The following is a 271,313-nucleotide window of genomic DNA, read 5'->3' as shown; positions in this document are numbered from 1 at the left end:
AATACGTTGCAAACATCACAAAGCCTTAATAAAACTGGTGATTTTCAAATAAATCTATAAGCATATATTGTTTTGTACGCTGGTATTGATTGCTTTTTTTTTTTTTTTAACAGAAGGGGGAACAAAGCAGCATGACGTGATGATGGAGAGGTGGGGAGACTGGCAAGGTGGTCAGGGAAGGCCTCTTGCAGGAGGGGATGCTGGAGCAGAGACAGAAATGACGAGAATAGAGGGTGCAAGAACCAAAGAGACCTATTAGTCCAGACAACACAAGCAGCCAGCTCAAAAGCCTCAGAGAGTGGGGAGGCCAACGGAACCACAATTTTCATTCTTATAATTCTTTGGTACAGGCTTGTTGAACATCTCCTGTGTGCTCGGTGGTGGATATCAAGCAGTGAACAAAGTCCCCACCCTCACGGAACGGACATTTTTGGATCTGCCCAAAATTATGGTGAAGGAAGGGTAGGGTATTCCACTCTCAAGCCAGAGAGATAGGGCCACAAGGAACCAGTGCGGCACAGTTCAAAAAGTATTTGGGCTGTAGTGTCCCACGGACCCATGCTCCAGCCCAGGCACACAGTAAGTCCTCAGCACCCTCACACAACGGGTTACTCTCATGGCACCTCCTGGATTCAAGAGAGGAGACCAGGTCTGATTCATCCCTGTGTCCTGAATGAATGAATGAATGAATGAGATCCCTGAAGGAACCTTTTCCGGTTATTCTCTGACCCCCTAGCTAAGACACCCCACTGTGTTTCTCCATCTTGATATTCATTAATTATGTCACCTTGTTTTTCTTCATAATTTTATTACAAAAGTTTTCACACAGAAAAGTTGAAAGACTTGTCTGAGGAAGATACATATACCCACCACCTGGATCCTGCAGTTAACAGTTTGCTATATTTGCTTTACCGTACATTGGTGTGTCTCCCGATCCCTCCGTCAGTCCATCTTATTCTTGGATGCATTTCAAAGTAAGCTGTAGACAGCAGTATACTTCACCCTCAACATATCAGCCTCTGTAGCTTTAAGCGAGTTCAACGTATTTAAACGTAAGTCTTACAAATGAAATGCACAATCTTAACTTCACCATTCTGTGACTTTTTGACAACTCATCCCTGGGGATGCATTCCTAGGAAGACATAGAATAATGCTATCCAGATACAGTAGCCACTGTCCACATGTGGCTGTTGAGTAATTAAAATGTGCCTACTGCAGCTGTGGGACCAAATTTTCCATTTTACTTTACTTTAAATAATTTAAATAATCCACAAGTCTGATGGCCAATTTGTCAAACAGTGCAGCTACAGAACTTCTCCATCTTCCCAGAAAGTTCCTTTCTGCTTCTTCTCCATCAGCCCCATCTCCCACTGTTCTAATTTTTTTCACCATAGTTGAGTTTTGCCTATTCTAGAACTATAAATGGAATCCTATGCTGTGTCCTTTTTTGTGACTGACTTCTTTCACTCAGCATGTTTTTGAGTCATTTGTGTTGTTGTATCAGAAGTTTCTTTTATTGCTGAATATTTAATTGCATGAATGTATGTCAGTTTGCCCATTCTCGCACTGATGGCCATTGAGCTGTTTCTAGTTTGGGACTACTATGAATCCACACAAGTCTTTGTGTGGATTTTTTTTTCTCTTGAGTAAATACCTGAAAGTGGAATCATCAAGTCCTAGGAAAAGGTATGTGTTTAGTTTTATAAGACACTGCCAGAGGGGCATCTGGTGGCTCAGTCAGCGGAGGATGCGACTCTTGATCTCAGGGTTGCGAGGTCGAGCCCCACGTTGGGTATAGAGATTACTTAAAAATAAAATCTTAAAGAAAAAAAACCTGCCAGATATTTTTCAAACTGTGCCATTTTACACACCCACAAGCGATGTATGGGAGTTCTGTTTGTCCCACATACTCACCAATATTTGATGTTGTCAGTCTTTTTAGCCATTCTGGTGGGTGTGTTGGTGGTATCTCATTGCATTCTATCTTGCATACATCGCCATGTTTTGTTTTTTATTTCTAAAATGATTTGCTTTAGGGGCGCCTGGGTCGCTCAGATGGTTAAGCGTCTGCCTTCAGCTCAGGTCGTGATCTCCGGGTCCTGGAATCAAGCCCCACATCGGGCTCCTGGCTCAGCGGGGAGTCTGCTTCTCCCTCTCTCCCTGCTCATGCTCTCTCTCTGTCTGTCTCAAATGAATAAATAAAATCTTTTAAAAAAATAAAATGATTCGCTTTGTTGCTTACTTGTGGGGTTTTATTTTTTGTCTTCCTCCTTTAGAATGTATGTTGCGTAGGGGTAAAACCTTGTCCAGTGTGTTTAGTTATATGTCCCTAGTGCTTAGAACAGGGCCTGGCATATAGTATGTGTTCAATAAATTCATTCATGCATGTATTCAACAAATAGTTTTTGTATGGCTTGAACACAGCAGATATCGCTAATCCCATTTGACAGGTGAGAAGACTGGGACTAAGGGACCAGAGGCACAGCCATGTTCAGCATAGCTGATAATAAATGGTAATCAGAGCTGACATATATGGATGCCTACCTACTCGGTCGGTCAGGCACCATCTAGGCTCTTGGTGTGAATCATCTCACTTATCCCCACAAAGTTGCCGTGAAGAATATTAATAATAATCCATTTTAAAGGATAAAAACACTGAAGCACTGAGAGATTAATAACTTGCCCCTTGGTGTTGGTCATTGGAAACAAGTGATTTTGATATTTCTCCCTTCAAGGGCTGGAGCTGAATTCCTGTGCCCTTGGATACGGACTATATTTACTTCTGCACTTCTGATCAATACTATCGTGGAAATGATGGTTTGGGACTTCCAAGAATAGGTCATAAAAGACATCGTGGCTTCTCTCTCTCCCTCTCTCTCTCTCTCTCATTTCTCTCCCTGCCATGTCTATGGACACTGAAGCAGCCCCATGGAGAGGTCCCCAGGTTAAGAAACTCAGACCTCCTACCAACATCCAGAGAAGAATGGAAGCTCCGCTGATGATAGTTATGTGAGTGAACCATCTTAGCAACACACCCTTCCACCCCAGTCAAGCTTTCATATGGTGCAGCTTCAACTGATATCTTGACTATAATCTCCTGAGAGACCTTGGCTCAGAACCACCCACCTCAGCTGCTCTCAGATTTGTAACTCAGAAATGTGAGATAGTAAATGTTTGTTGTTTCAAGCCTCTAAGTTTGGGGGTAATTTTTACACATCAATAGCTCACAAATACACTAGGTCACTAGTAAGCCTTAGAACTGGGATTTAGTTCAGTCCAGTCAGACTCCAATTGACACAATATACATAATGACATCTATCCTTAAATGAGTGTCTCTCACGCACCAGGCTCTGTGAAATGGTCTCCATGCATTAGTGACTTTGATTGGAGCCCAGTGCCTAATCTTTGCACTGCAATGCAATTGCACTGGGGGTGATTGGGGGTGCAGGCTCTGGAGTTCAACTGCCTGGGTTTTAATCCTGACTCTGGCACTTATCAGTTGTGACTATCTTTAAATATTACTTTGACATGTCTTTAAATATCACTTAGATTCCCTCATCTGCAAAATGGAAGTAATAGTAGCACCTGCCTCCTAGGGTTCTTGTGGAATCACATGACTATTTACACTTACAGCATTCAGAACTGAGTCCTGCACATAGCAGACACTCAGTGTATATCTCAGTTGTATTATCTTGAGAGTCATTGACATTGTGTTACCTGATAGTTGTTTTCTATCAAACGTGGGCAAGCACTTTATTTTGTTGTATCTTCACAATGACCCTATGAGGTAGGCATCATCATTTCACAGGGTAGACATAGCCTCAGAGAGGAGAAGTAACTTTTCCCAGGTCACACAGCTAGTAACTAACACAGTTGGCCTGTGACTCAAGCCTGTATGACTTCAAACCAATCCTTCCCATCATATGATCTTCCAATCTCTGCATTAAGCTAGATTTTCTGCTAACTGGTTAGGGTGGAACAGAGAACTGCCAAGGGCGCCTGGGTGGCTCAGTCGATTAAACGTCTCACTTGATTTCAGCTCAGGTCATGATCTCAGGGTCATGGGATCGAGCCCAAAGTGGGGAATCCATGCTCAGCGGGGAGTCTGCTTGAGATTCTCTCTCTCACTCTCCTTCGGCCCCTCCCCACTCTTCCTTTCTAAAATAAATAAACCTGGGGTGCCTGGGTGGCTCAGATGGTTAAGCGTCTGCCTTCGGCTCAGGTCATGATCCCAGGGTCCTGGGATCGAGTCCCGCATTGGGCTCCCTACTCCTTGGGAGCCTGCTTCTCCCTCTGCTTCTCTCTCTCTCTCTCTCTCCCTCTGTCTCTCATGAATAAATAAATAAAATCTTTAAAAATAAAATAAAATAAAATAAAATAAATAAACCTTAAAAAAAAAAAGAACTCACATTTATTGGGGGCTTGCTATGTGCCAGGCACTGTGCCAAAGGCTTTCCATATGTTTTCTCATTCACTCACAGGCCAAAGCAGTGATTCACCACATATTCCCCCAGGTTCCTCCCTACACTTGGCACAGAAAAGGCATGCAAAGAGTTCTTGTTGAATTAAAAATAGCCCAAAGTGTACAAGAGTTGATTTTTATGATAAAAAAGATTATTTTGCCCTATTGGTTGAGGACCTCACTTGCCAAAAATACCGTCTTTGGATAAAACAGATGAGGATCTCCTGACTGGCACCCCGACCCTTGAGCCTGTATCTTCTTCCACTGTCCAGGCTAATGTTTACTGGGGATCCCTCCCTGCCAACATGGTGTCCGCAAGAAGAAAGTTTAACATCTCCATGGTGGTAGGGGACAGAAGCTTGGATCCGCTCACTGTTCTTGCTTTCTCTACAGGGTATAGCTGCTTATACTTGTCCTGACCCCTAAGCTGGTCTACACTGAGGTGCTTGTGACCCCCTGAGCCTTTTGTGGTGGCCTGTTTGCCCCAGCTGTTGAAGACTGTGGTCCTGGCCTTTTGCCTCTTCACAAAGTCCCCACACTGCAGCCTCCATGTTCTGACCACTCTGCTTGCAGCACTGGGTATGCGTGAGTCACAGCATAGCCTGTGCAAGACACTACCTCAGGTCCACTTAATGCTAGACACCTCCCTCAGATATTGCAGGCCTGCCAGTGAGGGGCTACACTGACCCAGCGCTGAGTTAACATGACCTGTCTCAGAGAGGGCTTAACCTCTTCCCTGTTGATGCCAGGGGAGCTCTGGGAACACTGTGGTTTCTAACTGACTTACCCCTGAGACTTCCAACTCAGGGTGAGAAGAAGCCAGGGCCAGCATCTCACTCTTCCCTATTTAATTTTCCTCTCAAGCTCCCAGTTCCAGAAGCTTTTCCCATATCGTTCTGTGGGTTATCTTTTTACTTTCTTGGTAGAATTCTTTGAAGCACAAAAGTTATAAAATTTGATGAAGTCCTTTATTTTTTCTTGGGCAGAGCATATTTGAAATACACTCTGACAAACCTTCCCTTATCAGTCAGCTGGCTTCTTCCTAGGTATCTAGAAACTCCCTTTGTATAGAGGTCTCTCCAAAGCATAGAACACCATGCTTTTCATTTGATACAGAGAGAGAATCTTTAGAATTTAAAAACCTTAACCAAGGGATAAAGAGGAAGAAGCCAAGAAAGTAAAAAGATAACCCACAGAATGAGAGAAAATATTTGCAAATCATGTATCTGGAATAGGACTTTTACTCAGAATACATGATGAGCTCTTACAACTTCACAGTAAAAAGACAAATAACTCAATCATAAAGTGAGCAACATGCATGAACAGACATTTCTCCAAAGAAGGTATGGCCAAGAAGCACAAATGGCCAAGAATCACAGAAAAGACACTTCACATCATTGCTCATTAAGGAAATGCCAGTCCAAACCACAGTTAGATACCACTTACACACCTACTAGAACAGCTAAAATTAAAAAGACTGAAAATTCTGAAAGCAGCAAGAATGTAGAGCAACAAGAAATCTCACACATTACTGGTAGGCTTGTAAAATGTGCAACAGCTTTGAAAAATAGTTTGGCATTTCCTGGAAAAGTTAAACTTAGTTACCATATGACCCAGAACTTCCACTCCTTGGTATAAACCCAAGAACATTGAAAAACTATATCTACACCAAAACTTACACACGAATATCCATAAGAGCATTATTCACAATAACCAAAAGGTGGTAACAACCCAAATGCCTATCAACTGATGAACAGATAAACAAAATGTGGTATATCCATGCAATGGAAGAGTATTCAGCCTTGAAAAGGAAGGAAATTGTGACACATGCTACAACATGGGTGAATCATGAAGACATGCTAAGTAAAAGAAGCCAGACGTAAAAGGTCACATATTGCATAATTTCATTTATATGCAATGTCCAGATTAGGCAAATCTATAGAGATAGAAAGTAAATTGATGGTTGCCAGGGGATCAGAAGAGGTAGGAGGGAATGGGGAGTGAGTGCTAATGGGAATGCAATTTCTTTCATATGCATATGAAGTGTGAAGAAAATATTCTGGAATCAAATAGTGGTGATGGTTGAACAACCTTGTAATATACAAAAAACAGCTGAATTATACAACTAAATTGTAAAAGGGTGAAAGATTATGGCATGTGAGTTACATGTCAAAAACTGAGAAGAAAAGATATACTATGCCCTGAGTATATATGTTTCATAGTTCCTTAGATATGAAATAGATAGAAGATACCATGACATTTATAGTCCAGTTGGTTCTTATGTAAAAATTAAAGGCTCAAAGATTTTAAATACTAAGATCTTTGAGTGTTGATTAGCTGTTTTGTTTTAGTTTTTGTTTTAGGATTTTAAAAATTATCTTTGCCTTTTTCCTCATCTTGAGGGAAAGAATTAATTTTTTTCACCATTAAGAATCATGTTAGCTGTGAGCTTTTTGTAGACACTTTCTTTTTATCCAATTAAGCAGTTCCTTTCTATGCCTAGTCTTCTGAGAGTTTTTTAAAATCACAAATGCATGTTGAATATTGACAAATGCCTTCTCTGCATGCATCAGTTTATATGATCATATAGTTTCTCTTCTTCAGGCTGTTAATATGATGGATTACATTGATTTTCAAACAATGAACAACTCATGCATTCCTGAGATAAACCCAGCTTAGTCATGGTATGACTTTTTTATCTATTGCTGAATTCAATTTGCTAATATTCTGTTGAGCTTTTATGTGCCTATGTTCATGGAGGATATTAGTCTGTAGTTTTCTTGGAAGTTTAAATTGTTGATTTAAGAACTTCTTTTATAATATGTGAAATGCTATACTATTTTCTCTAAGGACTGCTTTAGCTGCATCTCACAAATTTTGATTTATTATATTTTAATTTTCATCCAGTTCAAAATATTTTCTAGTTTCCCTTGAGACTTCTGCTTCGACCAATAAACTGTTTAGAAGTGTGTTCTTCCATGTCCAGGTATTTAGAAAGTTTCCAGTTATCTTTTTGCTCTTGATTTCTTCTTTAATTCCATTATTTAGAGAACATACTTTGTATGATTCCAATTCTTTTAAGTTTGTTAAGGCCTGTATTATGACCCACTATATGGTATGTCTTGGGGAATGTTCCATGTGCATTTGAAAAGAATGTGTATTGTGCTGTTATCGGATGAAGTGTTGTATTAAATATCAATTAGATACAGTTGTTTGATGGTATTATTCAGTTTTTCTAGTTCCTTGCTGATTTTCTGTCTACTTGTTCTATCAATTACTTACCAAGTAATGTCAAAATCTCCAACTATAATTATGGATTTGTCCATTTCAGTTTTTTCTTATCAATTTTGGTTCATATATTTTGAGGTTAAGTTCATATACATCTAAGATTGTTATATACTTTTGATGAATTGACTCTTTCAGCATTATCTTTATCTCCGTTAATTTTCCTTGTAGGATATATCACTACAGAATCTACAAATATTGTAAGGATAATAAGAGAATACTATGAACAACTCTCTGTACATAATTTTACTATGTTTGATATTAATATAGCCACCTCCAACTTTCTTTTGACTAGTGTTTCAAGGCATATCTTTTCCCATCCTTTTACTTTTTATCTTTGCATTAACTTTTAGGTGAGTTTCTTGTAGATAAAATATACTTGGATCAACTTTTTGATCCATTCTGACAATCTTAATTCTGTAATTGGCACATTTAAACGATTTATATTTAATGTAACTGTGCATGTGATTGGATTTAAGCCTACCATTTCATTATTTGTTTTCTGTTTGTTTCCTCTGTTTTTTGATTCTCTGTTTTTTTTATTTCCTGCCTTCTTTTGATTATTTGACATTTTTTTAGTATTTTTCATGTTTCTATTGAGTTTTTTTTTTTTACTAACTTTTTAGTGGTTACAATATAAATTAAGGATTACAATACATGTTTAACTTTTCATATACTACTAGGAATAAATATTTTACCACTTCAAGTAGAATATACAAACCTTACCACTATTAGGTCCATTTACCCTCCCCTTTTCTGTTGTAGTTGTCATATTTTACATCTACAAACACTGGAAACCCCAACAGACCTTATTATACATTTTTTTCATCATGATAAGTACACTATTTAGTCCCCATCACCTATTTCCCCTATCCCCCACCTACCTCCCCTAAGTTAAGAGTTTATTTCTTGGTTTTTCTCTTTCTTTTTCCTCTGCTCATTTGTTTCTTAAATTCCACATATGAATGAGATGATATGGTATTTGTCTTTCTCTGACTGACTTATGTAGCTTAGCATTATACTCTCAGCTCTATCCATGTTGTTGAAAATGGCAAGATTTCACTCTTTTTTATGGCCGAGTAATATTCCATTGTATAAATATACCACAACTTCTTTATCCATTCATCTATCAGTGGATACCTGGGCTGCTTCCATTGTTTGACTATTGTAAATAATGCTTCAATAAGCATAGGGGTGCATGTAACCCTTTGAATTAGTGTTTCTGCATTTTGGGGGTAAATACCGTGAGATTACTGGATCATAGGTTAGTTTTATTTTTATTTTTTTGAGGAGCATCCATACTGTTTTCCACAGTGGCTGCACCAGTTTGCATTCCAACCAACCGTGCAAGAGGGTTTCTTTTACTCCACATCCTTGCCAACACTTGTTTCTTGTGTTGTTGATTTTAGCCATTCTGACAGGTGTGCAGTGATAATCTCATTAGAGTTTTGATTTGCATTTCCCTGATAATGAGTGATGTTGAGCATCTTTTCATGTGTCTGTTGGCCATTTAGATGTCGTCTTTGGAGAAATATCTGTTCATGTCTTCTTTTGTTGTTGTTTTATTTTTTATTATTTTTTTACATGTTTCTTTTTTTCTTTTTTCTTTTATTTTATTATGTTATGTTAGTCACCACACAATACATCATTGGTTTTTTTTTTAAGATTTTATTTATTTATTTGACAGAGACATAGTGAGAGAGGGAACACAAGTAGGGGGAGTGGGAGAGGGAGAAGCAGGCTTCTGGCCGAGCAGAGAGCCCGATACAGAGCTTGATCCCAGGACCCTCAGAGCATGACCTGAGCCTAAGGTGACGCTTAATGACTGAGCCACCCAGGCACCCCCATCATTAGTTTTTGATGTAGCGATCCACGCTTCATTGTTTTCGTATAACATCCAGTGCTCCATGCAATACGTGCCCTCCTTAATACCCAGACTGGAGGAGATTATGCTAAGTGAAATAAGTCAAGCAGAGAAAGTCAATTATCAAATGGTTTCACTTATTTGTGGAACATAAGGAAGAGCACAGAGGACATTAGGAGAAGGAAGGGAAAAATGAAGGGGGTGAAATCAGAGGGAGAGATGAACCATGAGAGACTATGGACTCTGAGAAACAAACTGAGGGTGTTAGAGGGGAAGGGGGTGGGGGGATGGGTTAGCCTGTTCATGTCTTCTGCCCATTTTTTAATTGGAGTATTTGGTTTTTGGGTGTTGAGTTGTATCAGTTCTTTATATATTTTGGATACTAGCTCTTTATCAGATATGTCATTTGTAAATGTCTTCTCCCATTCAGTAAATTGGCTTTTAGTTGGTTGATTTTTTTTAAAGATTTTATTTATTTATTTGACAGAGAGAGACACAGCGAGAGAGGGAACACAAGCAGGGAGAGTGAGAGAGGGAGAAGCAGGCTTCCCGGCAAGCAGGGAGCCCGATATGGGGCTCGATCCCAGGACCCTGGAATCACGACCCGAGCCGAAAGCAGACGCCCAACAACTGAGCCACCCAGGAGCCCCTAGTTGATTGATTGAAGAGATTGTCTTTTTCCCATTGTATATTCATCCCCCCTTTGTCTAAGATTAATTGACTACATAGTTGTGCATTTATTTCTGGATTTTCCATTCTATTGCATTTATATATGTGTCTATTTTTATGCCAATACCATACTGTTTTAATTACTACTGCTTTGTAACTTGAACTCTGGAATTGTGATACCTCCAGTTTTTTTTCTTTTTTCAAAGTTGCTTTGGCTATTCACAGACCATATTATAAATTTGGCTTTCAAGCATTATATATATTTTAAAGAATTTGAGAAGAAAAAAGTCCAAAAATTGGCTTTACATAGATAGTCACCATTTCTGTTACTCTTTCTTCATTCCTAAAGTTCCAGGTTTCCCTCTGGTATCCCTGCCCTTCCATCTGAAGAACTCTCTTTGGATTTCTTTTAGATCAGGTCTACATGTGATAAATTCTTCATTTTCTTTCTTCTGAGAATGTCTTTATTCTGTCTTCATTCTTGAAGGGTATTTTTGTGGGATGTAGAAGTAGGTGTTGGCAGTTCTTTTCTTTCAGCACTTGAAAAATGTCCCACCATCTTCCGACCTCCATGTTTTCTGATGAGAAATTTGAAATCAGTCTAATCATTCTTTCCCTATATGTAGTGCTTCATTACTCTTTGGCTGCTTAGAATATTTATTTTTGCCTTTTATTTTCAGTTGTTTAATTGTGACGTGTCTGGGGATGGATCTGTTTGAGCTCATCCTGTTTGGATTTTGATGAGTTTCTTCAAATTGTAAATTTAAATCTGTTGCCAAATTTGGAAAGTTTTAGACCATTATTTCCTCAAATATTTTTTTCCATATTGTACTCCTCCTCCTCTCTTTCTGGAATTCTAATGATATAAATGTTAGACCTTCTGGGTATTGTACAGGTCCCTGTGGCTCTGTTTATGTTTTTGGGTTTTTTTTGTTTTGTTGTTTTTTTTTGTCTCTGTTGTTCAGCTTAAACTATCTTCATGTTCACCAACCCTTTCTCCTCTCATCTCCATTCTATTATTCATCCCATCCAGCATTTTTTTCTTTCAGTTACTGTGTTCCTCAGCTCTACAGTTTCTTTTTGGTTCTTTTTCAAATGTTCTATTTCTCTGACAAAACTATCTTTTCATTTATTTCAAGTCTGCTCATCTTTTCTTTTGGAACATGGATACAATGAACTTAAAGTCTGTCTGATAATCCCAACATCTGTGTCATCTCTGAGTTGACATGATGACTGTCTCTTCTCTTGTTAGAATTTGACATTTTCAGGGTGCCTGGGTGGCTCCGTCAGTTAAGCATCTGCCTTCAGCTCAGGTCATAATCTCTAGGTCCTGGGATCAAGTCCTGCATCAGGCTCCCTGCTTAGTGGGGAGCCTGCTTCTCCCTCTTGCTCTACCCCTCCCTCCCACTCATGATCTCTCTCTTTCAAATCAGTAAATAAAATCTCTTTAAGAAAAGAATTTGACATTTTCATGGTTCTTAATATGTCAAGCAATTTCGGATTGTATCCTGAACATTTTGAATATTGTGTTATGAGACCCCTGGTCTTATTTAAGTCCTGTGGAAAATGTTGATTTTTGTTTTGTTTTGTTTTGTTTTAGCAGGCCATTGATCATGTTAGCTCCAATTCACCATTTTCTACCAACCTAATGTGCACTACAACTTCATTAGTTCAGTTTTCAAAGTTGTTGCAGTGCTATTCAGATCTGTCCTGTGTGCACCACCTAGTTGTCAGTCTCAGATCTGGGAAGTGGTCTACCCCACAGTTCAGTTTCCAAAGACTTTGTTGTACAGTTTAGGGGCCAATTCATCCATGCATTACTTGGAGGTGAGATCATGAATTCATACACAGCTTTATGGGATCACTTTTTTGGTGTGTATGATTTCCTTAATACCTTCCAGTCTCAGGGTGATATGCCTTGCCATAGTTTGCTTCATCTTTTTTGTGTTTGGGGTTTGTTGAGCTTCTTGAATCTGTAGGATTATTGTTTTCATCAAATTTAGAAGGTTTTCAGCCATTATTTCTTCAAATATTTTTCTGTTTCCTGACCACAAAGACCCCAACCTTATGCTGTAAATTCTATTATTGCCTCTATGTTATGCATGATTGGAGTTCCTATGGTTGGGGAAACAAAGACACATCATAACCAAATTGCTCAAAACCAGTAATAAAGAGAAAAAATATTTTTAAGACTTTATTTATTTATTTGACAGAGAGAGACACAGCAAGAGATGAAACACAAGCAGGAGGAGTGGGAAAGGGAGAAGCAGGCTTCCCGCTGAGCAGAGAGCCCTATGCGGGGCTCGATCCCAGAACCCTGGGATCATGACCTGAGCCGAAGGCAGACGCTTAATGACTGAGCCAGCCAGGCACCCCAATAAAGAGAAAATATGAAAAGCCTCCAGAAAAATAAAGACACATTATCTACAGAGGAACAAAAATAAGGATGAAAGCAGACTTGTGTCAGAAACAATGCAAGTGACACTTAAAAATGGGAAAATGACTTGAATAGACATTTCTCCAAAGAAAATATATTGATAGCCAATAAGAATATGAAAAGATACTCAATATTACTGATAGTTAGATAAGGCAAATCAAAACCACAATGAGATACCATGTGACACCCATTAGGATGGCTATCATAAAATTTAGTTTTAAAATAGAAAATAACAAATGTTGGTGGCGATATGAAGAAATCAAAATTCTGTTCACCATTAGTGGGAAATGGTATGGCAGTATCTAAAAAAATTAAAAATAGAATTACTATATAATCCAGCAATTCCACTTCTGGGCATATATCCAAAAGAACTGAAAACAAAGACTTGAACAAATATTTGTACACCCTTGTTTCTAATGGCATTGCTAATAATAGCCCAAAGGTGGAAGCGATCCAAGTGTCCATTAATGAAAGAATGAATAAACAAAAGGTGGTATATCCCCACAATGGAGTATTATTCAGACTTTCAAAGGAGGAAATTCTGACACCTGCTACAACATGGATGAACTGTGAAGACATTATGCTGAGTGAAATAAGCCAAGCACTAAAGGTCACTCAGTATAGGATTCCATTTACATGAAATGTCCAGAAAATAGGCAAACCTATAGAGACAGAATGTGTGTTACTGGTTGTCAGGGGCTGTAGGGAGGGTAGAATTAGGACTAATTGCTAATACATATGGGGTTTCTTTTGGGGGTGATAGAAACACTCTGGAATTAAATAGTGGTGATGGTTGCACAACACAGTGAATATATTAAAACTCACTGAATACGCTAAATACACTAAAATGGTAAATTTCATTAAATGAATTATATATTTGTTTAAATGACTATAAAAATAGGATAAAAGAAAACAGCCTTTTACAATATATAAAGCTTCAAGGAGAAATTCACAATTATTGTCAGAGATTTTTAAATATCTATCAAAAACTGATAGAACAAGTAGAAAACCACTGAGGATATGAAAGACTTGAACAATGCTGTCAACCAGTTTGGCCTAATTAACATTTTTATAACACTCTACATAAACAACAGTAATGTATGCACATGGAACATTTATCAAGGTAGGCCATATTCTGGGCCATGAAAGAAACCTTAACACATTTAAAAGGATCCAAGTCATACAAAGTGTGGTTTCTGACCACAGTGGAATTAAATTAGAGCTCTGAAAAATCTCCAGGTGTTTGTAAACTAAAAACACACTTCTAAATATTACATGGAGCAAAGAATAAATCAAAAGAAAAATTAGGAAGTATTCTGACCTGAATGAAAATTGAAATACAACATATCAAAATTTGCAGGGTGTCATTAAAGCAGTGGTAATTATTGAAACAGATGTTTCACTCAAGAAGATATATAGATGGCAGTAAGTACATAAAAAGATGCTCAACATCATTAGTCATCAGGGAAATGGAAAATAAATCTACAATTAGGTATCACTTCATATCCACTAAAATGGCTAAAATAAAAAAAGACTGGCCATAGCAAATGCTGACAGAGATGTGGAGGAACTGGAACTCTCATACACTGCTGGTAGAGATGAAAAATCGTACAAACACTTCAGAAAACATTTCGGCAGTTTCTTAAAAAGTTAAACATACAACTACCATGCTATCCATCTACTCCACTCCTGGCTTTGTATCCAAGAGGAGATAATTATGTTCATACGAAAATTTGCACATGGATGTTCATAAAAACTTTATTTGTAATAGCCCAAAAGTGGAAATAACCTAAATGTATCCATCAACATGTGACTACATTGTGTACTACATAAATTGTGGTACATCGATATAATAGAATATTATTTAGCAATTAAAAAGGAGCAAATTAATGACAAATGCAAAACATGGATAAGTCTTAAAGTAATTATGGTCAATAAAATAAACCTGACAAAAAAGAATATATACAGCATGATTCCATTCATATAAAATTCTAGGAAATGCAAACTAATCTATAGTGATTGAAGTCAATCAGTGGTTGCCAGGGAATTGGGATATGTGGGGAGGAGAGATTACAAAAGGACACTTGGGGGTGATGGAAATATTTACTCTCTTCACTGAGGAGATGGTTTCGTAGGTGGGTACATAAGTCAAAATGTTTTATCAAATTTTTATCAAACTTTAAATGTGTGGAATTTTTTGTAGATTATACTCCAATTTAAAAGCAAAAGTTTTATCCAAGAAATGGAAAAAAAGAAAGAAAACATAAGTGAAAGAGAGACAATATTCAGATTGCTATTCAACAATGCCAAATCTAGGTGTTTCTTTTTTTATTTTTTTTATTTTTTTATTTTATTTTATTCTTTTTTAAAGATTTTATTTATTTATTTGAGAGAGAGAGAATGAGAGACAGAGAGCACGAAAGGGAGGAGAGTCAGAGGGAGAAGCAGACTCCCCGCTGAGCAGGGAGCCCGACGTGGGACTCGATCCCGGGACTCCAGGATCACGACCTGAGCCAAAGGCAGTCGCTTAACCAACTGAGCCACCCAGGCGCCCTAGGTGTTTCTTTTTTTAATCTGCAATTAGTTCCTCCCTTAAAGTTTCCAGTGACATGGTTTGATAAATTCCCTTCTAAAATTAAAACGGCTTAAAGTCTGCCTTCTGTCACTTGCAACGCAGAGTGCTGAGTAGTACAATCCTGACCTCTGAAAGAATAGGATGCAGCCTAGAGAAATTAAGAAAACAATCCCGTTTACAACTGCACCCAAAATAATAAGATGCCTAGGAATAAACCTAACCAAAGAGGTGAAAGACCTGTACTCTGAAAACTATAATACATTGATGAAAGAAATTCAAGACAACACAAAGAAATGGAAAGACATTCCATGCTCATGGATTGGAAGAACACATACTATTAAAATGTCTATACTACCCAAATTTACACATTTATGTAATCTACACATTTAATGCAATCTCTATCAAAATACCAACAGATTTTTTTCACAAAACTAGAACAAACAATCCTAAAGTTTGTGTGGAACCACAAAAGACCCCAAATAGTCAAAGCAATCTTTTTTTTAAAGATTTTATTTATTATTTGACAGAGAGAGAACAAGCACAAGCAGGGGGAGCAGTAGAGGGAGAGAGAGAAGCAGGCTCCCCGCCGAGCAAGGAGCCCGATGTGGGGCTCGATCCCAGGACCCCGGGATCATGACCTGAGCTGAAGGCAGTTGCTTAACCGACTGAGCCACCCAGGTGCCCCTGCTTTACTTTTTCAAGGTTGCTTTGACTAGGGGCGCCTGGGTGGCTCAGTCGGTTAAGCAACTGCCTTCAGCTCAGGTCATGATCCCGGGGTCCTGGGATCGAGCCCCACATCGGGCTCCTTGCTCGGCGGGGAGCCTGCTTCTCCCTCTTCCTCTGCCTACTACTCCACCTGCTTGTGTTCCCTCTCCCTGTGTCAAATAAATAAATAAATAACAACAACAACAAAAAGGTAAAGCAAAGCTGGAGGCACAATTCCAGACTTCAAGTGTCAAATAAATAAATAAATAATCTAAAAAAAAAAAAAAAAAGTAAAGCAAAGCTGGAGGCACCACAATTCTAGACTTCAAGTTATATCTCAAAGCTGTAGTAATCAAAAAGCACGGTACTAAAAAAAAAAAAAAAAAAAAAAAGCATGGTGCTGGTACAAAAATCAATAGAACAGAATAGAAAAACCATAAGTAAACTCATAATTATACGGTCAATCTTCAACAAAGGAGGAATGAATATCCAATGGGAAAAACACAGATTCTTCTACAAATGATGTTGGGAAAACTGGACAGCAACGTGTAAAAGAATGAAACTGGACCACTTCTTACACCATACACAAAAAATAAATTCAAATCAATTAAAGACCTAAATGTGAGACCTGAAACCATAAAAATTCCAGAAGGGAATAACTTCTTTGACATGAGCCGTAGCAACTTCTTTCAAGATACGTCTCCTGAGGCAAGGGAAATAAAAGCCAAAATACAGCATTGGTACTATATCAAAATAAAAAGCTCTGCACAGCAAGAAAACAATCAACAAAGGTAAAAGACAACCTACTGAATGGGAGAAGATATTTGTGAAGGACATACCAATAAAGAGCTAGTATCCAAAATATGTAAAGAAATGATACAACTCGGGGCCCCTGGGTGGCACAGTTGTTTGAGTGTCTGGCTCTTGGTTTCTGCTCAGGTCGTGATTTCAGATCTTGGGATTCAGCCTGGAGATGGGCTCCAAGCTCAGCGAGGAGTCTGCTGGTATTTCTCTCCCTCTCCCTCTGCCCTTCCCCCGCCCTCAAATGAATAAATAAATCTTAAAAAAAAAAAAAAACTGATACAACTCAACACTCAAACAAGTAATCTAATTTAAAAATGTGTGGAGGACATGAACAGACATTTCTCCCAAGAAGACATCCAGAAAGCCAACATACACATGAAAAGATGTTCATCATCACTTATCATCAGGGAAATGCAAATCTAAACTCCAATGAGATATCACCCCACCTGTCAGAATGGCTAAAATCAACAACACAAGAAACAACAGGTGTCGGGGAGGAGGTGGAGAAAAAGGAACCCTCTTGTACTGTTGGAAGGAATGCAAACTGGTGCAGCCACTGTGGAAAACAGTATGCACGTTCCTGAAAAATTCAAAAATAGAACTACCTTACAATCTAGCAATCACACTACTGGATATTTACCCAAAGAATACAAGAACACCAATTCAAAGGGATACAGGCACCCTGATGTTTATAGCAGCATTATTTACAATAGCCAAGACATGGAAGCAGCGCAAGTGTCCATCGATTGATGAATGGATAAAGAAGATAAATGATGAATACTATTTAGCCATAAAAAAGAATGGAATCTTGCCATTTGCAATGACCTAGGTGGAGCTAGAGTATAATGTTAAGCAAAATAAGTCAGCAGAGAAAGACAAATACCACATGATTTCACACATCTGTGGAATTTAAGAAACAAAATAGACAAGCAAAGGGGGGGGGGAGTGAGTGAGAGAGAGAGAAAGAGAGAGAGAGGCAAAGCAAGAAACAGACTTAATAATAGAGAACAATCTAATGGTTACCAGAGGGGAGAGGTGGGAGGGGTTAAATAGATGATGGGCATTAAGGAGTTCACTTGTCATGATGAGCATAGCGTGATGTATGGAACTGTTGAATTACTATATTGTACACCTGAAACTCATATAACACTGTATGTTAATTAACTGAAATTAAAAAAAAAAAAGACTGGGATGCAGCCTAGAATGGAAATAGAATATGGGTGCAAGGTATTAGAGGTATCAGTTACCTTTTGGAACTTTAAAAGTAGAAGTGGAAGGAAAGGAGAGTAGATCCTTCAGAAGATAGCTAGGAAAGCTCTTCACTGACCTAGCTCTATACAATGCACAACTTGTTTAGATGAGCTTGTATTGTTAACATATAAAGGCCATCCTGCTTTGTAGGATCACTATGATGTTGGCATGTACCATCATGAAAAGGAGCCTGGACTGGGATTCTGGCAAGAGAGGTCACCTCTGCCACTAGTGTGCTGTGTGACCTTGGGCAAGTTCAGCTCCTCTCTGGCCTTCATTGACTCATCAGTCATAGGCAGGGATTGACAAAATGGTCTCACACAAATCATCTTCGAGTCTGTCCATCTTCCAAACAAATAACCAAACAAATCAATTCTGCATGTGGTGGTGTGTAGAAACTTGGGCCTGCTAAAGTGATGGAAGAAGGATGGTGAATCTGGGAATATAAGGTGTGTTGGAACCAGTAACTTAGATCACTCTATCGTAGGAAATGAAGAACTATTGGAAAGCAGATTACAAGGTAGTAGGGTTTCTTTTCACCCTCCTACCCCACATGCTCAGTATACTCCAGCTATTATGGAGGGTTCCTACTGTCCCACTGATGGAAACTGAAGGCCTTTTCCATCCCCACATTTTCCACTTGCCCAATGTACACAGTGAATGGAAGTCAAGCTCTGGAGTCAGATGGATACAGATTTAAATCCTAGTTCTGCCAGTAACTAGCTGTGTATCTTTGGCCAAGCCCCTAAATCTCTCTGAGCATCAGTTTCCTCTTCTGAACGATGGAGAATGTATCAAATGACGGTAGGCTAGGTTAAGCTGCAGCAATAATCAACCCCAAAATTTCAGTGGCCTAATGAAAGTTTATTTCTCATTCATTGTTGTAGGCAGCATCTAAAATGGCTCCCAGCAAGCCCTCCCTTCTGGGAGTCATACTTTTGAAAAATCCCTGCTCATGGGTAATGAGCTGGACCTAGGTTACAAAAAAAAACTAGGACTTCACTATTGCTGCTGCTTCTTCTGCTTCTCCTCCTCCCCCTCCTCCTCCTTCTTCTTCTTCCTCTCTCTCTCCCCCACCCACTTGCCATGGTATGAGTGGCCTTATGGAGAGACCCAAATGGCAAGGAACTGAGGGAGATCTCTAGCCAACAATCAGCAAGCAGCTGAGGTCCTGAAGCCTGTGAGTAGTTGAATCCTTCCAATAACCACATGAATGAGTTGGAAGCCAACTGTCTCCCCACCAAGCCTTCCGATGAGACCATAGCCCTGGACAACACCTTGATTGCAGGCTTGTGAGAAACCTGAAGTAGAGGTACCCAGCTAAGCTGTGACAGAATTCCTGATCCACAGAAATTGTGAGATAATAAATGTTTCTGAAACACTACATGTCAATCCTCTAAGTTTTGAGGTCACTTGTTACATAGCCACATGTCCAAAGTGGTCTGAGAAGGGGTGCTTGACCTACTCTAGTCAGGGACCCATGCTGATGGAGGCTCCATCTTCCATGATCACCCTGACAAGGAGGAATTGCACACTGACTCTTAAAACTCCCACCCCAAGAGCGACACATGCCACTTCTACTTGTGTTTCATTGGTCAGTGAAGTCACACAGTCACACCTAACTTCAAAGGAGGGTGGAAGGAAAAATCAACACAATATTTGTGAATAGCCCCAACGCCTCCCACAATAAAATCTGCCTTGAAGGATTTTTGTGGGGACCATTAAAGTGCTGTATCAGGATGCTTGCAGCTACACATAAGAGAAAACACCATGTGAACTTAAACAAAAGTTTAAGCAATCAAGGGAATTTTTTGGCTCATACTTTTTGGCAAAACGTCTAGAGGCAGGATTACTGCAGGTAAGACTGGATCCAGTTACTCAAAGATGCAGACAACTGATTTCTTTGCCTCTCTTCTCCATATTTTGAGATATTAGCTTCATTCTAAACCTTGCTCCCCTCAGTGCTCCATAGTGGTTGCCAGAAGCTATAAGCTTCCCTGCTCAATTCAGCAGGGAAGCGTGGTCACAGGAGTCTTGAGCTTTCCGCTGATTGGATCAGCCTAAGTCATATGCCCAAGGTGCCTTGAAGGGAATGGTGATGGCATGTGAGGACGGTTTCCCTGGGTCACTTGCTCAGATCTCCAAGTCAGTTTCCCCAGAACCGCATGGATCTCCACATAGAAGTGGAGGGTATGGATAGTGCTTACACAAGTGCCTGACACTGTTTTTTTCTCAGCATTATCTACTATTCCTTCTTTCTTTCTTTCTTTCTTTCTTTCTTTCTTTCTTTCTTTCTTTCTTTCTTTCTTTCTTTCTTTCTTTCTTTCTTTCTTTCCTTTCTTTCTTTCTTTCTTTCTTTCTTTCTTTCTTTCTTTCTTTTTCTTTCTTTCTTTCTTTCTTTCTTTCTTTCTTTCTTTCTTTCTTTCTTTCTTTCTTTCTTTCTTTTCTCTTTTTCTTTCTTTCTTTCTTTCTTTCTTCTTTCTTCCTTCCTTCCTTCCTTCCTTCCTTCCTTTCTTTCTTTCTTCTTTCTTTCTTTCTTTCTTTCTTTCTCTTTCTTTCTTTCTTTCTTTTCTTTCTTTCTTTCTTTCTTTCTTTCTTTCTTTCTTTCTTTCTTTCTTTCTTTCTTTCTTTCTTTCTTTCTTTCCTTTTCTTTCTTTCTTTCTTTCTTTCTTTCTTTCTTTCTTTCTTTCTTTCTTTCTTTCTCTTTCTTTCTTTCCTTTTCTTTTCTTTCTTTCCTCCCTCCCTCCCTCCCTTTCTTTCTTTCTTTCTTTTTTCTTTCTTCCTTTCTTTTTCTTCCTTCCTTCCTTCCTTCCTTCCTTCCTTCCTTCCTTCCTTCCTTCCTTCCTTCCTATTCCCTTCTTTTAAGTCACTTCACTTGGTAAAGCCATTTCAGTGAGGGGCATGTGGCTGGCTCAGTTGGTGGAGCATGTGACTCTTGATCTTCGGGTTGTGGATTCAAGCCCCACGTTGGGTGTAGAGATTACTTAAAAAAATAAAATCTTTATTTAAAAAAGGTATTTCAGTGATGAATTTGCAAATATCTACTGGATCTGAAGATGCTTTGTGAATTGAAAAAGCTAGACAAATCTAAGAGATTATTACTATTTTTATAGACAAGCAGTACTCAACTGAGACAAATCAGGATCATCCTCCTTCACCATATTTTAGCCACAGTGGCATTTTTTTTTTCTTTTCCAGAAACACACCAAGCTTGTTTGGGTCTTAAGATTTTTGTATACCATGTTTGCTTCTCTTTCTCTTGAAATTCTATTCCCCTGGATCTCTTTTAACTGGCTCCTCTCATCCTTCAGACTTCGGAAGTATTTCCTGACCTTCCTGTACCCAATCACCATGTGACTTTCTTCATAGCACGTATTAACTATCTGAAATTATTTTGTTCATTTGCTTGCTTATCGTCTTACTCCTGAAACCAGAACTTTGGGTAGGCAAGGACTTTCTGTCTTGTTTACAGACACATCCCCAGCATCTAGCACAGGACTTGACACATACTAGCCACAAAGTAGTTGTGTGTTCAAAGAAAGTAGGAACAAATGATTAAATATAGCTTCTCCACCAACTGCCGGGCCTCTGTTTGTTGTAAGGTGTGTCTCAAGTAATTGCCAGATTTTACAAATGACTAGCTTTAAAAAAGACACAAATTAGAATATATTCAAGGTTATCCCTGTAAGCACCTCTCTTTCAGTCACTTCATTCTGGAGATGGAGGGGAAAGGGTAGAATGAGTCTTAGCTGTTTTGAAATGAGTGTAATTTGTCTCATGGCTCCTCTGTGCCAATTTAGCATGCATCAGAATTATCTGCTTATTTACCTCAGATTACAGGGCACCACCTCAGAGTTCCTGATGCAGTAAATCTAGAGTAGGGGTTCAAGAATTTGCATTTCTGGGCGCCTGGGTGGCTCAGATGGTTAAGCCTCTGCCTTTGGCTCAGGTCATGATCCCAGGGTCCTGGGATCGAGTCCCACATCGGGCTCCCTGCTCAGCGGGGAGCCTGCTTCTCCCTCTGCTTCTCTCTCTCTTTCTGTCTCTCATGAATAAATAAATAAAATCTTAAAAAAAAAAGAATCTGCATTTCTAAGAAGTTCCCAGATAGTGCTGATGCCACTCTTTGCAGAATTACTTGGGGGAACAGCTGTCACAATTGAAATAGACAACACATTCTAAAGTAGGATTAGTAGCTTTGGCTATTTTGAATTACTGTAGTGCTTTACTCCTCCGCAACATTTTTTGGCTTTCACTAAAATCCATGTACATCCATAGAAGTGTGTCCTATAAGTCAAAATATCCATCTTGTGTGTTGCAAAAGATCAAAGATTCAGGGCCAAATGCTGTCATAGAACATTCAGGGGCATTTCCATCTTAGAGTACAAGTGTTAAAGTCATTCATCTAAATATGTCCCAAATTCACCAATTTATTTCAATTCATACTTCCAAGATACTATTATTATTATTATTATTATTATTTCATGTCAACTACTACGATATCTTCCTAAATGGCTCTCTAAAGTCATCCATGTGGAGCCAGACAAGCTTTTCTAAATACAAATCCAATGATGCTACTTGCTTATAGGAAACTCTCACTAGTTTCCCAATCTTCTCAAGGAAAAGTCCACTATCTTTAAGACAGCTGACTTGATGTGGTCACTGTCTACCTTGTAGCCTCATCTCATACGACTCCCCCTAACCATCATCAGCTCCTTTCTGTTCCTCAGTGTCAGATAGCAAACTCCCTCCCACCACAAGGTCTGACCACATGCGGTTTTCTCAGGAAAATTCCATCTCCCTTACCTTACTGATTCCTACTCGTTCTTCAGAACTCAGCTTGTATCATTTCTTCAAGAAAGCCTTTCCTATTGTTCTCAGGCTAGGTCAGTTTCTTCTGTTGCATGATCGTACAGAACTTTGTTCCCTTCCTTCAGAGCACTACCCCTTTTTTCAGGGGCTTTATCTGTTATCTTCAGGGAAAAAGGATGACTGTTTTTACTCACCAGTGTATCCCTAGCGTCTAGCACAGCACATTACTAATGCTCAATAAATATTGGATGAAATTTAAAATGTATGCTTATTTGCTCGGTCCCTACTATGCACCAGATCCTGTGGTAGGCCCTTAGAGGATAGAGATGAGTAAGACAGATGCTTGAATTTAAGGAACTCCATGCCAGCTAAGAGCAATGGATATGGTATGGACTTTGGAGACAATTTTCTGCAACAGAGTTTAAGTGTCTATATGAGAGGAACAAAGTGCTTTGGGAGTCAATTGGAGGAAGGCCAGATCAATTCCATATGGGGAAATCAATTCATTCAACATATACCTTGAATGAAAATGCAGTTCTCACTATGTGCTATGCATTGTTCCAAGTGTTTTACGTGTCTGAGGTCACTGTAAGAATCTTACAGATGGGGAAAACAGGCGGAGGACGGCCAAGTAACCTGTCCAAAGTTACACAGCTAGTAAGTAGTAGGAAAAGGATTTGAATCCAGGCTACCTGCTTGGCTCCAGTCTTCAAGACAGAGAAAGCCTCATGGAAGAAGTGGCAATTAAGCCAGGCTTGAAGGATTCGGCCAGGTGGAAAACGGGACGGCCATTCCAAGCAAACTCCGAGAAATATGAGCCTAATTACAAATTTAATTTCTTCCTTTGCCCACAGCCCTATTAAATAACAGGAGGAATTTCACAAGCGCACCAGATAAAGAGAAAAGGGAAAGAGAGCGAACTTCCGGCTACGGTGAGTAACGGAACTGTTTCCATGGGAACAGTAACCGGTTCCCAGGTAGGTGAGATCTCGCGGTGCTTGAGCCGGCGGAAGTGACGTCGGGCCGCGGTTGAGGCCCTGTGGAGGATCGCCGCGGCCCCTCCTCCTAGAGCAGCCGCCTTTTCCCGCGTGAGCCGCTTCTGCTGCTCCGGCCGCCTGGGGGGGAAACATGGCGTCTGCCCTGGAGCAATTCGTGAACAGTGTCCGACAGCTCTCGGCTCAAGGTGAGGCCCTGGGCCGCCGGGCTGGGACTGGGCGGGCCCTCCGGGCCGCGGGGACGGACATGCAACCCCAGCCGCCAGCGCGGACGGCTGGGACATCCCTGTTAGCCCCGAGCCTCGTCTCCGGGGCCGGGCTCGGGGTTGCGGCGCTCAGACCACGGAGGGGTCGGGCGCGGCTGAGTTCGAGCAGCCCCCTCGCCTTCTCGGTCTCCGTTGCTCTCGTCTGCGCCCGTGCGCTCGGCGACCTGGCCACCTTCCATCACTGGGGCCGGCTGGACCTTTCTCCCCCCCGGCCCGGGCCCCTTCCACCCGGGCGCTTCGCTTGACAGTTTTGGGGGCGGTGACTTCCGCTGGAAGCCTTCCCGAGCGCCCGTTGGTCCCTTCGGCCTCCCCTCCTGCGGTGATTGGTGCACAGCCTCGTCTGTCACGGTGGCGCCTGGCCGCCTCTGGACTAGGCCGCGGGCAGCGGGCGCGAGACGAATCCTTTCTGGGTGCCTTGGCTCGGAGACTTGTCTTGGCCGGCCCCTCAGCTGCCGGCCGGCGCGCCCTCGGGAAGCCTCCGGGCCTATTTTAGTCCGGCAGAGTGCCGAGGGAGCTCTCGCTTGTAAGGCTCCATTACCAGGGGTGGAATGGTGACCATTATTACTTAAATTTTCATGCACTTTGGTTCATTCATATCACCTGAATATAGAATGCTGGACTCAGAATTCAAGTAATCAGTTGCAGGCTGTGAAGGTCCCTTTCACCACCCTGTTTTTTCATCTCTAAAATAAAAATTAGTCCCTACTTCAGAGAGGTGTTGGGATTGAATGAGAGGAAGCATGTAAAAGCACTTGAGACAGTACCTATTGTATGAGGTGCAATAGATGCAGTTACAAATTACTGCTAGCAGCTATTCATTGTAAAGTTCTAGGAGCTGCATGACCTTGGACAAGTCACCTTTAATCTCTTGGTCTCTATTTCCATTTGTAAAAATGGAGGAGTGCTATTTACCTCACTGTTGTTGTGAGTTAACTGATCAGGTATGAAGCCTCAATTGAAATACTTCTCCTTTCCCTTATTATTCATAGAAACGGGGTTCACAGGGAAGGCATAGACTTGCAGTCTCTATAAATGAAGAAACCATTCATTCATTCATTTATGCCACAAACTATTTGGTTTCTATTTCCTGGGATGTAGTATGGGTATTTAGATTCGGATTGGAATCTTGTCAGTCACTTCATGTGTGAGCCACTTAATTTCTCTGGGCCAGTTTTCTCACTTATAAAATGGAACAGGGACTATTTAGCAACAAGTGAGATTTATCTGAAAGCTTTGGAAGCTTGCTGTGCATGTCACTGCTTTAGGAACAGTCTGCCAGGCAGAGATAAACATGATACTTTCACTGCCTGTGGCTTCTGTGCCTCACGCTCACTGCATAGTAAATGTTTATGAGGTTTCTGTTTTTTCTGCTCTTACTCAGAATTTTCTAACGTGAACCTTAAGTGAAGGGAATTTTGTAATTTCCATCTTTCTTTGATTGGAGGAAATTTCATTGGCCACATCTCTGATTGGGCTCGTGTCAGATGCACCCTGTGGCACTGAACTTACTGTTGACTCTCCCCTTGGCCCACACTAGTTAAACTATCTTATGATTTCATAGTGACCCAGCTTTTATTTTATATCTCAACTCTGCATTGGTTTCTTAACTGGGGGAAAATAATGGACTGAAATGCTTATTTCTGTGTGTTTCATACCGTTTTAAGTGTATTTAGAGTAGTGAGTAAAAAAAGGGAGGCAAGGGGCGCCTGGGTGGCTCAGTCGTTAAGCGTCTGCCTTTGGCTCAGGTCTTGATCCTTGGGTCCTGGGATCGAGCCCCACATCGGGCTCCCTGCTCCGTGGGGAGCCTGCTTCTCCCTCTCCCACTCCCCCTGCTTGTGTTCCCTCTCTCGCTGTGTCTCTGTCAAATAAATAAAATCTTTAAAAAAAAAAAAAAAGGAAGGCAAATCATTTAACTAGAAGTTGTCTATTTCACATTTACCAGTGAGATTTGTGATAAAGTGATGATATTTCCCCATTCAACTTGTATTATCTTGAAAGATGATACCTAATAATTTCACAGATTTTTTTAATTCTTATTTTGCAGTACATGTGATAACAGTATATTTCTTTATTTTGGAAAAATTTAAAAGCGTAGTATAGAAGCTCCAGAAACAATTACCAAAGTTCCTAGCTACAGTCACTTGGATTTTAAGTATTATACTATTTAAGTGGGGTTTTTTTGTTTGTTTGTTTTTTTGTTTTGATAAGGAAAAAAAGCCCTTGGCTACTAAATAAAAATAGTTGATATGTATAGCTTGAAGTTCAAAATGCAAAAGAGAACGATAAAGGAGGAGACAAGAGGTTGTTGCCCATGCACTTATATAAACCCCATACACACCACCACTACCACCCCCAGAAAGACAGCTAGTAGCATTTGGAAGTATAGAGTGTGGCCGTGGTGTCTGTTATCAGTATAACGCATCAAAATCAGTGAGTCTACTGCAGAGTACCAACGCAGGCCTAATTAGATTCTATACCTTAGTTGTTAAAACGTAACACTGTGGTATGTGAGAAAAATCAGTGGATCAATTCGGGGATTAATTAACAGGCTGTTGATTGATTGGCTGGTAAGTAAGCACTGTATTCTGAAACGAGAAATGACACGGCCTGTCCACCTGAGTTTATGCTGAATTACCTAACCACCACAACCCCAGGTGATGCAGAGAGGGCACAGAGAGAACACATTTTCAAGTTAGCTGGGGGAAGGGAGGTGAGATGAGGGTCTGAAGAGCGCCCAGGCTGGTTGTTGAATGAAGCGTATGAGCTGGTAGAGGAAGACCCAGAGAAACAGAGTGAAGGAGGGAAGACCAAGCCTGGAGAACAGGATGTGTAGAGGCATAAAGGTGAGAGAACATGACATGTTGCGTGAATTTTCAGAGCTTGGTGTGACCAGAGTAGGTGTGTGTGTTGGAGGGGGGAGGGCAGCAGGAGGTAAGGCTGGGGAGGCTCAGGGCCCTGTTACCCGGCTGAGGCATTAGGTTTCTTAAAACCATTGGAGTAATATGATTGAATTTTACATTTTGGAAAGATTCCACAGGTACCAATATGGAGAATGGGTTGGAGGAGAGAAAGAGTGAAGAGTGGGACTGTTTCAAAGATTTACGATGCAGTCCAGGCAAGAAATGATAAGTGTCCGAATTAAGGCAGGGGAGAGAAAGGAATGGGAATTTCATAATTTCCATCTTTCCATTTGAGAGACTTAGGAAGTAAAATTAAAAGTAAAATTGTATTTGGTGACATTTTGGATACAGAGAAGATGAGAGTAATGGTGATAGTAATGTGTGCATTTCTGACTTGGGGGATGGAAGAGAGAACGGAGGAAACGTACAAACTTTCCAGGGCCAGAGGGAAATGGGAGGTCTAGTTTTGAGGTCATAACCAAGGCTATTTCACTTCTGGCCCTTCTGAATCCTCATCTGAAATGAAGGAGATAGAAGAAATCATCTTTAAGTCATTTCTTGCTGAGGTATGAAGTCTGAAGTCTGTGGTTAGAGTTTCTTTAGTTTGGTTAGAGCTGTAACTGAATGGTAGTGTTATTCCTGTTTTCCAGGGCAAATGACTCAGCTTTGTGAACTGATCAACAAGAGTGGGGAACTCCTTGCAAAGAACTTATCCCATCTGGACACTGTGCTCGGGGCTCTGGATGTACAAGAGCACTCCTTAGGCGTCCTTGCCGTTTTGTAAGGGGCATCTTCTTTTATAGTTTTGTGCTTGCTAAACCGGAATGCTCTGCATTTTCTGGCTGTAGTTTTTTTTTGTGTGTGTGTAGAAAAGTAAACCGTGTAAACAACATTGAGCTCTTTAGCACAATTATAAATTTAAGTCACAGTAGTTATATTTTCTAGCTAATCATGGCATGTTGTATTTTCAGCTGTATCGTTTTTTAACTGTTGTTTATGTTTTTATACACATTTTGAAATTTATTTTAAAAAATCAAATGGCTTATCTCAGTTGTGGGCCCTATGGTTTGCATGTATCTGAATACTTTTCTTCACGTAATCCATCAGATTGTCCACATTTTCTGCCTCTGAAAGCAAATAGGGGAGTAATGGCCCAGGGCACAGTGGCATGTGTTGAGTGAAATTACCAATGATCCAAAGCAACATTGCTTCCAATTCCCTTCAAACAAGTTTAAGCTGTTCAAGACCAAATTAAATAGATGTCATTTCAGTTGGGGTTCCTTGGAACTCTGTGTGCTTGACAGAATTCTTTTTCTCTTGATGTTTTAGTATTACAAATTGGGATGTTAGGCTTGTCATGAAAATTGAACAATGTAAATAAACCCGGAGGAAATGGACCTCCAGCAAGTGTCTGGCTTCACTGGCCCAGCCATTCCTGAGAGAGAGATGTGCCAGGAATAGAGGATAGAGAAGAAACTTTGTCAGAAGGAGGGTCTGGAGCTGCGTTACGGTAGGGGGTAGCCATTAGCTGCATGTGGCTATTGAAATGTAAATTCAGGAACAGGCCTCTTCAGTTCCTCAGGTGCACTAGCCACTTGTCAAGTACCCAGTGGCCACATGAAGCTGCTGTGTTGGACAGCATAGATAAAGAACCGTTCTACCATTGCAGAAGGTTCTTTTGGGATGGTGCTGGCAGGTAAAGATCTCTACTGTGTGTGTTTGCTGGTTAAAAAAACCGGATAGCATGCATGTTTTATGCACACACAAACTTACATGTAGATGTGTATCAAGTGAGGTAAAGTACATAAAAGCATTTGGAAGCTCGAAGGTATATCTGTAAAAGAAAACCCGGAGCGAACCCTGAACTTGTTTCTGAGTACCCTGGATTTGAATTCTGTTCTTCCAGTTACAAGGCATGGGACCCCTGAGCTCCATATTTGTACTTATAAAATGGAAATCACAGGGCTATACTGACCTATTATGAAGCCCAAATGAGATCGTTCGAGATACATTTTGATGAGATGTTCAATTACAGATGTGCAGTGACACTGTTAAGTCGAATGATATATATATAGATGGAGGGACAGATGCAAAGATGTAGAAGCAGCTGTGTTCAGGCAGTAATATCCATTTCGTTTTTCTTGAAGTTAGTTTCAGCAGTTCATTTCCTTAGGAAAAAGAAGAGCTTGTAGTTTACTTCTAAGCCGTGCCTGAGCGGCAGTAGTGTATCTGATTTCCTCCCCAAACCCATCCTTAGCCCCCTCTCAGAGTGTTTGTTGAAAGGCCCCATCTGCCTAGTGACTCAGGGTGAATCATCCGTGTCCCCCCCCCCCCCCCGGACTGCCCGTCAGCTGGTTCTTTCTTCCAGATGGACCGCAGCACCCGTGACCCATGGCCACAGCCTCCAGCCAGTCTGGAGCTCTCTCAGTCCTTGTCCCCCTTCAGTCTGAGGTCCTCAGAGCATGAAAAACAACTGCTTTTCAGATGGCTAAATAGCCCTAAGCACATTGGAGCTCAAAAGAAAAATGGTTTTGAAAACTTTTGGTTAGAAGTTTATATTCAGTTCCTTCAGGAATATTAGTGTGATATTTGGCCTCATTTAAGGGAGTTTTCTTTTTTCAAAGGTCTTTTTTAAGCATATTTTTCTCAACCTTTATTTGTGTCTATGTTCTGTGTCTTGATTGTGCCAAGAATCAGGTCAGTCCATTTCTTAGTTTTTAAAAAATACCATGCCTCATTTACTTTCATAGAGCACTGGAGATAGGATGGCCTTCTGGCCTCAGTTGCTTCTTCATTTCCCCCCCGTGAAATATCAGGGTGAATTGATTCTTTTCTCTTTATTCCAGATTTGTGAAGTTTTCCATGCCTAGTGTTCCTGACTTCGAAACGTTATTCTCACAGGTTCAGCTTTTCATCAGCACTTGTAACGGGGAGCACATCCGATACGCAACAGACACTTGTAAGCTAAATACCACTTTGTTTATTTCCTACCGAATGCATTTCGCCTGTGTAGTCATTGATGTTGTCCACATTTTGTCATTGCTGTCTCTAGTTGCTGGGCTTTGCCATCAGCTGACAAACGCACTTGTGGAAAGGAAACAGGTAAGCAATGTTATTCAAGTATTTATGGTTACATTTTAAGAAATATCTAACAGACGCAATGACCTGATTGCTTAAGGTTCCAGGTTAGTACTGAGCATTCTGACAGATGTATGTGGTGGCCAGGCATCGGCTGTAGGGACAGCTAGCTCCTACATCAGGATGAGCCCTCTGAGACGCAGGGAGAAGCAGTGCCTCAGGGCAGTCAGCTACGGCTGGTGGATGTTTCTGGAACTACCATCCTAGCGCCCATTATGTTGTAATATACTGGGTTTTTCTTTGTTTGCTAGAACTTTTAACTTTTGCTTATGACATTTTAGCTTTACAAACAGTGGCAAGAACAATATGAAGAATCCCTGTACCTTTCACCCAGATTCTCCAGGTGTTAACATTATTTTACCACACTTATTTACCTTTTCTCTTTTTCTTTTTTTTCTGAGCCATTGGAAAGAAAATTGCAGCTACGTTGCCGCTTACCCTAAAGACTTCAATTACTGTTTCCTAAAAATTAGGACATTCTCTTACATAACCAAAATACAATGATCAATATCAGAATCCTTTAAATAAATCTACTGACCTTATTCAGATTTTACCACTGGTTTCCCTAATGTCCTTTGCAACAAAAGAAAATCTCAGATCATGAATTGCATTGGGTTGTCATGTCTCTTTCATTTCCTTTAATCTGAAACAGTTCTTTGGTCTTTTTTAACTTTTGCGATACTGGCACAAGTTATAATTTGGGGTTTTTTTTTAATTATTGTTTGAAATTGAACTTTAAGATAGTGCTTGGAAGGAGACAAGACAGAACCATTTGGTGTTTTGTTGGAATATTAAAGAAATTGTGGTTTGAAAGAAATGGTTAAAAAAAAAATCTTTACTGAAAAACCCATGTAAGTTATTTAGCGATTTTAGAGTCACATCTCCTGTCTAGAAACTGACTGCCTCACTTGAAACTCAGTCTTGTTATTTATAATCAAGGCAGGAAACAGTCTGTTTATAAGTTATGGTATCAGTTTCAATAGGAATTTATTATCAGGGAAGAGATGGTGGTGTTGGGGAGAATTTATGACTGATCCCTAGACTGCTGTGTGGGAAGATGCCAACATCTTTTTCCACAGCTAAGTTTACTAAGCATGGGCTCTTTATTGTAAATAATTTGGAAATTTTTTGTTTGTCTTGATAAAAATATAATGAACTGTTGAGAAGGTAATACTGCTTTTTTGATTATTGACCATCATTGAAAAAAAAGCTTTATGATTTAAAAATTGGTGCTTAATTACTCTAAAATAGCATAAGAAACAGCTTAAGAAAACATTTTCTGACTGAATAGGGACAGAAATTTCCTGAAAGAGTATGGAAACCTCATATTGTTATTTAAAGGAACCTATCAATTAGTGTTATTTTTTATTTGTAAGTGACAACATAAGATCCAATGTGCTGCCATCTTTGAGAACTTATCTGAAAGAGATGTCATTTCTGACAGCCCCTGCGAGGAATTGGCATCCTAAAGCAAGCCATAGACAAGATGCAGATGAATACAAACCAGCTGACCTCAATACACGCCGATCTCTGCCAGGTAAGCCACCAAGGAGTGCGAGTCACACTGAGTCAGAGGTGGACTGTTGGTCATGGGTTTGCTCAATAAAGGAACGCAATTTGGTGGAGACTGTGATAGGCTCTAGAAGTTGAAAAATATACTAACTTTGTTAGTAAGGGAATTTTCAGCTGGCTGCTACTGAACACAAACTGTAGAATGGGGCTCAGCCAGTAGGTTTGTGATGTGAGTAAACTGAGTAAGTAATGCTTGTGATGTTAAAAATGTCCCAAGTCATTTTCTTTTTAAGGAATTAGGGAGCCTGAGAATAAATACAGGTACCTTCTTACACTTTGAAGTATTACTCGTTTATTTTATTTTACACGGTTACAAACCCAGGAGGCAAAAGGGAAGATGTGTAATGAAGTCTCCCCACCACCCTGCTCACTGGCCACCCATCTCTTCTCTCCAGAGGAAATCTGTGTTAGTAGTTTGTGTACCCTTCCAAAGATGTTCTGTGCTCATATAAGCAAAGGCGTGCATTTTTTTTCTCTTTTTTTTTTTTTTTTACACAAATAGCAATGATCTGTGTGAACTCTTGTGTACCTTGCTTTTTTCTACTTAGTGTGTCTTGGAGAGGACTGAACATCAGTGCTTTACAGCTACAGAGTATTCCATGAGACTGCGGGGCGGGGGGGTTCAACCAGCTCCGTGGGGTGTAGATCGTGTCTTTAATTAATAATATGGTACCTGGACTATTCCAAACAGATGTCCTAGTATCACATCAAGGTACTTTTTTTTTTCTTTACTTTTTATCTTTTAAAAACCTTTAGTGATTGAGGTATAACATACATACAGTAAAGTGCACGGTCTTAAACGCCCAGCTCTGAGTTTGTACGTGGATCTACCCCTGTGCCAGCATCGTACAGTTACAGAACATTGCCATGTGCTTGCCTTCTTGACTCTGAGTTGAGCAATTCCCTATACTTACGTACAGGAGTCAGCAGTTGAAAAGAAATAATTGAAGAGAAACTTAGTTTTTATCATACTCTACCGGTCCATTTCTGTTCTCTTCAAAGAGAAAAAGGACTCACTTGTCTGGGCATCTGTGAATGGAATGGGTGCTGGGTGGGCTAATTATAGCTGAGCTTTCATTCACCTGTGGAGTACTTTATCTTATGGCTGTTTAGTTTTTTTATAAAGAAATGCTGTTTTATTCTGAGTGCTTAGGAAAACGGGGTACTGTGTCAACATTTAGAACATTTTTAATCAGTAAATGGTTTAAAATATTTTCTTGACCTTTCTGGAATCTATGAATTTGCTCCTTCTGCTAAAGCCTGCCAAGTTCAATTAAAATGATGATGTAATATAAAATCTTTCACAGCTTTGTTTGCTGGCAAAATGCTTTAAGCCTGCTCTTCCATACCTTGATGTGGACATGATGGATATCTGTAAAGAGAATGGAGCCTATGATGCAAAGCACTTTTTATGTTACTATTATTATGGAGGGATGATCTATACCGGGCTGAAGAACTTCGAAAGAGCACTGTACTTTTATGAACAGGTACTCATCTCTCTAAGATGCCCCTGAGGTTGCCTTGAACTTGTGTGATCAAAGACGTGCACAGCTAGAGTGGATTGATCTCAGGCCTCTGAGTTTCAGGTGGAGGTCCTTTCAAACACTGTTTCTCTGTCATCACGTAAATGGTGGTAAACTGTTCCTTAAGTTGAAGGGCAGTGGTAGTGGAGGGAGGAGTTCTACTGCGTGGGGTCTGATCGAGGCTTTGCCGCTCACACCCTGTCTGATTCAGGTTAAGCTGTGTACAGCCCTTGGCCTTTATATCTTCCTTTGCAGAAAGGGAAGAGATTGAACTGAATGATCTTTGAAGTGTCTTTTTGTTCTAAAACCACGTGTGTTAGGTTTTATTTATTTTAATAAGTAAAACATTCTTATGTGGAAAACCCCTTCCTGCTTTGTGTCTGTGTAGTGGCCACTGGTCTGTGTGATGAGATACATTACACAATTTGGTAGAATTTTTTAGAGTCTGAGAAAGAGGTACAATATTGGCTAATACTAGTATTTTAAGAAATTTGTCAGATGTTTATATTTCTTATTACATTCATAGCACATATTAAGGTAATAAAGGATATTCTAAGCCTTGAAGGAGCTCACAGTTGAGTTGAAATGTTAACACATAGATAGACATGCATGGCACGCCTCTCTGACAGAGCATTGCCTCAGTGAGTGGGGGGTTGATAAACACTGTAAGGGGACCGAGGGAAGAGTCACCAGAAGGTGCTGTTGGGCAGAGATGGTGTCATTAAAGGATGTGTCTAGTCAGGGGCACCTGGCTGGCTTAGTGAGTAGAACACGCAATTCTTAATTTCGGGGTCTTGAGTTCAAGCTCCATGTTGGGTGTAGAGCTTACTCAAAAAAATGATGCGTCTGGTCAAGTAAAATCTTCAAGGTGACTTCTCTTTAAGGGTTTCAGAGTACATAGTTAAAAGTTTGAGTTCTTCACAAAATGATAAAGACACTTCACAGCCACTGAGCAAATTGATCATTTTATAGCCCCAGATGATGGCTGATAACATACTAATGAGCCAGAAATGTCAAGATGACGGGGGCATTAAAAAGGCAGGAAAGTATGCAGTGCACTTAGAAAAAAATATTTCTATCACAAATAGTTAAAATGTTAAAAACAAAACATCTTTGATCCAGATAGGAGCCTTTTCACTGAAAGTGTGTTTATCCCCAGATTTTGCCCTAACGACAAACATTGTCTGGTGTTCGACTGCTTCCTGCAGCTGTTTTTGAATAATACACAGGCAGCTGTAGATGGCATTAGTACCTTAATTTTGGAAGGTGATAGATTTTTTTTTTTTTTTTTTTACTGCTTAGAAAAATTCCAAGAGGAAGATGTACTTATTGGAAAAAAGTCAGATCATATGGCATTATGTAAGCAAAAAGTGAAAGCAGCTCGATCTTCTCACATCACACCACATGTTGACCTACTTGATTTACTAGGCCTTGATTGGTGGGAATGTTTGTTGATTGTGCTATTTCACTATTAGAGCAGCGTTGTGGTAGGAATGATTGTACGTGTATCCACATGCACTTATGTGAGTGTTTCTGTAGACTCTCAAGTACCTCACAGGCTCAGTGGTTTGGGTTTTGATTTGGAATATTTGAGCTGACTTGGGTATGATAGTTTTCATTTCTCCCTGACCTTCATAAATCCTGGTGAGAGAAAGTAGAAAGGCATCCACAGAGTGGGAGAGGGTATTTGCAGATCCTGTTTCTGATCAGAGTCTTGCAGCCAGAATGTACAAAGACCTATTACAACCCAACAATAAAAAAACTAAAATTTGAAAAGGGTCAATGGATCTGAATAGACATTTCTCCAAAGAAGATACACGAATGGCCAATAAATGCATGAAGATAAGATACTCATCATTGTTAGTGGTCCAGGAAATGCAAATCAAATCCACAATATGATACCAACTCACGCCCAGTAGGATGGCTGGAACTAAAAAGAGACAGCCAACAGTAACTAGCACTGACGAGCAGGTGGAGAATTTGGGACCCTCATAACTGCCCGTGGGAGTGTCAAGTGGTGCAGCCACTGTGGAAAACAGTCTGCGGTTCCTCAAAATGTTAAACCTAGAGTTACTACCATGACCCAACAATTCCACTCTTAGGAATATACCTGAGGGAAATGAAGACAAATGTCTCCCCCAGAATATGTACACTGATGTTCACAGCCACTTTATTCATAGTGTCCAGGAGGTGAGACAACCCAAATGCCCATCAACTGAGGATGAGTAAACAAAATGTGCTCTAGCCATACAGTGGACTGTTATTCAGCCGTAAAGTGTAATGAGACACCAGTAACTGCTACAACACGCATGAGCCTTGAAAACAAGTGAAAGAAGCCAGTCCAGTCACAAAAGCCCACATGTTTATTATGATGCTGTTTCTATGAAATGTCCAGAGCAGGCAAGTCCACAGAGACAAAGTAGCACGACGGTTACCTGGGGCCTGAGGGAGGAGAGCGTGGGGAATGACTGCTAAGGGGTGTGGGGTTTCTTTTTGGAGGGATGGAAGTGTTCTGAAATTAGGTAATGGTCATCAGTCGCTGGACAGTACAGTGAATATACCGAGAGCCACTGAGTAGTATACCTGAAAAGCGTCATTTTATAGCATGAGAATCGTGTCTCAATGAAGATGCTATTAAAAATACTAATAGGACATGTAATGTAAGAATTGTTATTTAATTAAAGTGATACGTGTAGCTGATTGCCCTTTCTGTTATGGGGTGCTCTCTCCTCTTGCTCAGGCTATAACTACTCCTGCCATGGCGGTCAGTCACATCATGTTGGAATCCTATAAAAAGTATATTCTAGTTTCTTTGATATTACTTGGAAAAGTACAACAGCTACCGAAATATACGTCTCAAATTGTGGGTAGATTCATTAAGGTGAGTTTTTTAAATGGATGTCTTAGGTGACATGTTAAGTCCATAAGGAAATTGTAATGATAACTAATTCTGTAATTTTCTTTTGTAACAACTTAGCTCTCCCAGCAGCTTCAAGTTAGCAGACATTTAGTAAATTTAATAGCAGACACTTATGGTCTGGGAGCCATACACCCTCTGATCACCTGATTGGGGTGGAATGTTTCTTAGAAATTTGTTTTCAAACTTTTGCTTTGAGTAATAATTGCCATAGATGTTTAGGCTCCTATAAAGTTTGTTTTGTTGTTGTTGTTGTTGTTGTTGTTATTCTTCATTACAGTTTAGCAGAACTACTGAAAAGGCAGTGCTGATTTTATTGAACTCAATCTGCCCAAGCTTTGGGAAATCTTACCAGAGGCCCTATATGAAAACCACAAGTTCTGCTCACTGAACTTTTGTTTTCACTGAGGATCCACCTTTGGGATTACATTTAAAAATAAATATATTTTTTTAACATGTTACCCACAATTGAATTTATTCTATTTTTTTTTAAGATTTTATTTATTTATTTGACAGAGAGAGACACAGTGAAAGAGGGAACACAAGCAGGGGGAGTGGGAGAGGGAGAAGCAGACTTCCTGCAGAGCAGGGAGCCCGACGCAGGGCTCGATCCCAGGACCCTGGGATCATGACCTGAGCCGAAGGCAGACGCTTAATGACTGAGCCACCCAGGCACCCCAAAAATAAATAATTTTTAAAAATTTTTTTAAAATACATGTTCATGGTTTAGAATAAAATTGGGCGGTTCAGAAGGTCATGAGGTCACAGTCATTTGGATAACAATTTTTTTTTAAAGACTTTATTTATTTATTTGACAGAGAGAGAAATCACAAGTAGGCAGGCAGGCAGGCAGAGGGATAGGGAAAAGCAGGCTCCCTGCTGAGCACGGAGCCTGATGCGGGGCTCAATCCCAGGACGCTGGGATCATGACCTGAGCCAAAGGCAGATGCTTAACCGACTGAGCCACCCAGGTGCCCCTGGATAACAATTTTAACCCTGTTCTTCGTTGTATAGAACTCAAAATTTCAGGATATCAATTTGAAAATCTTCCCCATGAGAAGATTTTTATGCTGTCTTATTGAAGATGGCCAAGTGTTCTTTGCCAAAGACCCTTATTGTGGTTCTTAGGGCTCTAGGCTGCCCAGTCATGGATGGAGGGGTGGTGGTTAAGAGAAATTCCCTCTAATCGCATGGAAGAGTGATGGGCAGGGTAGGTTTAGGGTAGCCATTCTCAGATCATTTTGGAGAACTGCATGGTCCCTTCAGGTGGCCCTTGAGCTGCCCTGTTTTAGTAAAAATGTTTTTATAAAGTGATGTCTTCATGACTGCAGGGTGTCATTCACAAGCATTAGTAGTTTATTTATGAGGATATCATCCATGGTAAAGAACAGACTTCAGAGTAGAGATAGAGGCTTGAACCCAATTTCTACCTGTGCCCCTGATGACCACCCCACATTCTTTCAGACCTCTGCCCCAATTTCTTTCTTTCTTTTTTTTTTTTTTAAGATTTTATTTATTTATCTGACAGATAGACAGTGAGAGAGGGAACACAAGCAGAGGGAGTGGGAGAGGGAGAAGCAGGCTTCCTGCTGAGCAGGGAGCCCGATGCGGGGCTCAATCCCAGGACCCTGGGATCATGACCTGAGCTGAAGGCAGACGCTTAACGACTGAGCCACCCAGACGTCCCTCTGCCCCAATTTCTTAATATTTAAAATAGAGGATAACGTATATAAAATCCCTAAAGCAGCTCAGGGTCTTAGTAGGCCTTCAACCACTGTTAGTTCTCTTGTTCTGTCTTCTTTTTTCTTATCAAAAAAGAGCAGATGATCCTGTTGCATTTGATGAGGTATGTGTTTGTGTGTGAGAAGGTTTGCAAGAGAGTTGAGAATGATGGGAGATTTTGCCTTCTTTTTTCCCAGTGTAATTACCTGTAAAAACTAGGCATTCGCTTTGGGTAAATTATAAGTTGTTAGGTAACAGTAAAGGACAGTGAATGTACTTGTTCAAAACATAGTAGCATGTCTTCTTTTGCTTTCTATACGAAGTGTATGTCTCTACTTCTTTAATCTGATTTTTTCCCCGCCTTTAAACCTGTAGCCTCTTAGCAATGCGTACCATGAGTTAGCACAAGTCTATTCAACCAATAATCCCTCAGAACTCCGCAACCTGGTGAACAAGCACAGCGAGACTTTTACTCGTGATAACAACATGGGGCTGGTGAAGCAATGCCTGTCTTCTCTTTATAAGAAGAATATTCAAAGGCTAACCAAGGTGAGGCAAGTGACACCCTCAGATAGCATCTCCTGATTTCTCCGGGGCCTTCCCCTCTTCTCTCCCCTTCTCAGTGCCGAGGAAGCAGAGACAGGGATAAAGTGTGGCAGGATATCTCTACTAAGCAACAACTTTCACAACTGATGACTTAGAAAGAGTTTGATTTATACCTTTTGGTCTTTTCAGGGCTAGAGCAGGGTATTTGAGAAGAGGAACAGGTGAAGATGAAGACAGGTAGGAGATACGGCTCCATGGGGAGGCAGAGAAAGGTAGCCTGAGAGAGGTCAACAGAGCCAGGGGCAGACAGGGTAGAACTAACAATGCACACACGGGTCCCCTGTGACCAGCGCGGAACCTCTTGGGCTGTGCTGATCTCTGTTCGAACTTCTTACTTGAACATGGCACTGCCCTGACATTGCCACTTAGGCTAGAGGTGAGTGAGCTATGTGCAGGAGGTAGGAGGTAAGCCAGTCGCACGATTTTTATTTTCAAAATGAAAGGAAGGTGGTGGTTTTGGATGACAAGAAACATGCTGATTACCTAGTGTGCAAACAGTACAAGAAAGTATAGAAGAAACATGAAATCTCAGGTGACCTCCAAAGGCACGTGCTACAGGTAACAGGGAGCGGAGAGCAGCTTAAACCTACAGGATTGCTTTTACTGGGTGGAGGGTCTGACAGTGGGTGGACCTGGAGAGCCAGAGAGTGGGGAGAAGCCAGAGTCGTGGAGGCAGGTAGGCCGAGCAGGAGTATAGGACATTTAAGTCTTCACTTGTCTTAAACTGCTTATGGACTTCTTTACGACTTAACAATAATTTCATTGTCTTGGATGCTACTCTCTGAAGTAAAAAGTACGTGTAGATTTTTTGGTCATTGGCTTATTACAGTCTCAGCCTTGGGCTTTTAACACGCTCTGCTCTGAGAAGACAGTTGCTGTAAATATTACCAGCGTTCCTTAACGAAAGAGCTCTTTCGGTGTGTTCCCAAAAGGGGGCGTTTTCCGGTCCCCTGCAGAGCAGTGGTAAACACTCACTTCCTTCGAAGCCCCCATGTGCTTTATATACTTTAGCTTGGAATTTTGAAGAACGAATGCGATGTCGTCTACTATATTTAATAGGTAATACATCTACAATACAACATTCAAAAGATACAGAAATCTCCATCCGCTTCCTGTACCCTAGCCACCTGTTTTCTTTCTTCAGAGGCAACCCGGCATTACCAGGTTCTCAGGTGGCCTTCTAGAGCATGTCTGTGCACATACGCCTGCACGCACACCCTCTCTCTCACAGATACACATGCTCTCTGTCCCATGCACACTGTTCATTCTCCTTTTTTATATTTAATGGTACACGTTATCATTCTCGGATTCTCTTTCAGTCCATGAGAAGTATCCTTTTTAATTTTTTTTTTTTTTTTTTTTTTTACAACTGCATAGGAGTGTTTGACGCAGTTGTACCAGACTGCGCTGACCTGCCCTCTGTTGGCGGACGTTTAAGTGGTTCTAGGCCTTTGCTCTCACAGACAGTGCTGCAGTAAAAATAACCTAGTGCATATGTTTCTCAGACACATAGGAAAGTATGTGCAGGATACATTTCTAGAAGTCATTACTCCTCTAGGAGACTGATGATTAAAGCCACAGGTTTCATCAACTTCAAGTCATCTACACATTTTGCACAGTAATGGAAAGCAGATTTTCAGTGATTCGTTAGAGCTCTGTACACAGTTAATAAAATGTATGTCCTCAGTTGTTTCTACCTGTGATTAATTCTACTTCTGGATTTCAGACCTTTTTAACATTATCATTACAAGATATGGCAAGTCGTGTGCAGTTATCTGGACCTCAGGAGGCAGAGAAATATGTCTTACACATGGTAAGTGAGTTTTCACTTTTAAAAAAGTTAATTAGTGGATTTTTGTCCCTGTGAAAGTCATAGGTGTTCATTGTAGAAACTATTTAAAAAAGAGAAAGAGGGATGCCTGGGCGGCTCAGTTGGTTAAGCGGCTGCCTGCGGCTTAGGTCACGATCCCTCAGCAGGGAGCCTGCTTCTCCCTCTGCCTGCCGCTCCTGTCAGGAGCACCTTGCTAAGCCCCACAGGGGTTACACAGACTGAGTAAGCTACACAGTGCTCCCAGGAAACTCACTCTTTGGTGGGTGAAAAGAAATGCATGAGTGTTTATGACAGCTGTGAGGACACGCGAGCTAGGGAAGTGCTTTGAGGGATCAGAGCAGGGGGATGGGTTTTGAACCCTGTGTGACCAACCCAGACAGACCCTGACAGGCGCTGGATCAACCAGGCCTCTTTTGTCTACTAGGGGACATTTGGCAATGTCTGAAGATATTTCTGGTTGTCACAACTAGGGGTCCTAACATCTAGTGGATAGAGGCCAGAGGTGCTCCTATATATCCTGCAATGCGGAGGACCGCTCCCACAGCAGACAGTGATCCAGCCCAGGATAGCCGCACTGCCAAGCTTGGGTGTGTGCTCAAGACTCGCCCTAGACATAAGGTCTATGAGGGTGGGGATTGTTGTGGGGTGGTTTTTGTGTTTGTTTTTGTTTTTTAATAAGACATCTTTTTTTTTTTTTTTTAGAGCAGTTTGAGGTTCACAGCAAAATTGAGGGGAAGGTACAGAGATATCCCATATGCCCCCTGCCCCTGCCCATCCACAGCTTTCTCCATTTATCAGCAACCCTCACCAGACTGGCACATGTGTTATAGTTGCTGAACCTCTCCAGACACATGGTCATTCAGAGTCTCTAGTTTACATGAGGGTTCACTCTTGGTGGTGTACATTCTATAGATTTGGACAAATGTATAATGACATGTAGCCATCATTGTGGTATCATACAGAGTTCTTTTTACTGCCCTAAAAATCCTCTGTGCTCTGCCTTTTCATCCCACCCCTGGCAACCACTGATCTTTTTTATTGTTGCCATAGTTTTGCTTTTTCCAGAATGTCATATAGTTGGAATCCTACACTATGTAGTGTAGCCTTTCCACATTGGCTTATTTCATTTAGTAATCAAAATTTAAGTTTCCTCAGTGTCTTTTCATGACTTGACAGCTCATTTCCTTTTAGTGCAGAGTAATATTCCATTGCCTGGATGTGGCACAGTTTATCCATTCGCCTCCTGAAGGACATCTTGGTTGCTCTCAAAGTTTGGCAATTATGAGTAAAGCGGCTATAAACATCCATGTCAGGTTTTTGTGTGAATATGTTTTCAGCTCCTTTGGGTAAATACCAAGGAGTGTGATTGCTGGATCATATGGTAAGACTATGTTTAGTTTTGTGAGAAGCTGCCAAACTGTCTTCCAAAGTGGCAGCACCATTTTGCATTCCCACCAGCAATGAAAGAGAGGTCTGATTGGCCCACATCCTCACCGGCATGTGATGTTGTCAGTGTTCCAGATTTTAGCCACTGTAATAGGCGTATAGTGGTATCACAGTTTAATTTGCACTTCTCTGATGATATATGATGTGAAGCATCTTTTCATATGCTTATTTGCCATCTGTATGTGGAGGTATCTGTTCAGGTCTTTGGCCCATTTTTTAATCTGTTTTCTTGAGTTTTAAGAGTTCTCTGTGTGTGTGTGTGTGTGTGTGTGTGTGTATTTTTTTAGCCGATCGCTATGCTCAATGTGAGGCTTGAACTCACGGCCTTGAGATCAGGAGTCACATGCTCCACTGACTAAGCCAACTAGGCCAATTCTTTGTACATTTGTGTATAACAGTTCTTTGTCAGATGTGTCTTTTGCAAATATTTTCTCCCAGTCTGTGGCCTGTCTTATCTTGACATTGTGTTTTGCAGAGAGGAGCTTTTAATTTTAATGGAGCCCAGCTTATCCATTAATTTTTTTCATGGATTGTGTCATTAGTGTTATATCTAAAAAGTTATCATCACACCCAAGATCATTTAGGTTTTCTCCTACATTATCTTCTGGGAGTTTTATATTTTTGCGTTTTACCTTTAGATCTGTGACCCATTTGAATTGATTTTTGTTAAGGATGTGAAGTCTGTGTCTAGATTGATTTTTTTGCATGTGGTTGTCCAGTTGTTCCAGTACCATTTGTTGGAAAGACTCTTTGCTCCATTGTGTTGCCTTTGCTCTTTTGTCAAAGATCTGATGACTACTTATGTAGGCCTATTTCTGGGCTCTGTTCTGTTCCACTTTACGTTTGTCTGTTCTTTCCCCCATACCACATTGCCTTGATTACTGTAGCTTTATAGGAAGTGCTAAGGTCGGGTAGTACAAGTCCTCCAACTTTGTTCTTCTCCTTTAACATTCTGGGTCTTTTGTCCCTTCACATAAACTTGAGAATCAGTTTGTTGATACCCATAAAATAATTTGCTGGGGGGCGCCTGGGTGGCTCAGTCGTTAGGCGTCTGCCTTCGGCTCGGGTCATGGTCCCGGGGTCCTGGGATCGAGCCCCGCATCGGGGTCCGTGCTCAGCGGGAAGCCTGCTTCTCCCTCTCCCACTCCCCGTTTGTGTTCCTGCTCTCACTGTCTCTCACTCTGTCAAACAAATAAATAAAATCTTTAAAAATAATAATAATAATAATTTGCTGGGATTTTGACTGGGCTTATGTTGAAACTATAAATCAAATTGAGAGGAACGGACATCTTGACAATAGGGAGTCTTCCTATTTGTGCACCTGGAATATCTCTCCATTTATTTAGTCCTTTTTGATTTCCTTTCTTATCCTTTGATTTTCCTCATAGATCTTGTACATATTTTGTTCGATTTATTTCTAAGTCCTTCATTTGGGGTTGGGAGTATGCTAATGTAAACTTATTGTTTTGATTTATTTTTTTTTCAAAGTTTGAGTGTTTACTAGAATTTTTAAATAAACAGAACTGTGACTTTAATTTCACATCTTGCTTTTGACAAAGGAGATGCCACCAGAGCACAGCAACAAACTCCTGTCCCAAGCCAGGGATTGACCAGTATTCCCCCTCCTAGACCCACCCCTCCTCGATCTCAAGACCCTTTTCTGCTTACTTCCCAACTAAACAACATGACTGGCAAATGAAGCCAGCATGAAACCTGTATCAAAAACCAATGCGTCAGTTTGCAGTGACCCACTGCATGATGTTGCCATTTCTAGTCAAGGACCGAGCGTTCTCCCATACCACTTCTCAGCAGAAGATGGACCTTTTGCATCCCGGCGGGAGACAAATTTACTGTTTCTGAGCATGCTCCATGGTGCAATTCCAAGTGCTGTCACATTGCAAAGATAAGCAGACACCTGAATTTTCCTCCTGGGTACTTTTTGGGAGCTTAACATGGTTACCCGGGATGGGGACGGGACCGTACACCTACACTTGACCCGGTACAGCCGATGCTTCCACACAAGGACAATATCCAGTTCAGTGCGGTGTAAGGCACGGATGCACAAGGAGAGAGGCCATTGTCAGTGATAAGTAGCATTATGGAAAAAATTCCAACCTGCAGGATAGAAACAGTGCTTGATGCTCCAGGTTTTTTTTTGTTGTTGTTTTTTTACAGATTTTATTTATTTGACAGAGATGGCTAGAGAGGGAACACAAGCAGGGGAGTGGGAGAGGGAGAAGTAGGTTCCTGGCCGAGCAGGGAGCCCGACATGGGGCTCGATCCCAGGACCCTGGGATCATGACATGAGCCGAAGGCACTTAACCGACTGAGCCACCAGGCGCCCCTGAATTATTTACTTCAAAATGGTTAATTTACATTATGTGAAACTTAGTAAAAAATTGTAAGGACAGGTGTGTATGTATGTGTGTGTGTTTTGCACCCCTTAGCATCTGTAATGGTGCCTAGCACATAGTAGGTGTTCAATAAATACTTGTTGAATAAACAGATGGTGCTTAAAAAATACGAAAACAAATTTATTGCTTTTTGTCCTTTGCCCCGATTAGATTGAAACACTATAGCTCTGCATAGTGTCCAGGTCTAAACTACTTTCCTGATTTCCTTTTTTTACAGATAGAGGATGGTGAAATTTTTGCAAGTATTAATCAGAAGGACGGTATGGTCAGCTTCCATGATAACCCTGAAAAATATAATAATCCAGCCATGCTTCATAACATCGACCAGGAGGTAAATATGAATGCCAGGTTTTGATTTGTTTGTTTGTTTTGATTGATGTTTGAGATGCTGTATTTGAAATACTGCCTCCATGATCCTGGACAATTTTAGTTTTAAATACAGGTAGTTCCAAATGGTTTCTAGAAAAACCATAGTTCCTAGAAAGTTATCTTTAAAACAGTCATTGCTTCAACCTCTCCCAGACTGAATGGTTATAACAAGTAAATGGTGGGCTGGATTTCCCATCAGCTCACCAGAGCCTAGTTTAGGTACTAAAACACTTTAGTCTTACAGTCGGTACAGTTTTATTCACACCCAACCACCATTTATAACGTAGAGCCTCATCTCTGCGGGAGGTGTGGGAGGGAGCGGGGTGGCTGAGGGAGGAAGGCCGTCCCTCGGTTCCCTGTAGGGCAGCCGCCAGGGGCCGGAGCGGGGTCCCCTTTGCAGCTTCTGAGGTCACGCTGCTCTGAGTACCCCTCTGGGTTTGAGACATGAGTTGGGATTGTGCGGGCAGTCTGTGTTCCTTACCTCAGGCATTACATCTCAGAAGCCTAAAAGCAATTATTAAGAGTAACATAGGATACTTCCACACTCCCCTTTTTTGCAGTTTAAAATCCAGAAACCCATGAAAACTGGAGGTTTTTGGTAACTCAGTGTGATGGTGAATTTCACCCAAAATGATGTATGGTCTTTATCTCGCTTAGGATGTTTATTTTTAGGTTTCACTGCAAAAGATATTAATGTGTTCGATTATGGGGTGCTGCCCTAGATCCTGCTGGGTTGTTAGTTAATTTATAGTACTTGTACTCTGTTAATTTTCTGCATTCAAAAAATTCTGATTCCAAAACCTGTGTAGCCACAGGTGTTTTAGATCATGGGATTGTGAACCTATAGCACCCATATTAATACTCTAGGTTAAAAAGGAGGTAAACTGACCTAAACCCACTTCCTAATAACCACCTTCAAACGTGTCTATCACCAGATGCTGAAGTGCATAGAGCTGGATGAGCGACTGAAGGCCATGGACCAGGAGATCACAGTGAACCCCCAGTTTGTACAAAAGGTGATTAGGGTTCCCTTTATTAACTAGAAGTGGCCTGGATAGAAAAGGAGAGGTTATTTCCTCATCAGGAACGTGAGCTTGATTTGAGATTACATGTTTAGTTGCCCAAAGTTCTTGAAAATCTTTTGTCGCTAAGTTCACATTTTCAAACTACAGCCTCTCCACTTGTACACAGGGTGACTGTCCTTGCGAAGGGATGGGGTGTGCTTGTTTGGGGCTGGTGGGAAACCTTTGGCAAGAGCAAACATAAATAGATTGTCTCACTTTCTTCTTCACAGAGCATGGGGTCACAAGAAGATGATTCTGGAAACAAACCATCTAGTTACTCTTGAAACTAACGTCCATCCTGAGTTAGATGAGAGAAATTTATCACCTTGGCCAGTGGCAAGTGTTAGGAGGGCAGCAGGGAAGACCAAGCCTGTTTGACCTGGACATTGAGAGATTACATTTTGTTTTGACATCTTCAGTCCTATGTGCTTTAAGAAAACCATTCTCTCTGCCAAGAAAGGAAAAAAAAAATCAAACTTTAAAGTCTGTTGTGGATTTATTTATCCTCAGATTAATGTTGTTATTGCATTAAATCTACCTTTTTGTTTTAAATTACTTGAACATTGATGTGTCTTCTGTATCACTTTTTTCTCCCTCTGAAGAGTTTTTAAAGGATATATTCATTGTGAACAGAAAGAGTTAAACTTCAGGAATTTGGGGAAGATTTCAATCTAAAGTTTGATATTGGTTACCTTTAAAGAGAAAAAAAAAGTCTGGGAGAGTTCATAACGCAGAAGCTAAATCTTTATAAATAGAATTAACATGCATTTTAGTGACAGTTAAACTGTGAATTCAAGAGATGCTGTTGCACTCTTTCTAACCTGTGGTGTGTGCTACATTCTTTTGTAGTCTTGGGAATGGCTTTTTTAGGAGACCAGTGCCAGACTTTCCCACATTTTCTTCCAGAATCATTTTCAGTTAAGCTACATGGCTGCATTTTGATTATTATGTTCGGGGGTCTCTCAACGGAAGTCTGAAATGTGTCTGATGAGGACTCACCGATTAAGCCGGGGAATGGTGCGGGGTCTTTGTAAAGTGTGATAAGATTAAATTAGAATTTAGTCTTTGAAACTCTCTCTCTTGCTAGCAGCATTCACTTTTTAAAATGTGTCAACTTGTATAGCCGGACACATTTTCATTATTTACAGAAAGAAACTGACACCTCAGGAGTCGTGTCAAGTTGCCCCTAATAGAGAGTCTTTGGGGGTCATAGGGTCTGGGGCAGCACCTACTCTACTTTGCTGCACAGAAGTAGCCACGGACGGTGAGCTCCAATAGAGCAGATGCAAAAATAGGTGGAGGGCTGGATTTGCCCCTTCATCAAAACCCTCAAATTCCCTAGCTCAAATCAGTGCTGCTTGTGGGCCGCGTCATTCCTACTTACGTTTACCTGGACCTATACTTAGGAAAGAGAAAATATTTCATAGAAATTTTCCTTTTATCAGGATAGTGAATTACAGACTTTTTTTTTTTTAAACAAATTGGACAACTTCATGATTTACCGGGATCTAAATTAAAATCACCTAAAATGTGTTTGAGAATCCTAGTAGCTGCCAGTCATGGTGACTTTAAGAATAATTCTCTTGTGCGCTTCTAATGAAGTGGTCACGATTCGTTTTTCCTACAATGACTTCATTAAAACCCCACTATTAGCGAACCACACGTCCTTGCCCCTCCTGTCTCAGTGTGTCTCAGCTTCACACCCACCTTAACGTATTTTCTGATTCTGGGGCTAGAACTCTGCACACCACATTTCTTTTGCCAACAAGACGCAGACTGGAAGGCTGGGGAGGAAAAAAGGACGGGCTCCCCACTGTCCGCTTCCCATTAAAGAGTAAAACCCCAGCTCTTTGCCCTTAACAAGGATGGTTCAGCGCAGCAGTGAGGCCCCGGTTGTGTTTCCCGCGCTCGTAGAACTAGCCTCGTACCCGCTGAGAGATGCCAACCTCAGAAGGTGGGCCTCCCTCCCCTGCCCACGTAGCTTGGGGACCCAGTTCTACTGGGTACCTCCCACCTTCTAAATTCTGTTAATGCTAACCTCTTTCCCTTGCCCCCCAAGCCCTAAGGGTGATACCTACTTCCTGCAGTATCTACCTCAGTGAGACACGGTCCGCCCGCCTGTCCAACACCCGGTTAATGCATCTATTAAATCATTTCTGTTAAAGAAACTGGCGAGTGGTTTCTCTCTTGACAGGAGTTCTGAAGATCTTAGATCAAGGAGATGAGAGAATCGAAGACTTCGCACATGCTGCCTTCTGGAAAATAGGTCACCTGGCTATGCCTGTGTCTTGTTTTTGAATAGTTACTAGAATCTATTTGCTGAATAGTCTGCTTGCTGAATCTGTTTGCACGAATAGTTAAGATACCCTTAGCTGTTCCTCTGAGTTAATTCTCAGCAGCAAATTCCTTTGTGAACAAGTTTACTTAGGAATACCTGTTGTGTTTTTGATGGCACCAGAACATGGTGAGTTTGCGCCCAGGGAATTAAGGCAGTTTCTGAGGTCCAGGGATGTAGCCTTCGGTTGGTGTTCATTAGCGGACCTACCAGTTTTCTGAGGACTTTACAAGTCCATCTTTTCACGGTAATATTAAATGTTAATAAGTACTCTGGATTAATGAGGACAATTGCCCTCAGATGTCGGTACGTGCCTTATGTATTTATGTTTCTTTTTTTTTTTTAAGATTTTATTTATCTGACAGAGACACAGCGAGAGAGGGAACACAAGCAGGGGGAGTGGGAGAGGGAGAAGCAGACCTCCCGCCAAGCAGGGAGCCCGATGCGGGGCTCGATCCCAGGACCCTGGGATCATGACCTGAGCCGAAGGCAGACGCTTAACGACTGAGCCACCCAGGCGCCCCTGTATTTGTTTCTATTTCTACTGGTACCAAGTAAACCACCCAAAGAGACTAGGTTTAACTTTTTATATAGACTTTCTTAAATGCGTATGCTTGATCCGAATGATCTCCAATTTGGGATATATTAGTATAAGGTATTATTTAAAGAAATACCTGGTTGCATGTTTTTGAAATGTAGGAGATGTTTTCTGAGCCCAAGAATGGTACCAATGGGCAATAAAGCAGTGAGATTTGTGGGATTTTTCTGCCTTGTATGGATGGCACCTCCTTTGTTTAGTAAATTAAAATCCTAAACAATGCTAGGTGATAGAACAGTACTCTAAAAGGTGCCTTAATAAGAGAGTGATGCCTGGTAATCTAATCAGGGACAAATACTTTTCTAACAAACAATTTGGCAGAGGGGAAACCTAAGTCTTGCGTTTTTAGGTGCTGAACTGTTGGTGTTCATTGTGGACCTACCTTGTTCAAGTTCCCTCAAGTTATGCCAACGGTCAGTTGTATTCTAATTCTCTCCCGCCCCCCCCCCCCCCGCTTGCTTTTCAAAGATGCTGTTTGGGCTTTCTAAGTGCTAAGTTTCTGGGGTGCAACTTGAAATGGTAACCAATTTGTAGAAGAAAACATTATTTGTACATAAGTCTGAGCAGTTGCAAAAGGCCCAGAGAAAATAAATGTCTGGGTAAATCAGATTATTGTGAAAAGGAAAAATCAGTGGTACCCTTAATAGGCAGTTGAATTAATGTTGGTAAACAAAGAAAAAAATCCTATCTGCATCCTTTCCTAAAATCAAAAGTTGAGACCAAGAGAACTTCTGCTAATTGTAAAAGGCATTTGACAAGCCTGAATCCATAATGACGTGATAAAGTTTATTATTAGATGTGAAGAAAGCACTTGGTATTTAATATTTAACAAGCAACTAGTATTAAATTAAAACACCAAAGCCTTTCAGTTGAATTCTAACTGGGAGGAGAGGGCTAATTTTTAAAAGCTTTCTGAACGTGCTATGATTTAAAAACAAAACAAAACAAAACAAAAACTAAATTAACACTAGAAGCTTTTTTATTTGTCTTTTTTTTTTTTTTAAAGTAGGCTCCACACCCAACATAGGGCTTGAATTCATGACCCCAAGATCAAGAGTCACATGCTCTACTAACTGAGCCAGCCAGGCACCCCACCAGGGGCTTTTCTTTAAGAGAAAATATTAAACTACTAATAGTCCTTGCAACTAGCTGGACACCTTATATGCAGAGTTAATTGTCTAATAACCTGAAACTTCAAACCGACTTAGAGGTTGTGCATAAGATCTACCTCCTGAACCCACTATTTGCTATCTTTCAGCAGCCGGAAAGACCCCCAAACTTAAACACATCAGAAAACACATGTTATTTTGGATGATGGAAGAAAGGAAAGCTTAGATTATTATTTTTATAACCAGGAATCTACTGTAGTCCCCTTAAAATAATGAGATGTGATTAAATATATTAGATCCAATTGCTCACAAATGAAAATACCTCTCCCTCCTGAAACTGAAAACTGATGTAGGGACATGGTGGTTTGACTCAGAGATAAAGCCCATCTGTATTCCAGCTATGTAAGACCGCACGTTGGTAAAGATACACCTCAAAACCTCTCTGAGGAATTTTCTAAGGAGACTTGACTTGACTTGGCTCCATGGTCTTGGCAACTGGTGTCCCTGAAGCATTCCGTCCGTCTGAATGATGAGCTGTCAATACCTAGTCAATCAAATCTCTTGGTTAGCAGTAGGAAGTCAGAAAAGCATCAGGCAATCTTTAATTCTGATTGGGCCCATTTCACTGGTGGAAAAAACATGTTCTGGACTATAAATGCCAGGCAGTGTGGTACATACAATGCTTTTGGTAACTTTTCATAAAATTCTTATTACAGGATACAAGCTTTGAGTTTAGCATGGTATTTCATTTGGTTGAAATTGCATTATTATATTTATATGTTAATAACTGGCATTTTTGCCGGTTTTGCTTCCTCACTGATGATGTGGGCCACATTTTCTGACTTCTAAGATGTCTGTCATTCAATGTCCTTGAAGGTTTATACTGTGTGAGAAACCAGTGTAATTAACCTTTGGCTCAATTCACTGAGGCAAGGAATTGGCATGTAGTTGTTACTTTTAAACAGATTATTTATAGGTTTGAGAAACACCTCCAGAAGAGGAGGAGGTGGCTGAAGCCAGTGGTGCTGGAGAGGGTATTTTATGTCATAGATGGAGTCCGGCTGTAGTTAAATGCACATGGAGTTGTATTGAAAATCGCAGTGGTTGAATAAACCGTCTTCCACTTGGGACCTTCATTAGCCTATCATCATGGAAATAAGGTTGTGCCCTCCACTAAGAAACTGAGGACATTAATTCCTCACATCAGTTACAAGACAGGAACAAATATTTTTTTTCTTGGCGTAACACCTGTCTAACCAATGTTAGTTTCAAGAACAGCTACCAGTAAGAGAAAAATGGGGGAAAAAGCTTACAAAAGAAAAAAAAGAAAAGAAAAGAAACAAAATGGGAAAAGAAAAAGGGAAACAAAACGAAACAAAAAACATCTTCCTGGCTTCTTGATTGAAACCGTAGAATATGCAAGCAGATTTTAAAAAATACATATTCATCTCCTTTCACTGTGAGTGAAAATAGTCATGGTTATTGAAATTTTTGGAAAGTTTTGTAAATTACTTAGTGTGGAAGTCAATTAAGCAGATTTGTATTTGGCATTGCTGCTGTGGTCATTTTCAGGGTGAATCCTGTTCATTTGACAAATGTTGAAATGATGTTTTCTCTTAGAAATTGTAAAGGCACAGCCACACAAGGAGGCTTGCACCTTTCCATTAAAGCTTTCAAAGAATTTTGCAAACTGAGTAAAATTCAAGTATCTGAATTGTTGGCGGCGAAAATAAAAAACAGAATTCCAAATCAGTACATCGTCGCGGGTTTTCTGTTGTTGTTTGCTTCAAAAATTATCTTGTGACTTACGAGACAATATATTATGTTTGTGCTGTCCAATATCATGAGGAATTGGATTGGTAAGACTAAGTAAACATACAAAGGCAAGGCCTAACCTCATAACTCCCACACTCCTTAAGCTTTTATCACGCCACTAAAGACAGAAAACAAATTGCAATTTCATTCTTTCCTCTCTTCAGTGTAATGCAGAATTTCAAAGAAAGAAGTGATCGCGGTGATTTTAAAGAAATAATACAACCAGCTACTTCTCCTTCCTAATGGTTGAGGCTTTTCCCCCAACACTCGACGACAACCACCCTCCGGACACCCCCTGCGGGAGCCATACGAACCAGGACTCCGAGGTGAAGCGCCCACTGCGGAGGTCAGCGGTCTTTGGTCCGACCCGACACAAGGTGGCAGCACCGTCTCGCAGCTCCAACGAGTTTCCCGTGGTCCAGGGTGTGATGCGAGTCCCTCTGGTTCTTCCCTCTAAAGGCCCACATCACATCACGCACTGAGGGCTTCACAATTAATCTTTAGGCAGACAGACGGACTAACAGGCGCCCAAGTGTTAAATATATATATTATTTAACAATTGACTAATATTTTTTAAAAACCGTGGACGTATTATCGTTCGGGTAGGCCAGTGCATCACGCACATGCGCACTCCGCCGCACCCCACCTCCAGTTGCCGACCTAGCCTCCCAACCGCGACGCGCGGTTGCCCCACATCACGTGACGGCCCCCTCCCGGCCCCCTGCCCGCACGTCCCACAGAAGACGGGTTCCATCGGCAGTTTAATCAAAGCCAACGGTGACACCATAAGCCACTGCCCCGCTCTTTATAATGTCGAGACGTTCTATTTCTTTCTCTCTTCGGTGTGGACCGGGAGTACTAGGTTGGCTATATTTTCCCTCAAATCTCTTTCTTAAACGTTTTTGTGTTTTTTTTTTAATTTTAAGTATTCCCCCCCATTCCTCTTTGAAATGGTTTCTTTCACTAGCCCTGCCGGTGAGGCTGGAACCATTCCGTACTTCTCGGTGGGGGGAGGCGCGGAAGTCGGGCGGCGGAAGAGGCAGGTGTCGGGCAGCCGCTTCAGGTTCCCCGCCAGAGTTCGGAGTTGCCGAGCTCGCGCGGTCTTCTCGGGTGTGCGGGCTGGGCGAGGCCCCGCTCGCTTCACGGTGCACAGGTGCGCTCGGCCAGCCCACGCCCCCCCCCCGCGCGGTGGGCGAATGGTACGTCCCGGCCGAGTCACGCGCCTTGGGCTCGGCGCCGCAGCAGCAGCAGCCGCGGCCCCGGGTGAGTGAGGCTTCCGGGACCCCAGCTGAGGTTCCCCCGCCGGACGGGAGGTGCGGGGGCTCGCGAGGCCAGGCGGGCGTCCCGGCGGGGCTTGGGCTGGAAGAGGGGGCCCAGGGCGGGTCCTGCGAGGGAGACGCTGTCAGGTGCGCCGCGGCCCGAGCGCCGGAGCCGGGCTCGGAGCTCTCCCGGCCGGTGGGAATTCGTCTCCGCCGCGCCCCCGGGGGTCGGTGCCCGTGCGGGAGCGCGTCCCGGAGCGGCCCCCTGGCTTGTCCAGGTCGTTGGAACCCGGGCTGTCGGGCTGCTTCCTGGAGGTTGAGGGGAGCCTGGCTTCCGGGAGGAGGGCTTAGGAAGGGACGGGTGGTGGCGGCGGGCGGGAGCCGCTGGGGGCCCGAGGGCCTTGGAGAAGCCTGACAGCCTTCGGGGTATAGCTGTGCGGCACCAGTGCGCTTCGAGTTGGTGCGCGGTGTTGGTGATCGGGGAGGTTAGGGGCCAGCGTGGAAGGGGTGGCGAGAACCTGAGATGTGGCGGGGGGTGGGGGGGGGGGTCGCTGATCCGCGGACGGTAAAGGAATGAGGACCGTGACATGGGTTCAGACCCCGTCATGGTCGTTGATTCTTTTCTCCTTTACTGTTGCCAGGACACTGCACTCTTGGCCTTCCCTGCCACGCAGGTTTTGCCTTACCCCTGGTTTAGGGAAGAGGGTGTGTGTCATGATTGTTTTTCTCCCAGGCTGGCACTCTGAGGCGGGCACTCTGACGAAGTGATAGGCCCAGATCGGTGTTCCCCAGGGTGGGTAGAAGACCACATTTCCCTCCTGTTTTCTGGGTATTGTTGGACGCAACCTTATCACCTGGCAAAAAATACTTACCCAAAGACTGGCGCATTGTGGATTGAGGTGTTCCGGGTGATCAGCAGCCGCCGATGGAGGCAGGGAAAAAGGAAGGAGTTGGCTGAAAGGAGGTGCTGCTTCTCCAGCCCTCGGACACCTGGCACCACCCACGGTGTCCAGCCAGGGTCTGGAGGCATTGGATTATCAACGTGGTTACGAAGAGATTGAGAAATAGTGGCACGTGACCGTGTTTGCCCTTCTAGTGTCATCAGGGAGCTTTGTAAACAGAAATCCAGGTGAAGTTGGTAGAAATAATAGAGGCACCACGGTGTGAATGGGTTGAGTTGGAAGTCATCCCCTGTGGAACGTTTCACCTTGGACTTGCTGGGATCCAGCTGCTGACCTAATGAGACTCCCCCCCCCCACCCCCAAAGAAGACTAGGTAAAGAAGCTGCAGGGAATTCTGATGCTGGCTACTGGTTAAGAGCCATTATGATACTCTTATTTATTTGCAAAGTGTTCTTTGAGCCTCACACAGGAAGTGAGAGTGAAACAGACCCAGGGCCCGGCCAGCACCTCAGGAAAGGGCCCTACGCCTTCGGGGTATTTGGATCTTGCTTTGACTATAAAGTTGAAGTGATAGGGAGCAGATTTGTGCTGCTTCCTTGGATTCCGAAAAGCTCGTTGGAAGGAAGGAAAGAACTGTTAGGCATACTCAAGCCAGTTTATTTTCTTCGGTAAACATCTGGTACAGATTGGAAGTCAGAGTGAATAGAGAACTGACCTCCCGCTCCTCAGAATTCTGACTGCACAAGTTGTGGTTAACCTGAGAGGTGCTGCTTGGCCTCTTGTTTCTCAGCCTAAGGGTAGTTCTGAGTAAGATATTTGACATCACCTGGCAGGTAAAGGCTGGAGACAGGCTTTTTTCTGTGTGACTTTGGAGTTAAGTGGTACCTCCCCGTCTTCAGCTAGTTGCCTGGGGCTGTGGTACTCCTGATCGGGACTGCTTTTCTTTAAACTAAACAAAACAAAAAAACTATTAATAGTTAAGTCTCCTATGTTGGCCACGGATGCCGGGAAGTAGCTTAGCAACATCACCTCTGGTCTATCCTTCCCATTCGAGGAGGAGAGAAACTTGAAGGCCTAAGGTCTGAAGGGTTAAATTGGCATGGTGTGGGTGCTGCCAAGACAGTCCTATTGTAACCAGAGTAGGAAGGATGAGGACCTTATATTTGTAAGTGTTTCGTATTTTTAAAAGACGTAAACGTATTTATATTTAAAGAAATCCTTTATGAAATAACGCTGTAGGGGTGCGAAAGTTCAGCTCAAAGTTTGGCTGCAGCACCAGCTTGGCATCAGCTACTGCTCAAAAGGCAAGGGGCCTGCTAAGCCATCCAGATGCTGCTTGATGGTTTTATGTGTGTCACCAAGTGCGTTGCTCTTAGAATCCGCTTTTTTTTTTCCCTTCACCTAGAAAACGTCAGGCCTTAGACCTGCAGTATGGCCGCCGTTGCCCTGCCCGACTCATTTGGAAGTGGCCTTGTGTGCTCTTGTGTAGGCGGGAGGGTGCACGTGTGATTTTGCCAAGTGTAAAGGTTCGTGTGGATGCTCTACAGTATATGGGGTGAACCTTAGCCAAGTGCTGCTTTCACGCGGATGTTTCGCTGGAAGGAGCCTTATTTCTCTTTTATGCCTCTCAAAGGAAGACGTGGCCTCTTTCTCCAGGGTTAAAGCCTCTGCCTTTGGGTCTCAGTGCTTCTTCCTCTGGGATTCTCACTCCATTGTCAGTCACCTCATTCCTCTTCCACAACAGATGCTTAGACCATCATTTTCCTTGATCTCACCGGAGTGAGCCTGGTGGAACCTCTATTTAAATTTGGTTTATTTGATTAAATCTTTAAAAATAAAATGAATTTGGCTCACTTGGGTCTCATGACACTAGGCTGTCAGACTCCGGTGTTCCCCATGCGTGTGCTCTTGAACCTTTCCTGCCCATAGATATCCTCGATGAGCTCTCTGCTTTCTGTGGTACCAGCTGTCCTCTCTCCATGGGCACCTGCTAAATCCACTCATCTGTCCAGAACTTTAATGTGGCGCCTGCAGTGTGTGTCAGGAACTGTTGTGGCTAAGGCCCCCACCCCCACCTTAGGGAATATTCATACGGGGGAAACACAAACAGTGCAGTTTCCAGGAGAACTAAAATAAAGCAGAGGACGGGAGAGAGTGATGCGATGGAAGTGAGCAGCTGCTCTGGGGGGCTGGTTTGGGAGACCTGTCAACAGGGACATGCAAGGAAGAAGTGAATGATGAGGATGGTGAGTCAAGCAGAGGTCTTTGGAGTGTCCCGGACCTTCATCCTCCGCCCAGCCCCCTCTGCTTCTGCGGTCCAGAATCTCCATGGAACTCAGAGTTTTCCAGCTAAATGTCCTGCTGTCTCTTCAACTCTTTCTCCGCTGCCCACCTCCCTCTAGGAATGTCTTGGGCCCCAGCTCTCCCTACCTGCTGGGCACCCGCAAGTCCCCATCTCATCCCCATGCCTGACTCACATCAGCCTAGCTGACTTTGTCTTGAGTTGTCTGTTTTATGTTGGCCTCTGCCGTTCCCACTGTCACTTGAGCGCCAACCCCTTCCTCAGGTACAAGGACAGGAGCAGTGGTAGTCGTGTCAGCTGAGAGGTTGTCTGCAAGATGCCGGGTGGGTGGCAGAGTTAGCGAGCAGGCTGGAGAAGGGAAGCTGCTGGGAGGACGCAGTGACAGACAGACCACGCAGGGTTTTGAGGATGCCGTCGCCCGGGACTCGCTCCCTGGCCCCCACGCGTGTTCACGCTGGGTTTGGCTTCCTGGGCAGGTGCCTCTGACTGGTCAAGCCTTGGTCACACCCATGTGGGGCGATGAGGACAGAGAATATCGTACCTTCTTTGGCTCCATAATGGGGGAGAGGGTCCCCAAAAGAGAAGGGTTGAATCCTGGCCACTGTCCACTACTCAGATTTACCATATTTTTCATCAGAACCTATCAGAGACTCTCCAGTCTGAAGAAAGTCAGCCTTCACTGTGGCCTGGAAGGGTCCCTAAAATCCACCTCCTTCTGGTCTTCTGCCCTCGTCCCCCAACTCTGTAGACCCCTTGTCATGCCCCCTCCTTGGCCCCATGGCTCCCTTCCTCCCTTCAGCCCCCACTCAGAGAGTCCCTGTGCCCAAAATCACATCCCTCCTCCTCCAGTGAGTCTCTGCCCCACACCTGCCATACTTTTCTTCCCAAAGCTGTCACCATAGGAGAGCAGTTTGTCCGTCCCCCCCTAGAAGGTAAGCTCCGTGAGGGCAGCAGCATGTCACCCACCACAGCAGCTGTTGATAGAATAAATGAGTGTCCCCCAGACCCCTGTGGCCTTGATCTGTGTCGTATTTGCCACACTGTCCCTCGCACTCGTGTTCTTCTCTGGGCTGACCACCTCCTAGCCCTGTCACAGCTCTGACTGAAGTGTTTTCCCTGTGATCCTTGAATTACACTCTCCCTCCTCCATTGCAACTCCTTGTAGGCAGGGACCATGTTCTGTCTGCCGAGTTTTCCCCGCACCTGATGCCGGGCCCGCTGGCTGGCTGGCTGCCTGGGTGACCTGCCTTGCTGGCTGGGAAGCCTGCTGATGCGCTCCAGAGCAGCAGGCGGGCTCTGTTGTGCCGGCAGAGGCTGGCTGGCTGATGGTGTTTCCTCTCCTCCCCTACGCAGGCCTCCTGCTGTCTCCAGGACACCATGAATGCCATTGTCGCTCTCTGTCACTTCTGTGAGCTCCACGGCCCCCGCACTCTCTTTTGCACAGAAGTTCTGCATGCCCCGCTTCCTCAAGGGGCTGGGAATGGGGACAGCCCCGGCCAGGGCGAACAGGCCGAGGAGGAGGAGGGTGGCATTCAGATGAGCAGTCGGATCCGCGCTCACAGTCCAGCGGAAGGGGCCAGCGCAGAGTCCAGCAGCCCGGGGCCCAAAAAGTCGGACATGTGCGAGGTAAGTGTCTCTCAGGGTGTTGGACACGTTTCTTTTTGGACTGAGTGGGCGGGAGACCCTGTTGGACTACGCAGTGGACGTGACCGCCCAGGAAGGTGTGCAGACCATTCTTTATAGGCCCCTGTGGAATGTGATCGCTTCTTTCTGTGTCCCTTTAGTTCTTTCCCTTGATCCCAGCTTTAGCTTTTTCCACCCACCCTGTGCCAACATTGATAGTTGACGCAGTTGACAGTAGACGTTTGCTTTTCAGCCCTTCCCTCTGCATGCTCGCATGTGCACCCTGGCCCGTCCTTGGCTCCACTTCCCTCAGTCCAGTGTTGTGCAAGGTTTCCTCTTCCCGGGGGCCTGGCTCTTACTTTTGGTGTCGTTGTGTGAGCTCTAGGGAATGAAGTTTAAGTTCCCTCAACCGGCTGCTGCTTTGTGTGACAGACCCAGGTCGGGACCTGAAATCAGCAGTGGTGTGAGCCCTGCCATTGCAGGGTGAGCAGGAACCCAGCCGCAGTAGTTTGGGTGTGCCGAGAAGCAGACGGCAGGCGCAAGACTCATCTTTTTCTGCTGGAAGCCCCTGTGGGGAGAGCCTTGCTGCTGGGAACAAGTCTGACAGCTGTGCAGGAAAGGAGGGAAGGGAAGGGTGCTGGACAGAGAGAGTCATTGAGCTGGCGTTGCCACGGGGACGGGCTGGCCGCAGTACCGTCCTGTGCGGCCTCCAGGCGGGATAGCCCCTGGGATGCGAGGCCTCGGTGCTCGTGTGGTGGTGGCTCCTGAGGGGCAGCAGCCAGGCACCAGCCCGGTCCACTCCCGAGCACAGGCTCTGAGCTTGTGTTCTCAGGGTGCCGCACCAGAAGGGAAGTCGGGCAGCCTCCTGAGGCCCCTGCGAAGTGGTTGTGTCAGGACCAAGGACAGAGGCTAGTCACACTCACGTGTGAGCCACTTTGCAGCCCCGGGCCTCACTCAGCCTTGCCTCCCGCAAAGTGAGGCTTCTCATTATAATTATCTCACAAGGTTGCGCTGTGGGCTAAGTGAGACAGCGCATGCAGAGCTCTTTGTAATACCTGCTACATAAGTGCTCAGCAGATTAGACCTCGTATTCGTAGTCTTTGACGATCTTTGTGATCTCCGTGTCCTGGTTTTCCTATTCGGGAAACATGGAGATCTTCAGAGAAGTGTAACTCTAGAAGCCTGTTATTTTTATAGGAAAATAGATTGGGTTTTCTCGTTCAGGTGTGCATAAGAAAGTTTGTTGCCTGCTTCCTGACTAATTGGCTTTCTTCTCCTTCTCCGTGGCAGGGCTGCCGGTCCCTCGCTGCCGGACATCCCGGGTATATCAGCCATGATAAAGAGACCTCGATTAAATATGTCAGTCACCAGCACCCCAACCACCCCCAGCTCTTCAGCATTGTCCGCCAGGCCTGTGTGCGGAGCCTGAGCTGTGAGGTGAGCACCGTGACCCTGGAGGGGACTCTGTGGGAGTATCACACACACTCCCAGATGCCCCGAACAAGTTCACTACTGGTTACAGAAAGGAAGACAGAGGTCAGTCCTTCATGAAGAGGACAGGGGGATCAGTGAGCAGGGAGCACGGAGCAGCCCCAGTTCTCTCGAACTCCAGAATAAGTTAGTTTGGACTCCAGTATTCTGAATGGTTGCTAGCTTATCATTTCAGGCACCAGACTTTCGTTATGTGTCCATTCTTGGTGAACATATTTCTAAGATACTAATTATTTCTAGGTTATGTGGTTCACCATACCAAACATCACTTTTTTTATTGTCTCAATCATTGTTGTAAGCCTAAATGGTTGCCATGTGCTCTCACTTCCCAAAAGGTGAAACAGTTTGTTCCTAAACTACCTGGCTCCTGTTGTTGAATTCAGGTCTTAGCTGTTAGGTTTTTTGGTTTTCTGGTCTTTGAGATTTATTTATTTATTTTAGACAGAGAGAGAGAAAGTGTGCGCGTGTGCACACATGAGTGGGAGGGGAGAGGGAGAGAGAATCTCAAGCAGACTCCATGCTGAGCGCCAAGCCTGATGTAGGGCTCAACCTCACAACCCTGAGATCATGACCTGAGCTGAAACCAAGAGTTGCCTGCCCAACCAACTGTGCCATGCAGGTGTCCTTAGTTCTTATGTCTTTATCTGTCACGAAGAATTCATAAATCAGTTATAAAACTTCCCTTCTCTGTACCCACTTGATGAGACACACTGAGCCCCCCTCTCAGTTTTAACTTATGGTTGCAGTGTGCCTACCTTCAGCTGGTTCCCTCTGTTTGATTTCCTACTACTAATTTTGATTTCCTGCTGCTAATCTTTTTTTTTCTTTTTAAGATTTTTTAAAATTTATTTCCTGCCGCTGATCTGCTAGAAGCAGATGATTGTGCCTGATAGAATTGTGTGTAAAGTAAGAGTGAATGTGTCATGAGGGAGACCTAACATCTGTCCTGTGAACGAAGTGTGCAAATTTTATTGTATGGACCCTACAGTGACTGCTCTGCCCTTCTCCAGTGTATTCCAAATGAGTGATGTTGGCAAATTTGAGTCTGGAATAGATACAGTATTTGAACAGGAGTTATTTATGGCTCGGGGTAGAAAAAAAGTCATGAACCTACTTGACTGGCCCTTGCAATCCATGGTAATAAATGTTTACCTTTAGAAAGTTTGATCCCAGTAGCAGATGAAAGCAGTTTTCCTCTCTTGTGGCCATCTTTCCGTCTCTTCCCATAATTAGTGGTAGTTAATTAGTACAGAAAGGTAAAGTGGAGAAGGAGGATTTGACTGTGTCACCGCAGTAGGCACAGTGTTGATTTTCGCAGGTCTGCCCTGGCCGGGAAGGCCCTATCTTCTTTGGGGACGAGCAGCATGGTTTCGTGTTCAGCCACACTTTCTTCATCAAAGACAGCCTGGCCAGGGGCTTCCAGCGCTGGTACAGCATCATCGCCATCATGATGGACCGGATTTACCTCATCAACTCCTGGCCCTTCCTGCTTGGGAAGATCCGAGGGATCATTGACGAACTGCAGGGCAAGGCACTCAAGGTGACCCCACATACAGGGAGAGTGGGTGGCAGTCGGGGAGGAGCTTGGCGCTGACGGGGGTCAGAGCGCAGGTGGCTTTACTGTCTCTAGGTCTTGGCGGCCATTGCTCTGTCCGAATCGTGGTCTTCGACTTCAGAGTCGGCTGTGGCCATCAGTCCAGCTTGCTTCACGGGCCTCTCTCGAGTCCACTGTTGTCCCAGTGGTCATTCGGCTCGGCCTCTTTACCGCGCTCACATGCCCTGGTGTCTGAGCTCCCTCTGGCCTTCACTTGGAAGCCTGGCCGTGCATCGGGTCGTAGATCAGCACCGGCGTAGACCCCTAGCTATGGCGTCGCGCCTCAGGATAGGCCTGGTTGTGCTGTGGTGACAGACAGCCCTCAAACCTCAGCGGCTTAAAGCCACACAATTTGGGGGGTTTTTGTTTTGTTTGGGTTTTTTGTTTGTTTTTTATGTTTTGTTTTGGGTTTTGGGGGAGTTTTTTCGTTTTGTTTTTTGTTTGGAGAGAGAGCGGGGTGGGAGCAGAGGGACGGGGGAGAGAGAATCCCAAGCAGCCTCCATGCTCAGCGTGGAGCCTGACACAGGGCTTGATGCCATGACCCTGAGCTCGTGACCTGAGCCAAAAACCAAGAGCCTGATGCCCAACGACCGAGCCACCTGGCGTCCCACAGTGTTTTGTTGTCGGTCGTGTTCTGGGTCCGTTGCAGGGATGGGAGGATCTACTCATCGTAGTTGGCCTGGCAGCTGGAGCAACATCCGTGTCGGAACGTTGCCGATTTCCCTGCGAGAGGCCGTAGACGGTGCTGGAGGGCCTCGTTCCTCTCTCACCTCCATGCCAGAACAGGGCACATGTCCCAGCCGCACCAGGTCTCTCACTGAAAGCCTCCATGTGCTGGGACGGGGGGCAGGAGCCTGGAAGGGTGTGAAGAACAGCAGTGATGAGCACGCACGCACGTATACCACCTGAGTGCCCATCGGGTGCCTAATGAGTTGGTTGTGGGAGAGGGTACAGGAGAAATTCTTAAACCGATTCCTCTTTCTCAGGTAGCTTCTACTCAAGCTGTGAGGGCAGAAACCATTCTGTTTGGGATGAGGAGACCGGTGGCACTTTTCTGTGGCCAGATTGGGACAGCGTCTTCTGGAGTGGACCCAGGAAGTTGGCTGTGAATGAGCTGCCTCTGGGCTGCTCGGCTGCTTCTGTTTTGCTCAAAGGCCGCCCGTTCCCTTTGCATTTCAGGTATTTGAGACAGAGCAGTTTGGCTGCCCGCAGCGCGCCCAGAGGATGAACACGGCCTTCACACCCTTCCTGCATCAACGCAACGGCAATGCAGCTCGTTCGTTGACATCCTTGACAAGCGATGACAACTTGTGGGCATGCCTTCACACCTCCTTTGCTTGGTAACCACGTTTGCAGTCTTTCAGCGACTGTTAGAGTGAGAGCAGTCACGGTGTGTTGGTTGGGTGCCGCGTGAATCTGGGGAAACTGTCTTTGGCTGACTTTCCCGGGTGCCTCTGTGCCGTGTACTTGTTGGCAGGCGGGGACCTGCGTCCCCCTTTTACTCTAGGCATCTTCCCCCGGGCATATGGAAAACAGACTGAGGGGGCCCTCACTTCCCCATATGTTTAAGATGATGCTCCCACGCCAAGAGCAGTGATCTCCGTTTTTTGTCTCTGACCACAGAGCTTTATGTCACACAGCTCTGTGGGTCAGGAATTTGGGAGTGGCTGGCCTGGACAGTTCTGGCTGGGCTGCTCAGGGGTTCATCAGTCAGGGCTGCAGCAGTCCGAGGTTTGCAGTCCTCTGGCAGCTGGGTGCGGGCTGCCGGGGGCCCTTCCAGCACAGGCCGTCTATTAGGAATGTGCTGGGGCGCTCAGACCTGCCTGGTCAGTAGGAAAGGATTGCCTCCATCTTCTGAATATCACCACAGTCTGTCTTCTGGCCTCAGATTGTTTCTGTTCCTTTCATTGCAAGACGTACCTCTCCCAAAGACAGCCCCCAAATCCTCATCCCTGAGGAGCCGTGGCTACAAGTCTGGGGCCTCGTTTCCTAAATCACGTCCGGGTGCAGAGGAAGTGCGCACCTGGAACAAAGATCTTCGAGGGTAGCTCCCGAGGACCTGCGAACAACAGAGAAAGTCTCTGTTTCACGTGGCCTACAGAAAATCATCTAGGAGAGATTTTCAGACAGACCCACTGTAGAATGAACAGTACAACTGCATCATCCGGCTGTCGCAGTTGCCAACATTTTACTGCTTTTTCTGTCCCCTCCCTTTTTTCTAAAATATTTTTTTATTTTTATTTATTTATTTATTTATTTGACAGAGACAGAGACGGCGAGAGAGGGAACACAAGCGGGGGAGTGGGGGAGGGAGAAGCAGGCTTCCCGCGGAGCAGGGAGCCCGATGTGGGGCTCGATCCCAGGACCCTGGGATCATGACCTGAGCTGAAGGCAGACACTTAACCAACTGAGCCACCCAGGCGCCCCCTGAAATGTTTTTTTTAAAGCAGATCTTAGTTGTATCATTTCACACATAAAACCATATCCAACAAAATTGACAAATTCCTTAGCATCATCCAGCCCAATCCGTGTTCAGTTTTCCGGTTTTCTTGTTCAGGATTGATTTTTGAAATGGGATCAGATCACTGCACAGCATGCACCTTGTTCTGTTCTTAGTCTAGAGCAGTTTGTCCGATGCCTCTGCCACAGATTTTTCCATGCCTTTTGTTGGGGGACCTGGGTCATTTGTCCTCTAGAATACTCCTTTTGGATTTGGCTGATTGTGACTTTGTGGTGTGTGCAACATGATCTTCTATGCCCATGTTTTCTGTGAACTAGTAGATCAAAAGGCTTGATAGGCTTCAGGTTCCATTTTCATTGTGGCAAGAAGACATCATAGGTGGTGCTTTGCTCTCCAGGCTCCTGAAGGCGTGTGGCAGCCGGCTGACTGAGAAGCTCCTGGAGGGCGCGCCCACTGAGGACACCTTGGTCCAGATGGAGAAGCTTGCAGGTGAGCTGGGAGTGCTTGTGCTGGACACCTCTGCCTGCAGCGGCTGTTGGGGCCCATCTCACAGCCCCCCCCCCGGCCCTCCATCCCGTTGAAGGGGACCCTAGGGTCAATAACCCAGGAGGAGCATCTGTAAGAGCTCGCCCTTTAGCCTTAGTGTTTTTACTGTGGTTTCCTGTCTCCTTTTTCTTGACAGTCACATGAAGGAATCTGCCACCCTGGGCAGCCTGGGAAAGTCTGCCATTGAGGGCTGTTAGGCTGTGGGGAAGATGGACTGATGGAAGGTTTTCTTGTCCCTGTTGTATGATCCCCAGGTGCTTGCCCTCTCTAGACACTTGAACAATAAAATGTCAGGCTTCAGGTGGACCCAGGGTTTTCCATCAAGGGTGGTTCCCAAGCCTTACCAATATCTGGGTAGTCCTCCCCAGGTTTTTGATCAGAGCTCCACATCTGGGGCTCAGGATCCTGTGTTTTAAGTAACTTCCCAGAGCATTCTGCTGCGGCGTGTACCAGCCCAGGAACCTCTGGTCTCAGTCCTGGCTGAGCTGCTCCTTCGGAGATGATTTGAATCTTGGTGACCTAGGTCAGCAGCCTCAACTTTGGGGTTGGGTAAACCAGACTTGAGATGTATGTTGTGTGCGGTGTGTTACGAATAACACTTGATGTGCTTCAGGGTGCAGATAATTGGCCTTAATAAATTGAAGCTGTTTCAAGATTATTCCTGTAGTCAGGTGACTTTGCACGCACTTGGATTCCAGCATGCTTTCCTGAGTGGGAGAGAGGGAGTAGAGTTTCAGCAAGGGCAGAGTATGCTCCGAAAGACAAAACCTTTGCGGTCTACCTTCACGCCCTTGCGGATCAGTGGACCCTAGAACCATTTATTATTGTGATTTCAAATTTCTAGGCTAGTGAAGATGGCAAGGGTAGTCTGCTGGTGAGAGTATTTAGAGAGAGCCAAGTACATCAAAGCTTTTAGGAAAGAGACATGCAGGCATGCAGGGCTCTCTGTCATGTGTTAGACTGTATTTTAGTCCAGAGCGCACACTTTGGATTTGGACAGACCTGGCTTCAGATCCCGGCTCTGCTCCTCTCGCACGTTCTGTGACGAGACAAGACCTCTTCCCTGTGGATCTCACTTGGATTATGGAGTGGAGATGTCCTTATTTGTGATGGTCGTCACAGAGATTAATGGAAATAACAAATATTTCTTTTTCTGTAAAATGGGGAGCGTAGTACTGACCTCAGGACGGTTGAAAGGAGGCAGTGAAATCATGTGTGGAAACCTTTAGAATAGTGCCTGAGTGGGAAGTGGGAAGTGAACGAGCTACCCTCATTCTCGTCGTTGCTTTGAATTATCCCACGACCACGAACAGCTCATAGTCTCGTGGGTGCCTGCTTCATAGTGTAGTGTGAGGCTTTGAGCTAAGTAAATAAGTACACAGACTGAGCCCTCCCTGCTTCCCGCCGGGAAGGCTCCGAGGACAAGTGGTATAGATACTGGCCCAAACCAGAAATCAGGAATGCCTTGGGCTAAAGTGGACACCCCAATGCTGTCGCATCCAGGGAATGAAGGCATGTTTCATAAATGTCTTTGTTGTCCCTCTTGCAGACTTGGAAGAAGAATCCGAAAGCTGGGACAACTCCGAGGCTGAAGAGGAGGAGAAAGCCCCTGTCTTGCCAGAGGGTGCAGAGGGGCGGGAGCTGACCAAGTGCCCAACAGATTCTTCCTTGCTCTCAGACTGTGGCAACTGGCAGCCCCGAAAGTTGTCTGTCTTTAAGTCCCTTCGGCACATGAGGCAGGTAGGTGGCAGAGGGTAGACCCCCATTCAGAAACCATGGAGAAGAGCCCAGTCCCCTCCTTCTCATCCAGCACACTTTGTCCTTTAGGCCCATGATGTTCAGACCCAGTGGGGATTGATTGGTTAGGAGTAACCAAAAAACCTCGATGGCTGGCCAAAGACAGCTGGGGCTGTGTGGGGTATCTCGGCCACAGGCGCAGTGCTCCCCTTTTAGCGATGACATAGGTGTCTTTTTTTTTTTTTAAGATTTTATTTATTTGCGAGAGAGAGAATGAGAGACAGAGAGCGTGAGAGGGAGGAGGGTCAGAGGGAGAAGCAGACTCCCTGCCGAGCAGGGAGCCCGATGTGGGACTCGATCCCGGGACTCCAGGATCATGACCTGAGCCAAAGGCAGTTGCTTAACCAACTGAGCCACCCAGGCGCCCCATAGGTGTCTTTTATACGGAAAGCCCTGCATGGTTGGTTTCTCGTGGTCCTCTGATCTTGTCATGCTGGAACCTTTTAAAGGAAATGCGTTCGTGGCACTGTTGGTTTGTGTGCGGCCTTAGACGCTTTGCAAAGTGCAAATTCTGGCCCTTCTTGCAGAAAATTGGAAGGAATCTGGATGTCCAACCATAGGAATTGCACCCAAACAATGGAATGTCTTTAAATACAGAGAGGAGAGCATCCAACATATTGTACAGGGTGGTATGTGTGTTTATATACATGCGTGCTGGAGACAAGTCTCACACAACAGTGTTGACCATGGTTCTGTTTGGTTGGACAGGAAGAAGAGACGACAGGATTACAAGGGCAGTCCCTTTTTATGTTTTTTCTGTGATTACGTTTACAATGAACATGAGTTTTAACAAAAGATAGTTATTTCTGTTTCGAAAAATGGAGTAAAGACTGATTTAACGGCAGATGCTCCGTGGGGCTTCTGAATGAGGAACATTCACCCACCAAAATCGTGTATGTGGCTAAAATCATCCTTGTCGGTTGCTTACGTGGATTAAAGTTAGAAGGAATCTTCAATCCCAGGGGAGGTGGGGGTATTTTGAAGCTGTAGGAGTTTTGCAAAACGTAATATTTCTGGCCTCCCCCTTTTTTTAAAAAAGCCATTTTATAAGTCGTAGGATGACAGACCGAACTCCCCAAAAACTCCAGTGTCAGAGAAGTTATAAAGAGTCCGGGGGACAGAGGGACTGTTCTGACATAAAACGGGGTAGACAGCAGAATAAATGAAATAGTCTTTGATCCTTAAGGGACTCCTGGATTGAAAGAAAACAGCTATCAAGGACATTGTTAGAGATTTGGGGCTGCGCATACTGGGTTGATGGCACATCTGTGTGGTGTTTCTGGGGGTGGTGTGTACTGGGGTTCTGTAGGAGAGCCCTTGTCCTTCCTGGGTCCTGAAGTGTCATGCTGCCTGTCCCTTACTTTGAAGTGATTCGGCAAAATGGTATATAGAGAGAGAGAAAGTGAATGTTGCAAATAGCTAACACATTTTCTCCTTCAAATTTGTTTTTTTTTTTTTTTTAAGATTTTATTTATTTATTTGACAGAGAGAGAGAGAGAGACGGCTATAGAGGGAACACAAGCAGGGGCAGTGGGAGAGGGAGAAGCAGGTTCCTGGCCGAGCGGGGAGCCCGATGTGGGGCTCAATCCCAGGACGCTGGGATTGTGACCCAAGCCGAAGGCCGTTGCTTAACGACTGAGCCACCAGGCGCCCCTTCTGCTTCAAGTTTTTAAAAATAAAATTGGGGCAAAGATCTTACAGTGTGCCAGGGTTTTGGGATCGGGCTTCCAGGTGCTCATCCAGAGGCCTCCACCTGCCTCCTCCTGACCACGGGCAAGTCAGCCTGCCCTTCCCTCTCTTCGACCCATCTTCCTTCACTCTACAGAGAACACACAAATAATTTTGGTTGCACAAAAGAAAATTCAGGGCAGAAAGCACTGAATTGTATTTTTCAGGTCCTGGGTGCCCCGTCCTTTCGCATGTTGGCCTGGCACGTTCTCATGGGGAACCAAGTGATCTGGAAAAGTAGAGACGCAGACCTTGTCCAGTCAGCTTTTGAAGTTCTTCGGGTAAGAGTAGCTCTTCTTGTAAGTGTTTTATAGTGGGTCAGTGTTTGCCTAGGTGTTTTGTTTTGTTTTGTTTTTTAAATCCTGACCGTGGGTGTTAATGTTAGGATTCAGGGATGGCTCGGTCCAAAGGTTCATGCCTGAATCTGAGATCGGTGCTTTTTCTCCACTGTTGAAAATGGCAGTCATCGATGGTTGTTATTTCCAGTGGAAGGAGTCTGTGCTATCTTGATAGAGTGATAACTAACTACCCTACCCCCAACCCCCGGATCCCTCTAAGAAGCCATTGGCATGGTTCATAGCTGCCTTAGAAGCAGGTTTGAGTCATCACATGTCCCTGTGCACAGAACATTCCTGATGAGTCAGGTGAGATGCGGGTCTACCTTGCTGTCTGCACCTCAGAGGTGTAGTGGGTGCCAAGGCCCAGGTCTGGCTGATGATATTTAAGTCCTCAGAAACCTTGTTCATGCCTAATATCTGCCTAGGCCTGTGAGGGCACAAAATGAATGTGACAGAATCTCTCCAAAAGCTTATAATCTCTTTGTGGAGTGAGGGAAGAGAGACAAACATCTGAGAAGTCAAAGAATAATAGGAAGATTAATACCACAAAACAAGAGGTAGCACAAATCCTGTATGACTGATTGCTGGATTAGGAGTTGGGGCCATGCAGGAGACACCCCAGTGGGGCCAAGTGACCAGGAACGCCTTCTGGGAGGAGAGAGGCTTTAGACCTGACTGCGGAGGGCACGTGGCGGGTGGGTGATGGCGACGGGCAGGGCATGTTCCAGCGAGCATCAGATCCGAGTCACTGTGTCCTCTCTAGACGATGCTGCCAGTGGGCTGTGTCCGCATCATCCCTTACAGCAACCAGTATGAGGAGGCCTACCGCTGCAACTTCCTGGGGCTCAGCCCACACGTGCAGATCCCCTCCCACGTGCTGGCCTCAGGTACATCCCTCTCCTCTCTGAGCCAAGGTCCTGAACCTCAGGGCTCAGAAGTGGAACTGCATCTTAGCTGTGGATCCGAGGATACTGCCTGTGGGGATACTGCCTGCTCAAAAGCAGGAGGACCAGCTTTCCCAGTGGCTTTAAAATGGGTGAGGGTTGGACAGGACAGCCTCAGAGTGAGGGTGGCTTGCTGGGCGTGGTTCTTGGTGGAGGGCAGGTTACAGTCATGGGAGTGGAAACAACACAGACGGATGTCAGAGGTTTGTCATGCTGTTATGCCAACAAGATTCAGGAGGCAACTCTTTTCTTGTCTATGCCTTAAATCCAGCCTTGACATTCACTAGTACAGTGGGGCCTGGCTCTGCCCTCAGCACAGACAGGCTCACTCCTCTGGGCTGAGAGCCAGGAATCTAATCAGCATCCTTGTCTTTGGTTTGAGGAGCTCAGGAGTCCGCTTGGGTAGAAATCCCAGCCTCCACGGGCAAGCCAGTGGCCTCTCTGAGCACCCTGAGAGATGGCCAGAAGCCCGATCAGCGGGGCATTTGGTGCTCAGCAGTCCTGAGCTGCCATTCCGTTCAGCATCGCAGGCTGGGTCCCGAGTCCCTGAGAGGCAGCACCTTGTTTTTGGAACACAGGCTCCTGTTTTCAAAGATGAGCTTGAAATTCTTAACCACTCCTGGCAGTATGACCTCGAGCCAAACCACTTAGCTTCTTTGAATCTCTTTCCCTGTCATAAAATGGGACTAACATTGGGACCATCGTCACAGGGCTGTTTGGCATTAAGTGAATTCAGGTACATAATTAGTAGTTACTGGAATATAACACATTAACTTTGCTAACAGATACACCGCAGAAGGTTTTCAGTGGCCAAGCATTAGTCAGGGAGGCGGCTTTCCGCTCTTAGATCCGAGATGACTTAGGAGCGGTGGCGGCGGGAAGCAGGCTCCCTGGGGGCAGAGGATCGCCTCCCACCGCAGTGCATTTTGTGCTGCTGCAGAATTTGCTGTCGTCGTGGAGGCCCATTCAGCTCCTCGCTCCAGCCTCCACCCAGCCAGGTGCGAGGATGACCAGTCCCTCAGCAAGTACGAGTTTGTTGTGACCAGCGGAAGTCCTGTAGCTGCGGACCGAGGTGGGTGCTGCTGAGCCGGCCTCCCTTTCACCACGGTGAGTGGGGCGAAGAGCGCTGAGGCTGCCTCTCGCTCGCCCATGCTGACAACCCACCCTTGTTCCCAGTTGGCCCCACCATCCTGAATAAGATGGAAGCAGCTCTGACCAACCAGAATCTGTCTGTGGGTGTGGTGGACCAGTGCCTCGTCTGCCTTAAGGAAGAGTGGATGAAGTAAGCACACCTCGCGTTGGCCCCTGGAGTCTGCTTTCTCACGGGGGTGCTGGGCAGCCAGTAGCGGTTACGTTCTGCTGGCAAGAACCAGGAGCTATTTTCAGATAAAGTTGTGGCCTCCCTGAGAAGTGGGGTAGAATAGAGATTAAGAGCATGGGTTCAAATAGCATCTTTGCCATTTAGTCTCTTAGCTGGGTGACCTTAAGCAAGGTTGGCACTCCTAGTCCTCACGATGCTCCTCTGTGAGATGGCGGTGACACCTGCCTCCAAGAGAAGCAGTTACTTTTGCTGCTTAAATAACTTTAAAAATCTGAAAGCCAGGGGCATCTGGGGGGCTCAGCCGGTTAAACATCTTCCTTCAGCTCAGGTCATAATCTCAGGGTCCTGGGATTGAGTCCCGAGTCAGGCTCCCTGCTCAGCGGGGACCTGCTTCTCCCTCTGCCTTATCCCCTCCTCCCCACTCGTGCTCCCTCTCTCTTTCTGTCTCTCTCAAGTAAATAAAATCTTTAAAAAAAAAAAAAAAATCCAAAAGCCAGGTAACACGTTTCTTTTCCGTTAAAGCTAACTAGTTAGTTCCTTAGTAAGTTTCCCTTAGTAATTTTTTTGTCAAATTCAGTTAGACATTGTCCTGATTTCCAATAACACAATGAAGCTAAGGAGCCACAAATTCCTTTAATGAATTTAAAAGAAAATGGGCTTTTCCCCCCATTTTGAGGCAGCGGCCTCACTACGCAGGGTTAGAACTGCTGGGCCGGGGAGAGGTCCTGGAGTGTGCAGCTGAGAGCTGCCACTCTGTGTGCTGGTCATGAAGCCGTTAGGCCTCGGGCCCTGAACCGTGGTGTGATTTTGCTGTGGTGTCTGAGCATTGTGTTTTTGGTTTCCTTCAGCAAAGTGAAGGTCCTTTTCAAATTCACCAAGGTGGACAGTCGGCCCAAAGAGGACACGCAAAAGCTCCTGAGTATCCTCGGAGCATCTGAAGAGGACAATGTCAAGCTGCTCAAGTTCTGGATGACGGGCCTGAGCAAAACCTACAAGTCCCACCTCATGTCCACGGTCCGCAGCCCCACAGCCTCAGAGCCTCGTAATTGACGCCACTTGTGGGAACGTGAGCCCGGGCTCGCCTTCACAGAAGTGATGACCATCCCCGCCGCTGATCTCAAGGATGGCTCTCTGACGGCACTCTCACACCACTTTTGTTTCTGACCTGCCGGCATGGAGTTCTTTTCCTCGCAAGCAGTGGAGACCCTCGGGGCTGAACCTTGCCCTCCGTGTGGGATTTGGACCTGGTACAGTTTTCGGCACCATTCCACAAGCTGTTTGAATTGCTCTAGCCCTAAAGAGGGCCGTGGGAGACGTGGGACAGTAGGTCCCCTGTGTTTGAGCGCCCTGTGAGAGAAGACTGAGGAGGACATGCACCTTATGTCTCTCAAGGATTTAGACTCAAAATTTATAGGAAAAACATGTCAGGTCAGTCCCAACTTGGGTATTTTGGCCACAATAACAAACCTCTCAAGGTTCATGTTTGAACCTTTCTATTCTGATACTCAAGACTTTTCCAGGTTTTATATATGTTTATATATGTTGTATGTTTTGCTACGGTTGTGAATTTTCAGGACATGTGCTGATCCTTAGTCATCGTTAGTAATCTGGTTTTGAGCTCTGGGAATGGCTTTTGGGGTGGAATAGATGTTTCCTCAGTTTTGAGCCCTTTGGGATTCATGTTCTGGAACCATGTGACTACAAAGTCTTCTGGCCATGCTCTCCTGTGATTGCTTTGACATTTCCCTGTAGCTTGAGGACAGGCCCCTGACCTTTTTTTTACACAAAGATGATACTTTGCTGAAATGTCAGATGGAGCCATTTGACTTGCCTAACTCACTGGATGTGGAGTTGAGAAACCCACCATGGTTTTATTCCATGTCACTTTGCCCTTTATTGCTTCTTTAAACATTTAGATTTGGCTACAGGTAACAATTTTCAGAGTATGGTGATTTAAGACAGTTTCATCATCCCAGCATGCACTTTTAATAAGGATTCATGGCTTGGAGGGATTTTTCCAGCAGATTTGCTGATTTGTTTATACTTTTTTTTGGTGTGTTTGCTTAATTTATATTTAACATGGAAACTAAGTTTATATGACTAGGTATCTATCATGCAGGAACATTGAAACACAATAAAGATGTATTTTTATAAACTGTTGACTACAGGGTTTTGTTGGTTTGATAACCTAGAATTTCCATGGGATCAGTCACAGAAAATATTATGGCTAAAATAACACCTATGATGGAAGTGTTTTGAAACTCTGGGGTCTGTTAAAGGCTTGCAAATTCTAGAAGACTTGGACTGTATATTGTGGTTACTTTTGATCAGTTTCAGCTCGGAGCACAGTAGCACTACCCATCCCCTGCCCCCAGCCACACAGCAGGTGTGCAGGTGTTCCTGGGTGGGGCTGCATATACCATATGGGAGCTATGGTGGGTGAAAAGGAGCCTAGACTACAGCTATGGGGGAATCTGTGCTCTGATCACTGGTTGTTGCTTCCGATCGCAGTGGTGCAAAGAGCCTGGCAGTCACTGTTGCAAGCCCTTACCCCTCTGGCTGCCAGGAGACTTAATGGTCCAGTGCCCTTACCCCTCCTTCAGCTCTGTGTGTGTGTGTGTGTGTGTGTGTGTGTGTGTGTGTGTGTGTGTGTGTGTGTTTCCTCTTTCAGGAAATACAGGACAAAAAACAAGGGCATTCAAAAACAAGTGCATATACAGGGGATATAAGAAACTGTGCATGCCCAAGAAAAGGCTCAGAAAAGACCTGAGAAAAAAGTAGGATTATACCTCAGTCTGATCCTTGACAAAGAGAAAGCCTACAACCATAAAAATAAAAAAGACAAAAACCGGAACCTTGGGGAAGGGGGAGTATCTGATTTTCAGTTATCACATTATTAGATTTAAATGTCCAGTGTTAACAGAAAATCACAAGGCAAACAAAGAAAAAGGAAAATATGTCCCATTCAAAGGAAAAAAATATCAACAGAATCTGTCCCTGAAAAAGACTTAATGGTAGATACACTAAACAAAGACTTTAAAACAACTGTCTTAAAGATGCTCAGAACTAAAGGAAGATGTGAAGAAAGCCAAGAAAATGTAAGAACAAAATGGAAATATAAAGAAACAAAACCTAAAGGAAAAACAGTTCCAGAGCTGAAAACTACAACTGAAATGAAGAATTCATGAGAGTGACTCAAAGGCTGATTTGAGCAGGTAGAAGAATCAGTGAACTTGAAGATAAAACAGTGGACATCATTGAGGCCTAACAGAAAAGTCGAAGAGAGTGGACAGAACCTAAGAGAACTATGGGACACCATCAAACGGATCAACATACACATTGCAGGAGTCCCAGGAGAGAAAGGGGCAGAGAACATTCGAAGAAAGGATGGCTGAAAACTAACCAAATTTGATGAAAGATAGGAACATAAATATACAAGAAGCTCAAAAACTCCCAAGTGGAATGAACTCAGAAAGAGCCACACTGAAAACATTCTAATCAAACTTTCAAAAGATGAAGAGCAAATCTTGAAAGCAACAAGAGAGAAGCAAATAATCACTCACTGGAGATCTTCAGTAAGAATACATACAGATTTCTCATCAGAAGTGTGGGAGGCCAGAGGACAGCATGCCAACATACGTAAAGTGCTAAAGCAAAAACAAAAAAACAAAACCAAAAAAACCAAAAAACAAAAACCCCAACCCTGTCAACGAAGAATCCTGTATCCAGCAAAACTGTTCAAAAGTCGGGGGAAATCAAGACATTCCCAGATAAAAGAGGGGGCAGTTTGCGACCAGTAGCCCTGCCCTGCAAGAAATGCTCACAGGAGTCCTGCAAGGTGAAATGACAGGACACCATCAGCACCTCAAAGCCATGTGGAGAAATAAAGATCTCAATAAATGTAGATCCTGGGCAATTGTAAAAGCTAGAATTATAGCAATTATTTGTAACTACTCTTTGTTCCTACACGATTTAGGAAGCACATTTAAAGAAAAAGTGGTGTAAAAGTCAGTATTATTTTAACTTCAGTTTGTAACTCCAGATCTTGTTTTCAACATAATGTAGGAAACTAATGTACTTAGAAGCATTATTAGTTTGTTTTGGGGCACACAATGTATAAAGATGTAGATTTGTGACATCGGCAACAGAAGAGTGGGAAAGGAGTTGAGTGTATGTTATTGAAGTTAATCTGCTATAAATTCAGATTAGAGCACTCTAACTTTAGGATGTTAAATGTAGTCCCCAGGGTAACCACAGAGAAAATAGCTATAGCCTATACACAAATGGAAATTAAAAAGGAATTTGAACATTGCACTACAAAAAATCGACACTGAAAGAAGACAGGAGTGTTGGAAATGAGCAAAAAAGCATGCATAGAAAATAGCACAGTGACAGAAGTTAGCCCTCCTTGTTAGTAATCAGGGTAAATGGATTAAACCAATCAAAAGAGGTTAGAATCGATAAAAACACATGATCCAATTAAATGCCTTTTACAAGAGACTCATTTGAGATCCAAAAATAATAATAATAATAACAAAAACACAGTTGAAAGTGAAAGGGTGGAAAAGATATCGATGCAAATAAACGAGAGCAGGAGTGGTTATACTAATATCAAGTAAAATCAATTTTTTTAAAAAGATTTTATTTCTTTGACAGAGAGCGAGAGGGAACAAGCAGGGAGAGTGGAAGAGGGAGAAGCAGGCTTCCCGCTGAGCAGGGAGCCCGATGTGGGACTCGATCCCAGGACCCTGGGATCATGACCTGAGCCGAAGGCAGACGCTTAATGACTGAGCCACCCGGGCGCCCAAGTAAAATCAATTTTGAATTACAAAAGGTTGCAAGAGAAAAAGAAGGATGGTATATATTAATAAAAGGCTCAATATGGCAAGAAGATATGACAGTGATAAACATTTACACACCTAATGACAGACCATCAAAATATATGAAGCAAAAAAAAGGAATTGAAGGGATGAATAGACCTTTCTATAATAATAGATTGCAATACCCTCTACTCAACAATGAATAGAACCAGACAGAAGATAAAGAAATAGAGGGCCAAACAATAAACCAGCCAGATCCAACAGATACGCACAGAGCACTCTGCCCAACAACAGTGGCACATAATGCTCTTCTCAAGGGCACTTGGGTCATTTGCCAAGATAGGCCATATGTGAGGCCACAAATTAAATCTCAGTAGATTTTAAAAGATATACAAAGTATCTTCTCTGACCACAATGGGATGAAGTTAGAAACCAGTAACGTAAAAGTGGAAAATTCACAAAATTGTGGAAGTTAAACAGCATGCTTTGCATTTTTTAAAAGATTGATTTATTTTAGAGAGCGTGCAAGTGGAGGGGGGTTCAGAGGGAGAGAATCTTCAAGCACACTCCCCACTGAGCATGGAGCCTGATGTGGGGCTTGAACTTACGACCCTGAAATCAAGACCTGAGCTAAGATCAAGACTCAGAAGCTTAACTGACTGAGCCACCCAGGTGCCCCTAAACAGCATGCTTTTAAATAACCAGTGGATCAAAGAAGGAATCACAAGGGAAATTAGAAAATACTTAGAGGTGAATGAAAATGAAGACACAATATACCAAAACACATGATGCAGCAAAAACAGTACTGGGGAACTTTGTAGATAAAAATGCTTACGTCAAAAAAGAAAAATACCCCAAAACCAAAAAAATCTAAAAACAAAAAAAGTGTGTTTTTTCTTCCCCTTTTCAGTTGAAATAGCAGTATATGTAAAATGCAATTGATGTTCTGACTTTGTAACAAGCTTTTGCAATATGTAGAATACATAGGAAGCACAGTTCTTTCAAAACGTTCTTTTTGAACTGTGTGGTAGGTAACAATTTCTGAGGGAGCTGAGGGTTTGTCACCTTGAGTGACATCTGAGTCAGTGCTTTATTCTCTATTCCTGTCCTTTTTTATATGGGCCACTATTTACTCCCTCCTTCTTTTCATTTCCTTTTTGTTGTCGATTTAATTCCTTCATTCAGCAATATTTTTGAGTGCCTAAGATATACCACACATTATTCTGGGGACTAGGTATACAGCTCCCTGCTGTTTTGAAACTTACCATCTTGTGAGAAAGTCAAACAATAAACAACTTAGACGAGTGAGACTATTCACTATGACTAGAACAAGAGAGAGTAGTGAGAGAGAACAATGCGATATTGAATCAGAGGGTGAAGGAAGGCCTCTCACTTCACAGGGAAGCTGAAACCTGAACAAGAAAGATCAAGCTGTTTCTTCCTTTTTGAGTCTTTCTTTTTGCCTTCACTCTAGACCATGGATTAAAAAAAAAAAAAAAAAGGCAGAGATCAATGAAACAAGAGCATAGAAAGACAATAGAGAAAACCAATGAAACCAAAAATTGTTTCTTCAAAAAGTTTAACAAAATTGACCAACCTTTAGCTAGATGGACTATAAAGAGAGAAGACTCAAATTACTAAAATCAGAAATGAAAGTGACATTACTACCTATTCCAATAAATAATAATATATACTATATATCTAAAAAATAATAAAGTGACATTGCTCCCTCTTCTGATAAATAATATGTATAATATATCTAAAAATAATAAAATAAAAAGGATTATAATTATGAACAATCATGTGCCAACAAATTGGATAACCTAGATGAAATGGACAAATTCCTAGAAACACAAACCTACTGAGACAAAATCATGAAGGATAGAAAATCTGAATAGACCTATAACTAGTAAGGAGATTGAATCAGTAATAAAAAAGAATCTCCCAAAAAGAAAACTCCTGGAGCTGATGGTTTTACTGGTGACTTCTACCAAACATTGAGAGAACTAATACCACATCTTTTCAAACTTTGCAAAAACTTGAAGAGGAAAGAATACTTCCTAATGCATTCTATGAGCCACCATAACCCTAACACCAAAGCCAGAAAAGACACTACAAGAGAACTACAGATGAATATCCCTTATACACATTGATGCAAAAATCTTCAACAAAATACTAACGAATAGCATATCAAAAGGACTATACATCATGGCCAGGTAGGCTTTATTCTTGGGATGCAAGGATGGTTCAACATAAGACAATCAGTATAATATGCCATGTCAATAAAATGAAGGGGAAAAAACCACATAGTCATCTCAAATGATGCAGAAAAAGCATTTGACAAAATTTAACACTCTTTCATGATAAAAACACTCAACAAAATAGGAATAAAATATATGTAATATAAAATTATGTATAATATATATTATAAATAATATGTATAAAAAACCTATATATGAAAAACCTGTAGCAAACATAATACTCAGTTGTGAAAGATTGAAATCTTTACCTCGAAGATTAGGAACAAGGCAAGGATGCCCACTTTTACCACTTCTATTCAACACAGTACTCGAAGGTTTAGCCAGAGCAGTTAAGCAAGAAAAAGAAAAGGCATCCAAATTGGAAAGGAAGTAGTAAAATTATTTCTGTTTGCAAATGAAATGCTTATATATAGAAAACCCTAAAGACTCCACTAAAAAGTTGTTAGATTGAATAAGGGAATTTAGCAAAGTTGTAGAATACAACATCAATACACAAAAAACAGTTGCATTTCTAAACACAATGAACAATCTGAAAATGGAATTATAAAAATAATTCCACTTATAATAACGTCAAAAAGAATAAAATATTTAAGAATTAAGCAAGGAGATGACAACCTGTATAATGAAAACTACAAAACATTGCTGAAAGAAATAAAAGAAGACATAAATAGGTGGAAACACATTCCATGTTCATGGGTTGGAAGATTTAATATTGTTAAAATGTCAATTTTACCCAAATCGATCTACAGATCCAATGCAATCCATATTGAAATCCCAAAAATGTGGGGTTTTTTTTGTAGAAATAGGAAAACCCATCAAAAAATTCATACAGAATCTCAAGGGACCCCAAATAGCCAAAACAGTCCTGAAAAAGAACACAGCTAGAGGACTCACACTTCCTGATTTCAAAACTTACTACAAAGATACATAATCAAAACTATGGTATTGGCATGAAGACAGACATATAGACCAGTGGAATCGAATAGTGAGCCCAGAAAAAAATCCTCACAAATATGGTCAAATAATTTTTGACAAGTGTGCCAAGACCATTCAGTGGGGGAAAGCATGGTGTATTCAACAAATGGTTCTGGGGAAACTGGATAACCACATGCAGAACAAAATTGGACCCTTACTTAACACCACATACAAAAATTAACTAAAAAAATTAACTCAAAATGAGTTTAGGACCTAAATGTAAGAGCTAGGCAGCAAAACTCTTAGAAGAAAACACAGGGCAAAAGCTTCTTGATTTTGAATTTGGCGATGATTTCTTGGATATGACACCAAAGGTGCAGGTAACAGTAGAAAAAATAGACAAATTGGACTTCATGAAAATTTTTCTAAAATTTTCTACATCGAAAGACTCTATCCACAAAGTAAAAAGGCAAGCCACAGAATGGGAAAAAAATATTTGCAAATCATATATCTTATCGGGATTAATATCCAGAATATATAGAGAACTCATAAAACTCAACAACAATGAAAGAACCCAATTCAAAAATGGGCAAAGGCTTTGGATAGACATTCCTCCAGAGAAGATACGTGACTAACTGACAAGCACATGAAAAGATACCAGCATCATTAATCATTAGGGAAATTCCAATCAACAGCCCAATGAGATATCATCTTACACTCATCAGGATGGCCACTATGAAGAAAACAGGAGATAAGTGTCAGGGAGGATGTGGGAAAATAGAGCCCTTGTGCACCTTTGGTGGGAATGTAAAATGGTACAGCCACGGTGGAAAACAATATGGAGTGTCCTCAAAAAATTAGAAATAGAATTACCATATGACCCAGCAATTCCTCTTATGGGTATATACCCAAAGGATTGGAAAGCAGGGTGTCAGAGAGATATTTGTACACCCATCTTCATAGCAGCATTATTTGTAACAGCTAAAACACAGAAGCAACGCAACCATCCATCGACTGATGAATGGATAAGCAAAATGTGTCATATCCATACAGTGGAATATTATTCGCCTTAAAAAGGAAGGAAATTCTCGAATATGTTACAACATGAATGAATTTGAGGACATTATGCTAAATGAAACAAATCTCACAAAATGACAAATACTATGTAATTCCACTTATATGATGTACTTAGAGTAGTCAAAAATCATAGACAGAAAGTAGGATGGTGGTTGCCAGGGGCTGGGGGAACGGGAGAATGGAGAATTAGTGTTTAACAGCCATGGAATTTCAGTTTTCCAAGATGAAAAGAGTTATGGGGTTGGATGCTGGTGATGGCAGCACAACAATGTGAATAACCTTTTTTTTTTTTAAGATTTTAAAAATTTATTTGACACAGAGAGAGAGAGAACAGCAAAGGGAGTGGGAGAAACAGACTCCCACTGAGCAGGGAGCCTGATGCAGGACTCGATCCCAGGACCCAGGATCATGACCTGAGCCAAAGGTCAGGTCACTGACTGAGCCACCCACGTGCCCCAATGTGAATATCTTTAATACCACTGAACTGTACACTTAAAAATAGCTGTGATGATAAATTGTATGTATATTATTTAAGATTTTGCTTTTAAGTAAACCCTACACCCAATGTGGGGGTCGAACTTACAACCCGGAGATCAAGAGTTACATACGTTACCGACTGAGCCAGCCAGGCAACCCTATTTTATTTGTATTTTAACACAATTAAAAAACAAAACAAAACAATGACACCAATGAGTGGTCATTGCTCTGTGGGATGAAAGTTTAAGCTGCTCCGGTGATTTAGGATGCTCTTGTCAAAGTCAGTGTGTGGAGTCGATGATGGAGACAAGATAACACTCATTTATTCCAAAAACATCTATGGAGTGTCTACAGGTGTGTGCTTAACATTTTGTTCAAGTATGGGGAATAGCTCATCCATTAAAGATATTTGAAGGTAAATCCGTTTGAGAGGAAGATGGCTGGAAGCATACCGGGTGACAGGGGAACCCTTAAACTGCCAGTTCCGTGTTTTGGTCATCTTCTCAGAGTGGGAGGGGACCCCATGCTCACACAGGTCAAGGGTAAATGCAGGGAAAAATGACTTCCCACTGTGCCCCTCATCTTTGGGTACAGATGTTTTTCCGGGGAGTGACATTCCCTGGGAAAACTGCTCTCAAGGTCAAAAGAGAATTTTGCCAGTTGTCTGCCAGGTTACTGAGTGACTCCCCTCGGTGGGTAGAATCCAACACGAGTGTTAGCATTCATTTCATAAGAATGTGTGATCTAAATTTCCAACGTGGGCGCCTGGGTGGCTCAGGCCGTTAAGCGTCTGCCTTCGGCTCGGATCATGACCCCAGGGTCCTGGGATCAAGCCCCGCATCAGGCTCCCTGCTCAGCGTGGAGTCTGACTCTCCCCTCGCTCATGCTCTCTCTCTCTCAAATAAATAAATACAATCTTTAAAAAATAAATAAATAAATTTCCAACATATAATGAAACTTTATTTTGCTAAGAATGGGCAGGTAGGGCCATACATTGTTTAGTTTTTATGGACAGTTGTGGGCTTTTCCACCAGAGAACAGTGCATCTCTTGAAGACTGATTCCCATTGGAGCTGAGGGAGCAGAAGACGCGGCGGGCAGCTGAGTCTCTACCGGTCTAGACTGCTGCCTTCGTGACTGAGTTGGCTTTTGTGCCTTTGCCACTTTTTGCAGTGACTGGGAGAGAAAAATACATCTTGGGTCTTGAGGCTTCCTTCCCTTTGTGTTTGAAGGCAGACGAGGGTTTCAATACTTACACTTTTCCAAAAACAGACCATCTGGAGCATTTGCTCAGATTACTGGGCAATTACTTAAGCATCTTTGCTAAATTCCTTCATTTGTAATTCTTAAGAATGTCCCATTAAATACTAGTGGTATTGGGGCGCCTGGGTGGCTCAGTTGGTTAAGCGACTGCCTTCAGCTCAGGTCATGATCTCAGGGTCCGGGGATCGAGCCCCGCATCGGGCTCCCTGCTCGGCGGGAAGCCTGCTTCTCCCTCTCCCACTCCCCCTGCTTGTGTTCCCTCTCTCGCTGTCTCTTTCTCTGTCAAATAAATAAAATCTTTAAAAATAAATAAAAAATAAATAAATAAATACTAGTGGTATTTAACACCTCTTTTTAACTCCTGCTAAAGTTAGTATGTCAACTTTTTATTTTGAATACGGTGTCTTACGGTCTGTTTTATTTGCTATCAATATGGCGAGTCCACCTCTCAAGGTTGCTGTTTGCCGGGTGTATCTTTTCCCAACCTCTTACTTTCAACCTATTTGTGTCTTCAAATCTACAGTGTGTCTCTTGTAGACAGCATATATTTGATCTTGCCTTTTTAGCATGTCTGACAATCTCTGCTTTTTGATTTGGAGTTCTGGGTCTGCCCTCCTTGAATGTAATCATTGATGTGGTTAGATGTCCACAGCTGCCATTTTGGTGTTTTCTGTATGTCTTATTACATCCATTTCTATATGCCTATATGTTTCTATATGACATATAGAAAATATTTAAGACTGGGCGCCTGGGTGGCTCAGTTGGTTAAGCGACTGCCTTCGGCTCAGGTCATGATCCTGGAGTCCCGGGATCGAGTCCCGCATCGGGCTCCCTGCTCGGCGGGGAGTCTGCCTCTCCCTCTGACCCTCCTCCCTCTCATGCTCTCTCTCTCAAATAAATAAATAAAATCTTAAAAAAAAAAAAAAAGAAAATATTTAAGACTTAAAAATGTGGGTGTGTTTTTAGATTTTTTTTTTTCCCAGAGAGAGAGAGAGAGAGAGCGAGAGAGGGAACACAGGCAGGGGGAGTGGGAGAGGGAGAAGCAGGCTTCCTGCCGAGCAGGGAGCCCGATGCGGGGCTCGATCCCAGGACCCCGGGATCATGACCTGAGCTGAAGGCAGACGCTTAACGACTGAGCCACCCAGGAGCCCCAAGACTTAAAAATGTTTTTACTGTGGTAACATATATAACCTAAAATTTGCCATTTAAACTATTTTGAAGAGTACAAATCAGTGGCATAATTATATGTACAATGTGTCTCATGTCTCTTGGTTCCTGATTTTAATGTCCTCATTTTTTGTTGAATGAATAATGAATATTTTTAGTACATAATTTTAATTTCTGATTTTAAACCTATTTTTTGAAGTTTTTATTTATTTATTTAGATTGCTCTGGGGATTACAATATATATCTTTAATTCATTACAATCTAGGGATGCCTGGGTGGCTCAGTCAGCTAAGCATCTGCCTTCAGCTCAGGTCATGATCCCAGGGTCCTGGGATCGAGTCCCGCATCGGGCTCTTTGCTCAGTGAGGAGCCTGCTTCTCCCTCTGTCTGGCGCTCCCCCTGCTTGGGCTCTCTCTCTTTCTCTCGGACAAATATATAAATAAAATTTTTAAAAATTTCACAATCTACCTCAGGTTAATGCTGATTTAATTCTGGGAAATATAGCAACTTTACTCCAATATAGCTCCATTTCCTCCTCCCTGCTTTGTGATATTATTTTCCTAAATATTACATCTATATACAATTAACCAAACAATACAGCGCTATATTTACTGTTTAAATTATTTTTGTGGGCTAAAAAGAAATGAAGAGAAGAGAACACGTAAACCGCAGTTATTTATATTTACCATCCCCAGCTCCACCTTTCCCTGCTGTGGATCTCAGCTCCCAGCGGGTGCCCTTTCCCTTTAGCCTGAAGGAGCTCCTTTGGTGGTTTTGGTAGGCAGGCCTGCTGTGAACAAATTCTCTGCTTTCCCTGGGAATGTTTTTATTTCACTTTCATTTTTGAGGAGTATTTTCACTGGTTTAAAACTCTTGGTTGACTTTGTTTTTCTTTCAGCACTTTGAATATGTCATTCCACTGCATTCTGTCCTCCATGGTTTCTGATAACTGGTCAACGGTGAATTGTTTTGTATGATTGCTGTCTTTGTTCTTTCCCCATACACAAGTTGCTTTTCTCTTGTGCTTTTGTTTTTTATTTATTAAAATTATTATTTTTTTTTTTTTAGAGAGAGGTGCGGGGGGCAAAGGGAGAGAGAGAGAATCCTAAGCAGGCTCCACAGCCAGCATGGAGCCCGACATGGGGCTTGATCTCATGATCCTGAAATCATGACCTGAGCTGAAATCAAGAGTTGGTCGCCCAGTTGACTGAGTCACCCGGGCACCCCTTCTCTTGTGCTTTTTAATCTTTTCATTTTCTCTCTGGGTTTCAACTTTTGATTATGACTAATTAGGTGTTCCCTTTGCATTTGTACTACTTGAAGTTTGTTAAGCTTCTTGAATCTGTAGGTTAATATTTTTTCATCAAATTTGGGACTTTCTTTTTTTTAAGATTTAATTAATTTATTTGAGAGACAGAGCACGAGGTGGGGGGGGCAGAGGGAGAGGGAGAGGGACAAGCAGACACCCCACTGAGTGCAGAGCCTGACGTGGGGCTCGATCCCAGAACCCTGAGATCATGACCTGAGCCACCCAGGCGCCCCTGGGACTTTTTCAACCATCATTGACTCAGGTTTTTTTTTCTGGGGCTCCCATGGCTTGTATGTTGAGATGCTTGACAGTGTCCTACAGACCTCTGATCTGTTTATTTTACCTCTATTCTTCAGATTGGATGATTTCTCTCAATCTGTCTCTAAGGTCACTGATTCTTTCTTCTGCCATCTGAAAACTGCTGTAGAGTCCCTCTAGTAAATTTACTTCTGTAATTGTTCTTTTTAACTCCAGAACTTCCATTTAGACTTCTTTTTCAAATTTTCTTTTATTGTGTAATAACACAATGAGATTTGCCCTGTTAGCAGATTTTTAAGTGTACGATACAGTAGCATTAATTATAGGGACAGTGTTGTATAGCAGACCTCTAGAACTTATTCATCTTGCACAATTGAGACTTTATGCTCATTGATTAGCAACACCATTTCCCCTCTCCCCAATCCCCTGGCAATCACCATCTACACTTTGATTCTATGAGTTTGACTGTTTTAGACACCTCATGTAACTGGAATCATGCAGTATTTGTCCTTCTATAACTGGCTTGTGTCACTAAGCACAATATCCTCAAGTTTCGTTCATGTCATTGCATATTGCAGGATTTCCTCCTTTTTTAAGGCTGAACAATATTTTATTGTATGTATATACCAGCACATTTTCTTTATCCATTCATCTATTGATGGACATTTAGGTTGCTTCATCCATGTTGTGGCTACTGTGAATAGTGGAGCACTGAATGTTGGAGTGCTAATATCTCTTTGAGGTCCTGATTTCAGTTCTTTTGGATAAGTACTCAGAAGTGAGATCGCTAGGTTATATATCGTTCTATTTTAATTTTCAGAGGAACCTCCATATTGTTTTCCATAGCAGCCGCGCTATTGGGATTCCCACCAACAGTGTACAAAGGTTCCAATTTCTCTACATCCTTGTCAACGTCTTTTGTTATTTTGCTAATAGCCACCCTAACACATGTGAGGTGATATCTCATGTGGTCTTGGTTTGCATTTCCTTGATGATTAGTGACATTAAGCATCTTTTCCTGTGCCCATTGGCCAATTAATTCTTTGTTTCCTGTGGAGAAGTGTCTATTCAAGTCTTTAGCCCATTTTTAAAATGAGTTATTTATCTTCTGCTATTGCATTCTAGGGGTTCCTTGTATCTTTTGGAAACTAACCTCTTATTTGATACATGGTTTGCATAGACTTCCTAAAAAGACTTAATTTTAAAGATTATTTTGTTGGGGCGCCTGGGTGGCTCAGCTGGTAGAGCGTCTGCCTTTGGCTCAGGGCATGATCTCAGGGTCCTGGGATTGAGCCCCACATCGGGCTCCCTGCTCCACGGAGAGCCTGCTTCTCCCTCTCCCTCTGCGATCTCTCTCTCAAATAAATAAATAAAAATCTTTTAAAAAATTAAAAAAAGTTATTTTATTGAAGTCTAGTTGACACACACTGTTACATTAGTTTCAGATGTCCAACACAGTGATTTGACAACTCTGTACATTATGCTCTGCTCACCAGAAGTGTAGCTGCCATCTGTCCCTGTAGGACCCTATTACAATACCATTAACTATATTGTCTTTGCTGGGCCTTCCATCCCTGTGACTTACTCACCAAAACCGGAACCCTTTTCTCCCCCACTGCCCTTCACTCATTTTGCCCGTTCCCCACCCTCTTCCCTCCCCCCCCGGCAACCAATGGTTTGTTCTCTGTATTTATGGGCCTATTTCTGCCTTTATTTGTTTCTTTGTTTAGATTCCACACGTAAGTGAAATCATATGGTATTTGTCTTTTCGGCTCGACTTATTTCACTTAGCATAGTCCCCTCTAGGTCCGTCCACGTTGTTGCGAATGGCAAGATCTCATCCCTTTTTATGGTCGAGTAATATTCCATCGTATGTACATGCCATGTCTTCTTTATCCGTTCATCTACTGATGGACACTTGGGCTGCTTGCATACCTTGGCTATTATAAATACTGCCTCGATGAACATAGGGGTGTATATATCTTTTTGAATTAGTGTTTTCATTTTCTTTGGGTGAATACCCAGTAGTGGAATTACTGGATCATATATGTCTATTTTTAATTTTTTGAGGAAATTCCATACAGTTTTCCACAGTGGCTGCAGCAACTTGCATTTGTACCAACAGTGCACAAGGGTTCCTTTCCCCTACATCCTCACCAACACTTGTTATTTCTCGTCTTTTTTGTTTTCCCCATTCTGATAGATGTAAGGTGATATCTCATTGCAGATTTGCCTTTCCCTGATGGTGAGTGATGTTGAGCATCCTTTCACGTGTCTGTTGGCCATCTGGATGTCTCCTTTGGAAAACGTCCATTCAGGTCCTCTGCCCATTTTTTAAAAACATTGTTTTTTTGTTTGTTTGTTTTGTGTGTGTGTGTGTGTGTGTGTGTGTGTGTGTTGAGTTTTACAAGCTCTTTATATATTTTAGATATTAACCCCTTATTGGATATATCATTTACAAATATCTTCTCTCATTCAATAAGTTGCCTTTTTATTTTGTTCATGGCTTCATCTGCTGTGCAAAACCTTTTTATTTTAGTGTAGTTCCAATAGTTTATTTTTGCTTTTGTTTCCCTTGCCTGAGGAGACGTATCTAGAAAAACGTTGCTACAGCTGATGTCAGAGAGATTACTGCCTGTGTTCTCTTCTAGGAGTTTTATCATTTCAGGTCTCACCTTTAGGTCTTTAATACATTTTGAGTTTATTTTTGTGCACGGTGTAAAATACGTAATTTCTTTTTTTTTTTTAGGATTTGATGTATTGATTTAAGAGAGAGAGAGAGAGAGAGCACGAGTGGGGAAAGGGGAAGAGAGAGAGGGACAGGCAGACTCCCTGCTGAGCCTGGAGTCTGATGTGGGGCTCGATCCCAGGACCCCGGGATCAGGACCTGAGCCGAAGTCAGACACTTAACCAAATGAGCCACCCAGGTGCCGTAAGACTTAATTTCTTAAGAACAGTTTTAGGTTTGCTGCAAAATTGAGGGGAAGGTACAGATTTCCTATATACCCTCTGTCCCCACACATGCACAGCCTTCCCCGTTATCTCTCTCTCTCTCTTTTTAGAGAAGTGTCTATTCAAGTCTTTAGCCCATTTTTAAAATGAGTTATTTTTCTTCTGCTATGGCATTCTGTTGGGTTCTCCTTTTTTAGAGAGAGAGAGAATGAGCATGCGTGCTTGAGTGGAGGGGCAGAGGAGAGGGAGAGAGAGAATCTTAAGCAGACTCCACACCCAGTGTGGAACCTGATGTTGGGTTCGATCCCATGACCGTGAGCCCACCACCTGAGCTGAAATCAAGAGCTGGACGCTTAACCAGGTGCCCCAGCCTCCCCACTATTAACATTTCCCACCAGAGTTGGTTGGTTACAATCGATGAAACTAATTGACACTTTGCATAGACTGTAAAAAATAATTTCTACTCTCTAATGAGTATCTGTTGATTCGTTATCATTATATTTTCCTTTAATTCTTTGAACATATTTATAAGACTTGCTTCGAAGTGTTTTTCTACTATTTCCAACATCTGGGTCCACTCAAAGTCAATTTGCATTGGCTGCTGTGTTCCCTGCATGTTGGTCACACTTTTCCTATTTCTTCGCATGTCTATTAAGTTTGGTTGAAAACTGGCCATTTTAGATAATATAGTATAGCAATTCTGGATTCTATTTTATTTTTCTAAGGTTGTTTTTCTTTGGAAACTTGCCTGGACTTGAAGTGTACAGTCTCTCCCTCTGTAGGGTGGCACTGGGCCTGCTTAGTTTTTGTTTTTGTTTTTTTTTTAAGTCTTATTTTTATTCATTCCTAGTGGTCACCACTGGATCTTCCTAATGTAGTAGTCAGCCAGTGATTTAGGCAGAGGTTGAACCCAAATTCTTTAAGCCTGTAAGACTCCCATCCTCTGCTGAGCAATCTGTCCGTGGGTTGGGAATCCTTTCAAACCTCCATTGGCTTTCACTTTTCCTTGGCCTCTCCCATTCCTGCACAGCTCCCCAGTTAGCCAGGGAGGGGTGGAGCGTGTAGGTCAGCTTTTCTGTGGTTTTCTCACTGTCTGGATCTTGCTGTCACATTTCTGCCTGGTCTGCTGCTTATCCCACCTTGGACTGGAAGGTCGGGCTGGTAAGGCTACAGGTTTTCCTCATTCCTTCCCAACCGAGCCACCACTTTTAGCTAGCAAAACTAAAGACCTCAAAGGTTTTTGGAGCCAGCCCCACGTTGATAAGACTACCGTTTTTGCCAGCCAGACTGGGAGGGTGAAGGGATGCGAGCAGCCTGTCAGCAAGGCCACAGAATCCTGCTGCTCCTATACTAACCTGCAGCAGGTTGTAAAAAAGGATGCTTCTCATTTGGTTGTCTGCCTTTGGTGGATTTCTAGTGCCCTGAAGCGGTCGTGTGTGTGTGTGTGTGTGTGTGTGTGTGTGTGTGTGTGTGTGTGTGTGTGTGTGTGTAGTGGGGAGCTTTTTGTTGTTGTTGTTGTTTTTGTTTTTGTTTTGCACAGAGGAATTGACAACCTCTTTATGCTGCCATAACTGGAAGTCCCTCTTCTCATTTTTGTCATCATTCCACATGAAGAAAGTGAGGCTCAAAGAGACAAAGCAATTGGCCCTTGGAAGTAGGGGAGCCAGAATTAAACTCAGGGGCTCTATTAAAACAAAAAACAGCTTTATTGAAGTATAATTGACATACAATAATTTCTACTCATTGAAACTATCCAATTTGACAAGTTTTGACATGCAGATGCACATCACCACCAAGATAATGAACATATCACTGTTATGTTTCTTTGTAATCCCTCTTCCCTTCCCGCTGTCTCTAGGCAACTGCTGATTTACTTATTTTCACTCTATTGGCATTTCCTAGAATTGCATGTCAGTGGAACCACACAGTACCTACTTTGTTTTGTCTTTTTTCACTCAGCCTCACTGAAATTCATCCATGTGGTAGTTTATATCAGTAATTTATTTCTTTTTACTGCTAAATAGTATTCCATTGTATAGATGGGTGAAGGTTTGGTTACATATCTGGTGACGGACATTGGTGTGTTGTGTCTAGGTTTGGGTTATACTCATAAACCTGCTGGGAATATGTGTGTGCAAGTCTTTGTGTAAGATGCATAGACATATGCTTTCATGTCTCTTGGGTGATATTTAAGAGTCAGATAGCTGGATCAGATGGCAGGTGTAAGTGTGATATTTTTAATAAACTTTTAATTTGGAATAATTTTAGATTTACTGAAAAGTTTCAAAGGTAGCACAGAGAGTCCCCGTCTACTCCTCATCCAGTTTCCCTCAGTTAGTCTTACATCGCTGTCATGCACTTGTCAAAGTGAAGAAACAGACGATGGTGTATTACTATTAATTGAACTCTAGACTTTATTTGGATTTCACCACTTTTCCCAGTAACCTTAACTTTCTGTTTCAGGATCCGGACTCTGCTGGTCTGTTACAGTTTCTAAGTTGTTGCCTTTTTTCATGTCCTTTGCCAGATATCCTGTGGAATGTGATTGCATGTCCTTAAATCTGGATTTCTGATGTTTTTTCCTCATGATTGAACTGGGTTTATGAGCTTCGGGAAAGACCACCACAGAGGTGATGTGTCCTTCTCATCAATCATATCGGGAGGGGGTGCCTGGGTGGCTCAGTCGGGTGAGCGATTGACTCTTGATGTCAGCTCAGGTCGTGATGCTGGGGGCATGAGATCAAGCCCCGCATCAGGCTCTGCACTCAGCAGGGAGTCTGCTTGAGAGTCTCCTCTCCCTCTGCCCTTCCCCCTGATCTCTCTCTCCCTTAAAAAAATAAAATAAATAAATCCTTTAAAAATATCTTATCAGGGGTACGTAACATTCACACATCTCTGGTGATGTTAACCATCACTTGGTTAAGGTGGTGTTTACCAGTTTCTCCATGTAAACTTCATTTTTCTCCTTTCCCTACTGTAGTCACTAAGTCTAGCCCACCTTCAAAGGGGCAGGGAGATTTAGTTCTCCCTCCCGTGGCAGGGAATGTGTACATATAGTATTTGGAATTCTTCTGTAGAAAAGACTTGTATCTTCTCTCTTGTTTCTTTATTCGGTCATTTCTTCATATCAGTATGGAGTCACGTATATTTATTTTGTGCTTGGGTTATAATCCAATACTGCATTATTTACTTTGTTTCTCAAACTGCTCCAGGTCTGGCCACTGAGGGTTCTTTTAGGTTTACCCCTGTGACCTTCGGTCATGCTGCCACGTCCACATCCTTACTGTCTGGTAACGCAAGATGCCTGAAACACGTCTTACGATTTCCCTGCCCAACCCTAGAATCAGCCATTTCTGCAAGGAGTCTTGGTTCCTTTTATTGGAGAATGGTGTTTAGAAACTAAGATCTGGGAACTAGGGATGCTCACTGCTCCTGGGGTCTCACTGCTTCCGGGCCTCTCAGGGGACTGAGGTATGGGATATACGTATGTCAAAACTGACGTATGATGTATAGTAATACACACCCTCAGCTAGATATGACTTCACTGTGGTATCTCTCACTGCAGTACAGAACCACAGGCATCTTATCTCCATCCAGCAGCGAGAACCCCAGTTCCTAATATCCGCCGAGGATTTACTGATCCGTTCAACCCCAGGGGGCATGTAGGCAGTTCCGCCCTCGGGAAAGAAATGTACCAACGAGAGTGCAGTGTTTATGTGCAGTTCCTTTTGTGCTTAGCTTTCTAGTTCCCAGTCGAAACATGATTTTCCAAAGGTACTCGGATCAGCTCCTTCTTTGCCCCCCCGACGTGGGGGTCCGTATGTAACAGGGAAGTCCTGGAGACCGGTTACAAGGAGGAGACGGTGGAGGAGTTATCCTTTCCTTTCAAAGACCACAGAGAGTCTTCAAACGAACCATGGAAATTCCTGACCAAGATTCAGGAAAGAAAAAAATAGGAAAAAAAAAAAAATCTTACGCTCTCTTCTCTCTTTTCTCTCCCCGTGAAAAGGAAGAGCCCCTCCCAAGTGAGACACAAGAGGGTCTGGTGCTTGCTAAGACAGGACCAAGGACGTCCCAGTTTTCACTATGTTTACGCCTGAAGCAGAATAGGCATCTTCAAGTAACAAGTTGATACTGGGAGAGGTGGTCGAAATACAAGGGGCCTAGTGCTGGACTTGGGGCTGTCCCCGTCACACCGCGGTCTCTGACACTGTGGGTTCAAACCCTGCCACCGGCTAGGGGTTCCTTATTTGACATTCTCCGTGTGTTTCCAGGCCTTTCTCCGGCCCTGCCTGGCCGTACCCAAAGCAAAAGGGAAGGTGTGAAATGGTCAGCCCCGCTCTCCCACCCCTCCAAGGGAGGAGGGCCTGGGCCGTCGCGGGCCGCGCGGCTGGCGGGCGCCATCGCGGCGGTGGCGGGGTGCACGTGGCCAGCGGGCACGCAGACGCAGTGCGGCGCTCGTCGTGGGGCGCGTCCGCCCAGAGCGGCGGTGAGCACCCCCGAGGCACGCGCAGGCGCGACGGGCGGTGTATGTGGAGGGTGGTGGGGGAAGGGCGGGCACACGTGGCTGGCGGGTGCGCAGGCGTGGTGGGCGGGGGGGGCGCCTGTAGAGGGCTCGGGGCGCGCATGCGTGGTGAGCGGCGTGTGTGGCGGGGGGGGTTGGAGGGGGTCGCACGCACGTGGCCGGCCGGGGCGCAGGCGCGTTGGGCAGCGGTTGGTGGGGGGCGGCAGGTGTACGTGGCCGCGGGAGCGGCGCCGCGGTGGGCTGCAAGGCCGCGGGTAGTCGGCGGGGCTGAGGCGGCATGGAGCGGTTACGGTGGCAGGTGGCGGCCGTGGCGACCTTGGGTCTCGCGCTGGCCCTGGAGGCGCTGCCCTCCGTGCTGCACTGGCTGCGGGCCGGGCGCCGGCAACAGCGGCGGAGGCCGCCGCGGCGCGAGGTGCTCTTCTTCCCGTCGCAGGTGACCTGCACCGAGGCCCTGCTGCAGGCCCCGGGTGAGGGGCCGTCGGGGCCCCCAGCGGGCTGCCTGTGCAGCCTCCCCCACGGCGAGAGCTCGCTCAGCCGCCTGCTGCGCGCCCTGTTGGCCGCCCGCGCCAGCCTCGAGCTCTGCCTCTTTGCCTTCTCCAGCCCGCAGCTGGGCCGTGCGGTGCAGCTACTGCACCAGCGCGGGGTGCGCGTCCGGGTCATCACCGACTGCGACTACATGGCTCTCAACGGCTCGCAGATCGGCCTGCTCCGAAAGGCAGGTAGGCCAGGCCGCAGAGGCCGGGAGCCCAGGCTTGGAGCTCAGGTCCGCGGAGCGCCCTGGGGCTCACACCCGACCTGGCGCGTGATCTGACCCAGGGGGGAATGTCAAAGGCGGGCGCTATACAGGGGTGTGAGGATAGGCGTGACCCCATTTATGTCCCGTGGTGGCCTTGTGAGGTCAGGATAGTTTTACCCTGGAGAGACTCCGGGGCCATCTGTAGAGGGCACCTGCCCTCCCCCCGTGGGTGCGCTTCTGTGCTGTGGGTATCTGAGTGTGAGCCCCGGGGCGTGAGCAGCCTGTGTGTCCCCCAGCCAGTGGAGGAAGATCTGGGGGGATTCTCAGAGGCTGGGGGCCTGCCCAGTGACAGCGGGGAAGCGACCGAGCTCTTTTGATTCCCCACATTGTCATGACCGGTGTTGGCCTTGGGTGGAGGGGGAAAGCCCAGGGCAGGTAGAACCGGGGATGTAGCGGGGCAGCTGAGTTTTTGACTGCTGCAGACTGAAATGACAGTGGCCTAGCCAGACGGCACTGAAGCCGTGAATTCGGTTCAGTGAAGGGTGAATTCGAAAAACGAGTCTGCAAGCCCACCCGCTAGCCGACTCTCCGTGACTGTGTGCATCGGAGGAAGTGCCCCAAGGTGGCGAAGATTGGGCTAACCCACCGAGGGGCTGAAGGAGGAAAAAGGCATTTCACCTTAACGGCACCAGTGGATTTCATGCTGGGGCTTTTGAAGTGAACACAAATAACACACTAAAAAGTGCAGCTAAAACGTTTAATTGGTGAACAGTTAATTTGTCCCTCGAGCTGCACAAGACGGGGAAGACCTGGAGCTCTGGCTGGCCTTTTTCTCCCCTGGGGTGGGGACAGATGAAGCGGGAAGTAGGAATGATTTTGAAGAGGGTCTAAATTCAGATCCTGGGCTTACCTGTGAGTTCTGTTATTTCCTCCTCAACTTCAGTGTAGCGGTGTGTTCTGCCGGATGGCAGAGGCTGTGGTAATGTTGGAGGCGGGCAGAAATGGTCAGGTTGGGGGGGGGGAGGGGCGGAAGGTGAGGGAGCCGGGGGTGGGGGGGGTGGGGGGGATGTTAAGTAGGCTGCATACCCAGTCTGGAGCCTGTTGCAGGCTCGATCCCCCAACCCTGAGATCGTGACCTGAGCCAAAATCAGGAGTCAGACACCTGACCGACTGAGCCAGCCAGGCGCCCCCAAAAATGGTCAGATTCAGATCTGTTTTGAAGGTACAGCTGACAGGGTTTGCTAGTGGGCTGGGCGGAGGGGGTGAGAAGTAGGAAGTGGTGTCTGGGTCCCCTGGCATAGGAGGGTTTCAAGGCAGGGTTGCTGGGCCAAATCCGCAGGTAAATTTGAAGTTGAGAGAAGCCACAAATAATTTCTGGTGTGTGTCCCAAATATGGGACATATTTATTTTCAAAAAATGTTTTGTCATCGGAAATCCCGTCCTACCTTGGACGTCCTGTTTTTTTGTTTGTGAAACGTGGTGACCGTGTTGCAAAGCAGCCGGTTTTGAACTGTTCTTTTAGGTCCCGTTTCCAGGGGTCTTGTTCACGGAGCAGATGGCTCATCACTGAGGCAGGCATGAGTCCAGGGTTGATGCAGAGGGGGACGGACAGACAGGTCCTGTCCTAGGGGAGTTTGAAAGCAGTAGGAGAGAGACAGGAAAAGAAAAGGCAACCGTTACAGGCTCTTTGGTGAACCAAAGGGCAGGGCAAGGCAGAATTCGTTTTTGTAGCAGTTAGGGCTCTTTGTGCTTCAGCAGGTAGGCTCCAGGCACAGCAGGAGGGACCAGGCCCGACCTTCCCCCCCCCCCCCCCCCCCCCCGCCCGGCTGACTTCCAGTGACACTGAACTTCCTCACCCTAAGCACCCAGGGCCTGGCTTCTGCGGTCTTCCTGCTGCAGGCTCATCCCCCCCCCACCTCCCCGTACGCAGTGGGGTGCAGTCCTGGCGTGCATGGCGTTTCCAGGGTTCCAGGGCTGTTCCAGTGCCGGGGTGGGCAGAGCGGGAGCTCGAAGGCAGGGAAACTGCGGCCGGGTTCATGGCCGGCTCCTCGCGGCACCACTAACAGGACTGTGCTGCTGCTGGCGTTGTACTGGAGCAGTGTGCGTGGGCAGGCCTCCCCCGGACGGCAGCGCCGGGCGCGGGCAGGGCTGTCCCCGCGGGAAGGCGACTTGGGTGAGATCACTATCTGCTTGTCTCTGTCCCCCCTTCCCGTCCCCTCGGCACTCCGTCCCGTGCGCCGGTGGCGGCCGGCCCCCATCCGCCGCTGCCCCCAGCCCCTGCCCGAGGGTGACAGACTTCCCGTCTCCTCCCGAATCAAAAACAGATTGAGGCGTCGCTGCTCGCGGGGGGGCGGGCGCTGGTGGTCAAGGCCGACTCGCCCTTTCCGCAGGCATCCAGGTGCGGCACGACCAGGACCTCGGCTACATGCATCACAAGTTTGCCATCGTGGACAGGAAGGTGCTGATCACCGGCTCCCTCAACTGGACCACACAGGCCATTCAGAACAACAGAGAAAACGTTCTGATTATGGAGGATGAGGAGTACGTGAGGCTTTTTCTGGAAGAATTCGAGCGTATTTGGGAAGAGTTCAATCCTACGAAGTACACCTTTTTCCCACAGAAGAAGCAGAGTCACTGAAGGGTGCTCGCTCCTCCATCTGCGGAGCGGGAGGGAGAGTGGTGTCCAGTATCACGACTTTTGGTACCCGGAGTCGTAAGCAGACCCAAAGCTACAAAGAGCGGGGCTCAGACGGGCCTGGGCCGCGTGCACCGCGACAGAAACCTCAGAAAACGGCCGCGCGCCCTCGGTTCTCGCTCGGCGCGGCACTAAAGCGAACTTCCCTGCAGCACCGAGCCGCTGTTTCGGGCCAGCTTGTTTCCCGCCGCAGGCCCCGCCGGGCATGCAAGCTGAGCCCCCCAGCCTGATTCTAGAAGAGCCTCTTGCTTTGGCCGACTCCCATCAGCGCCCGACCCTGTCCCCAGCAGGGGCTCCCAAACGCCTGCCGCTTCTCCCCCTGGCCCGGCCGCTGCCATGAGCACCGCTGGCCCCTCGTGTCCGTCTGCTCTGACCAGCTCCTCGGGGGCTGACCGGCGGTTTGAGTCTGAAAGGGCAGGAGGAGAAGAGGGGTGCAGGGCACGGCGGGAGCGGGGAGCTGCCTTCCAGGCCCCCTCGTGAGCATCGCTGGCCCCCCCCTGAAGCGGGCAGGTGATGCTCTGACCCGGGTCCCCTTGCATGACGACCCTTTATGACAAATAACGCGTGAAGATGTTCATCCTCCGCCGCTTCGAGTACAAGGTCTGTCCGCAAGGACTGTAAGCGGCCAGAAGCTGCCTCTGTTTCCCTCCGTTATGCCTTTCGTTGTCAACATTCTCACATTCAAGATGATTTTGGGCGCTTAGAAGTGACCTTCCCTGCACTACCCATGAACTTGGCTCATTGGCAGTTTTGGCTCAGCGTAGTCCGTCATGAGTTACCCGATCATCTGGGGAGGAAACCGGGAGGGCGGCCGGTTTCGGGCTGTGGCACCTCACGGATCTCTTCCTACGGTCAGCTCTGGGATTTGCTTTCACCGGTAATGAGCCATCTGCTGTACGGTTGTGAAGTGTTACAGACTGGTTTTTCATAACACGTATCTTTATATGTCGATAGCTCAAATGACCTCCGAACGACGGTTCTGCCATCGTGTCATGTTTGTGTGTGTCATATGCCATGTGGCTTGTCCTGACGTCCCTCACGCCCACGGAGCCGCCCGCAGAGGGCCTCCGGTGCTGCATGTTTTTCCCGTTTAAAGTTACCTTCGACTTACTGTGTTAGGCAAGTAAACCTCAAGTTAATTTTTCTGATTTAATTGAAGCTATAAAGTATAACATATAGATTGGAAATAAGAAATGCTTTTGCACTAAACGTGTTTTCTCACCTGTGTGTTCCAACAGTGTGTGCTCTGAAGGGCAGCATGACAAGTGGTAGAATGTGTCCCGAATGATGAGGCCGGGTGGTCCTGGACGTCTGGCAGGTTTAAATAAATATGTTCCTGTTCTGGAATGGTCGTACCGTGTCTCTTTGCCTTTTGCTCATTCAAATAGCAGGTGCTGTTTATTACGTAACATTTTGGGGGGAGCGGACGACATACAGCTGTTTAGAGGCCGTTGGTCAAATTGGGCGCCGCCAGCAGGAGCAAGACCCGAACATATTACTGGGGGACCTTGTGAAGTGTTTTCCAAAGATCCCGAAGGTGGTTTTCGCAGGGCGGGGCTGGCCCATCACACTGCGGGTGTGCTCACCCCTGCGATTTCCCCCCCGGTGGGGGGGGGGGAACGCGACCACCTCATCTGTGTGGTGATGGGGACTGTGTGCACGCTTTCCCCTGAGCAAACACACGCAAAACCAAGAAGTGTCTTCCAACGTGTCCCTGCTGCTGGTGGCAGGGTCTCCACAGTGTTTTCCTCTCCACCCTGTGACGGTTGGCACACGGGCCACGCGCTCTCCCAGCCGTGTCTGCCCAGCACAGCCTGGCGCGGAGAAGGTCACCTAGCCCGGTCACCTGGACGAACGGTTTCAGAATTCCGAAATGATCTCTCGTAACCGTTTTATTTTAATGGCTTTGTTTATATTGTTACCTTCGTTATCTTAGCAGCAGGAGATTAAATCTCATGAGTTTCACATAATAGTTAATCGGTCGGAAAAGAATCGCAGTAAGATAAAACTTCCTCTTGCGACCCTTGTGATTAAAAACCCTTGTCGTGGCAGTGGCCGTGGCTGTCACTGGCTGCCTGCAGGTGTCAAATCCGCCGAGAGCAAGAGCGCTTATTCAAGCAGTGCACCTCTATTGTAATTTAAAGCATGTATTGGTTCTTTTGTTTTTTTTAAAAAAACAACTGATTGCTTTCCTAAAAAGACTTCATTGGGGTTCGTATATCCCAAGATTCACCCTTGTGAAGTATGCACCACCCTGGTTTGAGAGCATTTTCATCACCCCAGAAAGAAACCCATGTCCCAGGAGCAGTACCTGCATGCTCTCCCACTCCCAGCCCCTGGCAGCCACTGGTTTACTTCCGTCTCTCTGGGTTTTCCTGCTGTGCACATTTCATGTACATGGAATCCTTCACTATGTGGCATTTTGTGCCTGCCTTCTTTCACTTAGCATCATTTTTTTTTTTTTTTTTAAGATTTTATTTGACAGTGAGAGCACAGGCAGGGGGAGTGCCAGGCAGAGGCAGAGGGAGAAGCAGGCTCCCCGTTGAGCAGGGAGCCCGATGTGGGGCTCGATGCCAGGACCCCGGGATCCTGACGCCAGCCCAAGGCAGACGCTTAACAGGCTGAGCCACCCAGGCGCCCCAAGCATGTTTCTGGGGGCTGTCCCTGTTGTAGCATGTGTCGCTATTCACTTTTTGTAGCTGAATAATACTGTCGTGTGGGTAGATCACAGGTTTTGAACCCGTTCATCGGTTGGTGGACATTTCAGTTGTTGCCATCATTACGCATGATGACGCTGTAGACATTCACATGTAAGTGTCCGTGCAGCCGCATGTTTTCATTTCTCTTGAGTATACACCTAGGAGTGGGATTTTTGGGTCCTAAAACGCTATTGAGAAACTGCCAGACTTTTCCAAAGTGACTGCACCATTTTACATTCCGACCAGCAGACTGTGAGGGTTCCTTCTTCTCTACATCCTTGCCAACCAAAAATTAACTACTGACTGTTTCCGTGATAGCCAGCCTATTGAGTGGGAGGTGGTGTCTCATTGTGGTTTTGACTTGTGTTTTCCTGATGACTGAGGATGTCGAGCGTCTCTTCATGTACTTGCCTTTTATATATTGTCTTCAGAGAAGTGTCTATTCAGGTCCTTTGCCCATTTTTTTTTTAAATCGGTTTGCCTTTTTATCATCGAATTAGAAGTTATAACTTATGACTTACAACTTAAGACAAATTATAAGAATTATAAGAGTTCTTTTTATATTTTGGACTCAAATCCCGTATGAGAAATACGATTTGCAAAGACTCTCCCATTCCCTGGGCAGTCTTTTCACTTTCTTGGGTATTGTGTGCAGCTATGTGTTACTAATTTTGATACAGTTTAATTGGCCTGTTTTTACTCTTGCTGCTTGTATTTTGGTGTCATAGCTAAGAAACCATCGCCCAACCCAAGGTCACAAAGATTTGCTTCTGTGTTTTTTTCTGAGTCTTATACTCTCAGCTCTTACGTGTCAGCCTGTGAACCATTTTTTTTTTTTCAGGCTTTATAGATTTATTCAGAAAGCGATCCAATTATGATTCAACTGTGCATTTTTAGCACTGTGCAATCCAGTGTTTTCAAATACTTTTCCCCTGCACATCTGTTCATAACAATTTTATAATCCTTAAGAAATTCTCTTACCTGAAGTTTTTCATGCATTCACGTAATTTTGCAGGATGTCTGATGTGCAATGAGGTAGTAGCTATGAGCATAACCCTCTTGTAATTAAAAACAACAGGGACTTTCTTTTCTGTACAGACAGGTATGAAGTTATCAGGTAGTAACTGCCCATCTGAAAGGAACCGGTCTTTTCCTTGATCCATTAGTATGTCCCGCTGAGAACCTGGATAGGACTTCACAAGATGGCTCGCATCATAAGCCTTCCATTTACTTTGATCTTTTGCCCCAAGGACAGAGCACTGTGTTGCAAACTAGAGCAAATGCTGACACAGATTTATGTTTTCCAGGATTCCTCCGAGCACAAATCAGAGCTCCATGGCCTCCTTTGGAGTAGCCAAAAATAGACACCCTTTGGGGGGCCACCGGAAAACTAGCCTTTATGAGTTGGGGAAGCTCCTTAGTAACAGAAGAGTACGTTCTGTCGCTCGTTTTCCAAGGCTCCTCGGTGGCATCCACACGGAACCCAGCACCGGTGCCAGAGTCCCAGCCCTCACCTTCTCCTTTATTGCAGCCACAAGGGCTGATATCTGGGACGGTGACGACAAGGCCACGTTCTGAAGCAGCTTGATGATAACCCGACTTTCATATAAAATTTCGTTCTGTTCGAGTTAAACTAGGGCATTTTCCGGTTTCTGCCTTTGGTGGTAAGTAGACAGCAAATTTCGTTTTGCAGTTCAACACTGTCATGTTCCAAACCTTCCCGAAATCCTCCAAAGCACCTGTTGGCTGGAAATGCTTCAATGCCGTTCTTCGCCTGACCAGTTGCTACTGGCTCTTTAATCTGTACCCCAGGGTAGATGATCCTCGGGGGTCGGAGGTGGCGGGAAACGCAGCGGAGTGGAAAGGTGAGGCCTCAGTGTGGCTGTGTGTGCCATGTTCTCCTGTCCTCGTTGCTGGCCCCCATCGGGCCTGCCTGCTTTCGGGCCAGGCCTGTGACCCCTTTTGAGTTAATTTTTTGTGTATGGTGTGAGGAAGGGGGTTCAACGGCATTCTTTTGCATGTGAATAGCTACTTGTCCCAGCACCATTTGTGGAAAGACTTCTTTCCCCGCTGAATGGTTTTGGCACCCTTGTCAAAAATCAATTCATTCCAGAAATGTATTCACTTATTTCTGGATTCTTAATTATGGTTCACTGACCTATAGGTCAGTCCCTCTGCCAGGGCCACACTATCTTGACTACTTAGCGTTTGTGGCAAGTTTTGAAACCCAGTAAGTAAGTCCTTTGACTTTGTTCTTCTTTCCAACATTGTTTTGGCTACTCTGGGTCCTGTTACATTTCTTTTTCTTTTCTTAAAGATTTTATTATGTATTTGACAGAGAGCTAGAGAGAGAACACAAGTAGGCAGAGCGGCAGGGAGAGGGAGAGGCAGGCTCCCCGCCGAGCAGGGAGCCGGATGCGGGGCTCGATCCCAGGACCCGGGGATCATGACCTGAGACGAAGGCAGACGCTTAACCGACTGAGCCACCCAGGTGCCCTCGTGTTATATTTCTATATGAATCTTAGAATCAGCCTATCAACTTTCGCAAAAGCAGCTGGAGTTTTGATAGGAATTGCGTTGAATCCGTAGATCAAGGTTGGGGAGTATTCCCATTCTAACAATATCGTATTTTCCAACCCATGAATGTAGGCTTCCTCTTCTTTAAATAATCTTTCGTAGTTTGAATGGGTAAGTCTTACACTTCTTTTAAAAAATTGATTCCCAAGTATTTCATTCTTTTTGATATTATTGCAAGGGAATTGTTTTCTTAATGTGTTTCAGATTGTTACTAAATACAATTTTTTTCTTATGTTAATCACCATACGTTACATCATTAGTTTTGGATGTAGTGTTCCATTTGTGCATAACACCCAGTGCTCCACGCAGAACGTGTCCTCTCTAATACCCATCACCAGGCTAACCCATCCCCCACCCCCCTCCCCTCTAGAACCCTCAGTTTGTTTTTCAGAGTCCATCGTCTCTAATGGTTCGTCTCCCCCTCCGACTTACTCCCCTTCATTCTTCCCCTCCTTTTTTTTTTTCTTAACATATGTTGCATTATTTGTTTCAGAAGTACAGGTCTGTGATTCAACAGTCTCGCACAATTCACAGCGCTCACCATAGCACATACCCTCCCCAATGTCTATCACCCAGCCACCCCATCCCTCCCACCCCCCACCACTCCAGCAACCCTCAGTTTGTTTCCTGAGATTAAGAATTCCTCCTATCAGTGAGGTCATAGGATACATGTCTTTCTCTGATTGACTTATTTTGCTCAGCATAATACCAGATGTGGTATGTGTGTACACACACACACACACACACACACACACACACACACACAAATGGAATATTATGCAGCCATCAAAAGGAATGAAATCTTGCCATTTGCAACAACGTGGATGGGACTGGAGGGTGTTACACAATTCATTTTTGTATATGAATCTTGTATCCTGCAAAACTGCAGAACTCCTATAATTTTTTTTTAAGATTTTATTCATTTATTTGACAGAGACAGTGAGAGCAGGAACACAAGCAGGGGGAGTGGGGGAGGGAGAAGCAGGCTTCCTGCGGAGCAGGGAGCCCGATGTGGGCCTCGATCCCAGGACCCGGGGACCATGACCTGAGCCGAAGGCAGACGCTTAACAACTGAGCCACCGAGGCGCCCAGAACTCCTATCATTTTTAAATAGGTTTTTTGGGGGTGGATTCCTCAGGATCTCCCATATACAAGATCATGTCATCTACAAATACAGTTTTACTTCTTCCTTTCCAGTATGGATGTTTCTCCTTTTTCTTGCGAGGCTAGAATCTCCAGAACAGTGCTGAACAGACATGTTGACAACAGATACCCTTGTTTTGTTGCCGACCTTAGCGGGGGAAGCTTCCAGGTTTTTATCGTAAAGTATGAAGTTGTCTTTTTTTTAATAGATGTTCTTTATCATATTGAAAAAGCTCCCTTCTGTTCTTGCTGAGTGTTTTCATCATAAAGGGTGCTGGATTTTCCAAATGCCAACTGATGTTCAAAACTGCACCGACGTAGCTTAGACAGAAGTGTGTTCAAGCTGTTAGGATACCATTACATCAGACCGGTGTCTAGAATTTTCTTAACAGACAAAAAATCATTGCAACACCCTTATGCAATTAGAACAGCACGCTGGAACTGTGTACCCTTTGTCTGCCTGTACTCTGTGTTTCCTAAGTTTTGTGAAGTCCATAAGTTGATTTCCAATAGGTAGAGTCTGATTTTAATTTTTGTGTTTATTTGAATAAAACTTGGGGATTTCCACACATTTTCACATATTTCATTCCAAAGGTTGTGGCAATATTGGAAAACTCCAGTTTCTTATTGTAAATTTACTCAGTAGGTCACAACCAGAATTTTAAAAAGTTAAATAGAATGTAGACATCGTAGCACGTTGTAGTGGGTGCATCGTTTTGTGAAATGTTGGGTTGTGGTTGGGGTGTGCGTGCGTGTGTATTTGGTCACGAGGTACGATGTATTTTCTAAACAAAAAGTAACGCTTTAGATAAATCTAATACTAAAGGCGCAGAGACTAGAGAATTCTAGTTCCTTGATTGCCAGTTATATAGCTCCTTTGTCTCCTCAGTACTTCGTTCTGTGCTTGGCCTCCCCTGGAGGTTTCTGTAACAGAGCCAATGTCCCTTCATTCGATTCATGATGCAAAATACTTACTGGGTTGTATGCGAACATGTGCAATACAGATTTTTATGTGAAATCTCCTGATTTTAAAATGCTGACAACGAATCCCAAACTCTGAAAACACTATTTAAAAATAAGCAGATTATAAAAAGTAAAAACAAAAACTCCAGTAGAAGTCTCTAGGCTACTGACCAGTTTCTGAATTTTGACAGTGTTGACCTAAATGCATATTTTGCATGTCTCTCCATTACACAAAATCTCATTCACAGCATGCAAAGGGTGATGCAAAAATAGTTTATTATGATATAGTTTATGTAAAGTTAGGTAATATTTACAAAATAGAAATGATCAGCTACATCCACGGGAATCTAGCATGTCACACAAAGGAATAAATATTCTGACAAAGTAACACTTCAAACTGTAGTGAACAGTCGTTCAGAAACTTTGTTAATTAAAAAAAAACAGCTGCAATGACACCATGACAATCTTGAATTGTCACAGAGGGCGGGCGGCTCAGCCGGCCGGGCTCATCTGTCGGGGAGGATGGCGCCGCTGACGGGAGCCACCCGCCGCCCCCCGCCCCTGCCCCGGAGGCCCCACTGCACCTGCAGGTGGGCCTGCAGGACCCACTCGCACTCCCTGAGCCTCTGCTTGCCTCCGCACAGCACTTTGGGTTTGGTGAACATTATCATTTTGCGTTATTACAGAAATTAAACCCCAGTTAGAATCATACAAGCCTGGGGTTTGAGTATCACCGGACGGCTGAAAGAATTCGCGGCGGCAGAGTCTCTGCTGTGGATTATTTCCCAACTTGTCAGCAGAAAACGGTATGTACATGCTGCACTCTGTCCGTGCGTCCGCTCCCCCCCGCGGCTCGGCACGGTGTCCCCCAGAGCTGACTGGAGACGTTCACGCCGATAGAAGAGTCTACTAGTGAGAAAAGTTACTAAGAATTACAGTTGCTGAGGAGTCACTTAGAAACTTTACATTTTATAAATATTACTTAGGAAAATCACATGAATCCTTATCACTTAACTGGTTTTAAGTCCTAACAAATACATCAGTAGATAAGTCGTTAATACTAAAGGTAAATCCTAAAATCCACTTTAATTGGTTTTGTGATAGAAACGTGACACAATAATGACCTTAGTGTTCTTTATATGATCTATTCCTAGCTTCCTATAAAACAAAACTGAAATGTGTGTTACTAGTTTTGAAGGGCAAAGAACCGAGGCCCAGGACAGGTGACAGGTGCCCCATGTCCGGCGACCACCACCTTTCCAGAACTCCGCTCCTTCACGGCGTTCCAACTGCATCCTGGGAAGCCCCCCGCGCCCCCCCCCGACTGGCACCCACGGACCGCGTCCCTTCCCCTTGAGACCTGCACGCCCTCCTGGCTCAGCCTGAGGACCGGACGATCCAGTTCTGAGATGGTGTGACCGCATGGCCAGGTTGGCGCTGTCGATGCTGTCCCATGATAGAACCCAGGAGCTGAGATGCAGACACCTGGCCCAGTGAGTGCTCACAGGTCACCCGTTCAGGCCGGTCCTGCGACAACTGTGTTTGAAGTGACATCTCCCTCCAAGTCTTCCATGAGCCCGGCCAGGGTGTGGGGAAGACGGCCCCGCTTCCCTGTGCTGCCCTCCCTGGAGGGCTGGGGGGGGGCGTTGGTGGGGGAGCTGGCGGCAAGCATCATAGTGTTCTTGCCACAGGCACAGGGCACGGACACGGCCTACTGTACTCACGGTCATACACTCTTTCTAACTCCCCGTGAAGTGGCCACAGCTTTTAAAGAGAGACGTCAGCCATGGAAAACATTTCCTTATAACGCTGGGTGGAGTTCAAGGTTGTACCCAAAGGTGTCCGCCCCAGCTTACAAAGGGAGGTCTGCATAGGATTTTTTTTAAACCCACACAAACTTTGTCACACACACAGAAAATCCCTACGGTAACTTCCCAGTAATATTTACACTGCTCACTCTGGATAATGTACAGGTTCTTTTAAAGAAAATAAACACGGCTGCTTTTCTATACAGAAAGGCTGGCGTCCACACAGAGCACGCAGCGGCTTCTCTTCCCAAAGCCCGTGTGGACGCGTAGAGGACAAGGGCCCAGGCTGCGTCTGAGCAGGTGGTCCTGGCTCCCTACGCCGGGATAGGGGTGCTGACCTGTTCCTCCTACTCTGCTGAGCATCTTTTGTTGAAACACTTCGAGAAGGGAGCCCTCTTCCCTTTATAAAGAAACAAGGATACTTGAAACTTGTTCTCAAAAGGGCACAAGAATGAGGCTGGGTCTCTTCCAGCAGACAGCCCTTGGAGACAGCGATCCTGTTCATTTCCAACCTGCCTGTATGTCATGGCTTCCCAGCAAAGGGCCCCAGACCAGCGGGTTTACTGGACTCACTTCAGGCTCATCCTTAACTTAAATCTTCAACTGTGGGAAGCATGAGCTTGCTAAGAGTGTGCGTCCAGGTGTGCAACCACACAGCACCGAGCCCAAGTACAAGGGGGCGGGGGGGGCGTGTCCTAACAGCACTCCGAGGACCGGGCGGATGTGGCCATGAAGAAGGGACGTGCCCACAGTGTCCTGCTCGGTGCTGAGAACAGCCAAGGACTTTAGCTTTTGACCCGATCTCAGGTGGGTAAAAAGACCTTTCCCAGGATTAGATGGGCAGCATCTGAGCTCACAGCTTGTAGGGGCCTGGTGGCAGGGAAAAGCCGAGAGAAAGCCCCACGTGTGAAGCGTGTGGGAAACCCGCTGGTGCTCCTTCGCACTCGCCGGTGGAGAGGCCGGTGCTGTAGCGGGGCTAGAAGCTAGGGCTTCCTCTCTCAACAATGAGCGGAGGCGGAGGGGCCTAGGACGGAAGAGGAAAAAAGCAGTGTGCCAATCCTGGAACTTCCAGAAGCTTCAGCACCAGCCGGTTCCCAAGCCCGTGTGAAGGGTGGGGCTGTGGTGCCGGGCACGGAGACGCGCTCGCCACAACTCCGCCCGGTGGGGACACATCGGGGCGGCGGATGAGACCTGTTGACACAGTAGATGCCAGCCGAACAGAAAACTCAGCCATAGCTCACTTTCAGAACGTTCAGGGTGGGAGGGAATACAAACGATTGAAGTTTCTGGAGAAGTGAAGCTTCCAGTTAGCATGCCAAGCTGTTTTCCTTTCAGTATCTGATTCCTTTTAAGTGGAGGACTACATACTTCCCTGTCCTTTGTAAACCTTTGAAAATACACTCCCCCCCCCCCCCCCCCGCTTCAGGCTTGCTTGGTGATAACAGTGGGTCGCCGAATTCTGTTTTAGTTTTCTGGCTTTCTGAAATTGTGTCTAGAATGGAGAGTGTTAAAAATTCCAAGCTTCTTTAGGACAATGAGGAGGAAAGTGCCTTTCAGGAACACTCTCGCATTCAAGAGGCTGATGGGTTACATTCCTTCCGCTCTAACTGAAAACAGCTTTGAGACCCGGAGAAGAACTGCCTCCGACCTTCGGGCCTGAGCGGCAGAATCCAGAATCGGTACGTGGCTAGGCGTGAAGCCAGCAGGCAGGCACCGAGGCGGGGGAGAGCCTGCAGGCCGACTCAGCCGAAGGGGCCAGGGGCCGGCCCGAGCCGGGGAGTTACTAGCAAGTGTGGGAGGGAGGGACCTTTTAAAGGAGAGATTCACTGCCTGCTGGCCTGTTGGGAGTGGGGAACAGACCTGGCGGGTTAGCCAGTGAGCCGGTGGGGACCCTGGCACAGCTGTCATCTTATGGCCAGAGAGAAGTGGTCCCAGGGAGCACCCTCAGCTCCAGCCCAGCAGAGGTGGCCCGACGCGCGGCCTCATGCCCAGGATGAGCTTAGAAACCAGACCTGCCGAGGGGAGCGCCAGGCAGCAGTGACAAAGAGGGTCATGTTCCATCCTCAGGCCAGCAGTTAGTGTTCCAGAATATTAAACAGATCTCTAAAGATGTTTTTTTATGCCATCGGTCTTGTGTCCTGGCCTTATCTGTCAGAATCCCCTTTAGACAGACTCAGGGTCACAGTTACGTTTTTTAAAAACCGCAATTCCCTCTCTTTCCCAGGCTGGCCCTGGTGAGGCCCCCAATGGCTCGCTGTGGGCCAGGGAACAAGTGACAGATTGTACTTCACGAGCCAGAGCCCGGGCCTTCCCTCGGCCTCTCCACTTGCTGGATTCCTACGGAGGGGCCTCTGATCGTGGCTCCGGACAAACGCACACCTGCCACCGTGGCCTCCGCCTGTCGCCCCAGGTCGGCCCTCACTTCCTCCCTCAAAGTCAGACCCATCTTGATGCCCGAAGGCGCAAGCTCCCACTTCCAATGGCAAAGTGCTCCGTCTGCCACAGCGCCGACGGGGAGGCTGCAGCCAGCCAGTGCCCCCGGAACGCCAGCCTTCAACCCACGCAGGCGCCGGCACCGCCCGCCGAGCCTGAGCGGCGGAGGGCGGCTCTTCCCCGCGCGGCTGCGCTCACGAGACCCGTCCAGCCGGGGTCCTTGCCCCCTTTCCACGCGCCTGGCGGGGCTCACTTGCAGGGGCTAGCGGGTTACAGATGAGCTAGTGCCCAGGGAAGGAAACACAGCTGTGAAGACTCGATCTGTGTTCTCATGTCCCCCCCCACGCCTGGGGCAGTGGGGACGCTCCCGCCGCGTGGTTGGCATGGGGGTGGTGGGGGGCGCCCCGAGTTGACAATCGCCTATACGACCCCATCCGCAGCCCCCGAAGGACCCTTTCTCTACCAGCACAGAAACCCACCCGGTCCACCTCCACAATTCTACCCTTTTTTCTCTCGGGAAGCTGGTGGCTAAATTCGTCCCTGGGGGGGGGGGGGAGGCGCAGTGGGGGCTGGGCTGCGACACACAGGAGCTCAGTGAAGCCCCTCTTTGCTCTGTTCTGCCTGCTCCCTCCAGCCAGAGAACGGGCTCCTCAGCAGTCATGACCCTGCGACACTCGGGGCTTTTTCTGGGGGCTGCAGCAGGATCAGGCTTTTGCTGGAGAGGAGCCAGAGTGCCCCCATTTCTAGTCTCCTTCCCAGTAACCCCCCGACGGCAGCCGCCCCGGGACAGTGAGCTGTCTCTGCGGCGAGGAGGAGGTGATGCCCTGTCTCTGCCTTCGACCTCCACGGGCCGCCCTCAACTCCTGCTCCCACAATTCTGGACGTCTTAACCTCCACGGGAAACGACAGAGTACGTAAGGTGCTCTTCGACCTATTCAAAGCGCGCAGATTTCACACCCTGGCCACAGTCTGACTCTGCGCAGCGACCCTGCCAGGAAGGCGGGAGGGCCGGAGTCCCCAAGGCAGCAAGGGCCGCCACAGAGGAAACTGCACTAGATGGGGGGACTTCTCCAAGGGGTGACGTGAGTGCCGAGAGAGGCTGAGCAGAGGCCAGATCCTGCTGGACAGCACGTCGCTGTCTGCCGCGGAGAACACACACGCTGAACAGTGTTCCAGAGAACAGGCCCCGGGGCCTGTGCATTCCTTCTCTACACTCCCATTCTGAGCGGCACACACAAAATCATGGTCCTTTCTAAACACACCACCAATCTACAAGGGGTGGTGCGAGGAGCAGTGTCTGAGAAGCAGAACTAAAAAACCAGACCTAACATTCTCTTGCCTTGGACAACATGGAAGAATAGCAGCGAAGGAGTGACACGTGTGGGGCGAGAGTCTGGAAGCTGGTGAGGGAAAGGCTCGATGCCCGTGGAGAACTCCGAGTTTATTCCAGTGACAAGGCCGCGCACACCCCAGGCCCTTCCAGGGCTTCCCGCGGATGACCCTGGTCTTAACTGAATCTAGATACCGAGCACGGTCACTTCTCCATTTTTACCCCCGAGTACCCATGTGCCCAGGGCCTGCCGACCTAACGGCAGCGCTGACACAGCGAGACCAGAACAGGCTCCCCCGCACCCTCCTTGGCGACGCTCCCCGCCTGCCCCGAGGGCCACAGCACGGCTGCCACTTGCCTGGGCTGCACGTCTCAAGACGACTGACGGTCTTCCCGGGGCCGCGACACAAACCCCAGGGCAGAAGAGTCTCGAGAACTACTGCAGTGTTTCCGGACAGTTAAAAGGGCTTACTCTGACGGGTAGAAAAAGCAGCTTTGTTAGTACAGGTGTACTCTGGGCTCTCTGACGCTGCAAGAGCACTTCTCAGAGCTCAGGTTAGAGTTAAAAACATATAACAATGGCAGTTTTCATCTGATTCCGACATCCTCTGTACTTTCTTGACTTAACATAGGGGTCTTCCCTCAGCCTTCTCAAAAGGAATGTGCAGGTTGCTTTCAGAAAGCTTCAAGACACGAACAGGCTTTTCGTTTGCAGGACTGACGACCCAAGGGAATTCATCACGATGTGCACAGTCTGAAACCCCGGGCCGCAGGTCAACACTCCCAAGTCTTTACGAAAAGACCAGGGCTGCTAGTGACCAAGAAAGGAACGAGCGTAGGAAGGAATGAGAGGGGCCGGGGTTTTGTGCAAGATTTAATAAAAAACAAACAAAAATAGGAATGGCTGCCTTCGACATTTTCCAGGTTGTGAAACGTTCCCCACGATGACCTGGGTGTGGCTCTAAGCTGAAGGAGTGGGACAAGTACCAAGTGCTGTCCTTCTCCCAAGCCAGAGGTGGTGAGTGGCGGTTGCGGACCATGCCCCCCAACCTGCTCCTCCCGCAGGCTAGCGTGTGGTCAGCGCGGCTGCCTGACGCCCTGTTCTCACCCCGCGGGGCCCACACGCAGCACAGTGAGAGCCGCCCGGGGCCCTGACCCCGCACAGTGCACTCGGCGGGACGAGCTAGCTTAGCGACAGGCTGCTGGGCCTTAATACTGACAGTAAGTGCGGCGGACTGCGGCAGGCGGGGGCTCCGCACAGACCCCGGCCCGGAGCAGACAGCCCTCCCGGCCCCCGCTGCTTGGCTAATTTGAGAATACCACGGGAAAAACCAGCTTTGACAGAGACATAGGAAGCTGGAATCAACACAGCAGAGAACGGTGTGAACAACCCATAAACCAGTCTCTCATGCATCCAGACCCACAGGTAATGACAACAGTAACAACAATAATAAAAAATGAAGGGATAGGGTAGCGCTGCCGCAGGCTGGGAGCGGTGTGTGTTCAAGTGGAACGGGACACGGCTAGTCTTTCTTCAAGTCCCTGGATTCAAAGAGCTTCAAGCGTTCTTGCACCGTCAGGCCTTCCTTCAGACTCTGCGTGGAGACGAGAGCAGGAGAGAGAGAGAGACCGTTAAGCACCCGGCCCGGCGCCGTGGGCGGGGCTGCAGTCAGGCGGCGGTGCAGGGGCCGGGGTGCGGGGCGGGGCAGGAAGGGCTCCTCGAGAGATTAGTGGGGCATGCTAAGGAGAGAGACGTCCCCTGTGAAACGGTGTTATCTGGATGAAAAAGGAAAAAAACCAGAGAAACAGACCATGTGTGTAAGCAGCTGAACTCTGAGCTTAGGGCTCTTTAGAAAAGCAGCGATCAGATCGATTCAGCCAGGGGCAAAAGCTGTGCCAAGAACTAGAAATGCGCCCGTCCATGTCCTCCTCCTGGGGGGGGGGTCTGTCCACCTCTGGCTCCTCGGTGACCGTGACGCTGAGCGCCGGGAGGAGGGCTGCGCAGCTTGCGGCCGGGGGCCTGCTCCCGGCGCTCCCTGAGCAGCAGCTGGGGGGGGGGGTTGCTGTGACTGGGGACCTGGGAACACGTCAACGCAGTCACTAAGATTTTCAAAACGTGAAACCAATACTCTCATGTGTGACCTTGGGCGAAGTTTAAATCTGTGGGTTCGAGGATGTGACACTTTCCTAACGGGGAGAAAGTATGTCCCACTTTACTCTTGGAGGCTTTTCCCCAAAGATCTAATTTCTCGGTGAGGAGAGGAAGATCACTTCGGGGCACGGCTGAGGCTACTCCAGCACTGGTTGGGATGGGGCTGGCTCCTCAGCGGCCATGGGATCTTTGTGGCAAGTCTCGACACCACTGCCAATTCCCGGGGTTGGCCGGCACGTGCTAGAGCTCACGAAAGTCCAGGCTCCACTGAGACGTGGCAAACTCAGGGCTGGCCCTGGGTGCAGGCTCCAGACGACTACACCACTTGTAGCTCCAAACCCGAGCACCGTGCTGGTCCTGTGGGCCTGGAGAGCCCAGCCTGATGCTTCAGAGCACGTGGTTGTGAGTGGGGCCTGTGGGGCCCGGCGGCCTGCAAGGTTGGAGGGAAGACGAGTCGTCCCGGTGTGCCCCCCCCCCCCAGTCACGCAGAACAGCTCTGCTTGCTTTCTGTACCACGGAGCTGGATGTGTGTAAATGAATAAAGCTGTTTTTTTTTTTTTTTAAATGAAGTGTTCTATGGCTAACCTTTCTGAAACCCACTGGTCCAGGTGAACCTAAACATAAGCAGTTGGTTAGGGTCACTGCTGAAGCTTGCTACCCGGTTGGTCGGAGGATGGGGGCAAATCCATGTCCCATTCTGAACCTGAAATTCCCTTAATGCACACAATTGCCTCAGATGCTCTCGGGTCTTCCCCCAAGTGCTTCAGGCAGTTGGTCTCGGACAGGTGCTGGGCACGCGTGGCCATGATGTGGGACGCCCCGCCCCTAAGTGCCAGGCCCACAGGCAGGCCGGTCACGGGCCACACCGCTTTCTTCTAGCTGGGGACTTCCAAGGGACACGAACGTCCTGCCCGTGGGTACCGAGAGTCCTGCTGTGCTCAGGGCTGCAGCTGGGGGGCAGGGTGATGAGGGGGACCCACGGCTGTGTGCCCAGTGCCACACACTGCTGTACGCTAGAGCTGTACGAGCAGGAAGAACGGAAGCCCCACACTGACCCTGCACACCCGGAGAAGGGTTCTCAGGGTGCACCGTGGCTCATTCCTCCCACAGGGCCGGTCTCTGCACCAAGCGCCTGGGTGACCCTGTACTCAGCCTACCAGACAGGGGCCTCCATGAGAACCCTGTGGAGAAAGGTTTGCTCTGGTCTCAATACCAGAAAAGCCATGATGCTTTTAGGCAATGAGCTTGCCTTGACTTTTTGGGTGCCGAGACTTGCCATCCTTTTGAGTGAGGCAGGATACAGACCCAGAACATCAATAAAGGACAGAAAACAGTACATATCAGATCCCGTAACAAAGAGCACCCACAGTGACAGCTTTGGTTTCTGGGCAACTTCATTCCCCGGTCTTCCTGTGGTGGTGGCAGGGGATCTCCAAATACAGTCGGGGAAAAGGACAGCACACATCGGAATGTGAGTGCCCGCTGACATTGTGACCAGCTCCAGCCTTGCTTGGCATCACAACACATGTTCCTAAGGACTCTGCAAGGTCCCCGTCTTTCTACACACACCAGCCGGACTGTGCCTGCCCACCGACCCTCTGGGAACTCGGCCAAGCCAAACGTGGACTCAAAGACATCTGGAGAAACCCCATTCCTGGGCTTCTTACCGCTCCTGTCTGGGGCCTGGCACCTCTGAGAGTCTGAGGCCGCCCTGGAGGCCCAGGCAGACCTTCTGTGCGTGCCTGACAGTTCCCTCGCTTTCTACCTTTGCCTTAGCTCTTTCCCGGCCGGCATAAAAAGTTTTCCCAGCACACCCCCTGCAAAGGCCCTTACTGATAAAGGTCTTTTCACCGATTTTCTGCCCCTTTGGTCCAGAATCCCCATGTATTTTTATTCCTCCACAGGGACTCGGACACATACTCTGTCCTGACGGGGTGGCCACACTGCAGCAAGGCTTTCCAGAAGGGAGCGAGAGGTTTTTCATGGACTGTCATTTACAGCATGGGCACAAGGCCTAAATCATTAACAGTGAGGTTGTAACAGCTACGCTTCAACCTCAAATAGAAAATACAATCTTTAATATGAAAACCATAAGCCAAAGAACAGGTTCTACTTTTGCCAAACAGAATGTTTTTCATGTTTAGGGAAAAAGCCTAAACCAAGTTTACAATCAACCCTAAACCGTATTTGGTTACAAGTGATTTGGGGCTGCAGAAGAATAAATAAAACCAAACTGACTAGGTTTAAAATATTTGGGATTTTCCTAAAAGTCTTCCTAAAGCAAACCCGTTTCCCCCAAGCCACTGGGCTACAGCCCCTTAGCCAGAGGATGCTGGACTGAGGGTCCCGCATGAGCGTGAACCCCAGGCACGTAAACAAAAGGAGCCGTGCTGTGCGGCCCTGGGCCCATGTCCGTGTCCCCTCGGCCAGGGGCGTGTCCCAGCCCTGGGGTTCTTCCTGCTGTTCTTAACCTTATCGTCGGAGAATTACTGAGATCAAGTCAGCTCACCCAGAAGCACACTTTGCAGTGAGCAGCTGGGTACCTGGGATGCACAGCCTGGTGTGGAGACTGGGTACGGTCCAGGCATGAGCCCACTGTCCTTCTGTGTATTTGCAAACAGGCTGATGTTTCTCAGCCAGCACTTCGGTGCCCCTACCTCCTTTCTTTGTACCTCTGCCTTCAGTGGCACCCCGAGAGAAGCTTTTGTTTTGTTAAAACAAAAACAAAAAAAGTGCTAGTAACCCTTCTGCCCCAACCCCCCCCAGTCCCCTTGCTCTGCTGAGCCGTTTTCCCGGCCATGCCCACAAGGCACCAGCTCCCTGAAACCCAGGCTCCGCCCTGCCTTGGCCTATGAACTAACGCGGTGGGGGCTTCTTAGCGATGGGAGACTCTACTTGTCAGTGGCTGCTGGGTCTCTGTCAGGGCCTCTCTTGACGGAGGGCAAGATGGGTTTCCCCAGAGAACGTGTAAAGCACAGATCAATCGCCATGCACGCTGACCAGTGCCGGGGTCCGCTCACAGGCCCATGCCCACCCGAGATGCTGCCTCTGTGGGCCGCCTGCCAAGCTGGGGGGGAGCTCCCCTCGGCAAAGGGTCAACTCTGGGAAGAGGTTAAAGGGCCAGTTAAGTCCCCAGAATGGGTTAAAGAAACTTGACCAGGATGGTGTATGTGCTTGCTGGAGCAGATAAAGTAACAATAAAACAAGGAGCTTGCTATGGAGGTGTGAGCAGTGCATGCAGGTAGCCACCCCCTCGAGGGTGGCAGGTGGGTGGGTGGTGAGAGGTGGTTTACCTACATGACAGGGGACCTGGAAGCGGGCTCGTTTCAGTTATCCCATGAGACCTGCTCAATTACGGACTGTCAGAGGAAAGAGCAAAAAATAAGACACACACACACACAATAAATCCTAAATGCAACATGCTCATTACTCCCACCCTCCGCCCATCCTTTCCGTGGGGAGGCGCGCAGCGGGCAAGGGACCCGCCGGGGTATATGCTACTCTGTGGCTGAGGGAAGAGGTGTAGGCAGCTTCCTCTCTTGAAGGTGCGGCATCAATATTACATTAGGGCCATGTGAAGAAGCGCAGACAGAGTGGGGCTGGCCCAGGGGGCGTCTGGGGGGAGATCTGGCCTTGGAGGTCCAAGGTCGAAATCACCGCAAGCCCTGCTTCTTGTAGGCCTGGCCCCTCAACTGTCACTGTCAGAAGTCAGTTCCACTTCAGCACGAAGGCGAAACAGGGCTCGAAGTCACCAGAACTGGCCCAGCAAGTAGGCATGTGGAGCCAGAGGTGTTCTGGGACCAGGGAACCCCTGCTGCGGCCCGTGGTGGGCTCTGACCCCGGCTCCTCTCTCTAACGTCCGAGAGTCCCCCACACCCTGGGGTTGCACCCCACACTCACCTTGGACCTGATGTTTCTGAGTTGCCGGCTGACACAGGATCTGTCTTTCTTTAAGAAGTCAGGGTTGCTTTTAGATTTCATGATATCTGAAGGAACAAATGGACCCATTACTTTTGTTTTATAAAACCCTGTGCAACCGGACTGTTTAAAAATCTCCCAGGCTTACTGTTATCACCACACACCTATGGCAGTTCCTTAAACAACTTCAAGAGAAAACAAAGCCAATGACCATAAAACACGCTAGCTCCTGGACCGGCCAGAGGACGTCTGTGCGGCACTGCGCTAGGCTCCTCCGTCTGTGTCTGCACGGGAGGGCCGGGGACGTTTCGGTCCTGTTACTTACTTACTCCCACCTTCCTCCTGGCAACCCAGCACTGTTATAAAGCAGAACAGCAACAGTTGTAATCCGCCCCCATCGAGACAGCCACCATTCAGTTTGGAGTAAAGTCGGCTAGGAAACAAATGTACACTGGGTCCCCCCCACGCCGCGTGTCCTGCTGGGGGCGGGGGGTTGCACTTGGTATATCCTGTTAATGGATCTCGTTCCAGGTCAGAACAGAAAGGTCTGCCTGGTTTCTCTTAACAATGGCTGGTATTTCACGGTGTTGTGAAGCCATGGGCCTCGATCTGCTGCAAATGCTACCTATCCTTGTTGGCTCCTTTCCATGCATGCATTTTTCAGGTCACCTGGCAGGTCACAGAAGCTCTGCACCCACCCCGAAATGCTAGGCCTTCCTCTCTCCACGGCCCCGGCCACCCTGGGCTCCCCCTCAGGAGCAGCCACTGTTGTCACTTGGTGACCTGGCTTCCAGAGTTAGTCTACAGTTTGCTGCTGAGTGGTGCTTGGGTATTGCCTGACTGATTCCAGAAAGACAGCCGACTTGTTCTCCAGTGGCAACGCAAGTGACCTTGTGTCTGCCTACGCGCCCGGGCGGCTGCAATCGCTCCTGCTTGGCCGGCTGAGAGAAAACAGGGTCGTTTTCTGGGTATCGGTGAGCTACACACGCTGTCAGGAGCCGTGTCCTCCCTGCCCCTCCCCCACCCGCGTGGCCTCCTGCAGATTGTATGGTCAAGGCCCAGGATCAAGTAACTAATTTAGTGACAGCTGCCGTCACCAAACTATGGACTTTCTTCAGGAAAACGCAAAAATGCAAACTGGGATTCCTGTGAAAATCACACGGACAGTGCGACGTCCCCTCAAGGCAGTGAGTAGGGGGTCGCCTCGTGGCATGCCGGGAAGAAGATGGCTCCCCCGCGGAGGCCGGGGTCCGGCGCCCCTCTGGTGGTTCTGGGTGACGAAATGCATGTCTCGATACAGACCCAGGCTCCTCTGCCTTCACAGCAGCGCCACTAACACACTCGGACCACAAGCTACGGGGTCCTGGCCTGGAGCCCAGGGAACTCACCGTATCCTGACACGGGGGTGTTTTCGGGGGATTTTTCACCCAGTGCTTCCGTTGCCGCTTTCAGCTGCTCTTTCAACCTGCTGATGTCACAGTCGGCCTTTGCCCTCACAATGCTGAGCTCCGTGTAGATGTCCTTGTACTTGTCACTAGCGTACTTCTTGTCCTTGAGAAGAGCAGAAGCAAGGGGTGGTTAGGGCCGGGCTGGGCGGTCTGTCTCCGCGAGGCTGGAATGCTCTGCAGAATGACTGGGGGGTGCCATCCACAGTTGGGGAGGCAGGGGACCCCTGTCTTCCAGAGGCCGACACTGAGTATGAAGTGAAACAGACAGAGCGGAGAGTCTCTGTCGGACGCGGGGCGAGCATGCCCAGGAACTCTGACAAGCACAGGCGTGGCCCTGACCCACTGCAGACCTTCTGGAAACCACCCTCTTAGATTTTTTTTTTTTTAAGGTTTTATTTATTTGAGAGAGAGAGTGCATGAGCATGAGCTGGGGGAGAGGCAGACTCCCCGCTGAGCAAGGAGCCCGACGTGGGGCTCCATCCCAGGACCCCGGGATCACGACCTGAGCTGAAGGCAGGCGTTTAACCGACTAAGCCACCCAGGCACCCCTGTCTTGGATTTCCTAAGTGACTGAATGGCCACCAGGGCTTCCCTCATCTTCTCCCTGCCTCCAAGAGTGCCCTGGTGCAGACGGGTGGGTTTCAGCCAGCTCTCACCTTCCAGGACGACATTTGTCTCTGGTCTCACGGTCCCTGCCAAAGCACATAGGAGGCATGGAGGACAGGAACACAGCGAGACCTTAGTTTTACTACATGTGCTAACAGGCTGGCGTTTTACGAAAGCTCAATTTTGAAACCACATTCCCCGTGAGAATGAAATCTACTCTCGAAGCGCCTACAGTTTGAGCGCATGAGTGCTCTGGAGCTCTGTGAGCTCTGGAGACCGGTGTCCCCACTCCACCCCGAGCCCATCCTCAGATGTGTCTCCCGCGGGGAGGTGCCATTACCCGCAACGCTGTCTGCAGCTCATCCTTGAGAGAGCTGATCTCCTGTTTCAGGTACTGTATTTCTGACTCCTTGACCCGCAGTAATACCTAGAAAAACAGAGGAAGTAGGGGCTGACACTGAGGGGCAAAGGGACTTCCAGTCTCAAAAGCAAAGATGACGGCCGAGCAGGGACCTGCCCCCCACCCCCCCGTGACATGAACCACCAATGCCAGCAAATACACTTCACCGTTGCTAACAGCTGGCCCATCACAAAGAGAAACAGAAAGAAATCCCCACGATTCCTCCTAGACCTGAGCACCCTGTTCCTCAGCCTGAGGGCCGCAGTGAGCTCCCGGGCCGGGGCCCATGAAAGCATCCTGCTGAAACTGTTGGAACTCTCTCAGCCTCTCCCACATCACTGAGCTGATTTTCACGATGAAATGTTAACTGAATGGGGAGAAAGCTAAGTGCTTTTATAAAAACATGTAAGAATCCATCGTTCTGACTTAAAATAAACCTCCCTGCCCGAGTAATACGGCACTATGGACCGTGAGCAGCTGTGGTGTTCACAGGGCTAGGAAATGTTTCACTTCAGGCAGGCGGTGTTTGTGGTGTGGCAGAAACTGTGGGCACGGGGTTAAAGGTCCCCATGGCCTCCTCACGAGGGGTCCCCACTCCTGCCGTGGACCCCACACTGCCTGGCAGCTATTCTCTTTTGCTGCCTGGGGCGATCTGGATCCTTCCACGTCCTTCTTGCGGTCTCCAGCTCTCATCCCTGCCATGACCCCATAAGCTGAGGCCACCTCTGGGTCCCCGCTTGGGGCTTGTGTGGTGCAGAGCGGGGTGAAGGGACTCTGAGCAGTACCTCTAACTCATAGGCGTCCTTGCCCTGTGTAAGCGGGGAGCCAGCGGCCTCTCCGCCCGCGTCCCCGGTCAGCAGCGTCCGTAATCGTGCGATCTCCGCAGCCAGGCGGTTGTTCAGCTCCTGCGGGACAGCAAGGAGGGAGGCCTCAGAGCCGCCTGGGGGCAGCCCTCACACGACACAAGCGGGAGAGGCCGCTTCCTCACCAGAAGAGGGGGACATGTGTGAGCGGAGGGGACCACGGGCAGGGCTTAAGCGCACTGCGACGTTTTAGACGTAACGTGCAAGGCGGCCGCCGGCTGTGACGTACAGCCCCGCAACAGCCGTTCACGTGCGCTGTGTCGGCGCAACTGCGGACGCAGGGTTCCATAATCCTCAATACCTTGTTGTCACCGTCACTAGTATCGGTGCATCTCACAGCTTGTCCACCTTGAGTTTCTGGAGGGGTGGGCCCTCTTGCCGCCTTCCCGCTCACTTTCTGTGCCTTGTTTCCAACTGATAAGTGGTCATCTTAGGCCACCGCAGTGACTAGCGGGAATCAGTCCTGCCCGAGCGCTGTCATACGGGGTGAGTGTGGGCCCAGAGACCTCGAGCCTGGAGCTGGCCAACACATTTGTCTACTCAGTGCCTGGGGAGGATGAGCCGGTGGGTCATGCAGACAGTGGTCCAACTTGGTACGTCAGAGAAGCTTTTATCAAACTAAACCTACCCTCGAGTCTTTCCCCTAGCCAGGACTTTAAATGCACCCCAATTTTCTGAAGAACAGGCAAATTTTAAGAGAATAATCTGACCAAAAAAAAAAAATGTGAACAGTGTATGGTCTTGACGGGGGGACGTTTAAACATGGTCCCAGCCTTGGGGGCAGGAGACTTGGGTCAGGTGCAATGACCCTCCCTCTCAGGCCCTGCCCAGCAGTGACGAAGCAGAAATCCAGAGACGCTCAGGAGAAACGGAAACATCTCAGAGATGCCAAAAGGGCTAGAGCCCAAATGAGTCCAAATTTAAACAGCTGGTTCATGTAGTAGATGGCCCCAGCTCCACCACCTGCAGTGAGTTTCTGTCACCATACTGGGGAATGTCAGACATCAGGGAGATGCCTGCAGAGGGTGTGGCCACTCTGTGGCTCAGGAACCCAGGGCCACCTCAGGTGGGGCCTGGCTCCCAACTCCAGCATGGGCCCCACCCCCCGCACCGGCTGCAGGCTCACCTGATTGTGGGCATTGAGCTCCTGGTTCTCACGTTGGCACTGCCGCAGGGCCTGGCGCTCAGCCTCCAGCGCCTGGGCCAGGTGGGCATTCTCCAGGCATTTCTGGGAGTACTGCTCCGAGAGGACCTCCAGCTCCCGCTGCACCGACTGCAGCTCCTCCCTGGGAAGAGGGCACGGCTCATGCCTCTGCCCACAGCCCTGGCCCAGGCCTCTAAAAGGCCCCCTTGAGTCCCTTATTGCGAAACTTGAGGAACGACGAGACACACCCCAAAGAGCTGAGCAGACGACAGGCCCCAGGCATTCTGTGGTCTCAGCGAATTTGTACCCAGCTAAAAAAGGAACCACTTCAAAGGACTGCAGGCTTACAGAATCTCTCCTGCATCCTTCGCTTCTCCTCTTTCAAGGAGCTTAACGGTCCCACAGACAAAACTCCCATGATGTCAGGAGAGAAGTCACACTTGTGACTTGCTTTCAGCACTAACTTTTGAGGTGCTGTGTGTCCGATCAGCCAGGACCAGACTCTATCCACGCTCAGAAAATCAAAGCCTCATGACGTTCTTCTCGGTCACCCTGGACTCCTTGGAAAGGACTGCGTCTTCCACTAGCAGAACCAAGGATGACCGTGGGAAGGTGCTCAGCCCCTCAGGAAGGGCGGCTTGGAACTGCCCTCAGAACCCTCGGGCCTCCGCCAATGCCCACCCTTAAGACCCATGTCTTTGTGGCTCTTAAAAAGACACAGGGAAGGTGCCACTCCCCACACGCACGGCTTCCCTCCAGCCTGGCCTGCAAGGGCCGCCTCCTGTGGGCAGGAAGCTGACTCACAGGTACTGTCGTCGTAGCGCCTCGATGTCCGAGTTGATGCTGCTGATCTGGGACCTCTGGCTCTTCTCCAGCTCGCGTTCCATCTCCTCTCGGTGGGCATTCTTCATGGCTTCGATGGCTGCAGGCAAGGACACGGCCGTCAGCATGAGAGGCTCAGGGCGCAAGACAGACAGGACGGCGTGTCTGCCCGCTGTCGACGCGACGTCCGTGAAAGGAAGGTCAGGCAGCCTTTCCCAGACCGACTCTCGGAGGCAGACACAAGCCAAGGAATTCCCAGGAACTCCCACCACAGAAGGGACGCAGATGCGTTGGTTTTTTTTTAAACGTTTGAAGAAAGCCAAACTGATGAAATAAATGTCAACGCTATGAACTGTGCAAGACTGTGGAATCACAGACCTGTACCTCTGAAACAAATACTACATTATATGTTAAAAGAAAAAAAAAAGAAAAAGATAGCAGGAGGGGAAGAATGAAGTGGGGGGAAATCGGAGGGGGAGACGAACCATGAGAGACGATGGACTCTGAGAAACAAACCGAGGGTTCTAGAGGGGAGGGGGGTGGGGGGATGGGTTAGCCTGGTGATGGGTATTAAAGAGGGCATGTTCTGCGTGGAGCACTGGGTGTTACACACTAACAATGAATCATGGAACACTACATCACAAACTAATGATGTGATGTATGGTGATTAACATAATAAAAAAAAGAAAAAAAAATCAAGCACGAGTTTATACAACAAGCAGGCTTTCAGGGTGGTAGGTTTTTCCTTCATCCTGAAATAGGCCAGCACTGTAAAGCACAAGCACATAAAGGGAGCGTAACACAAAACCGACGGCACGAAGGCTTGCTCAGGGCAGAGCGCGTCAGCTCCGTGGTGAAGTCTGTCACCAGGCAGGAGCTGCAGCAACGCTGGGCTCTGATGTTCTCGGCACTGCAGGCAGAGGTGGGCTTATGCAGCGTGAGGGCAATGCCAGCGCGGGGACTGGCGAGGCTGGGGACAGCCCCTTGGGTGTCGCTGGGGGTGCCGGCCCTGGGCTCGCAAGCTCTCAGAGGGCTCCTGAAAGCAGCCTCTTCCTTGGAGGGGACTGTGGAAGGCTTGCCTTGGATAACCAAGCCGAAGCCTCAGCTAAAAGGCAGCGCGAAGGCTGCTCGCTGCCACGCTGGGCGGTCAGCTCGGGAAGCCTGCCGCCTGTCCTGCCCTCGGCGTGAAAGTGGCCCGTCCCGGCCCAGCTCCCACCTGAGATAGTGGCTGCCGTCTCCTCGGCCAGGAGGCGATCCTTCTCCTCTCGCAGCTTCTCCAGCTCCCGCTGGTGCTGCCTCTGCAGGTCTTCAATCTTCTTCTGGTGCGTTTCTTCCATGGCTGCAAACCCTCGCTCGCACGTGGCCTGTAAGATGCAAAAGGGACTCCGTGGATTTTTTTCCCCTTTACTTTTGTGCTGGATGTTCTGTTTATCATGAAGCCAGCAGCCTGGCCCCTCGAGGTGCACTGGTCCAGACAGCATGCTCCCTGTCCTCTGATGGCTGTCTGCAGACGCACACTGATGCTACCGGGCACCTAATGCTATCGGAGCATTTGGGAAAGAGAGTTTACATAAATTCACTTATTTGGGTGCTTGTTCGGAATCCTGCTTCTCTGTGGGAAAGTCGGTACTGTGGGTGGGAAGTGGCTACAGTGGAATTTAAAACAGCCAATCCCCGACCTTTACAGAATCACGGCTGGGCAGGACTGACAAGAAGGGAGAAGAGAGTAAACGTACGGAGGCTGGCTGGGTCTGGTTTGAGATACACAGCAAGAAGCTTTCAGCACCAGACAGGGCATTTCACAAATAGTCACAAACAGCGATAGGTCTTTGTCAGCTCTTAGAGGGAGCCAAGACCATCCTGTGAATGACGGGTATTCCGGTGAGGACTGGGCAGGGGGTACGTGGAGCCAAGAGGCCTGGCCCCGCCACTAACCAGCTGGCCACCTTCACCTGGTGTCCACTGAGGGAGTCAGATTAGGCTACATGATCTCTTCTCTTCCAGCCTGCACCTCCCTTCTTCCTTTCTCAAGGAGTACAAAGAAGGGCGCTAATTAACTAACTGAAATGAGACATATAACAGAAGGGCTCTCCACACTTGTCCGTGCCTTGTTACGACACAGGCTGGATTATTACCTGCGCGTGGGTTTCGGGGAAGGACACAGGTACCCCTGAGATGGGGTCCAACCATCCCCACACACGCACACAGAGAAGCCCACGCCTGGCTTAGCGGAACACTCTTACCAAAGGTGCAGGAGACTGTGCCGCACAACTGTGAGGGGTCTGTGCGCGGCTTTCTGTGCACGGAGGCACACTTTCTGTATAAATCCCTTGCAAGATCTCTTTCAGAGTAGGGATCAGGCCTTCCAGTGATTTTTAAAAAACCAGAGGAGTACGGCCATGTTACATTCGAAATGCAAAGTGGGGGGTGGGGGAGGCTCTTCTCTCCCGACCTATATACTATTTGATCAAACTTCTTGCACCTGGATTCAAGAAAGGGTAAGAAGAAATCAAACCACCACACTTGGGTGTCTTTGTCTGAGCCCCCACGGTCCTTTCTGAGATACTCCATTCAGTATTTTCGAACAGTCTGGACTTTACTGCCACAGACTGGCTGCACTGGCCCACTGGTCTTAACCGCTGCTCACCGCTCACTGGGCATTCCTTCTCCCAGGCCCCCCCCCCCCCCGGAGGCCGCTGGCCTCCTGTTACTGCCCTCACACCACAGGACAGCTGGAGGAGTCCTGGGCTGTGGCTCCCAGCCCTGGGCCCACTCCAAGCCCCTCAACTTCCCTCCTGCATACTTTGGTTCATAGTAAGCACACGGCCAGTAGGTCTTTTAGGGTTTAGTTTGATTGGGCGGCTTTAGAATATTTGAAGTTAAGGGTGAAAACTCTTCCGACAGAAACACTGAATTAGCTTTAAAGACCAGCTGCTTCCTTGGACAGCATGTGCGTTAAAAACGATTTGCCTATAAACAAATTTGAATTTTTAAGCCAGCCATCCCTGGGATCAATCCCAGTTCTTCAACAGCTACTGTGCAGAGTTGTGAGGGAAGGTGTCAGCCTGCAGCAGTCAGAAGAGGGGCTGTCAGGCCAAGACCCTGGTCTCCCTGACCCAGGCAAAACTGCACAAAGAAACAGCTATTAGTCGGAGGCCCTCAAGAGTGCTATTTAGCTATGATGCCTGCATCTCAAGGGCGCCAGTGAGGACACCGTGGATGGGCTGGATGCTCACAGTTCACACGACAGAGGATGCACGGAACGAGCAGCGCCCCAGCCCCTAGAGACAGGTTTACCAGAAGCCCCCAACCCGCTTCCTTGCTAACTAATGATACGATGTCACCAGTTTGGACCTCAACTACATGCCCAGAGCTGGGTGCTCTGTTGGAAGGGCGCTAGGGACTGGTGTTTATGTGAATTGCTGTTATGGGTGGACCTCGCCCAACTGAATGCTGTGCTCACATGCACGAACCACCACGGGGACACCATTTGTGCACTTTTGGGAAATAGCCCTTGAAGCTTTCTCATGATTCCTAACAATTTTCCAAAGGTTCTGACTGACTTGGAAAAGGAACAGTGAAAACGGCCTCTTGGCCAGCCGAGAGATTGCTGACGACCACACGTGCTTGTGTTTGGTCAGAGGGCTGCGTCGTCCCCTGGACGTAGAGAGTACACTGTTGCGGACTCACAGCACATCTCTCTCACGCTGTCAGGGCCACAGAAAACAGCCCTGTGGGCGTCCTGCTAGAGAGCAGCATTCGCGCCACGTCTGGCAGGGGCAGCCAAGCAAGCTGCCCACAGCCCGGGAGCCAGCTCTGCGCGTTGGCTGGGCGAGGCGCCATCCTAGCAGGGGCCTGACTGGGGATGGAGGGCTTTCAAGGAGCCCGGCCACTTAACTGCGTGCAGCTCCAAGGGATGGTGCGAGGCTCAGGGGCAGAATGCTGAGAAGCTTAGGTAAAGTGCTGGGCAGCCATGCTGCACGCATGCAGGCAGGCGTGTCCAGCTGTAACGGGGGTGGGTGAGAACCTGGACTGGCCCACACAGCCCAAGGCCCCGAGAAGCCTGGGAATGTCACCTTTACATGATAGGGCCCGGGTATTCTGCCTAATGACGCAGAGTGCGAAACGGAGTGGGGGTGCGGGGGTCAGGTCGTTTCTCATAGCCCCCAGAGAAGGAGCACCAGTGGCCGAGAGGTGTGTTCAGTAGAAAAGCCCTTCTTCCACAGAGTGCCTATCAAATGCCAGTTCCCCACAGGGAGCTGGACACGAGAGTGACCCTCGACACTGTCTTGTAAATAGCCCCATCTTTTGGGAACCCCAAATCTGCTCCCTTAGGGCATTCAGGAGATAGCTGTCTACGGGAGCCTCTGGCCCGTCTCTCCTGGGTTCTCCTCCTCAGGTTTGCATCTGTACTGGCCTGGAGTGGGTTCTGTGGGGATGGAAGAGAGGGCGAGGCTGGGACGGGGGCAGCAAACGCTTCCCCTGCTGGGGGCACTGGGAAGGACCAGGCAGAGCCATGCTCCCTCTCTCATGGTGCTCCTGTTCTCCTTCTGCCAGTCCTCCCCGGGGGTGGGGTGGATGTTGAACAGGAGGCTAGACCCTCAGCCAGGCCCTGCTCTGAGACCACACCACGCCTGCGAGGAGTCAGGGGAGGGACAGAGTATCAACCTGGCTCTGCTTGGACAGTAACTCAGAGCGGAGAACCGTGTCTCAGCTCCACCTGAGAGCCCTGCGTACCAGACGCTGCCCGCCCCGCCCCGCCGCCCCAGCAGAGGAACACCTGCCCCTCCGCTGCCTTGAAAATTAGGATGATGCTTCAGAACCTTAAGGTTCTCGAAGTCTTTCTGGTACTTTTCCCGCAGCGTGGCCGCGTTGCCCTCCAGGCCCTTGTGCTCCAGCTCCTCCCGCATGATATCCATCTGGGCCTCCAGCTCCTGGATGCGCTCTCTCAGCCCTGTCATGGAGTCGGCCTCTCCCTTGGCGGCCTGCACGGCATCCCGGGGCTGGCTGGCGGGCCAGCTGGAGGAAGTGGACCGGTGGGGGCTGCCCGGGGGACCGGGAGCTGGCAGGGCTTCGGGGAGCTGCCGCTGGTAGTGGTGCAGGGCCTCCTGCAGGCACTGCAAGCTCTGTGAGTAGTGCTCCTGCAAGGTCCTCAGCTCCTCCTCGTGGATGGTCTGCAGCTCTTTGATCTTGAGCTGGAACTTGTCCTCCAGGCTCTGCATCTGCTCCACGTGGTGCCGCTCCATGTCCTGCCGGTCTCTAACCGAGGCATCCAGCTGGCTCAGGACCCTGCTGTGCTCGGCCTGCAGCGTGTCCCCTGCTCTGTTCAGCTGCTCCACCACACACCTGATCTGTTCCTCGTACCTCCCTTGCAGGGCGAACATGTTCTCACTGTGCTTGCTCTCCACTTCTTCCAGACACCTCTGCTGATGGTCCAGCTGGGTGACCTTGGCCTTGAGCTCAGCGTTTTCCCTCTCAACGATGGCAATCACTTCCAGGTACTCGCTCTTTTGCTTCCGGAGAAGCTCCTCGTACTCCTCCCTCAGGGCCCCAACTGCTCGCTCGTGCTCCTGACAGGAGGCTCCCCCGCCCTGCCAGGACTCCTTGTAGCACCGGAGCTCCTTTTCGTACTCCAGCCGGATTTTGCAAGCTGCATAACACACCTGAGCCTGAATGATTGCATCCTGAACTAATAATGAAGAATACTGACCGAGGCCTCCCAGGGAAGTATCATAGGAGAGGTTCTGGGATGCCTGGAGAAGCTTCTGACAATCTCTCACTGACTCCACAGGGGGAAGCGAGGTTAATGCGGCAGATATCTCCCCTAGGAGGCTGGCCTTATCTTTAAGCTGCAGGGCGAGTTCTTCCTGAATAGCGACAAGGGCCCCAGAGCTCTGGTCGGACACGGACGCGTAGAAGGGCTCCCGGGAGCCGGCTGCTTCCTGATGACTGAGCACTTCTCCTAACGGGCTCAGGTCCCAGGACGCCTGCATGCTGCCGTCTTCAACATCTGTGGGAAGCCTGAGGGCTTCTGAGACCTGCTGCATCACTCTCTCGAAGTCAGGGGTTCGGTAGGCTCCCAGGATGTCCCCCAGCACACGCTTGTGCTGCCGCAGGGCCAGCTGGGTCCCCCGGAGGGTCTCCTGGATGCTCTGCAGCCTCTGGTGGAAGGACTCCCTCGCCGACTGCAGCGCGAAGCTGAGCTCTGCCCTGACCCACGTGGCGTCTGCCAGGGCAGGGACCAGGGCCTCGGGGACGCTCTGCTGCCCACCTCCCGATGCGCCGGCTGCCTCTCTGCCCAGCGTTCCCAGGTGCTTACTCAGGGACTCAACCTGGCTCCAGAATTCGCCATCCACCAGCACCTTCTTAGCCCAGGTGTCTGCCGGGTCGCCGGGGCAGAGAGCAGCACTTTCAGATTCCAGGGGCAACTTTCCCGACTGAGAAATCTCATGCAGAACGCGCGAGATATCGGATGTTGTGTTTTTTAGAGAGTCTGCTATCCGGTTTATCAGTGAGGCTTCCAGAGCTATTTGATCGGAGAGGAGTTTCAGCTGCTCCTGCTCGGTCAGTTCGGGCCGGGGCAGCGGCCGCGAGCTCGCCTTCCCGAGCTCCACGAAATGTGCTTCCTCTGGCTGAGGCCGGGCCACGCCGTCTGCGGGAGCGGGCCAGTGGCGCAGGGCCTGGACGGTGCTGGCTAGAGCGTCCTCCACGCTGGTCAGGGGGCCCGCGCCTGCGCCCCGCGCTTCCTCCGGGCCGGCCGCTTGCAGAGAGCACAGCTGCTCTCGGCAGTTTTCCAAGCAAGCCAGAGCCTGACTGTTTTTCACCTGGAAGTCGCCGAGCTCCCCGACGTGCTTTTCGGTGATCTTCGCCCTCCCCTGTCTCTCCTGCTCCAGCTGGGAGGCGAGCGCTCCGACCTGCAGCAGGCTGGCGCGGAGCTGCTCGCGGAGCCGCGCCTCGGTGCCGGCCCACTGCTGGTGCAGCGCCAGCAGGGCCTCCTGGCTCTGGCCCTGCTGGCTCTCCAGCTTTACTGTCACGTCTTTGAGCTTCTCCTCCGTGATGTAGAGCTTCGTCTCCAGGGAGTGGATTATGGAGAGATAGGTGTCGGAGTCGCTGGTGGCAGGGAGAGAGCTGGGGGTCGCCTCTGACGACATGCTCTCCTCTGAGGGCGACCGGTCCTGGCTGGTGTCGGAGGATGTGCTGCTGGTCCAGGTCTTCTCGCACCCATCAGGGTGGGTGTATTTTTGGCACTGAATCGTGGAGAACCGGATTCTTTGCCTTTTGACACCAGGGACACCCTGATCAGGTTTTGCCGTGCTCTGAAGGTGCCCCTCCCTGTCCGGCACCTCCGACCTCAGAGAGCCCACACTGTCTTCTCTCTTGGGGCTGCTGTCGCCTCGCGCTTCCCCCAGGGCCGCCGCCGGGGCCTCATCCTCGAGCCTGGGAAGTGGGAAGGCCGGGGGTGTGCCGGCAGCTTGGAGCTGCGGGCCCAACGGCACAGTGCCGTCCTCAGCCTCTTCTGGGCCGCTCCGTGGCTCCTCCTCCGCGTCCTCTGAAGACTCCTTTACAAATTTCCTTAAAATCTCTTCCTTTGCCTGGAGCTTCATTTCTGTTTCCTCTAAGCTGCTCCCCAAGGCAACCATTTTAACCAAAGCCTCATTGAGGTCTTGATCTTTCTTTTCCAGAACTTTCTCGTGCATCTCCTTGATGTGCTTCAGCTCTTCCTCCTTTTCCTTCAGGAGCGTGTGCATGCTTTGGAGCTGGCCGGCCACCCTCCTGTAGGAGTGTTCTAGGCTCTGGTAGTCAGCCTCCCTTCCCCTCAGCTTCTCCTGAAGCTCAGCAACGTCCCCGTCAGACAGGGCGACACGATCCATCAGCTCCTGGAACCGCTGCCTGATCAGGTCCCGCTCGTCTCTGAGGCTCTGGACGTGCTCAGCCAGCTTCTGGATGCTGGCCTCCTTCATCTCCAGCTGCTCCTCCAGCTGGTGTACTACCTCGCTGCCCTCGAACTTGGCGCTCAACTTCTCCTTCTGGAGGACCTCCATCTGCTGCTCGTGGTCCTGGAGCTGGTCCTCATAGGCGCTGGCCTTGTCTTCCACCTCCTTCAGGTTCTGCAGCAGCACCTGCTTCTCCTTCTCGCAGCTCTCCAGCAGCAGCTCATAGTTCCTCTGCAGCTTCTCCTCCATCAGCCTCTGGGCCTGCTCGCTGGCACCGAGCTGCTGGCTGAGGTCGGCGATGCGCTCCTGCAGCCTCTGTACCTCCTTCTGCCGGTCCCTCTGCAGCGCCTGCTGCGTCTCCAGGTCCCGCAGCTCCTGCGTCTTCTCCAGCAGCAGGGCCTCGGCGCTCTTGAGCTTCTGCTCGCTGGCCTGCAGCTGACTGCTCAGCGCGGCCTCGCTGTGCTGCCACTCCTCCAGCTGCTCACGGACCTTGTCCTTCTCCAGCTTCAGGTCACCCTTGAGCTTGGCCAGCGCCTGCTCCTTGATGGCGAGCTCGGCAGCGGCATTGCTGAGTCTCGCCTGGAGGCTCCGGATCTCGGCCTCATGGTGCCGGATCGCGTCCTTGGCCTCCCCGTAGCTGCGCTTCAGGGACTGGATCTGCTGCGTGACCAGCTCCTGGCGCTGGCACTGGGCCTCCAGCTCGCTTTGCAGATCCTGGTTGACTCTATGGAGCCTCTGCCAGGCACCGGATGGGGAAGTGGCCACTTCAGTCTTAAAAAAACCGATTAAATACTGGTTAGTACCACTCGGGCCTCCCAGTTCTGAGTGTCACACCTCTGGCCAGGGTCAACCACAGAAAAGCTCCTTGGTGGGTTTGCCTTTTATCCTTGGCATAATTTTTTTTTTCAATTAAAAAACAAATCCAACAAATCATCTTAACTTTTTTTTGGCAAGTAGCTGCTTCTAGGTAAAGAGAACACATGGACAGTAACATCAAACAGCTCTAACCAAGCAGCTTCTAGAAGAACTAAACCAAACAGAACTGAATAATGGAGCACACTGATGAGCAAACGAAGACTGAAGGACAGGAGAACGCTGGGAAGGAGGACAGGGGGAGGAGCAGAGCTTCGGGATCTGTTGTTTGTTTGTTTTGCAAAACAAAAGGTAGACGGCTCTAGGCAACAAACCCTAACAAAGCCGGGACGCAGTGGGGTGCGGGTGGTGGTGCCACTTCCTTCTAGGACGGGGAGAGAAGGAAGAGAGGCAACTGCTCGGGATGCCAGTGAGATGACATCTGAAACATTTTCCTTTGGGAAGTGGAGCCCGTCCTCTACAGTAACAGGAAGAACTAATCTCTACCTGCAAGAAGACAAAACGAGGGGAAAACGGAAACCATGGAGTAAAACATGATAATCAACAAAACAAACAAACCTTCGTGGAATTCAAAATAAGAGAGTGAAGCGTGCAAGAAACAAAACACAAATGAAACAAAACTCCCCAAACTGAAAGCCATGCAGAATAGACAGAACTAATTAATGCAGGGGCGAAAACAACATGAACAAGAGTGAGAAGAGCCCAGCCTAAGAATTTGGCCTGCCTGTGGCTTGCTCTAGGTCTGATCTGCTGTCAGGGAAGCCACAGATGTGACACTCAGTTACGTTAAAGTTACACTCCACGCTCGACTTCCAAACCATGCAAGAAGCTCCTCCCAGCACCACCGGTGCAGTGCCCACCCGGAACGGCTCTCCTCCTGACCCTGAACCCCAAAGGCCCCTCACTCATTCAGAATGACTTGGTTATAAGCATTTTCAAAGCACAAAGGGAGGTTAAGTGTCACCCGTTGTTAGAACTAGTGGGAAGGTTTCAAGACACCAGCTCTGCCTAGCGTTGCCAGGGGCTTTGGTGCAGGCTCATGCAATCATCTAGGTTAGACACAGAGGCAGGTTCTTAGGTTAGCAATGTGCAAAATCTGCTGCTAGGATCTTTACCACCTGATGTGAAGTGAATTGGTGCAGGTTTAAAAATCTCCCCAAACCTGGAAAGTCTGCACAAAATGACCGAGGAAGCACATGTAGGAAAAGAGGGATGCCCACCATGGCCATTCCTTGGCTGAAGGGACCGGGGAGGACCAGGGCACATGAGGCGCCCAGGGCCACGGTTAAAGCTGGGGGAGAAAGAGAAGACAGAGGGAACACGCAACAAAAAAATGGCACGGAGATAGGAGGGAAGGTAAACTCTGCCCAGAGGCTCATGTGCTGCCTGGGATGACTTGGCCCAAGGTGGCCAGGGTGCTGTGGTCTGGAAACATTGACACAGACACTTATCACCGAGACCCTGGGTCACTGAGAGCTGGAAAGGTCCTTGGGGTCCAGTTCTAAGTCTACACAGGCAAGGAGGCTGAGGTTGCAGGGCATGGCACCGGCTTCTACCGGTCAGTGGCAGGACCCTGACTGGAGTGCTGTATCCTCAGCCTTGGCTGGGAGCTCACGTTCCCCATTCCATCAACCCAGTCTGCATTTCCCCAGCACTGCGCCAACCAACAGCTCTCCCCACAAGCATATCAGCATGATGGGGGCAGGAGTGTGTTGTTTTGTATCCCAGAAGTCAGATGGGGCCCGGAATGCTACAGGACAATGGGCTCCCCCTGGCCAGACACCAGGGCAGTGCCCGCTGCCTGCTGGCCGGCATGTGGGCGTGGAGCTCCCTGGTGGAAGGCATATGGGTTTGGGTCTCAGCTCAGGACTCAGGCTGCTGCCCTTCCCATTAGGCTGCTGGGAGAGTGGGCTGATGGCCGGGCGGCCATACTTTGCCCGGGCACTTCAGCCTAGGCAGAAAAGAAGACGAGGGGCCCCTAGGCCAGCGCTAATGGCCCCAGGTTGCCCTGCGGGTGTGGCACACACAAGGTCACGGGTGCAGAACCATTCTAGCTCTACTGTGGCGGTAAGGAGGCACCTGGCTGCTGTTACTCAGTTTCTCCCACTGGTGAAACGGACCGAAAAACTGTGAGAAAGCCCGGAGAAACCACAGGCACACATGTGACATTTATAATAAATATATACTGCGTACTCTGAGAGCCAAGAGGAAAGACGATCGGGATGATTTCATTATGAAACAAAGAAAAACCCTTAGAGACCGAGGTTTCAGGCAAATTCTCCACACCGTCCCACGAGGGCGAAGCTACAGAGGACCCACGAGCCCGCGAGCCCTGATGCTGTGGCAGAGGAGCCGGGGTGGGGGTGGGGGTGGGGCGGCCTGTCAGGGGCAGCTCAGCCAGGTTTTGCACATTCCTAGCCTGCCTGGGTCCTCACGCTGAAGCCCCAACCAAAAGGGGCCGCGGCAGCCCCTCAGCCCTACCTGCAGCACGTAGCCCTCCCGGGCGCTCTGTTCCCGGCCCAGAGCCACCCTCAGCTGGTCCTGCAGGAGCCGGTTCTGCTCCAGAAGGTCCGAGGCCTCCTTCTGGCTCTGCTCCAACTGTGGGCGAAGAGACACACGTTTTTAAGCAAAGCGACGGCAAGGACTAGAAGCAGCAGCACAGCACAGGCCCCCGCGGCGTCTCTGGCTCCGGCCAGGCCAGAGACACGGACTCCCAGGCTGGCCTTCCACGTGGCCACATTTTGGTGCACGTGCTGATCTGCTGGTCTTTCTCTGCAGCATCTAGAACTGAAGGTTCCGGCTCAAGCCGTATACGACAGCAGCGCACTTGTCACCCAGGGCACCCACATAATTCCCACATGCCCGTAAGGATGTGATGAGCAGACCCCACCAGGAAATGGGTGCTTTGTAAAAGCCCGTGTCAGAAGAAGACCACCCTGCTGGGTCCTTCCGGTTTCCTGAGTGTGGTCAAATAGGCCAGTGCTGCCCTGGGGCAGGCCTCACTCCAGGCCCTGCTGCAGCTTCCGCTGAAACAGTTCCTTTTGACCACTTTTATATAATGGATTCCACATGGAATTCTGTTTGCGGGAAGGGTTCCACAAGATGGGTAAAGCAAACAAGCTACTTCACACTCTTCTTGCTTTCAATGGCTTTGAATTGAGTCATCCATCCATGCACCCCTTCCCTGAAGCCTCCCTCAGGTGCCTACTGGACGCTGGCTTGTGGGGGCCGCCCCGCCCCGCCCCGCCGGGGGGCAGAGTGCAGCCAGGCTCCGCTGGGGGCGGCACCGAGTCGCCTGGCTTTCACACTCTGCTGTCTCTGACAGATTCATGGTCCAATGTGTGACCTGTGGGCCAGCAGGCCCGTTGACACTTTAGAGCAATGTTGAGTTTGAACTCTGATTGCATCCTGCCTTCATTATTATATTAATATGTGTAGAAATGGGAAAAAATCAGAGTGCTGGCGTTAATGATAAACGTCAGCCGCATAAATTTAACAGGAAAAAGATAAATGAGGGCAGGCCAACGTGGCCATTCTTCCGCTTTCATTAGCTACTTCTGTAAAGAACACATTTGAAACATACTGCTGAGTGCTCCTAAAAGGCCAGTATAATGCTGTACCTCCCCGTCCAGGAAACTCACTTTTCAGATTTACAAACCCACTACCAAGTTTCCCAGGTTTGATTTCTGGTTACGTTCCCAATGCAGGGCCTGGCCCACTTATCTCTGCATCCCCACAGGGGCCCACTCTGGTGCTCAATGAATTATTCAGGTCGGTGGCATGACAGCAATCGTCTTCCCAGCCTGCCAGGTTCACACCCCCCACCCCCGCAGCAGGGCCTCTGTTTCACATCTTGAATATTCCTCAACATCCAGGATCCAGCCTCTGCCTACTGCTGCCTGACCCGCACCCCTCTCAGATCCCATCAATGGTTACTGGGTTGCTGCAAAAGGCTCGGAGCTCATCTCTGCCTCCAAGCTTTGGCCGCTTTGAACCAGGGCCGCCCACCGCATCCGGAAACCTAACTCTGCTCATGCCCCTCTCCTGCCTCAAATCTCTAGTTCGTGCCTGTAACAGGGTAGGACAAAGTCCCCACCTGGGTCCTGCATCCCACTGGCCTAGTCTCTGGCCATCCCCGGCTCTATATGGCAGTGTCCCCACTGCATGGCAAACACCTTTTCCTTCTGGAAAGGCCTGGTTACCCCTCCATGACGTGGCACCCTCCCATGCCTCTTGTGCCTGCACTGTACTCTAAGAACCTGTCTGTGTGTCTGTCTCTCCTTGAGCGGTCTGGACCACATGTTCCTCAGTATTAGGAGGCTGAACCACTCAGGCCACCACCAGGTACAGCGGGTGCTGCGGAAGGTTGCTGCACAGAACCCCGCCACCTGTCTGCCCATTACCTCCTTCTCCAGCAGAGAGGTCAGCTCATGAGCGGAGAGCCGGTCACTTCCATCCTCGGAGGAGGACAGGTGCAGGGGGGCAATGGGCACTTGCTTTTCTTCCCGGAGAGGAGTGGTCTCCACCTGATGCCACCGCTGCTCGATCTCCACGTGGACGTTCTGTGTCTTGAGGTCGGCAGTCACAGGCAGTCCCGGGCTGCGGTCAACCTCCATCCGCAGGGCCGTGTCGTCAGCGGCCGGCCCATCCGTGGCATCGAGCATCCCGAAGCGCTTACGGCGCTCTTCCCGCCGCCGCGCACGCTCCCGCTCCAGCTCACCGGCCTCAGCCTCGGGGTGGGCGTCAGAAGCCCCCGTGGCGCTGGCCCTCTCCTGAGCCAGGGCCTGCTGGATGGGGCGGAACTCAGCCCAGTCAAAGGTCTTAGAGCGGCCCTCCCGCCTCCGCTCCCGAGCCCGGCTCCTCTTCTGCTCGGGGTCTGGCTCTCCACGCTCTGCCTCTGGCTTCTCACTTGGCCTCGGGCAGGTCTCAAAGGAGGAGCTGCTCCGGTTCTTTTCCTCTGGCAGTGAGCTGGGGGCAAGGGGCAGAGAAGCCTGTGAGGTGCAGCTCCTGGTGACAGCCACCTGCCCTGGAAGGGTGCCCAGCTCCACCACTTTCTCCTTCTATGCGGCTATGGTTCCCACAGGAGAGGGGAGGAAAGGACACTTTGCCTTTACCTGTGTCCCTTACATAGGGGGAACCTAAACCGGTTCTGAGTGGGGACAAGAAAGGAAGAGCCACAGATGGCTCAGAGTTTCCAGTCTCGGACCTCAGAGGAACCCGACAGAGATGCTGTCGGAGAGTGTCATGACGGAGTCTCCAACAGGCTGCACTGGGCATGGCCACCATCTAAAGGAGATCGTGACGGAGGCCAAACCTGTGGCGTGCATGCACCGGGCAGTGCTGACAGAATGAATGAGACTGACCACTTCTCCCCAAAGGCTCGAGGGTTTTTTAACAAGTGGTAAATAACCCAATCAGGTCTGTATTTTAGGAAAACCACTCTGGTGGCTGGTGTGACAGATGGATCACAGCATGAAAGGCCTGAGACCACTGTGCCCTGGTGAGAGAAATGGCCCGGGTGGCACCTATGTGCCTGCACCATGTAGTGGCCCACCTCGTGCAGGTGAGTAGGGAGCGGATTCAAGGGCACCTCTCCTTGCCCAGTAAGGAGTCCATGCCTTTGTCCAGTTTGCCCCAAAGCAAAGATTCCCAAAGAGGATGCTCCCTGAGCAGGGGTGAGGTGGGAGCATCAGTTGTGGTTTGAGGCCCCTGGCTGGAGCAGAGTAGCCTCTGGTCCTGCCCAAGCCGGCAGAACAGAGCTGGAAGCCAGCTAGGGTCTCGAGGGCCAGCGAGGGTGGTGCCGTGGGGTGGTGGGCTGGGGACACCTGTCTTTAATTTTCTTTTTTTTTTTTAATAGGCTCCATGCCTAGGGTGGAGCCCAACGTGGGGCTTGAACTCATGACCTTGAAATTAAGACCTGAGCTGCGATCAAGAGCTGGACGCTTAACCAGCTGAACCACCCAGGAGCCCCAGGGAGCGCCGGTCTTTAAATGGGAGTTAAAGAGAAGGGAGCCTGGGAAAGAGGCACCCAAGGGAAAGAAAACATGGTCATCATCATGCTCTGGGTCATGTGTCTCAAGTGCTTCCGGGTGGTGGGACCCGCAAGCTGCCGGTTTAAGACCACATGCGCAGCTGAAGAAAAGTTCTCCCGAAGAGATCTTCCAATGCCACCGAACTGAGAGCTGACCCCATACAACCACACGGAGAGCTGGGGGCAGCAGCCCCGGCTCCGTGACGGGGAGTCCCTGCAGCCCCCGGCAGGAAGTCCCTGCAACTCCCCACCACCGATGCAAGGGGACTACGATGCATTGCTCAAACCTGCCCTCTGACCTTTGTATTTGACTTGGCCCTGTATGCACTAAAAAAGTCCAAGTTTTCCTCACACTCTAAAAGCCCAAATGAAACCAGCAGAAAGGCTGAAGACAAACTGGGGGAGAGTGAGGAGCCCCTAAGTTTGAGACACTCTAATTCTGAAGTAAATTCTAGTGAGGAAGACAATCGCTAAGCCAACCATGTGACACAAATGCAAGACCTGGTCCCTGTGGGCCGGCAGTCCCCGCACGGACCCAACATCTGAGTGTGGCAGGGAACCGTGAAGGTCACCCTGGGACATACGTGCCTGTGCATATGCTCAGGTGTGTCCTCCACTCCTGTTCTGAGGCCAACGCCACATGCTGGCCCTGCGACATCCCAAGCTGATTTCCTCCAGCTGGGCCCCTCAATCCCTGCAAGGGCCAGGCCCTCGTGGAGCAGCTGGGGCCGGCCAGGACACAGCAGGCAGGGAGGGCTGGAGGCCAGGAGAGGACCTCAGGTCCCCTCATGTCCACCACCCATGCCACTGTGGCAGCAGTCCTGCCAGAGAACCCCGAGCTGCCTCTCTTGCTTTGCTAGGGGGGCACCCTCAAGGTTGGCCTTACAAAGCTTTGGTCTTTCTGCTCCTGCCTGGTCTCTGCTCCAGGGACCCGAAGACAGCCACTGAGGCTGCCCCATGAGGACGAGAGCGCGCCATTCATCTCCGTGGGCAGGATGCACTCCACTAACAGATAAGCTCTCCTAAGAGGACACTTGAGAACTTGTCCTGGCCACCAACACCTGGTCCTACTGACAGGAACAACCACCAAATATTCTGTTCACTTAATAAATGAAGGAATGAACAAACAATGTCAATACACATAGGAGAGGAGATTCTGTTCCTACCTTCTTGCTCAAAGAGGTGCAGTGTCACTAGGAAGCAGGCAAGCCCTTGACAAAGATCTGGCATGGCCACAGCTGCCCCAGGCCGCTGAGGGGCACACAGTGGGCCCTGGGATGCCCCCCCCCCCCCACCAGGTGTGACCAACAACGTAAGAAAGACACTTGAAGAATCATGCAAAGTACATGACCTGAAAAGTGTAAATGGGTTCTCAGAACAGGTGAAGGCTCTGAAGCCCTCAGCTGAGGACGTCAGAGTTCTGGGCATCGTGGAACCAGCCCCATGCACCATAATCTTCTCTTTCTCTTGAACTGAAAACAGCAGGTTTCTCACCTTCAGGGCAGGAGGAGGAAGGCATGTGGCACATCATGAGGTGTACAAACCACAGAGACTCAACGTGAGGGGAGAACAAGATTTCCAACCCAGTTCTGGCACCAAGTCTCAAAGAAGTTTTTCCTGGTTGCACAGAAATCCAACAGATGGAGGCATGGGGCAAAAAGACCAAGAAAAAGACACGTCCTGGCAGCCCGTGAAGGCGGCATCCAGGGCTGCCCTTACCCCGCCGCCAGCAAGGCCCAGCGCCCGGGCTGGAGGGGCTTCTCCCACTCAGTTCAGTACCCCCAGGGGCGCAAACGCTCCTTGCACACATGGCCCCCCTGGCCAGGCTTAAAGGAGGAAGAGGTCACGTGAGGCAGAAAAACCAGGACGCCGGAGGGAGACTGCGCGCGGCCAGCTGGCGATGGGACAAAGGAGGAAAGGAAGAGGGCTGTGCTGGGAGAGAACCACAGACCCATGACGGAGCGAGGCGGTGGCTGGCAGGGAAGGTGGCTCCCGCAGGCACCCTGGCTCTCCTACCTCGTCACGTCTGGAGCAGAGCTTGGGTGGACATGTTTCATGATGGTCTGGATCCAATTCCGCCGGATTCCAGACGTCATAGCAGAAAGAGTGAATTCGCCCTCCTTCGTCTGCACAAAAGACAAGCTGTCATCAGGGACTGTCCCCTCCCTGCCCCCAAAGGACATCCTGTAGGGAGAACTGCAGCCAGGTAGGGGGCTGTCCTAGGAGCACTGTGTGTGCCCCCCTGGAAGAAAAGTTGGAGAGCACAGGAAAGAGCAAATCTGCTTCTGTGGCTGACTCAGCCAACCTCTTCTGTTTCCTGTGTGCCTACAACATCCCTGGTCCCCGGATGGCTCGCCCTGCTCTTTCAGGGGCTCACAGACTAGGGGGAAGGAGAGAGCACGACCCGAGAACAAAGCCAGTGTGTGGCGAGCAGTGGGAAGGGGCCCCCAGGCCGGGGACAGCACCGTCCCAGGCCCAGCGGCATGCAGCCAGGCACAGCAGGTGCACAGGGTGATGGGGAGGAGAGTGGCAGGCACGGGACTTGGCGGGCAGGCTTGGCCCTCTGGGGGCCGCGTCTGTCGGGCTGAGAAGAGGCAGGGAGACCTGATGGGCTGCCGCCAGGGCAGTCATAGTTAGATTTAGCATGGCGACAGAGAAGAGGGAGGTTCCGAGGCGGTAAAGGAGGTGGTATGCAGTCCTCACTGACAGGATATGGGAGCGGAGGGGGGTGCTTTTAGCACAATCCCAGGACTGCATGCCCCTGACCTGGGTGACCTGGTGGGACAGGAGTCGAGACGGAGGAATACGCTGGTGGTGGCTGAGGGAGAGGAGTTGCACCATGTGGGGATAGAAGGCGGACAGGAGGGAAGGGGAGCCAGACAGGGGCTGAGAGCGGGCAGCAGGGCCAGCGAGCAGAGAGGCCTCTGGGCTGCAACCCTTGTGTCACTGAGCCACGCGGACAGGCAGCACCCAAGACAAGAGGGGCACGAAATGCAGGTGGTGGTCTCCCGGAGGCCACCTCCCTGTTCCTGCACCACGGGCTCCCGTGTCACAGAAGTGAGGGTGTCAGTACCGTTCCCTAGGCTGCTCAGGCTACTGACCAATGGGCCTGCGAGACACGTCAGCTAGTCAGCTGATGGGAAGATGAAGTCACCAAGTGGTTTTGGGATGGACGTTGGCACAGCCAGGGGCCAGCATGTAAGAGACCACTGGCCGGCTGAGCACGCTGCAAAGCGCAGCTTGGACCTGACCTCATCCTCCACCTCAGGCCACGGCCCGCACCCCCAGTCCAGACAGCCAACAGCCCACGGCCCAGCTCATCTCTCCGTCACCACTTCCCCTCCGTGCAAGCCAAGCGCAGGGCTGCTGCCTCAGGGCTCTCTGGAGCACCAGCCCCTCGTGCCCCGGGACCAGCTCCTCGGCATCCCTGGCTCCTCGGCTTCCTCCCACTCATGTGGGCTTTCTGCAGTCTGACCTCAGCAATCCGGACATTCTCTCCCACAAGCTCATCTCTCACCTGCAAACAGCTCTCTCCCAACCAGGTGCACGCTCATGGCTGCCTGTCTCATGTTCTTAGGGAGGCCTCAAACGCAGCACGGGCCAGAGCTCCAGAAGCTGCCCTCCCGCGAAGCCGCCTCTGCTGCCCGCCTTCAGCACAAGGCTCTCCGTGCTGTGGGGCGCAGCCCCTCACCCCTGCCTCCGCCTTCCCCTGGCCAGGGCCAGAGCCACAGCCCGGCTGCTCTTCCACCATGGCCCTTCCCACCATTTTCTTTGCCTCTCACCGCCCGGCCTTCTGCCTCTACCTTCCCCTCCTAAGTGCGCTGCATGTCCTGCTGGGTGTGTCTTACTAAGGCACAACTGCCTCAGCGTCTTCTAATACATTCCAGGGCTTCCCCCAACCTCAGGACAAGACTGACTCCTGACCCGGCATGCAGGGCTGCCACGGTGCCACCCTCACCTGGCTTCTGCACTCAGCTACCTTGTAGGTGCCACTGGGTCTGGTGGCCAGGCACGAACACGGCAAACTCAGCCCTCCAGCCCTGCCTCGCAAGATCCTAAAGCTCCTTAGTGGTCTAGGCTGGGCCCCTCCTGGGACCCCCCTCTCCCGCACTGGAAGCAATCTCCCCTGGCTTAGAACTCCGAGTCCATGGGGCTCATGGAAAAGCATCAGAAGGAGCTAAGCTCACAATGCCCCGCCTACGGTGAAGTGAAGAGGGGTCTCACTGACAGCTGAGATCCGCTAGGGGAACACATGGGACTCAGAAATGACCTCGTCTGTGACGGGGAGAGCAGGTGCGTTCTCAGATAGAGACTGGCCCCTGCGCGGTTCAGGCCACGGCCTCATCACGTAGAAGGCAGCCCTAGAACAATGAAGCTGTAACAAGCCCAGTGATGGGTGCTGACCTCTGATAAAACACTTCTTACCCCCGGGGATGCCCTACCCACAGAGACCTGCTCTTTAAAATGGAAAAGTAGGGGTGAGGGTGGGGGGGGGTCAGCATGGGCCCAGAAAGCCAGAATTCACCAATGTCTCCAACGCTGTCTGACATGCTGGCTTACCGAGCACGTCTATTCCTCCGGCAGGGACAAGGGCTGAAGAGCATCACAGCAGGGCAGCCTGGGCCACCAAGATCCACCAGCTCATGCCCTGGCCCTGATGTCGGGCCATCATTGCAACCTCCAACCAGGCCTTGGTGTCCACGCAGTTGCCCTGCATGCAGGCAATGCCATGACCAGTAGCCTGGTGGGCTGCCGCCTGGATTTCTCCTTGTAATAAACTCACTGGCCTGTGGGTCTGAACCTTGGTCTCCTCTGGGTTTGGTTAATACAAGTTAGTCCCAAGGTGCCTGATCTACTCTTGAGTCCAGGAATAAAACTGAGTTTCTGGACCCAAAGACCTAAAGGAAAGACCCCGTTAAAGGCAACCCAAGTGGAGGGGCGCCTGGGTGGCTCAGTCATTAAGCATCTGCCTTTGGCTCCGGTCATGATCCCAGGGTCCTGGGATGGAGCCCTGCATCGGGCTCCCTGCTCCACGGGGGGCCTGCTTCTCCCTCTCCCACTCCCCGCTTGTGTTCCCTCTCTCGCTGTGTCTCTCTCTGTCAAATAAATAAATGGAGTCTTAAAAAAAAAAAAAAGGCAACCCAAGTGGAGTTCTGGCTCCCAGTGAGAAACCGAGTCCCGGGTGGCAGCTCTGTCCGGCTGCTCATTAGCACGTGCTCCCAGGGCTCTTGTGAGGAAAGAATTAGCTTTGCCCAAAGAGAGGTCTGGCCTTTGTCCCAGCTTCTGGGAAGTAACCTGTGAATCCTTGTTATTCAGGGTGAGGGCTGGCCACTCCAGAAAGACCAGCCATGAAGTGAGAGGGTTGGGACTTTGTGACACGTGAAATCAGCCGAGCTCTGGGGAGAGGGCTGGAAACTGCATTCGACTACATGGACAGTAAGTCAACAACAGTCAGGAAGCTTCGGTAAAAGCTCTGGCCACTGACTCGGGTGAGCTTCCTGGACTGGAAGCTCTGGGTACCGCCACACATCACCCAAGAGGGAAGGCATCCCCAAGGACACGGAAGGTTTGCGCTTGGGGCCATCCCAGTACACGGAGGGTTTGCGCTTGGGGCCATCCCAGTACAGTTCTCCATGTCTCTTCCTCTGCCTTGCTCTGATTTGTATCCCTCTGCTACAAGGAAACTACAATTGTTAAGTATAGTGCTTTCCTGTGTTCTGTGACTCACTCTGGCTAATTCTGGAGCCCGAGGGCGGTTTTGGGTACCCCTTGATCTTACAACTGAGGACTGTGCCCTGCCCTTGAGCCACCAGCATTAATGAAATGGCCCAGGAGAACCATTTCATTTCTCCAGATTCTTTTTTGGGGGGGGGCAGTGCCTTGCTTGCCTGAGTCCCTCACAAGACTGTGGGGAAAAAGACTTATAAGTGGACGAATAAATGTCCAAATGAAGAACAAATGAGTAAAAACCTAGTGTTTAGGTTTAAAAGGCTTAACACTTCTATTCTTATTTCCCATATCCCATGTTCTTCCCAAATGCCAGCTTTTAAAAGAGAAGAAAAAGGAAAGAACCTTCAGTAACAGAAAGCTTCTAAATGGTATTGAGAAGAAAGATGCCAATGCCTAATTCTTTGCTCAGATCACAAACTGGGGTTGGGATGAGGTGCTAGGGACAGAGGAAGGCAAAGGTCAAGGCACAAGTGTTGACGGCAAAGAACGTGTGCCGACCAAGCCTGTGGGCGGTCAGGCTTGCCCACAAGTGTCCCCGGACCAAGACACCGGGTTCTTGGAGAAACATTCCAACAGGTCAAGCCCGTGTCGCCCAACTCCACACCAAGCCTGTCTCCAAACTCCACCCCAGGCTCACATGTATCTGAAAGCCATAGTTTCTCTGGACTGGATACTCTGTGACATCGTAACACGTAGACAAGTCGATTTCCCCGTCCAAGTCAGCCGCCTACAGAGAAAAAGTAAAAGTCAACACCTAGACAAGCAAATTTCCAAGTTAGCTTTATTTGTAACGGGCACATACACTGATGAGTAAGGATACTGCTTATCCTATACTACCTGGAAGCATCCATGCCATGTCCCTGTGCATCCTGCCAAAGATAGCCCATGCCAGTGGTTCTCAAACCTGATCTTGGGACTCTCTTATAAAGCTTCTTAAAAATTGAGGATCCCCAAGAGTTTTCATTTACGTGGCTTTTATCTATTGATGATATTTAGCACATTAGAAATAAACTAGGAAAAAAATTAACAATGTTTGCTCCTTTAAGAACACAAATAAACCATTTTATTTTTTCAAAAAAATATTTTAAAAAGTCAGCAATGGATTTTTGCAAATCTTTCTTTAAATGCTTGGTTTCCAAGGACAGCTCGATTCTCACATCTGTTGCTGCATTCATCCTGTTTGATATATCGTTTTGAATGAAGTATGGTTGACCCTTGAACAATATGGGTTTGAATTGTGTGGGTCCAGTTGTACATGGATTTTTTTCTGATGTAGTACAGTACTGTAAATGTATTTTCTCTTATGATTTTCTTAATGGCCTTTTTCTCTAGCTTACTTTATTCTAAGAATGCAGTATATGATATATATAACATGCAAAACGTGTTAACTGTGCTGTTGGTAAGGCTTGTCAACAGTAGGCTCTTAGTTCAGTTTTGGGGGAGTCAAAAGTTATATGCAGGTTTTCAACTGCACAAGGGGATGCACCCCTAACCCCTGTGTCTGTTGAAGGGTCAACCGTATATGAAGACTGTCCAACCTTATATAGATATAGGGACTGGAAAAGAGAGACGTATTTTAATAGTCATTTCTTTCTTTTTTTCCAGTTTTGTTGAGGAATAGTTGACATACATCACTGTTTAAGTTGAAGGTGTATGGCATGACAGTTTGATTGACACACTGTGAAAAGTTGTATTTTCTTAAAGGTTAACTGCCAAGTGGAATCTGAAATCCTATCAAAGGACTTTCCATACTATTATATTAAAATCCACGGTTCTTCACTGTCCTCTGAATGGACCTTTACCCGTGTGTGATTTTGTAATTTATGTATTGGTCATTTGGAAGACATCAAGTTAGGTGGATCTTCCACAAGTTGACACATTTCATTACACAACCTCAAAACATGATAGGATTAGCACCTATGTCGTCAGGACGGCCTGTAAGGAAAGGGAAGCTGTCAAGTTTGTGACAGGGAAAACACATTTTCCAAAGTTCCAAATTCGCTTGAAAGCTCAAATTGTATCGCTGGCAACAAACTGTCAGTTGTTTTCTTTGAAGGAATAGACTCACTTGGTTCATTTTTAAGAAGGTGCCAAACACTCCCAGTGAGTGAGCAGTTTGTGTCTCAGCTGCTCTCTCCAGTGCAGACAGTACTGCACGGGGAGAAGCCACCAGAAGGCGCAAGTGCTTTCCCACGAGGCACCCCTCATACTCCAGTATGCAGCAGAAGTGACTCAGGCTCACTGTCGATTTTGAATCATAGAATATAGAAGAGTATTCAAGCACGGAGACTTTAAATGGCATCTTAACTTTATGACAAGAGTTCTGAGTAGACCAGCCCCCCGAAAGGTCTCCAGGGGTCCACAGACCACACTCTGAGGACGGCTGGTCTATGCACAGACTACTAACCACACATGCTCCCGCGTTCCCTGATGTCAGGTAGCACCAAGGGCCTGCTGCCCACACCACTCTCATCTACCTTATATCACACATCTTTCCACTGAAGTCCATAAAGAACTTCCTTTTTCTGAGGTTCACGATACGTAAATATATATAACCAGCCTCCTAATGACAGATATTTAGATTCTTGCCAATCTTCTGCTATTACAAAAGTGCAGGAATGACTAACCTTGGGCACAGATCTTTTCCTCTAAGTGGAAATATATCTGAAGAATTCCGGGAGTGGAATGCAAGGCAAAAGGTAGGAACACAGACTTGCCAAATTGCTCAAGAGATGATTTTTTTTTTTTTTTTTTGCTGAAGAAAAAAGAGCCCCTTCTGGTTGGTCTTCAGCCATGGAATCAAGACAGTCAACCGGGCCAACCAAGTGCATTTGTCACATCCCATCTTTGTCCAAAAGACAAGGGACAAGATTTAGTGCCTGCCATTCCTTCAAGAGACTCCACTCTCCATGAAATCTTTGTAGAAAAAAACAAAATTGCTCATCCTGAGTTTTAAAATAAGACATCTTTCAATGTTTTTCAAAGAACAGAGAAAAGAGAAGCCACTGAAACACACAACCAGGGCGCCTAAAGCAGGGCCTCAAAACAGCTCAACGTTTCAGGAAGAATCAGTCAGGAGAACATCAAAAGGTGGTCACACTATGCTCAGCCTTCCCACCCAATCTAGACCGGGAAACCCAAGACAGCAACTTGGGCACCTGTCGACAGACAGAAGGGGCCTTGAGCCCGGAGCAGCAGCAGCTGGACGCCTTCAGCTGTCTCCACAACTAGGAAGGAAACCAAGACACTCACCTCCTCAGCCGCCGAATCCCTGTAGTATCTCAGACTTTGATCAGCAAGGACAAACCAGTGTTTCTTCCACTAAAAGGGAAGGGAAAAAGCAGACAACTAGAGTAGAGCAGCACATTTCCTGCTGCCAGGTGATCCGCAGCCAGAGTCCTGGGGGAACCTCGCAGAGCACAGGAAAAGCAGAGGGCAGGTGGCCCCTCCCACGAGTGGCAGACACACACAGGACTCCGCTCAGGCCGCAGGCAGCCATGCACACATGACCTCAGGGCACTTGCTAAGCTGCGGCTCCCCCGTGGCCAGGCAGCATGGAGAGCTGCGGTGGGCTGCAGGCTATGGGCTCTCTGGAACCCACAGTGCTGTGGCTGGTGAAAAGTGCTTTGCAGTCCTCAATCTCAGCTCCAGAGGCTGCAGACAGGGGGCTGGGCCCTCAGAGCTGGAAGGTGGCTGTGGAAACAGCATCTCCATCCTTCAGGGGCTGACTGAGCTACGGCCACTGGGGGCTAACCAGAGGGGCGCGCCCATCTGCAGCCAGCAGGAGCAAACCAGCCAGCTAGCTTCCCAAGTCTTCACTGTGAGGAGCAAGGAGGGAGACTTGAGTCTTCAGGCAAGGCCAAGGGGATTGATATCAATCCCCGAAAGAGGATGTTTCGGCAGTCACTCAGGGAGGCACGAGGGGGAGCTCGGGAGGGCAGGGTTTCGGGGCTTCTCTCGGTATGAACTAGCAGGCTCCTCTTCACGCTTTCTTGGAGGCCTGGCCTTCCAGCCCCAACAAGGGTCGAGGTGGGGCTGGCAGGTGCAGCTGCAAGTGGCTCTTCCTGCTTGAGTCTGATGGTAAGAATGTACCCCACTGGCTCCTCCCAGGACTGCAGCTGAGCTGGAGTCTCTGGTAGAGTCTAGAAGCCCTCGGCTGCTGTCCACTTGGCCGGCCTTGTAAGCAACCACAAGCCAACCACACAACCAGAGGCTCCCTGGGGAGCCTGGGCTCCCGGGAAGCTTTTAGGAAAGATTACCAGGTAGGGAGCTAGTGTTGTAAGGATGCTCCCCTGGCCTGAGGCTGAGATCCCTGCGGGGTACAGGGGGGCAATCTTCTCCAGAGGCCCCCACCCCCCACTGCAGAACCGAGGGTCGGGGGGGAGGCTGTGCACCTCCACGTCCCTGAGGAGATGGGGGTCTCGGCCACACCACAGTCCTGGCCCACAAGACAAGAGGTCACGCTGGAGGTGGGGGATCGAGCCAGGGTTCCCACACCTGCCAGGGACGAGTAGACCTCGCACCTGCTCCCCACTGCCTCAGGGGCCCCAGCAGCCCTCCGTACTCACCTGGCCGTCCTCGTACTGCTTGGTCAGCCAGCCTTTCTTGAAATTCAGCAGGTCGGGCTAAGAAAGGGAGGAAAAAAAAGAACAGTTCAGAAGAAAGGACGCTGATATCCCAGTTGTAGGGGAAGGGTGACTTAGGGGCACGCATTTCTGTCCAGATGAGGTGGGCGGCAGGAAAAGGGGTTTCTCCCCTGCCCGCAAACACTCTGCAGACTCGCGTGTCTTCGAGGGAGGAGATGCCGGGCTCGGCGGGCTGATGAGGAGGGAAGGGCACGGCCCCAGCGCCCTGTGAGCAGCAGAAGCTGGGCGGCCCGGACGCTCTGAGAGAAGCCCCTGGCTACGTCAGCAGCGGCTGCCTGGCAGCACAGAACGGCCCAGAGGGAGAGCTGTTTAGTGTTTCCCATGAAGGGGAAAATCTGCAGTGAGCACTAAAAGAAGAAATCAGTAGTTCTCACAGAAGCCACAGGAAGACTGAGAGAGGAAGCCTGAAGAGCAGAGCCCACGTACAGTGTTGAGCAAAGATGCAGCAGCAAGCCTGCTGAGGCCTTGAGGCGTATCGAACAGGACGGGCTTTAGGCTCCGTTTCTCTGCAAGATGCAAACCCTGGACAGCTGACAGGAAAGCAGGGGGTGCTGTCCCAGCCGGGCCCTCCTGCACCAGTGTCCCGGGGCCTGCGGAGCCGCGGGAGGAAGCACCTGAGGACCACCTGCAGCCCAACTGGGCCTTGTGTTTCACGCCTGGACACCTGTAAAGCCAGCGCCTAAAAAGATGTGGATCATCCTTCTCCTCGCCCCATGTGCTTGCTCTTGACTTCCCCACGGCTGTCTTGACCAGAAATAGGCTATGATGTCTTTCTGTATTTGAGGGACTGGGGGGGGCGGGCGGGGCGGGGAATTATGAGAACAGGTGTACAGTGGCAGGACCACCACCAGCAACACGTGTTCTAGGAGTCTCTGTTCCAGACCTCTGAGCCACGGCCAGGCTCAAGGAAAAAAACCAACTTCGTCTAGGTAAGACGGCCTCCCATCCTTGTTCAGGTTCATGTCAGTGTGTGGGTGGGTGGCTCCACACCCTAGAGGTAGAAGTGGAACCCACCGCAGGCTTCTCAGAAGGCTGCTGAGCCCCAGGTCACCCTGTGAGCAGCTGTCCTTCACTCCCAGGGCCTCTGGAGGGCCACTCTCAGCTCCCTGAGGGAGCGATGGTCCCATCTGACCATGCCCCACGCACACCCCCACTGCTGCAGCTCAAAGGACCTAGGGCAAAGGCCTTTCTCCTTCTGCAGTGAAACATCACAAACAAGGCAAGGGCTCCCAGGTAGAGGGGGCTCCTGCCTCCAAAATGTCACTGATACAAACACCCAAAACAAGAACAGAGGTTCCTTGCTGTGGCCCCGGTGCCCCGAAGTCAGGATTTTGCTGTCTTGGCCAAGTGGCCTGTACCAGGCACTTCAGAGCTCAGGATGCCCATGGAGTCCAAAAAGGGGAACAAAACCCAGCATCTGCTTCCCACGCACAGACACGAAGGCCGGTGCAGAGGGGACAGGTAGCACGGACACACGGACATAAGCAGACAGTGACCCCAAGTGACAGAAGCGGCAGGAGCAGCGTCTCCAGGCCTCGGTGCGCAGGCGCCTGGGCTCACCGTCAGGGAGGACTCCGTGGACCTCCTGTCCAGTGACTTGGCTCTTCGGTGTGGAGACAGGGGGGAGGCCGAGGTGTCCGTGAGAGGAGCTGTGGGGGCTTCGCTGGGGAGGTCCTGTGGCAGAGAGCGGCCGCCGGTCAGTACAAGCCAGGACACTGCGGCGGGGAGCGGGGAGACCAGCAGCCAGAGCTGCGGGAGGGTCAAGACTGTTCCCAGGCGAGGACGAGAGCACTCTGTCTGGGCTCCCATGGCAAGTCTGGGCCAGCGTGGGGACCAGAGCCAGGGTGCCAGACTCCTCGTCTAGCGCCCCCCGCTTCACGCAGTGGGTTCGGAGACGCGCTAGCTGTTGGGGCGGCCTTTCCTTTCAGATGCACTCGTCACCATCACTCTCCTGGTCCCACCCCGTCCCCTGGCTTCTCGGGGTCACAGAAGGAAGAGCCCCGGACTCTGTGGCAGCCAGCAGCAGAGCACCCCACGAGCCCAGAGAGAAGCTGGGGAGGAAGATGAAGATCGGACACAGCAGGGCCACAAGAGGCGGGTGGGCTGCCTGGGAGGAGGCGGGGGGGTTCAGAAGAGGGATCTGCCCGTGGGCTGAGTAGAGAAGCGAGGGCTGTGGCCACCACTCGAAAGAAAGAGGAAGGAAGGTGCCCAGCCTCGTGGCTGGGCGGCCTCAGAGAGGAAGAGAGCAGCTCTAGCTATGACCTGGGATCTGAGGATCGTCGGACTAGCCTTTAGCAGAAATGGATGACGTTCTGACAGGAAGATGCAGAAGACAGGCCTTGTCCTCAAGAAAGTCACTCGCGGGAGGAGAGGAGAGACGCAAGCAAACAGCTGGGAAACGAGAGCGGGAAGCCCAGCAGCCGTGCGTGCAAGTGTGGGTTTGGGGGCCCCGTGAGAAGGGGTGGGGCCACGTGCCGAGCGTGCCCCCGTGGCCGCACGTGGCCCTGCCCGGGCCCCAGGCGCTCACCCGTTTCCTGGGAAATGCCCTCTTCTCGCTACGGCCCTGGCGAGTGTCGCTTGATGGCGAGGGCCCGGCTGACGAGTTAGTCTCCATGTGCTCTGCCTTCTCAATGTCCAAGGCCTCAAATTTCTCAATGACCTGGGACCTCCTGCAAGAGAGGACACGAGGCTGCTGAGGGGGAGACAGGGTCCCCCCCCCACAGCCTGAGGCCGGCTTGGTCTTGAGTTGCAGAGGAGCTCCTTCCGCCGACACTGCTGTGCCGGGCGCATCCCAGCCTTCCCTGGGCCTCCCCTTTTGCAGGGTGCGGAGGCTGCGCACAGCACGCTTGGCCGGTTCACCTGACACCCCTCCCCAAGCTCCCTGTCCCACCACCGTGGAGGGGAAGCCGTGCAGGGGTTGGCAGCAGCTCAGGGGCCAGGGCCTTTCCCTTCCCCAGGCCTGTCCTTGACCTCTGCCCCTGACACGGGAGGCCCCTGCACAATCTGTTGACACGCTTGACAATCACACAGCTCACTGCCTGGCCCCCTCTCCTGAGCCACAGACATGACCAGAAGGCAACCACCACCTCGGAGGGTGACAGCCTCCGTCCTTACATTCATTCCTCAGCAGATCATGATGCAGCCCCCACCCCAGGGCACCCAAAATTTAGCAAGAAAAAGGCCCATGAATTAACATTGTTTCTGCCAACAGTAACAAGAATCAAAAACCAAATTAAAACAAAAACAAAGCAAGTTGATTTCGTGTGAAAAGGCCGGCGCATCATCAGGCCATCTACGGCTGGAGACGGAGCTGAGATGGGAGCGAAGCAGGCGAAGGAAGGGCGAGTAACGTCAAACAGCCACACAGCAGGAGGAGGTGGAGAGGGGCAAGACCTGAAAGAAAAGAAGGCTGGAGAATGAATACACAGAAAGGGACGGCTGCTTAAATCAAATAATGGTAAATCAAAATTATCCAAAGAATTAGAGCAAAACCCCGAGGTGACTGCTGAGAGGGGGACACCATCCTTGTCCCTGAGTCACAGGGAGTCGCCACGGTGGCCAAAGGCAGGGAGGCCGGGAGGGAAGGGGGCCTGGGCTGAGGCCCAGTCCTCAGCCCTGGGGGCTGCCCACCAGGGGGGCCTGAGCCTTGGGTGTCGTTTAAAAAAGGGAGAGGGCCCAAGTGGGAGTCACTCGTACTAAGCCCACTCACCAAACCGAGACTTGGTATCTAAATTACAGTTTCAACCTCTCCCAAGAGTGGAATCTTAAAGCAGTCCACCTGGAGTTACCTGGTCAGCACTGGTGACGTAATCTGCCCGACAGACCCCAGCTGTCCCCCAAAGGAAGGTGACCTTGCCGGAAACAATGCTCTTTCCCAGGAACTTCCCTGTCCCACCCCCTTCTGCCTATAAAAGCTTCACTTCGTACAGCTTCTCAGAGCTCCTTTCTGTCTGCTCGATGGGATGCTGAATCACTGAATAAAGCCAATAAGATCTTTAAAATTTCCTCAGCTGAATTTCCTTTTTACAGACTTGATGGCAGTGGTGGGACCTGAAGGAAACTTCAGACAGCCTCGAGGACAATGAGAAACAGCTAGCTCTGGTGCCCGTGAGCCCTGTGAGTTCTTGGTCTTTCTTGCCATTTCTCAGGGCCATGGGACGTTCCTCTTGGTTCTGAGCTCTGCTCTCTTGGCGTTGAGCCCCTGACCTAACTGGCTCTCTACGGTCCCCCATTTGACGAGACCATGCTGTGGCTAGTTCGGTCTGCAATTCTCCACTTGATCGGAGTGGAGAGGTCCTGAGGACCCCAGTCCTCAGATTCCCTGTTGGGGACTTCTAATGGTTCAGTGTGCAGTTCCCCATTTCATGGGAATCCCGGTCCCTGATTCCCATTCTCTGGGGTCTGCTGGTTCAGTACCTTCCCAAGTCCCCAGCTCCACACTGAGAAGTGCTGGTGGTGCACACAAAGCCTTTCACTGGTTAGTAACATCGCAGTTACTGCACTTATGTTAAGGTGCACACAAGGTAAAGGCTATTGCGGATGAGAATCTCAGAAGCCAAAAGCTACAAAATTGATGGGCACAGGCCGAGCACTTAAAAACCCATTAGAGCATTTGCCAGCTAACTCTAAGACTCCTGTGTTAGGGTAAGCTGGCCATGCAATGGACACTACAGTGATACTGGGTTACCTGCCAAACTCAAAAAAACTTCCGTGCAACAAGTATGCTGTAAAACACCACACAATTCCTAACCCAGCAGCATATCCCTTTAGGTATTAATTTGGCTCTGGGAGACTCAAAAGCTTATAGTTAGAAGAAATGGGATCTTTAAATTCCAGAGTTGAGGGGCACCTGGGTGGCTCAGTTGGTTAAGCATCTGCCTTCGGCTCAGGTCATGATCTCAGCGTTCTGGAATGGAGCCCCATGTTGGGCTCCCTGCTCAGTACGGAGTCTGCTTCTCCCTCTGCCCCTCCCCGCCCAGCTTATGATTGTGTGCACGCACTCTCTCAAATAAATAAAATTAAAAAAAAAAATAAATTCCAGAGTTCAGCATACTGACTTCCAGCACACCTACTTATTTTATGGCTAAGAACTACAGTCCCAGAAGCTATAGATATCTACAATAATGCAAAATCTTGCTAAAGATACCCTAGAATTACAATGGCCAATATAGGAATATTCCAATTAGACAAGATCACTTATTTAAGAAGTATACTTAAAAGCAAGGGTTCCTAACCCTCCTGCACTGTTGGCGGGAATGCAAGCTGGTGCAACCACTCTGGAAAACAGTATGGAGGTTCCTCAAAAAGTTGAAAATAGAGCTACCCTACGATCCAGCAATTGCACTACTGGATATTTACCCCAAAAATACAAATGTAGGGATCCGAAGGGGTACGGGCACCCCGATGTTTATAGCAGCAATGTCCAAAACAGCCAAACTGTGGAAAGAGCCAAGATGTCCGACAGATGAATGGATAAAGAAGATATGGTGTGTGTGTGTGTGTGTGTGTGTGCATGTGTACACACACACACACACACACACACACACACACACACACACACACACTGGAATATTATGCAGCCATCAAAAGGAATGAGATCTTGCCATTAGCAACGACGTGGATGGAACTGGAGGGTGTTATGCTGAGTGAAATAAGTCAATCAGAGAAAGGCATGTATCATATGACCTCACTGATATGAGGAATTCTTAATCTCAGGAAACAAACTGAGGGTTGCGGGAGTGGGGGTGGGGTGGGAGGGATGGGGTGGCTGGGTGATAAGACATTGGGGAGGGTATGTGCTATGGTGAGTGCTGTGAATTGTGCAAGACAGCTGAATCACAGATCTGTACCTCTGAAACAAATAATGCAATATATGTTAAGAAAAAAAAAAGATAGCAGGAAGGGAAGAATGAAGGGGGGTAAGTCGGAGGGGGAGACGAACCATGAGAGACGATGGACTCTGAAAAACAAACTGAGGGTTCTAGAGGGGAGAGGGGTGGGGGATGGGTTAGCCTGGTGATGGGTATTAGAGAGGACACGTTCTGCGTGGAGCACTGGGTGTTATGCACAAACAATGAGTCACGGAACACTACATCCAAAACTAATGATGTAATGTATGGTGATTAACATAACAATAAAAAATTAAAGAAAAAAAAAAAGCAAGGGTTCCTAAATCAAACAAACAGAATGGGTACCTATTTTAACTGGTATGCAGAAGCTTCCAAAGCCTTCAAGATTCCAAAACAGTTTCACTGCAAGTTTTGTTGCAAAGGGTAATGAAAAAGTAAAGACACAAAAGATATCTAAAACAACACCTAAGGCCTCCCCCTTACACCCTCCCAGGAATACAACATCAAAACACTGGCCCAGACATCAGCATATCATTTGTAACCAACTGGGCCATTAGAAAAAATTTTGTCCTCAAACATTGTGGATAAATCCTTCAACGCCAACTTGAATGCCCCCATATCTGTCTTTGAAGGAGGCCCCCATATGAGCTCCTCCCAGAGTTGGTGGGACTCAGGGATTTTCTGGTAAATGGCTATGTTATTCTCTTAAACAGCCAAGGGAAATTAAAATTAAAATTAACGAAAAATCTTGCCAAATTCTGGTAGATACCGGAGGCTACAGAGGGGATCCTGGGAAAACTGGTAGAAGCCAGAGAAAATGAGAATTCATACCAGAGTCAGCTCTCCTGAATCGCCATCTGTAATGCCCAGTCAAAAGACAAAAATAAAATTTCACACTGTCCTTTTCTTTCCAAATCCAAACATACTGGTTCTTGAGCCTTTCTTCCTCAGGGACAGCTACTGCCTTCCTGCTTGTCTTGTTTTGTATCCTAAGAACCTGGCTTGGTTTTCTGCCTGAATGGGACATGCAGGTTGCTGGTTCTTTCTTTTGGCTATCTTTGAGAGTAACTCTGGATCTTGGGAAGATAGTAAGTATCCTTTTATACCCTCGTGAGGTCCTCTCTTACCTGGAAGGGGGGCTGTTCAATACTGCCAGAAACATTTACTCTATGTCCTGGCTGAAAAGTGACAAGATATTTTAAAAGGAGTTTTTAAATAGCTCTGTGGTCAGAAGTTGGCCAAACTGGAAGCTGATAATCAGAGCCTGATAGGAAGTTTTCTTAGGCCTTCTTCCCTAAGCTAAAATGAAAGGATGTACCCAGATGAAAAAGCATCTGAAGCCTCTGTGAAAGGATTTATTAAAACATTCTACAAACAGTTCCAAATCCAGAACACAGAAATCTTTTGATTTCCATCTCAGTTGGAAAGCTCCTCCCTAATATAGAAGCAAACTGAGAATAATGTCGTTGGATAGGTGGATCAAATTATGCTATCATTTAAGTTGCAACCTAATTCTTTGAGGAATTAAAGCAACTGTCCACATCTTATAAATCTTCACAAAACAAGAGATTCAGCTCCAGAAACAATCTGAAGTCCATCTCTCTCTCTCTCTTTTTTTTTTTTTACCAAAATCAAAACCACCCCAATATATCTCTAAAGGCTTCTAAGTATGGTGAAAATTTGGGCCCTAGAAAACAAAAGTCCTTCTTGGAAGCATTTACATTCTTTCCCTGTGCCTCTGTGATGTGAATGGTCTACCTGGTCTTCTCTGGGACCTCTTATATAGGCCATCTCTTTGAAATACAAATTTCAGGGAGGGAATTTTATCAGAAAAACTAAAGAGGAAGAGGTTATTTGGAACAAAGGTAAATGAAAACTCTTAAATGTCTTCTCCACAAATATCATTAAAAAGCTTTAGCCATTTGACCAGGTAAACTTATTCATCTGCCAGAAACACAATACGAATCCAACTTAGAACTAGTGCATTTTGTGTTACCGTGTCTGTCGGCCAACATTTTAGAATGGAAGCTGTAAGGTGTGTGTGCATGTGTGTGTATTTTCTACCTATGGACAGTACTGCCAAAATTAATTTGTAAAAGAGCTCTATTTAATTAGCTTCAAGAAAATTAAGTGCTTATATGAATTACATGTATATTCATACATACATACATTTGAATATATACAATAACATTCTACAACTTATAATAGAAAGTAACCCAATGCTTTCAGGTTCATGTGATCTAAAAATATTCAGTATTAATGCTGATTTGTTAGTTAAAATAGACATGTCTTCAGAGTTATCAACATTAACTATAGTACATACCTACAACTTTTATTCTATCTGGGTTTACCAGTCAAATAAGCTCATGGTGTCTGTGTTATAAACTTTGTCAACAAGAAAAATAATGTAGGATGATGGCTGACATTGTCCAAATGTTTCACAAAGCTTTCATGGGTAGTCGAAACAGCTGATCTATGAATTAGGTATGTGTAAATGAGATACACATTTTTAGGTGAACTTTTCAGCAATAATTATATTTTTGGTAAGTCTACTTAAATGGTTTCCCCAAATCTTTTTGGTAAAAATATCTTAAGAGTTTTACTAAATTAAATTAAATGATGAAGTCATTGACTATCTAGATCATTTCTAAATAAAATACTGAAACATTAATTACTGAACATAAGTTCACCTACTTTTTTGCTTTTCATTATATAAAGAAACTAAAGATACTTGGGTCTATTAGTAAACATGTTTTGTGCTACACTGAAAAATCTATTATGAGAAAGCACGTTTCCAGAAGATACAAGATGTATTCATAAATTTGCTAAGCTGCAGAATGCTAATTGTTTACTACTTTATTTTCATGAGAAATTAAAGTTTTTAAGGGTTAGAAATTCTAACATATGTAGGATGTATGTTTTTGGTAAGAGAAGATACGAGGAATGGAGATCCCTTTTTGTTGAGGGAAAAGAAAGTAATTTTGCCCTAACATGAGACTAGTTATTGCTGAATGGAGAAGAGAAAAAAATCAGGACAAAATCGAATGTAAAAAAGAAAATTGGAGAAGGTTTGTGAAAAAGGAATCTTGGGCTTTTTTTTTTTTTAAGATTTTATTTATTTGACACAGAGAGTGAGAGAGCACAGGCAGGGGGAGCAGCAAGCAGAGAGGGAGAAGCAGGGTTCCCAATGAGCAGGGAGCCCGATGCGGGGCTCGATCCCAGGACCCTGGGATCATGACCTGAGCGGAAGGCAGACACTTAACAACTGAGCCACCCAGGCGCCCCTTGGGCTAATATTAAAATGAACTTGAGTGTAAAAAAAAAAAAGATGAATTTTAATATCAAAAGTAAAGTGGTACAGTATTATTATTTGGTTTTCTCTGTTTAAAGGACAAAATTTTCTTGGTCTGCTATTGATAAGAGACTGAACGGGTTTTCCTTTACTTTTTAAGTAATCTGTTGAGAAAAAAAGATGTGTCTTATCAAAATAATTTCCTGTGTTTCATGTTGTCTTTATCAGGTCTTTGATTACTGAAGAAAACCGAGTCTCCTTTATTAAAGGTTTTTTTGTTTGTTTTTTACAGTTATGTAACTTTCCGTATATGCCTATAAAGTCTGTAATTGTCATGTTGGCCAAATGATAAACTGAGTATTGTCTCACAGTGATCCAAGATCCTATGTGATCAAGTGTCTTAAAACCTTCTGATATTTTGACAAGCTTCCCCAAAATGTAATTCTAAATGAACTCTTCTTGACCTAGAGGTAACTTTGGGATTTTTCAGAGGATCCCTGAAAATCCTAAAAGATTTGTTCTCTCTTCTTATAAAAAAAGAGATGTTCACTAATTAGGCTTATTTGTTACATTACATGGGCAGCATTATCAAATAAGTAATACTAAACCTTTTCAGGTTCTGATATGTCCTGATGTAAATATTATCAGTCATAATTACAGCTGTTACCTTAAATGTTGAATATCACAAAAATAACCAAATTTCTTGTTATTTCCATTACAGTGTACTCTCATCTGATCTTTAACTATGGGCATTTTTAAGTCTTGTTTTACTCTGATGCTTTTACAGAACTGTTCGTGGAAAGGACTTTGACAAGTAAAGATTTCTTCCCCCTCCTTTCTTTTTCTTTTCTTTTTTTTAGAGAGGGAGAGAGAGAAGAGGGGAGAGGCAGAGGGAGAGAGAGAATCTTAAGCAGGCTCCACGCCCAGCATGGAGCCCGATATGGGGCTTGATCTCACCACCCTGAGGTCATGACCTGAGCTGAAAATCAAGAGTCGGACGCTCAACCGACTGAGCCACCTGGGTGCACCAACAAGTAAAGATTTCTAATAACTTCAAGACCCTAAAACTAAACTGGGGAAGAATTTCTAGAACTAATGGAAAAATTGGATTCAAGCAGAACAGGTATTAATTACAGAGGACCGAATGAACTGAGGATAATTATAATTTTACATAACCTTTTGTGTAAAACACTGCTAGTTCCTTAGTGTTTTGTTCTGTAGATTTAGGGAAACATTTTCACTTAAGTGATCTATGACCTACAGCAATTTGGTAGGGCATACCTTTGTAAAAACAAAGATGAAACATTTCCTTTTTCTCCTTACCTGATCCCTCCAGAATTTGTAAACTCTTGAGTATTCTTTTCATGGCAATATACGTGGTTATTTGTATAAGTTCAATAAAAACCTGTTCCCCTTGTAACAGGGCACAACTGGAAACACGGGCTATATTACCAAGGCTTTGACTGGAATGTCCTATTTTAGAGATATGCATAGACTCAGATATGACCAAATAGCTTTAAGGAACTGCTTAGAAAAATTGGGCTGGTACCTTGCTTATAGGGTTCCTGGCAGCCTTCCAGGTGAGTATGGAAGGTCACTTCCCGGCAGGCCTATGAACCTCAGAATGTTTGGGGGAAACTCTGAGAAGAGAGAAATTCACCCAAACTATAGGTACTGCAGGTAAAATCTAATGGTGAGTCCTTGGGTTGGCTTGCTGGCCTCAGAGAAGAATTCAATCTGAGATTCCTTATGCAAAGTTCCAGCAAAGCAGTCTTAAAAAGGGCTTATATGGTCAATCACTATTCTTGCTGCACTTGTAAAATCAGGCTAAATTTAATGCAAACAAAGTAATTTTTCTGTGACTATCTTTAGAAAGATGGGAATAACTGTAGAGAGAAAAACTGTGTTTGCATCTTTGTAGATATCAGATTCTAGGCTGTAAGTATCTTTGAGGTTTTGCTCCATACCTGTATATCAATAACCTGGACTGGCTCCTGAATTCTAGTTTTTACAAATATCTGGCTATGACTGGGATGCCTGGGTGGCTCAGTTGGTTAAGCGTCTGCCTTCGGATCAGTTCATGATCTCAGGGTCCTGGGATCGAGTCCCGCATCGGGCTCCTTGCTCGGCGCAGAGCCTGCTTCTCCTTCTCCCTCTGCTGCTCCCCCTGCTTGTGCTCTCTCTCTCTGTGTGTCAAATAAATAAATAAAATCTTAAAAAAAAAATCTGGCTATGACTCTCCAAACTAATATTTCCTATTTTCTGCCATCCTTCTGATTTGGAATCACTAAGAATAAAGACTGCCCTGAAAGGCTATTCCAGGTCCTCCTCACCCCCCAGATGGGAACCAAACTTCAGGGAGTTGAACCTTGGGTCTGCATCTCCCAACTGAAAAGGGCCCCTTCAGACTCTAGGAACTACACAGCAGCTGGAGACCTCAAAATCAAATTGATTAGGAAGGAGCTGACAACGAAGTGGACAGCTTCCACCCAAGATGCTGGATCAAGACTTCATTCTTTAAACATGAAATGAAATTCTTTTATCTCCTCTTTCCTTTACTCTGGCACTGGTCTGGAAAGAAAGCTGTCATCCATATCTCTCAGGCCATTACTAAGGGAAGACAGGGGGCTGGACAATCTTTCAGATTGCTGGATTTATCATAAAAAGAGCTCTTTACCTGTCCATGATACTAGAGATCCCCTGGTCCTCCCTGTGACTAATTTCTCTTCTATTTGCAACGGACCCCTGACCTTAGGAGTCACTTACACAATCTGACTTTTACAGCCAGAACATCCAGTGCCTTGTTTCCATCTTTCTATGATTACAACTGTACCTGCCCAATTGGACACAAATTCCTAAGGAGACTGTAGTACATTTACATTTGTATTCCCATTGTTCTTGTGATTACCTAAATCAGATCTGCCCCAATTATAAAAAGATCTCACCAGCAGTTCCCATCTCTGCCAGGCCAAAGTTGTTCTTCAAATAGGCTATCCCCTGATTATCCTGCAGCTAAACAGGGAAATGTCTGTGCTGTGGTCAGGGCCACTTACCGCACCTAGATTAATACTTCTGGGAAAGTTGAAACTCAGCTACATAAAAATCACTGAAAAAGCCACTTCACTTAAAAAAAAAAAAAAGTGACTCCTTCAGTGGAGGTCTTTCTCTTGAGTTATGTGATTTTGACTGATTTGGGTCTTGCAGACCATGGATCCAAAATGCACTCCAGACATTGGGAATTATCCTGCTTAAGATAACCATAGTAGTCTCCTTCATATACTATATTCTCTTAAACGCATGTTTGCAGCTGCTAACCACAAAGCAAATGATCTCTTTAAGACTGGAACATCAGAAAGGAATGAAGAGAATAACTGACTTAAAACAAATGTGAACCTGAAGTTGTGACCTGTGAGTACCACAGAGAATCCACAAAAAAACCATCATGACCTGTGAATACCACAGAGCAAAAAACTGCAAGAATTTGAGCAGTAGCTGGGAGTGGTGCTAAGGTCTTAAATTTTGATCACACCACTCAGTTAAGCTGAAAATCTGAACAAAAGGGGGGGAATTGTGGGGTGCATGCCTGGCTCAGTCAGAGGAACGTGCCACTCCTGATCTCAGGGTCATGAGTTTGAGATCCACATTAATCTCTCGGGGTGGAGATTACTTGAGTAAATAGGTAAATAAATAAACTTTAAAGAAAGTGGGGGGGGTGGTTGGAGGGAATTGCTTAAAAAAAAAAAAAAAAAAGACAACAAGCTCAGAATAGAGTTAACTGTGCTAAGCCCAGGTCACCAAATGGTGGTTAATACCTAACTTACTTAGAGTTTCAACCTCTCCCAGGAGTGGAATCTTAAACTAGTCAATTCAGAATTACCTAGTCAGTACCAGTGGGGTAATCTACCTGACAGCCCTCTGCAGTCCCTCAAAGGAAGGTGACCTTGACTGAAACAATGCTCTCTTTGCTACTGTTAACTTCCTTGTTCTGCCCCCTCCTGCCTATAAAAGTCCTTTATTTTTGTACAGGTCTTCAGGGCTCCTTTCTATTTGATAGATGGGATGCTGCCTGATTCATGAATTGTTGAATAAAGCCAATAAGATGTTCAGAATTTACTCAGTTGAATTTTTTTTGTTTTTTGTTTTTACAACATTAACATGTCACCAAACCAGAGGCCTGTCCTCCCAGGGACACCCAGGCAAGAGCCCCAAAGGTCACCTCACAGGAAGGGTTTTACTTGCATTCAGAGTCAACGGGAAGCAAGTAAAGGGCCTCTGAGCCCAAAAGATTAGAATCTAACTGAAGATTGATATCTAACTCTATAAGGAAAAAGAGGAAATGGGCTCAAATCCTGAGACCCTGCCAAGAGACTAGCTTTTACTCAGGAAAGGTTACTAGTAAAAATGGATCTTAGGGTTTCTTCATCAAAGAAGGCCGAAGACCAAGGGTAGAAGTCTTAGGGCTGCTGGGCCCCCTGCTCATCTCTGTGCTTACACACAAAACAGGAGCTCTGGGGCCCTAAGCTTCTGCAGAATCTTCTCCAGGAACAGAGCTTGTTCCCAGGCCAACCCGTGGTTAGGCTGAGGGAGTGCAGCTGCAGCAGAGGGTGTGCGTGGTGAGCCCGGGAAGCTCAGGGAACCACAGGAAGCTCTCGTCAGCGCTCAGCCTGCTCAGGCGGATGACGCCGTGTGCCCCACCATCCCAGAGGATTTGGGGACGGTTCTAGGCCCACGTACAGACCGAGGCACCATCACTTGCAGAATGAGAGCCCCTCCAACTGACCCTGGGGCCTAGAAAGCCGCAGGAAGGCCTTGTGGAACAGCGCTCCACCGAGTCCCATGCGACTAGCATGCTGCAGGCCTGCCAGGGCTGCCAAGAGAGGAGTCCAATGAGGAAAGCAAACTGGGCCAGTCAGCCCACTTAGTTTGCAAAGTGAGGTGAGCAGTCTGTATGCTGGCTCCCTTGAGGTACTGCGGGTGTGGCCACAAATGGCTCCCTGGGCTGGTGGACGGCACAGAAAGGAGGCACCTGCACTGCTGCCCCTCATCTCCCCAGGTTCCCAGCCGAGGGGCTGTGAGGACCGCACAAGAGCCGGTCGTGGTGTCAGTCACCAGGAACTCAACAAGGGCCATGGCCTCCCCAGGCTGGCTCAGCAGTGACTCAGCACCCAAGAAACATCCTAAAAGCTCTGGAGCAAATGTCAAGAGCGGAGCGGATTGGCCCATAAAAGCTTCCTTGTCAGGAGACCGGCCCCCACTGTCCCCCCCGCCTGGCTCCTGGGCAGGCCTGGCTCGGCTGCCACTCCGGATAGCCGTGGCAGACGTCCTGCCAATACGGGCCTCTGCTCTATTCGACCAGGATCCGGGACTCCAATCACGCACAGGGAGGGCTACTTGGGAGCAGGGCGCAGGCCTCGCAAAGTGACAGCAGCCAGTCAGATGTCATTAGGGTAAGAAAGTGACATTACAATGTTTAGGATGCAGAGCTGGTGGGCTCCAAGGGTGCCAGGACCCAGTGAAAACCCATCTCTGTGGTGGTGAGGAACATGCAGAAAGTAAAGCCCCGGAGATGCCATCTACCCCAGGCGACCAGACAAGAACAAGTTTGAAGCCAAGCAGGTGCGCTGAATGTTAATTCTTTGGTCTGCCGCTACACCAGGGCCTAGCTGCCCACCCAGGAGCCTCCAGGACCCATCGCCTGCCCGCCAGCCAGTGTGAAGCCTCCCCTGCCCTGGCCCACAGGCCTCCTAAGTCTCTGGCAAGCCCCTCCACTCATCTTTTTACTTAGTTGCTTAAAGGACAGCCTTGGCCCCCTCCTGGGTCACATCGTGGGAGTGGGGTCTTCCCAGTAAAAGGCCCAGCGGGGAGGTGCGTCTTGGCTCTGCTGCACCAGGCTGTTGCCTCGAGGAGTCTCCCTGCTTCTGAGGCCCCATCTCCGCATCCACACACTGGGATGTGACACAGGAGCTTTCAGGGTTACTGACCAAACAAGAAGAGAGCGAAGTGCTTGGAGGTCACCTCCCAGGCACTAGAGGTCAGCTTCGCTCTCCCTCTGCCTAGAAATCGGGCATATCTGTTCTCTTCTTAAGATCAACAGCTCTGGGCAGTTCCTCCTTATTCTGGAGGTGGACCCCAAGTGCACAGGTCCTTTCCACCTGGGGCTTTAGGAGAGCAGGTGTATATTAAGGAAAGGCATCCTGCTCGCAGGTGGCCCCTCGAAAGGGGAAGCCTGTCTCCCCCCTGCCCCGTCCCCACACAATGCCCCAACTCTGAGCTTTACTTAGGCTTCGGCAGGGTGGAGAGGACACTCTGGGAATGCTTTTGGAATTTAGGTCTGAATCTTTTTTTCCAAAAAGTGAATTTCTTTGGGAATCTAATGAAAACTATGGTTTTTCTTTTTTCAGAAAAACGTACACACGGACTCTCGAATCATTTAGAGGAATTCATGGACCTTAGGCAGTTCACCCCTGGACCTGGGTGAGAACCCTGTTGTCGGGGCAAAGGCTCCACTTACAGACTTGGATGGAAGCTCCTAGAAGAAGGGGGCACTCGAGTGCTCTGGTCCAGGCCAGGGCCTCAGAGATGGGAACCAGCTCTGTCCCCGGCTCTCCGGGAAGCACAGGGCCAGTGGAACCAGAAGGGAGGACAGAGCCCTCCTCTCTTCAGGCCGCAGATGGGTCCTATGCCTCTGTCCCACTCCCTGCTCTAGGTTTCCTCTCTGAACCCTGTGTCTCTCCAGGAAGCTGTGGTTCTGTCAGCCTCCCCATCTCACATTCCAGCCAAGCCTGGATGCAGTGATGCTTCAGGGTGCCCAGGAGCGTCACAGGCTGCCCAGCTTCCCTGTGCTGCCCACCCCACCGCCTTCCATGCCCTTCACCCATGCCTAAGACTGGAAGGGCAAGGGGAGCTTCTGCCACCATCCGCTTCTCCAGGCTCTTCCTGCCCCCATGGTCATCTCAGAGGACAGAGGTGGGCCAGGAGGAAAAGATCCAGCTACACAAGGCCCAGGTGGCTGAGAACATGCCCGGGGGCCCTTAAGGTCTCAGTGCCAGGAGGCACTCACAGGAAGCAGCTGGCCTCTGGCCTAGGTGTCTGAGAGTCCCAAGATGCTACGTTTCTGGCTACCAGGGGCTGCGAGTTGCATGACCAGAGTCCAGGGTCAAAAGGGAAAGCTTCTGCACATGCTCTGAACAGGAAGGGAGGACAAGTGTGCTCCCCCGAGGAAGGCTTAGGGAATGTGGAAATGTGTATGTCAAAGTGTGCGTGTTTCTGGGAAGAGTGTAAAAAGCACTGTAAGGGTGTAAAAAGTACAAGAACACAGAGTGTGAGTGTGTATGTGTAAGGGAGAATAGGAGTGTACACGAGAGACTTTGTAAAGGCGGGGGAGTGTGTCCGTGGTACGTGTGGCCCTGTAACCCCCTCCTTACCTCCTCTCGTTGCCAAACAGACGGGCCACCTCTTCCCTGCCAGGGCTCCGGGCCCGAGTCCTACGCTCCAGCCGCCTTCTCTCCACCTGGAAGGCTTCTCGGTGGCTGATCCTGATGGCCTTAGGGATGTCGGCCAGGGCGGCATACTGCCTGCTGGCTTTAAAGGCAAAGGTGCGCCCCGGTCTCTCTGCTCCCCGCCCCCCAGCGCTGCCGGAGTCCATGCGGGCGGGGGGCCGGCTGGCCATGTCCAGGGAGCCAAGGGAGCTGCTGCAGACCATTCGGCTGGGGGTTCGAGAACCTGGGGAAGGAAGGGGATGACCAAGCTCCTGGGAGGGCGGTCCGGGGCCACTATACCTGTTGCTGGGGGTGCTGGGGCTGGGAGGGGAGAGCGGTGGGGGCAGCTGCTGCTCCTCGGCCTTCAAGTCCTGCTTGGTCTTCTCCAGGGAGAAGTAGCCGCTCTCTACCCGGACTTTGCGGCCACAGTCCATGCGGTCGCTGCTCATGGTGCCCTCCTCTGGAAGAGAGAGGCGAGAGGCAGGAGACGCACTTAGCCTGTTGCCATCTTTGGCTCCTGCGGACCTTTTAAAGAGCCCACACAGATCCACAGAGAGAGGGGCCATCTCTCTACCTCCCATCTCTGAAGCCATCCATACAGGGCTCACCCAAGGGCAGAATCACGGGACAGCAATGAAACGTCCTTCCCACACACGCACCTCATCCATCTCTCTCTAAGCTGGTGCATCTGCTACACTGTCAGGAGGTCCCTGAGCTTCCAGTCTGGGGGCCAGTTTGGGAGAACAGGATCCCCCGCCCAGGAGAGATGTCCCACCGACCACCGCTTCTTACCAAACGTCAAGGAGGAAATCAAGGGTTAACTGGCTGGTCAGCCTGTTAGTGCATTTGGGGAGGGAAGAGGCAGAGGACTTCTGCAGGAACGGGACGGGTGCGTGGGGCCTACCCACGAAGGACTGAGGCGGCTTAACCCTCAGCTGCTGCAAAATGCATTTTGGCCTGAATGAACTGGGTCAGTCCCAACTGTCCCCTCGTCTTTAGTGAGCTGGACAAAATGCAAGTGGGAAAAGCCAGCTTATGTCATGCCGAGCCGTCTGGGGCCCCGAGCAGGGAGGTGGAGACTGCTGCCCTGCTTCTGCTCAGGGAATTCTGAAGTGCTAAGTGGAGAGAGCAGAGAGCAGAGTGGGGCAAAGCCTCCGGAGCCCCGCCGGGGCTGGACAGGATGGGACAGCGAGGAGACCGAGGGCGCCCTAACCACTGCTGCTCTCAGGACGCGCTGGGCGTCCCAGGCTAGCCAGGCCGTGAACACAGTGCAGCCACGGTGGCAGGAACCGGAGGCCTCCTGGTACACAGATCTCATTCCGGGGCATTTTGAGTCTCACAACACCCACCAGGGCTGACAGAGCAGGTGCTCTCTTCGTCCTTTACAGAAGGAACTTAAGAGCCAGAAGGGCAAGGTCAAGGCCAGAGCCCAGGAATCCCAGCCCAACTCAGGCCAGGCCCTGCCAAGGGCTGATGGACACAGAAGCCTGAGGCCTGGGGCTCAGCATCCCTGAGTCTCACTCGGGGCCAGCTGCGCTGGGATGGAGGCCTATTCCAGCACTGTGAGGCCGGCCACCAGAAAGGGGGGCACGCAAGCCAGTCCGGCTCCCACTTACCATCTTTGCTCTCCAGCCCAGGTTCCCTCAGGGTGCTGGCAGCCGGAGGCTGGCTCTGGCTGGGACTCTGAGCTGGACTGAGGCTGCTCCCATCAGGCTGGTCCTTGGCCCTCATTTCTTCCTGCCAGAGTGTAGACTTGGTGGTGGGGACCTTCTCAGCACTGGGAATGCTGCTGCTGCTGGTGACAGCCATCTTGGCCGGCCCTGGTTCCTGGGGGGAGAGAGCGGTGTATGCGCAGCCCAGGAGTGCACAGCCTTGGCTGGTACACAGGTCCCGGCTGCCTAGGTGCCTGGCTCCAGGGGACGCCAAGGTCAACTGCACCATGTCAGTGGCCCAGAACCCCCGGGAGGGGAGGCTCAGAACAGAGACATCTTGGTCAGGGTGAACGCTCCACCTGGATGGCACTGTGGCCTTTTCTCTTCTACGGCCCCAGTCAGTACCCCCAAAAGGGCCTGGTCCCACCGGCCTCAGGCCAGGGCTGGCAAATACGCGGGGCAAAGACGTAGGGTTTCTGCTTGGAGCTCCAGTATCAAACACATGCAAGTTCTCCCTGCCGACAAAACCACAGAGCCCAGAGCAGTGGACCAGGCACTAAAGGTGAGATGACAAGTGGCTGGCTCAGAGTCTGTCGTTCCTAGACTTGTAGGTATTTAGGACACGAGTCAGGAAAGACGGGACGGGGTAAAGAAAGAATACACCATTGACATGGCCTGCGGGGTAAACGCAAAGCATGTGCTCATACAGCACCCGTGTCTGGGCCAGCCCTTGGCCTCCACAGCCTCTCCCTTTTGGCCCTAGAAAGCTAAACTGGGACACCCGGGACCCTACGTGAAGGAAAGAGTCATCAGATACAACGCAAACATGCAATCTGCACGCATGCCCTCCCACCTGCTCCCCCATGCAAACTAGACAGCAGCTTGTAGCCCAGATGGGAACAGTGTCCATGCCATCTCTCCCCAGATGAGAACTGGTGCTGCTCTGTGGGAGAAGCATTCAAGCGGGAGGTACTTAGATACAGGCAGTTCAGTTCCAGAGCATGCAGAGGACCTTCACTCAACAGCTCAAACCTAGAGCCCAGACAAAGACAGGACTGGGATCCCCAGCCGCCCCACAGCACTAGCGCACACCCTGGGCCCAAGCCCCCTGCCTGGCCCAAGGCCCTGGGTGCCAGCTGCAGAGGGCACTGCCAGCAAGATGGCTTTGGAGCCTCTCAAAAGTCAGACACGTCCTAGCTGTCTTCCCCAAAACATGGAGGATAACATACAAATGCCCACCTTCCACTCCCATCCTGGTGGCCCAACCTCATTTTTATTTTCTTTTTAAAGATTTTATTTATTTATTTGAGAGAGAGAGAGAGCACATGAGAGGAGGGAGGGTCAGAGGGAGAAGCAGACTCCCCGCTGAGCAGGGAGCCCGATGCGAGACTCGATCCCGGGACTCCAGGATCATGACCTGAGCCGAAGGCAGTCGCTCAACCAACTGAGCCACCCAGGCGCCCCCAACCTCATTTTTAGAAACCTACCTAAACCCAATTCCGAGCTGGGGCCATTGGCAAGGCTCACAGATGACATGGGTTATGTGTCCGTGCATGCACGCACACAGATCCCGTATTAACCAGCAGGTTCTCTGACAGCCACTGAGCGCGGACTATGTGCTGGGCTCTGGTTCATCACTGCACCATCCTGTCCTCCCCAGCACACCTCGCAGGGGAGGTTGCCTGGGCCGAGAGGACGGTGTTCCCAGGCTTCACAAGGACAGTAAGGGCCAGAGTGGGGGTTCAAGCCTTCCACCACCAGGCACCCTCGGGAGTGCCAGGAGGGTGGGGGAGTGCTTTGGATGGGCAGCCTAAAGGATCCACTGAGAAGCCACAGCACCAGGTATCCCAATGGGAAAAGACAGGCATTTTATCAGGTCCAAAGCTTTCTTTAGCTTTGCAAGGAGTCCAAGGCCTCATGAGACGGGATAAAGACAGGAAGCCTCTTCCCACAGACCCAGGACACACCCGATTGCCCGTATGGTCAGAGCCACCAACAGACCTCGCTCCCAGGCTGGAGAATCCCTACAGCTCTGACCCACCTTGCGAGAAGGGGACTTCCTGGAATAAAATGGCAATGGTTTCACACAGTTTCCCGAGGGCTCCAACAGAACCGGGCTCTAATGATCTAAGGAGAGCCGGCCCCAGGGCCACCTGTCCCTCCAGTCAGTATACTGCCCTCAATCCATGTCCCAGGAATGCTTCCCTCAAGCAGAAGTCACTCTAGGTCCCCCTGCCATGGCCCCTTCCAACAACTGAGTCTTCTGTTCAAAGGCCAGAAGCCAGAGACTGGGCATACTCTGGTGGGCTCAGAGCAGAGCTGGGATTCCTCCAACAGAGCTGAGTGGGGTGACGTAAAGACTGGCCTTGGTCAATCTGTCCCCTCTGTGGAAAACCGGCCGCACCAAGGGCAGATAGAGGTTGCCAGAAAGGGCCAAAGAAGAAGAGGCAGGTGGCTGTGCTTCGGAGGGGAGCAGGCAGCCTTGGCTGCCAGAGCTCTCAGCCCCACGCTGTGGGTGAAGTGCCCACGGCATATGCACACCCCTCTCTGGTGCTTGGATGACTCCCACGGTGAGGGGGTGGGCTGGCAGGGATCCCCAAGAGGCAGAGGAAATTCTAGGCCTGAGATCCAAGGGGCCATGACAGGGAGCTTGGGAAACAAATACATTTCTCAGCACCACATGGCTACAGACCCACCATCTGGCCCTGGGCCTCCCAACCTGTGCAGGCTTGGCTGCATCCGCAGATCCCTCTCCGTGCTCCCCACTTCTGGAGAACTTTTCCCAGAGAATGAGGGCCCTGAATGGCAGCCAAGGTCCATAGGCAGTTCTCTTTGCCTCCTTTGGAGGCTCTGCCTTCTACTGCCTCTATGCCAGGCCTTATCGCGTGAGTGGAGACAGAGGGGCAGTCCGGCGGCAGGAACAAAGGCACGCTGGCTTCCAGGAGAGGGGGTGGGTGGGTGGTACAGGGAAGCCTGATCTCTGGGTAAAGTTGCTTCTCTTCTCCAAAGCAGATGTGTGGTGAGTAAGACTTGGCACAGGCACTATGCGACACTGCCTCTGCTCCCCACACTGTCACCGCTGTGGCTGGGGTTCACAACGACACAGACCAGGGGTGCCCACGGGAGAGGAAGGAGGAAGAAGTGCCAGGTCCCCTACGTGCTAGTCCCTGCAGGGTCGGGATACCTGCACTGCTCAGGGCAGTCAATGCTTCCATGCTATGATGAGGTCTGTGCTATTTATCTGGTTGCTCAGAAAGGGTTTTCAAAGCAGGGAGGAAAGAGGACACAGGGCAGGAAGGCAGGCCCGGGCCAACTGGCCGCTGCAGCCTCTGCATGCGGCATGCTCTCTAGAGGGGGTTTATAGAAAGCCTTCCTTTCTACTTCCCGGGCATAGTAGCTGAGCAGGGGCCCAACGAGAAGGAGGGACAGGACCTGGAGTGGGTGTAGCAGCAGGCACCCAAGCAGAAAACACGACACTGGAGAAGAGGGAGCAACTCACGACACACGTGTGGGCCTGAGAGGAACAGTATACTGGACCAGGAGGGACATTGGTCCTGGCATGCCTCTGCTCACACTGAGGTCTGTTGTTTTACAGGCCGAGAAGTAAGGGCCAAGAGCCTGGGGGCTTGGGGAGACAGGAGGAACCAGCATTCCAGAGCTCCACCTAATGAACCAAGCCTCCCAACCCACACACCTGGCAGGGGAGACACGCGAGCCCTGGCCTTGCCAGAGTCCCAGGTTTGGGGTTTGGGGAGAGGGTGGTAAGATCTCCATCCTTCCTATCCTAGCCATATCCAGAGTGGATATTACCCCTTCTGTCTAGGCATCTCAGTATCAGGAAAAGTCCTTCCTCTTGGGGTGAACAGGGGCTAAACAGCAGCTCCTGGAACCCACACCTCTCAGGCCTCAGAGGTCCTGGCCAGGGCCAGCCCGTCTCCTTGCTGCCTTGGGCTCTGCTGGGACCCCAGCCGCCAGCCTAGAGGCTATCTGCTCACCCTGCAGCCTGATCCGCTTCCTCCCTCAGGGCCTGCTTGGGTCTCTCTCTGATGCTCTTGGAAAACCACTCAGTGACTGTACTCCCCACGGCCGGAACTCCCAACTGCTGGAGACATCCTTGTCCGAGTGGGACCCTGTGGGCTCTGCTGCCTGAGTTGCCGGAGGGCAGGGTACAGCACAGCAATACTTCCCAATCCCCGCTGGTTTTATCTGAGACTCTCTCCGGCCACAGAGGAATGAGGCCAGATACAGGGTCTTGGGTTCCTGCCTCTACAGGGGCCCCGAAGGCTTTTGGCTTCCCTCCCTGCTCCATTTGGGGCACCCAAACACCTTCAGCGTCAGGCTGTGGAAGGGAAGCCTGCCCAGAGATCCCCCACTCCTCTCTGGAGAGACCCTGCATGACCTCATGAGACTGAGTCACAGGGAGATGGGCCCCAGATGAAAGTTCACAGCTTCCAGAAACCAGTGGAATCAAATGTGATGTTCTTGGGAGCAAGGGACAGAAGGAAGAGTCCTGCCAGGCTGACTTCTGCCGGGCACAGAAGGAAAGAGCAGAGCAGGCCGGGACACCTGGGCTCTGAGAGACCCTCAGAGAAGTGGGTGATCTCCCTACCCTGTGATCCCGTGAAGCAGTGAAGCTTGGCCATGGCCAGCAGTATCTGGCGGGAGGGGAGAGGGCAGGCAGGAAGGACACAACCAAATGCCCTGATCTGGGCTGAACGTGTCTACTGTACATGCATTTGCCTGATTTGGAGGCAGGAGCTCTGCTCCAGCACTGCTTCCGAGGCATCACTATAGAAATGCAGAGCTAGCCTAAACGCTGTTATTCTGCCTGGGATTTTTCTCTCAAACTGGGCAGCGTTGGGGGATTTGTGTGTATATCTGCGGTTCGCCAGCAGGAAGCCCTACTTTCAGTCTCCAGGAAGGTCTCTGATTGCATTTTGCTGACTTCTTGCCAGATACACTACTTTCCAGGGGATGCTGGCCTGAGGCTCCCCTTGGGGAGGGTGGACAGAGGGCAAACAATGACCATCAGATGAGAGCAGGCCCAGGGCTGCACTCCATCAGGGCCTGTGGGGGGTGAGGCAGGGCGGCGGCGGCGGGGGGGGGCATGGGTACCCAGGCCAGCACACACCTCCCAGTCCTGCCCAGGCAGACCTCTACCACTCGGTGAAGCAGAGAGCTGCAAGTAAGGACTGCTGAGCCCCAGGGAGGGGGGGGCGCTAAGGTTCTGTCATGGGCTAGCTCCCTGCCAGACTCTGGGCCTTACAAGGTGCCCAAGGGACCCCGATTCCCATCCTGCTCACTCTTGGAGTTGCTGTGAGCTTCAATCAGGCAAGGCAAAGCACTTGGTAACACTGAAGTTTGGAACAGAGAGGAGCATTTGCTGAGCACCCATCAAGGGCTCGGTGCTTCCTTCCATGTGCACAATAATCCTGTAACTAGATCCCAAAACGTGTCTACTGCACATGCACTTGCCTGATTTGGAGGCAGGAGCTCTGCTCCAGCACTGCTTCCAAGGCATCACTATAGAAACGCAGAACTAGTCTAAATGCTGTTATTCTGTAAGGCCCATTCTGTAAAGCAGTTCAAGGAGGCTCAGAAATGTTAATTCAATCCACCGGGGCCCCGGGAGCGTGAGGAGCATGGCAGGAAGGTGCAGAGCCCTTCTGGGTGCCCCGTGTCCCCGCAGACGAGTAGGAGAGTGGCCTTTGGGGAAGGACTGGACCTGGTGGGACCTATCCAAGCCACCTCTCAACTCTGGTCAAATGGGAGTTAGGGCAGGGGCACAAAAGTCAAGGTCTTGCCCGTTTTTTCCATTTATGGTCAAACCCGGAGCAGGAAAAGGATCCGCTGAGAGCTCCTCACTCAGCCAGGACACACTAGACTCCTCCCTGCCTGCACGAGGCTATGCATGTACACAAGCAGCCCCTCCAAGCATGCCCTTTGCTCCCCAGCAGCTAGCAGGACAGCCAGGGAAGGGACACATGCTGGAATACCGCTGCTGGGCGCCGGCTCACTCACTGGAAACCTCCTGGGGCGGCCCCAGAGCATATGAGTAAAGCCACCCTATCCTGTGGAGGGTCCTGCCCTGTGGCTTGGAGACGAGCATGCAGGTTATAGCCCACAGACCGCGGGAGGAAAGGAGAGACCATGCAGGGCTGATGACCACTTCAGCCCCATCTGTATTCTTTTTCTCACCCCTAATTTTAGGCTGGGTTCTGAAGTCTTCTAACCTTCTGGGGAGCTCTCACTTCATCCCAGCTCCACTGATGGGACATGACTTTGCCTACCTGTGGTGTGGGAGGCTCCACCTTCCGCTTCTTCTTTTGGTTCTGCTTATTGGTCCTGGGATAGACCATGAGCATCTCTAGCCATCTGGGGAGAGAAGAGGAGAGAGCACTGGATCAGACCTCTGTGCTCAGGGCCTAGGAACCTTATCGGGTGGTCTAGGCTCCAGGCCCAATGCTTCCTACTTGGGGGCGCCCACCGAGTGGCCAGGTCTCTGGGTAGCTGAGCAGGGCAGAGCATGACCCAGACTTGAGACTGCCACCGCTGGGGAAGTGCCAACAGTGGAGCCCAGGACAAGCACAGGCTGTGCTGGGAGCAGGCCCAGATGCTGACCCCACAATGACCACAGTGCAGGTGGAGAGGGCCCTGTGGCCGGCCCAGGCATGCAGAGTGCTTCACTCTGCTGGAGTGGCAGGCCTGACCACAGGCGTCAGAGTGCAGAGCACATCATGGTTTCCATCACTGACCCCATCTTCAGGGCTTAGACCTGGCTTTAAAATTGTTCTCCCATGGTAGATTTGGCTAATGCACAGATGGGCTGCTACTGGGTATCATTTAGGGCTCTGGAGGCAGGAAACCAGCAGTTGTGCTACCAAAGTTCTCTGCGACGGGTCACTTCCGGAGCTAGACCCATTCATTCACCTCTGGGCCCCACCTGCACACTGAGGGCTCTGGGCACCTTGGCTTTGGGGAAGGTCCAGCAGAGCTGCCCAGGGACCCACTCCAAGGCCCACATGTTGGAAGGTCCACTCCAGACCAGGAGCAGGGAAGGCAGTAGGGGAGCATGGGAAGAGCAGCAGCTGACGGCAGGAGGCCTGATACAGATCTGGCTCTGCCACCCTCTACCCACGACCCTGGGTGGCTTCCTGCCCCTGTGGGCTTCAGTCTCCTCATCTCTGAAACCAGGGGGCAGAGGAAGCCATGACATGTCCACTGCTTGCCTCACTCAAGCTTCATTAACATCTGGGAGGGTTGGATGAGGGGAACAGGAGGAGTGCAAGACAGGAGGGGCCTGGTGGTGAAGGATGCTCTCTGCAGAGGGGAAGGTACTGCAGGAGCCTCTGGTCCCCTTCTCCCCAGAACATGAGGGTCTGTGCTGGGCCTGCTGCCACCCTGGGCCTGGCGGCGGCGGCTGAGCTGCAACGTGGGGCAGAGCCTGCGCGGCCAGCACCCTGGCTGGGGGCTGCGGACACCACCAGCATTCGAGCCTGCATCGGGAGGGAGGGCTCACGTCTTCAGCTCTCAGAGGTGCTTCTTTAATGTGGGGTGGAGGGAGGGAGGTCAGTCACAGTCAGTGACCTTTCTAGGACAGCCTCAGGAGGGTATGCTGGTTGTGCTGTTGCGAGCTGCAGCTGGGGAAGTGGGCTTGGGTGTGGGGATCACAGCATGTGGGCTGAGCCCCACTCAGCTTTGAGCAGGTCATTCAGTATCTGCTGAGAGCACGAACCACTGCCGGCACCACCGAGACCTGAGGCCCAGGTCCTGTGGGTCACTCCTCTGTGGCCCCAAAGAAAGAAAAGAGGCATGACTGTGTCTGCAAGGCTGGCAGATGAGCAGACCCTCAGGGCCTCAGTCGTGTCATCTGAGGAACTCACATGCTTGCGGAGTTAAAAGACTTGCCTTCCAGCCTGCCACAAGGGCTGACACCAGCAAGCTGTGTCTGCAGACGGTCCCTCTTAAGAGCTTTACTGAGGAGAGATTGCTTCACAAAGTCACCTCGTCCTCCGGGGCCTCAGGAGCACGGGGAGTGTGACAGGCAGGTGCACAATGGCCGTGTGCTGCTGTTCGTGGCGACACGGACAAGCAGGCAAAGCGGCAAGCCTGCACGACAGGGCCCCGAGGGAAGAGATCTGCCCCGCCGTTGCACTGCTGACTGAACGGAGCTCGGCGAGCTCCTGCACCGGCCCGAAGACAGCTGGAGACTCGGGGGCTGAGCACAGGCAGGGGCGGGCTGGGGCTGGCCTGGGACAGATGACGGAATGTATCCCCTGCACTCGCATTTCTCACGGAAGCCCAGCAGGAAGCGTATAATGTCATTTGGATGTGTTACCATGTAAAATACACCCAGGGAAGAGAGGCCAGGGGCGAATGTGGACACGGGATCCGTGGAGGAAGTGAGTGCCAGGATATGGTGGAGTGGGGTCCCCAGCTCTGACGGCAGAGCCAGGATGAGTGAGACCGAGGGGGGCAGAACTGAGAGGTAGGGGCACAGAGAAGGGGGAAAGCGCTTCTCCCCCACCCCGCCAACTCCTGCACACATCCCACCTCCTCTAAAAGAGCTGTGCTAAGTTGTGCCCCAAACATCCTGAAGGCCCGTCCTGGCACGAGAGCCCTGAGAAAAGAGAACTGCCAACTCTCTCCGCCCAGCTCTGGGAGAGATGCCTCAGGCAGCCCAGAGGCCTCTCTTCAGAAAAGACTCCAGAAAGAAGTCTGGATGGACTGTCCCCAACTACCCCTGCTCTAAGTCAGCCCAGAGGAAGTTTGTACCTCATTAGGGAGCTGGGTACTTACCCCCACCTCGGGGTCTAAGAGCCCACAGGTAAGATTATCTGGCAAAGGAGCTGTGCCAGGTGGTGAGGACACCAAGGGAGGCATCTGTCCACAAAGGCGCGAGGCAGAGGAGGGAGAGAAGATGGAGGCAGAAGTCTGTACCCAGGGCACACTTACCCCACCTGACTCCCTAAAGGAGGCCTAGTGTACCAGTGGGTGGTGAAGACAAGCTGCTGCTGGGGGCCACTGGAGGGGCTGCAGGGGCCCAGGGACAGGTTGTCATGGTGCAAACCCTGCCTACTGGGCAGGGATGAGCTAGGCCCAGCCCCAGGATGAGGACGGGGGAAAGGGCCGGGTATGCTCCTGAGCCACCGCACAAACCTGGATGGCCCAGCCTACATGCAGGACCCAGAGAACACACCCATCTGGTATCTTGGTCCACCAATGACCTTGTCTACTCAAGCTGCACAGGAAAGGCAGTCCCCCGCCTCTGTACGTGCAGTGACCTTAGGAGAGGGGATCAGGACAAGCGGTCCCCTGGCCTGTGGCAGGTGCCTGATGGTAGGATTTGGGCCACCCGACAGAGGCACCGTCAGCTGTGAGTTTCCTCATGCCATGTGGCAGACCATGACATCACTGACCTGGTCCCCCAGCTCACACATGCCCCAGCCTGTCCTGGGAACCCTGGACACCCCTTCCCATCCCTTGTGCTAATCAGGATCCTCCATGAGACCTAGCTCCCAAGGGGAGGGCTAGCTCTCCCCCAGGGCCTCCCGCAGGGCAGTGGCACCTCGGTACAGGTGTGCCTGCCAGACAGGGCCGCAGCAGCAAGCATGAGCCGGGAGGAGCAAGCAGTTCCGTGCTGTACCTCATGCCTGCAGTCCCTTGTTCAAGGTCCTCGCATTTCCATAGCTTCAGTCTCCCAACTGTAGAATGAGGGGCTCTGTAAAAGCCCTCTCTCTCTATTTTTTTTAAGTTTTATTTTTTAGTAATCTCTACACCCAATGTGGGGCTCGAACCCATGTTCCGGAAATCAAGAGTCCTATGCTTTTCTGACTGAGCCGTCCAGGCTCCCTGAGCCCTCTACACCCCTAAACCATATGGTTCTAGAATTAAGACCAGAGAGAGGGAGAGCCAAAGTGGTCCTGCTGTTCGCCCCTAGGAATTAAAAATGCAAACCTGCCTCTCTCCAAGGAAGAAGGACTCAGGGTGAGCTGGCACCCCCAGCAGAGGGTCCGCTGGTCACTGTGCAGGGCAGCTCTGGCCCTCAGCTCCAGCCTGACAGAGTGGATTTGAACTTCTGAACTCGGCAAAACCTGGGGACCTTCTGACCACTGTTCCTGCTTCCTCACACAGCGAGCAGCCTCGGCCTGAGATCCTGAAGCTCAGCCAGTATTCCAAGTCTTTTTACTTGTTGAAACCAAAAGCCTTCACCTTCTAGTTCCCTCCCCTCTGCACTACAATAATCCGCCCAGTATCCCTAGCTCCGCCCCCCCACTCCCCAATTCACTTTCTCTCAAAGCTTTCTCAGCCTCGAAGGACCAATGGGATTCTCCAAGATCCAGCGCCTGAGCTCCTGGCCGGGTTTGCTGAGCCTGCTCACGACGCACGGACTGTGTGGCTAGGTCACACAGAGCTGGTAACAGGCGCCCCAGGAGCAAGGACTCCTGGAAGGCACACACTGCATGAGCTCAGGAGCACAGAGCTCTGCTCGCCCAGACTGTCAGCTACCTGGAAACTTGGGCCCCCTTCCACCTCCCAGGGCTTCCCCTAAGCCTCCGATCAGGGCATGGCCAGGGCAGGGGTGTGACTCAGAGACTGTCTATTCTTTCCACCTGGACAAAGAAGGGCAGTGCGTACAGCGGACCTGGAGTGAGTGCTGTGTGCAGGCCCTGAGAACGAGGAATGAAACACGGCCCCCGACCGTCAAGGGCCTACTGCTGGCTACAGGAGGCCAGATGTGCACCCAGACACAAAGAGCCACCTGATGGTGCCCAGTGCCTCAGGGGGGCAGGTTTCCTGGAAGGGTGGACATTCAGGCTGACTTTAACAGCCTCAAGGAAGGAGGGGTCATTCCAGACTGAAGGCAGGGTAGCAGTGAAGGCACGGAGCTGGTGGGCAGCCCGGGGATGTGCGGTGACAAGCAGCTCAGTGCTGAGGAACACAAGGGTGGCGGGAGCGAGGCTGGAGGGCTGAGAAGGGGCCTCCTGAGGCCAGCCAAGGAACTTGGACTTGACTCCCAGGTGATGGGGCTTCAGGCAGGAGAGAGGCAAGGTCAGATGGGCTCTGGGGACCGAAACCCTTGTGCTCAAGTGATACACAGGTGGAGGGGTGAGAATGGAGGTGGGGAGACCAATGAGAGGCTGAAGGAGGCCGAGGCAGCCCTGGAAGTGGGGCAGCGCCAGCAGAGGGAGGCCCCCAGGGAAATGGGACATGGGGAGAGTTATGTGCATGTGGGGATGACGGAAAGACAGGTGGAGGGTGAGGCCAGTTTCTGGTGTGGTGATTGGGCACATGGTGGCGCTGTGAAGAGAGAGAGGGACTCAGAAGAGGGGACACGCTTGGGGAAGAAAGTGATGGCGATATTGCCCAATTTGTGCCAAAAGGAACTGGTCCAAGAACCTGCTGGTAGGCAGGGGTGCCTCCTCCCAAAATGCCCAGGGCAGACTCACCCACTGATGATCTCCTTGGTTTCTGCCCGGATGAAATGCTCCTTCTCAGGGGTCAGAATGCACAGGGAGAACTTCTGGCCTGTCCGGCCCTCCCCATCCACCACGTCTGTGCACTGGTTCATGTTGATGGTGCCCTGAGGCAGGGTTGTGGGCTGCAAGAAGAAGACGGGGCAGGGAGTTACGCAGAGGCCAGCACTCATGGGCCAGAGTAAGGCAGCATGGACGGTCCCCATATCCCCAGGCCCTCCCGGCCCTTGTCCCTTCAACAGGCACCTGAACCTCTTGCAGCTGTGTGGATCCCCAATTACAACAGAGGCAAAGGGTGGTGCTCTGCTTCACCCCCACCCTCATGGCCCCACTTCCTCCCTACCCATCCCAGGGAGGAGAGGTGACAGGCCTGCTCTTCTCGGAGGACACCCAGCTGGACATTCCTTCCTAGCTGGAGAACAAGATCCCAGCTGGTACTGGGGGAAGGGAGAGAGACAGGAAGGGGACAGCTCCGTAAGGACAGCTGGGAGAACAGAGGCAGCCAAGAGTCTGGTCTCACAGGGGTTACTGATCCAAGAGAGCAGTGAGAAAAAGCTCCAGAGGAGATGGTTCCAAAATAGCAAGGTTATTTTTAGAGGCAAGGAGGGAGCCGGAGAGAAGCCACATCCTGAAAGGCGGGCTGTGGGGCTGGCAGGCTGGAGCCACACATATATCATCAATGCTTTAAAGGTAGGCCAAGCCTGCTCGGGGCAGGTGACCCCCCCGCCACCTTCCAGGACTGCCCGTGAGGCTGCCTGGCCAGCGCCGAAACAACAAATAATAGCTTTTTTCCTTTTCTGACACCGTTAAGACACTGAAATGAGGAAAAGAACACCAAGAACAAGCAAAGAAGGCATTAAGAGATTCCTACTGGGGTGAGGGTCAGCAAGGAGAACCTTCCTAAAGATGATCTGTTAGCCCTGCATCCTCTGGCCTCTCACCCTCCCCCCAAACAGGAAGCACTTTTGGGCGGGAAATGAGGCTCCATGGCTGTCACCATACCAAGGGCAAAGAGCTCCTGGCCTGGAGTCAGGCAAGGCACTACCTTAATGCGCCTTTCTGGTGGCTCTCACAGGGAGGAAAGCCTTGGCCAGGACCCCCGGTGGTGTGGGGCATGAGGTGTGGAGGCTGCCCCCACTTTCGGGGCAGCTGCCAGCTTCCGTACTGAGCGCCCCCCAAGGACTCGGCGCTTCCTTAGTTGGGTTCCTGACGAAACAGCAGGAGGAGAAAAAGCGAATGGTGGCCAGCTAGGGTTCCTTTATCAGGTGCCTCCCTCCTAAAGCTCTGAGGGTAGGTCCTACTCCTGTCCAGCTGCAAGCTCCCTGTTGCCAGGCATGGGGAAGAGGCCTGGTCTGAAGGTCAGGATGCTGGGTCCGGTGTGGATGCCAAGCTCAGACCAACTATACCCGCTCCTGGAAACCCTTCTTCATCTGTCAAACGAGAGGAAGCGGGAAGCTCCTGGACCCCCTCCAGCTTGAGCGCATATGAGCTTCCTGGTACTTTCCAGGCCAACCCACCAGCATTTCTGACGCACTGCCAGCTCCCTCCTCATCTGCTGGTACCCAGCTACAGAAGCCAGACCAGAGGAGCGCTGCGTTCCAGAGCCCTCACCCAGCACAGCTGCCGGCTCTCTGGTGCACTGGAGGGGGAAGAAGTAAGGTTCCCAGCTCTGAGAAGCCTTTCCTTATGGACTATCTGGGCTCAGCTCAGAATGGAGGTGGCAGGGCAGGAGAGCCAGCTGTGAGCTCACAGGGAGGCCTCTGACTTCAGGTGGGGACCGGAGGAAGGACCACAGTCCCACTTCTGACGGTGGGCCACATGCATACTAAGACCAGTGCTCTTCCTAGTACAGCAGCCCTGTAGTATCTCTCCCGGGCCCTCCTGGAGAGTCCTCGAGCTGGGGGGCGGGGGGGGGGGGCTTGGTGGGTTATCCTACGACCAACCAAGGGGGTTCTTCAGGAGCAGTGAGCAAGGGAGGAGGCCTGGGACCCGTGCACTGGTCTTCTGGCTGGAGAGACCCATAAGCATGTAGGGGTTGAGTCCCCCTCTCCAGATGAGCGCTGCAGTTTCAAGAGCGCACCCCTCCAACCCAGGGCAGGGCCCGCAGGATCCTTCTAGGCTTCCCCACCCCGCCTTGTTCCAGTTTCAGCCCCTCCACTCTTCAGGATTTCTAATCCCAGCTCTTCTCTGATGTCATGCCACTGCCCCATCTGAACCCTCTTTGGGCAAACTAGGGGTGGTGACTTCTGCTCTCTCAGCTCAGCCTACCCCACGCAGCAGCACACGCTCCCTGTTGGTACTGACAAGGCTCATGGATTCTCTGGGGTGGGTCCTCTGGTAAATGAAACAAGGACACTGATGCTGTGGACCACCGTGAGGATTAGGGCCATGAGCAGGACCACAGAGCCGAGAGGGGAGAGGAGACAGCAGAGGAGCTTTTCCAAGGTGACTTTTCCTCCTGTGTCCTTGATGCAACCTCCTCCCCCATGCTTGGACTCATGGGTGTCACAGCTGCCAGTGTAAGCCCACCTGTGACACATGGATGCGTGGACACGATAAGTTATCTACCTGTGCCACTGTGCCAACGCCTTATAAACTATAACACACACAAAGGAAAGCTAAACGGGGACAATAAAACACACCAACAGAGGTTGTAATACTTTCTTCTCACTATACTCTCTAGTGGGCCATCTGAAGGCACGTGCTCGTCTTTAGAAACTACTGTTCCAGGGTTCGGGGTCATGAACCTGCTCACCATTCCCTCAGGCACAGTAACTGTGTTTGCCGGACACATGGAAACCAGCTACTGACGAGATTTCCCAGCTAACCCTGCAGCTGAACGCCGTCATGGGACCTAGTCACCAACCATGCCCTAAGACTTCCGACAATCTCTGTGGACCTCAGTTTTTTATGTGTGCAAAATGAGGTCCCTACCTCCTTCCAGAAGAGCTTTAAAAAAGGCAAAGACCTAACAGCTGCATGAAATGACCACTTATTTACTACCTGTGTGTCACCCTCTTTCATGCCTCCTTAAACATTACTCACGAGGCGGGCATTAGCTAATCCCGTTACATATGAGGAAAAAAGGGAGCAGAGTCGACGGCGGTCAGAAAAGAAGGGAGAACCGGAAAACTAACCCAGGTTGGCACTTGGCAAGCACTGTGCAAACAGTTCCTCCTCAGCCTCAAAAGTGCCACGTGCGGGAAGAGGCCCCACCAGTGCCAGCGCCGCCTGCCACCAAGCGGCTCACTGTCCTAGGTGGGCACTGAAGGCCAGGCCCCGGCCAGTGCGTCCTCTCATGACTACTCCCGCACCCCTCTGAGGCTGCCGACACCGCCACGCCACCCCCACTCGCCCCTTGACTAGTCGGCACTCAGCCACAGCTCTTGCACCCAGAGCCCGGGCAGATTCAACCGAGGGCCCAGCCGTGGCCCTCCCCACCTCAGGGCAGGAGCAGGCCGTACCCATCTGCATTCTCAGCACGGAGGAGAGAAGAGATCTTTGACAACCCAACTCCTGACTAGGCCAGACCCTGCGCTTGGAGAGCGAGGGCAGATATCTAGGCTGCAATCCAACTCCAGCCAGAGGGAACCCCTCAGCCCAATACCGTCAGCAGGGAGGCCGGCTCCATCTGACACGCTCCCTGCTCTCATTCTGCACCTCCAGAGGTTAGCAATCCAGGACTCCTACCAGGCTGAGTGGCACCTAGTTTTGCTTGATTCCAAAAAAGGGATGGCTGTCTGCAGGCCACCCAACTCTGTTATGTTGCCAAGTTATGGGTTAAGTCCTCAGCCAGCAATGTCACCAGACGGCCCTCTAGCCTTCTGGGGGTCTCCAGTCCTCTTCTGGTCTCCACACCACACCTGCTAAGACGGTAGGGCTGCACTGGTGTCAACGAATCCCAAGGCCGAAGACTAAGGGCTAAGACGAGGACTAAGACAAGGGCCTCTCTCCAGGGATGTCACCACGTGCTGCTGAGAACCCAGCCCTCCCGTCATCTGCCCACTGGCCCACAAAAGGCCAAGGGAACCTTTGCCCACTGCAGGTGGCCACCTGTCAGAGGTTTGCTTCAGAAGATCCTCCCACAGCAGCCTCACCACCTGGACAACCTCCAGCCCCATCCCTGGACCAAGCAGGTGCACTGTAGGGAAAACAGGTAGCCTCCACTTCTTGTTGGATCCGGGAAGTTTGGGAAGGTGAGCTTCTACGAGCCACGGAGAAAGAAGAGGGAAGTAAGCCAGAAGGACCAAGAGGGGCCATTTCGAGCTATCGGGGGCCTCCCTCCAGGCAGCTGGGCTTCTACTACCAGAGCCCAGGCAAGACTGGGATAGAATGGAAATACTCCATCTTATGCCCCACTTCTCCAATCAGATGGGAGAACAGAGACCCACAGAAACAAAGGCTTTCCCCCAGCGCAAAGAGGTGCTCACAAAATCTCAAGGTCAAAAGTGCCTTTCAACGTGAAGGCCAACCCAGTGCACTGCAGGTCCTGCAACAGTTTGTGTATTTCAAACCTATCTGCCCACGACTGACAGAGAACCACGCATTCCGCGCTGGGAAGGACAGGTGTATGGGCACGTACACACACACAGAATGAAAAATTAGGGAACGCTTTTACTCCGTGTCCTGTGTTCTGTATTATCGCTCCATCACACTCCCCACGACCCACCTGAGGAGGAGGAGAAGCAGTGCTACTTGGTGTCAGCAGTCAGCCAGCACCTCTGCACACGGCCACAAGTAGGGGTGAGTATGCTCCAGGTAGGACGAGAAGACTCTCCCTTGCAGCGGGAGCCACTGTAGCAAGAATAATCCTAACCGTCTTCTACGGTCAGGCACGGCTCCGGAGAAGTACTTATAGGTTCACCCTGACGACAGCCTCAGGAGGAAGGCACTCCGACGGGCTTGCAAGTGGGGCTCAGAGTGGTAAAGGGACCTGGAACCCAGTGGGGTCACCCAGGTCAAGTGTGGCCCCGGGTGACTGCAGGACCTGTTGATGGGCAAGCTCAGACAGGGCCTACGCAGGAACATGATCTCCCCTGCCCTCCCCAGAGGGGAGGATAATGGCTCCCATAAGCTCCCGGACAGAGGCCTGCCGGGCAGCCACGCTGGAGGCTTGGTTAGGCCACCTGAGCCAGGCCCAGGGAGAGACCACATACATCCTTTCTTGGGGATTAAGGAGGTTAGACTGGAATTTCCTACGGCAGGAAGGTGGCCCTTGGGGAGCTTTGCTGGGTGAGTACTGCACCCCATCTCGGGCACCCCTGGAACCCCATGCCCTGACAGGAACACGTGCTGGTCACGATCACAGAGACTGTCTCTGGCTCTTCCTGCTACTACCAAACTGCTCACAGAGTCCCGAGTCTAACAAATCAGGAGTCCCTCTCTCGAGAGGTGGACACCACATGCCATCCAGGTGTAGAGCAGGCCACCTGATTCTCTGCCCTCCAAGGCCACAGTACTCCCCAGTGAGCAGCTCCCTTTAGACAGATACCCTCAGAGTCCAAGTTCGCAGAGAAAACTTGGAAAGACCCATGGAAAAGGAAGTCTTGAGACATATCCACGAAACCACCCAGAATCGGAGTGAGCAAAAGCCCCTGCTAGCCCCTCTGGCGGCTCAGAGAAGCCTTCCTCCAACCTCAGCGGGAGCCTCAGGGCAGCGGGGGATGGACAAGAAGCTGCCATAGATGTCCGCCAGGCAGAACTTCTTTCCTCTCATTCCTTGCACAGGACGAAGCCAGCAAAGTCCCCTGCCCAGGCGTGTGGTCAGCCTCCCTTGGATCCTACAGTCCTTGTGGTTTACTGGGCAGTTTCACACCCATCCCCTACACCAGAGCCGCTAGCCGCACAGGTCTGTGTCTGTGATCTCACATGGCCTCATCTGGAGGAAGCTGTGATTCCGCACCCCTTCCTGCCCTTTAGGACTCCAACATGAACCCTAACTGCTGCAGCTCTGCCCGCAGGAGAAGGCTGGGCCAGCCATGCTGGGGGCTACGGTGTGGAGAACCTGTCACCTGTGGACCCATCACCCCAGGGCGGGGGAGCCAAACATGACTGCGCTCCCAGCCCCTTCTTCCCCACAAAGGCTCAAAGATCTAATGTAGCCTCTGGGCTTTACGTTTCCAGAGCCCACGAGCCAAGGGCACACCACCCTCAGAACAGAATCCTAGCTCTGCCAATCACCATGTAAGTCACCTTGGGCAAGCTGCAAAGTTTAAGCTTCAGCTTCTACAAGGGTAAAATGGGAGGAACAATATCCTTTACTTCAAATGCAAAATGGAGCAGCTGCTATGGACAACAGTCTGGAGGCTCCTCAAAAAGTTAAACATGGAGTTATCATAGGACTCAGCAATTCTGCTCCTAGGTTTACACCCCAAAGAACTGAAAAGAGGTGTTTGAACAAAACTTGTGCACAAATGTTTGTAGCAGCACTATTCACAATGGCCAAAAGGTAGAAACAGCCTAAATGTCCACCAATGGATGCATGGATGGCACTCAGTCAGTTGAGAGCCCAGCTCGCAGCTTTGGCTCAGGTCGTGATCTCAGGGTCATGGGACAGAGCCCGGCGTTGGGCTCCATCACTCAGCGGGGACTCTGCTTGAGATTCTTTCTCCTTCCCCTCTGCACCCCCGCCTCGCGCTCTCTCCCTAAAATAAATAAATCTTTAAAAAAAAATGGACGCATGGATAAACAAAATGTGGTCTTAGCCATACAACAGAATGGTATTCGGCCGTAAGAAGAATGAAACACTGACACACACTTTCAACGAAGATGAAAACATGACGCTAAGTGAAAGAAGCCAGAGACAAAAGGACAAACATTGTATGATTCAGTTTTGATGAAATATCCAGAATGGCAAATTCACAGAGACAGAGAGCAGATTAATGGTTGCTAGGGGATGAGTGGGCAAGTGGGGAATGAGGAGTGACTGCTTAATGGGTATGAGATTTCCATTTGGAATGATGAGAAAGTTCTGGAACTAGACAGTGGTGATGATTGCACAACATTACAAATGTACTAAATGCCCCTGAATTGTACCCTTTAAAGTGGTTAACACAGCAGTTTTTTGGTTATGTATATTTTACCACAATAAAAGAAATCCCTCACCTCACAGAGTTGCCATGAGACTAGAGAGGATACTGTTCACATAGAGTGAGGGCTCAAGGTTGGCACACAACTCAGGCTGCTTCCCCTGCTGTTTCTCAGTGCGCACGCGCGCGTGTGCGTGCACACACACACACACACACACACACACACACACCCTCCCCATCAAGCAAGGCGGTGGTGGGAAGAAGACAATTTATTCAGTACATTTTCTCTGAATGCTTGCCACAAGGAAAAGGGAGGAAGGGGTTGGGCACACGTGCCTCCTACCTGCGGACAGAGAAGAGGCCAGCAGGGTGAAGGGAGCGAGCTGGCCTGGCTGGACTGGAGGGAGTTGAGGCATCATGGGTCATCCTCTCCCTGAGAGCGGAGGAAAAGCCAGGCCTCCATGCCCACACTGGAGGCCGGCGGCTGGCCCAAGAGGACTACCAACAGGCTCTTGAAAATGACAGGCCAAACTGAGGGGTTTACCCAAGTGCAGCAGGGCAGGTCACCTTTATTTTCTGTGCCCTCCGGTCCCTATCTCAAGGCCCTGGGGGAGATCAGGGTCTGGTTTCCCACCACACTGCAACGGGGCCGGGTGGGAAGTGGGGTGTCTGCCCTTCTTTGGAGCACTAGACACTTCACCTGCACTGGGGCCCAGCCTTCCTCCCCATAAGCTCCCAGGCACAGGCAGGCCCACGTCTGAGTGTTGCCTCCACTTCTCTCCTACTGCCCTACTTACTGTCATCCCACTGCCCACTGATCCAGATCGAGTTGGAAATGGGAGCCTCAAACCTGGGAGTGTTCTCAGGGAGGCATGGCAGGAGCATCCGGCACACAGTGGGAAGGTCTGTGGATTCTCTTCTCCCAGGCACGGCGCTCGGTTCCTCAGCACTGTTCAACAGTTAGAACCTAGGGCTAGGCCGGCCTCCCTGTGGCTGCCCGTACTGGCCCCAGAACCGTTCATGAGCAGAAACATGGCCGTGCCGTAGTGGCTCCCACGGTCTCAAGCCCAAGCTCTCTACCCTGGGTTTGAGGCTCTCAAGAACCCCTTCCTCACAGGCTCAGGTGACCCACCGATAAACAGGCTGGCTTCCGTAAGAGCCATTTCCTGCCAGAAATGTCTGCCTCACATCCTTTACTTCCTGGATGGTCACTCTGTCCTCTCTGAAGGAAAGAGCCCTGCATGTAGTCCTGAGCCCACTTACAGGCCTGCCCATCTGTTCTCCATGGTAGACGGTAAGGTCCTTGATGAAATGAATTTGATTTTCCTCTATATGCCTATATGCTGGCACTCTTCATAATGAGCCTTAGCACATACTTTTGAATGATATATGAAACAAGCCAACCCCTCTGTTTATACTGCAGATTCACTGTGTAAACATGCTTTATTTATAAGTATTTTATAACATATACAACATAATAAATATTGTAAATGTTTCCTTTCTAAAGTAGGAATACCCACCCTTGCAAAATCCCGTTTGTTAAGTGGACAGCAGGATGCTCCTCATGCAAAGGTGAGACAGTAACAAATCCTCCACTGTCTGAGGTGCATGAGGGGCAGGAGCTGGTGTGAAGGAGATGCAGGGCCCAGAAAGGGAACCTGACCTTCGGGGGCCTGCGTGGTTCTAAGCACCACCCCTGGGGCCAGGACCGTTGCAACTGGCAGATGATCAAGTTGAAAGGCAAGAGGTGGTGTGGCCATACTGCGTAATTCCATTCACAGGAAATGGCCAGAACAAGTAATTGGATAGAGACAGAAAGGAGATTAGTGGTTGTGTGTGTGGGGGGGATTAGGGGTGATACGTAAGGGGTACAGGGTTCCTTTGGCTGGGGTGGGGGAAGGAGAATGTTCTAAAATTGGACCATGGTGATGCCTGGACAATCCTGTAACCACAGTAAAAGGCGATTACTCGTATACTTACAAACAAAACACAACACCACACAGGTACAGAAATAATCAAGATGTGATGGCTGACAGGGGAGGCCCTCGGAGAGACCTACGTGGCTCTACTCAGGCTCCTGCAGGAAGAACACGCACAGCCTGCTGCCTCCAACCCAGGCCTGGAAGGTGCTTGAGGCCAGGCCCTCTGCCCGCCCTCTGCCCGGCGTTTCAGACGTGCAAGCCAAGGCCCAGACAGGCACAAGCACTAAAGCCCAGCTTTCCAAATCCTGACCTCCCTCAACACATGACCTCTACTGCGGCAGCTGGCGCCAACCAGCCCCGCAGAGCTAACCTTCAACCTACCAGGCTCTGACGTGCATTCACACAGATGGCATGGCTGAGCACTTATCACCTCGGAGGTCCCCTTTCCAAGATTCGGCTCTGGCCCCATCCAAGGGCGGGGTGGGCTTTCAGGGGCATTCAGGGCTTCCACGGTTTCAGCAGAAAGGGGCCCACAAATGAGGGAGCATTTGCTAATCCCAAGCAGCACCGGGAGCTACACTGGAGCTGTAGCCTGGGAGCGACCGGAAAGGAGAGGGGTTGCTTAGCCCAACACAGTATGTGCAGGGGAGCTGTGCAAATGACCCACTCGGGGCTTTGTCAGTCAGCCAACCTCCCTGCCTTTGTGGGGCCTTGTTAGGGTTGGCTAAACTTATTTTGTTAAGGGAGAAAAGAATAAAACAAGGACCTTTTTCACTTGCTGCCAATGCCAGGAAGTTCCTTCTTGTACCTGCTGTGCCAGACTGGCCTACTGGCTGCACAGCAAAGACGCACACGCTCCCAGCAAGCAGTAGAGGGCCCTCAGCCCTCCTTGGGAAGTCATCACCACTCGACCAAGGCTCACCCTGCTCCTAAGACTGAGGGCAAGGGAACACAGGAATGAATACCTTTATCTTCCTTACCCACCCAATCAGCACGGCAGCAGGATTCCACAAGAACCAAGTGCCTACTACGCCATACGTCACAATTAAACTGAATCAGAGACCTAAATTTTGTGAACGCAAGAGCAAAAAATACCCAACTCTTAGAAGAAGACAAGGCCAACAGCTTTGTAACATTGGATTTGACAATGATTTCTTGGCTATGACACCAAAAGCACAGGCAACAAAAGAAAGAATAAGCTAGACTTCCTCAATATTCAGAACTTTTGTGTGTCGAGGGGCACCTGGGTGGCTCAGTCGGTTAGATGTCTGCCTTCAGCTCAGGTCATGATCCCAGGGTCCTGGGATGAAGCCCCGCATCTGGTTCCCTGCTCAGCGGGGAGCCTGCCTCTCCCTCTCCCTCTCCCCCTGCTCATGCTCTCTCTCTGTGTCGAATAAATAAATAAAATCTTAAAAAAAAACACACACAACTTTTGTGTACTGAAGGACACTATCACAAGAGTGAAAAGGCAACCCACAGAATGGGAGAAAATAGTTGCAAACCACGATCTGATAAAGAATTAATGTGAAAAATATATAAAGAACTCCTCAAACTCACTGGCAAAAAAACAATAAATGGACTAAAGACTTGGATAGACATTTCTCTAGAGAAGATAAACAAATGCCCAATAAGCACATGAAGAAATGTTCGACACATCATCAGTTATTAGGGAAATGCAAACTAAAACCACAAAGAGATATAACTTCATACCTACTAGGATGGCTTTAATTTAAGAAAATAAATAAAAAAGAGAATGACAAATGTTGGCAAGGATGAGGGGAACTGAAACCCTGTGCACTGCTAGTGGGAAGATAAAATGGTATAGCCACTGAGGGAAACAGTTTGGCAGGTCCTTGAAAAATTAAGCACAGAACGACCATATCATCCAGCAATTCCACTTCTAGGTATACACATCCAGAAGAACAGAAAGCAGGGGTTTCAAGCAGATATTTGTACATCCATGCTCATTTTAGCATTATTCACAATAGCAAAAAGGCAGAAACAACCCAAGTGTCCACTGATGCATAAACAGATAAACAAAATGTGGCATACACATACAAGAGAGTATTACTCAGCCATAAAAAGGAATGAAGGTCGGATACATGCTATAACATGGATGAACTTAAAAACATTACATTAAGTGAAATATACCAGACAGAAAAGGACAAACATTATTGTTTAACTGCTCTGGAGTTTCAGTTTGGGAAGATAAAAAAAGTTCTGGAGATGGGTGGTGGTGGTGGTGGTGGTGACGGTTGCACAACCATGTGAATGTACTTGATGTCATGAACTGGATGCTGACAAATAGTTAGGAATAGTGTTGTGTTATATACATCTGAACACACACACACACGCACACATACACACTCACAAAGAACCAACCAACTGTCCAAGCCAACTTGGATTCCCATGCTGGGAAGAACGGCATCACGAACAACAGAAACGGCGGCAGGCAGAAAGAAATGCCTCATGTAGGCTGATCCGCTCCTGTGTGGAAGTGATCATTCTAGAGATCATTCTAGCTGGCCGAGTCTAGCCCAGCTTACAGTGGCCTTGCATGAGGTCCTCCCCAGCACAGAACAGAGGCCTCAGTGGGCACAGATCTTAACCCTCCCACCCTCTGGCTTCCTCTTCCTACCTCTCCCCATTTCTAATCCTCCGCTCAAGGGCAGGAAGGAGCAACACCTCTCCCCCCGCAAAGTATGGGCCCCCAGAACCCTGCCGCTCTTCTCTCCTACAGGGTATCAATACTTCCTACCACAGCTGGACCTAGACGACATAAGAACTATGTACAAATGAGCATCTGTTACAGGTATGAGCCTTCTGACTTGAAGAGGACTAGTATGGTTTAGCACATTGGCCTAGTTTGCCCCAGAGCCAGCAAGCTTACTTCCTGAGCTCCGGCCCTTGAAGTCAATCTCCGTCCCCCCTCAAGAGAGCCACTAAACCCCGCCTTTATAGTTTGCCTTTCTTGGTTTGCACCTGGCACCTCCCCCCCCCCCCCCCCCCCAGTTCTCTGCCTGCCTGTGCAAATGTGCCTTGTCTCGACCTCTTCTCCTGGGAGGTCATATAGTCTTTGGGAGCCAACCTAGAGGACTCCTGACTCACACCTGGGCCTGTGGGCCTGTGGCCCCTGCCGAAGTTCTCAGGGCCCTGATGCTAGTTCTACTTTACACTTACAATCCCATCTACTGATAGTGAAAGGAGTCTTCAAGGCCCTACCTATAAGTCCATGTAATCACCTTAGAACTTGCTACACATACGTTTAGGTATAGACAACAGGTTTTTACTGAGCACCTACTTTATGCCAGGCTCTGTGCTTGGTTGGTGCTGGAGGGAGGTGAGAACAGGACAAAGGGCCACCCTGGAGAAGTTCACTTTATTCTTGTGGCGATAAAGGTAAATAAGAAGAAAACAAAAAATGACCCCATTTCCAGGAGTCAAACCAGTGACTAGAAGGACAGGGAAGCAAGCAGGGGGCTAGGGAATGCTGGGGGCTGGGCACGCAGGGGGGCTGAGCAAGGCGGAGGGAAGGAGAAAGGGAATGCTAAGGCCCCGAGGCAGGGACGAGCTGGGCCCGGCCTGCTGTGGGACTGGGACAAAGGGGGTCCAAGGTGGCCACAGCCAGCCGGGCCTGGAGGACATGATCTGCTCTGGAGGTGTGCCAGGGCAGGCAGCGTGGCTACAGTTCACAAGAATCCTCTGACCCCAGACAAGTGAGGCAGGCAGAGGAAATGATGGCCCAGACTGGAATGCTGATGGCATGTGGGGTGCAGAGTGACTGACTCTGGGGTATGTTGAAAAGACAGAGCCAAAAGGACTCAAGGCTGAGGCTAAGAAAAAAGAGCAGCCAGGGATGACCGTTACGATTTAGGCCTCAGTGACTCAGGGCTAGAACACGGGTACTAAAGAACTATCTTTTTCTTTCTTTTTTTTTTTTTTTTTTGTGCTTGGCCTATATTCCAACTACCTTTTTTCTACTTCCCTGCCTTCACAGAAAACAGACCCTCCTCGGCTAATGCCGCAAGTGATGGGACTCGGGCAGCCAGGATGAGAAGGTAAGTGGAGCTGCAGAGGCAGACACACAGCAGGCCGTTTACTGTGGGGGCAGGAGGGGCTCTGGGAGACCACTATGGGCTGGCGGAGCGGACAGCCTGGCCGGAGCAGGGGTGCGGCAGGAAAGGGAGCAGGATGAGTCCAGGGGTGAAGGGCAGAGCAGGAGCACCGGCGGGGCAGGGTCTGAGGAATGAGGGAGGCCAAAGGGGCGTGGCAACCTAGAAAAGGACTTGAACTCAGCTTTCCTCCTCCATCTCGGATGCGATGCAGATGGAAGCCGGGACAGTCCCTGTCAACAGTCATGTCACTTCTCAACAGAAAGAGCTTGCTTCTGCGAAAGGATCATGTCCATCAGAGTGGAAGGCCCGACACATCAGGGAACCAGCAGGTGACAAAGCAGGGCCCTGAGGGGTCAGACGGCCCAAGGGCACACAGGCAGCTGGGCAGAGCTGACCTCAGCCCCATGAAGCCCAGGGCCACCAGGAGGCCCCCTGGAGCCAAGAGAGCTAGTGCTGGTGCCACCAACAGAGAAATGCCCAGGTCCTCCCTTGTGGGTGGGGGCGGCGTAGGATTTGGCAGCTGACACACAGCCCCAGCAGGCCACTCGGTCCTCCCTTGCTCCCCCCCTACCAATCCCCAGCTGCTCTGAAACGCCTCTCTAGGCAGCCCCAGCCCCAGCCCCAGCCCCAGTCCAGGGAGGCCATCTTCCTCCAGAGGAAGGAGCACAGCGAAGGTGGCTTGAGGACGGGGCTCCCACAAGTCGGGACTTAACAAAGGCCAGAAACATCCCAGAACTTGGTTCACAGGAGTGACAGGCAGTGAGAGAAGGGTCCCAAATAGAGGGAGGCCTACAGGAGCCGACTGAAGGAGCCAGGGCTGTTCAACTTAAGAGAAGGAGGGATGACTGAGGAAGGGCTGGGGATCCAGGATAGGGCCGTGGTCTCCAAAAATCAGCAGTTCAACAAACATGCACTGAACCCTAGGCCCTGGGGACCGTGATGAGTAATACGTGGCACCTGCCACACAGAGGTCAGAGCAAAATAAAGGCATGAACACAGCCTGGAGGAAGCATGGCATAAGGAGGCCAGGAACAGGCCAGGAAAAAGGAGGCCAATGTCTTAAAAGCTTCTCGTGGCACCAGGATCAGACGAGTCCGGGAAGCAGTAGGCTCGGGGAGCAGGAGCAGACACGGAGTTCAAGTGGAGATGAGGACAGGCACTGACTAAGGCTCCCTCAGTACATGAACACGTTGTCCCTGTAAGTCTGAGGCTGGCACCATCTCCACTGTGGATAAAGAAAAAACACTCAGAAAAGCAAAGCAACTACTACCAACACGTTCATCCATTTAGTAGATCTCTATGGAGCACCGACTACGTGCTGGGCACCCACTGGAGGCACTGGGAACGCAGTATTGAACAAAGCTCAAAGAATCTCTGGCCTCATGAGGCTGACCTTCCAGGCTGAAGTCAGGTAACAGAAATAAAGTATCAGGTAGCAGTTAAGGGCCAGAGCGGAAAATGAAGCAGGAGCAAGCATGGAGGAGTCTGGGGCAGGGGGTCATTTTGAGGAGGGCAGGTGGGCAAGGCGTCCCCCGGGCAGGGGAGCAGAAATAAGGGAGTGAGGCGCAGGGAAGGGGTGGGGGGTAAACCCAACAGCAGGGAACTGGAGCGCAGGTCTGACCGCACAGCAAGCCTGGGACACGATGGGGAAGCGAGAAGCTGACAAGGCTGCCAGTCCTCTGTCCACGTGCCGAGGGAACTGCTGATGGAGGATTCAACCCTTGGTTCCCCTGTGTTGGTCCTGCTGCTTTGGTTTAATCAGACAGAAGAGTCTAAAACAGTCTTACAACTAGAGCGCAACTAGTCCTGAGAAGGATGCCAGGCCTCCATGGTCACTCGCTCCCCAGCATCATCCCTTGCCACCGCCACCAGCCCTCCCGCTAAAGAGGCAGGAAACAGAGGCTCCTGGATAAACAGGTCACAGCGGCGAGGTGCCCAGGGCACAGGGAGATGGAGGGAAGCCCTTGGCAACGCTGCAGTCGTGACCCGAGTGCACCCACTTGCTAACTTCGCTCCCCCCATGCCAGCCCCACTTGTCCTGGGCTGCACACCTGCCTGGGCTCCCTGGCAGGGGGCGGGTCTTCCCTTCCTTCAAGGGCAACTCTGCTGGCACCTCGTTTCACAGCCATTCCTGGCTTCCCCATCTACAGCGACTTCCTCTTTCTCCAAGTTTCTATGGTACTTCTTTTTTATTTGACTTATTTAAATTTTATTGGAGAGAGGGAGAGGGAATGAGAGAATCCCAAGCAGCCTCCTGCTGAGCGTGGAGCCAAACGCGGGGCTTGATCTCATGACCCTGAGATCACGACCTGAGATGAAATCAAGAGTCAGATGCTTAACTGACTGAGCCACTCAGGTGCCCCTCTATGGTACTTCATTTCTAAATGAACTTTATTTCAGGATAGACTTAGATTTACAGAAAAGTTGTGAAGCTAGTACAGAGCGTTCCCACATACTCTTCACCCATTTTACCCTATTATTAACACCTCGCACCAGTGTGGTACATTTATTATAATTAATTAATCAATAGTGGTCTATGATTAACTGAAGTCCCTACTTTATTCCGATTCCCTTAGTCTCTTCCTAACATACTGATTCTGTTCCAGGACCCCACATGACATTTAGTCGTCATGTCACCTTAGGCTCCTCTTGACTGTGACACTTTCTGAGACTTGCCTTATTCGTGATAACACTGACTGGCCACATATTCTGTAGAGTACCTCTGCATTGGAATTTGGCATTTTTCTCAGGGTTCGCCCGGGGCTCGGGATTTGGGGGAAGAAGAGCGCAGTCCTATCCAGGGCACAGGACTTCGCACTGCTGGTGCTGACTGCGACCACCCGGCTGCATTCTAAAGTTACTGCTTCCCCTGCCTTAGGAGGGGGCAGCCCATGCATGAGGAGTGGGGACTTAGCACCACCTCCCCGAGCGGGGAGTTACTCGGAATTCTCCTGCAAGGAGATTTTCTTCCTTCTTGTTTATTTCTTCATTCAATCATTTACTTACATGGACTTGTGGATATTTATTTTATACCTTGGATTATAATGCAGGTGTATTCTGTTGCTCGAATTCTGTCTGTTGCTGTAGCTGCAGTCACTGAGGAGGGCCTCCGCAGTTGGCTCCTGTGTCTCCCTGACAGATCCCGTCGCTGTGCGCACAAGCACATTCTCCAAGCACTCCCTTAATATCTGACGCTACAAGGTGCTCCAGACCCAGCCTGTGCATTTCCGGCCCCGGTCCTAGAGCTGGCCACTTCTCCAAGGAGCCCTGCTTAGGAGCTTAGACAATGTACTTAGAACCAAGACCCGGGGGCTAGGTATGCTCGCCGCTGCTGGGGTGTTGCTGCCTCCAGGCCTTCTCAGCTGACAGCACAGAAATGGAGGTGCACAGAATCTGTCCATGTCCACCCACCTACATCCCCGTGCTCTCTCTCTCTCTCTCTCTCTCTCTCTCTCTGTGTCTCCTTATATAAGTCTATTAAACTAAACATACTGATGGCTCTGACTCTAATCCAGTGCCACACGGACCGTGCTAGCCTCTCCCCTTGTCTGCCTGGAAGCACCCACTCCAACAGCGGCCCCACTGTCGGCCATCCGTTTACAGAACTGTCCAGTTGCAGCACACGGGCACAGTAGTTCCAGAAGTGTTAACCAGTCCCCCCACAAAAAAGAACGTTATCCACTAGAACACAGTGCTCATGTGCACTCCCTTCTGTCTTTAGTCTTGCACACACTGCTCATTTCCGGAGGGGCACACCTCTTTCTTACATCACTGCCTGCAGTCTCTTCCGGCGAAGGCCCAGGGAAAGAGAGCCTGTCCGAGTTCCCCATACACCCAAGAGTTGAGCAGTGAGTAAAGCAGATACTAGAAGAATATGTTATACCTGCTGTATGAGTTTTTGAGCCCCCTCTCCCAGGACATGTTACATTAGGAGGGAAAGGAGAAGACTAAAGACAAAAGGGAATGGGGGGGTGCTCAAGGCACCCCCTGGCAGCAGCGGCACTTCAGGCCTGTGGGAGCAGTCTCTCGGGGGCCCGGGGCAGGTGGGAGGGAGCCGCTCTGGGAAGGAGGGGGAGGCTGCCACACAGGCAGGCGGGCTGGAGCAACGGTGGCCTTATATGGAGATTCCCACATCCCAGGTCCTGGCCTTCGAATCTGCCTTAGCTTGGGAGGAAGGGGGTGCTGCTGTTCCACACAGTTGAGCTGCTTTCCTACCTAAAGGCCTGCCAGGTAGATCCCAGGAAAACAAGCTGCTCTTCGCTCCAGCAACCCTGAAAGTCACTTGGCTGTCAGGAGCCGTGACATCCTCCAAAGCCCGTTTGCAGCAACCTCCCACTCACCCTTGGTACAGCAGTCCGGAGCAGGGAGAAGAGGCTCTACGGGACCAGGGCCTCACCAGAAAGGCTAGAAAGAAGGCAAGCAGTCTTAAAATGCAAGGTTTCAGAGCTTACAGCAATGGTTCTCCATTTCGGCTGAATCATGGAATCACCTGGGAAGATTTTTAAATAGACACTCCATGCCCAGAGACTCAGATTTAAATTTTCGGGGGGGAGGTGGGCTTGGGCATCAGAATTATTAAAAAGTCCCCTAATGCTTCTAATGTCCACACAGGGTCAGGAACAACTGCCTCAAGGGGAGACCCTGATCTCTGTGATGCCGCAGCAGGCTCACTCTGCGGCTGGCTGGCTGGCTGGCCCAGGGCGGCCATCCAGCTGGATTAAGTCACTCACAGCTTTTGGCTGGGCCAAAGAGGACCCGATGAAAGCAAAGACAGAGAGGGAGAGCAGAGACAAAACACAGCTGGGAAGAGCTTGCTGGTAGAGGGGGGAGGTGGGGATGGAGGGGGTACGGAGGGAGAGCGGATGCCACTGGAGATGTGATTTTATAAGGGGCCCAGCACCCAGTGCTATGGACTGCACCCACCCCCAAAACACTGCCAGCCACGATGAGGAAGGAAATGCAACCCTCAGGCATCCCGAGGGGAAAGGGACGGCGGGGGAGAACGGCAGTTTCCCCTCCAGTGACACGGTGAGACCCCTGGGAAAATGGAGGCCATGCTAGGCGACCATGCCACCTGTGAGGATGGGGGGGGAGGGGAGGTAACCAGGGCCACAGCATTTCTGTGTGATGACAGGGGGCAAAGCCCCGAAAAGCCCTGGCCCCAGGAAGAGGTGCCCTGCAGACCCAGCAATTCGGAAAGCAGACTCCTGCTTCCACAACCCCTGTCCTGAGCTCTGGGCCCAGCTCCGCATGCTCCGCATGGGTGGTTCAGTGGTAGAATTCTCGCCCGCCAGCTCCTTGGCCTCTGCTCAGTGCCAAGCGTCGGCTGGAGCACAGTGCGTGCAGGGGGGCTCGCTGCCCACGCCGGCGATGTGCTGAATCGCAGAGCACACACAAGCGGAGCACACACACTCATACACCCCTTCCCATCAACCATGTTGCCGAGGCTCGGCAGCAAACAGGCCTGGGGCCACCACAGGGCTCAGCTTAACAAGACCCACTCAAACTGGAAGCCCACACTTTAAATCACCCTTTGGGGAGAAACGCTCAGATTTATTTCAAGAATACAAATGTGCTAGAGACAGAGAAACTCAAGCTTGCAACATATCCGGAACCACTGGGCTTCCCTAGTTGTCCAGGTTTTGGAACATCAGGGGAAAAGGGGAGGGGGGTGGTCACAAGAGGCCCCTGGCAGAAGACCCTCAAGGATGACCTGGCCCTGGGGCCTATGCACCGAGTCCACCAGAATACAGGCTAGGCCAGAGCGACGGCCCTCCATGCCTTCCCTTCCCTGCCAGGGACACCGGACCCCAGGCTTCCCGCAGGGTGCCCAGGACAAATTGCAGAGGAAGCCTGCTCTGTGGTCAGACCTGGGTATCCACTGGCAACAGCAGCCCCAGACTCAGGGTGCACCTGCTACACATGTGGAGAGGGAAACCAGCATGGGACTGACAGCCCAGAAATTTCTCTAAGGACAGGCTCTGTGCCCAAATGCCATGGAGTCAGGAGCAACGTGAACAGGGTCCAGTCCTGTCCGGGTTCCCCCATCACTGGAAAGAGGTTGAGCCACCTGGAAGAAGCACCTTCTTCTTCTCAGACGCACATGCTTCTCCTCAATTCACAGAAAAAACCCACAAGCACCAACACCCTCCCTCCTGGGGTAGGGAGCCTGGAGGACATCAAAACCTGACAGCCTTCTGGTTAAACTTCAAATCGCAGAAGCAGGAGCAAAGAAGTAATTGTGTGGAAGATGGAAAGCCTTCAGAGAGGAGGGGGCTTGACGTCAAGTTTCTCTTCAGCTTATTCCCCGCTTTCAAAGATGGCACCACCCCCAGTGAAGGGATTTATGAGGATGAGATCCTCTGCAAGCACTACACGAAGGCTCACACTGACAAAGAAGTCCTTATTCTGGATGCTCTCTCTTGCCTCTTTCCTACTGGCAATTTCCAACCAACCTCAGAAATCCCCACTTCCTGGGGCTCTGCACTGACACAGTAATGTTTTAAGACCGATCTTTAAAATGTGCCATTCCCAACCTGTCCTTCCAAGGCTGAGAACACTTACAGACTGGTCGGTTACAGAGGCTTAGCAGGAATTTTTATGCACACATGGGGTCTTTTTTTTCACTATCATCAACCCTAATGAAAACCCAGCCTCTGAGATAAACAAAGGTCTTGCTTATAACAGGGGCTGACACGTCTTCCCCCATGAACCAGCTCTCCACCTGGAGTCTGTCCAATTGGCCTGGCGAGAGCCTTCAACAGGTCAGAGGCACTGAGAAACTCAGGAGGATGAATCCTGGACCAACAGCGATCCTGTGGTGGGCCCTGTCCAGGGCCTCTGAGGCCTGTGGGTGGGCAGGAGGAGGGTTATCTGGAAGAGCGGTCTCCAGAAGTGTTCTTGGAGAAACAGCCCCTCTCTCAGGAACAGTCAATCTCAACTCTTTTGACACCACGGGCTTTCTCACACCAGGCTCTGTGCTTCTCCTCGCTGCCTGCCACCATCAAGTCCTCTGGGCAGAGGCGGAAATGTCCAGAAACGACCACAGGCTTGCTGGGAAGGACCCACACCATGGGAATCAAATTTCCTTTCACTCGTCAACCATTCAATGGACTCATAACTACTGAGTACCTCTGCTGTGTCAGCAGGGTTGAAGGGACACAATGGCCGAGGACAGCGCCCCCCAGATCCTCACCCTGGAGGAGCTCCCCCAACCCACCTGGAGACGTTGCACTTCCTGATTTAGGTGCTGGCTACACAGGGATGCTTCGTTTGTGAGAACTCATCCAGCTGTACCTTGTGATGTGCAGGCTTCTGTATGTACGGTTTACTTCAATAAAAGGTTCATTAAAGGCTTCCCTTTGGGTGGAAGACGTCCTATGTCCTATACGGTGCAGGAACTGTCATTTAAAAAACTAAAGTGTAAAAAAAACCAAGACCAAAACCCAAAACAGAAAACCTAAAGTGTATTAAAAAGGCCCTGCCCAGGTCACAGAGCACGGCCCCTTCTGAAGAGCTGAATGGTTTCCAGAGGAACAAGGCCGGGCTTGAAAGCATCTCCTGCGTACAGGACTTCAGATGGTCCGAAACAGCCTCTTCTGTGCCAGGGCCTCCAACAGAACTGCCACCGCCAAGTAACGGACCCTCCCCCTTCTGCCTCACTGGATGTGACTTGAAGGCAAAATCTGCCATCTGGCCCTGGAGACATGTGCTTTCTCATCCCAGGGGCCTCAGAAGGCCAGAGCAGTCCTGCCCCAGTAAGAGCAGCACGGGGTTAGGGGGGTTCCCACACAGTTTTAAGAGCAACCCTGCCAAAATACATCTGCCCTGGGCAACCCTGGGACTCGGGAGATGGCTGGCCAGGGAATGGTGGCAGAGGCCCCTGCAGAGCTGGCCTGGAGCCTGCAGGTGAAAACGGTCTGACAGCACCATCCGGCCCTCCCTCTGCTCCCTCCGACCACAAGGGCAGGCAAACCTGCACTGTGAGCAGAAGACAGCGCTCCCTGACACGGGCGGGGGGGGGCGGGGGGACAGGCTCATCTCAGGTTACACTGAATGAGATTAGTGTCCACTTAAGGATGAACAACAAAAGTCCATTTCCAGGCTTTTGTGTGAGGCTTATGTAACCCTAAAGTGGGAAACCATGATACAAGAGGAAATATAGGAAAAAACAAAACACACACGGTGAGAATTTGGGACTGTTCCACAGATGGATCTGAAAGCAACAAGGCCCCTCCCGGCTCTAGCATCTGCCAACCACTCCCCAAACCAGTAAGAACTCCAAGAGAGCAAGCTTCTATGGAGACAGAAAACCTTACTAAGTGCCCTAGAACAGACTGTCTCAGGGAAAGAACAGAATGGGGGCTTAAGAACAGAGCTGGTGGCCCAGGCCACTGGGCATCAAGTTTTCTTTTGGGGGACAGATGGAAAGCAAGACTGGACGGGCCAGCCCCCGTTCCGAATGGAGGGGGCAGCTCCCTGGAGCAAGCTGCCTGGCCCTGCAAGGGTCTGCTCACCAAGCCCTAGGGGGTGGCCTCGGGGGGACAGGCTCAGAGAAGACACAGCTGAAAGAAAATAACTGGGCCTCTGTCCCTGTGATACTCTGCCAGCAGCCAGGGGAGGGAAGTGATGGGGACAAAGGAAGGATGGAGAAGTAGTTCCGCCTTCGTGGCTTCCCACCCAGACCTGACTGCAGCCTTGGACTGCTCAGCAGGAAGGACGGACGAAAGATACAGCCGTGCAATGGGCAAAGAACTTGTGCCCATCCTCCACGGTACATCTCCTCTCCCGGGGACACAGACGAAACTACCAGGAGAGGAAAAGTAAGTTCCGCTAATTCACCAACAACCAGCTCATCCAGCCAGAGGCTCAGTGAAGCAAAGCTCATGGACGTGTGGCCCGAGCGGGATCAACATGGCCACTCCACCACGTGCGGCCGGGAAACCACCGCTAGCGCGCCATGAAATGCTGGGCTTGGGTGACATTGGTGTTCACATGGCTGCAGAGGAGTGCGACCTCAGGCAGAGTACTCAAGCTCTCCAGGCCTTTAGTTTTTCTCGTCTACAACATGGAGGTAAAAACAGTGCCTAATTCACAAAGGCTGTCACGAGGGTTCGACGAACAAACGTGTACAGAGCACTTAAGAACAACGTGCGCCACACAGTAGGTGCTTATAAGAATATCTGACAAATCTGGGGCGCCTGGGTGGCTCAGCCTTTAAGCATCTGCCTTTGGCTCAGGTCATGATCCCAGGGTTCTGGGATCTTCTCGCATCGAGCTCCCTGCTCAGCGAGAAGCCTGCTTCTTCCTCTCCCACTCCCCCTGCTTGTGTTCCCTCTCTCACTGCCTCTCTCTCAAATAAATAAATAAAATCTTTATTAATTAATTAATTTATTAATTAATTTATTTATTTGACAGAGAGAGAGAGAGAGAGAGAGCGCACAAGAGGGGGTAGAGTCAGAGGGAGCAGACTCCCTGCCAAGCAGTGAGCCCGACGTGGGACTCGATCCCGGGACTCTGGGATCATGACCTAAGCCGAAGGCAGTCGCTTAACCAACTGAGCCGCCCAGGTGCCCAAATAAATAAAATCTTAAAATCTGACAAATAAAATACACATTCTTCATTATCGTCCTAGACTTACTCACAAGAAAACACATTCAGAGCGATTAAAAAATTGGCTCGGCCGTCGAGGAAATGCAAAGCAGAACTACAATGAGATGCTGCTTCACCCCTGTTGGGATGGGTATAAAGAAGATGGACAATGCATGGGGAAGTCGTGGAGAAATGAGACCCTTCCTATGCTGCCGGTCAGAATGTGAAACGGCACAACCACTGTGGAAAACAGTCTGGCGGTTCCTCAAAAGCTTATACATGGAGTTGCCATCTGACCCAACAATTCCAGTCCCAGATACATATCCAAGAAAACTGTGCCCTCGACTAAAACTGTACGTGGTGTTGACAGCAGCATCACTCGTAACAGCCAAAAAGCGGAAACCCAGATGTGCACCAACAGATAAATGGACACACAAAATGTGGTACACATCCATGATAGACCATTATCCAGCCTTAGAAGGGAACGACATTCTGACCCCTGCTACAACACAGATGAGCCCTGAAACATCGTGCTGAGTGAAAGGAGGAGACACCAAGGGCCATACATTGTAGGATTCCATTTATAGGAAGTGTCCAGAACAGGCAACTCCACAGAGCACAATGCTATCCAGAGCCAGCGGACGTGGGAGGCAAGCGGGGAATGACGGCTGTGGGTACAGTGTTTCTCTTTGAATGATGATTCAATGTTCTAGAACTGGCTGTGTTGATGGTTGCACAACTCTGTCAAATACACTAAACACCACTGAACTGGTTGCTTTCAATGCCTGAATTACATGGTATGTATCTCAATAAAACAGTTACCAAAAAGAACTGTTTTTACTTGAGGTTACACAATTAGCAGGTTGCTGCGCCAGGGCCTGGAGGCGAAAGTCTCCGCTCACCCACCCCTCTGCGGCCTCTCATAGGCCTCATTCCTGGGTGTCTGGGCATGGCTGGCCTCCGCTATTCTGGTATCTCCAAGTATCAGAATTTATGAGAACTCACGCAGCCCGTGCCAAAGAGAAAATAAAAAAATGTTATGTTTGCCATGGGGAGATTTTTGTAACAACCAAACCTCCCATCTTGACCTCAACTGATGTGTTTAACCTCATTCCTATTCCTGAGGGTTTTAGTAGACCACTCCCCAGACGTGGGGTTTTAGACAGGGTCCTCTCTACAGAAGTATAACCAGGTTCTCTTCCAGGACAAGGTGGTCTGGAGAAGAGAAGGTGGGAGACTCACGTGTACATACATGCGCTCACACACTCCCCAGCTGGCTAAACCCAGAACGTCCAGGATGTGGACAGCAGGGGCAGAAAGGAGTTTCCACCTTGCCCTCCCCCCACAGAGACTGCGTGACCCCAAGGCTCCCCCCAGCAGGCCAGTGTGTTTGCTGTGCTCCATGGATCTGAACGCTCCTTTGGAGGACCGGTCGTGCTCCCACATACACCTCTCTCCAGGTCCAATTCACACCCTGCCCCTGGTGGGAACCTCACCACCAGCTGCCTCCAGCTCTCCTCCCTCCCTGCCCCTCACCTGGTACCTGTGTGCAGGTGCAGCACTTCCCTCCTTAGGTGTCCATGTGTCCACCCCTAGCAAGGCCTAGAGCTCCCCTGTCAGGAGAAGGGCTCCTCCAGTTTCCTAGCTCACTAGCAGCAATGTAGTAGATGCTCAGAGATCACCAAATGACTGAACAAGTGAGGAAACGGCAAGGTGCCTCCTTTCTGCCAGAAAAGTTAAAGCCCTGAGTGTCCAGCTCATGGGTCGAATAACGGAGTGCTGGTCAGGGCAGTCATCACAAAACAAGGTACCAAATGGAACGGCCAGAGAGAGTCGCTTTCTAGAAAGTGCCCCTTAGAACAGAGTCAGAGAACAAAGACGCCCCACTCAGGGTGCTAGGTCTACTAGCCTACAGGCATCAGCTGACATTTATTCTTCCAGAAGGTTGGCACAAGAAGTGGCAGGTCCTAGTCTCCATGACGGAGCAGGCACCTCAGCATGCCCCAGCAAGGAAGCAGTGCTTGGGTCACAGGATTCTTTTCAAATTTACTCCTCACAAAAACCATACAAGGTAGGTAGGATCCCAGCATCATTGTGAAGAGGCGGCGGCTCAGACCCCCGGAAAAGCTGAGAGAGCTATGCAAGTTAGGAAGGAGTCGAACCAGGCGTGGGGCCCTGGTCTTGCTTGAGAACTCGGTGCCCTCACAGTGCTGGCCGGCCAACAAGGCTGTCTGGTAAGCAATCAGGATGGGTCGCATGGCCAGAAGTGTCCAGAGGGCTGCCAATCTCACTGCCAGTGAAGTCCTCCTTGCCCTAAACGGTCCTCCCGACCCCACAGGTCCGGGATCCCTCCCCAGCACCACACAGGCTTGACCCACCTCCTCTGTGAAGCTAATTAAATGCCTTGACTTAATTTTAGTCCCAGGATTTCTAAATTTGGGGTGAGCTGAGATGCCGGGGTCATTGACTAGATGACCTCAACTGTCTCTGAAATGTCGGCCCTCAACTGCAGATGGTGTTGCGGGTAGCAGGATGAGAGCCCTCCCTCAGGTTTTGAATGTATTTTACACACTAACCCCGTAGCTGCTAAAGTCATAAAACGTTCCTTCTGTTTGGGGAAAAGTTAAATGATGATTGTTCCCAAGAAAACACCCTACCTCATGTTCTATGAGATGTCCTGTTGCTAAAAAGAAACAAAGAAGCTTTACTCAAAGATTTGATTATTCCAGCTTAAAATAAAACGAGGGCATCAGAAGTCAGGGAAATCATGTGCAAAGGGCCATTGTCTGAGGCAGGATGTACGGAGAGCATATTTGAAACCAATCTGTTTTCCTGCAGAGAATTATGCTTCCATCTTTTTCAATACTCTTTTCACTCCCGTGATGTCCTGATACAGCAGATAAGAGAGGGAGACACTCATTCACCACAAGGGACCCTATCAGGAAGGAACCAGCATCAATGCTGACAGCCTACTGGAAACTACTTAAGAGACAACAGGGGCCATGGGAGGGGCAGGGTTTCCACAGCGAGAGCCTCTGTCTCCAGCAAAAACAGATTTGCTCTGGTCGGGGCATGCACTTCAATTTTTTCCATGTAAAGAGAGAAGGCCAGACAGAAGGATCAAAGCACAAGGTGAGCTGGTTAAGTTGCACAAGGCCTCCAATGAGGCAGCTTACTAAAAATAGAGGCCACTGCTTCCAAAACAGCCCAGGCAGCTGGATCCCAGGGAAGCCACTGCTGTCCTGGGGTTAGACGAACAAACAGTCTGAGCTTCCCCCCAGCACTGCAGACGGTGAACACAGGGCTCCGGAGCCGGCAGGGCCAAGGTCAGGGTAGGCTAGGGATGGTGACGGGTTCCTCTGTACAGGAAGCTGACTGGACCAGCCAGGCCTCCGTAGCTCTATACTTTACCAATTATCTTTACTCTAGATTTTTCACCAGAGCATATCTGCCCCAAGCCAGGACGTAACTTCCGCAGCTGCGTGGAGTGACCAAGCCTTCTGACGCCCAGTCCGGTCTTCGCTTTACCACCTCACCCTGCCTTGAGGGAGACCAGACCTCAGGGGGCAGAAGGAAGAGAACGCACATCTATGGGTAGGGCGGAGGAGAGGGTGAGCCTCGCAGGAAGAACTCAACAGGACAGGCTGCACCTAGAGTCAGGCACACGTGGGTTTTCCAACCCACTGGCATCTGTGCACTCGTTATGGACACATGCTGCTTCAAGCGTGTGAGTTCCACACGTACTCGCAACTCTAGGGGCGCCTAGTAGACAGAGTGGTTACAAAAGGAATAAATACATGAGGTCAAGCCACAGAAGGGCACAGGGTTCGGCTGGATAAAGGCAGGAAGAAGAAGAGCAGCCAACTGTTTTTCCAGAGGTAAGCCCAGAACAAAGGGCGCGCGACATCTGCCACTCCGCGGCCCAGCAGGCTCCAAACCACCCAGAGAGAAGCTTGGGAGGGTGGGCGTGGCTCGGCCACAGAGGTGTGTACGCTCGGCACAACGGCCACTCAACACTCATGTCGTTGACTCCTCAGCACTCTAAGCTGGGGTCTGTCACCAGGGCACGAGAAAACTCTTGTCGATGCTCTTATCAAAATGTTTCTGAAGTTTTTGTTCTTTTTCTATTTTTTTTTTTAAAGATTTTATTTATTTATTTGACAGAGAGAGACAGAGTGAGAGAGGGAACACAGAGGGAGAAGCAGCCTCCCGCAGAACAGGGAGCTCGACGCGGGGCTTGATCCCAAGGACCCTGGGATCATGACCTGAGCCGAAGGCAGACGCTCAACGACTGAGCCACCCAGGCGCCCCTTTTGTTCTTTTTCTAAAAGAACATGGAAAAAATATGTATTTAACATTTAGAATTTAATATTTAATGAAAAATATATATTTAAACACCTGGGTATAATATTACCAAAACGTTAAACTCCGCTTTGTAACCGGCGGGCAGGCATTGCTGGGTCTGAGAGCAGGAAGGGACTGCGGTCAGGGTGAAGCACGCCTGCCATGAGTAGAACAGGGCAAGGCCACCGGCCTCCCTTCCCTCCCTGGAGCGCCTGAGATGAATTCACCACGGAACAGGAGGGGGGCAAGGGAAGACAAGGAAATGCAGCTCCCCTGAGTTCTTGTTTAATGCCCACAAGCCCAAGAAGCTGTTATTATTCTCCCCATTGCACAGATGAGAAAATCTCGATTTAGCAAGGTTACAAAAAGTGTTCACGGTCAGCGAGCAGGTGGCAGAGCTGGAATTTAAACCCACACACATCAAACCCTATTATTTTCTGACAAACTGCTGGAGGACAGAGTAATTCAATTTAGTTTTGTTTTGATGGGTTCCACAGGGGGCGAAGAGCCCCCCTTGAAACAACCAGTGAGCCTGGACTGCGCGGGTTGGCGGTGTTGTCTTCCCCTGTATGTTGTACACACTGGGCTCCCCATAGGCCAGACTTTCCTGGGGCACTCAGGAGGGGCAGCAAGGCGCTCTGGATAACCTGCATCTTGAGTCAGAGTCCCTTTGTGATGGAGAGCTCTAGGTTTCAGGTTAACTTGTCACCACCCTAAACGTGTGTCCATCTGACCCTCTGCCCAGGATGGCTACAGCGCAGAGGCAGAGCCTGGCCAGAATCACTAAAGGGCTCCTGTGCTGGACTGAATGTTTGTGTTCCCCTCCCCTGCTCCCCCCTCTAAAAATTCCTAGGCTCAAACCCTACTGCCCAGTAGGATGGTATTAGGAAGTGGAGCCTTTGGGAAGTGATTAGGATTAGATGAGGTCATAAGGGTGGAGCCCTTAGGAATGGGATTAGTGGCTTCTCGAAGAGTCTCAGAGAGCCTGTGTCGTCTCTCTGCTCTCTGCCATGTGAGGACATAACCCAAAGTCAGCCGTCTGCAGTCTGGAAGAGGGCCTCACCAGAATCTGCTCATGCTGGCACCCCGATCTCAGACTTCCAACCTCTAGAACTATGAGAAATCAACTGCACTGTTTTATGAGCCATCCAGTCTGTAGTACTTGTTACAGCAGCCTGAACAGATTAGGACAGCCACCAAGCATCGGCCCCCACCCAGCACCCCCGAGGAGGAATGCCGCCCCTACAGAAGCATGGGTCCCGCCACCCTCTGCTGCCTGCCCCGTGTGACAAGTTGATGTCAGAGAGGTGATGCCTGGAAGGATTTCTCCTCTAGGACTAACTAACTCTAAGCAAGGAAACCAAAAAGGGCCTCTCATCATTTAAATCCCAAAATGTTCACAGCAGATGATTTTTCTGGACCGTTGGTTTATCTTTTCATCTTTGTGCTTTCCTGTTTTTACAGACTTTGTACAGTCAACATGTTAATTTTATAATTGGGAAAAACGGTTGTTAACAGCACACGGTTTTTGTGGCATTTGCTCTCTTGCATCTGACCAATCCCCACTGTCTCAAGAACCAAATCCAGTCCTTATGTATTTTTTATTGTCGACATTTTAGCTATAGATCTGCTTCACTTGAAGAAATCTGAATAGGAAAGTTCAGTTACAAGAAAAGTAAACGAAGGGACGACTTTTCACATTAGGATATGGCCACCTGTGAGTGCACCTAGGTGTGAGTCAGTTACATTTGGGAGCTCCCTGCTGGAAGCAGTGAGGGTGCAGCACTGGGAAGCCCAGTTCTTCTAGGACTGGGCAACAGCTTAGAACAAAGGGGCCTGGCAAGGAAGAACAGAGGAAGACGGGAGGAGGACCGAGAAGCAAATGGCTTTCAGCTGGCTCCCCATTTACAAGGCTTGTGCCTCTGACATGGCTATTTTTGGGTTTCTGAGTACGGGGGGGAAAGAAATTCTTCCCACAACCGCCTTGCTTGGCAGCTCCTTTGGCCTAGTTCCTCCTCCATAGCCCCTCCAGGATGAAGGAAGCGGACCCTTGAGTATTCCTCTGCCCCCGGCCACCCTCTTACCCCCTGCCCCACGCTCTTAAGAGTTTCTGTAGGCCTCACCCACTTGCTTGTCTCTTTATACAGAGCTGGGAAAATGTGGAAATAAATAAAGCTTCAATTAGGCAGGCATCCAAGGTTTGGGGGGTGGGGCAGGGGAGGGGGCTGAGGCTCTGTCCCAATCCAGGAATGCCTGAGAAAGCTCCGGGAGCCTCAGGCAGCCTCTGAGGTTGGAGGCTTCCCACAGACTCCTTCTGGGTCTGCGCTGACCAGGCGGGGCCAGGGGCCTGGGAGGCCAGCTTCATTCCCACACCAAGACTGACTTCTTACTGCCTGCTTACCGCAGGAGGGCCTGGCCTCCTCCTGCCACCCCACACAAAGAAGGGAGGGAGGGGTCCTCACTCAGGTCGAGTCCCCTCTCTCTTCCTCCCTGATCCCCTTCCTAGAGCAGGAGGCAGGGCCCTCCGAGTGCGGACCTGGACCCAGGCACGGTGGCAGCTCTCCAGGCCGAACACAGGCAGTTTTCCCCTTTTAACTGTGGAAACTCAGCGTTTCTTATTTATTCCATCCTGAGCCTGGAAAGAGCAGGGAGATCTTATTTCTTCCCCCAAGTTGAGGGGTGGGGGGGGGGAGGGCGAGAGGGGGAGAGGGGGAGAGAGGGAGAGGGAGAGGGAGAGAGAGAGAGAGAGAGAGAGAGAGAGAGAGAGAGAAGCAGATTCGGTAGGGAGGAGACTGGGCGGGGAGAGTCTCACAGATATTTTTAGAGACATGGGAATTCAGCAAGCCCCTTCTAGGGCCAGAAACAATTCTGTTTCAAAACCAATTCTAAAAGGCAAATGGGTGGTGGAGAGTAAGGGGCCTGGTGGAGGCAGAGCGTGGCAAGGGCAACATCAGACTCTAGGGAAAAGGAGAAATCAGCTGAGGGCTAAGACCCCTGAGGCCGCTTCACTCTGGGCTACCACCTGCTAGCCGGTTTCCCCATGTGTAACATCTGGGCCAACATGGCCACCTCACAGCAGTGCTGGTAGCACCAAGGGAGAGTGGGGGGTGCCAGGCCCTAAGCAGGGCCACCCCTGGGAGGTGGAGCAGGAGCTGCCTGCTCCCAGCCTCCTAGCTCTCACAAGTACGGGGGCGGGGGGCGGGCATGTTCAGATGTCAGTCCCCCAGCTCCCTTTGCTGTTAGTTCTGGTTTGACAGTGGAAGAATAAAATGGGATCTAAAATAAGATTTTTTCAATGATCTGCAGGCTTCCAGCGAGTCAAACTAACTCAGTTCTTTAAGACCACAAATTCAGTCTTAACTGTGGGTGCCTCACTCAGAAAGCATCACCCTACAACCTCCGGAACAGCCACACAAAATCTGGGTGTGAGACGTGTTGAGCAGAGAAATGCAGAAGGTGAGCAACAAGGACACAGGCCTAGTGCTGAGGCAATACAGGATTTCTGGAGTGTGCCAGCCTGTACCAGTAAGTCTACCTCCGGGAGTGTTTCCTGAAGCATCATATTAAATAAAGAAAAGGACAAAAATCTGAAAACAACGTGAACGTCCAACAGTACAGAATGAAGCAAATATAGCCAACTGATGGAACAGTATGTATTAAAGGCCGTGCTTCAAAATACCCATATACAACCACACACTCCAAGAAGATACACAAATCGTGATATTAACAGATTTTTATCTCTGGGTAGTAAGATTTAATGGGCAATTTGTTTTTCGCATATTTTGTGTGTGTGTGTTGCCCACGTTTTTCACCATGAACACTATTTCGTTTCTGGTCAGGGGCAGGGGTGACGTCACTGGTTTTAATTTTTAGCCCCACCTTCTATCACTGCCTTCTGTACCGATCACTCCCTCTCCCTAGAGGAACCTTCTCACCTCCACCTCCACCTCCAGATTATTCCTAAAGTGTTCTTTCCCAAGGAGTCCCAGAGCTTGTCAGCCTGGCTCCTGTGCCTGGCCAGGGTGTGTGTGTCTCTCTCAGCCCCAATGCTCCCCATGATGGCTGACGCTTCCCTTTTCCTGACTATAGACTATAAGATCCTGGAGGGCAGGGATTCTTCTTCATCTTTATTTTTCCAACTCCCAGCCTGTCCATGGCATGCAAGAAACAAGCAATGAGTCAGTGAATGAATTCAACCTCTCTCCTGATTTCCAAAGGTCCCATTTGGTGTAGGGAAAAGGAAAATTCAACAGTGCTATGTGGCCTTGGGATAAGGACGGGCTCGAGCCCCAGGTCTCCCTGATGGCATTTCTCAAGGCAGGCACAGTATCAGTTGCAGAACCTGCCTCGTGTGTGACAAGGGTCTTATTGTTGGTGCAAGTAGGTGACCTGTCCTGATCAGTAAAGGGCCTTATTCAGCAGAGGCAGATTAGATGAACGGTCTCCCTCCAACTCTTCTGCAACAGCAGTCATCATTAACCCTTGGCTTTCCAACCAAAAGAAGCTGGAATTTCAACTATTTATGCAAGTATTTCCTCATAAAAGGTGCTGAGGCAAATCATAGACAGTACATTCAACTCAGGAGGCAAAGGCACATACACCCCTCGGCAGGCGTGTGTGCATTCACTCTCAAACACAGGCGCATACACCTACCCCCCACCCGCCAAGTACACAGAAGGAGCCATACAGACCCAGAGCAACAATATGACCCACACAGGACAAAACAAGGACAGAGACTCACACCAGGGAACAGGAGCACAGAAACAGAGGGGTGGGGAAGGCAGGAATGACTTGCCAACAGGGGAAACCAGCACACGCCCTCGGTCTTCCTGAAATGCATGAGGGGGGCCTCCAGTTAAACACGGCCAACTGAACACACCAATGTGTCCAAAGTCCTGCCAAAACCCTAATAAAAATGACCACAAAGGAATCTGTAAAAGGTACAAACCCTCAAGGACGAAACACTATGGAGAAGAGACAGCAGCAGATGTGGGACATTAATTAAGCACCGGAACGCAGGAAGTGGCTGCATACACGGAGAGTGACCTGGCCGAGCGGAGGAAGCTTCTGGCCAACACTGCCCCGAACACCAGCAAGCTCAGGGCCTGGAGGCCCCAGGCATCTGTGACCAAGGAGGTGAGGCTAATAGCCAGGACTGGTCAGCTCCCATCAGCACTAACGAGAGGGTACTCTCTGGAAGGGCTCTGGACCTGGGGTAGCAGGCACCACTGGGGGGAAGGAGGGGTGGAAGATTCCTGAAAAGTTGGGATCCCCAACTCAAAGTCCTTCTGCTGCCCACAGGTCTCCCTAGACTGGAGAGGAGGACTGTACCTGGGGAAACTGACAAGGCCAAGAGAAAGACCTCCTAAAACTGGCATCGACTGAGATGAGAGAATTTATATCTGGGGACACTGGAGGGTCCCCCTGAAGTCGCCAGTTTCCTGCCTGACTGTCCCTCTAAGGCAGAGCCAGCCAGTCACCCCCACATACATCCACACATGCACACTCTTATTCTTGAATACAAATGTACAGCCAGGGGTGACTACTCATTTGAGAGTGCCCGAGACCAAAACAGGGGCAGAAAGGGAACTAGGAAGAAAGGGAGTCAGACCATATACAGAATAGCATTTCAAAATAACTGAAGTTATAAAAGAAAGCACTACACCCATGAAACATGAATAAGGTGCTATAAAAAGGGACAGAGAACAAAAAAATGAGCCCTAAGAAACCAAAAATATGGTAGCTGGCATAAGAATCAGAATGAAAATAAGAAAATGGGATCACTGGAATAAGAAACTAAAGGGTGTAAGGCAAGGCTGACGGAATCTCAGGCATGACAAATGAATGCAAGAAGACAGACAGCAAAACTGGAGACTGTCCAAAAGAACTGACAGCCACATATTAGGAGTTCTAGAGGCAAAGACCAAGGGAAACGAAGCAAAGGAAATCGCCAGGGGAAAAAAATACAAAACAACTTTCTGGACCAGAAAGACAGAACTTTCCGTGCTGAAAGGTACGCAGGCTTCTGGCTCAATGAAAGAAAACAGATGCACACCAAGGTATATCTTCATGAAATGTGAGACCTCAAGAGATAACATGGAACTCCTCAAGGTTTTCAGGGAGAAAATTCCTGTTTACAAAAGATCAGGAATCAGATCCTTTGTACATGAGCTTCTCAACAGTAATGCTGGAAGTTAAAGACAAAGAACAGTGCCTTCAAAATTCCAAGGGAAGATTATTTCCAGCCTAAGAGTCTATAGCCAGTCCACCTACCAATCAATAGCGTGGGTCAGAAAGGCATCTTTTTTTTTTTTAAAGATTTTTATTTATTTATTGAGAGAGAGAATGGTAGAGAGCATGAGAGGGAAGAAGGTCAGAGGGAGAAGCAGACCCCCCGCTGAGCAGGGAGCCCAATGCGGGACTCGATCCCGGGACTCCAGGATCATGACCTGAGCCGAAGGCAGTCGCTTAACCAATTGAGCTACCCAGGCGCCCTAGAAAGGCATCTTCAGACAAGCAAGGTGTCAAAACTCAAAAGACTTCACCAAAACAGAGAATTAAACAAAAGAGATGGAACTAAGAAACTCAGGAGGAAGAAGAAGGGAATTCCCAGGATGATGGCAGGCAAGTCGCAGGTCAAGAGCTATGTAGTAGGCCTGGAGAAGAGCCAGTGCAAACTGGAACAAGGGGATAGCCGGCTCCGTGCGGGATGTTACCAGGGAAAAAAGAAAAAAAAGAATCACTGCACCGGTACTTGCCCACATCGGGAAAAAAGAAAAAAAAGAATCACTGCACCGGTACTTGCCCACATCAAGAGGAGTTCTATAGTTCTGTCAGAATGTTTAGGGTTCAACTAAGGTTATATAGACAATGAAATGAAGGAGGGAGAAGACAATTATTAACTGCAAGAGAAGCCAAATATAAGAAAATAAATCTAATCATAGTTTACTACACATGGCTTGAATGTGCAAACTTTTAACGCTCCATAATATTTTACACACTAATTTAACCCTAATATTTAATGTAACTCTGTGGTAGGACAGAGGAAGGACGAGAGAAGATAGGAGAGTGTGTATGTGCCTCTACACAACGTACATGTGTGTGCGTGTGCGTGTTTGTGTGGCAAAGCCATGCAGGTGAGAGAACTAAGTCCTATCTTATGCTGTACACAAGCAACAGATAATACCTTTAAGAACTCAAGAAACAGCAATATAAACATGTTATTCACAAACGCAGAGGTAAGCACTAGAATTCTCTAGCTCTAAGAACTGGAAATGGCCTCCTCTGGGAACAGGCTCAGGGGTAAGGAGGAATGGAACAGAGCAGTGCACTCCTGTATTCTGGTTATGTATTTGACTTTTTAAACTATGTACTTTTATTATTTTGAAAAAAAAAAAATCAAAGCTCCCATGATACCTTCAAAACTCCCACCTGGCCCATTTCCAGCTTCCAGGTATATCAGAGAGCACCATAAGATCCCAAGGTAAATACTGAGCTATAGGAAATGGATGCGGGACCCTCCAAGATACTGCCTCATTCTCACTCCGACGAGAAGATAACTTCCATGGGTCTGGGAGACTGACCCCCGCCCCCTCGGGCCCTCCGCTCACACAGTCAGTTCTGGATGCAACTCCTCTTTAGGGGGCGTTCATGTATTATTTTCTCATTGGGCATGGCCATTGGAAATAAAAGACCATTCCTCCTAAGTTGAAGACCTCAAATAGGGCATTCGCTGGAGCGGATTCATGTGCTGCCTACAGCAGTTATGGAAAGGTCATTTCTCAGGCTGTTAATAGTTTCAGTGCTTGACTTGGGGGTTTCATATAAAGTTTAAGCCAAAGAAGTGGATGTGTTCTAGGCGAATGCTTTTCTCCCAGATGCGAAAAGGCTAACAATATACGGGGGGAAACAGCATGGCCAAAATCGGTTCCAAGCTATCAGAGGTTCATATATGCTGTTAAACTAAAAAACTAAAGTTCAATACAGAAGACCTCTCCCCTCTTCCACCCTTACAGCATCCCTTCCGAACACACACCTGTGACCTCTGCAGTGGTGAGTGAATGGATGAGTGAACAAATGGGAAGAGGTTAAGTGCTTCCATGTCCATTCCTTTCCACCGACAACTGGGCCTTCCTTTCTTCTGGGCGGCGGCAAGCAGCCACCCCCATACCCTCCCCCCTGCCGGCCTGGGGAGCACTGCTCCCCTCGCCTCCGCAGGGGCCCACAGCAGTGGGACGAGGGGTCCCATCCAAAGAAGACATCCTGACGTTCGTCAACATCACCTATGTGAGCTTTTGTCTTTCCCTACAGGGCCTATGAAGAAAGAAAGATAAGAATGGTTGAGTGGCAGGACGCCTGGGTGGCTCAGTTGGTTAAGTGTCTGCCTTCGGCTCAGGTCATGATCCCAGGGTCCTGGGATCGAGTCCCGCATTGGGCTCCCTGCTCTGCGGGGAGCCTGCTTCTCCCTCTGCCTCTCTCTCTCTCTCTCTCTCTCTCTCTCTCTGTCTCTCATGAATAAATAAATAAAATCTTAAAAAAAAAAAAGGCTGAGTGGCCCTACGAGGAAATGTTCACTCCTCTCCTACTTTGGAAAGGCAGGACTTGAGTTTATTTCAGTAACAGGAAGTCAGCTAAAAAGCTGGGCACAGTGATCTGATCCAGTGGGCCAAGGCGAGCAAATGAAGAAAAAGACAGGAACATCAGGGGAACCTTCGAGAATTCCCACCAGTCATGTTCTGGCCTCTCCATCCCCCACTCTCACTCTGGTAAGAAGAGAGAGAAGACACAGGGTTAGAAACGTGCCCCTTTCTAAACCCAGTGCCTGAGGCCAGGCTGCTATTTGTGTCAAATATGCAACAACTGGTGTGTATCTGACATGGACTCATAGCACTTACCCTTTTCCTGGTCATTTACCATGAGCTTTCCACACGATTGTAACAAGTCTCAGCATATGAAGCAGAGGAAGTCGGGTCTGGCTACACGGACAACGTAGGTTTAGCTGGAAATGGTGTCTGTGCGTGTGTGCGACCCTTTGCATTGTAGCACTGCCCACCCTCAGAGGAAGGATGGAGGACGCCTTGGAGGACATCTTGGGAGAAAGCAATGAGATGTTATTACAGGCAACCCGAGAGAGCGTGAGAGAGCGAGGGAGGGAGAGCGAGAGAGAAGTGTACGTACGGCAGGCAGGACCGGGTGAGGTGTCTGGGGTATTCTTGCTAAGGGCTCTGGTCTGAAGCCCGGCCCCGCCATCCCCCAGCACAGTGCACCCTACGTCACCGAAAGAGAGTCAAACTCCATTTACAGTGATACTCTGCCTGTGCACCTGGCTCTCCCTGGTGTAAATGCTGATGTAGAAACCAGGCCCAGGCACACTTGGGCCGGGGCTGACTATCTTCCGAACCTTTCCTCCTTAGAGCATGGATTGTGTTCTCTCCTCCGTCTTGGAATGGAGGTCCCTAAAATACAGAAAACCTGATGCGTTCTCTCACACACGCAGCCACTCTCCTACCGCAAAGCCCAGGCCCATCGTAGCGCCAGCCTCCCCATTCCCCATCCTCATATCCTCAGCTTCCAGTGGGGCTTCCACCTTCCGAGGCCGGGTGGTGCGGTAAAGAGGGCCCTGCACGAGGATGGACTGTGCAGCATGGTGCTGTGCCAACCAGCTGCGTGACCCTGGAAGAGGCAGTTCAATGCCTCCCACAATCACTGAGTGCTTCCTACAGATACGAGGCTCTGCTGGGACAGAAAATAAGCAAATGCGTCTATTTGGTGGTATCTTGCAGCTCATTAAGTGAACATGGTCCTGTTCACACACAATCCCGACTCCAGGCAGTGAGAACCACTGCATGGAGGCAGAGATGTGTCCCCTGAAACCTGCTGGTGGGTGACTGCAGAGACCCCTTCTCCCCTCTGGCTTTCATTTTCCTCATCTGTCAGAGGTGAGGGCTAAACTCCAGGACGTCTCCAAGGACCCTCCCAACACTGCACTACATTCACCATTCCCCTGGTCCCTCCAGATGCGGCCAGGGCAGCCCTCTGCGTCTCTGGGACCAGAATATGCAGCCAGGCCGTTAGGTCTCCTGAGAATACACCAGAATGGAAGTCAGGGCCAGGCACGCCCTCCACGCCCTGGCGTAAGTAAACCCATCCCACCGCAGTGGATTCTTCAGACATTAGCTGCCTTGGGGGAACGAGGAAAGGAGGTGGCCTAGCCCTTCAGAGCCCCTTGTGACTTCTCTGCGCCAGCTGGGGATGTGCAAGTGCTGTGTGTCAGCAGGTGCCAGCAATGCCACAGTTTAGCACCAACCACACCACAAAGGTGTAAAGACCTCTGCTATCATTTATCCTGCCACACCAAACTCTTCTAACACTAACCAGGCAAAGCTCTGGAATCCCTGGGTCCGTCAGGGTGCCTGGGCCCCAGCTCAGTTATGGGGAACCGACCAGGCCTCCGACCCACGACTGGGTACAAGAAGCCAGCTTGGCCGGCTCACCCTTGGGCAAGCCACTGCTCTCTCCATGGACCACGGCAAGGATTCAGTGTGAACCCAGTGAGAACAGCTAGCACTGTGGTACATGATTTCTCACCTCTGCAGGCACCACGGAGGCTAGCTGGTTCCCAAAACAAAGTGCATGGCTACCTGAAGGAAGTGAACCTCAGGCTCCCGCCCCAGTGACAGCCACCATGGCCTTGGAGCAGCAGCCTGATGCCACTGATAAGCACCTGCATACACCAATTTCCAGCGGGGGTCTGGGCACCGTGAGCACGGTCAGGCCACCACATCCTCACTGGCTGAGGGGAAGACAGGTACAACCCTCACCAGTGGGCTCAGAGGAAGAAAAGTGAATCGTTCATATTAGACTTTGAAGGGCAGCCCATCCACCGCCCTCCCGTCCAGACAAAGGTACAAACAGAAGTCCAAAAGGCAGGTTACCTGACAAGGGACAGAGAGCAGGGGAAGCAGAAGCTGGGCTGGAATCCCAGCCTTGGAATCACGCTCTAAGACCAGGGGGCTCCCATGTGGCCGGAAGTGGGTCATGAGCGGGACTGTACAAAGTCCTTCAAAGCCTGCACGGCCTTTGGGGAGTTTCGGTCCTCCTCCACCTGCACCATCCCCACACCGTAGTGTCCCACTGGCTTGGCAAACAAGCCCACAGCCCCTGGACGTTAACAAAACCAGGCTCGCCAACAGGAAGACAGACTCCTCTAGGACCGAGTGGAGATTCCTCCCTCCCTTGCCCCTCCTCCCTGCAGGCTGGCTTGATGAGAAGGACAGCAACCATGCTGTTTGCAGCCCCTTCCACTTCAAGGAGCTCGTCTCAAGGAGCTGACTCGAGTCAGAGCAACTGTCAAAGCTCGGCAATGCCAGTCTCCATGCTGCCATGACCGGGGCAAAATCACTTCTCTATCAGCCCACTCTGTACAAGGGCTGGTCCTTTCAAGCCCTTCCCTACACTGACAACCCATGACTGACTCACTCTGAAAACACAGACATGCAACACTAGGTGGGGGCCATGCCATCATGGCCCACAATCTCTGCTGGCCCCATCTTTTGCTTTCCTCCTGCATGTTCTGCCTTTCTCCTCTCCCATTCCTAGTGCCTCTGCATCACGCCTGCCTGCCAGGGGCACCTGTGAGCACTGCTCAGCCTGCCCCCCACCAGAGCTGGGGAGACAATAGGCAGGAAAACAATATGAAAGGGAGGCAGCCACACCTCTGGTCACTCGGAAGTCATACTTCTGCCAGGAAGGTGGGCAGCCCTCCCCACCATCTCCCGGCCTGGGCTAGGCAATGCCACTGAGCCGTGCAGACCTGGCCCAGCTCATTTCTTCTGTGAAACCTTCCAGGCAGGGTCACCCTCCTCTGTTTCCAGAACACTCTGCCTCAGCTCCCTTTATCACACCCTCTGTGTGGGCTAAATAATGGCCCCCAAAGATATCCACGTCCCAATCCCCGGACCCTGTGCCTGTGACCTTAGATGGCAAAAGGACTCTGCAGGTGTGGTTAAGGCAAGGATCTTGAGATGGGAGAGGAAGCGCTGATGTGGTGGGCTCAAGGTCATCACAAGTGTCGTAGAAGACAGAGGCGGGAGACGTGACAAAGAGCAGGAGAGGGGAACAGAAGCAAGAGGCAGCAGTGATGTGAGGAAGGGGCCACAAGCTGAGGAGTGCAGGCAGCCCCCGGAATCTGGAAAGGCAAGGACATGGGCTCTCCCCTGGAGCCTCCAGAAGGAACCAGTTCTGCCCGGAGTTACTGATGCTGGACTCCTGACCTCCAGGACAGTCAGAGAACAAATCTGTGTCGTTTTCAGCCACCAGGTTGGCGGTGACTTGCTGGGGCAGCCACAGGCAACCAGTAACACCCTCCCCATGCTGTGCATTAGTATCAGTACCCTCTCCCCAGAATAAAGCCACCTCGGAGTTCACTTCTGACATACTCCAGGCACCCAACAGATCTTGTAAGCAAGTGACTCTTCAACACACACATGCACATGGGCTAAACCAGCCCTTGTGAAGGATCCCCCTTCCTTAAGAGCCCCCACCTGCCTATCGTTCCTGTGATTTCACCAGTGTAATCACTCCCTAGCTTCAGGGTTCTCTCACCGTAGAGAACATGCCCTGCCCTTCCCTGCCGAAGAAAAGATGCTTCTGAAAAAGTGTTTTGTGGGGAGAACGGAGGGCAGGAGAGATTAAGCCACAAACATATTAAGCTGCCTACCCACAATAAATACCTTAAGTGGCTTGGCTTATCAGATGGTTAGCATTGCCCATTTCCCAGGGAAGTCCAAAGCAAAAGACTCGGGCAGGGAGAGTGGGTGCAGCAGCACTGGGGTCCTGGGCGGGGGGGGAGGGGGGGGTGTCCAGGAGATAAGGGTGCAGGGACTGTGCCCCTGGAGGATTCTGTGGCCTGGCTGTGTGCTACCCAGCCCCGCCTGTGCATGTGTGTTTCAGCATCACATGTGCACATGTAAACATACTAATACCACTTGCTTGGCTTTGTTTTTTCAACCCCAAATGTTTCCTGTTGCTAACTCCCATAAAATGACTCTTTTTCGACAGTTCTTTCCCTGCTGCTACTTAATTAGTTTCCTAACCAATTAGTGCAAGCTGTTCACTTTCCTAATACCCGAAGTCATTTCTGTCTCTGCAGGAGGGAGCCACCCAGCCCATTATCACAGACTCACCCCATAGGCCGGCCGCAGCTGCTGCAGGGAAGTCCACCCACAGCCCTGAAGATCTCCAACAAGGGTGCCAATCACAGCCCGTCCTTGGCTGCGATCCCAGCGCAGAGCGAGGGCCACAGAAATCCCTCCGCCAACTCAAGAGAACTGCTGCTCCAACTGCCCCCATCACCTCCTCCTCTAACTACAGAGCCGTGCACACGCAAAGAGCTGGGCAGATGGCACCTGAGTGGACAACAGGACATAACACCATCTTCAGCCTCCTCTGTTAATTAATCACAGGCATCCAGAAGCCTCCCCACTCAGTACCTGCAGGCACACCGGGCGAGGCAGAGAGAAGAACATGGGTACCTCCTTAATGGCTCATGGACACTGGATACAGGCAGGCAGCTAATGACTATTTTGCCATCCCAGACTCACCATTTACGTAACTGGGAAGGAAGGTAAGCACACCGGACAGACCCAGTGAGATGGAAAGGCATTCGCTGGGCAACACGAGGTCGCCAATTCCTCAGTGCCCACTGAAAGGCAAAGAACTCGGATTCTTAGTGGGAGGCCTTCTTAAAATGTTTACAGCAGAGAGTCAAGCACCAGAGCCGAGGGGACAGTAGACCCACTCACCACCCAGTCAGCTTCGCCCACACCTGGGTATGTCCTGTGTGTGCAGGCCAATACCAGGCCCCGTCGTGAGCTGCTCACTGTCCTACAGAGGGAGACCCACATGGCCTAAGTGTCCTAGGGAGAAGGGACAGCGGAAGGGGGGGCCCTTCCGCTGACCTGGACCCACGTGGGAGTGGTACCTGTGTCTTCTCTTGGTTCTTGCAAATGATTCAGGGTTACCTGAAGAAACTTCAGAAACTGCAGAAACTTCCTACCGTACCTGACAAGTATTTATTTGTCCCGGTCTACCTCACCCCTCTACCCACTCGTTCCTACATGTTCTCTGATTCTTTCCTCTACGGGGTTCAGGTTCTAACCCTGGAAGCATAAAACATTCACACCACCCCCCACTCAGGCCCCTGTATATAAAACAGCCCTTCCCTCCCTACCTACTCCCACTCCCCGAAGGGCGGCCCACAGGCTGCAGATCAGGACCAAGCAATCGGAGAACCTGGCTGCTGAGCCCACACCTACTGGTTGAGCTCCCACAGTCGGTGAACCCCCTGCACTGGGTTTCCCCAGCCATAAAACGGAGGTCTGGACCGGGTCACCTCTGGAAACCCCTCTGCCACAACCGAGTCTGCTCTGTTCTTCATCCAAACAGCACCATGGTTCGCCACTGGTGGCTTCCATGCCCCAGCTGTTTCATGTGTGAGATATGTCGCCCGGGCCAGCATACAGAGTTGTAAATGACAAGAAATGACAAGGAAAAGCTACCAGAGGCAGAATGCTGCACTCTTAATAACGCCAGGCTCAAAAGTCTTAACAAGCCCATGTCCCCAAGCTCCTCCCCGACTTACTTTAAAAGGAGAGGAGGGGAGGGTCTTTTAAGTTTGGTCCCGATTCCAGAGAACAATGTCTGTACTGAAGGTCCCAGAGAGACGCAAAGAAAACGTCCCTGCATCTACATGCTTCTTTCTAACGTGTGAAGTCTCATGCATCATAGTGAATCAAACTTAGGGAAAAATGGTGTGTGGCACCTGTAAACTTCACCACTGACCCCCGACCTTCTGACAAGAGGATTCCACTGTCAGCAGGGAAGAGTTCCCAATGCCACCTGGGTTCATCTATGCCATACTCTGCTCAATCACGGCAACTTCCTGGCCAGCAGGAAGCCCAGAGGCCAAGCACAGGGGGCCTTCCTATGACCCATCCCTGATCGCTGTTCCCTGCCTCCAAGGAGCCACCACATAGTCTCCACCAGGACTGTGCCTAGTGCCCCGCCTTCCAGTCAAGGGATTGTGAAAATGTCACTCCCAAAGAGATGAAAACTAAGGGACTCATCAAAGGACCCCATGTCGAGAAAGCTAACACAGGTGGGGGCAAAGCACCTCAACTCCCTGGAATCACCTTCCACACAGCCCAGACTTGCCAGTGGCCCGCTTCCTGCCTCCCTGCCACTTGCCACTTCTCCCTGCAAAGAGCAGCCCCTACATGTGCCTCCAAGTTAACCCAGAAAGAGGAGTTCTGTTCACACATCAGCCCACGTTAGCAAAACGAGACTTCTGCAGATACTTAAAAAAGAAGTCCGTTATTTTGGAAAAATAAGTTAACTACACGGTCGACACAAGAAGAGGTGCCTTGTCCGTGCAGGCACGTGGCCTGGGCCTTCAGACAACTGGATAATTCTGCCACAGAAGGCGGTCCCTCCAGTCGGCATATCCAGCAGTACAGCCGAGGGGCTGGGGAAGGACAGCCTGGGATTATTTCACAACTTTCACTCAAGTGGCACCAGACTGAATCCATTTTAAAGCTTCTAGGAAGGTTCTGCGCAGATTTCTGCTTAAAATCAGAGGCCTCCCAACCGTGTGTGACGGCAGCCACAGACCCCAGTGCAACGTGCTGCATCCGCAGGGCCTCTGGGCTGGCTTCCTCTCTCTAAGGGCTCCCCATCTTCCTCAAGGGGCTGGGTAAAGAAACACTTCCAGGGGCAGAGTTTGTTTTTGAAACTATCATTATTACCATAGCAAGCGCAGGACCAGCGAAGAGCAGCCAAGCATTGGAGGGGAAGGAGGGAAAGCGGGTAGTGAGGAAGGCCCTGCTCAAGGCCGCCCCGCCAGAACAGAGGAAGTAGCTTAACACCCACAGCTACCGCACTCCCAAACCAACACTCTCCCTACACCCTTCAGGCTCCTGGCACCTTGACACAGCAGGCCTGCCTGTTTCCTGGAAGCCGAAACCATGTGCAAAAGAATGGAGGCCAAAGCAAGGCTTAACACAGGACAGCTTTAAAAATAAATCTAAAAACACGAGACTAATCCATAAAATATCTTCTCGGGTTCACCATCTCACCCTCCCCTTTGCATCCAAGGAAGCGTCCCTGCCCCTCGGCCCAGGAAGGCCGTTCCGATTCTGCACATCTCCGGTGCATGTTCGTCTACCGGGCTTGCACGCCTGAAGTTAGTTTAGTTTGCCCGGCTTCAACACACAAGGGAAGCTACTCTCGCTGCCAGTTTGTGGCTACAGACAAACTCGACGGGTGGGCAGGATGCCGAGAGCCCAGCCTGGCCCTCGGCCAGCACCATTCCCTTCCTGCCTGCGGGAAGCAGATGCTGGTGGAGTCGGCCACTGCTAGACACAGTGAAGGACAGGAGCACTGGGGAAAAGACACCATCCTTCTTCCAGAAGGTGTCCCACCTGGTTACAAATCCGAGTCTGTTGCTCAGAAGTTGAGTGACCCCCACCGTATCTCTGGGCCTGTTTTCTCCTCTATGAAATGGATACAGTATCTATCAAGGCAATGTCAGGAGGACCACATTAGAGATTGCACCTGAAGAGCCAACACAGCACTGGCCCAAGGACGCTGCTCCTCCCCAGTCTCTGCGACAAGTAGGAAGGTGGCCAATGGCCGCTCTTTCCTTTCAGGAGACTTCTCTGACTCCCCAAACGACCCACTGCCTTGAACAGGATGCACATCATGGTTTTGTTCATGTGGGTCCCAACAGACTGTGAGCTTCACCACGAGAGGGACCTCCTTGTGGCCATGTGTTTCTCCCCCCCAGCTCTTTGCTATGGACACAACGGCCACACTGGTTACCAACGAATTCGACACACCAGGCTGCCTCTGCCTGGGAAAGTGTCACGTGAGGAAGGAACAAAGCCAGAGCCTACAGAAGAGGTTCTCAAACATTAGTGAGTCCTAAAAATTCCAAGGAGTGGTGACTTCAACTGTGGAAAGGTGGGCCTTGCCCTCTGGAGGTTCTTAGGGGAATGTCTCCAACCAGATGCAATGGGGGACACAGCAAAAGTCCTCAGAGACCGTTCCTAAAGAGCGTAGGGCTGAGCTGTGCCACCCCTCCTATGGCCCTGGGGACCGGGGCACTATTCAGGGCTTTGACACAGCCCCAAAACAGCTGAAATTTGTCAAGAATGAGGGGGGCGAAGGTCCTGAGATCAAAGCAACCTCCAGGACTCTGTCTTACAGGAAGCAAACCCTTATAAAGGAGCCACAATCTTTTTTTTTCTTTCTTTTTTATTGTTATGTTAATCACCATACATTACATCATTAGTTTTGGATGTAGTGTTCCATGATTCATTGTTTGTGCATAACACCCAGTGCTTCATGCAGAACGTGCCCTCTTTAATACTCATCACCAGGCTAACCCATCTCCCCACCCCCCTCCCCTCTAGAACGCTCAGTTTGTTTTTCAGAGTCCATCGTCTCATGGTTCGTCTCCCCCTCCAGTTTCCCCCCTTCATTCTTCCCCTCCTGCTATCTTCTTCTTTTTTTTCTTAACATATATTGCATTATTTGTTTCAGAGGTACAGATCTGTGACTCAACTGTCTTGCACAATTCACAGCGCTCACCATAGCACATACCCTCCCCAATGTCCATCACCCGCCACCCCATCCCTACCACCCCACCCCCACTCCCGCAACCCTCAGTTTGTTTCCTGAGATTAAGAATTCCTCGTATCAGTGAGGTCATATGATACATGCCTTTCTCTGATTGACTTATTTCGCTCAGCATAACACCCTCCAGTTCCATCCACGTCGTTGCAAATGGCAAGATCTCCTTCCTTTTGATGGCTGCATAATATTCCATTGTGTATATATACCACATCTTCTTTATCCATTCATCTGTCGATGGACATCTTGGCTCTTTCCACAGTTTGGCTATTGTGGACATTGCTGCTATAAACATCGGGGTGCACATACCCCTTCGGATCCCTACATTTGTATATTTGGGGTAAATACCCAGCAGTGCAACTGCTGGATCGTAGGGTAGCTCTATTTTCAACCCTTTGAGGAACCTCCATACTGTTTTCCAGAGTGGTTGCACCAGCTTGCATTCCCACCAACAGTGTAGGAGGGTTCCCCTTTCAAGGAGCCACAATCTTAACCTGTTAGCACTTGGCATCCTCTTAAGAATGTTTCCACCAAGCTCACCTCTCAACACAAAGACAGACGCTCCAAGCACAGACATCCTAGAGTAACTGCGCCGGCTGGACCCTGGCATTCTGTGGGATGGACAAACCCACGCTGCCCCTGAAAAAGGCCTGTACACAAGGGCTAAAAGTGTTTTCCTGATTATGTCTGGGGGTGTGAACTAAGCTAAGGGTCCTTGGCGGCACAGTCCCTACAAAGTCACACAGCTTTGGTCTGGCCTGACTCTCAAGGCAAAGAATGGAGAGAAGCCCCACACAGTGAAAGGTGACCCTTAATACCACACACTTGCCACGGAGGCAGAGGTACAATCCCGCCATGGACTCCACGCAGGAGAAACCCAGGGTCAGTTTGTTTCAGAGCAGACAGGGTTCAACACCACCAGACCACGATATTTAAAAAAAAAAAAAAAAAAAAAAGGAGATCTGACACATGCTCCAACATGGATCAACCTTAAAGACCTTATGTTAAGTGAAATAAGCCAGACAGGGAAGGACAAATACTGTGTGACTCCACTTATATGAGTTACACCTAGAGTCGTCAGAATCACGGAGGCAGGAAGTAGAAAGGGGCTGCCACGTGAGACCATCTTTTTGCCTGGCTTCTGGGAGGGAAAAGGAAGAGAACATGAAAGCAAGAGACCGGACTGCCCACAGCTCCCCAGGTCCAGTCCCAACGCAGAGCCCCAAAGCCCCACGGCCCAGCATGCTCCACCCACAACTTGGCCCCACTTCCCCACCGGACTTGCTCTTCTCTGAGAAAGCCTCCTAATGACCTCTGGGATCTGATGAAATCAGTACCTTAGCTTTACATCGGTCCCCAAAAGCTCAAAGAGAGGTGGCAGAATTTGGTACAAAATGGGCAGATTACAGAAGAAGAAACAACAGCAGAGGAGAGAGGGAGCAGTTTGGGTTTTTAGATTCTTTACTCCGTTCGCTCCTGAAAAACCAGCAGCCCAGCCAAACTGCTCAGGCTCCCACTTGTCTGTGAGGCTGCCCCGAGCCCACCTCACCTCAGCCTGCGTTTGGGAAAGTTCTTTTCCTTTTTTGGGAAATTCGCCTCTCTTCCACACCCACCAGTTACAGGGTACGTGGGTGTATCGAGAAAGAAATTTCCCAAAAAAGGAAAAGTGATTCCCAGAGGTTAGCCCCATCTCAGAGCTGCCTGGAAGAGAAAGGCAGTAGTCAGCCCCTGGAGCCGGACTTAGGCCTGAAGGCTCCAGACCTAGCAGAAGTCTCTGAGCACAAAAGCCTCTCGAAGCAGCCCTCAAGGCGGGCACTGACCCAGGGACTGCAGCCCTCCTCCTCCTCCCAGGAACTCCTGACAACTGCCGCGCCCATGTTGGTCCCAGCCGAGGGGGCCCAGGACAACCTTACCCACTCTGCTCTCTGGAGCCTTCTGGAGGGACGAGTAAAGAGCTACAACACACAACATACCTAATCCCTCTCCAGGAAACACCCCAGGTCTCACCTTCTCCCCACACCGAGAGCAGAAACTCTACAGCAACACATTTACGAAGTTGGTTAGTTCAACTCAACAAATATTTACTAGGTCTGTGCCACCCAAGCCCCAGGCCAGACAAGGCAGAGAGATACCAAGAACTATCAGGAGGCCCAACAATGAAAAAAAAAAAAAAAAAGTTGCAATCTAGTTGGTAAGATAACATTTAAACCAATGAAAACAAATAGCAATATTGTTCAAAAGTCAGTCAAGTAACAATTTGAAACAGACTGTGACTAAGTATTAAGGGACCAGCCCAGCCATAAAACGCTATAATGTATTACATGCGGTAGATGAGCTCCGGAGCACTTGGGGGCGGGTGGGGCGCTCTGCAGGAGGGGAGGATCAGCAGGGGCTACAGGCTGCACAGAGCTGCGGCTCTTGGGACACCGACACCAAATGGGGCCGGTATACAGCATGGTGCTCTGAGCACAGCACAGGAGTGGGACCTATATGCTCCCCAGGTAAGAGCCACACACATAAGCAATTCCGCTAGCCCCGCGGTCACCTGATGTGCAGGGACACCCCACAGAAGCCCCTCCACGCCAGGAACAGGCCTACCCCTATTCCACACCTGGCACTTCACCACACCAGCCAGCTGGCTAACCCTGCCCCTTCACCTCCCTCACGGCCAGGGAGTCAGACAGGTGAGTCCTTCCACACCTTAAGAATCATGGTGAAAAGAAATCAAGTCAAATTTATATTTTAATTTTTAAAAATTAACAAAAAAAAATTAAATAAGCCACTGACCTGATCACAAAGGGTTTCTCAGCCTCGGCACTGTTGCCATCTGGGGCCAGATCATTCCATTGTGAGGCCTGTCCTGTGCATCACGGCACTCCTGGCCTCCACCCGTAGGTGCCCAGAGCAACCTCCTTCACCCCTGCACCCAGTTGTGAGAGTCAAAGAAGGCTCCAGACACTGCCAGGTGGCCCCGGGAAGCACAGTGGTGCCCAGCTGAGGACCGTAGAGTCTAGGTTCTTTCAGAGCACACTCTTAGCACGGCTGCATTCGGTTCCCACATGAGCCTGTCTGAAAAGCTCTCCCGGCTCCACGTCTCAGGACCCTGCGGGCCAGGAAGAGGCAGGCGTCTAGGCACCAGGAAAGCTGACCTCTGGGTTGGAGCTCCAGGATGCTGGACTGTGCTCATCCAGGAAGTGGCGAGGAAGAACAAGGCCCGAAACAGACCCCCGGGGTGGGAGAGGCCCCTCCAGAGTCCACCTGCAAGGCCCAGGGCAGTGGGTGCCAAGGCTGACCCAGGCAGCGGGCATCGGACTGCACCCGTCACCCAGCCCCTTCTCAACTGCAGCCCAGATGCTGCCTTGCAGCTTTCCCCACAGGACTTTCCTAACACAACGGGGAAAATGTCACAGGCCTGAAATGTTGCTTTACAGGTATTTCACTGCAACTGCCACTGTCTTTTCCCTCCCAGAAATAATGCCGCTCTCCTCCCTGGCACTGCAGTGCATGTGCACCGCCTGCAGCCCGGGCGTTCCGATGGCAACTGGCACACCAAGTCAGTCTCTTCAGCTCCAAGGTCATCTGCCAGAAAGTGGCCCATGGCCCAAAACTCTCCACTCTGGGCATCCCCCACAATGCCCTCTCTGTACTCCGAGTTTTTCCTGGGGCCTCTTCTCCCACATCGCTGGCACAGTCCCACCTCTGCCCCAGCAGCACATGAAATAATACCCAACCAACATTCAGGTTGCTGGGAGACCAAAATGTACTGCAAGGTGTCAGGACTCATGGCTCAACAGCCCCAATTACTTAGGAGCTGCTCTTGGGATGCAGTGTGTGTTCTGCGTTTGTGCAGTAGCCCCCCTCTCTTTGTGCTTGTGCAACTGAGCTGAAGGGAACAAAAGACTGTACTGGACTCCAGTTAGACCTGAAGAAACACTTCCTGGCCAGAATAACCAGTCTCCAAGGAAAGTCCAGGGAACTCTATTTTTCGGGAAGGCTCATGGTCCAGCCCAGCCTGGATGTAATCCAGTGACCTCTGAGGCTCCTTCTCTACTGTTGGTCTCTGCAGGACTTAAGAACCAGTCAGCCGGGCACAGGGAGGACAAAGTAAACTTCAAGGCTTGGAGGAGCCCAATTCCCACCCAGGGTCACCATTTGTATGATGGCCCAGTTGGGAGAACACAGAGGGCAGTGCTGGGTCTGCCTCCAGGCCTGCTTCCTTTCCCTGAAGGAATGGGTGTCCTAGTGAAGCAGTCCCCTTGCTCCTATTTCTAGTGAATTCTACCATCCCACTGGTGCTCACCTCCAATCGATCTACTCTGGACCACAGATGCGTCCATGGCAAAAACCCTTGTGGCCTATCACACTGTATAAATATACTCACCAGGAAGAATGAGAAAGAAGAAAATTATTTTTAAGAAGGAACCAATGAGGTGATAGTTGAGGTAGAACTAGCACATCTATTAATTCCATACCTAAACGTCATATGCATTAATTCATCTGAGAAACGAAGTAGAGGAAGCATCACATCACCAGGACTAGGACCCCCTGTGGGAATGGACTCGCTCGTGGCCTGTTCACACAGCTGCCATGACCACCCTAAAATCCAAGTGTCGCAACAGCCTAGGACTGTCCTCGGAGAGGACCGTTACTTCTGCACACACTTCCAGAACCCTGCTCTCACTCCTGTAGCAAAACAACGAACTCTGGATGGGATGGGGTCAACCTATTTTACACGCTATGTCTAGATTTTCTAGGACAGTCCCAATTAAAAATGCTGCCTACATAAAGGCACACACACACTCACAGACTCAAAACGGAACAGGAAAAGGTGCTTAAATCTTCCATCTTCGTTCCTTTAAAAAGCTCAGAATTTGGGGCGCCCGGGTGGCTCAGTCGTTGAGCGTCTGCCTTCGGCTCAGGTCATGATCCCAGGGTCCTGGGATCAAGCCCCGCATCGGGCTCCCTGGCTCCCTGCTCGGCGGGAAGCCTGCTTCTCCCTCTCCCACTCCCCCTGCGTGTGTTCCCTCTCTCGCTGTCTCTCTGTCAAATAAATAAATAAAATCTTTAAAATAAATAAATAAATTAATTAATTAATTAATTAAAAAGCTTAGAATTTGGTCCTACTTTAGATTAGTTAGGGGAGACCAATCTCCTTTAGAGGAAAAACTCAGGAGGCAAAATGGAAAGAAAAAGAAAAGCCAGAACATTCCCCGTGGTTGGTTTTCAGGTTCACCTCTGGACCAAGAACAGGAGACACTCATCCAGCCCAGGAAGCAGGGAGCAAACCAGGTGGGTGGCAGGGCAGGAAGGAGCCATACACCCTGGCTTAGTGGCCAGGAGGCCTCTGAAGGTCCAACAGGATGAGCGAGACCACCTGCAGCAATGGAACTGAGAGGCAGTCCCGGGACTATAGCACGGGAACGCGCACGTGCTCGACTTCCCCACACACCCCAGGCCAGCCCCCCACCTGCCGCTGCAGGCCCACACCCTGTTCTGCTTCTAAGTAGGAGTGCTCTGGCTAAGTGTGACTCCTGGCAGCCCGGAACGGAAGTGCCTTTCTCCCTCACTACTTACTCTCACCTGTCACCACTAACGACGCCGCAAACCAAAGGTCTGAGTTTTCACAGCCACCTCTACCAGACGCCACAAGGTCTTCAAAGTCCAGGCTCCCGAAAGAAGGCCAAGCGAGAGCATATGCTGCTGTTGTTACAGACGACACACATACAGACACAAAGAAGGGGCTGGAGGGAGGGCGGAGAGGCAGCCGGACACTCACCATCTCGTCCAGGGCATAGCGCAAGAGGCCGTGCTCGTAGAGGATGAAGAACCGCCGTTGCCATTTCTGCAATGGAGCACAGAGTGGGTGGTTAGGGCAGCTCTGGCCCTGATCTCCCCTCGCCGCGTCCCCGGGTCTCACAAACCTATGTCAAAGCAATGTGGGCTCCACAGCTTCCATTTCTGGGGCAGATGGCCGGAAAAGAGGGACCCAAGGCAAAAGAGCAGTAATTTGTTAGATGGCCCTGGGCCAGGGGAGAGACCCAAGCCACCCAGTGTTTTTCCAATTGAGTTACTAAGATTTCACAGGATGCCTGTTTATTTTAATTGGCAAGCTCCCGAAGAGCAGAGATGGTATCCTGGTTCCCTTTTTGCATTCTCTACGTACCCAGCACAGAGACGCTCACGTAACATGTGCTGATATTTCTTTGATGAACTGTACGGCACAATATGGAATAACCTGAGAACAGTAGGCACTGATTCCAAGCTTCTGACAAAATCGAGGAAACTGCTATAAAAGGGTTGTTCTGATGACCCACAGGGAGTGGCAGACGGGGAAAAAGACAGCCAGGCTCCAGTGTTCACTGAGGATGAGCAAGCTAAGAAAAATCAACACTGAGAAGGAGGGAGGCCTGTGGGAATGACTCTGATGTCCAAGGAGTGATCGACCAGCAAAGGGCACCCCTCTACTCTACCCACAGGACAGGCCGCTGGGGGCCAGCGGGCCCCAAAGGCACTGACAACAGAAGGGAACACGAGAGTATGTGCTTTCCCTTTTGTGGGGGGAAAATACGTCCCGAACAAGAGACTCTTGGACCCCGAATCCCAAAGCAAAGATCATCATGAGGATCCGTGACCTATTTTCAACAGCTCAAAAAGCCCAGCAAAATTCATACTTTCACTGGCAGTAAGCCACAAGAACTAACTATCACATCTCTTTGCTTTGGGCCAGAATTATATCATTCATAATAATGTTTTTCCCATCAGAAGCTGGAAATGGCAATTCTGTATGACCCAAATATAGAACAGGAAAGGGAGCTGCTCCCTGGTTACTGCAGGCATTGGAATATAGTCAGCCCTGCCGTCCTCCTGCCTGGATGGCAGGAACAGGATGCTCAGACAGCCTTGCGAAGAGGATCTGAAGACGGCTGGTTCCACGATGGGCGTCCAGGGAGAGGCCACTTGACGTCTTCCTGAGAAACATTTTCAAGGCTCCTTTAATTAAAGTCAAAACCCATACCAGACGTAATCCTAAAGATCCCAGACATAATACAAGGTCTGTGGGGCACCACGGCCCCCACTCTAGACTGCAGCATTCAGGCCAGGGGCAGAAGAGATCAAGAGGCAAAGAAGAGGCTCTCGGAGCAGGGGATGGGAATGGAGAGGAGCTGGAGCAATTTACAGGGTATGGGCGGCAGCACCTGGAAAAATCATGTGGAAAAGAAAAGATGGGTGTTTTAACTGGAGTCATCCAAAGGGGCTCCCTGGTACAGGAACAAACCACTGGTTAGGGACAATGTCGGTTTAATCATCTCGATGCTCCAGGTCAGACTGGGCTGCTCCCAGCAACCTGCGCACAGCAGGGACCCACCCTGGGCTGGGGTGCCCAAGAGAGATGGGGAAAAAGCAGGGTTGGCACTCCAGTCCGTCACCCCTTCACTAGTGCTCATTTGCTGAGCCCCTAGCCAGGGTGGACTGGAGGGAAGAGAGAAGGGATGAGGAAGGGAGGGAATGAGGGAACTGGAAGCCTAATTAGCATAATGCAAATGTTTGCTGAACTGCTCTTCTGCCTTTTACATTTAACTGTTTCTGCAGTCAAGCTGACCCACGAAAACAGGAGGCACCATGTGAGAGCATCTCCTTTTAAAGAGTGGACCTGGCACAACTAGTATCATCGAGACTTTTCCTGTAGGACCGACGAGTTTGCCAAATGGGGGTTCCCTGCTGATCCTGCCATGCCAGGATCCACTGTTCCAACTCCCCATCTCCCTCTTCCACTCGGTCGACTTGCCCTTAGATGGGCACCTCTCCAGTCCCTCCCACCTCAAGAATTCATTCTGAGGACCTTACCCGAGACCGATGCACTGGGTTGTCAAAGTCGGTCCCATCTGGAGCCAGGAGCAGCCAGCCACCATAAATAGGTTTTGCCTGGAGGAGAAAAAAGAGGGCAGGTCATCAGGGGCCTTGGACCAGAGAGAGTACAGGTTCAATGGTCAAGTTAAAGATCAGTGCTCCCTGGAAACAGAAGTCACCTCTATTTAGCACACATCAGGATGTTTGGGAGTAAGAGGCTCCTGGGGGGTCTGCAGCAACTGGTGTGGAGATGCGGACACAGAATGTAGTGTGACTCTGAGAAACCGCGAAGTACAGGAACTCCTACGACACAGACGCTTCCCTCAAGTTCCTGATCAAGCCACGAAGATCAGGAAACAATGGCATTTCCAATCACCATGTGAGTACCCACCACTGTGTGCTGGGTACTACGTGTATCATGCAAACAGAGTCAAAGGCCCTCATTCTGATATACAAAACAGGGCCTGGGAGAAGAGACACTGCTTTATTAGTGATCATAGCTAGCAATGGCCAAAGAATCATCAACATCCTGGCTATGTGACATTGGGCTGAAAACCACGTGGTTGAGTTTCAACTGTCCCATCTGAAAGGTGGGGGTGACGGTAATCGTATCTACACCTCATGAGACTTATGTGAGGATTGATGAGTTAATCCAAGTAAAACACAGCACAGGAATATAAAATGGCGCAGCCGCCGTGGAAAAGTCTGGCACTTCCTCAAAGAGTTAAACACAGAATTCCACTCAACCCAGAGCTCCACTCCCAGGTATATACACCTGAGAAGACTGAAAGCAGGTGCTCAAATAAAAACCTGGACCTGAATGTTCACAGCAGCACTATTCCCAATCGCCAAAAGGTAGAAACAGTCCCAATGTACATCAACAGATGAGAGGATAAGCAAAATGTGGCACATCCATTCAACAGAATATTATCAGCCATAAAAACGCACCAAGTCCTGGCACGATCTACAACATGGACAAACCCTGAAGATGTTACCCTGAGTGAGAGAACATAAGACACCAAAGACCATATATTGTAAATCCACAGAAAGAGAAAGCAGATTAGTGGTTGCCAGGACGTGGAGGGAATGGGAAACAGGGAACGACTGCTAACGGGTATGGGGTTTCTTGGTGGGATGATGAAAATGTTCTGGAATTAGAAAGTGGAGATGGTCGAATGACCTTGTGAATATGCTAAAAGCCACTAAACTGTACACTTTAAGAGGTTGAATTTTATAGTTTGTAAATTATATCTCAAATGTTTGAGGAAAAAAACATTAAGCACAGTGTTTGGCCTCTAAGTGCATAATAAATGTTAGCTGTTAAATTTTTTTTTTTTTTTTTTTAAAGAAGAGTCCCCCATCCCCCAAGACCCTGACAGTAGGAGCTCAACAGGAGTTGAGACACTAGACAGACACTCTGGCTCCACCTTCCTTTTCAGCCATACCCAGCTGGCGAGAAGCTGCTGGAAAAGGCACAACCAAGCCAATTTGTCCACTACCCTTTGGAGGGCAGTAACACAAATTAAAACCCAAATCCTCTGCCTGCTGTTTACACACATGACTCATCTCTGGGAAAGGATTAGGGTCCTCTTACCATGCTTTTTATTCAACACTTTCCAAACTGGAGCCCTGTCACACCACCTCATTTTATAGCCGTGGAATCTGTGACTCAGAGAGGGAAGGTCACTTGCCAGAGGTCACACAGCATTCTGGGGTAAGCCAAGAACACTCCTTTTTCTTGGCTTCTGCAGGGTCCTCTAGGCCCCCAGGGGGAAGCTCTGGCTTTTCCCCATGGAAGTGAACAGAGTAGTAGGAGCTTCAGGCCACGGGTATGAGGGGGCTGAGGAAAGGAAGTGAGGGACTGGTTTTGATGAAACACGGGAGGTGGGTGCTGGCAGGGAACTTGGGGTTAGAGGGACATGACGCAGGAGGGCCATGGGGGACGTAGAATGAAATTCTGTCTCGGAAAACAGAAGTAAAGAGAGTAAGGTTTGTTTTCTCAACAAATACCAGCCCAGTGGCGCCCAGCCATTCCCCAAGCAGGCAAGCACACTCACTCAGCGGGCTCTCTAACATCACTCAGTGACATACGTACACAAGATGGAAAGGTGAGGGCCAGGGGGTGATTCTGGGCCAGGTGACTTCCCCACTTCACCTCTTAGTTTGCAGTTCCCCGAGGTCTGAAATCAGGAGGTTAGACAACAAGGTCGTGTCTCCTCCATTTCTGTCTAGCGTGATTGTATGCTACTCTCCTGGTCTCTGGCCACAGGGCTTTGGGGAGACTTCATATTAGCAGCTACATCTACCTAATCTTTCTCCAAAAGGAGCAGATGGAGAAGTGAGGGGCTGATACAGGTCCCCTCAGAACCCACCACCCATCATGAGCACTGTTATTGACCCAACATCTACTCAGGCCTAGTGTGTGCAGGCCCCATGTGCTGCAAACCAGGGGGGCTGCCAGCACCCACCTCACTTTGCCAGATCCTTCTTGGAAACACCACCCCAAAGGGGAGCCTTCCAGGTGGGCAGGTTGTCCTGAAAAGTGGGAAGGCTGGGCCAGTGGGGGGCACAGGGCAAGAAACAAGTGCTCTAGGGGCGCATGGGTGGCTCAGTCAGTTAGGTGTCTGCCTTTAACTCAGGTCTTGATCCTAGGGTCCTAGGATTGGGATCAATCCCTGTTCAGTAGGGAGCTTGCTTCTCCCTCTGCCTGCAGCTCCCCCTGCTTGTGCTCACTTGCTCTGTCAAATAAATAAACAAACAAACAAACAAACAAACAAACCCAGCCTTCCCTCACAAATCCAATAAACCAGAGGCTGCACTTCTGGCTGGTCTCTGGGAAGAAGCTGCTGGTGGTCCCGGTGTCTTCCTCAACTGAAAGTCCTTTCAAAAATGGTTACTTGAAACTTCTGCTTTGGGAAGATAGGTAGACATAATTTTCCTTATTCCTCCTACTAAGTACAAATCAAACCTCAGACACTGTATATAATAAAAACCTAAGGAGACTCCGCAAGGTGGAGAGAAAAGGGCTGGGGATCCTGAGACCTGAAAAAAACATGGAGATGTGCACCCTGGCTTCTCTTTTTGTCTCACTGTCCCAGACTAGGTACTGGAAGAATGAGCAACCTGGAAGTGCCAACAGGGACAAACAAATAAAAGCCCCAATAAAAACTGCTCTCTCTAGCTGAAGAACCAGGGAAGGAACAACCTGGTAAGACAAAAGATTCTTATACGATAACTGCTCTATTCCTGCCAGACATGACAGGAAAAGACTCAGCTCCAGCCCCACCCATGCCAGCAAAGGCTTCCTTCCTACCCTTGCCAGCTAAGAGGCGCCCCAGCACCCCCACCAGGAAGGTGTCAGGAGGCCAGGTAGGGAGATGGGATTTTTGCCCCCCACTCCGAAGTAACAAGGTCCCTCTCCCTCTCCCTGCTGGGATAGAGTCAGAGGAAGACATGGGGGGAGCTGAACTCTCACCCCTGCTCCGAAGTAACAAGGAACCTCCCCCGTCAGGTGGCAGTGGAGGCCAAGTGGGCAGCCTGGACTTCTACTTCCACCTGAAAGTAAAAGATGGTGGCCCTCCCCCGCCCCCCTACCCCCACTGGAGTAGTGTCAGAGAAAGCCGACCAGAAAAGAAGGGTCAAACACAATCCACAGTCACCTAAAATAACACAAAAATATCCAAATTTCAATCAAAAAAATCACCAGCATACTAAGAACCAGAAAGATCACAAACTGAATAAAGACAATCAACAGATGCCAACACCAAGGTGGCAGCCATGTCAGAATTATCTGATGAAGCAGCAATGCTGAAATGTTTCAACAAGAAATTATAAACATGCTTGGAATAAGTGGAAACACAGAAAGGCCCAGCAAAAAAAACAAAACAAACAAAAAACAACCAGGAGATATAAAAACCAAATGGAAATTTTGAAACTAAAAAATACAATAAATGAAATAAAAAGATGACTGGAGGGACCCAACAGCAGAATGATGGGAACCACAAGGAAAGAATCAGTGAACTGGAAGAAAAGTAATAGAAATTACCCAATCAGGGGCACCTGGGTGGCTCAGTCTTAAGCATCTGCCTTCAGCTCAGGTCATGATCCTAGGCTCCTGGGATCGAGCCCCACTTCGGGGTCCCTGCTCATCAGGGAGCCAGCTTCTCCCTCTCCCACTCCCCCTGCTTGTGTGCTCGCTCGCGCTCTGTCAAATAAATAAATAAAATCTTAAAATAAAAAAAAAAGAAAGAAAGAAATTACCCAATCAGGCAACAGAGAGAAAACAGACTAAAAGAAATAATAAGAGAAAAACAGAGTCTTAGAGACCTGTAGAACAATACAAAAGATCTATCATCTGTGTCATCAGACTCCCAGAAAGAGAAAAGGAGAGTTGGGTGGAAAAAGCACTTGAATAAACAATGGCTGAAAACTTCCCAAATTTGGCAAGAAAGGCAACCTATAAATTCAAGAAACTGAGTACACTCCAAAGGATAAATCCAAAGAAATCTACACCAAGACACATCAAAATTAAATTTCTGAAAACTATAGACAATCTACAAACTCTTGAAAGCAGCCAAAGAAAAGTAACAGCTTATGGATAGGAGAAAACCAAATATGACAACAGTGGACTTCTCATCAGGAACCTTAGAGGCCAGAGGCAAGTGGTACAATACTTTTCAGGCACTGAAAGGAAACCGTCAATCCAGAATCCTATACGCAGAGAAAATATCCTTCAGAAATGAAAGCGAAATCTCAGATGAGTTCCTCAAAAAATTAAAAACAGAACTACCCTACAATCCAGGAATTTTACCCCAAAATTAGAAAACCCCCAATTCAAAGGGATATCTGAACCCCTATGTTTACTGCAGCATTATGTACAATAGCCAAACTATGGAAGCAACCCAAGTGTCCACTGACATACGAATGGATCAAGAAATGTGGTATTTATCTACAATGGAATATTACTCAGCCATAAAAAAGAATGAAATCTTGCCATTTGTAACAACATGGATGGACCAAGGGAGTATAACGCTAAGTGAAATGTCAGAAAAACACAAATACCACCTGATCTCACTCATATGTGAAATTTAAGAAATGATGAAAGATGAAATGCTTTTCCTCTAAGATAAGGAACTAGGCAATGATGTCCACTCTCAGAACTACAGTGCTAGAATTTCCAGCTAGTGCAATAAGACAGAAAAGGAAATAAAAAGCATGGAGATCAGAAAGAAAAAATAAAATGTTTACAGATGACATAATTTTCTATGTAGAAAAACAAGGAATGTTTTTAAAAACTCCTAAAACTAGTGAGTTCAACAAGGATACAGGATATAAGATCAGTATACAAAAATCAACCGTATTTCTATATACTAGCAGGGAATATGTGGACACTAAAATTAAAAATATAATACCATTTACAATCGCTTAAAAAAATGAAATACTGGGATGTCTGGGTGGCTCGTTGGTTGAGCATCAATCAGGTCACGATCCCAGGGTTCTGGGATCGAGTCCCCCCCCCCTCCCCCCGGTTGGGCTCCCTGCTCAGCCAGGAGTCTGCTTCTCCCTCTCCCTCTGCCCCTTTCCTGCTCATTCTTGCTCTCTCTCTCAAATAAATAAAATCTTAAGAAAAGAGAAATATTTAGTTGTAAATCTAACAAGGCATGTACAAGACTTGCATGCTAAAAAAAAACTACAACACTGATGAAAGAAACCAATGACGATCTAAAAAAAATGGAAAGACATATTATGCTCATAAACTGGAAGATTCTAAGATGCCAATTTTCCCCAAATTGATAAACAGAATTAATGCAAGTACTAATCAAAAGCTCAGTTAAGGCTTGCAGATATAGAAAAGATCACTCTAAAATTTAAATGGAAAGTCAAAGAAACTAGAATAATTTTAAAAATTAAAAAAGAATAAACAGGGAGGAATTCATCTACTCGATTACAAGATTTATTACATATCCACAGTATTCAAGATTGTGTGATATTAGTGGAAGATGAGCTACATAGATCAACAGAACAGAATGGAGGGGCGTCTGGGTGGCTAAGTCAGTAAAGCATCTGACCCTTGATTTCAGCTCAGGTCATGATCTCAGGGTTTTAAGATCGAGCCCCATGTAGGGGTCTGTGCTGGGCGCGAAGCCTACTTAAGATCCTCTCTCTCCCGCTGCCCCTCTTCCCCTCCTCTCTTCCACTCTTAAAAAAAAAAGAGAGAGAGAGAGAGAGAACAGAATAGAGAACCCAGAAACAGACCCACACAAATATGTCCAACTTAGTTTTGGAGAAAAGGTGCTAAAGCAATTCAGTGGAGGAGAGACAGCCTTTTGACAAATGGTGCTGAAGCCACCGGACATCCACAAGCAAAAAATAAATAAAGCTCAATCTTATACAAAAATTAGCTAAAAATGAAACACAAACTGACAAATCGAACTTCATTAAAATTAAAAATTTTTGCTGTGCGAAGGCCCGACCAGGAGGGTGAAAAGATAAGTCACAGAATGGAATAAAAATATTTGCAAACCACATGCCCAACAAGGGACTAGTATCCCGTAGAGTATACTAAGCCCTCTCGAAACTCAACAGTAAAAAAACAACAATCTGTTTAGAACCATGAGCAATATAAGCCTATCAAGAATGGCTAAAATTAAAAATGACGACAACACCAAATGCTGACAAGAATGTAAGGAAAGTCTTATCACTCATACATTGCTGGAGACAATGTGAAATGGTACAGCCACTCTAAAAAAGTTTAGGGGTCTCTTTAAAAACTAAGCATGCAATTACCCCATGATCCAGGAACTGCACACCTGGGTACTTATTCCAGATGCAAACAAAAGTTTGCATTCACACAAAAACTGTACATTTCTGAATAGTTATAGCAGCTTTATTTGTAATAGCCAAAACCTGGAAACCCAGCTGTCCTTCAGTAGGTGAGCAGTTAAAGAAACTGGTACATGACCCCCATGGAATACTAGTCAGCAATAAAAATGAACTTGATCCACACAATCTGGGTGAATCTCCAGAGAATTATGAGTGAAAAAAGCCAAAACTGAAAGGCTACATGCTGTATGATTCCATTTACATAAAATTCTTGAAATGTGTAATTTCTACAAATGGAGAACAGATTCATGGCTGCCAGGAGTTAAAGAGGCAGTAATGGTGGGAGGGCAGGGGGCATGGCATGAGGGGACCTGGAAGGATGGAAATGCCTTGCATCTTGAGTGCATCAATGTCAATATCCTGATTCTGACACCGCACTATAATTTTACAAGGTTTTACCACTGGGGGAAACTGGGTAAAGTATACGTGGAACAGTTGTCTATTTTTCTTAAAACTGCACAGAAAAATACAATTATCTCAAAATAAAAAGTTTAATCAAAAAAAAAAAAAAAAACCCAAACCTGTTACTTGCTGAATACTGCCTCCACCCACATACAGGCAATTTAAGCACTGGAAAGGGACCCTCCACAGCCCCATACCACAGATGCTCCAGCCATGAAGACCTCTGTGGTCCACAAGGGCCTTCCCCAGGCCAGGATGGCCCTCTTCGGCCCCCAGCTGTGCTGAATGAGCTCCATCAGCCTTTCCACCAGCTTCTCCTGGAGGCCACACACAACCACACATGTACACCCTGTTGGGCCTATCCTTCTGCCCCTTTCCCTCTCGCCACCCTCCAGGCAGGTCTGGGCTGCATCAGGGAGAGCCCAACTGCCTCAACTCAGGCCAAGTGGGCAGGCCACAGGCAGGGGAAGATGCAAACGTCCTGGCCTGCTTTACACAGCGTTGTCAAGCTGCCACACTGATGCTTCCCAGAAACATACAAGCCTCTGGACACAGCCACCCGATCACAATCGGCTCCGAGGCATCGGGAACATTACATGCCCGGCTCTCAGCAACATGTGGCCTGAGGCTCAAAGAGCAGGGACGTCAGTGACGGATTTCTAACGGGTGGTTAACCTCGCTTTTCCTGTCCTCAGATTCACCCACCCTGTGAGTGTACATGGCGCCGAGAAAGGCAGATACATTGCACGCTATGGCACTGAAGAGTGAGTACCCGAAACTACTGATGTAAAAATGTGGGCTCCACCTTTCCTAGCCCCTGAAAACATCCCGTCATCCTAAAGGCCCTTTATGGTCTGGTGTTCCCTTACTGGCCCCTACACAGGCCCCCCCCCCAAAATCCTACACCCCCTTCAAGTATAGGAACTGATCCAAAGCCAACTGCTTACTGAGAACTTACTGTGGCTGCTACCGCCATTAATCCAGGACACTCGCCCTTCTCTGGACCGCTCTGTTATACTTACACCTCCCAGGGGAAAGAAAAATAATTCCATGAGGCACAAGCAATTCTCTGTGTGGAGGGCTCTTTGCCCCATCCCACCGCCCCTCCTAAGTTCCGTATCTCCCAACCCCAAGCGATCCACGTTCCTTCCCTCTTACAACACCTCAGCTCGCTGCGGACAGGAATCTCGCCTCCCATCTAGCACTGCACCCTGTACAAAGTCGGGCTGCGGTCACTGAAACACACATCCACATGAGTCAGTGGACATACTTACTAGTCGCCACCACGCAGCCGAGACTGCTCCTAAACTGTTCTCTGAGTATGGCCCGTAAGGCCTTCCCAGCCGAGACCCAGGTAAGCCCAGACGGCACTTCCAGCCTCCACACCTGGAGCTCCCATGTTGCTAGTCGGTACTGGTTGGCACCGGGGGACAACCAGCAGGCTGAGGAGCAGGAAGACAGGCTGAACTTCAAGTGTACTTCTCCCTTCTCTGATTCTGACCCCCCAGTCATGCCACGTGTGCCACACTGGCAAAGACACAAGGCAGAAGTGCTGTGGGAAACCCGGCACCCTCCAAGAGCTGCAATGTGGCCGTATGTGGGGAGAACCACCGCCTTTCCAGACTCCTGCCCCAGAAACCCCAAAGCCAGAAATTAAGCTGAAAGAAATAACATAGAGAAGCAAAAAGCTCCCCTCATGATTGAAGAGGAACTCAATGTCCAAAAAGCAAATGGCTAAATGAATGCTGATTATCAACTCATGAAAATATTACACAGGCATTAATTATAAACACCTATGAGGAATTCAAGAACCCCTTGAGAGTATGTGCCCACAGGATTCCATCAAGCCAGTGCTTCCTGCACAGAGCCAGGTGGCTTCAGTCCATCTGTCTCCTGGGTGACTAGCACCCTCTGGAGGTGTTCAGTGGAATTTCCCCAGTTGCTGCTGTGAAGCTGGAATCACTCCAGGGACCAGAGATAAAAATGTGACGCGCACTTCCCTCCCCAAGGGGCTCTTGGATTAGTGAAGGAGACCAGGCATGGGAACAAGCATCCAGGGTAGGATGTAAAAATGTGGCCTATTATTATAAAATGCATCATAAGGACAGAGGAAGATTGGGAGTCAACGAGAAAACAGCTATTGTGTTGACTGCTGGGATCATGAACAAGTCTTGGGTTTTTTTGTTTGCTTTTACCATTTTTTGTAAAGTCATGCTACTATATAGTACTTACCAGACATTACTTTCCTTTTCAAAAGGAGGGAAGATGTTTGCCTGACTGTGCATGCATGACTTCTGATATAGTACTAACAGAGTATCTGCCAAAAGACGGCAGGGGGTGGGGGGCAAGGGCTTGATTGTTCCTGTGAGAATAAGTAGACGAGGTCAAGGAACCCCTGTACTCCACTCTCCACCAATGGCATGACCTAACAGCTCGGGATAATTAGTGTAAAGACCATGGCCTGGGAACCAGAAGGCCCAAGTTCAAGTCCTAGTTCCGTGACTTAGTTGGTGTGTGGCCCAGGGCAAGACCCATTACCTCTGTGAATCTCAGTTTCATCATCTACAATAATAGAAAAACACATAACTTTTCCATACCATTTTTTAAAAAATTACATCAGACACAAACACATACTGGGTCACTGAACAATCAATGGCCCAGAGTCAGGGATACACATTCCAGCACCTACATAGGGCCGTGCACACAGCCGGTGCTCAGACCAACCTGGGGGGTAGCACTTGGGGGGACCAGCAGTGCTCAGGGGAGAGCCCCACAGAGGAGGTAATGAGTGGAGGTCCCCAAAGGAGTGTGATGGGCAGGACTACAGAGTATTTGAGGCCAGTCCAGAAAGACCCCAGGGCCCCCGACTCTGAGCGTAGGGGCAGAGCATGCAAAGCCCACACAGGCTCCCTCATACCAGGCTAAACGCCTGAATTCCAAGCACAGTGACCATCCCCATGAAAGTTCTTCAAGAGGAAAAGTCCCACAGTCCTGAAGGATCCATATATGTGCGGGCCAGTATCCCAGCTTTGGGGAAATTCCTGGGGCAAAGATTTCTCTGGGCCAAAGGTGGGGTATAGGGACCTGCACTCAAGCATGAGCTGGGGGGCAAATGGCCCTTGGTAGAGGATTCATTAAAAGATCTATGGGCAGAATGTGTGTAGATTGCAGCTAATACACCTGTAGTTTCGAGGTTGCTTCCTTGCCCTTTTTTTTTTTTCCCCAAAAGAGTTTCTGTGGCAACACTTCCAGGTTCATAACAAACAGGCTGTTTAATATTTTCTGCATTTCGTTTCTAAAAGGAGAAATGATGCCTGGGCAGCAGCCGTCTGACCATCTTTATGAGCTTGTAAATCAAGCTCATAAGAATTCAAGGTCACCAGTCTTTTCCAAGACATTTCAAGTAAGTCAGTAAAAGATGTGAGCACATGTGAAAGTCAGTCTCAGGCCTTAACCTTGCCAAGACCTTACTGTATCCTAGGTGCCCACCTGCCTAGCCCATGTCAGGGGGGTTAGCACACAATTCTGAGCATGCCTACTTGGGCCAAAGCCCTCAAGCAAGTGGGGCATCTCTTTCAGAACAAGCCTGCCAGGGCCGATCATCATCAGTGAGGGTGCTGGCCATCACTGTCGACCCCCTGGAGGGCCACACACACACTTGTTCCCCACAAGGCCAGGAGAACTAAACCGTGCTGGGACTCCTAAGACTTGTCCAAGGGGTCTCAAGGCCTGGAGAATACCGTGATGTTGCTTTACATTCAGTTCTGCACCCAAACTACATTCCTCAATACGGCCACCATATGCCAGCGTGAACTTCCAGGGCCTGTCGTTTGCCTCTGAAAGTCAGCAGAGAACAATCAACCATCACCAAGATACTCACAGTCGTACTACAGTCACTCTGGGTGATTCAACATGATCAGAACCCAGGGCCGTGACCAGGGTGAAAGCCCGGCCTTCCAAGTGAGAAAGGCAGCTGTTCCCGGGCCGGCAGGATATCATCACGTATGTGGCCTGGAGGACACACACTCGATCTAACTGAGCACACTGGGGAGTCAGGTAAAAATGCCCATTGGTTTCCTCTCTTTGTCACATCTGTCCTGCTTTCCACCGTCCTCAGAGCTAACATCCACAGCTTATGAGACTGGTCACTGCTCCACGCCCTTCATGTACTCTCCGGTCTGCACAACAAACCTATGAGGTACATGCCATCGGCACCTCCATCTGACATTCAAGGACACTGCTGTGACCTAAGGCCAGGCCTTGAGCCACGACCACCTGGCTCCCTAGCTGGCCTGTAACCACTCCATACTGCTCCACGTCGGTGAGCCACTTCCAAAAGTAAAGGCCGAGCCATCTGAACAGGAAGCATGTTCTCCTGGAGGGTCTAGTCCTGACCCGCACATCACACAGGGTCTCCCCAGACACCGTTGCAGTCGAGGTCCAGGGCCTGGGCGTGCACGGCACCTGTGAGGAGTTCATCACTATGGGATGAACCAAACACAGACCACCCTCCATAGAGCCACCCAGACAGCCTGGCCGGGCACCACGGATTGTTAAGGTGTTCTGGGAGCTGACGGAAACTGTGGGGCTCTTCTCTGTAAGTCTCTCTTACCTGTCCAAACAGTAAGGGTGAGCACAGGCTCCCACCTCTTCCCCACCCCAGAGAAAGTAAAGTAACCCTGTGATTTACCATTCAAACAAGGATACTTTGGGGAAAGAGTTGGGACCCTATTAATTACCAAGACACGTGACCCTGGAACTCAGGAGAAATGCAGCTCACCAACCTTTGGTGCCAAAGGCCACAATGTAGAACCAACAACGCAAAGATAAGAAAGCCACCGGAAATACCCACGATGAGACAAAGGCACAAAAAGTGGAACGAAGGGAAAGGAACTCGGCACGGGGGGCAGAGACGGGAGGTCTGAGAGAGACTTCCTGTGAGAAGTTCGCACAGGACCAACTTCAGAAACTGAAGTCAGGGACATGAGCTTGGGGAAAGCAGGCAGAACTGAGCCAGCGTCAGGTCAGCCGACGTGTGCAGAGGTTCAAGCTTCCCTCCAGAAGAGGCAGCAGGGCCTTACACACAATGTCACCCCGTCCGGCAGTGTCATGGAAGCAAGGGTTCCAGGAGGAGAGGCCACATCCCAAGAACTCCACAAGGCTTGGTATGATCGGGGCCCACACCTCCAGAGCTAGCGCGGAGGCCCCAAACCTCTAGACAATCTGCAGACAGTCCCACCCTTCAGCCAAATCAGAAGCAGCACAGGGCAGAGGCAGACAATAAATATTTGGTGAAAACAATGACCTGAGTTCTACAAAGTGTGATCGGATGGCCCCTTGGTTTTGGCAGAGAATGCTCCTGCGCTGCTGACATACTTGCCCAGACTGCACGCATGGGTGTGTGTGTGAGCGGGAGGCCGACACCATGTCCGTACGGTGTGCTCAGGGGCACCTGGGGTAACCGTGACAGGGTAGAATGGAGGTGGAATGTGTGCTATTAGCTATGCGTGGATGGCAAATGTCAAGCAGAAAACGGTGAGAAGATGGGAAATGAACATGTCAAAGAATGGTTTGGTAAGATATGAATTATGAGTACAAACCAAGAATGAGGCGGGGTGGTAACTGTTTGGGGGTATTTAAACCCTCCATCCCCCAACCCCCTCCCCCCCATTCCAGCCCCTGGAAACCACTACTGTACTTTGTGCGTCTATACATTCGCCTGTTCTGGACATTTCGTATGAACACAATCAGATGACGAGTGATCTTTTCTGACTGCTCCCTTTCCTTGGCATGATGTTTTCAAGGTTTATCCACGCTGTAGTACATGTGTATATTTTACACCTTTTTATGGCCAAATAACATTCCATTGATGAACATACCACAATTTACCTACTCAACTGCTGCTGGACACTGGAGTCATTTCTCCCTTTTGGTGGCTGTGAACATTGATATACAATTTGGTGACGGTTTTTCAACCTTCTTTAAGAGAGGTCAAAGAGGTAAACACCACTTATCAATGTAAAGTCTGGACAACGAATGCTTCAAAAGCCAAAAAAAAAAAAAAAAAAAAGGAAAACTGGTTGAAGGAGGTGCTGGAAGGGGGTTCCTGAGAGGCTCCCCACAGGCAGACTCAGGGGCACGCAGCACTAGCTACACAGACCAAAGCTCAAGCTGAAAACATCTCAAAGGGACAGACATAGGGTTTCCATAAAGCCTTTCCATGTGATGGAGAAGAAAGGGGCAGAGAAAATATTTTGACAGATGCCATAAAAAATACAGTCATAACAAAGATTGTGGTATACCTGAAAGATCTGAGGCTGTGGGGATAACTCCCTTATTGAACACTAAAGACATCAAAATTCCTGTATAGCCACTGAATCCAAGGGGCAGGAGCTGGTTGAGGAGCACCGTAGTCTTAAAATGAAGAGGTAATTTTCCTAATGAAAATTCTGAGGGTTGATCCAAACTTCTTCCTAAAAATAAAATTTAGTGAGGGGCGCCTGGATGGCTCAGTTGACTAGCATCTGACTTAGGCTCAGGTCATTATCTCCGGGTCCTGGGATCCAGCCCCACATTGGGCTCCCCACTCAGCGGGAGTCTGCTTCTCCCTCTCCCTCTGCCCCGCTTGTCCTCTCTCTCAAAAAAATAAAATCTTTTTTAAATAAATAAATAATCCCATTTGTGTCACACAGACCTCTGGGGCCTCCAAGATTCCCTTAAATCCCCTTTCCACCCATGTGCTTAGAGGGCGCAGGGCCCGACCATCCCTCTGAGATCAAGGAACGCGAATCTCCCTCTCCACCCTGACTTCTGAGCCAAGCCCCAACCCTGCATCTTCAGGGAAAGGGGGAGTGCCACCTGGCCACTGCCATGTCTCCTTCCAACTCCCGTGTCCAAAGCTCCAGGTCAGGAACTGCGATGGGGTCTTGGAAATTACCAAGCACCGCTAAGTGAACAGATGAAAAGATCAGGGTCATCTTACCTTCTGGCCACAAAGCTAATCAGTGACAGAGGCCCAAGGAGAACTGCCTGCTCCCCGTCTGTTATTCCTTGGCCGCCCCTTCCTCCCCACATGAGAACACGTCCCTGTCACCAGTCTAGTCTCCATCCTAAAACATTCCAGGTACCTCCGGCCTCTCCCTTTCAGGAGCTGCGGAGTGGCGCTGGTGTCATGTAACAACGGCAAAGCAACCTCCTTCTCCAAGCCTCAGACACCTGTCTGTGCGCTCAGAATATAACCTACCCCATACTCTTCACCTTGAGTCCCTACCACATGCCGTGTACCTGCATTTCATTTATTCTTCAGAGAGCCAGCCCTCGGCGACAGGAAGTGAGGGTGAGCCAGTCCTGGAGTGTGCCTGCTGCTGGAGAGAGCAGGCACTTGTCCCCTTATCACATGCTGCCCTTTGCGCGTCTCACACCTCACTCCAAGGGGGCTGCTTCAGGCCCTCGCCCAGATTCTGCACCTGCATCAGCTCCATCATGACAGGAGTCCTCCCTGCCACTCCTATCACGGCCTTCCAGCAAATGATCCAACTTGAGCTAGACCAGTGATTTTCTAAGTATGGCAGTCCTTGGACCCTTTTGCGGGTCCACGAGCCAAAACTATTTTATGAAGTCTTCACTTCCTCACTCTCATTCCTTCCCTATTGTAGAGCAGAGTTTGCCAGAGGCTATGTGACATGACATCACAACAGACCGAGTGCAGAAGAAAGGAGAATCCAGCTGTCTTTCATGATGACAGATGTTATGGAGATTTGCAAAAAGGCAAAATGGTGTGGCTCCTCTCACCAGATTTATTTGTTGTTTTGGAAAAGTAATTTTTCAGAATACACCTGTTATTTATGTGAACATGTAACGGGTTTATTTTATTTTTAAATAGATTAATAAATTTCTAAACATTTCTCAGTTTTAAGTTCTAGTCCAACAAATACCACAGATGTAACCCACATAAACAAAAGCCCTTTGAGGGCCTCAATAATCAAGAGCATAAAGGAGTCTCCAAAACAAAAAGCTTGAGAGCCACTGGCCTAGCCAATCATCCCACCCCCACCCCCACCCCAAATCCTCAGGTCAGTGACTGGCCCATCCTGCCCCCACACCCTTGCTTCCCTCAGCACTCTGTTCATGCTGTCACCCTGGCTCTCTGTCAAGCCCAAACACAAATGCGCCTTCAGGTCCATCTCCAAGTTTCTACTCAAGACTCCTTTCTCCTCCACAGCACTACTTTAAAAGGCTGCTTATCTCCCACCAGACTTACCACAGTGGCTGTACTATATACAGCACATCTGGAAATGAAACGGACTCCCGCACACACCAGGCAGGGAGCCCTTCCTCTGGGCGAGGCAAAGTTCTCTTGAGGAGGGGAGGTCTGGAGAGGGGGCTGGGCTCCACACAGGCAACACCCACTCTGGGTCCTTCCCCTGGAGGCCACTGAGGGAGGCTGAAACACTGGAACGACCAAGCACCTTGAGTGTTCCTTAGGAATCTGGTACGTACACACTGTACATAGATGCGACTTATGTTCTTTTGTATGCATCAAATATTTCATTCTATTAAAAAATATTAACACGGGGGTCAGGGTAAATTAGTGATTTTCTAACAGTGAAGACAATGGGAGGTGGTGTTTCAGGGGCTGCTGCAGAGTGTGGGGTGGGCGGAGCTCCGGGGGGGCGTGTCTCACAGGTGGCCCCGTCCCCTCCTCCCATCCCTCACATATGTGAGTTCCATGTTCTGTTTCAAGGGGCTCTGTGCTCTACTCCTAAAGAGATAAAGTTTGAAAACTGATAACTAGCGACCAGGCCAGATCATCTCTTTTCCCTCTTAGTGACCCCAACATCTTTTGGAAGACCAATAGCAGCAGCTCCCCGTGCATCTCACCACTGGAGCACTCCAGTGTCTCCCTATGTTGTCTGGCCTTCAACTCCTATGCTCCCTCAGCCCCCCTCCCGCCAATATTAAAGCCCCCACTTAGCTACTTCCTGGCAGCTCCACTCATCTTCAGGTTAGACAGGAAGGGAAGACAGGAAGGACTGAAGCTCAAAGTGGCTCAGCCATCCCTGTGCATGGGCACAGCACCTGTACCACCACCTCAAAGCTGCACACCATGCTTGTAACCCTGAGCGTGGCCCCGTACCCCAGTTCTCCATCCTGGACTCCTACAAATGAGGAACACAGGTCTGGGCAGCACCGTAGGCTCTGTCCTCCCACCCAGCAGTCTGCAGTGCTGGCCTCTGGCTTGATGTGCTGATTCGAAACACAGATCACTAATAGAATGACCACTGGACCCGGATATTCCACTCCTAGGTCTCTACCCAGAAGAACTGAAAGTAGATGTTCAAATAACACATGTACATGAACGTTCATAGCAGCACTATTCACAACAGCCAAAATGTGGAAACAGCCCAAGCATCCATTTAGAGATGAACAGATAATCTAAATGTGCTATGCCCATATACTGGAATATTATTCGGCCATTAAAAAAAACAATGAAGTACTGATTCATGCTACCACCGGATGAACTCTGAAAACATACTAAGTACAAGAAGCCCGACTAAACACTACATATGCTATATCCATTTTAACCAACGTTCCAGCATAGGTAAAGCCGTAAGGACAGAAAGCAGACTGGTGGTTGCTGAGGACTGGGAGTGGGGAGTAACAGCCTAATAGTTACGGGTGTTCTTTCAGGGTGATGAAATGTCTTAAACTATAGACTGTATAGACCTGTAGTGTTTGCACAATGGGATGAATGTGATGAATGCAATGGATGTGCATACTCTTAAAATGGTTCATGTTATGTGAATTTCACCTCAAAAAACAAACAAACAAAAAAACCACAAAAAACAACCCCAAACAAAACCCACACAACAGAGCTCCCTAGATCCCAGGCACAGAGAGAGCAAGGGCACACAGCTGATGGCCCGCTCTCTGTCCTCCCCTCCCACACTTCCCAGCGCAGCTAGCTACCCGCTTAGCCCTCTGCCCACACACATGCCCTGCAAGCCCAATCCGTGCTCAGGGCTCCTCCCTGGACTGCAACAGCTGGAGGAAGAGGGAGAAAGTGACATTTTAAAAAGCCTCTTCCCTGTTCAGTCTTGACAAGGAGCCCATGGCCGCAGGATTTTTGGAACATGACGCCATTCGTGGCAAAGGGAGGAATGCTAGAGAATGTGTGGGGACACACTTCTGGGGCTTTGCAGGAAAGAGTCTCACCCTCTCCCTCAAAAAGCAGTGCTTCCCATTAAGAAACAGGTAGGACGGGAAAGTGCCATGGGAAGAAAAAAAGAGGCAAGAAGTGTAAATAAGTTCAGCCCAGGCCTCATCCTCGGGCCCCACCCTTCGCAGCACACGCTCACCCTTCCGGCAGGACAGCCCCTGGCTCCTGGACAGGAGGGCCACACACAGCCCGAAATCTAATGTCCAGGAGGCCCACGTGACCCCGCTCAGGACGGCGCAGGCAAGAGTGGAAGGCGGAGACCCTGCGTCAGACTGGGTTTGCCTCCCAGCTCTAGCACTTACAGCACTGCCCGTGGGCAAAGTTACATGACCTCTTTCCAGCTCAGGTTTCTTATCTCTCTACTTCATAAGGCCACTGTGAATGTAAATGAGTTAACAGTGGCCTGGTACACAGCAATTACTGTTAGCTACAAATGCCACCACCTCCACAATAAATAATCCCAGAGCATGTCAACTGCTCCTTCGATTTAAGGAGAGAAAAACCTCCACATCGCAGGAGGCAGCACGACCACCCTCGCTGGTCCAGCTCCCCTGAAGAGGACCCCTAAGCTCACAGGGTTTCGAGGCAGGAAGAGTCAGCAGGCTGCTTGCTGAGATGGCATCTGCCTGTTAGAGGAGCTGTCTGCAGGCTCTCTAAAGGAACCACTTCTACCTGTTTAGACCCTAGAGAACGGTCCCCTTGGCAAAAGGCTCCCCTCCCTGGAAGCAGGTGGGATTTGTAAAGCTTGGGGAGCAGCGGGGGAGACTGGAAGGACGGGCCTGCTGGCTGAAGTGAGTGAATCAACACTGAGGACCAAAGGCCCAGGACATGCCCCGGCCACATCTCCCACCCACCTGCCCATCAATCTGGGACAAGACCTGCGCGGCCCTCTACCCTCCAACGGTTTCACCAGGCCCAGGGCCACAAGGACTTTGGTTCCCAGACAACTGTCCCAGGGACACCAGCAGAACAGTGGCTTCTCAAATCAGGATCTGCCACTGCCATTCACAGGACCTGCACTCTGCACTTCTCGGAGCGTGGCAGGGACCCGGAGGTGGCTGCTGTGCCGAGCACTGCCCTCTGGAGAAGCCCATGGACTCTAATGCTAAGTCTTAGGCTAATGGCACCTGGCCTCTTCACTTCCTGTCCTCTACAAATTCTTAAAACCAGTTCCATCTTATCAAAAACAACCAAAAACCAAAAAAATAGTTCAATCTTTATACTTAAACACGTTCTGAAAATCAAACCCACAAAAGCAAACCGACTACGGTCTTTCCGATCCCAAGGGGCTACCATGAGGAAATTGCTAGGCTGGTGCCAAGCAGCTCAGCAGGAGAGGAGGCAGCCTGGGCTTTTGTTCTGTGGGCGTGGAGGTAGACAAGAAATGGAGCTAGAGGGTCAGCTGTCCCACAAAACCATGGAGGCGGGTCCCCTCTCTGGGCCTACGTTGGGGAAAACGAACCCCACTTCCTGAGCACCCCCCAGGTACCCGAGCATTTACAAATCCGGTACTTGCCACTTCTTGCATCCTCTTCGCCACCATCACAGGCACCCACCATCAATGGGCATTATACAGTCCCCAGTTTCAGAGGAAGGACAGACACTGAAACTCTGAGTGACCTGCTCCATCACCATTAAAAACAGAGCCAGGATATGAACCCAAATCTGAGCTGAAAGCCCCCAGTGTCAACCAATCCATTTCCTTACATGAGCACATTAAATGAAAAGTGGGACTGTGTCAGATTTCTAGGTCAGAGCACGTCCCCAAGCAGAAGACAAACGAACACCCCAATCCCACTGAGCCCTGAGGCTCCCCACGCCCCGGGTCACTCACCAGCCCCAGAGTAGAGAAGCTCTGGGTGTGGCACCTGGAGACCCAGGAGATGTGGACTCTTTCTCTCGTTCAACTGGGACTCCCAGAAGTTGCTCCCCCTTCCTCTGGCCCCTTTAGCTACCGGCCAGGGCCATTCGGAGGTAAGACACTGAGTCTGAAAGGGTGCCATACAGCCTCCCTGGCCCGTCTGATAAAACCAGTGCTTTAGGACCAACAGAGATCAAGGATACAGTATTTCCTGATTCTGAATTCCTTAGGGGAAAAGCGGTGTTTCCTGTTCAAGGCTGTGCCAAAGGTGTGGTCACTGCCACAGGCCAGCAGCCTGCTGGGGGACATGGGGCCACCCTAAGGCCGAGAAGATTTTAGGGCCTACAGGATGACCTGTGAAATGTCCTGCACTACTGCCCTCCCCACATGTACCTCCATGCACCCCAGCTACCAAGGAATCCATGTCGGGGCAAGGCCCTGTTTCTGATAGCAAAGGTTCACACTTTTTATCAGACACGGGGAGGTCAAAGAGAACTTTGGGAAAACCCACACCGGCCTTCCTGTGACCTAGGCAGGTCACTGAACTGGGTCTCGGCGGCTCCAACTGTTAACTGGGGACAACCCCTCACGTGCTTAATTATTGCGGGGGCGGGGTATCACCCGGCCCCTCCAGGCCCCTCCTCCCAGGGCTAAGAAGTAGAAGTCCATTACACAGCTTTTTGATTTTGACTGCAATAGCCCAGCATCCTACAGAAATAGTACCAGGTGAACAAGTCCAAGTGGCCTTCCTAAGAGGAGGGAGGACAGACTTCCGGTCTCACAAAGGCTGGCAAGGGAACCGTGTGGAACTAAGTTCTACGTCCCAGCCCCACCGCTAGGCAGCTCAGTGACCTCGGACAGGCAGTCCCACCTCCCTGAAACTCCATATCCCCCTCTCTACCGGGGCCCATGCTGCCACCAGCCCTCCCCAGCTAACGAGAGTGGAAGGAGACAGATCACGGTACACGGCACGTGACGCAGCACAATGGAGGCTCCAGAGGATTCGACGCGCCCATCTGCTCACTCTTGCTGCAAGCTACCCCGAGGACCGGGCAGGCCACCATCCAGCACAGGGTGCAGTCGCCAAGCCGAGCATGAGGGGAGAAAGGAGCTGGAAGGGTTACAGGCTCCAGGCAAAAACCAGGCTGTGGTTTCATGTGAACTAGGATGACCCTGACGAAGAAAACCAGCAAGTGGTTTGGAAGATTCCAGTTCCAGTCTCCAGAGACAAAATGCCAGCGAATCAACCCACTGGCTCTCTTGCCCCCAAAGGAAGTGATAATAAAAAGGGAGCGGTGGGGCTGGGCATTCAGGGCTCCCATGCCAGGGCAGCTGTGAAATCGTCCTCGGATCATCTCACCAAACCCTATGCTGCTAAAACGAGGAACCACAAAGTCTGGGGCAGGTTTCAAACCTGCCCCCCCTGCCTCCAGAGATGACTGGGGGCCACACAGGCAGGAAGCAGAGGTGGCTGAGAGGCCAAGATCCAGGCTCCAACCTCATGTCGCTCAGAACCATGTCCCTTTTTCTGTTTCACATATGGCATTTCCATACGAGATTCCTCCGAGGGAAGGCTGTGTGATTTAGTGCAAGTCTGAAAACTACTGACCTGGTCCAACTGTGTCATTTCAGATGGGAAAGGGAGGCTTGGAGCGTGAGTTGCCAAGCATAAAGGAAAAGGCTGTTTTCTCAGGTTAAATGCTTCTAAATTAGCATCCAGCGCTCTTCACCGTGTCCTGTGCCTCCGTCCCCCCACAGTCTTAGGATGTTGGCAGTAGGATGTTACCTCTCTCTCGTCTCTTTTCCCTGGTTGCAAGGCTCTCTTCTCTTTCAAGACTAAATGGCAGCTTGGGAACAATTTAAAGATAAACATTCCCAGTCAAATTTCTTTATTTCAGCTAAACAGCATCAGGGTTCTAGTAATCAGGAAACAGCCCAAACAAAGGCTACTCCCCACAGGACAGGCCGTCAGCGCGCTTCCTGGAATATTAATTACCACAAAGGGGGCTCAGTAACCCCCCCCAGGCCTGGCTAGCACCTTCCATCCATTCCATTAGTAGACCACTCCCTGTAAACAGAATGGGGGCACCAGCTTTATAGGTGGGGAACCGAGATGCCGAGAACGTAAGTGACCTTCCTGGGTCACCCTGCATGTCTGTGCCAAGAATAGAACATAGGTCTTCGATTGTAGTCCTTCTGTGTGGCGAAGGAAAAAGAACTCAGAGAGAAAGGTCAAGTAGCAGGCTAGAACACAGGGAAAAAAGCAGCTAAAATACAGCTGCAAAACACTCCCGAACACAAAGGGCTGTGTCAGAATGCAGTCACCCTAGCCAGCAACGTGCGTGGGGGGGCCCGCCAGCCTGCCCCCCAGGCTCTCACGGGCTCCCTCCAGGACAGGCCCTATCAGCACCCTCCTTCCTCCTGCCTCTAGAGGAGGAGTGGGGGTCCGAGCCCTCAAACACCACCAAAAGGAGTCCGCAAGAAGATGGGACTTTGAAAGAAAGAAGCCCCAAGAGTTGGCAAGGACACCAAGCAGAGGACACAAACAGGAGTAACCGGCAGGAGAACCGTCCCAGGAATCCTCTGAACACAGGCTGTCTGCACAACACCCCCAAGAGGGAGGAAACACCCACAAGCACAGCCCTTCCACTCAGTACTTCCTCTGAGGGTCTCAAGGGCCCCGCAGTGGGCCAGGCTGCTGCGACCAGAGCAGCCCCGTCCCACGCGGTAGGCACCAGCCACGTGTGGCTCTTGAGCTCCCAGAAAGTGGCCAGCCTGAAACGAAAGGTGCCATAAAGGTAAAATAATAATTTCTTTACGTGTGGAAATGGTATTTTGGATACGTGAGGTTAAATAAGATATAATTAAAAGTAATTTCATCTACTTCTTTTTACTTTTCTAATGTAGCAAGTAGGAAATTTTTAATTGTAAAAGTGGCTCATGTTATAGTCCTACTGGACAGGGCTGGTCTAACCCATAGGCCAAATCTAGCTCCTGGCTTTTTTTTTTTTTTCTTTTAAGGTCCCAAAAACCAAGACCAGCTTTTACGTTTCTACACGATTATGTAAGTACCTTCATAAACTCCTCGATTTTGGCCTACAAACCCTAGAGCTTTTACTATCTGGCCCTTTAAGAAAGAAGTGGTCAATCCCCGGGTCTAGACTCTAAATACAATCAGATATCCCCTCCAATGACAGCAGGGGCAGAGGGCAGGTTGGGGATGCGCGAGTGTGTGTGTGAGCGATTCTTGCACACTCATTTTTAAAAACTGAGGTAAGGGCGCCTGGGTGGCTCAGTTGGTTAAGCAACTGCCTTCGGCTCAGGTCATGATCCCGGAGTCCCGGGATCGAGTCCCACATCAGGCTCCCCGCTCAGCGAGGAGCCTGCTTCTCCCTCTGACCCTCCCCCGTCTCATGTACTCTCTCTCTCTCATTCTCACGCTCGCAAATAAATAAATAAATCTTTAAAAATAAATAAATAAATAAAAACTGAGGTAAAAGTCCTATAGCGTAAAATTAACCATTTTAAAGTGAACACGTCAGGGACAGTTAGTACATTCACAATGTTATGCAACCAGCTTCTCCACCTAGTTCTAAGACAGCTCGTGATACCCTCAAAGAGAACCCTGATCCCATTAGCAGGCACTCCCCCACCCAGAACCCTGGTAACCACTAATCTGCCTTCCATTTCCACGGCTCTACCTAAACTGGACATTTCATATAAATGGAACCATACAGTATGTCATCTTTGTGCCTGATCTTTTCACTCAATATGTGTCTGAGGTTCCATCATATTGCAGGACGGTCAGTAGCTCATTCCTTTTTCATAACTGAATATTCCGTGATATGGATACACCACAATCTGTTTATCCATTCGTCCACTGATAGCTATTTGGGTTGCTGCTACCTTTTGGCTATTATGAATAGTACTATTACAAACATGCATGAACGTATTTGTTTGAATACTCGTTCCCAATTATTTTGGATATATGTTAGGAGTGGAATTACTGGGTCATATGGTAATTCTTTTGAAGAAATGCCAAACTCTTTTCCACAGTGGTTGCACCATTTGCCATTCTCGTGAGCACTGCATGAGGGTTCTAATTTCTCCGCATCCACACCAGCACTTACGACCTTCCCTTTTTTAATATAGCCCTCCTAGTGGGTGTGAAGTAATAACTCACTGTAGTTTTGATCTGCATCTCCCTAATGACTAATGATACTGACCATCTTTTCCTGTGCTTGTTGGCCATTTGTAAGGTCTGGGATTTCTGACATAGCCCCTGCCAAACCGTTGACAAATATGTGCATAAATCATAAACCTCAAAAGGGTGGTCATGAAATCTCCCCATTGCTTATGAGATAAACGTTAAGTGAAATAAAGAAGTTCCATGCCCTAGAACTTCTAAGAATGTCACAGAGATAAAGGGAAAGTCAATGAAATGATTCACAGAGAACAGGTCCTGACCCACCCACCTCTGTGTCTGGGACTCTCACCCCAAGACCCCAAGCAGCCCTGGCAGTGGAGTGCCGCACAGCAAGGGGCACAATTAGACCAAGAGATCTCAGAAGAAATGGAGGAGGACTGGAGGAGCCCCGGCAGAGATCAAGACCAAACTCCTCATAGTCCAGATGGGAACACTGAAGCCTGAGGAGAGAAAACAAGCCAGCCAAGATCCCACAACAAAACAGCAGTAGAAGGAACTAGACCTTAAGTTCAGATGCAGTGACTCCTTCCACAAAAGGCATGCCTAAAGTCGTACAAGTCGGCAGGAGGATGAGACATCACGCCAGGTCAATACCCACCACGAACCCCAGAAACCCACACTAAGGCTGGGATCCAAGAACCCTGGGCTCCAGACTTTCTGCTCCCACTGACCGCCAACCCCCGATTCACCTCCCTTCCCCACCTGCTCCCCCTCGTTTCGGTCTATGTGGCCTCCCGAGTGACTGACTACACTCACTGCCACGACTTCAGAATTCCTACCGGTCCCACACCCCTCATCTAGCTCTAACCACCTGCATGCCTGAACCGGTGATCCCACCTAAGGACCACACTAGACCTCCACCTCCTCCCCGACCCCACAAACCTCTCCAGCTGTTATTCTCAGTCGTTGTGAAGGTACCCAGGTCTCCTCAATCCCCACCTCCAATCAACTACCAATACCCTGTCCCTAGTGTCTGATGACTCCTTCCATCCTGGCCAACACTGACCTGGAGAAGACCTTTACCATAATTTACCTGGACTATTCAAGACAATCTTTTAGAGCTTCTACTTTCATGCCGAAATTATTTTCCTGAGACAAAACTCAGATGGATTAGAAAGTTAAGCATAAAAATAACTATAAGGGAACTACAAACATGAGAAAATAGTTTATAATCTTGAAAAAAAGGCCTTCATAATCACTAGATTAAAGCTACAAACTAAAAAAGAAACATGGACGTTTAACTGCATTCTTATTTAAACCTACCATATGAAAAAGAGAAATGACCATACATAACATTAGAACGGACACCGTGGGAGAAAATACGTGCAACACAGGACAGGTTCAGATTAAGATCTAGAGCAGGGGTCAGCAAACTAGAGCTTACAGGCTGAACCCTACTAGCTGCCTGTCTCTGTAACTCTGTAAATACACTTTTATCAGAAACAGCTATACTCATATAAGTTTACGTATTGTCTAAAGTGGCTTCGCATGATGGCTTTTACACTACAATGGCAAAATTGTGTAGTTGCCACAAAGATCACGTGGCCCACGTGGCTAAAATATTTACTATCTGGCCTTTTGGAGAGAAAGTCGGTGGACCCCTGACCTAGAGTGTAGACAGAAAGCTCCTACCCAACCAGCTGGGGTGGCGGGTGGGGAGCAAGAAATGAACCCAACAGAAAAACAGGCAAACAGTATGAATGGGCAGTCTACACAAGAAACAAAACATATACCATAAATATTGTAAAAAGAGGCTTGACCTCACTGGTAACTAGGGAAACTATTAGAGAATTAAATCATCTGATAATATCCAATCCTGGCAAAGGTACAACACAGCCTTTTTTGGAAGGCAATTTAGTGATATCTGTAAAAAAAAATTCAATGTGCTTGATGTCAACCCAGCCATTCTATTTTTAGCTATCTGCCCCCAGAGAAATACTTGCATTCATGCACGCACACACTCACCCAAAAGCATTTAGAAAACTGTTCGCTGAAGCAGTCACTCTGTGTAACAGCAAAACCCAGAAGTAACCTTGCTGTCCATCAGTAAGGGAATGGTTACAATATGGTACATCCCTGATGGCACAATTTGCAAAACAATTTTGTAATAGTTGTATGTCGCACCATGAAAAGAGCCGTAAGACATGTCATTAAGCAGGAAAAAATATGTAGCAGAGCAAATGCATATATAGTTTGGGTTAAGTAAAGGTTTTAACTGTGTATTCAAGTCCATATGCATGTAGAGAAATGCACAGGACTGAAGGATAAACGCCTTAAAGAGGGGGTGGTCTCAATGATCGCTGATCTATCTTCCAGCCTTGAAGGTCTAAAATAAGCTCAGGGCAGGGAGGGGCAGCAGGAAGCAGGGCCTTGGGGGAGAGTGATGGGAACCAATTGGCTGAGGTTTTCTAATGGAGCCAAGAGGATGAGAGTAAGGCTGGGGGAGGCCGGATGCTGAGAGCAGCAGCTAAAGCTGTTGGCAACAGCCCTGAGTCTCCCTCCTTCTCTTTTCAAGAGCAGTTTCTTCCTGAAAGATCCCAGGAGGTAGAAGGCTGGCCTAATCTCTCCCGGCACAAATAACCCCACTCATTATTTCAGAAACTACCATCCCAGTTGTGTCCTGGAAGACTCAAGCCTGTTTAAAATCCACAATTAACTGTGAATAAAGTTGAAGAGTAACGTACTTTAAATCTGCAACATTCTCTCTTGATTTAATAACCAAGAGATTTTTTTTTTAAAGAAAATTTAACAGATTGGACTCAAATATGCAGATCCCATTTCAGTTTATCTAAGCCTAAGAAACAGAACACAGTCCTTATGAGGTGTAAATATCCCATGTACCAATTTTGGCAGTTGCCTGGAATAACCAGGAAACTCTCTCAGAACAACCCCTGCCAAGCCCATAAACTTCCTAAATCCAAGTTTACTATTCTGTGGGTGATTTTTGTTTGTTTGTTAAATTGTAAGAGAAAAGAGTTTAATAAGATACTAGTCTTTGCTTTTCACAGGGTGAGACAGGTAAGCCAGGGATCCCTACTCCCAATTTACAGAAAAGGAAAAGAAACTACGCAAAGGCAAAGGGACTTCCTCAAGGTCACACAGCTGAAAGTGACAGCAAAGACAGAAGAAAGGTCTCCTGACTCCTCGTCCAAGGCCCTCATCACCACATAAACTGCTTCCCCCCAAAAAGGCATCCAGTTGAGAAGAGAAGGCGTCCCTGAGAAGCCCAACCCAGAACACCTTACCAGGAAACTGAGTTCTACTCTTCCCAAACTGACTGGCCCTTCATCCCAAAAATCTATGACTGAAGCCTTGAGTGTTCCCATTAAGCTTTTGGTTTTAGATGAAAGGAGTCTTTTCCTGGCTGTTGGGATTCTGATCACAGAGGAAGACACCATGTCTCAGGCCATAACCCCTGCCCTGCCACCCTACTCTGGTCTGCCATGTAAACAATTCAAACCCTGTGAGTACTTAAGTAGCATTAAAAACAGCCAGGCCGTACACTTCAAAGCAACGTTTTCCATCTAAAGGGTTCTTCTGCAAAAGGAGTGGCTACAACTAGGTCACACTGGACTGGAATGTGAAGGGAGCTCCCCTGGCCTCATGGGGGGGGGGGGGGCGGGGCGCCGGAGATGAGAGAAAGCTCTGAAGAAGACTGAAACCGGGGGAGAGGCAAGGAGGGGCACAGACACATCCCAAGAGGCTGTATACAGGGCTTGGTGCAAGGAATCTGCATAGCCCAAGTGTTCCAGAGAATCCTTGGGATCTGGGGGGCTCAGAGAGCAACCAGTACAGGCGTTCCCAAAGGCCAGTGGGGATTGCAGTCCAACTTCTTAGGGAACTGTTACAAAACAAATTCCTCATCTTCTGTATCACCCCAGTAATGGGGCCCTAGGACTCTGTATTTTTAGACTGTGACTCTGATGCAGGTTTGGGAGCTACTAAACTAGTCCAAAGCCCTCACATGACAGATAAGGCCAAGAGAAGTGAACGGACTTTCCTGAAGGCCCACAGGTCTCCTTATTCCTTGCCAAGCGACCAGAGAGCTGGGAGAAAGGGTGGGGAGAGGAGCCCCCAGCTCTCCCATCAACAAAAAGCCCTCCAGCTTAAGTTCAAGCGCAAGACCCTCCTCCCCCGACTTCAGGACCATTCACCTCTCCCATCATTGACAGTGACAATGATTTAGAAAACGGGCAAACTGGGTCTGATGAGAGGGAAGCCCACAGTCCACCGAGACAGTCCTGCACCCTGGGCCACTCTGGGTGGACAAGTCTAGGTCGGCTCCTAAAACGGACTCTATGGGGGGTACTACGAAGCAGCAAGCAATCCCCAAGCGCTTTGTTCCTCCTAAGAAAAACCAGGCATTTTTGAGTCACCCAAAAAGCATGAATCACACGGCAGGGCTATGGGAACGGGAAAGGATGTTATTTTTCGGCATACTTGAGGATTTTCCCTTTGTCCCGACTCTATCAATACACTTCCCGCTCCCTCCCCCTCCCCATCTCCATCCTCATTACCCTCCCCAGGACCCACGTACATTTTTTCTGCTCCGTTTTTATTTTCCCCGGGAGCCTTCAGAGGCACCCCCCACCCCCGCCCGCCTCGGGAACTGGATAACGTCCGCTCTCCTCTCCACAGCAGGATGGTGGTCTCACGGGCGTCAGAACCGGGGGGAGGCGGCCAGCACCCCCGGCGAGGCACTCTCGCCCGCCTCGGACGACGGCTTGCAACACCTAGCCGGGCGACTGCGCGCCGGCAAACTTCCAGCCCGAGGGGGCCGCCGGGGGTCGGGGGCCGCCCCGCGCGGGACCCGGGTCTCACCTCCCGGTCGGCCCCGGAACCCCCGCCCGCTCACCTGCGTCAAGTCCTCGTCGTTGAGGAGATGCGACTCGCGGGGCTTAAAGCAGTTCTGACACTTGCTCTTGTTGAAGATGTTGGCCTGGAATTTCCTGCACGGGTTCTCCTTGGCCGCCGACATGGTCGGCGCGGCGGCGGCACAGGCCCGGAGGCCCGGCCCGGCGCGCGCTCCGCGGCGGACGGCGGACGGCGGCTGGCAGGCGGCGGCACCATGCACGGCGGGCTCGGGGCGGGCTCAAGCCGGGCTCAGCGCGGGCGCCGCGGCATGCCCCCGCCGGCCGGCCGCCTCACAGCCGGGCCGCGAACGCAGGCCCGGCCGCGGCCGGAGCGCGCCCCCGGCGGTCAGGGCGGCCTCGCGGGCGCCGGGATGCGGGCCGGGCCTCTCCTCGCACGACGGCGCGGCGCTGCACGGCGCGCCGGGGCACCTCGGCGCCGAGCCCCGCGCCCGGGCCCTCACAGAGCGCGCGGTCCCCGCCGCCCGCCCGCACAGCCGCCGCCCGGCCGCCGCGGGCCCATGGACGCGGCCTCCCGGGCCCGCTGCCTCCCCGCGCTCCGGCCCGCCTCTCAGGCGCCGGGTCGTTGCCGGTCCCCGGGGTCGGTCCCCGCCGCCACCGCTGCCCTCGGAGCCCAGCGGCCGCAGCAAATGGTAGCGGAGCGCCTCGCGCACTCCCGAGGCGGGGCGGGGCGGGCGGGGCGGGCGGGGCGGGCGGGGCGGGCGCGCGGGCGGGCGCGCGGGCGGGCGGGCGGGCGGGGGAGGAGGGAGCGATAGGGGCAGCGCGCGGGGCGGGGCCGCGCCTTCCACGCGATCGGCAGCCCTGCCGGCCAATGGGAGGGGCGCGCTCCAGCTAACAAAGAAAACCTTTGGCCAATGGAAATCGGGGGCGGGGACAAAGGGCTGCCGGGCGCAAGGTAACTTGTGTAGGCGAAGGAAGGTGGGGGCGCCGGGATGGGATGTTCAGGTTTGGTGGACTGGCGCCGAAACTGGCTGTGTCCTGACAGCTGCAGGGGGCTGGGGCGGGGGCCCATGGGGGAAGGGGCGGAGCCGACCTCCCGGCTGGCTCCACAACCCTCTCACTTCCAACCCCGCCTTCCCGCACCCTTTCCCGACACCCATCTCTGAGCGGATTCATTTAGCACCTACTGTGTGCCAGTCCCGCCCCCATCCCCCGCGAGGTAGTGGTCATAGCACTATTCATACCGGACTAGATACTGTTTCCAGTGCGTGATATTCATTAGCTCATTAAAGTTTCACAGCCTCTCCATCATCATCCCCATTTTACAGATGAGGAAACTGAGGCTCAGAGAAGTTAAGAAATAAGAGGTAGAGTTTCAAGAGATGACTAAGGGATGTCAGCCTTGAAGAGCTGTCATTTCTATTATGGGAGATCAGTGAGGGCTGACTCTATGCCAGGTACTGAGGTAGGCATTCTTTCCCCCATTATGTGTTGGAGGAAATTAAGGCTCAGACTCCCGAAGTGATTTGTGCAGGAGGGGGCCGAACTGTCACTCCAATCCTCCGCCGTCCAGTCTCATGACCAAAAAACCAACGGGAGAAGACTGAAAAAGAGATACAGGCAGAAGATTCAGGGGCCCAGAAAGGGAGAAATGCACTCTTTGGGGGAAATTAGGGGTGGCTTCGAGGAGGAGGGGAAACTTAAGCAGATGGTGAGAGGTTGAGAGCGGCTGGAGATGGAGGTCAGAGGAAGAAGGAGCAGGAAGGATGAGGCCAAAGGGATTCATGGGGCCAGATCACCCAGGGCCTTGGATTCCAAGCTCAGGAGTGTAAATGTCATTCTGCTGGCAGCCAGGAGTAGACCACGGGAGTTTTTAAACAGTGGAGTGAGCTAACCCAGCCCTTGCAGAAGAGGTGACACTGAAGCATGTGTTAACAGCAGCGACAGCAGCTGTTGCTTAGGGAATGGGAAGGTTTTAGGAGAAGTAGCAAAGGCTTCCAGGGCTGTGTACTTTTCCACTGATCATCTGGTGAATATCCCAGGGAGGTGGATTTCAACTTAGTGTGAGAAAATGCTTTCCTCCAAAGCAAGCCCAAGGAAGGTGGATCAAAGTCCTGTGGCAGCCTAAGGGGGAAGCCCAGCTCCACCCCTGCTATAGCTCTGTGGCCTTGGGCAAGTCCCTTCACCTGCCTGCTGCCTCAGTTACCTCATCTACAAAATTGGCATGATTATATGGTTGTTGTGAGCATTACATGATATAATGCTTGTGAAATATTTTGCATGATGTGGCCAAACGTTAATTGGTGAATCTAGGCAAAGAGTGTTTATCGCACTATTCTTGTAACTTTTCTGTTGGTTTAAATTTTTGTGAAATAAAAAAAAAAGTGTGTGTGTAGGGGAGGAGAGAGACCATTCTTGCCTGCACAGAGTACTCAGAAACTGATACCAATGATGGCCTCTGGGGAGGGGTGCTGGGTGGTTGAGAGGTGACCTACTTTTAATTATCACTGTAAGCCTTTTTGTTCCTCTTGGATTTGGTATTGTGTGCATGTACGCTTTGTTTACAAATAAGTTTTTAAAGTCCTGTCCATGCCTCGAGGCCAAATCAAAGGCCGCTTGCCTTTCTTAAGAAAGCGCTTGGCGTGTTCTGCTCAAGTCCGTGGACACATCCAGCATCTGCCTTGAGCAGGAAGGGTCCGCAGCTGGGGGCATAAAGAAGCCTTTGATTCAGGCCTGCCGGGAAGGAGCTCACACTTGAGCAAGTGGAGACAAATAGAAACAGGAGGCAAACAGACAAATTCAATCCAGGGTGTCATGGGGGTCCAGACAAGGGCACTCAGCTCCATATGCTGCTTATGGGAGGGCTACTTGGAAGAGGTAGTGCCTGGGCTGAGTCCCGAGCTGCGTTAGGACCCAGCCAGGAGAAGGTAGAGGGAAAGGCATTCCAGACAGAAGAAGCACTGTGATCTCAGGGCCTTGAAAGCAAAGGGTGTGTCCATGCATAGAAGCACCTCGACATTACTGGGTCGTGCAGAGAAGCAGGAGAAACAAGCAGTGCAATGAAGGTTCAGCACCTGCTCTATGAATACCTTGTTATGACAGATTAAAGCTCAGCCTCCTCAGGGAGATAGGCGGTGGTGGTGGTGGTGTTTTGTTCATTGTTATTACTATTTTATCTCCGTTTTACAGAAAGCACACATGAGGCTCAGGGCCTTAAAGAATGTGGCTGTGGTCATAATATAGACCCTCTCAATGAGGATTCAAGCCCACACAGGTTGACACCATTAACACAGGGAACCATTAACTGAAATTTTTAGAGTGAGCACTTAAATAGGGGCTGTTGGCCTGGAGAATGAGTCAGAAGTGAAAGACTGGAAACACAGCGGGCCAGAAAACTACTCTAAGCCCAGAGAAGAGAGACAGTAGGGGCCTGAACTAGGCCAGGGTCTGTGGGAGAAGATCAGAACGAATTCAGGAAATATTTAAGAATTGGAATAAGTGTATTTAACCGTTCATTGTGCTGTGCTCCAAAACTCAACAAGTAGACTCTGAGCACGATGAGGGCAGGGGCGGATCTTGGTCACTGCCGCATTTCCTGGCCTGACTTCAGTGCCTGGCGCATAGTACGTGCTCACAAAACACATGCTGAGTGAATGAATGAAAACTTACTCTGCTGTCTTGTATTGTCATATATCCCACCCCAGATTATAAAACTCTCACAAACAGGATCTGTGTCTTAAGTAGCCTTGGCTTCCATTTCCAGGAGCCTGGAAGAACACTTTGCACAAGGCCAAATAACTCAGTGAAAATGTGTAAACATTCACTGGGCTGTACGCGTAAGATTTGCTCACTTTATTGTATACATCTCAATGTGTAATGTATATCTCAAATAAGCAAGAACCAAAGGAGCAAGCAAGCAAAGGCCTCTCGAGTAGGCCCCAAAGGCAGATACGTCCTGCTGTGTGCATGGTATCCTGGGAGGGAGCAGCTCTAGAACCTCCCTCCCACACATAGACACAAACACAGAGGTACCCACTATTGGATCCCTATCACCACAGGTCAGTCTGGTCTGTCCTTGAACTGAATACAGATAGCACCTGCACTGTCTGTGTCTGGCTTTTCACACTCAGCAGTAGGTCTGGGAGATGCACCTGTGTTGCGGTGTTGTGGTGTCTGTCAGCCCTCCATGCTTTCTCGCCGCTCCCCTGTAGTCCGTTGTGTGGCTCTGCTACGGTCCATCTAGCCATGCTCCCCTGGATGGCCACTGGGGAGGTTTCCAGTTTGGGACATTATGAAGAAAGCTTTTAGGGACATCCTCATGTGTGCCTTTTGGGAGACTTAAGTACTCATTTCTGCTGGGGACACCCAAAAGGGGGATAGCTGTGTTGTTTGGTGTCACATTTAACTCAACAAGCAACTGCCTGGAGTTGGCTCCTCTCTCTCCCTTTTTCTCTTAAAGTTGAAAATAAGATGTACCTGGGGGAACACGTTAACTCTGCGACTTACCAGGGCCCTCCCATGGAAATTCTGAACCAGTGTATCTGCTGGAGCTCAGGAATCTGTTTTTTAAATAAGTGTGCCCGGCCCTTCTTGTCTCTAGGCAAGTTTTGGAAATGGTGGATGGTGCCATGTTTCACAAATCCTGCAGGATTTAAAAAATACCTATTCTGAGCCTTCATTCCCAGATACTCTGATCTAATCGGCATCTGGAAGAGTTCTGTGGGGGAGTCCCAGGGTGCAGGCAGGGGCACTGTGGAGAGGGAAAACGCTTTGAGCTCAGTCCCAGTAGAGGTCATGTCTCAGGTGGGTGTTGCTGCACAAAACCACCCGCCCCCATTTTATTGCCTCTCCCTGTTCTGTGGGCTCCCTGGGCTCAGCGAGCAGTTCTGCTGGTCTTGCCTGGGGATGTTTCATGCAAGTGCACTCAAATGGTGACTAGTCTGGGTCCTCTGGAGCCTTGAGTGTCACCCCCAAACCAGGCCATCTGGGCCACTCCCGACTCTTCCAGTCTCTGAGCCTCCCCTCTTCCCCATGGCCTTTCCCCATGTCTCTTCGGGGCCATCTCTGGGTCCCCCGAAGTGTTCCAAGAGGGAAGAAGTAGAAACTCCCAGTCATCTTAAAGACTCGACCTGGCACTGGTATACCATCATGTCTGTGTCCTATTAGTCAGCACAAGACTGCCCCAGACTTGTGGGAGGAAACCACACAAGGGCGTGAATCCCAGGAGATGTGGTTCACCGGGGCCATCTTTGAGACTCGCTACCACAAACAGTGTCTACTTCATAGGTTTACTATGAGGACCGAAAAAATTAATATACGTGACATGTTCAGAATGGTGCCTGAGACACAGCGAGTGCTTAAAAACCATCAGCATGTCTTATGCCTACAAGCCCTACGCAGGGGTGGGCAAATGTTTTCTGTAAAGAGCCAGATAGTGAATGTTTTAGGCTTTGCAGTCTCTGTTGGAACTGCTCAACTCTACCATTGCCACCTGGAGGCATTCATAGACAAAACTTAAATGAAGGAGTATGGCTCTGTTCTAAGAAAACTGTATTTACCGTACCTGATGGGAGACCAGATTTGTCCATCTCTCTTGGATGCCCTCTTTTCCTTTGCTTGAGCATCCCTGTCCTGGCCAGTCTTTCAGAAGAGTCAGTCTTCCTGGTCCTGGTCTAGCCCCCATCAGCCATCATGTCAGCTCTTAGGGAATTTGTGACCGTGGAGCCCTAAGAGTATGCCGGGCTCTGTGCTGGACGCTGGGGATCCACCACATATAACCTCGCTAAACCCAACTATCACCGTTTGAAGTTAGCTCTGGCAGTGCCCAATGGTGCCTAGTGGGGGGACTTTGTACCCTCCCCCCATCCTCCATCAGTCTCCCCAAAGCCACCCCAAATGAACATACACTTGAATTGAAAAGGTACAAATGCTGCTTCAAGAAAAGCCGCCTGGCCCTTCCCTGATTGCCACGTGGGATTCATATTACTCCCAGGTTACAGATGAGGAGGCTCAGGTGGCGACGTTGGAAGCAAGATCAGAAGATCTTGGAGACCTCTCCCAGTGGTTGCTTTTCTACTGCGGGCGCCCAGTGACAAGAGGTCTCAGGTATGTACTGGGACAGTCTGGCAGACATTGGACCTACAAAGTCCACCACAGGGCAATTTAGTCATTCCACCAAAATTTTAAGTATGCACCCCCTTTGACCTAATGATTCCACTTCTAGAAAGACAGCTTGTAGAATTACTCATGTAGATCCACAAAGATATATTCTGTACAAGGATGTTCACTGCATCATTGTTCTTAAGAGCAGAAGATTGGAGATGTGCCAGCTGTCCTCCATTAAAGGATCAGATAAATAAATTATGGTTCTTTGATACAGGGGAGGGCCACCAAGCTATTAAGGAATGAGAGAGTTTTGAAGTTGCCAACCATCTGCAAAATATGGTGAAGTTTAAATGCTAGTGGGAAAATGGTGTGTACAGCAGTAGCTCATTCCTGTTTTAAGGATATATGTATCTGCAATATACATAGTTGGTATTGACACAGAAAAGATCTAGAAGCGCATACACCAAACTGTTGAAATTAACTATACGAGATAAAAGAATGAGGACCCTCACCTAAGCTATCACTTTATATGGTCTGTAAAACCTTTTTTTTTTTTTTAAGATTTTATTTATTTATTTGGCAGAGAGAGTGAGAGAGAGCACACGCAGGGGGACCAGTAGAGGGAGAGGGAGCCGATGTGGGGCTCGAGCCCAGGACCCTGGGATCATGACCTGAGCCGAAGGCAGACGCTTAACCACCTGAGCCAGCCAGGCGCCCCCGATGGTCTGTAACAACTTTTTAAACAAACTTTTGGCTTTTTACTAATATAGAGAGAGTCGTAGGTTGAAGGCCGGCCTGCCAATCACAGAGCTTCAACAATCAACTCAAGACAGGTCCCATTTCAGGTAAATCCTGTCACTCCTCCCCTTCCACATTATACTGAAGCAAATCCCCAACTCATATCATTTCTTGCATAAATACTTCAACACATGTCTCTAAAGATAAGGAATATTTTTTTAAAAAAACTAACCACAATACCATTATCACACCTAAAAAAAAAAAAAAAAACAAAAACCCTGAACCAATAATTCTTTAATATCACCAAATGTCCAACAAGTAATCTCCAGTTATCTCATAAAAATATGACTTCTTTTTATAATAATAATAAAAAAAAACTTTGAAAAAAAATGTCAATCCAGACAGTAGACTGGTATAACTTTTCCTGGAGGTTTGTTCAGTGATTCTTATCAAAAGCCTTAAAAATGTGCTTATCTTTTTTAAAAAAATTTTTTTATTGTTATGTTAATCACCATACATTATATCATTAGTTCTTGATGTAGTGTTCCATGATTTGTTGTTTGTGCATAACACCCAGTGCTCCACGCAGAAAAAAATGTGCTTATCTTTTGACCCAGCAATGCCAACCCATGAATTTCTTCCAAGAAAACAAAATGAAAGAGGTACACAGATACTGTTCACCTGAGCGTGCAGTGCCTGTTATGGAAAGGTTGCTTGAAAAATATTTGTTGCATCTTGGGTTGAGCCACAGTGTTGTCCTTTGCTGCTTTGCTGGTAGAAGGAAAAACCGAAAGCAACAGAAATATATGACATTAGGGTACTGGCCAAGTAAATGATGGCAGATCCATAAAATGAAATGTCCTGTCATTTAAAATCAGGTTGTAATAATGTAGCTGCTCCCCCTTCAATGGGTGGAACTTTGTCCCCCTCCCCCTGAGTGTGGCGAGAAGTTCAAGACTGACGCCTACAGAACGGAGTCCAAAAGGGAGAGAACAGTTCTTTACACTGGAACAATCCAGCTCCTTGACATCAGCGGTGATGAATCATATGGCTATCAGGTATTCCCCGATCTGATGCAAAGGCACCTCACATCCATGCTCTTGTCTCACAAACACTAACCCTGGTCTCATCATAAGAAAAACATCAGACAAGCCCAAACTGAGGGCCATTCTACAAAATACCCAGTAGTGCTCTTCAAAACTGTCAAGGTCGTGAAATATAAGGCAAGACTCACTGTCACAGACCAGAGGGGCTGAAGGAAATGACTTAGACCGAATGTCATCTGGGACCTGAATGGGGTCCTGGAACAGAAAAAGGACCTTCGTGGAAGAATTGGCAAAATCCGAACAAAGTCCGTAGTGCAGCTGATAATATTTTACTAATGTTAATTTCTCCGTTTTGGCAAATGGGCTGTGGTTATATAAATAAGATGTTCACATGAGGGGAAGCTAGATGAAGAGTATCTGGGAACTCTGTTGCTCTCTTTGCTGTAAATCTGAACTCATTAAAGTATTTAATATTATTTTCTTAAAGAAACAGAAGGTAAATATTTATTAGCATTGAAATGTATTTATGATATGTTAAGGGGAAGTCTGTGTACGGTCTCATTCAGTTTCTGCCGAATGAGCCCGTTTTTGGGAAAAATAATTTGCTAACTCACATATATGCATGAGTGGATACACAAGCACATACGCACACAGGCAAGAAAACAAAAGTCTGGAAGCATATACGTCCAAGGCTGCAGCCTCCAGGGGCCAGGCAAGTAAGGACCACAGTGATTTGGGCAAGCTGGAATATTCATGGTCCTTCTGAAATGGACAGTGGGTTTCGTGGCTCCAGCCAGTTGCTGTCCTACAGGACTCGGAACGGGTCTTGACAGATCCTCTTGTTTTCCAAAAGAAACCACCATCCAGGTTGTTAAACAAATGTCCAGGGCCCACTCAGCTGTGGGAAAGGGTCTTCCAGGGTCACACGGACAAGGAGAAGAGGCAGACAACACAGGTCAGTGGCTGGACTGCCCCTGCCTTGGCCTCACCACCTGCACCAGGGCCTGCAGGCCTGGGTTCTGACCCTCGGGTACACCAGGTCACAGCATGGGCAGCCACTCCGTGGGCATGCGTGTCCGTGCATGCCCAGATGAGGCTGACTATCTTTGGGGGTGTATATAGGCATGGCCGTGGTATTGGCATGTTTATCCGCGCGCCCACGACTGCATGTGTGTCGTACAGATGCGTGCATCTTCACATCTGTTGCAGCGTGTAAGATGATGACCTGTGTTTCTGTGTGTTTGTGAGCAGCCACTATCTGGCTGACCCTGAGGCCCACCGTTCTGTGTTTCTGTGGGATTGCATATGTGTATACGCTGCTGGGGGTGGGGGGATGTCCACTCTGTTCAGCTGAATCGTGTTTGCTTGCATGTGTGCTGTATGCATGGGGGTCTCGGTTGTGTCCACGCCTCTGTGTGAGGATATCTCAGCATCTGTAGCTGAGTGTTGTGTTTGGCTGATATATATGCATGCATGGGTGTGTGTGTGTGTGGGGGGGGTGAGTGCGGGATGCTGGGGGCTGGGGGTCAGGGTTAGAGTCTCTCATAATCGGTGCCAGCTTCTCAATTCCCTGTGCCTGGTTCTTAAAAGTTGCTGTAAGAAGCACATGGGGTCCAAGGACCCCCTGCCGACCCCTGAGTCCCAACCACAGGGTGTGAAGGGCAAGGGCGGATCAGCCGCAGGGGCCAGGCGTGGAGGACCCCAGAGTCCACTCCTGGTGCGCACACACAAGGCAGCCACCAGCCTGCCTTGGCCTGGCTCCTCCCTTGCCCTTGGCCTGCCAGAGTCTTTGATCCAGGACACAGCCCCCACAGCCTGCTACCACTTCATCATCTCTCACAAGTGCTGCTCGAAGGCCTTTTGTTTATAGGAGATGAGTGCAGCCCAGCCTGATTTGATCACTCCCCAAACACAGGCTCCTGGTACAGGAAGCCTGTCTGGTCATCCTTCCTATGAAGTAGCTTGGGAGGTTGGGGGGAGGGGTGGGGAACCAAAGAGGCAGCTTGGGCAGAGTAAAAGAAACAGGAAATCTCAGAGCCTTAAGACCACAGGGGCCCTTGGAGACCCTCTAGGCCAATTCCGTTTTATAGACAAAGACACTGAGCCCAGAGAAGGCAAGATCCTGACCTGAGGTCACACAGCAAGTCCCAGGCAGAACTAGCATTGCCTTCAGAGAACTGGGTAGCTCCAGAATTCACAGCCCATAGGATTCATTCATTCATTCATTCAACGAGTATATGTTGAGCACCTACTACAGCCAGGCCCAGTTCTGAGCCCTGGAGATACAGCAGTGGACAAGACAGACATGGTCCTTACCCTCCTGGAGCTTATACCCTAGAGACAGAAAATAAACAAAGGAGATAATGTCAAATCATGCTAAAGGAGAGGAAATAAAAGTATGCTTTGTGATTAGAGTCGCTCTACCTGGTACAGTACTCACTAGCCACATTTAAGTTTCAACCAAGTAAAATTAAAAATTCATCAACCTCAGTAGCCACATTTCAGGTGCTAATCAGACACTTGGGGTTGGGGGGTACGGTGCTGGGCCACACAGAGAGAGGACATTTTCATCATTGAAGGCAATCTTACCAGATGGTGCGGATCTAGAGAGTGAATAGAGGGGCTGCAGGGTTGGAGGATGGGGACAGTGACATCCGAGCTGTCCTGATGAGAAGGAGGCCGTACAACAATGTGCCAGGAGGCGACAGCAGGTGCAAAGTCTGGGATGTAGGAATGACCATGGTGTGTTCAAGGGGCAGAAGAACAGTGAGGAGAGAGGACAGCGAGACGGGGTTGGGGGGTTAGCAGGGGCCTTTGGGGCCTTGATAAGGAGTTTCTGTTTTATTTTAAGGGCATCAGGACGCCATGGGCAGGGGTTTAAGCACAGGAGTGATGTGGTTTTTAAAATGTATAGAAAATGGATTCACGGGGGCGGGGGTGGCTAGAATGGAAGGAGGGAGACCTAGAGAGAATGCCACCATGTCACAGAGAGGAAGGTGACTGCAATTTGAGTGATAAGGGGAGAGGAGGAGAGCCACCAGCCATTACCCAGAACTTAGAGCGCTAGACCAAGCCGTACCTGAAGCAAAGTTTGCTTGATTCCTAAGCTCCCCTTTCTTCTCTCCTTTTGGTTACTGGGCGCTGATTTGAACACATTCATTAGTACCATCCACCCGCTTCCCCTGCCCCACAGGCTCCAGTCCCTATATGGAGCTCTCAGACCGGTTCCCCAGGCTTCACTCAGTGCCCCAGGCCCACTCTCTTTTCCAGGATTTTGCCCCTCTCACTGCATCCTGGGGCTGATAAGACAGGCCCATCTGTTGCCTTGGGTTCGTGGGAAGATGCTTTAGGTCATTGGTGTTTCATTAACTTTCCCCACTGTGATGCGTATCTTGGAGCTGGTGAGGAGGAAGCAGGAGGAACCAGCTTGCTCTGGTTCCAGGGAGCCCTAAAAGAGACGGCTTAGGCTTTAGTTGCGCTGGGAGGGACTTGGTTTGATGTTAGGAAGAGCTTCCTTTCTAAAAGAAGCTGATAGCATAGCTGTGCATTGCTAGTGGAGGGGAAGCCCAAGGGCCCTGAGAATGAATGACATGGGGAACCCACTCCCTAGAGTGGTCTGCTCTTCTAATGGTCGAAGTTCCTTCTTCCTCAGGATATTTGCTCTTGTCCCTCTCTCTGCTGGAATGTTCTTCCCCCCGGGGACTCCGTCTCCACTAATGGGCATTGTCACTCCGGAGTTGCGTTTGTTTGTCTCCTGTGCTAGAATGTCCTCTCCATAAGGGCAGGGCTCTTGTTCATCTCGTCTCCTTCTGGACCCTGAGTCTGAAACCATGCCTAGCACGTGGTAGAGGCTCCTGCGAGGCTTCCAGAATGAATGGGAGGCCCAGGGGAGCATCATCCGGTGGCCACCGTTTCTACAAAGCTTGCTGGGTGCCACGCAGCTTGCGGCCTGCTCTCCCCGCGCCCCCGATGGCTCTCGGAGGCTGGAGTCTGCACTCCCATTGGCTGATCCGGGAACCGAAGCCGGCCGAGGGAAGGTCACTGTGCAGGCACTTTGTAGCAGTCCTGCGCTCCAGAGGCCTCATGAGGACGCAGGAGGGGCCGAGGCTGGGTGAGGCTGCAGGCACGCTGCCTTTTCCACATGACAGCTCTCCGTTCATCCTCAGGCCTCCGCTTCCCGCCGAGCCGCATCCAGGCACCGCCACCCGCCTGAATCCTCAGGGAAGACCACTGCTCAAGGGCACTGGCTGGGGTGCTCAGTGGTGCAAGTCAGAGTCACACAGCTAAGGCAAGGGGCCCCGGGCCCCGGGCATGCATGTGGCTCCACAGTCACAGGGCAGGCAGAACTGCCCTCCTCCATGCACTTGGCCATGCCCTGGGCTTCCAGCAGCCTCTCCGAAGAATGGGACTATGAGCGATCCACCAGGACTCCTTCCTGACTGGCCCCACCCGGAGGTGGGACTGTCCGGGCTGAGAGGGAGGCTGGGGAAAGGGTTGCAAGAGAGCTGGATCCTTCCTCCCAGCGATGTCTGAGCAGCTCCGGGAATGAGGACCAGAGTCCCCATCACTATCTGACCTTTCAACTGCACACACAAGTATGGCTTCTATAATAAGAGAGCGAAAAAGCAATACATGTTATAAAAATAACATCTAGAACGCCCAATGCCTGAACTGTTCTAACACTAACTCATTTAATCCTCATGCAACTCTCTGAGGAGAAAGGCGTCCTCACCCCCATTTTACAGATAGGGAAACTGAGGCCTCGGTAACTTGCCCAAGGTCACAGTGAGCAAGAGAGCCAGGACTCACACCCAGTGTGGCCCCAGACCTTCCTTGCTCTTTATTTTTATTTTTATTTTATTTTATTGAGAGAGAGAGAGAGAGAGAGCACGAGCAGTGGGACGGACCGAGGGAGAGAGAGAGAAAGAGAATCTCAAGCAGACTCCACGCTGAGCGCAGAACCTGACACAGGGCTCCATTTCACAACCCTGAAATCACAACCTGAGCTGCAATCCGGAGTCAGATGCCCAACCGCCTGAGCCGCCCAGGTGCCCCGAGACCCTCCTTACTCTTCCACAGAACCCCAAACAGCTCTCAGAAGTGTGAGGGACACCAGATCTCACTCTGGAACCACATGGTAGGGCTCAGAGACCCTGAGATTTTCCACTCTTGCCTGTGCCCTTGGACAAGTCTCATTTCTTCATCGGCAAAGGGAGGGGCGTCATGATGCCTACCCCCCAAGCCCCAGCAGGTTGTTTGTTATGAGAGGGAAATGAAGTTCTAGATGCAAACTATAAAGTATTATGTGCTAGTGAAGAGTACCCTTGGCCCTTAGGGTCTAATTTGTATAGTGGCCACTGGTGCGGGACCCTCATCTCTCCTCCTCGATTATAAGTTCCTTGCATGTAAGAGACCACATCAAAATCACCCATCCTTCCAGAGGCCCTGGTCCAGAATGACCACAGGACACAGTGGACCATGCTGGCTAGAAGTGCGGGCTCCAACTGGTGCAAGCATTTTGAAAAACCCTTTAGTAGAACATCTACAACTAAACGGAGGTGTGCCCAGCGACTGAGTCATTCCACTCCTGGCCATCAACCCAACAGAAATGGGCACTTACGTCCACCAAGAGAAACGTACAAAAATGTCCACCGCGGCTTTAATTGTAATAGCCAAGAACTGGGGACAGGAATGGGGTAATTCACACCATAGTATATTCACACACCCATCCACACTCAACATTAAAAAAAGCAAATGACTGATAAGTGCAACACGAAGCTCAGAGACAATGTTGAGCGCAAGGAGCCGGACACAAAAGAGAACATACTACAGGGATCCTTTTGGCGAGAATTTCCAGAAAAGACCAGCAGCTGCCTCTGGTGGACGAGGGCGTTGTGGGGGCAGGGCGGCCCGCCAGGCTGCTGGACGTGCTCTGGGGCTTGGTGCAGGCCGTGGTCACGCAAGTGCGTGCATGTGTTCATTGAGCTCTACACTTCCGGTTTACGCCCTTGGTGGCGTGGAAGTTATAGGACATGATTGTTCTAAAAGATGAAGAACTAGGAAAAAAGCAATATAGGTTCTGGAGCCAAGCCTACAGCTTGCTGCTCCTTCTGAGCTGGGTGGCCTTGGTTAGGCCCCCTTCCTGCCTCGCTGGGCCATCATCCCCCAGTACCCAGGAGACTACCACTCCTGGAACAACGGGGTTCTCGGGGGGCACAATGGGGCGTAAGGCACTGAACGCCATGCCTGGCCCTGCGGAAGTATTCAATCCTTGGTGTTACCTCTAGCTATTATCAATAATGAAGGATTTACACCACAAGTCTTGACACATTTATTCCACAAATATTTACTAAGTACTCCACGTGCCAGATGCTGGGCTGGGCGGTGCAGATAGAGCCAGGAACAATAGACTTAGCCCTTTCTATTCTGAGTTGACATTCTGGTTCCTTCGCCCAGTCCACACACATGGATGGTGACTTGCTCAACGTTGCGCAGCTGATAAACACTTCGGCCAGGACTCACGTTCAGCAGCTCGGACTGTTCCAGAGGTCCCTGGCCAGCCCTTGGACCGGTGTGCCTGTCACCGTGAGAGGGCAGATGGAAGTTCTGGGAGTTAATACCAACAGGGATGTGAGGGATGTGAGTGAGTGAGTGAGTCCCCAGCTTCTGTACTCACAGTGGGAGAACTGAGGTATGCCCCTTCTCTTTGGGGACCCCGGGGGATGAGCGGTACCCTACTCACTATTGCACATGGTATTGGCCTCCATCCCTCCCCAGTCTCCTTCCTCACCCTCCTACTGGTACTTCCTGTGACCATCTCCCCACAAAAAGACTTGTCCTCAAATCCTGGTTTCAGAGTCTGCTTTTCAGGAATGCTGCCTGAGAGAACTGGCCATTGGCCACGTGGTGGGGAACCAGAGGGAGCGAGGATGGCCCCTGCCTGGGAGGGTTGGCTCCAGCTGCCCTCCAGGACAGCGAGCCATGACGCCTTCTCTCCTTCAGGAAGGTTCCACAGAGAGCAGGGAGGCTTGCTGCAGCCTCGGCCATGACCTGGCTGCCCTCCCCAGTCCCGAGTTTGTCGGTGGCCTCAGTCACATAGGGGACAGGGCTAGCTTTCAGCAGGACCACTCGTCTAGAGGACCTCTTGGAGAAGAAGGTGGCTCAGGTGTCCCTGCTGCCCTTCCTTGCCCCGAGCACCCGAGACACCTGGCTCTGGCCCATAGTGTTCTGGCCCCTGCTCTTGGCCACCTGACGAGCTCCGAGGCCAAGTGGCCTTCCCTGATGGTCTCTGAGGCTGGGTTTTTATTTTCCTCTCCTGCCCCCATGCTTCCTACCCACGTTCTGTTCCTGTGGTCTCCAAGGCTCTGTGACCTTTGCAGGGCCGGACAGGCTCTTCTAGAGGTTGGTGTTGGGACCACAGGGCACAGGGTGGTTTCCAATCAGGTGTCTGCGGTGTGGGGGGCAGAACCTCAGTGGAGGGCCAGGGAGATGCTGCAGGCCTGGATCCCAGGGTCAGGGATCCTCAAGTCCATCCTTCTTGCTGTGCAGCTTCCCAAACTCCGCATCAGTAGCCACGGCAACAGGAACGATAATTATGTCTCCTTATTTGGAGATGGGGTCTTCACAGAGGTGATCGAGTCAAAATGAGGTCATTCAGGGGAGCCTACTCCAGCATCAGTGGAGTGCTTATATAAAGGGGAAATGCAGACACAGAGACAGGCATGCACAGGGGGCAGAGAGCTATCTGCAAGCCAAGGACAGAGGCCTGGAGCAGATCCTTCTCTCACAGCCCTGGCGACACTGTCGTTGGACTTCTGGCCTCCAGGACAGTGACACAGTAAATCTCTAATGAGGTCCCCGTCTATGGTGGTTTGTTACAGCAGCCCTTGAAAACTAATATACACTTTTTTTTTTAAGATTTTATTTATTTATTCGAGAGAGAGAGAATGAGAGACAGCACGAGAGGGAAGAGGGTCAGAGGGAGAAGCAGACTCCCTGCTGAGCAGGGAGCCCGACGTGGGACTCGATCCCGGGACTCCAGGATCATGACCTGAGCCGAAGGCAGTCGCTTAACCAACTGAGCCACCCAGGCGCCCAGAAAACTAATATACATCTTAATGAGATCATTCACATATCCCAAAATGCACGGATTTAAATTGTACAATTCAGGGGCACCTCGGTGGCTCAGTCGGTTAAGCATCTGCTTTCAGCTCGGATCGTCATCCCAGGGTCCTGGGATCGAGCCCCGTGTCAGGCTCCCTGCTCAGGGGCATCTGCTTCTCCCTCTCTCCCCAGTCCCCGCTCATACTTTCTCTCTCTCTCTCAAATAAATAAATAAAATCTTTAAAAAAAAATAAAGCGTACAATTCAGTGCTTTTTATTCTGTCACATAGATTTGTGCAATTCTCACCATGGTCTCGGTTTAGAGCATTTTCTTCACCCCAAAAGGACACCTACCCGCGAAGCAACCACACCTCATCCTGTCTGCACCCGCCCCCTGCTGCACAGACAACTCCTAAATGTACCCTCTGCCTCCTCTGGACATTTCATACACGTGGAATCCTACAACATGTGGTCTTTTGTGACTGGCTTCCTTCACTGAGTATAATGTGTTCCACATTCATCCACATTGTAGGATGTATCACTTCTTCATTACTTTTTTTTTTTTAAGATTTTATTTATTTATTTGACAGAGAGAGACATCGCGAGAGAGGGCACGCAAGCAGGGGGGCCTGGAGAGGGAGAAGCAGGCTTCCCCGCGGAGCAGGGAGCCCGATGCGGGGCTCGATCCCAGGACCCTGGGATCATGACCTGAGCCGAAGGCAGACGCTTAACGACCGAGCCACCCAGGCGCCCCTCTTCATTACTTTTTACGGCCGAATAGAATTCCATTATATGGCTGCACCACATTTTATTTATCCATTCATCTGTTGATGTGTAATCCAATTTTATTTTATTTTATTTTTTTAAATTTACTTATTTAAGTAAGCT

The 271,313-nt window shown here is 49.3% G+C and overlaps 4 protein-coding genes, 1 long non-coding RNA gene and 1 pseudogene across 13 annotated transcripts; 3 read left to right on the top strand and 3 right to left on the bottom strand.

Annotated features, from left to right (window-relative positions):
* Window positions 1-23,893: 23,893 nt before the first annotated feature.
* Window positions 23,894-46,182, top strand: COPS3 (COP9 signalosome subunit 3). Of its 3 annotated transcripts, XM_028089557.2 has the most exons (12): window positions 23,894-24,047; window positions 27,676-27,805; window positions 29,872-29,984; window positions 30,078-30,127; window positions 31,608-31,700; window positions 33,043-33,222; window positions 35,999-36,139; window positions 38,273-38,446; window positions 40,230-40,316; window positions 44,412-44,525; window positions 45,499-45,579; window positions 45,858-46,182. In XM_028089557.2, the coding sequence occupies exons 1-12, from the start codon at window positions 23,993-23,995 to the stop codon at window positions 45,909-45,911; spliced, it is 1,272 nt and encodes a 423-aa protein (XP_027945358.1). In that variant the 5' UTR covers window positions 23,894-23,992; the 3' UTR covers window positions 45,912-46,182. The 3 variants fall into 3 exon arrangements, with proteins under 3 accessions (XP_027945358.1, XP_027945359.1, XP_027945360.1); XM_028089558.2 differs by lacking the exon at window positions 35,999-36,139; XM_028089559.2 differs by lacking the exons at window positions 35,999-36,139; window positions 38,273-38,446.
* A 3,376-nt stretch (window positions 46,183-49,558) lies between these two features.
* On the bottom strand, window positions 49,559-53,748 carry LOC114198188 (uncharacterized). The gene is made up of 3 exons (XR_003607053.2): window positions 53,616-53,748; window positions 51,799-51,937; window positions 49,559-50,213 (listed from the first exon to the last, which is right to left on the bottom strand). It is a non-coding gene; the product is annotated as an uncharacterized LOC114198188 (long non-coding RNA).
* On the top strand, window positions 52,672-71,945 carry FLCN (folliculin). Of its 4 annotated transcripts, none has more exons than XM_028089515.2 (12): window positions 52,672-52,747; window positions 57,301-57,573; window positions 58,861-59,007; window positions 60,380-60,601; window positions 61,835-61,995; window positions 63,514-63,605; window positions 65,212-65,402; window positions 67,355-67,468; window positions 68,289-68,412; window positions 69,410-69,541; window positions 69,646-69,751; window positions 70,639-71,945. In XM_028089515.2, the coding sequence occupies exons 2-12, from the start codon at window positions 57,325-57,327 to the stop codon at window positions 70,838-70,840; spliced, it is 1,740 nt and encodes a 579-aa protein (XP_027945316.1). In that variant the 5' UTR covers window positions 52,672-52,747; window positions 57,301-57,324; the 3' UTR covers window positions 70,841-71,945. The 4 variants fall into 4 exon arrangements, with proteins under 4 accessions (XP_027945316.1, XP_027945317.1, XP_027945319.1 ...); XM_028089516.2 differs by having other exon boundaries at window positions 52,735-52,797; XM_028089518.2 differs by lacking the exon at window positions 52,672-52,747 and adding an exon at window positions 52,823-52,890.
* Window positions 71,946-91,090: 19,145 nt separating this feature from the next.
* PLD6 (phospholipase D family member 6) lies at window positions 91,091-94,262 on the top strand. The gene is made up of 2 exons (XM_028089589.2): window positions 91,091-91,532; window positions 93,940-94,262. The coding sequence occupies exons 1-2, from the start codon at window positions 91,091-91,093 to the stop codon at window positions 94,185-94,187; spliced, it is 690 nt and encodes a 229-aa protein (XP_027945390.1). The 3' UTR covers window positions 94,188-94,262.
* A 3,680-nt stretch (window positions 94,263-97,942) lies between these two features.
* Window positions 97,943-102,297, bottom strand: LOC114198200 (S-formylglutathione hydrolase pseudogene; annotated as a pseudogene).
* Window positions 102,298-108,058: 5,761 nt separating this feature from the next.
* MPRIP (myosin phosphatase Rho interacting protein) lies at window positions 108,059-254,646 on the bottom strand. Of its 4 annotated transcripts, XM_088027919.1 has the most exons (25): window positions 254,478-254,646; window positions 226,049-226,126; window positions 223,980-224,045; window positions 173,486-173,637; window positions 168,326-168,410; window positions 162,000-162,210; window positions 160,330-160,843; window positions 146,292-146,433; window positions 145,325-145,438; window positions 143,687-143,743; window positions 142,371-142,439; window positions 139,756-139,845; window positions 135,405-135,514; window positions 131,761-132,325; window positions 129,839-129,955; window positions 123,374-127,255; window positions 119,767-119,914; window positions 118,533-118,650; window positions 117,711-117,870; window positions 116,507-116,626; window positions 115,662-115,748; window positions 114,656-114,818; window positions 113,250-113,335; window positions 112,647-112,708; window positions 108,703-108,792 (listed from the first exon to the last, which is right to left on the bottom strand). In XM_088027919.1, the coding sequence occupies exons 1-24, from the start codon at window positions 254,598-254,600 to the stop codon at window positions 112,676-112,678; spliced, it is 7,290 nt and encodes a 2,429-aa protein (XP_087884045.1). In that variant the 5' UTR covers window positions 254,601-254,646; the 3' UTR covers window positions 108,703-108,792; window positions 112,647-112,675. The 4 variants fall into 4 exon arrangements, with proteins under 4 accessions (XP_027945264.1, XP_027945262.1, XP_027945265.1 ...); XM_028089463.2 differs by lacking the exon at window positions 112,647-112,708 and having other exon boundaries at window positions 108,059-108,792; XM_028089461.2 differs by lacking the exon at window positions 112,647-112,708 and having other exon boundaries at window positions 108,059-108,792; window positions 160,684-160,843.
* Between the last annotated feature and the right edge of the window lie 16,667 nt (window positions 254,647-271,313).

Source organism: Eumetopias jubatus, unplaced genomic scaffold (assembly GCF_037043125.1).
Source record: "Eumetopias jubatus isolate StellerSeaLion01/CBP00866 unplaced genomic scaffold, mEumJub1_p1.0 scaffold_10, whole genome shotgun sequence".
NCBI lineage: Eukaryota > Metazoa > Chordata > Mammalia > Carnivora > Otariidae > Eumetopias > Eumetopias jubatus.
Note: the sequence above shows the minus strand (reverse complement) of the source record. Positions and strands in the feature narration are given on the sequence as shown.

Coding starts and splice junctions, on each gene's coding strand:
- COPS3 (XM_028089557.2), top strand. CDS start 23,993: ATGGCGTCTGCCCTGGAGCAATTCGTGAACAGTGTCCGACAGCTCTCG. Junction 36,140..38,272: donor TTGTGGGTAGATTCATTAAG/GTGAGTTTTTTA, acceptor TTAAACCTGTAG/CCTCTTAGCAATGCGTACCA. Junction 38,447..40,229: donor ATATTCAAAGGCTAACCAAG/GTGAGGCAAGTG, acceptor TCTGGATTTCAG/ACCTTTTTAACATTATCATT.
- FLCN (XM_028089515.2), top strand. CDS start 57,325: ATGAATGCCATTGTCGCTCTCTGTCACTTCTGTGAGCTCCACGGCCCC. Junction 61,996..63,513: donor CTTCACACCTCCTTTGCTTG/GTAACCACGTTT, acceptor TTTGCTCTCCAG/GCTCCTGAAGGCGTGTGGCA. Junction 68,413..69,409: donor CTCCCACGTGCTGGCCTCAG/GTACATCCCTCT, acceptor GTGCTGCTGCAG/AATTTGCTGTCGTCGTGGAG.
- PLD6 (XM_028089589.2), top strand. CDS start 91,091: ATGGAGCGGTTACGGTGGCAGGTGGCGGCCGTGGCGACCTTGGGTCTC. Junction 91,533..93,939: donor CGGCCTGCTCCGAAAGGCAG/GTAGGCCAGGCC, acceptor CCCTTTCCGCAG/GCATCCAGGTGCGGCACGAC.
- MPRIP (XM_028089463.2), bottom strand. CDS start 254,600: ATGTCGGCGGCCAAGGAGAACCCGTGCAGGAAATTCCAGGCCAACATC. Junction 162,211..168,325: donor TGGAGCCTCCCACACCACAG/GTAGGCAAAGTC, acceptor CTCTCCCCCCAG/GAACCAGGGCCGGCCAAGAT. Junction 132,326..135,404: donor TCTGCTCCAGACGTGACGAG/GTAGGAGAGCCA, acceptor CCTTGCCCCCAG/CTCACTGCCAGAGGAAAAGA.